A 246,806-nucleotide genomic window follows, 5' to 3' on the forward strand; every position below is an offset into this window, starting at 1 on the left:
GAATGGACTGGTTGGATCTCCTTGCAGTCCAAGGGACTCTCAAGAGTCTTCTCCAACACCACAGTTCAAAAGCATCAATTCTTCGGCACTCAGCTTTCTTCACAGTCCAACTCTCACATTCATACATGACCACGGGAAAAACCATAGCCTTGACTAGACAGACCTTTGTTGGCAAAGTAATGTCTCTGCTTTTTAATATACTATCTAGGTTGGTCATAACTTTCCTTCCAAGGAGTAAGCGTCTTTTAATTTCATGGCTGCAATCAGCATCCACAGTGATTTTGGAGCCCCCAAAAATAAAGTCTGACACTGTTTCCACTGTTTTTCCATCTATTTCCCATGAAGTGATGGGACCAGATGCCATGATCTTCGTTTTCTGAATGTTGAGCTTCAAGCCAACCTTTTCACTCTCCTCTTTCACTTTCATCAAGAGGCTTTTCGTCTTCACTTTCTGCCATAAGGGTAGTGACATCTGAATATCTGAGATTATTTATATTTCTCCCAGCAATCTTGATTCCAACTTGTGCTTCTTCCAGCCCAGCATTCCTCATGATGTACTCGTATAGCACAGGGAACTCTACTCAATGCTCTGTGGTGACCTGCTATTTCAGCACCTGCTGAAGGTCCCCTGGCTGGCTGGGACTCTTCTGTTCTCAAATTTCTACTAGAGAAAAAATATTCTACAGTTTCCCTTGGTAGCACTCCCGAGTTTCTGGCAATTTCTACTAAAGAGTATAATGCATGAGGAAATATGCTATAATCATCCTTTTCCCCTTTACCCCTTAGCATTTTATAGAAATAAAATTATAATATAAAAATTTTATATTAATAAAATTATCTAAATTTCTATATATAGATTTAGATTAAAATTACATGTTAAAAATGCCACTATAAGAACTTCCCTGGTGGTCCAGTGGCTAAGACCTCTTTCCCAATGCAGGAGGTATGTGTTCAATCCCTTACAGGTAACAAAGATTCCACATGCCAGTGTGGCATGGCCAAAAAAATGCACTATAATAATCTTTTTTCTTTTCAGAGAAGACTTAAAGATTTCACAAAATGCCCATGATGTAAAGTTCTATAATGGAGGAAATATAAGCTATAAAGAAAGCTGAGCATCGAAGAATTGATGCTTTTGAACTGTGGTGTTGGAGAAGACTCTTGAGAGTCCCTTGGACTGCAAAGAAATCCAACCAGTCCATCTTAAAGGAGATCAGTCCTGGGTGTTCATTGGAAGGACTGATGCTGAAGCTGAAATTCCAATACTTTGGCCACCTGATGAGAAGAGCTGATGCATTTGAAAAGACCCTGATGCTGGGAAAGATTGAGGGCAGGAGGAGAAGGGGACGACAGAGGATGAGATGGTTGGATGGCATCACCAACTCAATGGGCATGAGTTTGAGTGAACTCCGGGAGCTGGTGATGGACAGTGAGGTGAGGCCTTGTGTGCTGCAGTCCATGGGGTCGCAAGGAGTCAGACACGATTGAGCGACTGAACTGAATTGAACTGAAGAGCTTACTTGGGCTTCCTAGGTGGTGCTAGTGGTAAAGAACCTGCCTGCCAATGCAGGAGATGCAAAGAGATGCGGGTTCAATCCATGCATTGGGAAGATGCCCTGGAGGAGGGCAAGGCAACCCACTCCAGTATTCTTGCCTGGAGAATCCCATGGACAGAGGAGCCTGGCGGGCTATATAGTGCATAGGGTTGCAAAGAGCTGGACGTGTCTGAGATGACTTAGCATGCATAAAGAGCTTACTTGGGCCAGGCAGCAGGCTAAGTACTTTACCTTTGTGGGGCTTGTTGTTGTTTGTTTATTTTCATGTAATCCTCACAACCGCTGTATAAGATATGCACTATCATCAGCCCTGTTTGGGACTTCCCAGGTGGCTCCATGGTAAAGAATTCACCTGCAGTGCAGGAGACATGGGTTTGATCCCTGGGTCAGGAAGATCCTCTGGAGAGGAAATGGCAACCCACTCCAGTATCCTTGCCTGAAAAATCCCATGGACAGAGGAACCTGGCGGGCTACAGTCCATGGGGTCACAAAAGAGTCAGACACGACTCAGTGACTAAACAACAGCAAACTCTGGCCCAAAGAGGCTAACAGGTCTGCCTAAGGTGACACAGCTCAGAGGAGTCAAAACCAGACTCAAACCTAGATGTCTCTGGCCCAAAGACTACATTTCTAACGTTTGCCACCTCTCAGCTCTCAAAGCCCTCCTAGGCCCCGCACTGAAGTCTATTTTAGTGTCTGTTTCAGGGGCAAAAATGACTCACCACATGACCGCAGCATTCATTTTCTCTGATCCCCCTGAGCAGAGCTTGAGGGCTTGAGGTAACCTTTCGTTTACTTTGCTTTGAGCTGGGGCAACGGGCTAGGAATGGTTGGAATAAATAGTTCTGGGCCAGAGGTCAGGGGACAGACTGGACTCTGGATGGAAAATCAAACAAGGCCTCTCAGTTGGGCTCTTGGTCCCATGAGGCGACCCCGAGACAGGGGGTCAGGCTTGCAGAGGCATCTCTGAAAGTGGTCTACCCGGGCTGAAGAGTTGCCTGACCTGTTCTTAAAGAAGCTTTAGCATGCCTGCATGGGGGATGTGGACACTGCTGTTCTGGATACAGCGTCCACTTCTGCCACAAACCAGTTGTGGCACCTGGAACAGAAGCAAGGAACCACCTCTGGCAGCGCCAGCTCTGAAGACTTCAGAGATTCCCCCTTGGCCCTGTGTTGTGGCCACAGCGTCCCCACCGCGCTGAGCTCTGGGCTAACACAACCCGTGCAGGAGGCCAGGCTCCGCAGATAGTTTTATGGTTCTAACAGTCCCACCACCACTGCCACAAAGTGCTACTCTTCTCGTTAATTCTGACGTGCACTTATGTGCAAACGGGCAAAGAGATGTTGCCAGTCTCTCACCCTCGGGTAAAAACGGTCTGGACAGTGTTCCATCAGTTCAATTCAGCTCCATTCAGCCGCTCAGTCGTGTCTGACTCTTTGCGACCCCATGGACTGCAGCACGTCAGGCCTCCCTGTCCATCACCAACTCCCGGAGTTTACTCAGACTCATGTCTGTTGAGTTGGTGATGCCAACCATCTCATCCTCTGTCATCCCTTTCTCCTTCCGCCTTCAATTTTTCCCAGCATCAAGGTCTTTTCCAGTGAGTCAGCTCTTCACATCAGGTGGCCAACGTATTGGAGTTTCAGCTTCAGCATCAGTCCTTCCAATGAACATTCAGGACTGATCTCCTTTAGGATGGACTGGTTGGATCTCCTTGCAATCCAAGGGACTCTCAAGAGTCTTCTCCAACACCACAGTTCGAAAGCATCAAAAGTGTTCGGTAGTTTGCCGTTTCCGGAAGGCAGTCTGTCCTGGCCAGTGAGCCAGGTGACATACGCCTTAAAGCCATCCACACGGCCCTAGTCCACTTCCACCAAGGCCAGTGCTCACTGCTCCAGGAGGCCAACCAGTCTGAAAAGCAAAAGAGAACAGTGCCGGGTTTCCATCTAAAGGCTCCCAAGGGCGCAGACGGATGGGAGCGAGAGGGCAGCGATGCTGAAGTGCGGTCCTCCCTGGAGGAGCGAGGAAGCTGGGACTCGGGGCAGGTCCCCTCCTCCTCCAGGGTGGCCCATCCCCCGCTGCGGTGCAGGTGAAAACTGGCACTCAGCATGGGCCTCAAGCACTCAGAAAAAAAAAAAACCACCTTTTTCTGGGAGGTGCTGGGGGACGCCACACGGCACTGTGTCTTCCTCAACTGTTCCTGAATGTTATCGAGATCACAGAAAGCTGTTTCCACGAACTGAGTTTTAAATATTCCACATAAAGGGGAAAAACCATCCACAATATGAATGCAGGAGACTGGCTAAGTATAGGCTGATGCGTCCTGTGGTGTCTATGAGTTTATCGACAAAGAGAGACAGAGGGCAAATAAGATAGAGGAGTCTTGTTAGGCTCCGACATGAAAAGCAGAGAGCAGTAGCTGCTTGCTGAAGCTGCATGCTGCTTGGGTCTGACAAGATAGAAGGGAAGTGGGGAACCTGATGGGTGTAGGCTATCTGGGCAGATGCATGATCCAGGCCCGCGTCAAAACCCACGGAACCGCACCACACCGAGAGTGAAACTCAGTGCACCTGCTGGACTGTAGGTAATAATAATATTGTTTCAGCAGTGGCAGCAGCTGTGCCGACGAATGCAGATGTTAGTAACGGGGAAGCTGAGGGCAGGAAAGGAGGATGTACGGGAAATATTTTTACCATCAGCTCAATTTATTTTTTAAGATTTTTTGGATGTGGCCCATTTTTAAAGTCTTTATTGAATTTGTTACAATATTCCTTTTTTTTAATGTCTCGGATGTTTGATTATTATTATTATTTTTTTTTTTTTTTGCCAAGAGGCATGTGGGATCTTAGCTTCCCCACCAGGGATCGAACCGGCACCCTCTGCATTGGAAAGTGATGTCTTAACCACTGGACCAGCAGGGGAGTCCCTGCTCAATTTTGCTGTAAACCCAAAATTATCGTTTAAGAAATGAAACCTGTTGCTTTTGTTAAGTGAAGATAAATACTCAGAAGGAAAGAAAATGTTAATAGTACTATCTTTGGATGATGAGATTATGTCTAACTGCTTTTGTGTTCTTTTCAAATGTCCCACGTTCTCCTTTTGTCTGAATTTATGTGTCATTTTATCAATCAGGTAAAACAAAGGCACAGTTTAAAAACCTTGTCTGAGTGACTGTTCTCTGAGGCAGAACCTGTATTTGCACAAAACAGTCTGTTGTGTAGCTCTCTTTTCCCAGTAGGTACTTAATCCGTTTTGCACCTTTAGATAATGCTTTCAATGCTTTCAGCCTTGTAGGCTGAAAATTTGCTGTCTCATGGTTCAGTGGAAGGCAGTAGATTAAAGCAATCACTATGAGAGAAAGGAATCCAAGCCTTCAAGGAATAACTGGGTGGGTGACTGTAAACTGAAAGCTCTTCTTAAGTAGCCTGTGTGGGTATCTTGAGAAACATCTATAAAATACCTTCAATGAGAAGAGAGGGATGGGTGCTGAATAAAGCAAGATCCCAGGAGGCTGTGTAATTTAGAAGCACTGACTCTACCGTGCAGAAGTTGTAGCAGTAGAGTTGGTTTGAGAATTGGAGACGGTTATGCCAGGAAAACTCTTTAGCTGAGTTCCTAATTCTTGGCAAACTAGTCCATAAATGACTTCTGACATCTGAGAGTATTAGAAGAGTTTGTTACAACCTTGTTTTGTAACCAGGAAGAGCCAGTCCTTCCTGAACTAGGGGGATGCCTTGGGAGCAATGACTGTGTGTGTGTGTGTGTGTATGTGTGTGTATGCACCAAAGAGATGTTAACAAAAAGCTGTGACACCAGGAAGAGGCTGAGGTGAAGGGCCTTTCATCCCACTCATACAACACTCATAGCTAATGGTGGACCAGTCACGGGCCACTCCCAGGAGAGTTTGCACCACAACATGGGGCAGGGCCTGTGTGCACCTCCTGGCACGACCCACAAGGCCCCAGAGCAGCACAGATGGGGCTCACCAGAAAGCAACTGGACCAGGTGGCCTCTGCGGTCCCTTGGATGCCTCACAGGTGGGAAGGAAAGGATACTCGAGCATCCTCTTGACAGTAACATGAGAGCTTGAGGCGCTGATCTCAGGAAGCAGCACACTGGGGGAGGGTGGTCTGGGACCCACACTTCCTTCCTGCTTCTATAGGCTCTTCACTGTTGGTCTGGGGAAAGGAGCTGCGGCCACGCCCAGCTGGACAACTGGTGCAAGCAGAGATTGCAAGTGAATAATTCATTCCAGCTAAAAGGACAACCGAAGAGGAGGAGCCCGCACGTGAAGCAGAGCTGGTTCCCAGCTTGTGATGGCTTGGACTGCGGCCTCTGTCCGAGCATCCCTACTGTCATCTTTGTCAGGCAGTCCCCAGTGGTCTTCCCCGCCGCCCCCCCCCCCCCGCCACCTGCAGAAGCAGGGAAGTGACATCTAGGGTCCTGATCTCAGAGTCCCCCCGCCCCCTCATTTTTCTGTGGTTAAAGTTTCTGTAGCACTTGGCAGCTGGTTCAAAATTGCCCATGACCTTCCTTCACTGGCTGGTTCAAACGTGGGCCATGACAGCCCAGGCAAGCAGAATGGAAGATGGGATGTGGGCTGGCCTTCACCAGGAGGGCCTGGACTGCCCACTACCGCTGCAGCGGTGACTGACCAGGCCGTCAGAGGCAGGGCAAAGAGCTTCTGGGACACAGAACGGCAGGTCCAAGAAAAAACAGGCCTTATTCTGTGCGACTCACTGAGAAGTATCCTCACTCTCTCTCTGCTCTGAGACACAGAGTCACTTCCTTGGTACCAAGAGCCCACCCTGTGTGCTGCGCTGGAGTCTGCAGCGTGAGATCAAGGCTGTGTGTATAGGAGCATGTGTGGACCCAGGCTGAGCTGCAGAGACAGGCCTTCCAGATGCGCACACACCAAAAAACTGCCTTTTAACCCATTTTCTTAAAATGTTCAGAGTGATGATTTTCAAGTCCATGAAGTTAGCATCACAATGAGCAGTCTTTCAAACATCAGTGTTTGACCTGGAATTTAGATCTGAATCTATCAGCCTCTCTCCCACTGAAAAGGCTCAGAATAGTTCCAGGCTTCTTTCTAGACAGCAAATGACGCACTCCTGAACAGCACATGGTCATTTACAAACTTGGGTTAGAAACCTGTCAGCTGAAGTCAAGGACTCTCATTCATGTATACTTCCAAATACATAGAACTAAAATGTTTCAATGACATGCTGTTCCTATATACACAAGATACTAGCAAGTGAAAAAGATAATAATAGCTATCACTTATCAGTGCTTTATGTATACTGATTTATTTATGCCTGTCAACAAATAAAATGAAGACCACCAGAGCTAAAAAAGAAATAATAAGCAAAGAGATGGATGGAAAACAGATGAAGGAGTGGATAGATGAATAGATGAAATAAAAAGCTAAGTCTACTGACTTATCAAACAAAGGAATACAAGCTGGTGAGGAAGTAGAAGTTCACTGAGAGGGAAAAAGTGCTGGCCAGGAGCAGGTTTCCTGTGGTTATAGCTAACTAAGGATAGAGATCCAGTACTCTGGATCTCTCTGGAGAGGACAGAATGAATCCACAGGCCTAAACACAGTGGGCTAAGGACACAGAAACAACCTAAATGTCCATCGACAGAGGAAAGCATAAAGAAGATACGGCACATACATACAGTGGAATACTACTCAGCCATAAAAAAGAATGAACTAATGCCATTTGCAGCAACATGGATGCAGCTAGAGATTATCCTAAGTGAGGCAAGTCAGACAGAGAAAGATAAATATCATATGACATCCCTTGTCTGTGGAACCTAACACATGACATAAATGTATCCATGAAATGGGACCAAGGTAAGAGGCAAACAGAACAGACTGGAGCTGCTGGTGGCGGGGAGTGGGGAGGGCTGGAGTGGGAGGCTGGGGTTAGCAGGTGGAAACCAGTACAAACAGAACGGATAAACAATGAAGCCCTGCTGTATAACACAGAGGACTACCTTCAGTATCCCACGGTAAATCATAATAGAGAAGAATACATTATAAGAAGAATGTATACGTATGTATAGGGGCTTCCCTGGGAGCTCAGACAGTAAAGAATCTGCCTGTGATGCAGGAGACCAGGGTCCAATCCCTGGGTCGGGAAGATCCCCTGGAGAAGGAAACGGCAACCCACTCCAGTATTCCTGCCTGCAGAATCCTAAGGACTGAGAAGCCTGGCTGACTACAGTCCAGGGGGTCGCAAAGAGTCGGACACGACTTAGTGACTAAACCACCACATATATGTATAACTGAATCACTTTGCTGAATAGAAGTGATCGACACAACATTGTAAATCAACTATTCTGCAATAAAAAAGGAAACAAAGGTAAACACAGTTGGCTAAAACAAACCTCCTTCCTCGCTGCTAAGGAAGACTCTTCAGTTAGGCCCACTGAGAGTCTGGTGGACCAGGGTCTCCCCGAGTTCATGGTCCTCGATCAGCTTCAACTGGTCAGGGCCGACTGTGAGAAACACATCCTCGGTTGTTCTCTCTCCTAGGCAAGGACTGCTGTTCCAGAAAACTTTCCTTTACATTTCTCCCCTAAGCCTCGCCTTACTTCCTCTTTAAAATTCACACAAGGAATATTTCCTAAATGGAAATTAAGTGCGTGTGTTTGCCATCGAGCCCTTTCCCTGTTATCTTCAGACCCTTTGGAGACAGTCACCTTAACCCCTTCGAAAGTGAACTGTGTCCTGCAGTTAAGGAGGAAGAGAGGCATAGCTGTAACCATGCATAATCTTTTGGTTGCAAGTCACGGGGCATCTGATCGTCCCCCAAAGATGCGATTACTTTATAGTAAGGCAACAGAGCAACAGGGAGCCATCTGAGAAACGAATCTTAGGCAGTAAACACACATACCAAAAAAAAAAAAACCTCTCAAAAAACAATAACACTGCTACTTAATGTCCACTGAATATAATTTCCCCCTCTAGAATAAAGCTGCTGCTGCTGCTGCTAAGTCACTTCAGTCGTGTCCGACTCTGTGTGACCCCATGGACGGAAACCCACCAGGGTCCTCCGTCCCTGGGATTCTCCAGGCAAGAACACTGGAGTGGGTTGCCATTTCCTTCTCCAATGTGTGAAAGTGAAAAGTGAAAGTGAAGTTGCTCAGTCGTGTCCGACCCTTAGCGACCCCACAGGCTGCAGCCTACCAAGCTCCTCCATCCATGGGATTTTCTAGGCAAGAGTACTGGAGTGGCTTGCCATTGCCTTCTCCGCTAGAATAAAGCTAATTTCTACCAAATATAGCCAAGTTAAGCGACTTAGCAGCAGCAGCAGCAAGACTAATTTATTTGCAATATAAGTCCAGTTTCAATAAACTTGGCCTGATCATTTACATAAGTGTAATTGATCATATAGGCTTTTTGAAGTTGGCTGCGCTAGAACTTTTTATAAAGAATTTCAAACTGAACTTGTAAAATGCCTCTCAAGCCAGGAAAGCCACAACAAGGACTTGCCATCAGAGTCGCTTGCAGTATCTCTTAGATTGGTGTGGATTCCTCTCTTCTTGAGGTCTCACTGAGTTCCATCTGCTAGGAGACAGCTTTCTTATTCACCTTCCTGATGAGGCTGCTAGAAACCTAAGAGTTTCCAATTTCTGGAGGGATCCAGTAGAGAGAGAAGAGAAGTGTTTCGATTCTACTTACAAAGTTGTAATTTACAAAACTGCTGTCGAGGAGAAAGGTTTCCTTATATTTGTAAAACATATTAAAACCAGTAATATTGCAGACAAAATTCAAAGTTGGCACTAATGGTAAAGAACCTGCCTGTTAAGGCAGGAGAGTAAGAGATACAGGTTTGATCCCTGGGTGGGGAAGACCCCCTGGAGGAGGGCATGGCAACCCACTCCAGTATTCTTGCCTGAAGAATACCACAGAGGAGCCTGGTGGACTACAGTCCATAGGGTTGCAAAGGTCAGATGCAGCTTAGCAACTAAAAAACAACAAAATAACAACAAGCATTACACTTAATGCTGATAACTCTACTGACCTTTCTCAATACTTAAAGGCCTTTTAAGATCAACAGGGAAGGTTTGGGGAGTGGTAAAAGGGCTGGTAGGCTTCCAATTGTTTTCAGAGTCACACTTCTAGTTCTGAAAAGACAAGATTTGTAAAACAAGGACAGCTGTTTTTAATTCCTCAAAAAACTGGGTGGCCACCTTAATGATATCAAAGGACTGACATACTAATCCAACTATGTTGGAATGTTTTTCTTTTCCTCATTTAGCTCAGGAGAAGAAGGCCAAAAAAAAAAAAAAAAATTCTATCAGACTCAGAATATCAGCTAAATTTATGAGTTCAGTTAGTCTGGGTAATCCAGTTACAAAAACTTTTGAGGATCCTCCCTGGGTTTAAAAAATTCTTTAATTATGGCCCTCAGCTTGGCCTTTGAGCTGAAGGGTTCTGCCTATAGCCTCAAGCTGTCCCGTTTCTAAAAAAATCATTTAATAGTCTGTCCAGGGTGGACAAGCAACTCAGAGGATTACTAGTATGAGCACTCAAATGAAGGACAGAGTGGAACAGACAGATAGTTATGAGGCAGGAGACAGATGGGGCCCCCAGGGCACACAGCAGGTGGGCAGCTGAGCCCTGCACAGACTGAAGATAAGCCCGTCCACAGTTCTCATTCTTAAAGTCAGGAAACCTCCCTGATACACGTGCTTCTCGGAGGTCAAAAGGGGAGTGATGCTCAGCAATGCTAACCACCCACCACAGCCTCTTCAGGAGAACCCATCTTGACTAAGAGATGCATGCACACATGGGAGACTCTTGAGACACACCAGATACAGACTCTGAACCAGGCAAATAAAAATGACAGGCCAAAGGAGACCTGGAAGAAATGCCCCGTAGAAGTGATTTAAACTTGTAAACATGGAAGTGATTTAAACTACCATGAGGCACAGCTGTCTTTCTCTGAGTTGGCTTGTGTTCTACCCACACGTACTGTAGTTTTTCCTCCCAATAATTACTTCACTTGTTTTGCTACTTTCGTCTTTGTGGGAATTCTTTTTCTGCAAAGCCAAAGGGCCAGGGCCTTGTCCCTGACCCCCCTGGTCTAGTGGCTAGGATTTGATGCTCTTACTGCTGTGACCTGACTGCAATCTCTGGCTGCGAACTGAAAGCCTGCTTCAAGCTACTGCAGGCCATCCGAGATCAGTACATCAGTCTTAAGCTTTTGTTTGTTTTACATACTTTTCATATCATTAATCTTTCATTAGCCTTCTAGAACAGATCTTTTGATAAGGTTAATTTGGAATTTTGAAGACTTTAGGGTCTTCTGCATTCCAGTTAAAATAGGTACAGTATTTTAAGATGAGAGTTTTATCCACCTGCACAATGCAAGAGACAGCAAGAGACTCAGGTTTGATCCCTGTGCGGAGAAGACCCCCTGGAGAAGGGAATGGCACCCCACTCCAGTATTCTTGCCCAGAGAACCCCGTGGACAGAGGGGCCTGGTGGGCAAAGAGGTAAGAAAGAGTCAGACGTGGCTGAGTGAGCACAGAAGGCTTTTCCAGCCAAAGGATCCAAGGAACTAAGCCCTACAAATACTTTCTCTGGCTCATCTAATTTTAGAAAAGAGAAAAATTCTTACCACTCTTGCTTCCAGCAGACCCTGCAGGCAGGGATCCAGGAGGCTGACTGACGGACTTGAAAAGAAATTGCTCTCTGCTGGCCTTCTCTGCACACACAAAAGTCAGCTTTGCAGGGTAAAAAGAACCCCATCGTGGCCATTTCAGGGCAGGATTTCCTTTAATTCCCAATTAAGTACTTGAAGCCACACATAATGAAGCCAGCTGCTATCCCCACAGGTGGCTGTCCGTCCAGGAGCTGTTTGGCCTTTGAGGCATAACTGTGCAGTGGTCAAACTCAGATACGAGATTTGATCTCAACAGCTTTCTGAGGACAGTGTGATGGAGCAAATGTGCGCTGCTTCTGCGCCCTTGGGTCAGTTCAGTTCAGTTCAGTTCAGTCGCTCAGTCGTGTCCGACTCTCCGCGACCCCATGAATCACAGCACGCCAGGCCTCCCTGTCTATCACCAACTCCCGGAGTACACTCAAACTCATGTCCACAGAGTCGGTGATGCCATCCAGCCATCTCATTCTCCATCGTCCCCTTCTCCTCCCGCCCCCAACCTTTCCCAGCATCAGAGTCTTTTCCAGTGAGTCAACTTGCCGCATGAGGTGGCCAAAGTATTGCAGTTTCAGCTTTAGCATCAGTCCCTCCAATGAACACCCAGGATTGATCTCCTTTAGAATGGACTGGTTGGATCTCCTTGCAGTCCAAGGGACTCTCAAGAGTCTTCTCCAACACCACAGTTCAAAAGCATCGATTCTTCGGCGGTCAGCTTTCTTCACAGTCCAACTCTCACATCCACACATGACCACGGGTAAAACCATAGCCTTGACTAGATGGACCTTTGTTGGCAAAGTAATGTCTCTGTTTTTTAATATACTATCAAGGTTGGTCATAACTTTCCTTTCAAGGAGCAAGCGTCTTTTAATTTCATGGCTGCAATCAGCATCTGCAGTGATTTTGGAGCCCAAAAAAATAAAGTCTGACACTGTTTCCACTGTTTTTCCATCTATTTCCCATGAAGTGATGGGACCAGATGCCATGATCTTTGTTTTCTGAATATTGAGCTTCAAGCCAACCTTTTCACTCTCCTCTTTCACTTTCATCAAGAGGCTTTTGAGTTCCTCTTCACTTTCTGCCATAAGGGTAGTGTCATCTGCATATCTGAGGTTATTGATATTTCTCCCAGCAATCTTGATTCCAGCTTGTGCTTCTTCCAGCCCAGCGTTCCTCATGATATACTCTGCATATAAGTTGAATAAGCAAGGTGACAATATACAACCTTGACGCACTTCTTTTCCTATTTGGAACCAGTCTGTTGTTCCATGTCCAGTTCTAACTGTTGCTTCCTGACCTGCATACAGGTTTCTCAAGAGGCAGGTCAGGTGGTCTGGGATTCCCATCTCTTTCAGAATGTTCCACAGTTTATTGTGATCGACACAGTCAAAGGCTTTGGCATAGTCAATGAAGCAGAAATAGATGGGTCAGTTAGACTCTTCCAACACCTCGGTGTCTCTGTGTGACAGTCTTAAAAACACCGTGGGTTCTCACAGCACTAAGATCGGTCCTTCCCCTGCAGGTCCCTGGAAGGGCGGCATTTACTTACTGGTTTCAGTGGGCTCCCCAAAAGGACTGCTGCACATCACGAGGATGGATCCTCAGACACTTTGCTAGTGTCTAAGTCACCTGAGAACATCTTGTGGCTGGAAGAAGCAAGTGTCCCTTGCTCTTCGGAGCTGAATGATTCAGTCTCTCCCTTTACTAGTAAAAGTTCCGTGTAGACCAAGTTTATATGCATATTTTCTAATGTGTTTCTCACATAAACTGCAGCATTGTTTTGATACTGTTCTATAACGTACCTCTTTCTTTTAATATCTCTTAGCCAGTTCTATATAACAACCTACTTCTCTTTTAATCCTCACATGGTATATTATTTCTGGATGTACCAAATATTTTTAAATAGAAACTTAAATGGGATGTTAAACTTGATACAGATTTTTCCCAGTATCGTAATTTACAGTACTCTATAATAATAAGTACAACTAGTCCCTGGTGGCTCAGCTGGGAAAGAACCCAGCAATGCGGGAGACCTGGGTTCCATCCCTGGTTTGGAAAGATTACTCTGGAGAAGGGAACGGCTACCCACTCCAGTATTCTGGCCTGGAGAATTCCATGGATTGTATAGTCCATGGGGTCGCAGAGTCGGACACGACTGAACGGCTTTCACATAACAATAACTATTCATTATGGTGATGCAGACATGTCTTTGGAATCATTTTTAAAATGCTAAAAGTTACGTTCAGGATAACTTTGCTTTAAAGCATATTTTCAATGAAATAGAGTGCTCTTTAATCCTACCCCCCCTTCCGAAAGAGTCCTCACAAGCACTATTCTGTACCACCACGAGGTGGCGCTCCAACCACAGTGTCTCTATGAGCCCCGGAAGCCGGTCTCAGTTCCCCAGCCCTAGGTTAGGCAAGATCCTGGACGAGGCGGGAGGAAACGAAATCACATCGCGTGGAATGTTTCTCAGTTTACACCGGACCCCAGAGTGAGGCTGACAACCGTAAACCGCTCTATTCGGGGTGGTAAGGAAATGAACAAGCCCACATGGGGTGGGAAGTGACTTATTCCCCTACTTCAGGGGCTGGCCCAGCGAAGCTGAAAGGTGAGGCCGCGACCCAGCTCACACAGATCTCCCCCAGACCTTCCGACCACCGCAGCCAGGCCAATGCGTGCCCTAGAGACGGAGGACCCATATGCGGGCCGTGTGTGTGTGTGTGTGTGTGTGTGTGTGTTTAGTCGCTCACGACCCTATGGACCATAGCCCACCAGGCTCCTCCATCCATGGGTTTCTCCAGGCAAGTATGCTGGAGTGGGTTGCCATTTCCTTCTCCAGGGGATCTTCCCGACCCAGGGATCAAACCTGGGTCTCCTGCATTGCAGGCAGACTCTTTTACACACTGAGCTATGAGGGAAGCCCTTATGGTGGGGGCTGAGGTCTGCTGTAGCTCTGCTCTGCCCAGGTATGCTCCCTGTGATGAGGGCAGACTGCCACAGTCTGTGAAGAAAGCTTCTGTCCCCATGTCCTGGAGTTCTTTCAGGACATTCGACTTCCCAAGTAAGTGCTGAGTCACTTCCCAAAAGAAAGTCACAGACACACCAGCATCAAAGGAAGACAAATCTCCATACCTAGGCCAGTTTAAAAACACAGGCCAGAGTGTGTGATATACTCACAAATGTGACAGGACTGCAAAAAAAGAAGTAATCTGTGTGGGCCAGGGTACTTAAAAGGTTTCATGACAGAGGTGGCACTTGAATGAAGAGAGCTGAAATGTCTGCGGGGATCAGGCCTTGGTGAGGAGGAGGGCATGGCAACCCACTCCAGTACTCTTGCCTGGAAAATCCCCATGGACAGAGGAGCCTGGCAGGCTGCAGTCCATGGGGTCACAAAGAGTCGGACAGGACTTCACAACTAAGCACAGCACAGTACAAGGTCTTGGTGAACACGTGGGCATTTTATTGGCCCCTTAGAGTCCTAGGCTTCCCTGGTGGCGCAGAGGGTTAAGAGTCTACCTGCAATGCAGGAGACCCGGGTTTGATCCCTGGGTCGGGAAGATCAACCTGGAGAAGGAAATGGCAACCCACTCCAGTACTCTTGCCTGGAAAATCCCATAGATAGAGAAGCCTGGTAGGCTACAGTCCACGGGGTCACAACGAGTCACACACAACTGAGCAACTTCACTTTCACTTTCTTTTAGAGTCCTAGGGGCTGGGGGAGGCACCCCGGGAGCCACCCCAGAGGCCAGGAAAGGAGGAGCCCCAGCACCCCACTCCCACCCCAGCCCCCAGCAGCTCCAGCTGGTAGGGTTCTGTATAAGCTTTGAACAAAGCAACTCCCTGCTTTTTTCTCTAACTTGGAACCACTGATCTAGTCCAAGCTGCTTGTTTTACAGATGAGGGCACTGAAGCTCACTGGGGACCTTCCCGGAGCGACAAGTGGTTGGGGACACTCCGGACACACTGCAGAAGGGAGGACAGAGTGTCCATGCAGGAACCAGAAAGGATCGCAACTCATCTGACCCACAGGTTAGAAAAGCATGTTTGTCAAACCATGTAAAACTAAAGACAGTGTGTATTTTGCCTCTTGGGTTCAGTTAGGAGATACATTTTTTTCTCTTTCCAGAAACAAAGACATGGAACCTCAGATGCAATCGCAAAAATGACTAAACCCCAAAGCACACCCCTAGAACCAGCAAAGTAACTGAATCATCAGTTAAAGCAAAGGCAACCCCCTGGAAAATCCCATGAACAGAGGAGTCTGGCGGGCTGCAGTTCAGAGAGTCCCAAAGAGTCAGACACAACTGAGCATGCACACACGTAATAGTTTCAAGACAGCAAAGGGCCCACTTTATTCTGACCAACTCCATCTTCACTTGGGCTCTCCCGGAGGGAAGGCAAAATGCCAACAGTTGCAGGCATACAGACTTAAAGTCTTCTAGGAAAAGAGAATCTGTGTCCCAATATGCCAAGTACTAGGAGTTGCATCTCTTTGTCTTGGATTGGATCTTGTGTCCCGCCTTGAACATAATGGCTTGTTCTGATTGGTTAGCGGTGTCATGTGACCATCCCGCCCTGGGATGAAGAATTTAGCAGAGGTCACCTCCCGCTAGAACTGAGTCTTAAAGGATGAAACCCAAATCAAGAGTAGGGAGAGAGGTGGTTCCCCAAAAGGAAAAGGCAGAATCTTTGCTGGAAGAAGGGATGTTGTTCTGGCAGAAACCACAGCTGTGTACGTCTTCATCTGCCCAGCTCTTCTCTGCTGCTGTCTGTGGATCAGATAGTGCCCACAGGATGCCTCTGGTGGGCTGGAGAGCAGTTAAATAACAGAGACTGCTCGCGAAGCTAGCTCGCCTGTTCACTGATATGTTTGCTAAGTAAATGTTTATTTCAAGTAAGCCACAAACTTGGACCCCGCACAGACAGGGAATGTTCCTGGGTAAATTGGCTTCCAGGAGCCATTGTATCAGGAAGCACCACAGGCCGGCCAAGCCCCTAGAGCCATATTTGGAGTCTTGTCTGGTTATCAGCTACTTTTTCTGCATTCCTGCAGGCCTCAGGATACCAGCCTTTTCATTTTTCTGTCTTTTTCCTGGAAGTTTCTCTGCTCCCAAGTTTGGCCCGGCCTAGGACAGAGGACAGACTTATCTTTCTAGCTACCTCTGATGTTCTTGAAAACCAGGAAACAGATTCTATTCTTTGTTAGAACTGAGGACTGGGAAAACTTCAAAATTCAGAAGTCTTACAGTTTTCTTATGGTCTTTATTCCTGGTCATCAGCTTTTCCCGGTTCTAAAAGGTCATCACCTTTTCCTGGGCCTTCCTGACATTTCTGCCTCCTCTTTCTGGCATGAAGTCAGACTTGTAGTATCTCTCCCGCTTCTGTAGATTAGCAATGGCAGCTACCACTTACCATGAGAATAACTTATTTGGGCCAGGCACCATGGAAAATACTGCAGGATAACATCTCGTGTGATCCTCATCTCCCCTCTGAGGGTGGTTCCAACACCACCCCATCTAGCACCGTCCAGCAAACAGGAAACTTGGAGCTGGAGATACGAAGTCCCCTGCCTGAATCCACCTGGGCTCGGCAGTGGCTGAGGGTTTTGGAAGTAGGTTGTCCTGACCCTGAAGCCCTGCTCTTAGCTTCTACACACTGGTCCCTGTGGACCTCTCTGCTTCAGGAAGTCCTTTCCCAGCATGGAGGCCCAAAGGCACAGAATGACAAGAACAAACAGAGGTGTACTGGAAGAATACGTAGGCCCCCACAGGGACACAGGCAGCCGCTGGCCCCTCCAGTGACCACAGGACTGAGTGCCTTCAGGCCTGATGCCTAACGATGCCTGCTCACAGCCAACATACACAGCGGAGGTTATAACAGATTTTCTTCATGCATTACCCCAACTGGTACCTAACCCGAATCACCTCTATTTTACGTAGTTGAATGTTTCTCAAATGTTTCCTCATCCATGTGCCCCTCAGACAGGTGAAAAATTCTCTCGACCACTGCCCCCAATTCTGACATGGTCCCCACTGGTGCCTTCTGTCCAGTCCACCTTTTGCATTTTCCCATGTCGCCCGCCAAAGGGTCTTGCCAAAAGTAAGTTCTTGTACTTTGACTCACAAAAGAAATCCTGCTTTTTCATTTTCCACGTATAAAATTATTGTGTAATATTGAATAGGGTTTTCAGAATACACACCCAGACCTATTTAAAATATTTAACATCTCAGATGGCATGGGCTCCCACCAATCAGACTTCTGGTCCTTACGGCACACTGGAAAATTCCAGCAGGGCATAACCAAAGCGGGTCCTGGTGTTTCTGCTAGTTTGCCACAGAACTCCACTAGGTGAGAAGGAAAGATTGCATCATTCTCTTTCTCCTTTCTTTGAGGTGAACCTTTCTTCCTAACTAATATTTTTTCCTGCACAATGGCTGGCATTATCAAAGATGAGTAACAACAGCGAGGTGCCTTACTGTGTCAGATTGAGGCCCTTCTAGTCCATTGAGTCGCATCGGCCATTAAGTCCATTAAGGTGGCGTCAGTTGACTGCTCACCTTAATGTTCAGCTATTAAGAGACTTGGCAGGTGTCTACACAACAGCCACCCCTACTTCTTCCTCCCAGGGGAATTTCCATTTACTTTTTTAGGTCATGAAGGGGTGAGGTACCAGGTTTCATAATCCTTGAACATGGAGCCAGTTGTGGAAGATGAAGCCGCACCCAAACTTGAACAATTCCTGCACTTGCCTGCGTAGGAGCACGGTGACATGCCAGGGACTTACAGGACGTGAGCAGGGCTCACAGCACAGAGCTGTCAGAAGTGATGTCCGAAGTGATGTCCAAAGTGTGAAACCCTGCTCAGCCCAGGGAAGCAGCAGCAGGACCCCAAAGAGATGGAGCCGGTGTCAGGAAGAAGGTGAAAAATACCAGGCACATCAAGCAGCGGCTGAAAGGGCGTATTAGTGAGTACGTGTGAAGCACCCTCTGCTGATCCCCAGAAATAAATGGAAGGTGTCTGCAAGGACTGCAGCTCTCCACTGGAAGACCCAGGGGAAAAAACAGCCACAGTGAAGCAGATGCTATACTTTTGTTCCCCAATAATAATAAGGTAGATTCAATGAAATCAGATTTTCTGGAGGGCCTATGAATAAGTGGTTGCAGGGACTGTAAAGGTGAGCTTTCCTTCTCAAGACCCCACGGCAGGCACATTATAGAGCAGGGTAGGCAAGGGATTCCTGGGATTCAGAGAAGAGAGAAACTGAATGATCACCCCTTGAGATCTTTGTCGGCGTGTGTGCTAAGTCGCTCAGTCGTGTGACTCTTTGTGACCCTAGGGACTGTAGCCCGCCAAGCTCCTCTGTCCATGAGATTATCCAGACAAGAATACTGGAGTGGGTTGCTGTGCTCTCCTCCAGGGACTCTTCCTGACCAGGGATCGAACCCACATCTCTTATGTCTTCTGCATTGGTGGCTGTGTTATTTACCACTAGCGTCACCAGGGAATTTCCAAGATCTCTTCAGAAAGCCTTAAATCCCCAATTCCCAGTGGGGAGAAGCCCCAAGCTTCCCCAATATTGACATTCCCTGGCACTTAATCTCTTGGTTCTCTGACTTCATGCCTCTGAGTCCCCTTTGGCTGTCTCTGCAACACTGTGGGCTCTGGATCACTCCGAGTTCCCTGAGTCCTCTGCAAGAATACACTCAAAGGACAAAGAGAGTCATTGTAGCAGTCCTGCTAGACTGAACCAACCCCGAACCCCAAACCCAGGAAACTGGTTAAATGTATCACAGTCCACTCATAAAATGGAATACAAAGGAGCATTGTAAAGATGCCTTGGCCCACCATACACTCTGGATAAATGGTTCTGTGACCACAACAAGGGCAGAACTGCCAGAAGATATGCTACTGTTTCAGAAAAAAATAGTGCACAACCATCTCCGCCAGCAAGAACCAGGGAATTGTGGCTGCATTCAGAGAGAGGAACTTGAGGCCAGGACCGAGGAAGTGTCTGTTTGTACGACCTTCGGGAACAGTGACCCAGAGTTACCTTAAAACATTTCTAAGGGCTTCCCTGGTGGCTCAGTGATAAAGAATCCACCTGCCAACGTAGGAGACATGGGTTCGATCCCTGGTCAGGGAAGAATCCCACAAGCTCCAGGGCAACTAAGCCCATGAGCCACAACTATTGAGCCTGTGCTCTTGAGAGTCTGGGAACCACAACCGCTGATGCCCAGGAGGACCTCGGGCCGCGGGCTGCAGCAAGAGAAGCCACCAGGAGGACGAGCCCACGCACCGCAAGGACAGGGCAGTCCCCGCTTTGCGAAACCAGAGAACAGCCCACGCAGCAATGAAAACCCAGCAGGGCCAAAAGAAATAAATAACACATCTAAGAGGAAGGAGGGGGAGGAAAAGGCAGCCTCCCAGAAGCATCAGGAACCAGTTGCTTCACTCAAGGTGTCCTGGAGGCGGCGGAGGAGGACTCCGAATCCACACCCCACAGCAAACCGCAGCGGTTTCCGGTCCCCACATCCCTCTTAACCTGTTGCCGGGTGCTCCTCTGCCGGCCCCCATCACACCTCCCCTGCTGGACCTGCTCAGGCACCGTTCTTTATCCAGGCACCAAACTCAATCCTACCCCCTCCTTTAGAGCCACTGGGTGAAACGTCCTTCCTCAATGATCTACCAACAAAGCTGTGTGTGGTGGGAATCCCATCATCACCCTACAGCGCAAGGATCCCACATATCTACACACCACTATATCTAAAATGGATAACCAACAAGGGCCTACAGTGCAGCCCAGGGGACTCTGCTCAATGTTATATGGCAGCCTGGATGGGAGGGGAGTTTGGGCGAGAACTCAGTTTACTTCAGTTCAGTCGCTCAGTCATGTCCAACTCTTTGCGACCCCATGGACTGCAGCACACCAGGCCTCCCTGTCCATCACCAACTCCCGGAGCTTGCTCAAACTCACGTCCATCGAGTCGGTGATGCCATTCAGCCATCTCATCCTCTGTCGTCCCCGTCTCCTCCCGCCCCCAATCCCTCCCAGCATCAGGGTCTTTTCCAGTGAGTCAGTTCTTTGCATCAGGTGGCCGAAGTATTGGCGTTTCAGCATCAGTCCTTCCAGTGAATATTCAGGACTGATCTCTTTGAGGATGGACTGGTTGGATCTCCGTGAAGTACAAGGGACTCTCAAGAGTCCATGGACACATGTAGGTGGATGGGCTGAGTTCCTTCGCTGCTCACCTGAAACGATCACCGCACTGTTAATCGGCTAAACCCCGATACAAAATAAAAAGTTTGAAAGCCAGGAGCCGGGCCCCCAGGCCCTCACCCCCAGGTGTCCACAGCCCCCTTCTCCCGATTCAGCCCGGGTGTATCACAGCTGGAGATGCTGATGGCGAGAGGCAACAGGGGTCCCTACCACCGAGGACCCAGCCCCACCCGGCCAGGGCGCCAGGCCACGCCCACTCCCTGCCCTCAACGCCCAGTCCCGCCCCCTCACTCTCCCCTGCCTCCTTACATTTCAAAACTACTGTCTGCATTCTAAAGCAGAAAACAGTTGGACACCGGCCGCTTCTCCTTGCGAGGCAAGGGGGTCTGGGAACTCAGAACACAAAGGCCTGAGCGTCGTTCCTGTGAGGGCGACAGGGGAAAACTCCATACAGGAATCATCAACCTGCAAGTCTGCTACATCCTCCTCTCAACAAATCTCTGAGCTTTTTTTAAGAAAAAGACCTTGATATTATATTTTATTTGGTTTAGCTTCTCTGAAGCAAAACATGAAGGAAAAGTAGATTACAAAAGTAGCTAAAAAAATACCTAATGCTTCACGAATTTGCATGCCATCCTTGAGCAGGAGCCATGCTAATCTTCCCTGTCCCAATTTTAGTATATTTGCATTGCTGAAGTAAGCACAATCTTTGTTCTTTTGAAGGGAAAACAGTTCCCATGTGTACATGGGAATATTTCCAAAGGGAAACAAGGGCACTTCTTAGCCAGCATAGCAGAGACCCGGTTTCATGGGTTTCGTGTCACAGGAGAGTAACTATAAATAACCCCTCACAGAAGAGGTAAGCTTCCCCAGAAAGACGCCAGGCATCTTAACAAGGTCTGTTCTCAAGAGTTAACTATCTAACTATGGCCTAACAGTCTGGGGTTTTCTCAGCGCCTACCTGACCAGGGGGAAGAGAAAAATCGAACTCCAAACCCCTCTAGTCTTCCATAAGGAAAAGAACAAAGGAAGGAATGTCTTTGGTGGGAGCATGAACCCCAGGGGTTCTGATTCAGCAAGCCTGGGGGGTGGAATTCAGACATATGTTTTTAAAGCTGCCGGGTACATCTCCTGTGCAGACAGGTTGAAAACTCATCACGCACAAACCCAGGCTTTACATCCCCCCAGGGCCGGGAGATGGTTTGCCAGCCCCAATCTCCATCTCTCCATCGTGGGTCCTCAGGTAAACCGCTCCGTGTGTTCTCAGAGTCTTCATGCTCCACAGTCTCCAGACCCACACACAGCGATTCCAGGGGCCCCCTTCTTGGGTTGGGAGTCTTCCTCCTCCTGAGTCTGCCTTGTGGTATCGTGGATGTTGGAGGGGGAGCCCCCAGTCACCCTTCATTGGGCATTAGAGAGGGGGGTGGCTGGCACTACCAGTAACCGCTGAGGCCCTTTGCCCCAGTAACCAGAGGCAATGCGGGAGAACAAGGCCACAACAGGCTTTGGAGAAGCTGCAAGTCAGGGGTCCAGGGTTTCCGTGGCCTCACTGTAAGCCCTGCTCCCTAGCGGGCAGGGCCTGGATGCACATCCTTCATCCACGGAGGCAGACAAGCCCCTCACTGCTCTTCCCTTCCATCACCCGTCTCACCAGCTGGGAGTTCAAGGACACTTTCCTGACCCTGAGACAACGGTCAGGTGACTCCTGGAGCCCTGAAGCCCTAGCAAGGGCTCCAGGCGAGTCAGCTTGGTTGAGAACAGAGATATCACTCATGGTGGCCCTGTCACTCCTATCGTAAATGGACAGGCCCTGGTCCTGTAGTTGGGTGCCCCTCTGGCCTCCTTCATGGGCATCTTCTGCATCAATGGTTTCTAACTTTTGTGCTGGGGAAAACACCTTTTCCCTGAAATCTGGTGGGAGGGCAGGGGTTCAGGTGACTGACTGGTAAGCCCCACCTGATCTCAGCATGCTAGGTGCCTGAGGGTCTCAGGAATTCCGTCACCATCGGGCCATGCTCCCCATGAGCAAAAGGAGGACCTCGAAAGCTGGGTCTCTGAGCTGAGATTCCCACGTGCCTTCCTTCGGGGTGACAGCTTCGTTCTCAGAAGATCCCTGTGGTTTCTGATCACCCACTGTTTCCATCATAAGGAGACCGCTTGTCCCTACGTGTGTCCCTGTCTGGCCCGTGTCCCAGAGTCACGGGGCTGCCTCTGGCCAGAGCACCCAGGCGTGGCCAGTCTCAGGGGGACGGTCCGTCTTCTCCACAGACAATTCTGTGTTTTAGTAACTCGGAGGCCAAAGGGGAAGCCCTACAATTGCATCTTCTGAGAAGTGCCGAGAAATTACACCCCAGCGACCTTAAAAAGGCCTCTTCCCTTCCCGCCGCACTGGAACTGCTGACAGGTCATGCCGTTTTGAGATGAACTTTCAAGCTCAGCCTGCTCTCAGCTCTCTGGTGGCCCCCAAACCTGCAGAAGTGAGGGGCCTGGGCCCACTAAGCTCTGTTCCCTCTGTCTCTCATGTCCCTCTGTCCAGCAGCTCCCAGCGAAGCTCTGCTTAGTCACTGGGATGTGTCACTTCATGTCTGGGTCGCCACCCTCTGATTCTCTCATTTCCCAGCAGAGCATCAAGAGTTGAACACACCATTTTCATTTTTGGTCTTTTTGGATTTTTTAAAAAATATATTTATTTTTGTTTATTTATTTGGTCGTGCCAGCTCTCTTAGTTGTGGCACGTAGGATCTAGTTCCCTGACCAGGAATGGAACCCAGCCAGGCCCCCTGCATTGGGAGCACGGAGTGTTAGCCACTGGGCCCCAGGGAAGTCCCTCTTTTTTTCTTCTTCTTACATGAATACATCCTTACTGTACCAGTTTCCAACAATACAGAAGTCTACAGAGCAAAGCTGAAAACCAACATGGTTCCCCCAACTCTCCCGCTCAGAGGCCACACCGCCCACAGCTTGCTTCCAGCCTTCTTTCTGGACAGTTACACCACAAACAGTATATGGATCCCTGCACACGTGGATTTAGATTTAGATATTAAGATTTAAGATTTAGGTATTATTTTGTAACTTTTAAAATTTGAAGTGTTTTTCATTGGGAAATTGCTCCTGTTAGGATATAAAGATCTCATTCATATGCAAATATATAATATAAATACATACATAGAGCACAGTCACATACCCTACATTTTTATTTCATACAAAGGAAACTCGCCCCTGACAACCTTGGAAGGCAGAGTAAGTGAATCGTGGTTTCAGATAACACCATGGCAGTTTGAGTAACATCCAAGCATGCTGCTGAAACTGATGGTTTTGAAAGAGCTGTAGAAATGATGCAAAACTTTGGTTTCATACACTGGAGAAGGGAATGGCAATCCACTCCAATATTCTTGCCTGAAGAATTCCATGGACAGAGGAGTCTGGCAGGGTACAGTCCATGGGGTCGCAAAGAGTTGGACACGACTGAGCGACTGACACAGTGCCTAAGAATGGTGCCTGCACGTGCATGAAAATGTAACCATTGCTGCCGCAGAGGCTGCTGGAGCTGTCTGCAAATGCCTCTCTTGGCCAGCATACGTATACATATGTATTCATATGTATTCACTACTTGAAGTGCATGAAAACGTAACCATTGCTGCCGCAGAGGCTACTGGAGCTGTCTGCAAATGCCTCTCTTGGCCAGCATACTTATTCATATGTATTCACTACTTGAAACATTTCATTCATGTCTTACAGGTGGGATAGATCAATCAAAAGTTGGGTGTCAGTTTGCTAGAGTTAGTGTTTGGTTTTATAAAAAAATCTACTCATGTTTTTAAAGTATTTAAATCTGTAGAGCCACCATTATGGAAAGCTCAGTAATGCTAACAATAATTTTATAATATACCGTCAATGCAGTGCAATATGTTCCTATTTACTGTAAGGGGCAGTAGAGGCATCATAGTTATGCTTCGGCGGGGTGGGGGGGTGGGGGGGTGGGGATACTCCCACCCGATCACAGTAAACTGTGGAGAATTCTGAAAGAGATGGGAATACCAGACCACCTGACCTGCCTCTTGAGAAACCTATATACAGGTCAGGAAGCAACAGTCAGAACTCTACCTGGAACAACAGACTGGTTCCAAATAGGAAAAGGAGTGCGTCAAGGCTGTATATTGTCACCCTGCTTATTTAACTTATATGCAGAGTACATCATGAGGAACGCTGGGCTGGAAGAAGCACGAGCTGGAATCAAGATTGCTGGGAGAAATATCAATAATCTCAGATATGCTGATGACACTACCCTTATGGCAGAAAGTGAAGAGGAACTCAAAAGCCTCTTGATGAAACTGAAAGAGGAGAGTGAAAAGGTTGGCTTGAAGCTCAACATTCAGAAAACGAAGATCATGGCATCTGGTCCCATCACTTCATGGGAAATAGATGAAAAAACAGTGGAAACAGTGTCAGACTTTATTTTTTTGGGCTCCAAAATCACTGCAGATGCTGATTGCAGCCATGAAATTAAAAGACGCTTACTCCTTGGAAGGAAAGTTATGACCAACCTAGGGAGCATATTAAAAAGCAGAGACATTACTTTGCCAACCAAGGTCTGTCTAGTCAAGGCTATGGTTTTTCCCGTGGTCATGTATGGATGTGAGAGTTGGACTGTGAAGAAAGCTGATCGCCGAAGAATTGATGCTTTTGAACTGTGGTGCTGGAGAAGACTCTTGAGAGTCCCTTGTACCGCAAGGAGATCCAACCAGTCCATTCTAAAGGAGATCAGTCCTGGGTGTTCATTGGAAGGACTGATGCTAAAGCTGAGACTGCAATACTTTGGCCACCTCATGCGACGAGTTGACTCACTGGAAAAGACTCTGATGCTGGGAAGGGTTGGGGGCGGGAGAAGGGGACGACCGAGGATGAGATGGCTGGATGGCATCACCGACTCTGTGGATATGAGTCTGAGTGACCTCCGGGAGTTGGTGATGGACAGGGAGGCCTGGCGTGCTGTGATTCATGGGGTCGCGGAGAGTCGGACACGACTGAGCGACTGAACTGAACTGAACTGAAGGCTTCTGTGAAAAACAGTTGAATTATATCACATTTCTGATGTAATCTTTCTGCCATGCTAGGTTCAGTTCGGTTCAGTTCAGTCGCTCAGTCGTGTCCGACTCTCCGTGACCCCATGAATCACAGCACGCCAGGCCTCCCTGTCCATCACCAACTCCCGGAGGTCACTCAGACTCATATCCACAGAGTCGGTGATGCCATCCAGCCATCTCATCCTCGGTCGTCCCCTTCTCCCGCCCCCAACCCTTCCCAGCATCAGAGTCTTTTCCAGTGAGTCAACTCGTCGCATGAGGTGGCCAAAGTATTGCAGTCTCAGCTTTAGCATCAGTCCTTCCAATGAACACCCAGGATCGATCTCCCTTAGAATGGACTGGTTGGATCTCCTTGCGGTACAAGGGACTCTCAAGAATCTTCTCCAACACCACAGTTCAAAAGCATCAATTCTTCGGCGATCAGCTTTCTTCACAGTCCAACTCTCACATCCATACATGACCACGGGAAAAACCATAGCCTTGACTAGACGGACCTTGGTTGGCAAAGTAATGTCTCTGCTTTTTAATATGCTCCCTAGGTTGGTCATAACTTTCCTTCCAAGGAGTAAGCGTCTTTTAATTTCATGGCTGCAATCAGCATCCGCAGTGATTTTGGAATCCAAAAAAATAAAGACTGACACTGTTTCCACTGTTTTTCCATCTATTTCCCATGAAGTGATGGGACCAGATGCCATGATCTTCGTTTTCTGAATGTTGAGCTTCAAGCCAACCTTTTCACTCTCCTCTTTCACTTTCATCAAGAGGCTTTTGAGTTCCTCTTCACTTTCTGCCATAAGGGTAGTGTCATCTGCATATCTGAGGTTATTGATATTTCTCCCAGCAATCTTGATTCCAGCTTGTGCTTCTTCCAGCCCAGCGTTCCTCATGATGTACTCTGCATATAAGTTAAATAAGCAAGGTGACAATATACAGCCTTGATGCACTCCTTTTCCTATTTGGAACCAGTCTGTTGTTCCAGGTAGAGTTCTGACTGTTGCTTCCTGACCTGCATACAGGTTTCTCAAGAGGTTAGCAATGGCTTAAACATAATAATAAATAAAAACCACCATAGGAAAAGTGTTTCCCTGGTGGCTCAGATGGTAAAGAATCCGCCTGCAATGCAGGAGACCCGGGTTCGATCCCTGGGTCAGGAAGTCCCCTGGAGAAAGGCACGGCAACCCCCTCTCATATTCTTGCCTGGAGAATCCCATGGACAGAGGAGCCTGGTGGGCTACAGTCCATAGGGTCTCAAAGAGTCGGACACGACTGACGTGACTTAGGAGAGCACAGCACCACGGGAATAAAGAAAAAGGAGATCATCCTATTAGACATGGTTGTGCACTTTGATTTTTAACAAGTTTTACTTATTTAATTTTTGGCCACATCGTGTGGCATGTGGGTTGTTCTCCAACCAAGGATTGAACTCATACCCCATGCATTCGAAGGCAGAGTCTTAACCACTGGAGCACTAGGGAAGTCCTTGCACTTTTAATATTTAGACCCTAGAAACCTTAGCACAGAGAGATAGATGGATATACTTTTATTATGAACAACTGCATCGTCTTCCAGCATTTGGATGGAAATTTATTAATCAGAAGTCCATTGAAGAACATTTTTCTATCTTGAACAGAACTCCATACCTATGGAGGAATCATGAAAGGAGGCTGCATAGAAAGAAACGGAAAGGAAGCTTCCGGAACAAGGAATGGCCAAGACGCTGGCGTCTCTCGATTCATCTCCTAACACTCTGGGAATGCTGTCCGACAGTTTCTGTCAGCTCACGTCTTTATCTTCCAGTTTCAGCTTCTTTTAGTCTTACCTTCAGCACTTTGGACAAGTCATTTCAAATGACAGCACCATACACATGTGCTCAGCACCTGTCTCCAGGTGGGACAAGCTGCCTCTTCCCATTCACGGTGCCCTTCCCTAAGTGATTCATTTCCTTTAGCATCTCAGCTCACGTGTAAGGCATTTTTCTCAGAGCCAGCTGTGCGTGGATAGAGCTCCCACCTCTGCGAGAGGCAGGTGTTGGGACACCTGGTAATCTGAAGCCGTGAACGTGTTGCTGCATCAGTAGCTAACTGGCTTCTGATGCTTTTCCTCTAGTGCTGCCTCCCTGGTCAAACAGACCAAGGTCACCTGCAGTGTGATGTTAACCGGAGGAAAGCTGTGTTTCCCAAGAAAGGCTTGAAGCTGCTTTTTAAAAGCTTTTATAGCTCATTTCAGTATTTCTGACATTACTGCTCACATTTAGTCATGCAGTCAAACGTCCATAATACTTGCTGACGAGCCTGACTTTCCTGTTACTGCTGCTGCTGCTGCTGCGTCACTTCAGTCGTGTCCGACTCTGTGTGACCCCACAGATGGAAGCCCACCAGGCTCCCCCGTCCCTGGGATTCTCCAGGCAAGAACAATGGAGCGGGTTGCCATTTCCTTCTCCAATGTGTGAAAGTGAAGTCGCTCAGTCGTGTCCGACCCTTAGTGACCCCATGGACTGCAGCCTACCAGGCTCCTCCACCCATGGGATTTTCTAGGCAAGAGTACTGGAGTGGCTTGCCATTGCCTTCTCCATCCTGTTACTGAGCACAACTTTAAAAAAAAATCACTGTTTTTCAATGTCTGCCACTGAGCCAGTTTCTCATCTTCATTTTGACATCAACCCCTCCCCACGCTGTTCTTCCACCATCTTCTCCTGGCTTCACTTGCCTCCTCTCCAGCCTGGAGCCCACAGTCTGCTGTCTCAGCCACGTGTCGGCTGGAGCCTGCAGTCTCCCTTGGGCTTCTCACAGCTGCCCCCTGTCTTGCGCACCCCCCCAGCCTCAGAACCACCCCCTCAACCTGGCCCCCAACACCAGCGTTCCCCTAAAGATGTGTCCTTCCTCCTGGTCCTCTGTCCCCTACCCTCAGCTCTGTCTACTCGATCGCTATATTTTCCTCCTTCAATTGGTGAATTCCTGTGCAAAAAAAAAAAGGAAAAGTACTCAACGCTCCATCATTAAAGATACTTTTTCTCTCCCCTGCTGTTTCCTTAAGCTATTGCCCTGGCTTCCTCACTTCCCTGTCCTGCCAAAGCTCTTTAAACTTATTCTATACTGCTTTTCTCCACTCCCTAATGCCCAATACTACTTTAAATAAGTAAAAAATTAAACATAAAAATGATACTTTTATGCAGATATTTTTGTGCAGATGGTGACTGAAGTAATGAAATTAAAAGATGCTTACTCCTTGGGAGAAAAGTTATGACCAACCTAGACAGCATATTAAAAAGCAGAGAGATTACTTTGCCAACAAAGTAATCTAACTTGTCTAGTCAAGGCTATGGTTTTCCCAGTAGTCATGTATGGATGCGAGAGTTGGACTATAAAGAAAGCTGAGCGCCAAAGAATTGATGCTTTTGAACTGTGGTGTTGGAGAAGGCTCTTGAGTCCCTTGGGCTGCAAGGAGATCCAATCAGTCCATCCTAAAGGAGATCAGTCCTGGGTGTTCATTGGAAGGACTGATGTTGAAGCTGAAACTCCAATACTTTGGCCACCTCATGCGAAGAGCTGCTGCTGCTGCTGCTGCTGCGTCACTTCAGTCGTGTCCGACTCTGTGTGACCCCATAGACAGAAGCCCACCAGGGTCCCCCGTCCCCGGGATTCTCCAGGCAAGAACACTGGAGTGGGTTGCCATTTCCTTCTCCAATGTGTGAAAGTGAAAAGAGAAAGTGAAGTCGCTCAGTCGTGTCCAACCCCTAGCGACCCCACGGACTGCAGCCAACGAGGCTCCTCCATCCATGGGATTTTCTAGGCAAGAGTACTGGAGTGGCTTGCCATTGCCTTCTCCCATGCGAAGAGCTAACTCATTGGAAAAGACCCCGATGCTGGGAAAGATTGAAGGCAGGAGAAGAAGGGGACGACAGAGGATGAGATGGTTGGATGGCATCACCGACTTGATGGACATGAGTTTGAGTGAACTCCGGGAGTTGGTGATGGACAGGGAGGCCTGGCGTGCTGCGGTTCATGGGGTCGCAAAGAGTCGGACACGACTGAGCGACTGAACTGAACTGAGACATAGAAGCGATACGTGCAGATGGTAAAGATTCAGTGAAGAAGGCGTAACATGGAATAAAAAGCTCCTACTTGGGAGAGAGAAATGAAGCAGCAGAGCACTGAGGGTCCCGAGGGCAGTGAAACGACTCTGAAGAATAGATACATGCCATCCTACATTTGTTCAGCCTTGTAGAATGTATAATCCAAGAATACTGGACTGGGTAGCCCATCTCTTCTCCAGCGGATCTTCCCGACCCAGGAATCAAACCGGAGTCTCCCACATTGCAGGCAGATTCTTTACCAGCTGGCTACCCAGGGACGCCCATAACACCAAGAGAGAACCCTAATGTTAACTATGAGCTTTGGGGTGACGGTGATGTGTCAGCGTAGGTTCATCGGTTGTAACAAACAACAAACTCTGGGGGAGGGGGGATGGTGATAATGGAGGAGCATGTATGTGTGGGGGCAGCGGGTATATGGTAAATCTCCGCACTTTCCTCTCAATTTTTTTTGGTAAACTTAAAACTGCTCTTAAAAAATCTATTAAGAAAAAAAACCTGAAAAGATATCATAACTAAAGTAGGATTCATAGTCACACTGGGGGCAAAAGGCATAGACAATAGGCTCTTGTTTTGCTTTGTGGAAGGCAAAAGAAATCAATGCTGATTAACATACCTGCATATTGTACACACACACACACACACAGAAATCAATGCTGATTAACATACCTGCATATTGTATACACACACACACACACACACACACAGAAATCAATGCTGATTAACATACCTGCATATTGTATACACACACACACACACAGAAATCAATGCTGATTAACATACCTGCATATTGTACACACACACACACACACACAGAAATCAATGCTGATTAACATACCTGCATATTGTATACACACACACACACACTCACACACACTCACACACACACACACACACACGCACACACACACCCCAAACCACCCCACCCCTTCCCACAAGTCAGCTCTGAAGACCCTTAGGCTGAAAACTGATCACACCCTACAGTTGACCCGGAGGGAGCCCTTGAACAGAAGCCATACCCCCATACCCTACCCCTACCCGGCACTACCTAAACAGTGCCGGAGAAGCCATCAAGCTTCTCCAGGAGCCCCGGGTGCCTAGGCCTGCTTGCCGGATCTCCATCGCAGCACAGCAAATTGCCCCCAAACGTATCTACCTGCAACCGCAGGCATTTATCATTCCCAAGCAGCGTGTGAGGGTGAGGAGTCCACAGACAGCTGGCTGCCCCAGGCCTTCACGATGTCGAGGTGCTGGCTGAAGCCCGGGTCTCTGAACCGCGGCTGCAGGACGCGCCCCCCAGACCGCTCACTCCAGGCTGCGGACTGGACCACCAGGTCTGTGCCTCCCGGACTTGAACCTGGAGCAGCCTGAGGGGGGCTCACAGCGTGGCTGTAGGCACAGCAACCGATCCAGGAGAGAGCAAGGCAGAACCGCAGTGTCCTGGAAGTCCTAACTCCGAAGTCATGCCCCTCATCCCCATGCTAGCCTGCTCACAGAGCTCAGCCCGTGCAGCATGAGACAGGACTGCACTCCAGGAGGCCCGTGTTGCCAGGGCCAGCTTAGACACCCTCTCCCGCAGCTTTATCACGGCACTTCTGCCCAGGGCCCTGAGTGCCACCAGTCCTTGCTGGTTCTTGGCCAGCATCCTATTTTTCTGTCCGGTCAGCCTCAAACAGCCACCTGAATAGTCACTGTGACTTCAGATAATTTTATATTGTTTGAAACTCTTACAGGGAGAATGTGTCTTATAATTGAAAACATTCTCAAAGTGAAATACTACCAACTTGATCAAGTTACCCTCCCCACATCTGACTGCCGGTCATGTCCCTAAAGATGACTGTAGAAATTCATTGATTGATTGATTAATAGGGTCCTGAGTTGCTTTTCAGAAAAATAATATATAGTACTTTTATACTATATTGTGTGTGTGTATGTGTGTGTGTTAGTCACTTAGTCGTGTCCGACTCTTTGTGACCCCATGGACTGTAGCCCACCAGGCTCCTCTGTCCATGGGATTCTCCAGGCAAGAATACTGGAGTGGGTTGCCATTTCCGTCTCCAGTGTATATATATACATATTATGCATTACATATATGATACATTTTATATACATACATATGCATGTATACACACATATATACATACTTTACAATTTTATGCAAATAGAATCGCATGCTGTTCTGACCTTAGTTTTTTAAAAGTTCATTAATATATCCAGGCACAAGTATCTGGGAACATGGGCTGCTCCTGGTGAGAGGATCTTAGCAGCTGGGACACTGGGATGAAGGAGCAACTTTCCTTTTGCTGTATACTAACACCATTCTGTATTATTAGAATTTTGCAATATGTCCTCATATTGCCTATTTAAATCACTTGAATGTATATATCTTGAAGACCTTTTTTAGGAATACATATATAACTTGCTATTTCTAAGGCTTTCAAGTCAGTTATATAGATTATCATGATTTGTGTAATTACTTCCTTATTTATGTGTTTGGGTCATTCTCAAGTTCTTCTGGTGGCTCAGGAGTAAAGAATCCTCCTGCAGTGCAGGAGATGCAGGTTTTATCCCTGAGTTGGGAAGATCCCCTGGAGAAGGAAATGCAACCCACTCCAGTAATCTTGCCTGGAGTATCCCATGGACAGAGGAGTCTGGTGGGCTACCATCCTTGGGGTCACAAAGAGTTGAACATGATTGAGTGACTAACACTTTCACTTTCTTCCCAGTATTCTTGCCTGGGAAATCCCATGTTCAGAGGAGTCTGGCTATATACATACAGTCCATGGGGTTGCAAAGAGTTGGACATGACTTAGCAACTAAACCACCACTCATGAGTATGTGGGTCGTTCCCAGGATTTAGGGTGGTGGTTGTTGCTTTTACCAACAATACCACAAAGGGAATCCTCATACGTACTCTTTGTAATGTTCTGTGGACATTTCCTCTCTTCCAGCTTCCAGACTTTCCCTCTTGAATCGTCTGTACACGGATCTCGTGATGGCTCCTTTTTGATGACTCATCCTTGCACAGGGTGAGGTTTTCTGGACAAGCACTTGCAGGAGATCCATTTAAGGAGAAGACCAAGGTCAGGTTCCAAGCCTTCCAGAATGTCCTCATGATCCGGGATGTGGGTGAGAGATTCCTCCAGGTGCAGGACACGCAGATGGAGGGCTCATGCCCTGCAGACCCTCTTCTGTCCCCGGTTTCCAGCACGTGGCTTGTGTGTGAGCATGCAGGCTCGTCCTCACCTCTTCTGCTTCTCAGGAATAAGCTGGGTGCAGAGTAGCCTCCACCAGCCCTGCACCCTGTCCCTGCTGGGGCAGAAAGGAATTTGACTTTTGCACCTCAGTGTGAACCTGATCCTTTAAAGAGGCGAAACAGGCCAACTTTTTCTGAGATCTAAGGGTCCCGTTGCCACTTCTTCCACCACTCATCTCTCACTGCTTTGGGCATGCCTCCTGCCAATTTTGTGTAACATACTTACACAGTAACAAGCAAACAAAAACACTGCAAAAGGTACACAGGAAGTAGGTTTCCTCTCATCCCTGACCCGCATTCAGCCCCAAGTCCACTTCCCTCCGAAGTCAGTCTCTGCTCCCCGTTTCTTGGGTGTTCCTCTACAGACACTGTGCGCCTGCTCAGTCGTGTCTGACTCTTTGTGACCCCATGGACTGTAGCCCACCAGGCTCCTCTGTCCACGGGATTCTCGAGGTGAGAATACTGGAGTGGGTTGCCATTTCTTTCTCTAGGGGATCTTCCCGTCCCATGGATTGAAGCCATATCTCCTGCATCTGTTGCATTAGCAGGCTGATTCTTTACCATCCCGCTACTTGAGAAGCCCAGAGATAGTCTGGAGGACGAAATGGCAACCCACTCCAGTATTCTGGCCTGGAAAATCCCCATGGACAGAGGAGCCTGGTGGGCTACAGTCCATGTGGTCACAAAGAGTTGGACATGACTGAGAGATAGTCTATATATATTTAAATATACAAAGCTGTAGGAAGCTAACCTGGAGTGTTTTTATTTTTCACTGATTATGACTTATTTCTCTGCTCTGTCCAATCTCCCTTCTCTACAGGGTGGGCAGAAGATGAACAGATCCCTCCCATAGCTTTCTGTTCACTTTTAGTTACTCTAGTTTAAAATTCCAAACTCATATCAGCTCCAAGCTCACCCGTACTGCTGGCTGGGAGGGACCTCCATATCTGCTCCTTCGCTCCACCCCTTGGAGCGGACACATGATCAGCTCTATGATATCTCTCTCCCCTTCCTTTTTCAAGGCTTGGGACTGAGAGGGACAACAGGGAAGAAAGGCAAGTGTCTCTTAGCTGCTTACATTGTGGTCCTCTCCCTGTGAATGGTCACAGCATCCTGGCCAACACTGGCCCTCAGCCATGCCCTCTGAGTGGCTGGCTCTTTGGGGCTCCCGGGGCTTCCCTGGTAGTTCAGAGGGTAAAGCGTCTGCCTGCAATGCGGGAGACCTGGGTTCGAACCCTGGGTCAGGAAGATCCCCTGGAGAAGGAAATGGTAACTCGCTCCAGTATTCTGGCCTGGGAAATCCCATGGACAGAGAAGCCTGGTGGGCTGCAGTCCATGGGGTCACAAAGAGTCGGACACAACTGAGCGACTTCACTTTCACTTGGGGCGCCCAGGTAAGTTCTTCAGAGAGGGTTTCTGAAGAACAGAAACACGGTCTCCCCAGTTTGGCAGAGCCAGCTGGAGGCTGACTTCTACCAACGTCCTCAGGTTACTGCTGCTGCTATGACCAGCTCAACGCTGTCACCTTCCCTGAGGCCCACTGGTCCCATGGGAAACTCACGCATCTCCCATCTCTCCCAAGGCTCTTCACCCTCCTGGGTAGTAGCACAGGGCAGACCCAGGTACTGACAATCTGAGTGCCTGCCCAATTGGCAAGTGAGCTACCCGTCTCCCTTTTGCAGGGGCATGCCAATCTCCCAGAATGTTTCTCTTGGAGCCCTTCTCACTCGGCTTGGGGGAGAAAAGGAAAAACACCAATATGCTTTTCTGGGCCAACCTGGGTGGGGAAAGGTGGTGGGGACAGCGGGCTGGTGATCACAGGGTCAGTTCCATTGTCTTTCGGCAAGCCCTGAAAAGGAAGGCTCGCCAGCTGTTGACAGTTTTCTACAGAAGATGCAGTATATGCCCTTCTTCATCCCCAGCTCTGGCCTCCCGATTCCAGCACAAAATCAAAGCTTTCTTTTTCAGATAAAAGGTAGCAAACTGCAGTCATCTTGCTGCATCTTAACAAGAGTCTGTCCCATACCAGTTCACATGGGTCTGCCTCTTTTTAAAAAATTTCATAAGTCTTCCATCATCTTACCATATATTATTACTAAACTAGTGCCTCTGGATGGATATTCAAGTTGAGCCCTCGTCAATGTTTTCTTTTGCACTGATATCAGGGGAATTAGCAAGAGAAACAACCAGCTTGTAGACCACTCACAAGAGTGGGATATGTATCAACAGAAAAAGGAGGCATCCAGATAAAAGTTAGACTAGCACTTAGATCGGAGAAGGCAATGGCAAGCCACTCCAGTACTGTTGCCTAGAAAATCCCATGGATGGAGGAGCCTGGTGGGCTGCAGTCCGTGGGGTTGCTAAGGGTCGGACACGACTGAGTGACTTCACTTTCACTTTTCACTTTCACACATTGGAGAAGGAAATGGCAGCCCACTCCAGTGTTCTTGCCTGGAAAATCCCAGGGACGGGGGAGCCTGGTGGGCTTCCGTCTATGGGGTCACACAGAGTCGGACACGACTGAAGTGACTTAGCAGCAGCAGCAGCAGCACTTAGATGGTAACAGGAATGAATGTCAATCTGCATCCTAAAGTGAGTTCAGTTAAGCTTTCTAGGCTTTCATCAGCTTTGTGGAGTCAAGCTGAGCTTCAAGGAGGTAGCTGGTGCTCGGATAATGCCATTAGCGAGGAGATGCATCTCTGAGAGAGTCCCATGTGAGAGAAAAATGTGCTCAGGTGTGCTTTCAGAAAAGCCCGGCAATGTGATTTATCTTCACTCCCACTCGGAACCACTATTTTATTTCTCACCACCAAGGCTGTGACTGTCCCTCCCATGATGCCCTCGAACACATATGCCTTTTTCCTCCTTGTCCTGGCTCTATAATCCACCTGAAAGTATAAAATGTTCTGTCTTACTTGAAAGTTGTGTCTGGGGTGGAGGCGGGCACTCACCGGCAGGAGAGGTTCCACCCTCCAAGGGAGATACTGGGCATGACTTTCATTGACTCCAATGCCTGCCTGTTATACTGAGGGGCTCAAGGGCAGGCTGCAAAAATACAGCAGAAAAATGCCCTGGCGGGGATGCCAGCACACGACAGGGCTCAGGGAGGTGCCTCTGAGGCCCCCTCCAGGCCGTTGCTGGCCTCCCTCTAAGACCATGGGCTTTGCTGGGTGGAGCACAGAGCACCTGTTTTGGACTCAGACACACCTGGGCTTGACTCCCAAGCCTCCTCCTTCCCAGCTGGAGAGCCTTGGATGGCCTCCAAACCTGCCTGGGGCCGCTTTCCCAGCTGCAAACTGCAGGGAGTACATCTACTGTGGAGGGGATATTATTTATCAGATAAATATCATCATGACAATCTGCCTTCAGAAAGGAGGAAATGGCAGATCTGAAACTGTTGAGAACATTTAGGCTCAGAAGGCATGTATCAAAGAAGTGGTTCAGTTCAGTTCAGTTCAGTCGCCCAGTTGTGTCCGACTCTTTGCAACCACATGGGCTGCAGCACTCCAGGCCTCCCTGTCCATCACCAACTCTTGGAGCTTACTCAAACTCATGTCCATTGAGTCGGTGATGCCATCCAACCATCTCATCCTCTGTTGTCCCCTTCTCCTCCTGCCTTCAATCTTTCCCAGCATCAGGGTCTTTTCCAATGAGTCGGTTCTTCTCATCAGGTGGCCAAAGTATTGGAGTTTCAGCTTCAGCATCAGTCCTTCCAACGAACACCCAGGACTGATCTCCTTTAGAATGGACTGGTTGGATCTCCTTGCAGTCCAAGGGACTCTCAAGAGTCTTCTCCAACACTACAGTTCAAAAGCATCAGTTCTTCTGCGCTCAGCTTTCTTTATAGTCCAACTCTCACATCCATACATGACCACTGGAAAGAAGTGGTTAAAACCATCTATTCAACAGCAGAAGCTGTCATCCTTTATTTCAGGGTTTTCAGCTTCATTTGATGAAACAAGATGAACTCCCGGTTGGCGGCTCTCTGCTCCCAAGAGGTTTGTCCTGGGAGCTAGTGGTGAACACTGTGGTTGCCTCCCCGACACCTGTGTTCCCCTTCCTCCTCCCAGCTTTGCCCAGGAGTCCAGTCCTTCCCTTCCCTCAGGAGAGGCTAAACCATCTCCACTCCAGGTAAGGACCTGAGTCTTCAAGGTGGAGGTCTTTGGAGAGGCACAAAGATCATTCCATTCCTTGTGCCGATCCACGGGTCAGGAATGAGTCCGGGGGACAATCTGGACAAACACCCAGTGAGGTGTGTGTGGGGGGGAGTGGTGGGGTGGAGGAGGGATGCCCTGCCTGTGTCACCCCTGCCTGGCCTACCCTCTTCCTCCTACCTTTGAACACAGTTATGTGAGGACAGATGCTTGCACCAGCTTCAGCCAACCTGCAGTCAGGAGGGGAGGACCAGGAGAATCTCAGAAACACCCACCCAGAGCCCTGGATCCCTGAGCCTCTGAGCCAGCTTCCGACCTCCAACTAACTGATAGCCAAGAAAACCAAAGCCCTCCAATGAAAACCAGTTCAGGGACTTCCCTGGTGGTCTAGTGGTGAAGACTCTGTGCTCCCAATGCAGGGGGCCCAGGTTCAATCCCTGGTCAGGGAACTAGGTCCCACACGGAGCAACTAAGTGTTCGCAGGCCACAACTAAAGATTCCACAACCAAGATTGAAGATCTCGCGAGCTGTAATGAAGACCCGGTAGTAAATAAATAAATATTTTGAAAAAAGAGAGAAGAAAACCAGTTTAAACTGGGTATTTTGTTACTTTCTACCTAAAATATCCAAACAGCTAAACCTAATTAGAAGTGAAGTGAAGTGAAAGCAAAAGTCGCTCAGTCGTCTCCGACTCTTTGTGACCCCATGGACTATACAGTCCATGGAATTCTCCAGGCCAGAATACTGGAGTGGGTAGCCTTTCTTCTCCAGGGGATCTTCCCAACCCAGAGATAGAACTGGGGTCTCCTGCATTGCAGGAGGATTCTTTACCAACTGAGCTACTGGGGAAGCCGCTGATAGCCTAATTAGAGGCTGGGGCTATAAAAACTGGGGTATTATGTTCTGCTTGTTTATGTGATGCTCTGAAGTCTTAAGCTATGTGCTTTCTCTTCAAGTACCCTGGAACCCCTTAGAGTCCTTAACCCTCCATCTTTCCCCAACCACATCCATCCCTCAGAAGACAGCTCAGACACCCTGTGAGATATGCTACCTTAGCACCAGAAGCTGGGACGAGAGAGAAACATAACACCTCCTTCCTGCTGCCCCTGATAAAGAGATATCTAACGAAGAGCTCAGTGAGGTTTGCCTGATGTGATTCGCTGAAGGCGAGGAGGAAAAGCCCTTCCGTGAGTCAATAGAAAAAGTAAGAACTTCTTATGGTGAAACACGTGGAAAAGTGGAAAGATACAATCTTGAGCTCAAATGACAGCAAGAAAGTTCAGAGGGACTAGGGGCCCTGAGGGCATCAGTATTAGTGGGGGACGTGCTATTCTACCAAACTGAGTCTGGATCTCAGAAAAGGTAACAACTTTTTGGAGAGACTTTCTAAGTATATGGTGGACCTGTTGGACAGAGCAGCCACTACTCCTGACCGTGGCTGAACTTCAAGTCCTCCAAGTCAGAGACCCTCTCCCTATTCCTCTAGTCGGTTTGGGGTTCCAAGTATCTACCTTTCAAAGCCTCTGTGAGGTTGAGAGGTAATGTACGTAAAGCTCCGAGCACTGAGCCTAGCACACAGTAGGTCTGTAGTTAATGGGAACTGCCTTCTTTCTCGGAGAAGGCAATGGCAACCCACTCCAGTACTCTTGCCTAGAAAATCCCATGGGTGGAGGAGCCTGGTGGGCTGCAGTCCATGGAGTCGCTAAGGGTCGGACACGACTGAGCGACTTCACTTTCACTTTTTACTTTCACACATTGGAGAAGGAAATGGCAACCCACTCCAGTGTTCTTGCCTGGAGAATCCCAGGGACGGGGGAGCCTGGTGGGCTTCCGTCTCTGGGGTCACACAGAGTCGGACACGACTGAAGTGACTTAGCAGCAGCAGCAGCAGCAGCCTTGTTTCTGAGTTCAGTACCAAGCAGCGCCCCCTAGAGGTGGAATGTGAGGGCCCACAGTTCAGTTCAGTCGCTCAGTTGTGTCCGACTGTTTGTGACCCTATGGACTGCAGCACGCCAGGCCTCCCTGTCCATCACCAACTCCTGGAGCTTACTCAAACTCATGTCCATTGAGTTGGTGATACCATCCAACCATCTCATCCTCTGTCGTCTCCTTCTCCTCCCGCCTTCAATCTTTTCCAGCATCAGGGTCTTTTCCAATGAGTCGATTCTTCGCATCAGGTGGCCGAAGTATTGGATTTTCAGCTCCAAAGTGCTGGAGTTTCCACAGGGGCCTGCTGCAGGGCCGGGGGCACGGAGTGTAGCAGAGGCTGCATGGGACCCTTTGAAGGAGGTCACCATTATCTTCATTACCTCCACGGTAGTTTGGCCTCAGGTCAAGCAACAGGGAGGAACACAGCCTCGCCCATCAGCAGAAAATTGGATTAAAGATTTTCTGAGCATGGCCCCGCCCATCAGAACAAGACCTACTTTTCCCCTCAGTCAGTCTCTCCCATCAGGAAGCTTCCATAAGCCTCTTATCCTTCTCCATTAAAGGGCAGACAGACTGAAAACCACATTCACAGAAAACTAACCAATCTGATCACATGGACCAGAGCCTTGTCTAATTCAGTGAAACTATGAGCCATGCCACGTAGGGCCACCCAAGACAGATGGGTCATGGTGGAGAGTTCTGACAAAATGTGGTCCACTGGAGAAGGGAGTGGCCAACCACTTCAGTATTGCCTTGAGAACCCATGAACAGTATGAAAAGGACCACAGTTAGAGTCAGCCAGAATCCTCTGTGGTCAAATGGGAGTAAGAGTCTACAATGAGAGTCACACTAGTCCTCTGTGGTCAGATCTAGAGAGATCCAGAGAGAGAAAGAGCATCAGACAAGGTCAGACTCTGAAAACAGCCACCATCCAGGATCTTCATGCATCTGAGGTTGGAAAGGGCTGCTGGCAATGTGGCTCATTCAGCCAAACCCTTAGAGCTGCATGCAGACAGACAGGGCCAAGCGCAGCCTTGATGAGTCTAGGAAGTCTTGAAGCAGCTCAGAATGCTGGTGGCTCATCACCTGCTGAGCTGCCCCTCTGCAAACTCCAAGCCTTGTGGAAGCCAGGACGGGTCCCAGGGTGAGCCTTGAAGGATTCTAAAGGTTTGTCTGCTTCAAAGCAGCCCTACCACTCCTTCTGTGGTCAGACTGTGTTTTGCCACTCAGTGTGTTACGAAAGAGATTCCACAATGTGCTGATCTAATCGAACACTGAACTGCAACTCTGCTATGCTTGAAAAACACCTGTTAGGCTCCTCACTCCTATATGTAAAGTCCTTACTCTTCAGCTTAGTAAAAGACACCCACAATCCGCACGCTCTCCAGCTGTCTCTCTCCCCACTCCCCATCTCAAACCCCTAATGCTCTATCCACACGTGACTACACTCAACATCAAGAGCCCTCTGTATCATCCTGGCGTTTCCTGTTCCCTCTGCCTGAAGTGCACTTCCCTACCCTGAAGACTCAAAAGCATCTCTCTCAAGATTCAGCCTAGCTCATCTTTGTCAACCTTTCCCTAAGCACCCTCCAGGCAAGAATAGCCGCTCTCTTTTGGTCACCCTACTGCCCATACAGACTTCTATTATACCATGTAGAACACTCTTAACACTGGGTTTATTTGCTCTGTCTGTATCCCCCTGCCCTCCCCTCCACTGCAAGGCTAAAAAGTCCTAAGGGCTGGGGCTGCATGGGATCTTTGTGTCTGGCCCAGAGTAGCTGATTAATAAATGTTTGTAGGAGAGTGAAAAGGCTGGTTTAAAACTCAACATTCAAAAAAAAACTAAAATCACAGCATCCAGTCCCATCATTTCATGGCAAATATATGGGGAAACAAGGGAAAAAGCGACAGACTTTATTTTCTTGAGCTCCAAAATCACTGCAGACAGTGACTGCAGCCATGAAATAAAAACATGCTTGCTTCTTAGAAGAAAAGCTATGACAAACCTAGATAGCATACTAAAAAGTGGAGACATCACTTTGCTGACAAAGGTAGGGACAGTCAGAGTTATGGCTTTTCCAGTAGTCATGTACGGATATGAGAGTTGAACCATAAAGAAGCTTTTGAACTGTGGTGTTGGAGAAGACTCTTGAGAGTCCCTTGTAGTCCAAGGAGATCCAACCAGTCCATCCTAAAGGAAATCAGTCCTGAATATTCATTGGAAGGACTGATGCTGAAGCTGAAACTCCAATACTTTGGCCACCTGATGGGAAGAACTGACTCATTTGAAAAGACCCTGATGCTGGGAAAGATTGAAGGCGGGAGGAGAAGGGGATGACAGAGGATGAGATGGTTGGATGGCTGGACCAGAGAAGTCAGCCGCACAGAAAAAGACAGGTCAGAGCCACTTTGGACCGAGAGAGGAGCAGGTTCAAAGCGATGAAAGTGCGAGCAGTGGAAGCGTGGCAATGACTCAGATTCGACTTAGCTGTAAGAGTTTGGTGACTCTGCATAAACAAAAAGCAGGGGGCAGGGCAGTCAAGATGCCTCCCAGGTTTCTGCCCTGCAGGTAGATGACAGTACCCCGGGAGGATGAGCAGGTATTTGGAAGAGGGAGGGAGGCTTCCATTTTGGTCACACTGAGGCTGAGATGCTGAGAAAGCCCAGGTGGGTCTTCTTGGTAGGCAATGAACTATTCATTCCTGAGGCCCAGGAAAGAGTTCTCGACGAGCAAAGGAAACGTGGAGCTCATCAACAAAAAGGTGATGGCTGGAGCCATGCATGCAGATGAAATCTTCCACGGAGGGTGTACACAGAGAGAAAAGAAGTGCAAGCCCCAGGATACACCAGGCGAAATACCTGAGGCAGAAGCTGAGACAGAATACCCAGGGATACAGGGAGAAAAGAGGGATCAAGTTGCATGCGATATTAGGAAGAAGGGAGCTGGCGGGGGAGGGGGAGAGGCGTGACGGGGAGTGATCTACAGAGTCAAATTCTGCAAAGTGGCAAGTAAGCAAAGAGCCTGAGAAACACTCATTTGTTGGCCAAACTGTCCCTACCCTTGTCAGCCTGCAGTACAAATGCTGCTGCTGCTGCTAAGTCGCTTCAGTCGTATCCGATTCTGTGCGACCCCATAGGCGGCAGCCCACCAGGCTCCGCGTCCCTGGGATTCTCCAGGCAAGAACACTGGAGTGGGTTGCCATTTCCTTCTCCAATGCATGAAAGTGAAAAGTGAAAGGGAAGTCGCTCAGTCATGTCTGACTCTTCGCGACCCCATGGACTGCAGCCCACCAGGCTCCTCCGTCCATGGGAGTTTCCAGGCAAGAGTGCTGGAGTGGGGTGCCGTTGCCTTCTCCAGCAGTACAAATGAGATCACATTAATAGTAGCAGCCCATATTTCGTATTTCACATGTATCACTAGCTCACTGCCAACTATCTGCAGAGCAGCATCTCCATTCCCATGAAAAAAGTCTGCTTCTCAGCGTTTCTGGGAGTGCCTAGGTATGTCGAGCACAAGCCCACCAATAGTTCTCGTCTCGTGTCTCTTCCACACACACCCCATCTCGGGGTCCATGGCACTTGGGGATGGCAGCTCCCGTGGTGGCTCCCTGCCCTGAACTGTTCCCAAGATCCATGGGTTCCATCTCCTGAAGTGCCAAAGCTACAAACTTTCCTGATGCCAAGGCAATAGAGTGTCCTATGGTCTGAATTCCTCCCTGAGGTGAAGCCACAGTACTGTGCACAGTGGAGAAGCCCCTTCTTGCCATCTCTTTGTGTCCCACGTCTCATGAAAAGGCCTTCCTCAGCTGTGTCCTCTGGCCATCTGTTCTGGGCCTGAACTCTAGGGCAGACAACAGAGCGCCCCCACTACCACCCTGCACCCTGATCTCCGCCCCAGGGAACCAACCCCCTCAGGGACCTTACGCAAGCAGATCCTTTGGGAGTTTCACTCCACCAGTTTACCAAAAACCTCCACACCCACACTTCTGGGATGGTCCCAGGCAGGACACCTGGCTACAAGGTGATTTAGCAACATGGCGGTCATGATTGCTGTTGGCCAAAGGCGTTTCAGCAGAACGGTTGATAAGGAGGTCAGATTGCATCGAGGAGAGGAGAGGGTGGGATGTGGGTGAAGTCCAGATGTCAAACATAACAGCAAGAACTACGATACCTGTTAGGGAGGAGGGCAGGAAGGTTTAAGGAGACAGAAGGTGGTGGTTTGAAACAAGGGAGCGACTTACCCAGAGTCACACGCTGAGAAGGAGCCAGCAGAACAGGGAGAGGTGACCCCCGACACTGAGGGGAGAGTGGGCCTGAGGGAAACAGCGGCTGCAAGGCGAGCTGAGGACCCTCGGGCGCGTGAGCCCTCAGGAGACTCTAGGCTTCAGCGAGGGGCCTGGCTGCAGGAGTCCAGGCAACAGGAAGGAGGTGGAGACAGATGACAAGGACTCTGCCTGGAGCTTATTCCAGAGACAACGAAGCTGCGGGTTGGGAAGTCCCAAGCCTGACAAGAACCAGTCGCCTAGCCCTCATGCCCGTAGCACATTCTTTCCAGGGACAGAGACGCCACTTTGAGTCCCTCTCTGTGGCTCAGAGTCTGGGTTTCTGCTTGGCCACTTAATTTTAGGAATAATGAGAGCTGCTTCCAAGAGTCAGTTTTCTTTCCTTCTCTCAGTCTTGCAATGCTTGGGACTCTGACGTGACCATCACTAAGTGTACAGCTCCGGCCCACGGCCCGAGTTTCAGTGCAAAACTTCCTGGGGGAAAAGGAGAGTCCACTTTTAGAGGAGGTGGTTGTCCCTATTTTGTTTATTTAACTTACCACACACAGAGGGGTCGGAACTGGCCCTAGAACAAAGGTCATCGACCACCCCACTCGGGAGCATGGGCCCACAGGACAGAGCAGCAGGTCCTGCAGTGTGTCATGACACTCAGGTGAATGTGAAATAAGTGAGTTATTACACCACTCAGACTCGCAAACAGTGACAACAGCTGGCATCTGGTCCCATCACTTCATGGCAAATTGATGGGGAAACAATGGAAAGAGTGACAGACTTTGTTTTGGGGGCCTCCAAAATCACTGCAGATGGTGACTGCAGCCATGAAATTAAAAGACGCTTGTTCCTTTGAAGAAAAGCTATAACCAACCTAGAGAGCATATTAAAAAGCAGAGACATTACTTTGCCAACAAAGGTCCATCTAGTCAAGGCTATGGTTTTTCCAGTGGTCATGTATGGATGTGAGAGTTGGACTATAAAGGAAACTGAGCACCGAAGAATTCATGCTTTTGAATTGTGGTGCTGGAGAAGACTCTTGAGAGTCCCTTGGACTGCAAGGAGATCCAAACAGTCCATCCTAAAGGAAATCAGTCCTGAATATTCATTGGAAGGACTGATACTGAAGCTGAAACTCCAATACTTTGGCCACTTGATGTGAAGAGCTAACTCATTGGAAAAGACCCTGATACTGGGAAAGATTGAAGGCAGGAGGAGAAGGGGACGACAGAGGATGAGATGGTTGGAGGGCATCACCGACTCAATGGACATGAGTTTGAGTAAACTCCGGGAGTTGGTGATGGACAGGGAGGCCTGGCATGCTGCAGTCCATGGGGTCGCAAAGAGTCGGAGACGACTGAGCGACTGAACTGAACACCACTCAGACTCACAAGCAGTGACAACAAAGGGGTCAAACAGAAAAAGACCCTCACTGGATCTGCAGTTTGAAATGAGGGTTTGTGCTCGAATTCGCTTCCGTGCTAAACTGCTGTTCAAGGATCATAAACTCAAAAGCTTATGAATGAAGAGCAGGTATCTGGAAGGCGTGAGCCAGCCGGGAGCCAGCTTCTGCCCCCTCCAAAGGACAACCACGCCTCAGCCCCAGCTGCTGCCTCTCATGAAGGTGACCTGACTTTTCAGGCAGAGGCTGCAGGGCCAGATTCTTCTGTGCAATCTCCACATGTTTGAAGGTGGGGGAGCAATTCCATTCAACAGTGACACCAAACAGGGCAGGCGAGACGAGACGCAAAGTCACAATCTGAATTTCACTCCTAAATAGATTTCAGTGCATTCTGCTTCTTGAATGATTCTGTTTGTGTGTGCTTTTAGAAACCATGTCTCTTAGAGACAATAAGTGAAGTGAAAGTGGCTTGGTCCTGTCTGACTTTGTGACCCCATGGAGTATACAGTCCATGGAATTCTCCAGGCCAGAATACTAGAGTGGGTAGCCTTTCCTTTCTCCAGGGGATCCCAACCCAGGGATTGAACCCAGGTCTCCCGCATTGCAAGCAGATTCTTTACTGGCTGAGCCACAAGGGAAGCCCTGAGAGACAATAAGAACTGACTCTAAGCGGTGCCTGCCTGCCTGCCTGCTCTGGCTCCTTCCCTGGAGCTGGTCTGCACCCTTCAAGCTTCTCCAGAGAGCTCTGTTTTCTTCTCCAGAGCGGGCGGCCCTGAAAGGGCTGGGAACAATGACACCCCGGGATGTAGCTGTTCATGCTCCAAAGCTCTAGCCGGTGCATCGCTCCAAACTGAAACGACTTTCAGGGCTGGCCCTTTAAAAATCGAGCACGCCGCGGGGGCAAACTCCTCCTCCTGGGAGGTTCCTTTAAATGAGAGCCAGCTGCTCGGTCAGCCGCGGCTTTTACTCTCGAGCTCTACCTGCAGTGGAGGTGTCCTCCCTGGAGGGAGTCAGCATGGCTCAAGCGTTCGTCAACAGCAAGATCCAGCCTGGAAAGGTGGTCGTGTTCATCAAGCCCACCTGCCCCTACTGCAAAAAGACTCAGGAGCTTCTCAGCCAACTGCCCTTTAAACAAGGGCTTTTGGAATTTGTCGATATCACAGCCAACGGTGACACCAGTGAGATTCAAGATTACTTGCAGCAGCTCACCGGAGCCAGAACGGTGAGCCTGGGGTCTCCTGCTCAAAGGCTGGGGCGGGGGAAAGGCTCCCGGATGCCTTTGTCTGTGCCTGGGGTGGCCCGTGCCTTCCTCGGGGACACCGCTAGGGCTCCGTCGCTCTGACAGGGTGTGGGGGAGGGCGCCCGCGACAGGAGCTGCTTCCTTGAATGGGCAGCGGACCTCGGCCCACGGGACGGGGCTGCGCAGCTGACCCGTGCGGGCGTCAGGGCGGGCGGGCCGGCGGGCGGCTGTGGCCCGGAGTCGCCGCCGCCGAGGAGCTGTCTGCAGTCTTTGTTTTCAGCACTGACAGCCTGAGCTGGCAGGGCAGGGCGGTGGAAGAAGGGGTGGGGGCCACGGCTGAGCCCTCCGTGTCTGCTGCTGAGCGAGAACCCAGAGAACGCTTTCCCGTGGGTTCACAGGGCTCAGTGGCATTAGCTGTCCTTCAGTCTTTTCCTCTGGGCTCTCTTTAACCTTAAATTTGCTCCTTCTTCCATATCTTATCTCATTCCTCCCAATGGAAAAAAAAAAAAAAAACCTAATGGCTCGTTGTGGCTCCTTGACCTAGATGACGGGATATTTCCAGGCCTGTCAAGTTATGGAGGTCAGAGGCTAGAGTTCCCGACGGGCTCTCACAGTGGCTTGCTGTGTGATCCTGGCAAGTTACCCCACCTGTGACCCGCAGGGTACCCCTTGGCTGCAACACCAGGCCTGAGGAGGTGAACTCTATGGTCCCTTTTGCTTTGAGTAGACAGTGGGGGCCCCTAACACCCTCTCTCCTCTGTGTGAAAGGACTTCCGGTGCGATAGCCAGCCAGGCCACCAGATCAGCGCAGGTGCTGGGGTAGGAGCGTGGGGGTGAGTCATGTCCTACCAGCCCCCTTTCAGGATGCACATTCTAGGATACAGTGTTCGCAGACACACATGTCCTAGTTGAGGTTTAGTTTGGATTTGATGGTGTTTTTTCCTGGGTTCTCAAGGGAAAGCCTGGGAGGCCATTTCTCCCCACTGCTCCAAGGAGAGATCAGCATTCTGGTTCAGAGGGAGGCAAAACCCAGCTGCTTCCAGGGACCCCCACTGGGAGCTGAGGACCCTTGGTCTCAGGAAGGTCCTGGAGCAGAGAACACAATGGCGAGAGGGCCTCTTGTTGCTTGGCTGGACCACCAGCTATACAGGCTGCTTGGGTACTAAGAGGGAAAGCGCAGTGTGGGAACAGCTGTGGCTCCTGATGTGAGGGACCCCTCAGGGAGGGCACTTTACAAGTGTTGTTGCACATTAGAATCACCTGCGGTGATGGTTTAGTTGCTAAGTCCTGTCTGACTCTTGTGACCCCTATGGACTGTAGCCTGCCAGGCTCCTCTGTCCATGGGATTCTCCCAGCAAGAATACTGGAGTGGGTTAACCCTTCTCCAGGGGATCTTCCCAACTCAGGAATGGAACCCAGGCCTCCTGCATTGCAGGCTGATTTTTTACCAACTGTGTGTGTTACAAGGGAAGTCAGAATCACCTGGGGAACTTAAAAAAAACCTCCCAATGCCCAAGTCAGAACCCATGCCAATTAAATCCCACAGGAGAAGGGGGCAGACAGGCATCAGTTTTAAAGATCCCTAGGACATGAATACAAACATGGAGCTGTAAGAGGAGTAAGTGCTGGGGGTGATTTGCCATGATTACATCTTAAGTGTTCTCACCACACACACATGCAAATAGTAGCTGTGAGGTGATAGATACGTAAATTACCTTGACTGCAGTAGTCATTTCACAGTGTATCTGTGTATCAAACCCTGACATTGTATACCTTAAACACACACAGATTTGTCAGTTACACCTGAAAAAATCTGGAAGTCAAAATAGAATGTATCTCCCATCAAAAAACCAAAAAGGTAAATCCAATTTGCAACAAGGTTTGGGAGCCACATCTTTCAACCAGCAGCACCTATCCTCTAGCAGGAAAAACAAACCTCTTCACACAACCATTCAACAACTCCCCCCTCCCCAATTCATTGTAAAGCTAACACTTTTTCTTCTAGTAATCTTTCAGTTTGTTTTTGAATTTTTCAAGATACTTTTCAAAGGTTCTCGAGTCCTGAATGCATTCCTCCAAGGGGAGAACAAATCTTTTAAAGACATATAACTTCATCATCCCTAACAGTGAAGATTTTCTATTCAAAGAGACTGGAAACCTTGAGAGCTGTCGCTGTCTTGCTGTGCCTGCGGTGCTGTGCAAACAGCAGCAGCCCAGTGGGACTTGACTGACTGCAGAAACATAGGGCTTCAATCAGGCCACCAACTTGGAGACATTGATTTTGGTTTCGCTATAGCCACAGTTCCTAGATCAGTACTTCCACTTATTCTTCCCAAAATACGATCTTTATGTAAATCCAAGTTTCCTGACCTGTCATTCTCCTTCTCTCTGATGGATGCCTTTGAACATTCCTCATAAGGCAGAACTTTGGGCAACAGATTTGCTTCATTTTTGTTTGTGTGCAAACGTCTTTTTCTCCTTTGCTTTTGAAGGATAATTTTGCTGAATACAACAAATATTTTTAAGCACCTGCTGTACTAGGCGCTTTTCTGAACACTGGAAATACTGCCGTGAACAGAGCCAACAAATTTCTGCCTTTGTGGAACTTACATTCTAGTAAATGCCATAAATAAAGTAGTATGTTGGAAAGTGGTAAGTGGTGTGTGGTATGGAGAAGCCAGGTAGGAAAGGGAGGCAGGCAGTAGGCAGCAAGGAGCCGGCAGGGTCTCACTGGTTTTGCAGATCTCCAAAGGGACTGAGGGAGCAAGGCATGCCAAAGTAGGACATGGAGGCGTAGGACATTCCAGGCAGTGGGAACAGCAAGTGCTAAGGTCCTGGGGTAGAAGCCTGCCTGGCAAGGAGGCCTCTAGAGGTGGAGCATCGTGAGTTAGGAGCGGGTGTGTTTTGAGATCATGAGGAATAGGTAGGCAGGGCCTTTCAAGCTGTCACAGGGACATGTGATGGGAGACGAGATGCCGCTGAAGGGTTTGGAGCAGAGGAGTAATCCTGCCTGACTTGATTTTGAAAGGGTCACTCCAGTGGCTGTGGGGAAAGAGGCTGTGGGAAGGCCAGGATGAGGGATGAAGCTGGGGACCTCTGGGGGTTATGGCACCAGTTCTGCTGAGAAAGGAACTGTACCAGGGAGCAGCCAAGGAGGTGCTGCAGAGGGCTGGCAATCAGCTGAGGAGCAGCCTCTGATCAACACGAGTGGCACTAGTGGTCAAGAACGTGCCTGCCAATGCAGGAGACACAAGAGACGCGGGTTCGAGCCCTGGGCCAGGAAGGTCCCCGCAACCCACTCCAGTATCCTTGCCTGGAGAATCCCATGGACAGAGGAGCCTGGCGGGCTATAGTCCACGGGTCCGCACAGAGTCAGACATGACTGAAGCAACTTAGTACAGAGAACAGAGATGCCACCCCAGTTGAGGCTGGAGCTGGAGAAAGCTCCCGGAGAAGGAGGGCCGCAGAACTCCCAAGCTTGCTTTTCTGGTGGCAGTTCCCTATTTCTTTAATGTAACAGACTCAAGTTCCTCCGAAGAAGGGGGTGGCCCGAGAGGGGAGGCACAGAGCATGAGCCTTCTCTTCCTTCTCAGCTGCATCAACAGCTTCCTGTTTTCTTACCACAGCCTCCCACACTGTCCGGTGGAGCCTGCAAGTTCAGCTTCCTTTGAGGGAGCTGTTAACTGACGGGCTTTCAGTTCAGTTCAGTCCCTCAGTCGTGTCCGACTCTATGTGACCCCATGGGCTGCAGCACAACAGGCCTCCCTGTCCATCACCAACTCCTGGAGTTTGCTGAAACTCATGTCCATCAAGTTGGTGATGCCATCCAACCATCTCATCCTCTGTCGTCACCTTCTCCTCCCGCCTTCAATCTTTCCCAGCATCAGGGTCTTTTCCAATGAGTCGGTTCTTCTCATCAGGTGTCCAAAGTATTGGAGTTTCAGCTTCAGCATCAGTCCTTCCAATGAATGTTCAGGACTGATTTCCTTTAGGATGGACTGTTTGGATCTCCTTGCAGTCCAAGAGACCCACCTGCAAGAGTCTTCTCCAACACCACAGTTCAGAAGCATCAATTCTTCGGTGCTCAGCTTTCTTTGTAGTAAACATGCATGACTACTGGAAAAACCATAGCCTTGACTAGACGGACCTTTGTTGGACCTTTGATGGGCTTTACTGTGGTCTTCACTGTTCCCTAGCCCAGAGAAGGGCTATGGGGCCTTCCAGCTCTCAGCTCTTACAAGAAGTTTGTGTGCCAGATGGCATGCACAGAACTCCACCCTCGGGACAGCCCTGATGATCTGATCTGATCGTGTTTCAGGGCCTGCCTTTCAGGGGGTGGGGGTTCCCGTAGAGCTGTGGGTTTTCCAAAGCCTCAGTTACCCCAGGAGGAAGGAACTGCTCTCAGTGCCAACCCGTGGTTTGCAAATATGCTCCTTGAGAGTCACCTGGGAACTTGTCAGAATGCACATTCTTGAGCCCCTTCCCAGATCTCCTGCGCCATAAATGTGGGGTGGGGAGAAGTAAGAAATCCATGTTTTAACAAGCCCACCACGGTTCTGATCGCGTGGTTCAGATCTGAGAACTGCTGTCAAAGGGGAGGACTCCTTCCTCCTCAGGGGCTTCTCGCCAACTAACGTAACCCAGACCCTCTGGTCTAAGGTGGAGTTGGGGCAAGAAGCAGAAGTGACAATCACTCAAGAATGAACACATCCCTTCCATGGGGCTTCCTTAGCAGTCCAAGGGTTGGGACTTTGCCTTGCAATGCAGGGGGTGTGGGTTTGATGCCTGGTGGGGGACCTAAGATCCCATGTGCCTCCTGTCCAAAAAACAAAAACATAAAACAGAAGTGATATTGTAACAAATTCAAAAAAGACTTTAAAGACGGTTCACATCAAAAAGAAAAAAAAAAAAAAAACTAGGAGAATGAAAGCTTCCTTATTTGAAGCTCAGATGAGTTTTACTCCTTTAGGCAATGCTTCCCCACAGAAGGAGCCCTGTATTATATTAGAATTGCATTAGGATTCTTTACCATTGCAAGTGACCACGGCCTTCTGTTCCTGGAGAAACAGAAGCCAAAAGGCCCCCAACAATCTGAGAGGCATTTTATTTTCTCTACAGTAATGGCCAGGATCCAGGGGAAACTTTAGGTTTCTGAGCTCATCTTTCTGCAAATTCTTTCAGCGGGTTAAGATTAAAAAAAAAAAAATGCAGCCTTGATGGCACTTCCACGTGCAAAGCTCCCACACAGGCGTGCAGGGCAGGGGGGCGGGCAGCCCCACGTGTGACTGAGGAGGGCACCACCAGGCTTTCTCACCGGAACACCGTCCTGTGTGCTCTTCCCACTTGGGACACAGGAAGTAGCCAAGGCAACATAGTGCAGGATTCTTTCAACTGGGGGCCTCAATTTTCAAAGCTTACTTCCGCCCAGATCCCCTTCTTCATAGAAATATGGTAAGGACTTATCTGAAATACTTCAGCCCTTTTTCTCAACTCTCTTCCTTAAAAAAAAAAAATCATCTGAACATGCACCCGTATGTTCACAGCAGCATTATTTACAATTTCCAAGATACGGAAGTCACCTAAGTGTGTCCGTGAACAGATGGATGGATAAAGAAGACAGGGTGTGTGTATACACAGTGGAATACGACTCAGCCATAACAAAGAATGAAAGTTTGCCATTTGCAGCAATGTGGATGGACTCAGAGGGCATTATGCTGAGTGAAACAAGTCAGAGAAAGACAAGGACTGCATGTACCACTTATTGCACGTATCACTTATATGTGGAATCGAAGAAAACCACCACAAACTAGTGACTATAACGAAAAAGAAACAAACTTACAAATACAGAGAGCAAACTAAACTACTGGTTACTAGTGAGGAGAGAGGAGGAGCGGCAGCACATGGGAGGAGATTAAGAGGTTGAAGCTATTATGTCAGAGTAAGCTGCTGCACGGAGATCCAACCAGTCCATTCTAGAGGAGATCAGTCCTGGGTGTTCACTGGAAGGACTGATGCTAAAGCTGAAACTCCAATACTGTGGCCACCTCATGCGACGAGTTGACTCACTGGAAAAGACTCTGATGCTGGGAGGGATTGGGGGCAGGAGGAGAAGGAGACGACAGAGAATGAGATGGCTGGATGGCATCACCGACTCTGTGGACATGAGTTTGAGTGAACTCCAGGTGTTGGTGATGGATAGGAAGGCCTGGCGTGCTGTGATTCATGGGATCGCGGAGAGTCGGACACGACTGAGCGACTGAACTGAAGCTGCTGCTGTTGCTGCTAAGATGCTTCAGTTGTGTCCGACTCTGTGCGACCCCATAGACGGCAGCCCACTAGGCTCCGCCGTCCCTGGGATTCTCCAGGCAAGAACACTGGAGCGGGTTGCCATTTCCTTCTCCAATGCATGAAAGTGAAAAGGGAAAGTGAAGTCGCTCAGTCATGTCCGACTCTTAGCGACCCTAGGACTGCAGCCTACCAGGCTCCTCCGTCCATGGGATTTTCCAGGCAAGAGTACTACAGGGATATATTCCACAATATAGAGAGTATAGCCAACATTTTATAACAACTATAAGTGGAATATAATCTATAAAAATTGTGAATCACCATATTGTACACCTGAAACTTTTATTGGACGTCAACTATACCTCAGTAAAGAAATGCATCTGAGTAACTGTGCCTTCAGAGGAAAAGAAAAGCCCTGAAAATATTCTTAACCTCTCCTGCCCCTTCTAGAATGTTCCTAGAGTTGTAGGAGAGGACCTACTTGCTCCTGACCCCTCAGGGAGCCTATACTGGGCTTGTTTCTTCACTGCCAGTCAGCCTTTCTGCAACACCCTTGGCCTGGAACTTGTCTGAGCCACAGTGAAAGGACTTTCTCCTCCAAGAGCCCTCTGGAATCTTGGAATGCGCCTTACCTAGCAGCAGGGAGGAAGCCTGAGCTTGACTGGAGATGAATGCGCTCAGTGGGAAGAGTGACTGTCTCAGTCTGACTGGCCCTGGGAGACCCACCCATGCCAGCTGTGAAACCAAAGCAGATGCATGTCTTTGCTCCCAGAACTGTGGCACTTCATCCTATGATGGGCCAGGCATTTCAAAGAAGGCGATTCTGACACCATCATCTCTTCCCTAGCTGAGGGCAGAGCTCCCGAGAGAGAGACGACTCTCATAAATTGAGTCTAAAAATCAGGGACAGAACTGATTTGAAATACTTGTCCAGCTGCACTTAAAAACAAACTCCTTCCTGGTTGCCATGGTTCAGTTTAAGGGCTCACGTGTGGTCCCAGCTGCAGAGAAACCAGAATTCAATCAGGGTGGTCTGGCTGCAGCCAACCAAAACCCATTGCTGGAAAGGTGTTCCTGCAGAGTGAAATTTTTAAATCATTTTGACAAGTTAGACAATCTCACACACACAGAACATTCCATTTGTAAAGCATCTTGGTTTAAAAGCATTCTTGAGTGAATTATGTTGTGCTTCTCATAAAGTTCTGACTTGAAAGAGTATACATGAGGACGTTGTAAAGTGATTTGAAAAGCTTCAGACCGTGGGGAATATTCAGAGAACGATAAAAGCGTCTAACCTAACAATGAGGTTCCCTAAATGTCCTGGTTTGTTGCTTTCTTAGGTTCCTCGGGTCTTCATCGGTGAAGAGTGCATAGGCGGATGCACTGATCTGGTAAATATGCATGAGAGAGGGGAACTGCTGACACGGCTAAAGCAAATTGGAGCTCTGGAGTAATCACAGGTGAGTGACAGGTGGGACTCTGGGCCAGGAACTCTGACAGATGGTGGGGCTCTACTGCCATGCTTTATTACAATCTAGGAAGGCACCCAAGATAGGCAAAGGGTGATTTGGGGAACTGTGATATCATGTATGAGTTTCCCTTTTACAAACGGATTAAGTGCATCAGTGGGAGGAAAGCTTTTCACTCAACCTTCATTTAACAAATATTTATTTAGCACTTACTACGGAGAAGGCAATGGCACCCCACTACAGTACTCTTGCCTGAAAAATCCCATGGGCGGAGGAGCCTGCAGTCCATTGGGTTGTGAAGAGTCGTTTACGACTGAGCGACTTCACTTTCACTTTTCACTTTCATGCATTGGAGAAGGAAATGGCAACCCACTCCAGTGTTCTTGCCTGGAGAATCCCAGGGACAGGGAGCCGGGTGGGCTTCTGTCTATGGGGTCGCACAGAGTTGGACACGACTGAAGCGACTTAGCAGCAGCAGCAGCATGGGCCAGACACTGTACGAGACATTGGAAATATAGAGATAAACAAAAAGATAATATGGAACTTCTAGAGAGAGAGAGACTGATAAAAAAAAAAAGTTAAATAATGCCTGAAACAAGTGAATAATCTGATAGAACACGGCAGAGGGGTAGGGAGCAAACTGAGCTAACGTGGTGAGGAAAGGCCTTTTTCAGAGGAGCTGGCTGAGCCAAGACCTGATTGACAAGAAGGAGACAACCACAAATGATGAAGCAGAAGCGCTTTTCAGGCAGAAGGAATAGAAAGTAGAAAGGTCCTGAGGTGACAAGTATGGAATATTCAAGGAAAAGCAAGCAAGCAAGAGCAGACTTGAGGGAAGTCAGTGAGAAGGGAACGTATTAATAGGAGCAAATGTGGGCAGCAGCCAGAGCTCACAGGCCGTGGGGAACAGCCTGGAATCTCCTAAATGCAACGTGAAACCAAGGTAAGTTTTGCTGTGCCTGTGTTCACCCTGCAAAGCCAATTCAATTCAGTTGGCTTCCCAAATAACAAGCCAAAGTTTTCTAAAGTTGTAACCTAAAGGAGATCTTTGACTAAATGGAAAACCACAGGTGATGGATCCTTCAGAAAAGAATCAGGATCCCTTTGGGATCTGATGGGTTCCTCTCCCTGCAGCTCTTGTTGGAGCAAGAGAGCTTCGAACCAGGCCGATTCCACTGACTCTTCCGTGGAAAGACTGTTTTTTTTTAAGCCAAAGGAGAAACTTAGGGTGTTCAAAGTAAAATGTTCTTTGAAGGGTATTTATTGCCCACTAATTAATAATTAACCCCTAAGCAATGAGTACACAGAGTTTGCAGGGATTACTCAGAATAGCCACAGAAGTGAAAACACAAGGTCTGAAAAGCACAACCGAATCCCTTTCAAAGCAAACAGTCAGTTTTACAAATCTTGAATTACAGTTCTATAACTTTATCCCAGCAAGTAAACAGACTGGGTCTGTCTGGGTTAGCTTTCTGGCTTCACCCATGTGGTGCCAAATGTTTCCTATTTGATACACTTTTTTAACAATTCAGACTTAGATTAAGAATGAAAGAAAACTTGTGCCTTTACGGGGAAGGTGGGAAATACCATCCCCTCAGTGACCTCTAGGTTGGGGTGGGTATTAAAGTCCCTCATATTCGCCAGATCTCTTTAGCTGCATTGTCCTTCAGCTTATGCTCTTAGTATTCCACTGGCAACTTGCATTTCAAGACCATCTGTAACCGATTGTGTTTAAACGGCAAGAGTCAGTGTTCTGATAATGAAAGAGAAATGACGGGACTTGCTCTAAGAAGATCCAATTCTTTGTATTTTTTTCCTAGCAGAGCAGACCCAGGCTGATATCCCCTTGGGGACAGGATGGCATTGCAGATAATGACAGCAGTTCCTGGAGGATGGACCTGGGGTGACTGTACCCAGTTACAGCAACTGTTTACTTAAAATTCTGAAATATGTTAACCTCAATAAAAGGGGAAGGGAAGTCAACAGCTTCTTTTGACTCAGTATTAAAAATGGACCACCTTGCCCACAATAACAGGTCTGAGCAGTCTGATGGCTGTCTCGGGTTTCTTGTGGATTGGCCCTTTGGGTTCCGAGGGACCATGACAAGATATGCTTAGGATTCACTCACTGACCCAAAAGATGGTCCTGCTCTTTGGCACATTTCTTACCAAGTGTTCTCCTCAAGCTGGGATGCCGCTACCTCTAACGCCTGTGTTTCTCAACCAAGTGTATCTCAGGCCCCCAAGCACGAAGCTAGAGTTGGTTTTCTGCTACTGCCTGAAAATTATTTTGTTGAGTTTGACTTCCTAGAATTTGTATTATGAAATCAGGTATTTTGAATGTGCTTTTTCAAAAGGTGTCTTCCCAGGCCACCATCTCCACCACCCCACCCCACCCTTTCCTGCTTTGACAGTCACTGCTGTGAACCACTGCTCTGAACCCTGACAACTCACAGATCTCACAGGAAATGTTTGATGGTTCTTTCTGTTCTCTCAATCCAAGATAAACCACGTGGAAAGTTAGGCACGGTTGGTCTTCACTTTGTGTGGCAGGGATCAGAGGTCTAAATATAGGTGTGGTGATCATACAGCAACACTGTAGGTCAGACGGTGTCCAGTGAATCCTGAACAAGCGTGTATTGTTTAGATGGCACACGGAAGGAAAACACAAACATTTAAATGCTACGTAGAAAACCTGTATCCCCCTCCCCCCAAAAATATGTCTGTGAAAATAGCCAAATTTGGGAAAAACTGTTCTAGATGATTTTCTCTCTCCCCTTCCCCCCCCACTCTATGAGAACTCAAGAATTCCTTATTGTGAAGGATTCTAGAATTGCAAGATTAAGTTGACTTCTTTCTGCAGATGCAAGTATGAATGGTTAATTTCTTCTCTATTAAGTACCCATGGATCATACAGTGATTTTTGTCCAATTCTTCGTTCTCAAGACTTTAAGGAGTGTCATCAATGCAAAATATTTCAATTTCAGGTGTTTTTTTCCACATCCGTCCCCCCTGCCATTATAAATAAAGGCACATGCTATTGTCTTTCACTGAGTATACACTGTTGGTGTGATTTTGTAAATTTCATAATTTGCATATGTTAACACAAGCCTATTGAATAATGTTTCAGTTCAGTTCAGTCGCTCAGTCACGTCCGACCCTTTGTGACCCCATGAATCACAGCACGCCACAGCTCCCTGTCCATCACCAACTCCCGGAGGTCACTCAAACTCACATGCATTGAGTCAGTGATGCCATCCAGCCATCTCATTCTCTGTCGTCCCCTTCTCCTCCTGCCCCCAATCCCTCCCAGCATCAGAATCTTTTCCAGTGAGTCAACTCTTTGCATGATGTGGCCAAAGTATTGGAGCTTCAGCTTCAGCATCAGTCCTTCCAATGAACACCCAGGACTGATCTCCTTTAGAATGGACTGGTTGGATCTCCTTGCAGTCCAAGGGACTCTCAAGAGTCTTCTCCAACACCACAGTTCAAAAGCATCAATTCTTTGGCGATCAGCTTTCTTCACAGTTCAACTCTCACATCCATACATGACACTGGAAAAACCATAGCCTTGACTAGACAGACCTTGGTTGGCAAAGTAATGTCTCTGCTTTTTAATATGCTATCTAGGTTGGTCATAACTTTCCTTCCAAGGAGTAAGCATCTTTTAATTTCATGGCTGCAATCAGCATCCGCAGTGATTTTGGAGCCCGCCAAAATAAAGTCTGACACTGTTTCCACTGTTTTTCCATCTATTTCCCATGAAGTGATGGGACCAGATGCCATGATCTTTGTTTTCTGAATGTTGAGCTTCAAGCCAAACTTTTCACTCTCCTCTTTCACTTTCATCAAGAGGCTTTTTAGTTCCTCTTCATTTTCTGCCATAAGGGTAGTGTCATCTGCATATCTGAGGTTATTGATATTTCTCCCAGCAATCTTGATTCCAACTTGTGCTTCTTCCAGCCCAGCGTTCCTCATGATGTACTCTGCATGGAAGTTAAATAAGCAGGGTGACAATATACAACCTTGACGCACTCCTTTTCCTATTTGGAACCAGTCCATTGTTCCATGTCCAGTCCTAACTGTTGCTTCCTGACCTGCATACAGGTTTCTCAAGAGGCAGGTCAGGTGGTCTGGGATTCCCATCTCTTTCAGAATGTTCTACAGTTTATTGTGATCCACACAGTGAAAGGCTTTGGCATAGTCAATGAAGCAGAAATAGATGTTTTTCTGGAACTCTCTTGCTTTTTCCATGATCCAGCGAATGTTGGCAATTTGATCTCTGGTTCCTCTGCCTTTTCTAAAACCAGCTTGAACATCTGGAAGTTCACGGTTCACGTATTGCTTAGGATTAGGATTATGTTTAGGATTCAATAATGCTCGTTTTGATACCACATTCCATTTTCCCATTGCTCTCCTAATACTCTTGTACCCTGGGCTTTCTCTTCCTTCCCTTAGGGACCCTAACCCCTCTCTTCAATCAGATGGCTGTGGATGACCCGCAGGTCACACACTACACTATGAACACACCCGAGGCTGTACAGTGTGCAAAGAGCAGTGTGCAAACTTAGTCCCCAGTCACGTCCCAACCATTTGCCTGCTCTTCCTTTCCCATTTCTGTACCCCTGCTCATCATGTCCCTCCTGAGATACCCTTCCTTCTTTGTTCTTTCAAACCGTGCTTTCAAGGCTCGATTTACAGACTCTCCCCTCTAGACCTACCATCTCAGCTCACTGTCTCCTGACTGAAAAAACAAGTCACTGCTCCCTCTTCTGTAATCCTAAATGACCCTGCATATGTTACAACTCTCATCAGGCTACATTGTAATCATCTCTATTGGTCTCTGGCCAGATTCAGAAATACTCAAAGGCAAGAGCCTCCACGTAAACATCTTCATATGCCCAGGCTCAAGCAAAGAGGGTCTATTTTATCAAAGCTACACACGTATGTGGTTTAAAATGTCAAACAACAATAAGACACTACTCCACCCCTCCCAAATCCCAGTCCTGCACACACGTTTTCATAGGTATTTAAGCTATTTAGAAATATCATAAAATGCATTAGATATATAAGTATATACACAGTGCGTGTGCGTGCAGTCATATCCAACTCTTTGTGACCCCACAGACTGTCACCCACCAGGCTCCTCTGTCCATGGGATTGTCCAGGCAAGAATACTGGAGCGGGTTGCCATTGCCTCCTCCAGGGGGTCTTCCCCAGCCAGGGATCAAACTCATATCTCCTGTGTCTTCTGCATTGGCAGGCGGATTCTTTACCACTGCACCACCTGAGAAGCGCTATTTAAATGAACACCCATGTGTCTGCCTCCTAAGTTAAGAAATAGAGCAGCTATATCACAGCGTGCTTCCAAGGTACCGGTAAATTATCTTACAGGACCCACGTGCCCCTTCCCAAAGTAGCCCCTTCTGCCCTCACTGAGATGATCTCTGGTTCTTTTTTTAAACTTATTTGGCTGCCCTGGGTCTTAGTTGCGGCACGTGGCGTCTTCTTCCCGGTTTGTCTTCTTCATCCACAGCTGGGAGTCTCTGGTGGTGGCTCTCCATCTCAGCAGCTCCGTGGCATGTGGCCTCTTAGTTCCCTGACCAGGGATTGAACACGCGTCTCCTGCATTGCAAGGCAGATTCTCAACCACTGGACCATCGGGGAAGTCCCCTCTAGTTCACTTTTGTTTTAGTCATTCTAAGCAGGAGACAGAAGGGCCCCAGACCTAGGCATTTACAACTGGCCGCCTGCTGACACTTCTGGCGGGGAGCGGGGTGAGAAAAAGGCGGGCTTCGGGCTGGACACTTATTACTAGCCTCCAGTCTGCATCTCGTGAGACAGGAGACAGGTGGGCTCCAGGTTAGGTATTTACACCCAGCCTCCTGTTTATGCTTTGAGATAGAAATAACAACGGAAACAGGGGGAATAGCCAAGCTTTGGCTTCTGAGGACGCTTAGAGGTAACAGTGATGCAAGACCAGAGAAGGGCTACACTCTGAGTAAAAGATCAAGAGGTCCTGTTTTTCCCATCCTCGGGGCAAGAGAGACAATGCACACGCACAGAAAGGACCTTTGGGGGATCAAAAAGCAGGGGGCACCACCCAGAAGAGGCGATGTCAAGGCCCCATCTTGGAAAAAACTGCGCACGCTCGTGGGGGAGGGTTCCAGAGCAGGTCAGGCATGGAAAAAGAAACCAGACAACGGGCCCAAAGTGAACAAGACCCAGAAGAATGGTCCCTTATGAATGAGCTACCCACCTCTTTACCGCGCTCCTCCTCACTGGGAGCCACTCACCCTTCCTCTCCAGCTGTGTGACTTTGTCTTTCTTCTGTCTAAACAAACTGTATCTCTGTGTGCTCTCCCACTTGCTGTACCATGACTCTAATAATAAACTCTGGACCTGTTTTTACAGTTTTTGCCTCCTTGAGAAATGCGGGCAAGGGGCAAGGCAATTCTGCTTCTAGCCCCTAGCCCCTGGTGGACTAGCAGGTAGGATTCCTGGTTTTCATCTAGGTTGCTGCTGCTGCTGCTAAGTCACTTCAGTCGTGTCCGACTCTGTGCGACCTCATAGACGGCAGCCCACCAGGCTCCCCCGTCCCTGGGATTCTCCAGGCAAGAACACCAGAGTGGGTTGCCATTTCCTTCTCCAATTGTGAAAGTGAAAAGTGAAAGTGAAGTCGCTCAGTCATGTCTGACTTGTAGCGACCCCATGGACTGCACCCTACCAGGCTCCTCCGCCCATGGGATTTTCTAGGCAAGAGTACTGGAGTGGCTTGCCATTGCTAGGTTCAATTCCTGGGCAGGGAACTAAGGTCTCACTTCAAGCGACTGCTCACTGCTGCATCTCTGAGAGCAATTCCGATGTATTATGGTTGTACTCTGCAGAATATCCCTCAGCAACACTTGAGTGTTGAAGAACAGTTAACAAAGAGGTGAACAGTTAACCAACCTAGCTGGGTAAGGGAAGGGATATCAAATGAAGGGCCCCAGGAGAAAATAAGCTGAACAGAGGTTCAGAGTCACAGACTGGCTTCTGTTTCCTGGGAGCTTGCCAGAAGGGTGGTCCCGAATGAGTCCTTGGAAACCCCAGGCACCCCGTGGTTGGGAATTATGTACAGGTACTGGGCATCCCCCAGAAATCTGTCATGGAAATGGGTGGTTCTGCATCTTCTGCATCCATGGCCGACCTCCAGCTTCCAGGAGCAGGCCCAAGCATAACACGTCCAAGTGTGTGGCAAGCCCACACCCCGTCCACCAGCCAAGGGTGTGGCCTGAAGAACAGAAATGTCAGCACAAGACAAATTTCAGATAAGGATGTACTCAGGCTCATTTAAGCACTCTGTCCTCAAGTTAGAAAAAAAGACAACAGCAGAAGCTCTCAACACGGGGACTTCGGCGCTCCAGTCCGGACTGGTTGCCATCCAAGTCCGAACACAGCTCTCCTCCTGGGATCTCCCTTCACTGTCATCCTAGGATTCCATTGCTCTCCGCACAGAACTGGATCTCCTGTTCCCTGCACCCCACAGATATCTGTCACAGCTAAACTGCGGTAACAAAGATATCATGTTCCAACAGAAGCTTATTTTCTCTCCTAACAGTTCAGAGGCAGGCAGATGGCCTTGCTCTGTGAAGTCAAGATCAACCCGGGATGCACGCAGCACTTTTCTCACATCCCGTTACCCAGAACTTAGTCTCCAGCCCCACTTAGCTGTGGGTGACATGAGGCAATGGTGTCCCTGCTGGGAAGCCCCTCGTCCAGCTAAAACTCATGGAGGTCTACACTCCAACAAACTTAGGAGTTTAAGATTAACAGATACACTCTACTATGCATAAAATACATAAAAAACAAGGAACTACTGTATAGCAGAAGAAACTATATGCAGTATCTGATATTAACCTAGAATGGAAAAGAATCCAAAAAGAATATATATATGTATGTATATAAATGAATCACTTTGTATACTTGAAACTAACACAATGCTATAAATCAACTAAACTTTAATTTAAAAAGTTGTTCTGAATAAATAAATGCTAAAAAAAAAAAAGGGAGAATGAATATGAAGGGAAATTACTGAATTGTACCTTTCTCTTTTTCATGGTGAGAGAGACAATTCCTAGGTAGGTTGATAAGAAGTCCAGGGTCCCCAAGGAGGAGAAAGTGATCTGGGGCTCTTGAGGAGGAGATAGGGGTTTGGAACTCTCAAGGAGGAAGAAAGGACAAACCTTTTTCTTTAAGCCCAGAGGCGATGACTGCACAACAAAACCACTCATCTTGCTCAAGGATAAGTGAAGTGAGTGAAGTCGCTCAGTCGTGTCCGACTCTTCGCAACCCCAGGGACTGTAGCCCACCAGGATCCTCCATCCATGAACTTCTCCAGGCAAGAGTCCTGGAATGGGTTGTCATTTCCTTCTCCAGGGGATCTTCCTGACTCAGGGATAAAACCCAGGTCCCCCACATTGCAGGCAGATGCTTTACCATCTGAGCCACCAGGGAAGCTCCAGTATGACCCGGGTTCAATCCCTGGATTGGGAAGATCTGCTGGAGAAGGAAAAGGCAGCTCACTCCAATGTTCTTGCCTGGAGAATCCCATGGACAGAGGAGTCTGGTGGGCTACAGTCCATGGGGTCGCAAAATGTCGGACACGACAGCAGCGAACACTTGCACTGATTAATTGTTCACCCAGATGGAGCTTGTGGCTGGAAGTCGTCTTCTTCTGGAAGTCTGAAGACACTGCTTTCAGTGCTGCTGTTAAGAAGTCTGAAGCCATCCTGATTCTTGATCTTCTGTGGTTAACCTGTTTGGTTTCCTCGTTTTACATCCTGGAAACTTGCAAAATCTTCCCTTTGAAATGTCACGGTGATGGGTATTGGGAGGGTCTCTTTTCATACATTTTAGGGGCTACTTGGAGGTTTGAAGGGCCTTTGGAACTATTATTGGGCTATTTTATGGATACTTTGCTTCCCTCTATTTTATTTGTGTCCTTTCTGGAACTCCTAGCAATCAGATACTGGCTTTCCTAGACTTGTCCTCTAATTTCCACTATATTTGCTCTATTTTCTACCTTTTTGAAGGACTTACTCATTTTTATCTCCTTACTTCCCTATCAAATTTTTAATTTCTGATAATGTTTTTAACTTTCAATAGCTCTTCAATATTGCCTGACTGTTCCTTTTTTTTCCTTCTAGAATTATTTTTGTTTTGTAAATGCCCAGTACTTGCTGAGTTTATTGAGAGTTCTAAAAATACTTTCACTGAATTTTTTTTCCAACTGTGATTTTTTTTCCCTTATTTCATAAAAGAAGATTTCTTCCTTGTTCTCAGCTGTTTCCTTTTTAACTGTTTTTCTTATTCTTGTTGTCTGGATGCAGTCTTTTCTCTCACATAGAATATTAATTCTAGTTAGGGCATTTTAAAAAGCGGTCTTCCAATTCTAGCATTTTCTATGAGTTCCTATGTTCTGTTTCTGCTGAAACTGGAAGACCTTCCAATGTTCTGCACTGAACATTTGTGACTGAGCTGTGTGTAAACACTTAAGTATGAGGCCAAAACCAGGTTGGCAGATTTGTTGCAGGAATTGGCCTTGTCAACTGGTAGGCTTCACCACAGAGCCTTTTAAGTGTCACCTTCTCAGCAAGTCCTCCCCATCACCCTATTTAAAATTTCTCTTGGCATTCTCTATCCCTCTTCTTTGTTTTTTTTTTTTCTATAGCATTTATTACCTAACATGTCATATAATTTGGTTATTTTACTTACTGTCTGTCTTTACTGCTAACCTGCAAGCCCCTTACTTGTGTCTAATTATTCGCTGCTGTATCTACAGCTCTTAAAGACTGTGTGCGTGTGGCAGGCCCTTGATAAGTACCTGTTGCTGCTGCTGCTAAGTCACTTCAGTCGTGTCCGACTCTGTGTGACCCCATAGACGGAAGCCCACCAGGCTCCCCCGTCCCTGGGATTCTCCAGGCAAGAACACTGGAGTGGGTTGCCATTTCCTTCTCCAATGTGTGAAAGTGAAAAGTGAAGTCGCTCAGTCGCGTCCGACCCTTAGCGACCCCACGGACTGCAGCCTACCAGGCTCCTCCATCCATGGGATTTTCTAGGCAAGAGTACTGGAGTGGCTTGGTGAATTAATGAGTGATGAGATGCAGGTCACCCAGCTGATAGCTCCTGGATGTTTCTCTTTTCAGCTGTTCAGTCTCTCCAGCTTCTCAGCTGGGAGGTGGGCCTTGCCACCAGGTTCCCACTCCCAAGCAGGGAAAAGGGATTTCGCAGCCCCCAATCAGTGTGCAGACTCTCACGTAATCGTCTATTTTCTGTCTGTTCCTTGCTGAGTAATTCTGAGTGATACGCAGGAAAAGAAAGAACTATCGTCCAAAAAGCATCAAGAAGTTGGCACAAGGGGTTGGCAGAGGAAAACAAGAGTATCCAGGCAAGAAATCCACAGCCAAGGCTCTATAACTTTGGTTTCCTTTGAAAATCAAGTGATTCAATCTCCTACACGTGTTTCACTTTAATAACTGCCTTCAGTCTGCCCCTTCCAGCCTGGCTCCTGGACTGGGATGCCCAACAGCCATTCTTCCCAATTCAGGGTTGTCTAAAGACAGTCCTGATGGAGAAACAACAGCCAGAGGGAATCAGTGTGGCCCAGCTCACACTATTTATATCCCCAGTGGGTATGACTAGGCCATCATCATGACATTTGATTGTAAGTGAAAGCCACACTCCCTAATTCACTATACCAGAACAATTTTACTTGGGTCCTGGGAAATATTATAAAGACTTGGCGCTCCTGAGATATTTTAATTCAAATCTTTTTGTTACATTAATAGTGATTTTTTTCTTATTAAGTACATTGGACATTTGAAGGGGCAGAATTTAATCTTACTAATTCGTGGAACAAAATTCTGGCCTGGTCCCTTTAAGCATAAGTGATATTTAAACATGGGTCTATATTTACACACCATTTGTAGTTACTGTCCCCAGGTGACTTTTCTGGCCAGCTGTGCAAAGCTGAAGAGGGGCAGTGGGCCGAAGTGGGTAAAGGAGAGCCAGAGAAAGCAGAACTCTGTGATCCCTCTGGGGCCTCACCTGCTGCACCTGGGCTCTTATTCCTTGTGGCCCTTCCTGCTCCTTTGGGGTCTTCCTTCCCACCCACTGGGCTGGAGCCTTTGGACCCTGCAGCTGAGTTATCCCAGGAGACAGCAGAGTAGCTGCCTTGTGACTTTTCTCTTGTGTGCCTTTGAAACTTGGAATAGTTGGTGCAAAAACTACAAGATGTCTTTAAGGTGAGATGGTGTGGATTCTGCACTGCCTTTTCTGATGATTCTTCCAAGGCATCCCGAGGGCTGAGGCCGGACGATCCTGACTCCAATCTGCCCTGGGTTCTAACCCTAGTTAGACCATGGGGACCCAAGGACCCACTCTATGAATGGAGGACCGACAACTCCGGGGAAGACCAAACTCGAGAGCTCAGCTGACCAGACTGGAGACTGCCCCCCAGCACCTGGAACAAACCCCTGCGTGTGATGAGAGTGGCTGTAAAGCTGACCCTGAGCGCCCTTAGCTCACTGCCTGGAAGAGCCCAGTCACAAACACAGTCGCTAGATGACTGGCGAGCACCAGAGTGGGCGGGGGAGGAAAGGATGGTGTCAGGCTGCCTCCGGAAAGAGGAGAACGCGAGTGGTCCCAGATGGGTAACCCCCAGGTTAACCAGCAAGGAGCCCTGCTTCTTCTCTTCATCCAGGAAGCCTGAAGCAGGCAGCAATGTGCAATGTGGTTTCAGGCCACTGTTTGTTTTTTTTAATAGTCTGATTCTATTCCTTTTTTACATGTATATATACATTCTTTTTCATATTCTTTTCCATTCTGGTGTTTCACAGGATATTGAATATAGTTCTCTGTGCTATTATACAGCGGACCTTGCTATTTATCCACCCAATATACATACAGGGTGCTCCCAATCCGTCCCTCTCTCACCCCTCTTCTTGGTCCACTTTTGAGGCCAATTTACCCCAAACCCCTTGCATTCAGGTGCAGCCCCATAGCTGAAAACTGTTCTTAACCTGAGAAATTCCCATCGTCTAAATGAGGGATAGGTCAACAGATGTGAAGCGCTCCCTTACACATCCAGAGCTGGCAGGAGACAGAGCATCCCTCCTTTATAAGAATCTGTGGACTGGGGGATAAGCGTTTCTCACTAACAGGACGGTCTTTAGTAAAAAGGACCCTTCTCTCCACTGATAATGCTTTGACTACAGGAGAGTGGACACTGCAGAACCTGGGAAGGAGCTCAGGGTTACTGAGAAGGTCAGAGAAGACACCCAGGTGTCCTGATTTACCATGGGGATACATAAAGAGGTGCCACGGTGTGTTTCACTGCATCTATATTTTCTAATATTTTAACGAAGATGAACAATGTTCTTACCCAGTTCAAAGGTTTTCTTGGTCTATTTCCTCAGATGCCAGTAGCAGGGATAAAACGTAAATTCATTTGAAGAATCAATGCATGTACATACAATTATCTATTCAAAACATTTTTTAAAAAGCATCCTCACATTCCTAACAGCTTTTGATTGTTACTGTTGTCTCAGTCGATGGTTATAACACAAGGACTACATCTGACTACATCTGGAGAGGCTGTGGCCCAGCCCATTTTTTAATATAAAAAAAAAAAGAGGGGGCACAAGTTTGGCAATGGTGGAGACTACTTCCTTGTACCAAAGGGAGGGCTGACAGCAGTCCTGCTCTGTCTTTCTACTTGTACAGATCAAAACATAGAGAATAGCTAGTGCAGGGGTGGTGGTGGGTGGTGGTTTAGTCACCAAGTCGTGTCCAACTCTTGCGATCCCATGGACTGTAGCCTCCAGGCCCCTCTGCCCATGGGATTCTCCAGGCAAGAAGACTGGAGTGGGTTGCCATGCCCTCCCCCAGGGGATATTCCCAACCTAGGGATGGAACCTGGGTCTCCTGCATCACAGGCGGATTCTTTACTGACTGAGCTACTTTCAGAAACAGCTTTCAGTGTAGAGGAAGTATCACACAAGGCACGGGTTTTATCCCACGTTTCCTAGACCTTTCTAAAGAGGCCGTTTAGTGTCCCCATTGGTTGAAAGAGGTGAATGTGAGAGTCTGCAGGGCATGCTTATGGAAGGAGCCTGGAAAGGCCCAGCTGCACACACACTGGGCGCCCAGCACTTTCTAAGTTTTGAGTGTGTTTTCATTCACGTGTGCCTCAGAGCAGCCCAATAGCCAACTATTATCATCGTCACTTCCAGCCTACAGACGGGAAAACTAAAGCGCAGAGAAGCTAAGCTGCCCAGGCACCCTCAGCAGAGCCAGGACTTGAGCGCAGTGGACATGGGGGCACACACTCCCACTGCTCTGCCTCTCGCTGCGAAGGGGACTGTTTCCTGATTTCATGGAAGGACCGATGGAGGGCCTCCCTGGGGTCTGGGCACTCAGCCACAACCTCGAGAAACGACTTGCTATTTCTCCAGCAAGGACTGCATCTGAGCTCGGTGTTCCTCCAAGCAGTTTCCTCAGAACACCGGTTCCAGGGCATGTTGATAAATAGGACATGAAGAAAGGGGCTTTATGGTCAAATGCATTTGGCAAATGCTGGGCTGCACAGTGTTCTGGCCTGCAGGTCATGCACTCATTTTGAGCGTCCCAGCCCTTTATCTGATCGACTCTTAAAATGTACGCTCCTGAGGACTGCCAGTTTGCGATCTGGCATCTGAGAAGGTTGGAAGTTGCTCCTCCATCCTATCAAAAAGTGACAAATTGAGTAACTGAGAAATCGGTAACTCTGCTTAGATCCGTAAGAGAAGCAAGGTGCCCCCACACTGGAGAGACTGACAGGTAAACACAGAGAATCTCAACTGACATGAGACTTGGTGCTGCAGGAGCGGAACCTGAGCCGTGCTCAACAGCTGGCTTGAGGCTCCGCGTGGATGACGCTCACAGCTAAAAACTCCGGGGGGACCCAGTCACCGGGGCCCACACTGTTGTGAGTTTTACCACCTGGAGTTCTAACCAGGTTCTCACAGTGAATGCTGGAGGGAAAAACCCCCATGCTTTACATGGGGGGAGAGGAGAGGGAATTATTTGGAAACACACCAGAGCATTCTGTTTTTCTTAAGAAGGTCTGTTCTCAAGAGTTAACTATCTAACTAGGGCCTAACAGGCTGGGGTTTTATCAGAGCCTAACTGACCCGGGGGAAGAGAAAAACCCCAACTCCAAACCCCTCTAGCCTTCCACAAGGAAAAGGGAAACTCCCAACTCCACTGACGTCATCCTACTTGGCTTAGACCCCCACTGAGGGCATGGGCCCAAGAAGCACACGTGATGCCTACAGGCTCACTAACAAGAGGCCTAATCGCAGAATACAAGAGGCTCCTCGCCCTCCACACATCTGGCCACCACGTAAGTAAATTTCCTGTTGAGAGCAGTTGTCCAGTACACCATCTCTGGCTATCAGGAAAAAAAATGACAAGTGGGATTTCTCTGGGGGTACAGTGGTTAGGACTCAGTTTCCAATGCAAGGGGCACAGGTCTAATCTCTGGTCAGGGAAACCAGGATCCCGTATGCCAGGCAACATGGCCAAAGGGGAAGAAAACACTAGGGCTTACCGGGTGGTCCAGGGGTTAAGAATCTGCCTTGAAATGACAGGGACACTAGTCTGATCCCTGGTCGAGGAAAGATCCCATGTGCCGTGGAGCAATGAAGCCCCTGGGCCACAACATCTCTCCAGAGCCTGGGGGCTGCAACAACTGAGCCATGTGTCACAACTACTGAAGCCCCGTGCCTACAGCCTGTGCTCCACAACAAGAGAAGCCCCACAATGAGGAGCCCGTGCACCTCAACCAGAGCAAGCCTGCGTGCAGCCATGAAGACCCAGTGCGGCCAAAAATAGATAAATAAATCTTCTTGTAAAAAAGAAAAAAAAATAGGTATATTAAAAGGCAAACAACACAGCTGGATGAGACAGAGAAGCACTAGGCAGGGCTGTTGCAATGATCAGACTGGGAATTTAAAACAGCTGTCCATTGGCAGACGAATGGATAAGAAAACTGTGGTACATGTACACAACGGAATATTCAGTTCAGTTCAGTTCAGTCGCTCAGTCATGTCCGACTCTCTGCGACCCCATGAGTCACAGCACGCCAGGCCTCCCTGTCCATCACCAACTCCCGGAGATCACTCAAACTCATGTCCATTGAGTCAGTGATGCCATCCCCATCTATTACTCTGCTATTAAAAAGAATACATTTGAGTCAATTCTAATGAGGTGGATGAAGTTGGAGCCTATTATACAGAGTGAAGGAAGCCAGAAAGAAAAACACCAATACAGTATACTAATGCATATCTATGGAATTTAGAAAGATGTTAACGATGACCCTGTATGTGAGACAGCAAAAGAGACACAGATGTAAAGAACAGACTTTTGGACTCTGTGGAAGAAGGTGAGGGTGGGATGATTTGGGAGAATGGCATTGAAACATGAATATTACCATATGTAAAACAGATCACCAGTCCAGGTTCAATGCATGAGACAAGGTGCTCAGGGCTGGTGCACTGGGATGACCCTGAGGGATGGGATGGGGACGGAGGTGGGAGGGGGGCTCAGGATGGGGAACACATGTACACCCATGGCTGATTTATGTCAATGTATGACAAAAACCTCTACAATATTGTAATTAGCCCCCAATTAAAATAGATAAATGAAAAAACAAACAAACAAAAACAGCTATGAAGAACATGCTGAAGACTCCACTGGCTAAAGTAAACTGCCTGAAAGAACAAATGGGCAATGTAAGCAAAGAGATGGAAATTCTAAAAAGAACCAAAAAAGAAGTGCTAGAGACCAAAAACACGGCGACAGAAATGAAGAATGCCTCTGGCAGACTCATTAATTCATGAGACAAGGGCTGTGTATGGTCTGAGCGTATCCCCCACAAATTCATGTTCCTCCTCCAGGGGATCTTTTGACCCAGGGATCAAACTCAAGTCTCCTGCACTGGCCTGTGAGTTCTTCACCATTACACCGCCTGGAAGCCCCTTATAAGCTACCTAGTCTGTGGTATTTTGTTATAGTAGCCAAAACAGATTAAGACTGAGGAAAGAATCTCTAAGCTTGAGGATGTTTCAACCCTGTATACGAGGCAGCAAAAGAGACACAGTTGTATCGAACAGTCTTTGGGACTTTGTGGGAGAGGGTGAGGGTGGGATGATTTGAGAGAATGACATTGAAACATGTATGTTGTCATATGTGAAATGAATCAGCAGTTCAGGGTCAATGCATGTTACAGGATACTTGGGGCTGGTGTGCGGGGATGACCCAGAGGGAGGATTAAGGGAGGAGGGAGGTGAGAGGGAGGTTCAGGAGGGGGAACTCATGTACACCTGGGGCGAATTCATGTCAATGTAGGGCAAAACCAACCAATATAATATTGTAAAATAAAAAAAATAAAAAAAGGAAGCCTCCAAAACTTAAAAGCAAAGAGGAAAAAAAATTACTGAAAAACCCAGAAGAGAATATCCAAGAACTACAGGACTGCAACAAAAGTCATGCAGAATAAGAACACCAGAAGGAGAAGAAAGACAGAAAGAACAGAAGAAATATTTAAGGCAATAATGACTAAGCATTTCCCAGATACCAAACTACAGATCTAGGAAGGTCAAAGAAAACCAAGAAGGAAAAAAACAAACCCCCCAAAAACCCATTACACCTAGACTGCTTAAGTGCTAAGTCACTTCAGTAGCGTCTGATTCTGCGTGAGCCTGTGGACTCTAGCCCGCCAGGCTCCTCTGTCCATGGGACTCTCCAGACAAGAATACTGGAGTGGGTTGCCATGCCTTTCTCCAGGGGATATTCCTGAGCCAGGGACTGAACCCACATCTCACGGCTCCTGCATTAACGGGGGGTTCTTTATCACTCGTTTCACCTGGAAAGTCCCCACACCTAGACTAGCCATTTTCAAATTACAGAAAATAAAAGATAAAGAAAGAATCTTGATGGAGCTACAGGAAAAAAAAAAAAAAAACTTATAGAAGAGCAAAAATAAAAATTACATCTGACTTCTCCTCAGAAACCATGCAGGTAAGAAGTCAGTAAACTGAAACAGTTACAGTGTTGAGAGAAAATCTGCACCAAGCTAGAATTTGGTACACTGGGAAACTACCCTTCAAAAGTGAGGGAGAAATAAAGACTTTCTCAGGCAAACAAAAACCGAAGGAATTTGCTGTCAGCATACCTACTTGCAAGAAATGTTAAAAGTTCTTCACAGGGAAGAAAAACAATAAATGAGCTATTAAGCCCTGGAAGACATGGAGGCACCTTCAAAGCATAATACTGAGTGAAAGAAGCCAATCTGGAAAGGCTACCAGCTCTGACATTCCAGAAAAAGGAAAACTATGCAGACTGGAAATATCAGCGGTTGCCAGAGGGTAGGAGCAGGTCGGATGAACACGCGGAGCACAGAGGAGTTTTAGGAAAGTGAAACTATTCTGTCGGATACATGTCGTTATACATTTATTCAAACCCCTAGAGTGCACAACACCCAGAGGGACCCCCTAAAGTAAACCACCACCTCTGGGTGACTGATGCATCCATGTAGGTTCATCAATTGATGATGAACAGCGTATTACTCTGTAGGGCTGGGGGTGGATGTTATTACTGGGGGAGGTTACATACGTGTGGAGGCAGGAGGTATATGGGAAATCTCTGTATCCTTCCTCTCAATTTTGCTGTGAAGCTAACACGACTCTAAAGAAAAGTGTATCAGAACAACAACTCTGCTTTTAAACTCACTGAACCTCACACACACACACACTTTCATGTCTCCCTTTGCTGAGATACAGGGAGGGGCAACAAAGGATGGATGGCAGGGAAACAGCCTCCGGAAGGGGCACCTCCAGCTTGCAGGGATGACGGGGAAATGGGTTACACCTGGTGGGAAGGTGAGTGTGACCAGGCCCTTGGCCCAGTCTAACTCTTTAGCCCTTCCAGAGGTGGGCATCAGCGACTGTGCAAACGGCATCCCTAACAGAGCACGCTTTCAGACAGTCCTCTGACCATAGAACTCTGTAGGTTGTAGCAAGCATGCCTTTACCAAAAGCAAACAGACACACAAACAAGTGTTTCTACTTGCTCATCACGTATCGTCACAGGGCTGTGCTGTGGGCATAAGTGGCAGCAGAGGCGGGGAGGAGGCAGGGGAGATGGGTCACAAGACGTTCATGAGGGCCAAGCATTTACCCAGAAACAAACTTTTCCCATTTTCATCTAGTTCTACTGGCTTTCATTGAACCCATGTCACAGGATTACAGTGGTTATTGAATCAGAAAACATTTTTCCAGCTACTTATGTTTTTTCCTTCCTCCTCCATCCCTTCCTTCTTTTATTCCTTTTTCCGGTCTCTTGTTCCTCCTTTCTTTGAAAAATAACTTCAGTTCAGCTGCTCAGTCGTGTTCGACTCTTTGCGACTCCATTTACTGCAGCATGCCAGGCCTCCCTGGCATCACCAGCTCCCGGAGTTTACCCAAATTCATGTCCATTGAGTTGGTGATGCCATCCAACCATCTCATCCTCTGTCATCCCCTTCTCCTCCTGCCTTCAATCTTTCCCAGCATTAGGATCTTTTCAAATGAGTTAGCTCTTCCCATCAGGTGGCCAAAGTATTGGAGCTTCAGCTTCAACATCAGTCCTTCCAATGAATATTCAGGACTGATTTCCTTTAGGATGGACTGGTTGGATCTCCTTGCAGTCCAAGGGACTCTCAAGAGTCTTCTCCAACACCACAGTTCAATAGCATCCATTCTCTGGCGCTCAGCTTTCTTCACAGTCCAACTCTCACATCCATACATGACCACAGGAAAAACCATAGCCTTGATTACACGGACCTTTGTTGGCAAAGTAATGTCTCTGCTTTTTAATATGCTGTCTAGGTTGGTCATAACTTTTCTTCCAAGGACCAAGGGCTTTTAATTTCATCACTGCAGTCACCATCTGCAGCGATCTTGGAGTCCAAAAAAATAAAGTCTGTCACTGGTCCACTGTTTCCCCCCAAAAAACTTAGGCATACTTCATAGCTTATGTAATTCACCCATTTCAGTTGTACTATTTAACAAGAGATTGTTCATGCAAGCTGCTCAGTTCCTACAGGAACTGGCCCAAAACCAGTTCGGTAATTGCTGCTCCAAGTATAGATTTTCCTGGTGTAGAAGCCACCAGGATAGAATTAAAATCTTGGTTAGGCCCTTTCCTAGCTGTGTGCCTGTGGCTAAGCAAAGCTCTTCAGCTTGGGTTCTTCCTATGAGAATTAAAAATAACTAAATTAACTAATTAAATTAAAATCGATTAAAAAAAGAGAACTATCAAATAAACCTCATTCCCTGGCTCTTGGGGCTGACCGAACACTGAAACCAGCTACCTTTCTTTCTGACACCTCATATCAGGATACGCTGCTTGCTTTCCAGTCATCTGTATCAGGGGTGTGTATTAGTCGCTCAGTCGTGTCTGACTCTCTGCCACCCCACGGACTGTAGCCCGCCAGGTTCCTCTGTCCATGGGATACTCCAGGCAAGAATACTGGAGTGGTCACCATGCCTTCCTCCAGGGGATCTTGCTGACCCAGAGATCAAACCCAGGTCTACCGTATTGCAGGCAGATTTTTTACTTGCTTCAAACATTAATGACAAGTGTGGTGTATTAATTCATCATAACCTTTGAAGAATCGTGATCAGATTAGACTTTGGAAAAGTTTCCTGGGAGGAGGGTGGAGATGCAGGTTGGGGAGGAGGGATGACCTTGATGGCTCCTTGACCTTGGAGCCAGGGACATGTCCAGTGTCCATTTGTCTTCCCATATTACACAGAGACAGCAGTGTTATTTAAAGGGAGCACCAGTTCCTGCCTTAGCTGGATGATTTGACATTTTTCTTAGAATGCTTATGGAGGCTGTTTGCTACTTGGTAGAGCTTGTAGGCTTTGCTGTCAGGTGTGAGTTCAGTCAGTTCGGTCACTTATTAACTATGTGGCCTTAGGCCATCCCTTGCTGAGCTCCTGTTAGAGTTGGAGATACTGACAGCACTGGGATCCCAGGATTGCTGGGTCAACGTGACAATACTAATCACTAGACAGTGCTAGCCCATGCAAGACCCCGGTTTCAGCACCATACACGCGTCACCTCATTTGCTCCTCCCAGTGAAACCACGAGGTCGCCACAGCCACAAGCTGCATTTTATAAACGAGCGGCTAAAATCCAGAGAAAGCCCCAGCTCCCCTGTCCGAGGTCACAGAGCAGGAGGTGGAGCTGCGATCCGGGTCAGCTTGGGCACTCTGGCTGTCCCTCATGTGCAGTCACCTCACCAGACGACTTTTCCAGGCTACATTATTTTCTCCTCTAAAAGGAAATGACATATGCAAAATGCCTGGCACTTGGCAAAAGGGCAATGAACAGTAATGAAGAAATAACAACACTTCAACCTCCCCAGGCCTCACCAGCTTACGGAGTTCACACAAACAGTGGTAACAGAAATTTCAGTCGATTATACCTCTGCCTGCAGAACACGAGCCCCAGCGTCTCCCAAAGTTACTTCTGTGCTGTCTCCTGTCCTTCTACCCTCGCCCCTCCCTGGAGGCCCTGCTCTTCAACTCCCTTGAGGCTGAAGCCTCATTCTGCTTGAGTGACCTCTGTGTCCCCCACTGGGGTCAAACGTCTGGTCCCTGAGCAGAAATGGGCCATAGCAGTCAATGCTGTCAACCTGGAGACCAGTAACTGCCGGCTTCTCCACCAACTGTGTCCCAGTACATTCAACACACACTTCTGAAACAACTATTATGTTTTGGAAATGGTGCTAAAAGACACATAAATATGAAGGAAGATTCAAGAAGTCAGATGCCCACTAATGTCCTACACCGTATCAGCCTTTCTGACCATATCCATGAAAAACAGTGGGGAATATAAGAAAAAGTGTTGGTGGCAGTGGTGGTGGCGATGAGTGTGCAGCTTTGGAAAATGTCCAGGCAGTGCTTGACAGGACCTACTTTCCGTGCTCTCTTTATATCTGACTCTTGCCAAGGAAATTATCCCAGCACTTTCTTTCCATCTGGTCAAGGAAAGCGTTTAAACTTCACCTGGGCATTGCAGCAGTGGACTCTGCCTTGCTACCCCATTACCAAGGGTTTTATCCATGGCCACTCGAGGATTTGGGTATGTAGTTATTATAGACCAAAACGTCCTAATTTAATATGAGGCGATTCATTCCTCAGAGAAAGTTACTATGAATTCAGAAAAACAACCCTACTCCTCTTCCAACCCAGGGGACATAAGACCCAAGAAAAATGATGCATTCAGGTACCCAGATGACCCTGGGGGGAGAATCAGACAGGAGAGTTCTAGGAAAATAAAGTCTACATAAACTCTAATTTTATGAAAACAGCAACTGAGGAATTCGTAGTTATTTTCTGATACCCTGAAACTTACTAAAATTACAGGCAAAAACAAGACACTTGCTTTCAGGGGAAAGGACTGAAAAGCACTCAGAAGCTGGAAGCAAGCCTGTGCAAGGAGACAGTGGTTATCTGCTACCTATAATAGGAACGCTCTGGACTCACAAAACTGGTTTAACCAAACTTTGTCCTACAAGTGTCTCCAATTTAAAAATGATTATTTTGCTGCGTTCCAGTATTGTTTCCAGTTTTTAGAGGGAAGCTGAATATATTTTTTTAATTAGAAGAAAACAAAAAGGTAGGAGATTTTCAGGAAAAAGAAGTATATTCTGAGATAGTAGTAAAATCTGTCATTATTAACAGAAAAGATTGATGAACTCCGATTTTCTTGCATATAACGCTGTTTTCTAAGTCTTTCAAAATTTAATTTTATATTAATTCATTGAGGAGTCACAGTCTTGTGTCATCTGTTGGACAACAAGGTAAATGCCCAGCACTCAGGATAAGCCTGAGGTTTCCCAGGTGGCACTAATGGTAAAGAATCTGCCTGCCAACACAGGAGATGTAAGAAATGCAGGTTCGATCCCTGGGTTGGGAAGATCCCCTGGAAGAGGAAACCGCTCCAACATTCTTGCCTGGGAAATTCCATAGATAGAGCAGTCTGGCAGGCTATAGTCCGTGGGGTTGCAAAGTGTCAGACACTGGGCGTCTAAGCAAGCAAGCCTTCCAGGTGACTCAGTGGTAAAGAATCCACATGTCAATACAGGAGCTGCCAGAGACTTTGGTTTCATCACTGGTTCAGGAAGATGCCCTGGAGGAGGGCGTGGCAACCCACTCCAGTATTCCTGCCTGGGAAATTCCATGGACAGAGGAGCCTGGAGGGTTATAGTCCATGGGGTCACAAAGAGTTAGATATGACTGAGTGACTCAGCATGCACGCAGGATACGCCTCAAGAAACCCTGAGCATGGCAGGAGATTGGAAGGTCAATGGCTGTGCAAGGTGAGGACTGCAGGTTTAGTGTCTGAGTCCAGCCCACACCTCCTGAGCCCTCTCCCCCGTCACTGTTCCCCCAAGCAGAAATCATCCTGGGAAAGACAGGCCCAAGCCTCAGGGGGAACTCTGGTCTTTTGGTCAAACTCTCGTGAAGTGAAAGTCACTCAGTTGTGTCCAACTCTTTGTGACCCCAGGGACTATACAGTCCGTAGAATTCTCCAGGCTAGGATACTGGCATGGGTAGCCTTTCCCTTCTCCAGGGGATCTTCCCAACCCAGGAATCGAACCCAGGTCTCCTGCATTGCGGGCAGCTTTTTTACCAGCTGAGCCACAAGAGAAGCCCAGAGATCAAATTGCCAACATCCGTTGGATCATCAAAAGAGCAAGAGAGTTCCACAAAAACATCTACTTCTGCTTCATTGACTATGCCAAAGCCTTTGACTGTGTGGATCACAGCAAACTGTGGAAAATTCTGAAAGAGATGGGAACACCAGACCACTTGACCTGTCTCCTGAGAAATCTATATTCAGGTCAAGAAGCAACAGTTAGAACTGGACATGGAACAACAGACTGGTTCCAAATAGGGAAAGGAGTACGTCAAGGCTGCACATTGTCACCCTGCTTATTTAACGTATATGCAGAGTACATCATGCGAAATGCTGGGCTGGATGAAGCACAAGCTGGAATTAAGATTGCCAGGAGAAATATCAATAACCTCAGATATGCAGATGACACCACCCTATGGCAGAAAGTGAATAGGAACTGAAGAGCCTTTTGATGAAAGTGAAAGAGGAGAGTGAAAAAGTTGGCTTGAAGCTCAACATTCAGAAAACTAAGACCATGGCATCTGGTCCATCACTTCATAGAAAATAGATGGGGAAACAGTGGAAACAGTGACAGACTTTATTTTGGGGGGCCCCAAAATGACTGTAGATGGTGACTGCAGCCATGAAATTAAAAGACGGTTGCTCCTTGTAAGGAAAGCTATGATTAAACTAGACAGCATATTGAAAAGCAGAAACATTATTTGGCCAACAAAGGCCTATCTAGTCAAGGCTATGGTTTTTCCAGTAGTCATGTATGGATGTGAGAGCTGGACCATAAAGAAAGCTGAGCGCCACAGAATTCTTGCTTTTGAACTGTGGTGTTGGAGAAGACTCTTGAGAGTCCCTTGGACTGCAAGAACAAACCAGTCCATCCTAAAGGAAATCAGTCCTGAATATTCACTGGAAGGACTGATGCTGAAGCTGAAACTCCAATACTTTGGCCACCTGATGTGAAGAGCTGACTCATTTGAAAAGACCCTGATGCTGGGAAAGATTGAAGGCAGGAGGAGAAGGGGACGACAGAGGATGAGATGGTTGGATGGCATCACCAACTTGATGGACATGAGTTAGAGCAAGTTCCAGGAGTTGGTTATGGACAGGGTGGCCTGGCATGCTGCAGTCCATGGGGTCGTAAAGAGTCGGACATGACTGAGTGACTAAGCTGAACTTAACTTGTGAAGCAGAATTAGCAAAACAAAGGGAAGGCAGAAGAGCCAGAAGAACTTTCAAGTAGACAGAGGATTGACGTGGGTCTAGAAGTCAAGTCAAATGAATGGAGCAGGAAAGGGGGAGCCCTGGAGAAACTGGGTGCTTCAGACCCAAGAGCTACAGGGCTGTACAGTGGGTTCTCAGAGCCCATTCTATAGACCAGCAGCATCAGAATCACCCAGGCACTTGTTTTAAACTCTCAGGGCCCAAACAAGATCTACGAGGTCAGAACTCCAGAACTGGGGCCCAGGATTCTGTTTTTAAAAGTCTTTTACAGAATTTCCCTGGCAGTCCAGTGCTTAACACCCCACCTTCCAGCGTAAGGGCTACAGATTTGATCCCTGGTCAGCGAACTAAGGTCCCATTTGCTTCAAGGTGTGGCCAGCTTTTTTAACTCTTAAAAAATTGAAAAAAGAAAAGCTTTTCAGATGACTTGATGATAGCTACAGCTTGACAACAACTGGTTTAATGAATTACTATGTCACCTTGCTTATTTAACTTCTATATGATTATACAGTGGAAGTGAGAAATAGATTTAAGGGACTAGATCTGATAGATAGAGTGCCTGATGAACTCTGGACGGAGGTTCGTGACATTGTACAGGAGACAGGGACCAAGACCATCCCTATGGAAAAGAAATGCAAAAGAGCGAAATGGCTGTCTGAGGAGGCCTTACAAATAGCTGTGAAAAGAAGAGAGGCGAAAAGCAAAGGAGAAAAGGAAAGATATAAGCATCTGAATGCAGAGTTCCAAAGAATAGCAAGGAGAGATAAGAAAGCCTTCCTCAGTGATCAATGCAAAGAAATAGAGGAAAACAACAGAATAGGAAAAACAAGAGAGCTCTTCAAGAAAATTAGAGATTCCAAGGGAACATTTCATGCAAAGATGGGCTCGATAAAGGACAGAAATGGTATGGACCTAACAGAAGCAGAAGATATTAAAAAGAGGTGGCAGGAATACACAGAAGAACTGTACAAAAAAGATCTTCACGACCAAGATAGTCACGATAACGTGATCACTGACCTAGAGCCAGACATCTTGGAATGTGAAGTCAAGTGGGCCTTAGAAAGCATCACTACGAACAAAGCTAGTGGAGGTGATGGAATTCCAGTTGAGCTATTTCAAGTCTTGAAAGATGATGCTGTGAAAGTGCTGCACTCAATATGCCAGCAGATTTGGAAAACTCAGCAGTGGCCACAGGACTGGAAGAGGTCAGTCTTCATTCCAATCCCAAAGAAAGGCAATGCCAAAGAATGCTCAAACTACCGCACAATTGCACTCATCTCACACGCTAGTAAAGTCATGCTCAAAATTCTCCAAGCCAGGCTTCAGCAATATGTAAACCGTGAACTCCCAGATGTTCAAGCAGGTTTTAGAAAAGGCAGAGGCACCAGAGATCAAATTGCCAACATCCGCTGGATCATGGAGAAAGCAAGAGAGTTTCAGAAAAACATCTATTTCTGCTTTATTGACTATGCCAAAGCCTTTGACTGTGTCGATCACAATAAACTGTGGAACATTCTGAAAGAGATGGGAATCCCAGACCACCTGACCTGCCTCTTGAGAAACCTGTATGCAGGTCAGGAAGCAACTGTTAGAACTGGACATGGAACAACAGACTGGTTCCAAATAGGAAAAGGAGTACGTCAAGGTTGTATATTGTCACCTTGCTTATTTAACTTATATGCAGAGTACATCATGAGGAACGCTGGGCTGGAAGAAGCACAAGCTGGAATCAAGATTGCCGGGAGAAATATCAATAACCTCAGATATGCAGATGACACTACCCTTATGGCAGAAAGTGAAGAGGAACTCAAAAGCCTCTTGATGAAAGTGAAAGAGGAGAGTGAAAAGGTTGGCTTGAAGCTCAACATTCAGAAAACAAAGATCATGGCATCTGGTCCCATCATTTCATGGGAAATAGATGGAAAAACAGTGGAAACAGTGTCAGACTTTATTTTTTTGGGCTCCAAAGTCACTGCAGATGCTGACTGCAGCCATGAAATTAAAAGACGCTTACTCCTTGGAAGGAAAGTTATGACCAACCTTGATAGTATATTAAAAAGCAGAGACATTACTTTGCCAACCAAGGTCCGTCTAGTCAAGGCTATGGTTTTTCCCGTGGTCATGTATGGATGTGAGAGTTGGACTGTGAAGAAAGCTGAGCGCTGAAGAATTGATGCTTTTGAACTGTGGTGTTGGAGAAGACTCTTGAGAGTCCCTTGGACTGCAAGGAGATCCAACCAGTCCATTCTAAAGGAGATCAATCCAGTTCATTGGAAGGACTGATGCTAAAGCTGAAACTCCAATACTTTGGCCACCTCATGTGACGAGTTGACTCACTTGAAAAGACTCTGATGCTGGGAGGGATTGGGGGCCGGAGGAGAAGGGGACAACAGAGAATGAGATGGCTGGATGGCATCACCGACTCAGTGGAAGTGGGTTTGAGTGAACTCCGGGAGTTGGTGATGGACAGGGAGGCCTGGCGTGCTGTGATTCATGGGGTCGCAAAGAGTCGGACACGACTGAGCGACTGAACTGAACTGAACTGACTGATGTTGAGGGTATTAAGACCCACTCAATCCTCCTTAAATGGATTGAGAATAAGGAATATATAATAATTTATGTCATCTTTATATGGGTAAAGGGTATATTTGTTTCCTTTTACTGCTTTAACAAATGATCATAAACTTAATGGCCTTAAAACAATACACATTTATTGTCTTACAGTTTGGGGTAAGAAGTCTAAAATCAGTCTGACTGGGCTACAGCTAGGATGTCAGCATGGATGGTTCCTTCTGTAGGAGGGAGAATCTGGTCTGAAACCAAGCAGGAACCATGTGGGGCTCCAGGGCACAAAAGTCTCTGTCCCCCATTTCTTGTTTGCAGGAAACAGGCTTCATTCAACCTCCATGACCTTTGTGCGGGCTCAGTCACTAAGTGGCGTGACATTTCCCAGGCAAGAATATGGAAGTCGGTGGCCATTTCCTCCTCTAAGGGATCTTCCCTACCTAGGGATCAAAACCATCTCCTACACTGGCAGGCAGATTCTTTACCACTGAGCTACCAGGGAAGCCCCTCCAGGACCCTGCCTGAGTTCTAAAGGGCAAGTTCAAACAGCGGCTAATCAGGAAAGGGAGGGGATGAAGAGACAGGGAACAGACAAGAAACAAGAGTGGAGCCTCAGCAAAGGGTCCTGGTTCCCCCTCAAGGGATATACGTGAACAAATCTGAGCTCCTCTGCAGAGCTAAAAGCCCCACACCAAATGGAAGATGTTAACTTGTAGATGAAGCATTCTTCACTCCGGGAAGAAGATCACAGTTCAATAACCTCCAGAACCACAGACCAAGAGAGCTCTGGACTGAAGGAATGCAGGCCGTGCAAGCACCCTGATCTTCATCAGAAACCCTGCCCTTGATTGTAAGACTTGGTTGATAAAGATCTGCCTGCAGTGGAGGAGACCCTGGTTCAATTCCTGGGTCAGGAAGATCTGCTGGGTTGCCATGCCCTCCTCCGGGTGTGACTTCCTCCAAAATGCTACCCTATGAGGACAGGGATGAGAGCATCCCCACACTGCCACCTCTCCTCTTACTGTGCCGCCTCCCTCTTATGAGGGTCCTTGGATCACAATGGACCACTCAGGATAATCTTTCCTGATCCAGAGCCTTACCTTAACCACACCTGCAAAATCCCTTTTGCCATGAAAGGTAACGTTCATAAGTTTTGGGGACTAGGATGTGGATGTTGGTGGTAAGGCATTCTTCTCTTGACCATAAGGAGAAAGATAAGAATATGCATTTTTATTTGCTTGTACTTACATAAATAAACCCAGTGTGCACTGCAGCACTATTTATAACAGCTAGGACACAGAAGCAACCGAGATGCCTTTCGACAGACAGATGGATAAAGAAGTTGTGGTACGTATATACAATGGAATATTCAGTTCAGTTCAGTCACTCAGTCGTGTCTGACTCTTTGCGACCCCATGAATCACAGCACGCCAGGCCTCCCTGTCCATCACAAACTCCCGGAGATCACTCAAACTCATGTCCATCGAGTCGGTGATGCCATCCAGCCATCTCATTCTCTGTCGTCCCCGTCTCCTCCCACCCCCAATCCTTCCCAGCATCAGAGTCTTTTCCAGTGAGTCAACTTGTCGCATGAGGTGGCCAAAGTATTGGAGTTTCAGCTTTAGCATCAGTCCTTCTAATGAACACCCAGGATTGATCTCCTCTAGAATGGACTGGTTGGATCTCCTTGCAGTCCAAGGGACTCTCAAGAGTCTTCTCCAGCACCACAGTTCAAAAGCATCAATTCTTCGGCGATCAGCTTTCTTCACAGTCCAACTCTCACATCCATATATGACCACGGGAAAAACCATAGCCTTGACTAGACGGACCTTGGTTACTCAGCCTCAAAAAGGAACAAATTTGAGTTAGTTCTAGTGAGGTGGATGAACCTAGAGCCTGTTAAACAGAGTGAAGTCAGAAAGAGAAAAACAAAATTCGTATATTAACACATACATACTGCATCTAGAAAAATGGTACTGATGAATCTATTTGCAGGGGAGGAATAGAGATTCTGCCATAGAGAATGGACTTGTGGATACAATGGGGGAAGGAGCAGGTACGATGAATTGAGAGCATTGAAACATATATATTATCAAATGTAAAACAGAAAGCCAGTAGGAAGCTGCTGCATAACACAGGGAGCTCAACCCACTGCTCTGTGACAACCTACAGGGGTGGGAGGAAGCTTACGTATATGTGTATGTATACTCATGGCTGATTTGCACTGTTGTACGGCAGAAACCCGGGGCTTCCCTAGTGGCTCAGCGGTAACGAATCCGCCTGCAAAGCAGGAGATGTGGACAGAGGAGCTTGGTGGCCCATAGTCCGTAGGGTTGCAAAGAGTCGGACAGGACAGAAGTGACTTAGCACGCATGCACGGCAGAGCCCAGCACAACACTGTAAAGCAATTATCCTCCAATTAAAAATAAATTCACAACAGAATTTTAAAAGAAGATTCCAGATCTAAAATTCATTAAGGAACTTTTCAAATCAAAGAGGTCATTTTAGCTTACTGAATGGAGCGGAGACGCAGCTGAAGTTCCCTATTTACCTTCCATACTATCAGTGCCAGAAAATACGCAGAAAATTTATCTGCTTATATCATGCAAAGTAAGAATAGCATGGACCTTGAAAAAAAGAGTATATAATTCTGTGGGAATTCCAGCACAAAGGTCAAGTAACTTTTAAGGGAGAAATATCAGGCTGGCTTTAAGGTTCACAACAATATCAGTTCAGTTCAGTTCAGTTCAGTCGCTCAGTCGTGTCCGACTCTCCGCGACCCCATGAATCACAGCACGCCAGGCCTCCCTGTCCATCACCAACTCCCGGAGTTCACTCAAACCCATGTCCACAAAATCGGTGATGCCATCCAGCCATCTCATTCTCCGTCGTCCCCTTCTCCTCCTGCCCCCAACCTTTCCCAGCATCAGAGTCTTTTCCAGTGAGTCAACTCGTCTCATGAGGTGGCTTAGAAAGCAGTGGAGGGATAAATTCACGACCCTCCAGGAAATAGAAGTGTGAGCAAAACGTTATACCCAGACAGACTGTTGAACTAGAAAGGCAATGAAGTGAAAGTTGCTCATTAGTGTCTGACTCTTTGTGGTCCCAGGGACTATATAATCCCTGGAATTCTCCAGGCCTGAATACTGGAGTGGGTAGCCTTTCCCTTCTCCAGGGGATCTTCCCAACCCAAGGATCGAACCCAGGTCTCCCACATTGCAGGCGGCTTCTTTACCAGCTACGCCACCAGGGAAGCCCAGAAAGGCAATAGTGGGTACTTTTGACCATACAAGAACTACAAAAATGTATTTCCTGTATATGCACCTTGAAGAAACTGTTAAAACATAAACCTCAGGTGCACACAAGTTGAACAGAGACACTGTATCAGAAGGAAAGAAGTGAGCCTAAAATTGGTTTAACGTGAAAACTCAGGAAGAAACAACTCTTGGAATCACATTTCTGGTCTATAATGTGGCAGAAAGTGAAGAGGAACTAAAAAGCCTCTTGAGGAACGTGAAAGAGGAGAGTGAAAAGGTTGGCTTGAAGCTCAACATTCAGAAAACAAAAATCATGGCATCTGGTCCCATCACTTCATGGGAAATAGATGGGGAAACAGTGGAAACAGTGTCAGACTTTATTTTTTGGGCTCCAAAATCACTGCGGATGCTGACTGCAGCCATGAAATTAAAAGACGCTTACTCCTTGGAAGGAAAGTTATGACCAACCTAGATAGTATATTAAAAAGCAGAGACAGTACTTTGCCAACAAAGGTCCATCTAGTCAAGGCTATGGTTTTTCCCGTGGTCATGTATGGATGTGAGAGTTGGACTGTGAAGAAAGCTGATCGCCGAAGAATTGATGCTTTTGAACTGTGGTGTTGGAGAAGACTCTTGAGAGTCCCTTGGACTGCAAGGAGATCCAACCAGTCCATTCTGGAGGAGATCAATCCTGGATGTTCATTGGAAGGACTGATGCTAAAGCTGAAACTCCAATACTTTGGCCACCTCATGCGACGAGTTGACTCACTGGAAAAGACTCTGATGCTGGGAAAGGTTGGGGGCGGGAGGAGAAGGGGACGACGGAGAATGAGATGGCTGGATGGCATCACCGACTCGATGGACATGAGTTTGAGTGATCTCCGGGAGTTGGTGATGGACAGGGAGGCCTGGCGTGCTGTGATTCATGGGGTTGCAGAGTCGGACACGACTGAGCGACTGAACTGAACTGAATATGAATCAATGACAACAAAGGAACAATAAAACTAATCAAAGTTGGGAGAACTAGATGGCTGTGTAGAATATTGGTTATTTCATCTTTTATGATCAGAACTCTAGAAGTCTCATTTATATTCTGATAATTCAGACACTTGGGACTGAGTATAGTTTAAGGTAGGTGTAAAGTAAGCATGGCAAGCCACTCCAGTACTCTTGCCTAGAAAATCACATGGACAGAGGAGCCTGGTGGGCTGCAGTCCATGGGGTCGCTACTAGTCGGACACGACTGAGCGACTTCACTTTCACTTTTCATTTTTACACATTGGAGAAGGAAATGGCAACCCACTCCAGTGTTCTTGCCTGGAGAATCCCAGGGACGGGGGAGCCTGGTGGGCTTCCGTCTATGGGGTCACACAGAGTCGGACATGGCTGAAGCGACTTAGCAGCAGCAGCAAAGTAAGCATTAGAAGAAATAATACTTACACCAGTTCCTACTAAGCTGGTGTTGGAGAGAAGGAATTGGAGCTATCAAATCATCATTGTCCCTAGTGTTTCCAAAATAAAATAGTCAGCATTAAAAATATTATACGTGTAAAATAAAACACTAATATGTCCCAAAATGGGATAGAAAGCTTCCAAGGCATAGTCAGCTACCCAACCCACATAAAACAAAAATGTATACAAAACTTTAGAGAACAAATAAGGCAATAAGAGAAAGCATAATGTGATGCTAGAATCACGTTTTTAATATAAATGGCACACACTTATTGAAAGAGAAGAGTCTCAGTCTCTGTTACAAAGCAAAAGCCAAGCAGGGCTGAATATACATGATAAATCTAAATCAGAAAGATTAAAAGTAAAACGATTGTACCACCATACTGGCTTACACATATGCAAAAGGTTACACCCTCAGTACAGACGAGGGTGAATCAGGGCAAAAAGCACTGACTGTGCTAGAGAAGGTGTTGAAGTTGATTTGTGCCCACCAAGAAGCTATATGCAAGTCTTAATTCTCTCCCTGAGAATGTGATCTTACTTGGAAATAGGTCTTGCGGATGTAATCAAGTTACGATGAGGGAGGTCCTCCTGTTAGGGAGGGCTCTGACCCAGTGACTTTGGTGTTCTTCTATGAGAGATACTTGGACAAAAGACACGGAGGGAGACGGATGTGTGAAGCTGGAGGAACAGTCTGATGCTATTCTACCAATAGGCCAAGGAACACTCGAGACTGCCAGCAGCTGCCCGAAATTAGGAAGAAGCAGGGAAGAGCCTCCCTAGAGTCTTCAGAGAGAACACGGCCTTGTGGACCCCTTAATTTTGGATTTCCAGCCTTCTATGCTTATGTTTTTAAATTGCGTGTCTTCATAAGTTTGACACGTTAAATTGAATCTGGGAAATTGACTTTGTGCTCAACTTAAGCTTATGTATAAATTATTTTAAGAAAATTTACATGTGTGAGTAAAAAATAGATTTGTGAATTGAAGGTATTTTCTTTTGCAGCTGAAATTACTTGTAAACTAGAGGAAATCCCTTTTCAGTAATGTCTTTGCAAACTAGAATCTTTTTACTAGTTGTTTGAAATCTTTATTTTGATAAAAAAATGTCATGTAAAAGTGAGACTTGGTACTATTATTAGTTCTGTTTTAGTCTCCATTCTTTTAAAGTTAGGTTTTGGTTTGATATGTATCTTATTGTATCAGGTTTATGTATATTAAACATTTTTATGAAATGTATTTTATGCATAAGAATGGCCAGAATGCACACGTGTGGTTTAAAAGTTAGTCACAAAGCAAATCCCTGGTTATTCACTAACCCAAATCAAAAATTATATAGCATTTTCCAGCCCCTTAGAGTCTCCTTGTATGCCCATGCTCCGTTTGAACCCCATACTCCCAGAGATAACCACTACCCTCTTTTTTGGGTTGTTCATTCTTTTGTTTTCTTTATAGTATTACCACCCATGCATGTATCTTTAAACAATGAGATGTTTTTTAAAAACTCAGCAGCAAGTACACACAATTGTGTAGAGAAAGGCAGTATTGGCAGTTTTATAGAAAGGCTCCTAGGAGACAATATGTTAAGCAAAGTCTTTAAGATTTTATTTTAGTAGCATTTCATTTCACCTGTTGCTAATTTTCAGTAATTTAACCACTCTTAAGCACTCATACTATAATAAAGCTTCTTCTCAACTCCTTAGTTAAAACTGTTCTGGTAAAGGTTTTTAATAGTTTTTTTGATTACTTGTTTTTTAGGTTCGGAGAAGGCAATGGCAAGCCACTCCAGTACTCTTGCCTAGAAAATCCCATGGATGGAGGAGCCTGGTAGGCTGCAGTCCATGGGGTCGCTAAGGGTTGGACACGACTGAGCGACTTCACTTTCACTTTTCACTTTCACACATTGGAGAAGGAAATGGCAACCCACTCCAGTGTTCTTGCCTGGAGAATCCCAGGGACGGGGGAGCCTGGTGGGCTTCCGTCTGTGGGGTCCCACAGAGTCGGACACGACTGAAGTGACTTAGCAGCAGCAGCAGCCTTCTATACTGAAAAACAAATTAATTTTGTTTTTTTAAAAAAAAAGAAAAAAAAAAAACCAGGTCTCCTGCAGATCTTTCAGTCCAAATTTCCAACAGAGGAAGAGGGGCTGAGTTCCCATCTCCTTTTCACTTAATCTTTTAAACTAGGGAATATATCGTGTCCACTAAATTGCATGCTATTTTCTTAAAAAGGAGTAAACAAGAGAGCTCCTTGCTCTGAGCGTGTCAGAGGGTTTCAGACGCTCATCTAATCTGATAACTCATCATGAGCTGCGACAGCAGAGCAGCACAACAAAGATTTTTAGAACGTGGTCAGCACGTGCCAGGGGATTATCTGCATGTGAAGGGGCATCTGCTGACAAACTTATGTGTGACATTGGAGCTGTGTCTCCTTCAGCATGCACAATACGAACCTTTCTGTCCCCACAGCCCAACTCACTGCTAACCTCCAGTGGGGCTCCCGGGCAGAGATGTTCCCAAGGACCACTTTGCACATGTTCTGCATCCCCTCAATGATCTATCACTTACCACTCTTCGCCTCCCCATAAACCAAGACATGGTCCCAGCTTTCAAGTTGTAGCCAAATGCAGACCACTCACGTGTTAATACCTAAATGCAGTAACTGCCACAGTGAAGTCAAAGTCGCTCAGTCGTTGTCTGACTCTTTGCGGCCTCATGGACTGTACAGTCCATGGAATTCTCCAGGCCAGAATACTGGAGTAGGTAGCCTTTCCCTTCTCCAGGGGATCTTCCCAACCCAGGGATCGATCCCAGGTCTCCTGTGTTGCAGGTGGATTCTTTACCAGTTGAGCCACCAGGGAAGCCCAAGAATACTGGAGTGGGTATCCTATCCCTTCTCCAGCAGATCTTCTTGACCCAGGAATCAAACTGAGGTCTCCTGCATTGCAGGTGAATTCTTTACCAACTGAGATATCAGGGAAGCTCAACTGTCATAAGAAAGGCATAAATAAAGAACTAAGAAAAGATACATGCAGATGGAATTACTTCTTCCTGGAAGAGGCATGGAAAGCAAAAGAGATACATTATTTACTTGGGACTCTACAGGATATGGGGACTTCTGATTCAGGAGACGCAAGAGATCTGGGTTCAATCCCTGGGTCAGGAAGATCCCCTGGTGTAAGAAAAGGCAACCCACTGCAGTATTCTTGCTGGAAAATTCCATGGAAGAATTTTCCATAATTTGTTGTGATCCACAGTGGGCTACAGGATCCATAGGTGGGCTACAGCCCATGGAGTCGCAGAGTCAGACATGACAAAGCATGACGACCTTGCAAAATAGACAGGAAATGGTAACCCAATCCAAGCCAACAGGGAGGATGAGGTGTGCAAGAACATAGTCTGGATGGTAGTTCTACTTGTCAAGGCAGAAAAGCCGAGGCTAGCTTATGAAAGATCTTGCTGGCAGAGGACTGTGGAGGTTCTTCAATAGGCACTGGGAGTCTTCTAGAAGGGTTTGTTACCAGGTCAGATTTGAGTTAGGCATATAACTCTAATGGAACTGAGGAGGTCTTTCTGGGTTCAGGAGACTTAACTGGCAATTTGGGAACCTTCCGGGGAGGGGCTGTAATATACATCGCACATGCCATCTCATCTCATGGCTGCCTGGTCTCTTGCCTCCTCCTGCCTGTGCTCCTCAACCCTGGAAATTTCCAATTTTTAAAAACTGAGATATAATTGACATACAACATTATACTCATTTTAGGTATACAACATCATGATTTGATATTTGCATATATTGCAAACTGATCACCACAATGAGTAATTAACATCCATCACCACTTAGTTACAAATTTTTTTCCCTGTGATGAAAAACTTTTAGCATATATTCTCTTAGCAACTTTAAAACACACAATATGGTACAATTAACTATAGACACCATGCAGTACATTATAGTCTCATGACCTATTTTATAACTGGAGGTTTATAACTTTTGACTTCCCTCACCCATTTCACACTCCCCTTACCCCCTGCCTCTGGCAACCACCAATATTCTCTAGATCTATAAGCTCAGTTTTTGAGGGCTTTTTAGTTTAATATTTCATATACATATACAATTGTGCTGCAAGCAAGGCAATACACAAAATCCTTCAAGCTAGACTTCAACAGCATATGAACTCAGAACTCCCAGATGTACAAGTTAGATTTTAAAAAAGCAGAAAAAATGAGAGATCCAATTGCTAACATCTGATGGATCATAGAAAAAGCTAGAGAACTCAAAAAAAAACATCTACTTCTGATTCACTGACTACACCAAAGCCTTTGACTGTGTGGATCACAACAAATTATGGAAAATTCTTAAAGAGATCGGAATACAAGACTACCTTACCTGTCTCCTGAGAAACCTGTGTGTAGGACAAGAAGCAAAAGTTAGAACTAGACATGGAACAGTGGACTGGTTCAAAATTGGGAAAGGAGTACATCAAGGCTACATATGGTCACCGTACTTAGTTAAATTTTATGCAGAGTACACCACGTGAAATGCCAGGCTGGATGAATCACAAGCTGGAATCAAGACTGACAGGAGAAATATCAATAACCTCAGATATGCAGACGACACCACCCTTATGGCTGAAAGTGAAGAGGAACTAAAGAGTTTCTTGCTTATAGAGAAAGAGGAGAGTGAAAAAACTGGCTTAAAATTCAACGTTCAAAAAACTAAGATCATGGCATCTGGTCCCATCACTTCATGGCAAATAGATGGGGAAAAAGTGGAAATGCTGACAGATTTTTTTTTTTCTTGGGCTCTAAAATCCTTGCAGATAGTGACTACAGCCATTAAAACACTGGCTTCTTGGAAGAAAAGCTATGACCAACTTAACATATTAAAAAGCACAGACATCACTTTGCCAACAAAGGTCAGGACAGTCAAAACTATGGTTTTTCCAGTAGTCATGTATGGATGTGAGAGCTGGACAATAGAAAAGGCTGAGCACTGAAAAAGTGATGATTTCAAACTGTGGTGCTGGAGAAGGTGCTGAGAGTCCCTTAGATAGCAAGAAGGTCAAACCAGTCAATTCTAAAGGAAATCAATCCTGAATATTCATTGGAAGGACTGATGTTGAAGCTGAAACTCTAAAACTTTGGCCACCTGATGCGAAAAGCTGACTCATTTGAAAAGACCCTGATGCTGGGAAAGACTGAAGGCAGGAGGAGAAGAGGACAACAGAGGATGAGATGGTTGGATGGCATCACGGACTCAATGGGCATGAGTTTAAGCAAACTCTAGGGGACAGTGAAGGACAGGGAAGCCTGGTGTGCTGTAGTTCATGGGTCACAAAGAGTCGGACATGACTTAGCGACTGAACAACAGCAATACATATGTGAGATCACATGGCATTTGTCTTTCTCTGATTTATTTCGCTCAGCACAATGTCCTCAAGGCCCATTCATGTTGTCACAAACAGTAAGACTTTCTATGTGATGGCCAAATCATATTCCATTGTATATGCATATACATGTATGTGGCAAGTTTCCTTTATCCGTTCGTCCACGGATGGACACTGAGGTTATTCCCGTATCCTGAATACTGCAACGCTGCACTGAACACGGGAGTGCAGACACCTTTTTGTGTGAATATTTCCATTTTCTTCAGATAAACACCCAGAAGTGGAAATGCCGGATCACACGACAGTTCATTCTGAGTTTTTGTGAAGCCTCCATAGCCTTCCCCACTGTGGCTGCACCAGTGTACATCTGTACCAACAGTGCACGACGTTTCTCCACATCCTCACCCACACCTATTTCCTTGTCTTTTTAATGGCAGCCATTCTGACAGGTGTGAGGTGACACCTCATTGTGATTCTGATTGCCATTTCTTTGAAAATTAATGATCCTGAGCATCTCTTCATGTACCTGCTTGCTTTCTGTATGTCTTCCTTGAAAAAAGGTCTATTCAGATCCTCTGCATACGTTTTAATTGGCTTATTTGGGTGGTTTTTTTTTTTTTTTGGCTATTGAGTTAGATGAGTTCTTCACATATTTTGGATACTAACCCTTTATCAGATACAGAACTAGCAAATATTTTCTCCCAGTCAGTAGGGTGCGTTTTCATTTTGCTGGAAAGACCCAAATTCTTAACCCGCATTGTGTGGAGTTGCCTCTGTTTCTCAAAAGTCTTGGCCCCAAAATAACACATAAGTGCTCGTTTCTATGCTACATAATTGTCAAAGCATCTTTTTTTAAAAGAAATGAAATATTTTTGTTAAGAGAAATTTCTTTATATTTAATAACTGGTAGAATTATAGCTACCATATCAACATTTTAAATATTTTGCACATAATGGTTTTCACAAAACAATTATGCTTGAGAAATACAAGGCAGGATTCCCAAATTTACTTCAGCAATTCACATCTGAAGTGAAAATAACTACACGACACTGTGTGAAGCTTGTTTTAAAAAAAAAGTTTATTTGTTACAAAAGTGTTAAATACTAAAACTAAAAACATATAAATTCAGGTCAGGCTATATTAAAATACACACATACCCTTCTTTGCAAAATTATTAAAGACAGAATTAAACAGGTGATTTAAATTAAATAATACACGAGGACATTTTTGTCTGATTAGCTGTATCAGTGTAGTGTAGTTTTTAAAATTACAGTTGAGAAGTTAAGCTGTCCAGAAAGTCAAATTTACCTAATTCTTCAGTTTTCTGCTTCGGCCCGACAGGAAATCACCATGCTGGATTAGACAGGGTGAATTTCAGTTAAGTTTCTGAAACCTTCTGTTATACGCCTACTCTCCTACAATATGAACACAGAGTAGTCAGAAGTATATAAAGGGTTATATAAGGTGAAAATCTGGCCCAGAAAGAAAAGGCCTTAGTTCTATTGATACAATACAGTATCTTCTCTAAATAAAATGACTGATAAATATATTGAAGCAGAGATCAGCACAAAGCATACATTCATCTAGAAATAATCTTTCAATTAGAAAAACTCTAAAAGAGCACTCATTTTCCAAGATTGTAGGTTTGCTTTTCTTTAAAAAAAAAAAAAACTCTTATTATCTTAAATCAAGTTAATCCAAAGGTACTGAAGAGCCTAGGTTTAAACACTAACGTGATTACCGTTCTGACTAGCACAGGAGGGCTGTGACATGTGTGCGTCTGAGTCACTTGCAGGTGACAAAGAACTTTCACAACAACTACGTGCTCAATGCCAACAGAGCAGCAGCTCCAAACCCAACTTCCACTTAGGTCCACCAACCCAGAAACTATCTATAGTCTACTGAACTGTTAAATAGTATTTTCAAGGGAATATTTTACTTTAGCACTTATATTTTTCAGTTGCCTAGATTAAAAGTTGCTTAGACATAATGCTGTAATTAATGTAGGGGTAAGGGCATGCTTATGAAAAGCAAAAGGCTATCATTACATTTTAAAAGGCCTTAAATGTGAATGAATTACTAAAAATCTACTTCAGTATTTATTTTTTACATCGCTAATCCTTGTCAAGTGGGAGAGTTGATTAACTCAAATGAATTAAATACAAAAACTAAAAATGCATTCCAGTAATCTTTATCAACACAATCCAATTAAAATCAGGTTTCTTGTAAGATATTTATAGGGAATTTTTACTGTTTTATTCTGACAGTGTTGGCAAACATTCAAGGACTAACTGTATAGTATTGTGTCTAATCTATGGCATAAAACTGTTCAAACAAACCTCAGAATAGGTGGGCAAAAACTATGTGTATTCTAAAGTAACTGGAAATTAAAATAAAAATATATTCCAATACTTTATTACAGATAAAAAGGATGGTAACAATAAATAGTAATCTGGTTTTCCATCTCTCAGCTTGTAAGCTTCTGATGTAATTGTTTCTGCTGACATGTGATTCAAAAGAAACTATAATTCTGTCCTCTATCTTAGTACCTTTTTCTTTCCATGTAACAGGTCTTGATTTATATCCTTTCTTTGAACTTACAAGATAAAATCCTGAAGGACAAGATTCATGTTGTTCTTCATTAAATACCCTTTCAGTCCACAGAGAGAATTCACACAGTTCAAGCCACTGATGTCTTAATGTTAGTAAATACACTAAAAGAAAGAAAACTCTTGAGCTTTTGATTGCAAATTCTCTCGAAAGCATCTTTTCCTATGAGCATTTTCATAAATTCATATTAAAGTCACACCAGCCAGTCACTTTTATCAACATCCTGGTCTTCGAAATGATCAGGAAAGTATTTATCTGTGTGGAGCCAGGACTCTGAGTGTCTCAAAGTGAAGCCAACACGAAGCATTTCTCACTTGCCCGTGGAGGTGGCAGAGGAGAGAGGCCCTGGGTGGGACAGACTTCCCCGTGGGGGAAACCCCGTGCGATCTCTTTCCTCAGCAAGCTTCCTTCTCTTTGCTTGGTGTCAGCGCCTCCTTTCTGCTTTCAGAGAAGATAACGTTCTGAGCAAGACAACATACCCTGCAAGGAGATATGTATAATCTGGGGGGCCCAGTACAGAGTGAGAACGCAGCGCCCTCCTTCAAACATCATGAATTTCAAGACAGCAATCGCAGGGTAGTGGACCAAGCATGGTGCCCTTCTAAGCAGGGGGCCCTGTGTGAGCACACAGGCTACATGGCCACAAAGCCAGCCTTATACAGATTTCCTGGCTAATAAGAATCATGGAAGAGAGGCAAGGTGGATCAGGTGGGTTGTTTGGATAAAAAACAGCTTGTTTTTTTCATTATGGTTTGAATACTGTCACTTGATTTGGAATGAAGTGGCATTTCATGTTTAAAATCCCAGGAAAATTTCTAAGATCTCAGTCTGATCAGTCTTCTAGATTTCTCATTATAGAAACAGTCATACTGGGTCTTTAAATGGCCCTTATTTTAATAGAGCAATTAATCAGATGAAATTTCTGCATTAATACTACATGATTTTTTAAAAACTTGAACATTTCTTAAATGGAGGGGATATTCATATCACTAAACCAGTAAGAAATCTTAAAGGAAAAAGTAGCTGTACACAGCTTTATATGCTAGGGTGAAGTCTTCATTTTAACCTACAGTATATTTTGTTCCCTTTTAAGATCACAATAGTAGCTTTTTCCAACAAGATCTAATAAGCACGTTAAGCTGAACGGTGATTTTTTAAAACTCCCATATTGGTTACGGTCGCAAGAATCTTCCTGGAACCCAGAAGTACCCCATTCTTCATAATAACAAGAAAAAAAATGAACGTATATAAAAACTCCAGGTTACATTACTGAGCAACGACACTTCCGGGAGTGAATGTACTTCCTGTATTCTGCAAGCTGCTTCAAGTACATAGTCGATGGCCATCTGTGTTTTTCAACAAAACTGCGTTCTTCCACTAAAAGTTTTAGAAAAAGAGTATTAATTGAATATATTTTATTTGGGATCAACTTTCAATATTAAGTATTGGTTTCCTGTGTAACAGATGAGATCCAAGCTCTGCTGCATACTTCCTCCCCTCCTCTCAATCAGTCATCTGGATTCACGCTATTCTGTGACTTACAATTATATACATCATGTCACTGATTCATCAAGTAGTATTTGATTATGTTCCCCCCCTCCAAGTAAGACTTCTTTTACCTGGAGATAAAGGACTTTGTGTTTTTCATTTAGTTTTCTTTGTCGCTAACTCAACCTTCCAAACTCTAAAGTCCTCTCAATTCTTTTTCCTTCTGCTCCTAGACTTCAAGTCTTTCACTCTATTTTCTCTAGTTTTGGTGAAGCACACCTTTTTTATTAGCTTCCTGAAAGGGGGGCAAGCATAAGTATTTTTGAGACCTTGTTTGTGATGAAGCATCTTACACTCAACAGATCATCTGGTTTGGTATGGAATCTTCCCTCAGTATGTTGAAGACAGTACTCCATTGTTTCCCAGTTTTCAAGGCTGTTAAGAACTCTAGTCCCATGCAGATTCAGTCACTGATAAGTCATCTGCTGCTGCTGCTGAGTCACTTCAGTCGTGTCCGACTCTGTGTGACCCCATAGACGGCAGCCCACCAGACTCCCCCGTCCCTGGGATTCTCCAGGCAAGAACACTGGAGTGGGTTGCCATTTCCTTCTCCAATGTGTGAAAGTGAAAAGTGAAAATGAAGTCGCTCAGTCGTGTCCGACTCCTAGCGAGGGTAGCGAGGGTTTGTTATTCTATAAACATTTAGATTTTCCTATTTATAAGCTGGTGTTCCTGCACAGCCCAATGATGGACCTTGTTCAGTCATTACGCTGAGCACTTAGCGGAGCCTTTTAATATGCTGACTCGGTTTCTTCAGTACTGGGGTAACTTCTCCTATTATGTCTTTGATAATTTCCTCCTCAGTGTTTTTTTCTTTCTCCTGTATTAACTTCTGTCACTCAGATACTTCACTCCTGCACTGAGCCTCCGACTTTTATTTTTCTTTAAAAACCCTTTTTCTCCTGTCTCTTTTTGTCCTACCTCCTAGGAGATTTCCTTACCTTGATCTTCCTACTCGTTTATTTATTTAGCTGTTTGGGTGTTCTGTTATGGTTTTTTTTTTTTTTAATGCTATCCTAATTTTCAAGAGCAACTTCTTGTTCTTTTATCGTTTTCTTTAATTATGCTAAAATACATGTAATATCAAATTTACCACCTTAACTATTTTAAAGTGTACCGTTCAATCGTGTTATGTACATTCACATTTTTGTCAACCAATCTCCAGAACTCTTTTCATCCTGCAAGACTGAAACTCCACACCCACCAAACATCACCTCCCTGTCCCCCTCCCCCACACCCCAGCGACCACTACTCTACCCTCAGGCTCTACGACTGCTGTTTCTCTTTTATAACAGTCTATCCTTGTTTTACAAACACGTATCTCTCATTCTTTGCAGATATTAATTATAGGGTTTTTGGGGTTTTGTAAGATTTCCTTCTACCCTCTGCTCCTGTAAATTCCTTCTCTTCCATTTTTCTTCATTGTGTTTTGGTATTCACCTTTCCCATTGGACGGTGCCTCAAATATCAGCTGATCCTCAGTTAACCTCTTCATATTTAAAAGTGAAATGCTAGAAAGCAGTTTGGAAATCTTTTGGGCATGGGCAGGACTTGCTGACTACTGAAGAGTCAAGGTGGGAGTCAAATACCTAGCTGCCAAAACTCTAGAACCTGGAGATGGGAAGAAGGCTGGAGGCTTTCTGCATAATGCGTGCACTTTCATATGATCCCTATGTTTTCAGGCCAGCTCCTTGCCCCAATCTCAGCTACACTCTGAGTTTATGATTCTCTAGCTTTTCTGGTTTTAACTTTTCCAGGAATAAACCCCCAATTCTTGTGATGACAAGTTCCCTGCCTGGGTGGGACAGAGCGTAGCAGAAGCATTCAAATAGCTCTGTGGCTTTCAGCCCCAAGTCTCATTCTGCTTTCTGAAGTACCAGGTCTCGCAAATTTCTAAGGCTTTACAGTATTCTGCTGGCTGGTTCAGGTTGTTTCTCGTCAGTATTCCCTTCTGTGGGCATTTAAGTTTCCTTCTGCTAAGCCAGTTTCCACTTCTCCATCTACTGTTTGACCCCATCTATTATAATTTGGATTAGCAAGGTCCTGCTCCAGGCTGCAGGGCCTAGCTGCTCAAGGAAATTAATTGTACATTTCATAGGAAGCAAAGGTGATATAAGACTGATACCTCAGTTAACATTAAAGGAAAGAGAGAGAAAAAAATTATCATAGATGAGCTCTGGTAGCCAGCAAAAATCAAAAGAAGCCAAAAAAAAAAAACAAACCTGTTATATAACATAGTACTGAGATAAACAGAAAAAGTGAATCCATAAGTGCCAAGGGTAACATATTCTTGTGCATTGGTGTTTGCTTTCATACGAATCTGGTATGTAAAATACACCTAGTATTTAATGAGTTCTTTCACTGAGTTATGATGTATCGGCGGCAGCATTAACATAAGATCTTTTCCAGTCTCACTTTTCAATTTCTAAACACCTCTAATGAAGAAAAATTCCCAGTTAAGGGAAAATATTTCTTATAATTCCAATAATAATCTGATAATTTTTGAGGCTGAAAATGAGCCATTCTTTAAGTAAGCTGCAAAGGGACTGTGACATGAAGCCTTTCAATTTCAAGGGACCATGTGAAGTAGGCCAAGAGTCAGGCATCTGGGAAGAGACTGTGCCACTGTGTCAGGTACATGTGCAGTCATGCTCCATTTCAGGGTGTTGACAGTTCGCAAGATGGGCCCAGAAGCACCAACTTTTCAAAAGAAGCCAGAAATTTCAATTCTTAAAATATGACACGTTACAATGTTTAAATGTTGACACTAAAAGAATTTATAATACCATGTGGTAGAAATAAGATCCTTGGGCAAGTTACATTCAACCCACAGACTTGTCAATTTGTGACTGCTGATATAGGCCATCAAATTCTCCCTTATACACAGGGGCATTTTTTTTCTCCTCTGCCCAAGAGGATATATCACAACAGGTCCTGGATGTGAACAGGCACCGATCAATCAGAGCACTCAGGATACCATTTTTATTTCCATCAGAGGAACATTAGACAGTCACTGACGTAGTCTCGTGTTCTTACCCTGCCTTCTCAAATGACACCCTGGAGTCCTGCTTCTCACTATGCTAGGTGGTGATAACATGCTTAACAGGCAATTGTATAAGTAATAAAATAAAAACGAATAACGCAAAGGACTCAGAGAACATCTTTCTCCCTAGGCTGCAATGGTACTCCATGGGTATTCTGTGCGGGCATGCTCTGTCGCTCAGTCATGTCCAACTCTTTGTGACCCATGGACTGCAGCTTGCCAGGCTCCTCTGTCCGTGGGATTCTCCAGGCAAGAATACTGCAGTGGGTTGCCATGGCCTCCTCCAGGGGATCTTCCTGACCCAGGGATCGAACCCATGTCTCTTGTTAAGCCTCCTGCTTTGGCAGGTGTGTTCTTTACTGCTAGCGCCACCCAAGAAGCACACGTGTATCATACATCTACACAGAACAGTAATCGGAAAATCATCTTGTCTTTCACGAATGAAGGTGACTTAAGGTGGCATTAAGGTGACGAAGGTGGCCCTAAAATCAAAATGTCCATTTATTTCATTTTTAATTGCCTGATTAACGAATAACTGTTAAGAATTCCCCCTACTAACAGCAAGGGGATGTATGCCTTATGTTTAAGAATGCACTCTGGTTCTTGCACAAAGGAAACAGTAAATATCTATTGTTCCTGCTATGATGTGTTATGTTCCACTCCTGCCCTGTTAAGATTCTACGGAAAGAGGCTCCCAACAGGCACCCAATGTGTGCTGACTGGCTGAATATACCTGCCCCACACTGACGGTGTGTTTCCTGGTTTCCCTAACGATGCAATGAGTAGGTGAATGAAGACAAGCGAGGTGGACATCTGGCACCAGGTTCTCTTTTACAAGCCAATTTTTACATAGAATTCTAAGATCTCTGCAGGTAAAGGGCAGTGCTCTGGATGAAGGTGGCCGGCAGGAATCCAGCAACAAGCTCCGGCCCCCCCCCCCTCTCTGCCACCCATCCCACTCCCGCCCACCTCGCAAGACCTTTGGCCACTGCCAGGGAGATTTTTCTGCTTATCATTTGAAACTACTTGACCGGGAGAGCTTTACCTTCTCCTTTTTAATCAATAACTTGATTGTTCCTTGAATCTTTTCTAGGCAATAACATGAGCGAACCACTGTATCTAAACTGACTACCTTGATGACTCTTGTATTTTCATTTTCTTTGATCTTATGCAGCACTCAGAAGCTCACCATTTGACTGGTGTTTTAATCTCTATAATTTACCTTAAAAGATCACATTAAGTATACTCTTTGCTCAGTAAACTTTGCAATGCTCTTTGATCAATAAAAAATTATTATTGCCAAGTAATATGATAGGCGAATACAGAGACAGAAGATAACCAGTACAAGTTGGGATAAATTTTTCTTTATAAGAAGAGAATTTAAAAAGCTGAACTACCTAAATGCCGCTTCTGACTTAGATGGTTAAAACCAAATCTCATTTATCACAACCAAATACCACGTGAGCCCACTTTATCTAATTCACAAAAAAATGCACTTAAAAATGGATGGGAGCTACAAAACCAGCATTAGAAAGTGTCTTGTGCAACACAGGTCAAGCTTCTTATGAAACAGGTATTATAAGTATCCTCATTACCACACTGCATACTTAAAAGGAATGTCTTACACTGACTTATTTTTTAAAAACTACCATTCCTACAAATTATGTCTCAAATCTAAGAAAAAGAGTATCATTTTCCCCCAAAACATTAATTAGCGATCTACCTGAAAGATCCTGAAATTCAGGCTTTTGACTGAAGATGAGGTAGTTAGTGGCGATGAAATGAAGCAGCCAGGTTGAGAGGCAATCAGAGTGGTGAAACTGCAAGAAAAATGGAAAGTGAAACAATATTGTACACAATGACCGTCAACATGACGATACGATCGAGGGAAGGGTCCAGGAGAACTCTCGGAGGGCCCAATTCCATGTTGCATGTGTCTGCACACGATGCAACCTTCAGCCCACTCTGACAGCAGGCAGGAAAAGGGAGCCTTATTAACAAATCACAATAAAATCACATCAATGAAGAAACCAAATCAAATGAAGAAACAGTTACAGTGGACATGGAGCTTAAAGGCTTTTAAGCAGACGCCTGACTACATCTGTGGGTAACAAAGTCTACTGGAGATTCTTGAGGATTTTCATTTAAGCTTTTCATCTAAGGTCATGGCCTTCGCGAACTACACTTATATCTGTGTGGCAGAGAGATGATTAGGGTCAATAAAGGTATATACTTGGCCATACCTCAACAAATTCACCCGCAGAGAAAACCAAAGAATATTCTGAGGAGGGAATATCATCGATCTAAGGGTATGGGTTTCAACATGTAAGTATTTCTGTGAGGTTATGGATGAATAGCTGCTTATAACTGGCATGTACGTTGCACTGAGCAGGATTTCCAGCACATTTATCATCCTGAGTTCCAACAGCTGAAAAAAGGGAAACTCAGAAACTTGGCCATGACATCATCACCTTGGTGCCAACCCAGTGACACCTCCAACCCATGACTAACCCATCCAACCACGCAATTCGGATTACAGTAACTTGCTGACAGGCAACTTTGGAACATGAGTCTAGTTCTTTCAATATTACTGTGGTAAAATATAAGTCACAGGAAACTTACCATTTTAACCACTTTTAAGTGTACAATTTGTTGACATTAAGTATATTCACATCATTGTGCAACATCACCACTGTCCATTTTCAGAGATTTTTTATCATCCCAAATGGAAACTTTGTACTCATTAAACAATAACTCTCTCGTTCTCCTACCCCCGGTCTCTGGCAAGAGACTTGAGTTTGGCTATTCCAGGTAGCTCATATAGGTTATACAAAATTATGTACTGTTTGTCTTTTTTCTGACTGATTTATTCTACTTTATGCTATAAGGTCCCTGAGGTTCACCCATGTTACAGCACACATTAAAACTTCATTACTTTTTCAGGAACAAAACTGGGTCATCGGCAGTGATGTGGATGAATCTAGTCTGTCATACAGAGTGAAGTTCAGTTCAGTTCAGTCGCTCAGTCGTGTCCGACTCTCCGTGACCCCATGAATCACAGCACGCCAGGCCTCCCTGTCCATCACCAACTCCTGGAGTTCACTCAAACTCATGTCCACAGAGTCGGTGATGCCATCTAGCCATCTCATTCTCGGTCGTCCCCTTCTCCTCCCGCCCCCAACCTTTCCCAGCATCAGAGTCTTTTCCAGTGAGTCAACTCGTTGCATGAGGTGGCCAAAGTATTGCAGTTTCAGCTTTAGCATCAGTCCTTCCAATGAACACCCAGGATCAATCTCCCTTAGAATGGACTGGTTGGACCTCCTTGCGGTACAAGGGACTCTCAAGAGTCTTCTCCAGCACCACAGTTCAAAAGCATCAATTCTTCGGCGATCAGCTTTCTTCACAGTCCAACTCTCACATCCATACATGACCACGGGAAAAACCATAGCCTTGACTAGACGGACCTTTGTTGGCAAAGTAATGTCTCTGCTTTTTAATATACTATCAAGGTTGGTCATAACTTTCCTTCCAAGGAGTAAGCGTCTTTTAATTTCATGGCTGCAATCAGCATCCGCAATGATTTTGGAGCCCCAAAAAATAAAGTCTGACACTGTTTCCACTGTAAGTTAGAGAAAAAAATCAAATATCATATACTAATGCATATATATGGAGTCTAGAAAAATGGTACTGATGAAGCTATCTACAGGGTAGGAGCACAGATGCAGATGTAGAGGACAGACGTGGACACACGGGGGAAGAGACGGTTGAGATGAACAGGGAGACTAGGACTGATACACACACACCGCCGCGCGTAAAGCAGATAGCTGGCGTGAAGCCGCTGTACCCAGGGAAGCTCAGCTCGGCGCTCTGTGACGACCTCGGCGTTCTGGGATGCGGTGTGGGTGACGGAGGCTCGAGAGGGAAAGGGATCTATATACACATATAGCTGGTTCACACTGTTGTACAGCAGACACTAACACAGCACTGTAAAGCCACCGTACTCCAATTAAAACACACAGACACATACAGGATTCCCAGGTGGCACTACTGGCCTGTCAATACAGACCCAGGTTCGATCCCTGGGATGGGAAGATCCCCTGGAGGAGGAAATGGCAACCCACTCCAATATTCTTGCCTGGAAAATTCCATCGACAGAGGAGCCTGGTGGGCTACAGTCCATGGGGTCGCAAAGAATCAAACATGACTGAGCGACTGAGCACACACACACACACACATCACAATATATACAAACTTCACTCCTTTTTAAGGCTGAGTAATATATCACTGCATATATCACATTTGTTTAATTCATTCATTTGTTGATAAACATTTAGGTTGTTTCTACCTTTAGGCTAAATACATTAACTGATCTCTTAAGTGAAAGTCGCTGTCGTATCCGACTCCTTGCGACCCTATGGACTGTAATCCATTGAATTCTCAAGGCCAGAATACTGGAGTGGGTAGCCATTCCCTTCTCCAGGGGATGGTCTCAACCCAGGGATTGAACCCAGGTCTCCCACATTGCAGGCAGATTCTTCACCAGCTGAGCCAAGAATACTTGAGTGGGTAGCCTATCCCTTCTCCAGTGGATCTTCCTGACCCAGGGATCAAACTGAGGTCTCCTGCATTGCAGGCGGATTCTTTACCAGCTGAGCTATCAGGGAAGCCCTAGCTCTCTTAGAAGAGAATGACTACCCACTCCAATATTCTTGTTATACTCAAAGATAGTATATAAGCAGGAATACTGGAGTGGGTAGCTGTTCTCTTCTCTAGGAGATCTTCCCAACCCAGGGATCAAACTTGGGTCTCCTGCATTGCAGGCAGACTCTTTACCATCTGAGCCATCAGGAAAGTGCATGTAAATAATAAGTAATACTACATTGAAAACAGATTTGTAATCTCAAATCTTAAGGAAGAAACTCAAGTATCACTCTTTTTAAGTCATAATGTGGGAATATTTTAACATGTAAATTCAAATGTCCCTCTGATTTTAATTATGTTAGCGTTGTTCATTTGCTAAGTTGAATCCAACTCTTTGAGACTCCATGGACTATAACCTGCTAGGCTCCTCTCTACCCATGGGATTTTCTGGGCAAGAATACTGGAATGGGTTGCCATTTTCTCCTCCAGATCTTCCTGACCCCGAGATTGAATCCGTGTCTCCTGCATTGACAGGTGGAATCTTTATCTCGGAGCCACCAGGGAAGCCCTGATTTTAATTATAAAAAATTGGAATTTTTGAATTATAAGAGACTTTATAGTACGTTTAATACAATATCACATTTTAACAATCTTTTTTCACTTTATGTTTTCGCTGATTAGAACACTGCCTACAGCCTGTGACTTCAAGAGAGAGGGAGATCACAGAAATGAATAGCTGGCTATTAAAAACATGGTTCAAGGGCAGAATTTTATTTCTGAATAAGATTTAAGATTTTATAATTATGAGTTCTTGGCAAGAAATGAAATGCATCCCACTGGAAAAACTACATTTTTGGAAGAATATGTGCTGACTCGAGAGGACAGTTTAAACTGAAATAAATTATGGAATTTTTAAAGACATTTAAAAAAATACCATAAAGCAAATGCTACAGCATTTAACAGCCCTGGGAAGAATAGTAATGATGGAGAAAATACCCACCCCCTCACCCAAACTCACAAGGAAACTGTCAGAAACAAAAATGGTGGTTTGAAAAAGCCAAATATCAATGCACAGATTATAAGAAGTTGAACTTAACACTTTAATATGAAAGTAAATAGGACTTCAAAGGAATCACCAAAGTCTGCCAAGAGAAGGCTTAAAGGAGAGGAGCAATAGGGCATTTCTACCTCGATCCAAAGGAACTGATCTGATTAAGGGGGGAAAAAAAGCCTTTGTTGCACGTTAAGATTCCAACTTGACGGAAATATATGAATCCAAAGGCAGAATCACGGTGAAGAACTGACAGAGGTTAGAGGAAAGTTCCAGCAGAAGAGAGAGAATACCAAAACTTATCTGTACCAAAACTGTGAATGATGTGGGGCTTCCCTAGTGGTCCAGTGGCTAAGACTCCACGTTCCCAATACATGGGGCCTGGATTCAACCCCTGGTCAGAGAACTAGACCCCACAAGCTGCAACTAAGACCCAACACAGCCAGAACAAATAAATACATTTTAAAAAATAAGCAATCATCTCCTTCCTAAAACTCTTTGTGACCCCTTTTTCTATTAAAATTTTTTTAAAAGTATGAATGATGTTTCCTGATATACAATACAAAACTGGAAGAGATGATAGAGGGATTGGAAATTTCAATTATTCAGAGAGCCACTAGAAGTCTAACTGTGCCAAAAGACAGAAGTCAAAGAAGCAATGAGGGAAAGGTCAATCAAAGTCTGACCGACAGGTGAACTGGCTGGCAAAGCTGAACCTCAACCTAGGAACTTCAAAGAGAACTGGGGAGAAAATTGATCCTGTTTCTGTGATTCATATTGGCAAATCAGGGACTGCCAGGAACAGACTAAGGGAAAACGAGCAAATGCAGGCTTAATGCTAGCAAACAGAAAAGTCTTCAGAAACAGGAAAATTCAAGCAGAGCTGGTGTCTTAGACGTTAAAAATTCAAGGGGAAAAATAAGGATACAACTCACAGTCAGAAACTGCACATTCAGGGAAGATAGGTCAGGAAGAAGTTTTGACAATACAATCATAAATGATTCTCATGAGGAACCGTGTGTGGGGTGTGTGTGTTTTGGGGGGAGGGGCACTTAAAGAAATCAATGCAACCAAGCAGAAAGTTCTCTTATGCATGAACTATGAGAAAGGGTACTACAAGGGAAGGAAAACAAAGCTTGTGCACATTTTTTTTAATATGAAAGACTTGTTAGAATGTAAGAAAATGATACATCAAAAATGAATCTGAAAATGCTAGAAAGAATAAAAAAGAACTTTTAACCTAAATCTACAGAATAGCTATTAATCCCAAGCTCAATGTAATTATATTTCAAAGACAGATGAAGGTTAATCTCTTTTTTAAAATTTGCTTTTTCTTTAATATTAAATACATCTGATCTGAGGACTTGATTATGAGAGAAATGAAAAATAGCTATGGAGATAATAAGAGAAGACCTAGATGCTTTAAATGAATTCCCTTCCATTCCCAGAAATGGACACAAGGATTAATGAATTCACCTCAGCATGGAGGCTTGAGAAGGAATGGCAACCCACTCCAGTGTCCTTGCCTGGAGAAATCCATGGACAGAGGAGCCTGGCAGGCTGTGGTCCATGGGGTCCCAAAGAGTCAGACATGACTGAGTGACTAACACACACAGCATGGAGGTAAGCTTTTAGTTGTCAGAGAGTCAGTCCTTTGCCCCCTTACGTGGCTCTGTCTTAGCAACTTGGATAAAGACAAACTTGTCATATTTTCCAAATTTCTGGATGTCAAAGTTGATAGGGACAACCAATATGTTGTATGCCAGATAACATTTCACAAAGTCCTGATCATCTGTAATGATGGACCAAATACATTCCTGTGAAAAAAAGACTTAGAAGGTTCAGCTTAATGTAAGTCCAGAATCAATCACTGTGCCCTGATGGCTGTCTTAGGGCAGGCAATGGAATACTAGAGTAACTCCTCATACATTGAGACATTTCAATAAAAGATGTTTGAAGGAACTGACGAAGTACATCGTGTTGATGTACCTCAACAAACAACCAGAACTTTAGAACATGCTCATGAAGTGAGCGGATGTATGAAAGAATGAGCACATAAATGAGTTCAGACCAGCATCTCTTGTCAGTGGGTACGAATCATCCAGCGTCGAAGGGAACGCCTAGAAAAAACCTGGAAGGAGTGAGCCAGCAATCTACACGACGACTCCATTTTTCTCTCAGGAATCCTAAATGGGATCAATTCGAGGGAAATTCAAGGAAAGTTCTATTTTCTCTATAGCCTGTACAGAGCAATACAGCATTACACAGGACTGCCGCTAACAGGGACCACCATTCAGTTGGGAAAATTCCATATTGGCAACTATCTCCTTAGAAAACGATTGCTCAAAAACCCTATGCTCCAAAATTGTCTGCAGACGTGTTGTCAGGGCACATTTCACTCATGTAGCCAAATTTCCAAACTAATTTTCATTAGTGAAAAAGTGAAACTGAAGTCACTCAGTTGTATCCGACTCTTTGCGACCCCATGGACTGTAGCCTATCAGGTTCCTCCATCCATGGGATTTTCCAAGCAAGAGTACTGGAGTGGGTTGCCATCTCCTTCTTCAAATTTCTTTTTTTTTCATTTATTTTCATTAGTTCTTAAGGGTAATGCAACTCGAGAAATAAACAAACAAAAAGTCTGAAGTAATATAATTTTTGTAATTTTTTTTTTTTTGAAAAATCAACCAACCAGAAACCTGGGGGCCAATTACAATTACCTTGGCTTTTTTGAGCAGGTCGACTATATCGAGGTTCATGGACGCCAGTTCCCGGCTCGGCATGCTCTGCAGCTGGGTGATGATGAAGAGCTCACAGATGTGCTGCAGTCTGGACACCTGGTACATCTCCGCACAGATCAGGAGACACATAGCCTGGAAAATGCCGGCTGACGCAGGGAAGGGAAAGAAGAGAGAATGTGCAATAATACCATCTCCTTTCTGACCTAGCCACAGAACAACAGCAAAAACAAAACAGTGCTGACTGTACCAAGCAGTGTCAAAGAGAATACCAAAAAAGGCCTTGAAGGAGTTGAGTCAGCAATCTAAACAACTCCATTTTAAGTGGAATTCATTCAAGCTTTTGGACTCGGAAGTGAACTTGTTGTTGTTTTTAATTCTCCAGAGAAAAGAGATTCTACCGTTGACCTTAATAATCAACTCCAGGGCTACTGGGTAATTCTGTCTGTTAGCTATACTAAATCCTTGAAATTTTTCTTCTGGCTTAAGTCCCCAGGTTTGTTTGGTTTTTATTGTGGTAAAATAAACGTAACAAAAAGAGTCTGATGGTAGGAGGGATTGGGGACAGGAGGAGATGGGGACGACAGAGAATGAGATGGCTGGATGGCATCACCGACTCGATGGACATGAGTTTGAGTGAACTCCGGGAGTTGGTGATGGACAGGGAGGCCTGGCGTGCTGTGTTCATGGGGTTGCAAAGAGTGGGACACGACTGAGCGACTGAACTGAAATGTAACAAAAAGTTTTAAGTGTAAACAGAACGTTAAATTTTAAGTGCAAAGTTTAGTGGCATGAAGTAAATTCACATTGGTGAGTAACCATCGCCACTCCTGTCTCCAAAACTTTCTTCTTCCTCCACTGATAACTCTGTACCCATTAAGCACTAAAATAGCCCCCTTCCCTAAACCCCTGGCAGTCACCCAGGTTTTTTTGTTAGTTTTTTTTTAAAAAACACTTCTCTGTAAGTCGAATGATTTTTTTCATGCAATTCTTTCTTGTCCCTCTTTAAATGTAGCAAGGAACCAAGAATAGTGTGTATGATAAATATTTATCAAAATGAATAATTTTTCTTTCTGCATTTCCCAGTGTAAATATTCCAGTATCCAAGTTAACTTTCTGTTTATTCATTTTGACTCATTTTTCCCCCCAACACTTCACCTTTTACCATTTTTGAAGTATTCTGTCTTACAGTTATTGCTGCTTTTCTGAGCATATTTTTCGGATTAGAAGATAAAACTTAAAATCCAAAGCTTCGATTACTCTAGTGAGAGGGCGACTGAGAAAACAAATTTCCTTATTATTCCAAATCCAGTCAAATATTTTGATTTAATATACAAATTTTTCCAATACCAAAATAATAAAATACCCAGTAATAGACATTCTGAGGAGAATCAATGCCTTCATTTTTACTAAACAGCAATGATAAGCCAGTCTCTAACACTAACAACTGTAACTGGCTCCAAAACATTCTACAGATAGCTGCAAGACCAGACCTGATTCAATTAAAAGAATTTTCTGTCCTGGAATTTCTAAAACTTTTCACTAGAGGGCTCACGACTTTTTTAAAACTTAGGAGATTTCAATAACAAACATTTCTGAATGTAAAATTAAAGCAATAAGCCTGAAGAGAGGTATGGTCTGAAAGGTGTATTTTCTTTTTATATTGGCAAGGGTGCCTGGCCTGGTCCTTGTAACCAAGGCCTCAGGCTCCTGGACTGTAACCACTGGGCTTTATTCTGTTGTATCTGCAGTGGGAGCCATCTGCTGGTCAAAGCATAGAAACTAGTTACAAGGGGCTTCCATGCCTGAATCCCAAGGTTCCGGGTCTGTGGCAAGGATTCTGCAGTTTCTCCCAAGTGCCTCCAGGTCCAGGGAACCTGCAAAATCTGGTCCACTCTGCAGCTGCCACAGACAGTTCCCAGTCAACAGTCGGTGAACAGGGAAATAAATCCTACAGTTCACTGGGCATTCTAAACCACTGAAGAAAAGTTTTTGGATAAGTCCGCTTTAGGAGAGTATGATTCTAGAAATCAGAAAAAAAGTCAGACTTTTTAGTATTAAAAGTTGGAAAAAGGCCATCCTCTGGGCTAGAGTGACAACCACAGGAATCTCAGAATATTGAAATTTCTTAAAAGTGCTCAATCAGAAGTCAGAGCCATAAAAGTGGCTGCCCAACCCTACTTTCCTCATGAAAGGACAGTGTTCCAGGGAGCTCTCTGCCCTAATCTGTGGCAGTGGAGTAGCTGCTGAGTACCATGAGGCACCTCCACTTCAGAGGGCCTGCAGTGATCAGCGTGCCGTCGGTGCTGCAGAGACATGTGAGCTTCTCCCAGGGTCTGAGAGCCCATAGAGGCACCCAATCGCCACTCTTGCACTTGAACTGACTATAAAAATTCTCTGTTGTCCCAACATCACCTCCACCTGCTTGGCACATTCCATGATGTCAGCTCCCACAAACCTTAAAAGAGGTTTCATAGAAAGCACTGTCTCAAAATGGATTACCAGGAAAGAAAGAATTATGAGATTCTATTTAACATGTTCTTGTTTAGTTCTTGTGTCCAACTCTTTTGCGACCCCATGGAGTGTAGCTCCCGCCTCCACCCCCACGCCCGCCCCCGGCTCCTCTGTCCATGGGATTTCCCAGGCAAGAATACCGGAGTGGGTTGCCAATTTCCTTCTCCAGGGGATCTTCCCCACCCAGGGATTGAACCAATGTCTCCTGCATTGTCAGGCAGATTCCTTACCACTGAGCCACGAGGCAGCCCAACACTGATGTTGGGAAAGATTGAAGGCAAAAGGAGAAAAGGGCAGTAGAGGATAAGATAGTTGGATAGTATCATGTCTACTCAATGGACATGAATCTGAGCAAAGAAAAGGCTGGGAGACAATGGAGGACAGAGGAGCCTGGCATGCTACAGTCCACGAAGTCTCAAAGAGTCAGCCATGACTTAGAGACTGAACATCATCATCATGTAACATGTATGATGGCTCACCTGGGCAACAGGAGTCTGTGTACAGATATTCCAAGAACGACAAGAAAGTCTCTTTGGAAACACCATAAACTGGAATCAGAACACTCTTTGCTTCCATGTAATTCCCGTTAAACATGGCTGCCATCACTTCACACCGGGCCACCAGGATGGCCCTGTGGGCCGGCACCGTCGTACCTGTAAGGTTCAACCGGGAAACAAAGCTAAGGGTGATAAGCTTGCTGAGTTACTGTTCCATCAATTTTCCTTCTAATCAGAATGGTACTGCATTAGGCACAGCTAAGCTGATATTCAGAAACCAGATCTGGGGGTGATAACCAGCATTAAAATTCAGAGACTTTTAGTTTTTTAAATAAAATGAAAAATTAAGAGCATTCAAAAGTTGGCTTTGAAAGGAACAATTTGCAAGTCAGGCAATTATTTGTTTGAGGCAATTATTTGTTACTTAGTTTTTATTTTCTGAAGCTAGAAACACTGAAATGAAATATTTTGCTTCATGTTTTTTATAACAAAACATCTATTCCTCTACAATTGGCATGAAATACCACTACCCACCCCTGCCCATGTGCCCTCCCAAGGAAACACAGCCATTACTCACAGTACCGTCTTGGCCGGGCTTCCGTATATCAGAAACAGGAAAATAAATCATGCTTAGCCTAAGCAGTTCATAGATCACAGCAAGAATGGCAAAGGAAACTCTTGTGGGGCCAAAGGCAACATTTCAGACTTCATGGAAAATTCAGAAGAGGACGGATGATCTAGTCCCCTGCTTCCTCCCTGTCACAGTACCTCCACAGGGAACCTCCCCTTCCTAGATGAATAAGGCCTGCTTGTGGGAGGGCCAGGGCTGCTTTAAATTTTAAAGGCCCCTCAGCCTATATCTTCCCTGGTGGCTCAGAGGGTAAAGCATCTGCCTGCAAGGCGGGAGACCGATCCCCTGGAGAAGGAAATGGCACCCCACTCTGGTACTCTTGCCTGGAGAATCCCATGGATGGAGAAGCCTGGTGCAAGCTACAGTCCATGGGGTCGCAAAGAGTCGGACACAACTGAGCGACTTCACTTTTCACTTTTCAGCCTATATGCTTCACTGAAGCGCATGAAACTGAACTGACTCTCCAGTGAAACTTGCTAAGCCCTCCAACTACCATGCCAAGGGACCGCGGCTGTGGCAGATGCGACTCAGGTAGCCTGGGGCTCACCATTCCCACCTCCTGAGGAAACCATGAACCTACAGCCAGCCTTCAGCTCAGTCTAGATCAGATCAACAGATCACCATCAAGCATCTGCCACGTGACAACCACCACGTTTGGTGCTGAACGTACAAAGATGAGAAACATGGAGCTACCTCGCTTTGGAGATGCCAAACTTTTATTATCTTTTTGTTGTTTGTTTGTTTAAATTATTTTAATCGGAGGCTAATGCCTTTACAATATTGTGGTGTTTTTTGCCATACGTTGACCTGAATCAGCCACGTGTGTACATGTGTGTACATCCTGAACCCCCCTCCCACCTCCCTCCCCAGCCCATCCCTCTGGGTTGTCCCATTGCTTTGAGTGCCCTGTTTCATGCATTGAACTTGGACTGGTGATCTATTTCACATATGGTAATATACACGTTTCAATGCTATTCTCTCAAATCATTCCCACCCTTGCCTTCTCCCATAAGAGTCCAAAAGTCTGTTCTTTATATCTGTGTGGAGATGCCAAACTTTTAGTTTGGTGGAAGACACCATAGCCAGTGTGAGTGTCAAAACTCTCCCCTTCCAGAAAGTAACACTATGAGCCAGACTACCCTGCCCTGCCCACAAGTCTGCATCTGGCAGCCCCCAAATCTCATACTTCTCAGGGGCATATATCCTTTTCCAAAATAGTTACTGGGTTCTTCATGCTCTTTAATATCCAAACACAACATCTTCTGGCTCAGAAAAAGAGAGGAAAAAAGTTCCACGTAACCTTAGTGACTTTCTCCAAAGCCAATAACCCCTCAGGATCCACCTGCAATGCACGACGGCGCCAGTTCTGCGCTCAAATGCCCGGCACCCGCACAGACGCATCTCCCATGCGTGCGGGAGAAGTCTCGGGAGTTCTCCTGCCACGTCCTCACACCTACCAGCAGGCAGCCTCCCTTCCTGACGCCCCTTCTGCCTTTCGGTCACCTGCCCTCAATGTTACAGTGTGGGGGGTGACCAGTTTCCACAATGAAAGTGTGCTAGATGTATTTGTACACAGCAATTAACAAGGAATTCAAATAGGCAATGCAATTTGACTTCCAACCTGAAGATTCTAAAATCTTAAATAAGGAACCATGAAAAAAGAAAAAAAATTAGGAGTATGGCTTAAACAAACTACAATTTGGGTTAAGCAGAGGAATTTAAGATTGGAAAAAAAAAATAACTAGTAGGTAGTAACAGATGGGAAAGAAACTTGATGGGCAACCTTGAAACTTGAACAGAAATTTCCTGTTGATAACTGTGGTTACAATGGAGTTACAAAACCAAGAACAGAACACTCAGTGCCTTCAAGCATTTTCAAGGCCCACTTCAAGCTTGGAATTGAGTTTGAAAAACCATTACACCTCCAATCAAGAAAATACCCATTTCTGTTTCTTACCCTTTCAAACTACTGTTCTGGTGTTATAACTTGTTCTACTGTGAGACTGTAACACAATACCTCAGTACAGCCACATTTTAAAATATTGTATATACACACACACATATATATAAGCAAAGTATAAAACATGCTAAATGAAAATAATGTAGTGATTATTTACAGAACAGCAAGAGGAGAGAGCTGAAGAACTACAGGGGGAAAGACATCAGTTTTTTAGTTAACAGAGGAATACGTCCTTTGAAAACATCAAGACCTAAAGTAACTCTCCTTTGTAGTATTAAATTGTTGCTACTTTTCTTTTTTTAAGAAAAGAGTTTTAAGAGTGAAACAATATTTAAAGCCCAGTTTCCAGTAACTTTGCACAGATTATCAAGAATCCTTACATTTATTACATACTAAAATACTACACTTTTCATACCTTCTTTACACTACTTGCCAAGTTTCAAAAATGAAATTTTTAGAATCATTCTTTTGTTTTATCCTGAAAACAGGAAACTTGTCTAGCTCAAGAGAGGTTCAGAATATGTACTAAGTAAACAAGACAGAATGTAGCTCTGTATTAGTATTTTTCATAAGGCATAGATTCAGATGTCAAAAGGAAACATATCTTTCTACATCATATCCAAAAGTTTACTGTGACTACCTTTATTTAATGGAAAAAGACACAAACTTACATACACACTGTATGCATTTATATATTTGTACATGTGCGCATTTGATGACTATTTCAATCATAGTTTTATATCTCATGTCAACTCCAGTCAGTTGTCAGTGATGTCTGCACATTTTTAAAAAAGGATTTGCTGCAGCCCTGGATTCAGCACAGAAAACCAGTGTGGTCTGCCTATCAAGCTCTAAATATACCTTTCTACGCACCAGCATCTCCAGCCTCATGACCACTCATCCTCTCCCAGGTAGAAACTGCTATCCTCATTCTACAAGTGAGGAAACAGAGGATCCGAAAAGCAGAGTAACACAGCCAAACCTGTTAAGCAGTAAAAATGCTTCAAGCAAAACCCTGACCTGGTCTGTCAGCACCGACTCATCAATCTTAACACTAGAAAGGACCTTTTACAATCGACACGATTCACGGTCTTCACTTTGCAAACGAGAAGACTCCCGGTGGACATAGGAGGACTGGCCCAAGGATACATACACACTGTCTGGAAAGCAAAGCCAAGGCTGGAGCAGGGCTGTAGAGCCTCCCCAGAGCCGTGACCACATTCCTCAGAGCTAGCTCACCTCACCGAGAGGACCTGCTTTCACCCATTCCTGCTCCTCTCTGCTCCTGACTCCCTCGGAGGCCTTGGGGGTTGAGCTGAGGAGGCTACAAAGGGCATTGGAGCAGCTGGCATGCAGTATCCACAGGCATTACAAGGGGCTCTTGCAGGTCCAGCCACTGCCACGGTGGGGGTGCAAGCAGGTGCCTGCGAAGGGTCGGTAGGTGGGATCACCAAAGAAAAGCAGGAGACTGAGAGGGTTCTCTGTGCCACTGCTCTCTTTTCTCAGTGTAACATATATTTTCATGCATTCCATATTCCCCATGAAACTCTTTTCAACAGGTTACACTAAAATAATAGTGTAAAACAGTAAAATAATATTTTACACTATCATTTAATAATATTGAAAAATGTTATTTTAAAATAATAGTGCAAAATAATATACAATATCATTAAAATAATATTGCAAAATACTAGTGTAAAATAATTGGTGTCAGTGCCTCCTATGCAAATTATAAGGTCAACTGTGAGCCTTTTTCTCTCCGAATCCCTTTTAACATAATTTCAAGGTCACTGACTGTCCCATTCTCAGAAGCCCACACTCACACTGCAGCTACTAACAGCCGCTTACCCAAAGGCACCTTGGTAAGTTTCCAATTCACTGTTTGTCTTGGCAAGTGACCAGAGTTAAAAGCAAAACAAATCTTCCTGGTGAACATTTTTAAAAAGTAAGGTACTGTTAGCTGCCATACATTTCTACCATAAAATTAAATTGTATCTTCCTTTTAGAAACAGCCCACCTGAACGTGTACTTAATTCGTTTGAAACAACTTTCCTAATTAAAGGTATTTCACAATTCATTTTTAAGACTATGCTTTCCATCTACGAAAGTGACAGAGTATGCAAGCGGATAACAATAACGGGCATTAAAAGAGCTCACCTTTATGAAAATTAGGTGGCACTACTTTCCAACAGAGCTAAAGAGCAGCGATAGCTCTGAGTGTCATTAAGAAGTAAACACAGTGATAACTGCAGACGCCTGATGTGAGCCAGGCACGACCCCAAGCAAGATTAAAAGGGAGAAGAGCTGAAAACATAAACTAGATGTAATGTTAAATGTTGAGGGGGCTAGTTTCAGATGATTCAAAAGCTACAATCTTAAAGAAACACACAAACAAAATACTCAAGTGGGGGACCTGTCACATCGCCCTATCCCCTGCTAGTCCCTAAAAGTTAGCGAAGCACTGGGTAACAACAACAAACCAAGGAAAACATAAATTTATTTTCTTATTTTAATAAAATTTTTCATTTCCCTAGAAAATGAAATTTTCTAGAAACTGCAGAAATTTGTAGAAATTCAAGTACTATTAATCTACATCCTACAATAGAGAATAGTCGTTCCTTCAACCAAACTACTCGAAGCTGAAACGGAAAGTTAAAACAAGAAATTAAAACAAATGATGAACTGTGTAAAAACTGAACCGTACCTTGTATTTCGAAGACAACATCAGCAAGCATTGGTTTATTAAGGAAAAACTTGAGGGAAGTGTTATAAAACCACAGAGGTTTTCTGGCTTGATAGGTTTTGCAGTTCCTTAGGCAATTAAACTATAAGCAGAAAGAAAAATACAAGAGGAAATATTATACAATATGCTTTGATAATGTGCTTAGAGAACGTGGAAAGCTCTGCCGTCTAAAGGAGTAATGATTACCTCCTGTATGGCATCTCTGGTCACAGTTTTCGTGGAAACCTACCCTCGAGAACTACATCTGCTACCTGTCAACGAGCAACGCTGCACTACGCAGCACTCACAGCAGTGAAGGAACTGGCTAAGTGAAAACTCTACAACGAGAAGCTGTGGGGCCCTGAATCCCCCTGGGCCTTTGTTACCTGGCAAACAGACAACAGTAGTGCGACCTCATAGGAACCCCTAATAAAACACGTTTGCATATACAACCTGCTTGTCTATTCACTAGTTAAGAAAATATATACACAAAATTTAATTTGCAATTAAGAAGACACATATTTTTCACCTATCACATCAAGTTCTACTGCTCACTAGATTCAATGTTAATACACCTGGGAGTGAGGGACTAATGCATCTTGATCTACAACCTTATAATTCTAAATATCTCTCCTGCCCACAGTTCTGATGGCTGGAATCTATCAAAGGCTGTCTGCATATCTCATCTGGAGCTCTAGAAACCCTGTCCCATGACCACACCAATCTGTCCTCTCCAAACTCCTAGCTGGAGCCTCCAGTTAACAGTGAAGAAGGCTGGGAGTCTCCAGCCTTTCTCTGCTCCCCACTCAGGATCTGGTGCTCTGTGTATCCTTTCTGAGATCCTTCAGACAATCCTTTCTGAAGGAAAGAACCCCAGGAAATGAGGGCCAGCCCCTCTTCCCTTCCTCCATCACCCATTTCCCTGGCTGACTCTCAGAACCTCAGGCTGGGTCAGAACTCTTGACCCTCTGCTCAGCGAGACAGGAAATTCAGAAAGCTTTATCTTTAAGAAATAACCAAGTGTACAACATTAGCAATAAGAATAAAAGGCACCTACTCCCCACTCTGAGTTAATCTACTAGGGTGGGAAGTTAAAAGGTTTGGTGGGAAGGAAAAAAAACCTTATCCTTCCTCTCAAAGAAGAACATACACTCCAGGATGATATCCATGAGCAAATCAGACAACCAACACAGGATTACACAACCTTGCTCCTGTAACCTAAGTTCTTACACAATATACTACAATACACACTGAAGGAACTGGGGGTGAGGACTTGGGGACTCCTACACGTAAAGGAGAGGAACGGTCAAAAAGCATAATCAGAACCCGAGGGCTAGCGGGGGCTTCAGAAATCAGTCTAGAGATAAACTAGGCATAGATGGAAGTTCTTCGTGGTTAGGATTGGTTAGAATGGTTCAGTTCAGTTCAGTTGCTCAGTCGTGTCCAACTCTCCGTAGGATTCAGTAAATCCTATAAACTGTGCCTGATAAACTATGCCCAGTTTATCCCTCATTTTAGAGAAAGCCCTGAGAAGACTTACTCAAAGCCACAGGTAATTTGTGGCAGACACAATTTAAACGGATTATTTCCTGATTCCCAATACTCAAAGAAGAGAGACCCCTGCGGAAGCACAGGAGGAAAGCACAGAAGAGCCCTTGTGTCCTCCTGTGCAAAGGAAGGATTTAATTCAATTCCATGGACTAAGTAAGACAGGCCCCAGCTTTCCCCTCCCTAAGAAGTTGTTTTATTCTTGCTATTCAAAGGAATGACTGTTCAGAATCCAACCCAAGGAAAAGCTCAGGTTTAGAACAACAGGCAACAGTTCTGTCCTAACCATTTAGGTAAAGGTTTTGGACTTCGCAGGTGGCTCAGATGGTAAAGCATCTGTTTACAATGCACGAGAACCAGGTTCAATCCCTGGGTTGGGAAGATCCCCTGGAGAAGGAAACGGCAATCCACTCCAATACTATTGCCTGGAAAATCCCATGGACAGAGGAGCCTGGTAGGCTACAGTCCATGGGGTCGCAAAGAGTTGGACACGACTGAGCGACTTCACTTTCACTTTATGAATTTGTACATCATGAATACATGTAAATGTATTTTAGGTATCAATATATAAAGATTATGAATCTGTATAACAGATTTCCTTGTCACCAAGCTTTTTCTTTTTTTGGGGGGAGGGGCCACACCACGTGACTTGCAGGATCTTAATTCCCTGACCAGGGACTGAACTCAGGGCACAGCAATGAAAGCCCAGAATTCTAACTATTAGGTCACAAAGAACTTCCAACTATGCCTTGAATTTGAAGAGAAAAAAAAAGCGAGGGCAGAAGTTTGGAGGGAATATATGTATTTTCACTGGTCTGTGAGCAAGCACATCTAGAGAACTTCTGAAAAGCAGAGTGCAAGTCTATAATGCCCATTTCTACAAAAGCATTATTTAGCTGAATTAGACTGTAAGAGCTACCAGCCTGCCATACACCTGCACAAGTGGCCAGCTCCTGTATACCTGCTTCGATGCGTTATTAAAACAAGAAAAGAACGGTCTTATCCTTAATTCCATATTTTGTTTAAAAAGAGATCATTTTTTTATTTAAAGAATAGTCAGGAATCTTCATAAAAATTTAGTGCAGTTTTGAAACATTAACTTAAAACGTTAATTAGGTTGTAGCACTGGCAGTCATATGCATAAAAAATTAAAGAAATAATCATTTTTCTTACATTTAACATAAACCTCTATCCTGCTAAGCAGGGCACACAACTTACCTTTTTATCTACTGTAGCCAATGTGCTTATCACAGAATCTGAAATAAGATTCTGGCTAAATTGTTTAATGTAGTCATCTTAAAAGTGAACAAATTTACTCTTAAGGCTCTTATAGACTCTGCAAAGTCTCAGTTACTAGAGTTTTCATGTGCTGTAGTTTATGACCATATACAAAGTCCATATTTCTATAATCTTTGAACCTAACATATGATTTTAACTGTATACTGGATGAGAAACAAATCCTCAGCTGTCCACCCAGTCAAGGAGATTTCTCGGAACTCTTGAAAAAGATGCACTGAAACTGCCATGCCCCTGAAAACTGTCTGGAATGAAGCTGTGAGCAGGGAGAGAGCATCGTCTCCCATAAGCCTGACTATAACGGGGCAAATTCGACAGCCTTCATTCTTAACATAGACTGCATATTCCCAGAGTCCCAGGGGAGCATCTCAGTGACCAGAATTCACAACCCAACATTTTAAAGACATGACTCATACATATTTGAATCCTTACATGAATTAAAATCAGAGATAGCAAGAACTCATGTGTTTATATTTAAACATTTAAACAGCAAAAAATATACTTAAGGAAAAAAAATACAAATTATCAACTTTCCTCATGACTCCATAGTATATTCACCTTAGTATACCAGTCATAATTCAGAGAAAGTAACTTAAAATAAACTGATTTACCTTTCCTGGTGTTTTTAAAATGCATTTAACTTTCTCAATTACATTTGAAACATCTCCAGAATCTTTCAATTTCTTCCTGATATCTTCTTCTAACTCTTCCCACTGGAAGGCACCTGTAAACAAATCAATATATATTGAATTTTTTGTTAAAGCAGAAAGAAAGATAAATATTTTACTGGGTACCAATGTTCCTTTTTCTTTTTTTTTTTAGTATTTTCTTTTAATTTTTATTATCAAACATATATTTTTGCAGGGGCTTCCCTGGCGGCTCAGAGGTTAAAGCGTCTGCCTGCAATGCGGGAGACCTAAGTTCAATCCCTGGGTTCGATCCCTGGGTCAGGAAGATCCCCTGGATAAGGAAATGGCAACCCACTCCAGTATTCTTGCCTGGAGAATCCCGTGGACAGAGAAGCCTGATGGGCTACAGTCCATGGGGTCGCAAAGAGTCGGACACGACTGAGCGACTTCACAAACACACATATTCTTGCAATTACACTAAAACATTAAAACAGCTCTCACATTAAAAAAAAAAGTTTCCCTTCACCTAAATTATTTCTCAAAAGCTGAAGTCTTCTTCCGGAACAGCTGCCACCTCTTTATATAACAGGCAATCAGCTAATGACAACAGCAACAGCTAGAATATGAGTTCCCATCACAAGAGGGCCAACACTCAACTTATTTACTTGCTCTGAGTAAGAGGCGGATTCAGTCCTTTCTAAGGCTGGATTCAGTGATACCAGTCATGAAGGGCAGTAACTACCATCAGGCAAAGGAAGAGAATGCATTCAGGTTTCATGCACTGTCAGGGTCAGATGAGGATGTTCCACAGCCAGTTCTTACAGAACCAACCGGAAGAAGAGAGCTGGATAATTTTCTGTAGAACTACACAACTGGGACATTAAAAAGAAAACAATCACCCCACCCGGTCCCTCTCTCCCTATTCACACCAACCCACTTTCAAGCCATCTCTTCCTAGGTTCACGTCATTCCTGTCAGCCCCTTTCCTATGTGTCTTACAGTCTCCTAGTCCAGGATCAGCAAAATGTCTCCCCTTCCCCCAAACACTTCTCTCTCTGGCCTACAGCAGTCTCTTACCCAGGCTTCCTACTCCCAATTGGCCTTTTCCACATCAAGTGAATCTTATTATCAATGCAGCTAAGTTTCCAAAAGTGCATTTCTGTAGAGATTACCCCAATCCAGCCCATCCCTTACAGACAGTCCTAAATCCTAAAAATACAACTTTAAGAAGATACGGAGTGGGTGGGCACAGTTGGGAGACCTAGGTTCTAGTTCTATCTCCGCCATTAACGACCAGTATGAATTTCTCTGATTTATCTCTCTGGGTAACTTGAGATCCTTTTCTATTTGCTCTTGATCTTTCTCTTCTGGTATTTCCCTTCAGGTATCCAGAGCTTTGCCAGGTGCCTTCAGGAATACTGGGGAGTGGAGAGGGCACAGAATGAACATTTACTGAACCAGTGAGATTAGGCAATTACCGCCAGGTTGTACCAAGGAGATCCAAAACTAGTCTTTTAGAGTCAGATTGGCAGTCCAGTTGCTCTCAGGCCTCATTATAGCTGAGCCCTGCAGCACGTGGCATCCTAGGCTATCTTAAACGTCTCCTTACCTGCCCTTCATGACTACTACAGTACATCCTGGGAGAGGGGTGGGGGAAGGAGAGTCCTCATTTGGGGCATTTGCTATTCTGTGGGGTACATGCTCCCACCATGGCCAAGTTCAATACAATAGCACAGAACACACCCTTAGGAACAGGTAAATACCACTGCCTCTCACACATCGGCTCTAGTTAACTCCAGGGCACCCCTGCCTCTTCTTACCTTTGAGCACTCTTTTTCTGACTTCACGGTTAGCTCTCCTCCCTCCTCAAAGTCCCCAAGGCATACAGTCTAGAACAAGCCTATGCTTTTTGTTTTCCTCTTCCTCAATGAATGATTTTTAACTTCAAGTCACATACTCTTTTCACAATCTGATGAATTCTCTGGATCACTGCTTCAGAAAATTTCCCATGCATACATAGCCATTAAAGTGTACATAAAAGAGAAGGATCCCTTAGAAGCCAAGGGACCTCAGCTCAAGAAAATTTGCTCTATGCCAGCGATTCTCACCCCTAGCTATGTATTACATTTACCTGGAAGATCTTTTATAAAATACCATTGGAGAAGGTCCCATCCCCAGACGGATTAAATTAGCATTTCTGGGGATGGGGCCCAGACATCAATTTTAAAAGCCTCCAGGAAATTCTAGTGTGCGTTGAGTGCTGATGACTATTGCTCCTTCCTTAGACATTTTACCCGCTATCAAAACCCAGGGTCAGTGGCACGCAGCAAACAGTACATGGAAGTAGTTTTGACTGGCACTCACACATGTTAAAGGAGAGCACAGGTATTGTTTCTTAAAAGTAAAGTTACATTAACTAACTAAAGAACACCTACAGAGTATCTCCATTCAGAAGAGTATCAGAAAGAAAACAAGCATCAAATCTAAGTGTATTAAGATTAGCAACAGGTAAATCCCTACAGGATATTAATCTGTTTGAGAACATACACAGAAAGATCCAATAACTGAAAAGAAAAGTAAGCCTAGGTTATAAGGGCACTCTAATGATTGGGTTCTTTTCATAATTAGAAATGCTAATCATTTTTGACACTTAGGTCCTAATAAAGCAATAATCAGACTGAGATTTCTTTTTTTGTGGTAATAACATTTAGTGTTATGCGCTAAGCTATGTCTGACTCTTTTGTGACCTCCTGGAGTGTAGCCCCCCTGGCTCCTCTGCCCACGGAATTCTCCAGGCAAGAATAGTGGAGTGGGTAGCCATTCCCTTCTCCAGAGGATCTTTCTGATCCAGAGATCAAACCCAGGTCTTCCGCATTCAGGCAGATTCTTTACAGTCTGAGCAACCAGGGAAGCCCCAATAACATTTAACATGTGTTCCATTTTCTTAACATAGTTTTAATGCACTACTGATAACAATAGGCATGGTACTGTATGTTACAGCAGAGCTCTAGATGTCATCCTACATAACTGATTGTGATTTTCTTTCACTTCTTAGAGCACTTATTTACTTAAGTCTTAGAGAGCATGATCTACCCATGTGCATTCAACTGTTCTTTTATGCAGTGCAGAAAAGAGCATATCACAGAATAATTTCAAGAGCTGGAGAAGACTACGCTCATTTCCACAAATTCATTTACCCTGGCAGCATTTCAATAAGTGAAGTGAAATTCTAAGGGCCATCTGTGGCAGGAAGAGCTCAAAGCTAAATTCTTGATGCTCTTACAAAGATTTCAATTGCTATCCATCTGAGATCCTGTGACTCAGGAATCTGCCAGCATAAAGGCTGTACAGAGTATCCCAAGAATGTTACAACTGTATGCCATTTAAGGATTACTCCTCAAGACCAAGAAACTGCTGGCCTCACTTTTCAGATTATTCCTTCTTTGGTGGTAAAGAATCCGCCTGCCAGTGCAGAAAACCCAAGAGACACGGGTTTGATCCCTGGGTAGGGAAGATCCCCTGGGGAAAGAAATGGCAACCCACTCTAGTATTCCTGCCTGGAAAATCCCATGGACAGAGCAGCCCGGCAGGCTCCAGTTCGTGGGGTTGCAAAGAGTCGGGCACCACTGAGCATGCACACACAATGTCAATGGTAGTCGTGAAGTACTCAGACATTATGCAATGTTAGCAGCTATCCAAGAGGAAATTAACATATGCACTTTCACTGTGTCTGTGTGCTCAGAAACTTGCATACAAAAATGAACAGAGGCCTTCATTATAGGGGTAAAGTGTTAACCAGAATATTAAAAGGCCCTTTCTAAATACAGGACTCAAATGTCCTTGGTAGACATGATATCTACAACATTTCACATCCCTAAAGGTTAAAAGAAAATTATAAAAAAAATTTTTTTTTAATTTATAAAGAATGTAGACATTCTTTGCCATTTGGTTCTTTTTTTTTTTTTTAAAGGAGGAGACAGGTTTAATAGGGTTTTTCAGCCCGTGTTTGCTCAGGGCAAACATTCCGGAACACGCCCTGTCATGGGTTCTGCCTCTGCCTCCCGGTCCAACTGATGTGAGCACAACCCGCTCCTGTCTTCCACGGTTCCCAACCTGACCCGCAGCTAGGCCTGGGCTGCGAGGAGGAAACCAGTGCGAAACTGGGTCTTAAGACTTGTGGTCTGTTCAAAAGTTGTTAGACGTTTGACGACAAAAAGACAAACAGGAAATACACAAGCCTAGTCTCTTAAGCCTCTAAGGTAAAAAAAAAAAAAAATTAGGTTTCAAATTTTAGTTTGCTTTAATTAAAAAAATATTTTTTTGAGATTGTTGTCTTTTTAAACACAGCGAACAGTATCACTTTTGCTTGAGTCTGAGGTTACACTGAGTAAATAGTTAAAGAATAATTATCAGGCACCTGCTGATGCATTAATTTCCTTTTACCTCAACCCACATCCAGATCTCCCTGCAGCCCCAGGCCAGGAGTCTGTGGCCAGTGTGTGCCTGGCACTACCTCTTGACTGGGTCACATGCAGACAAAGTTCAGAGCAGAAAGGTAACAGCTAAGTGTCAGACTAAGAAGCCCACGCCCTGAACTGGTTGGGGGTCTGCAGCTCAGCAAGCTCTCCATGTCATCACGCACCTCTGCCTTCTAGTCACTATTGCCAGGCTCACTTGGTTTCCACCCAACCACTAAGCATTCACTTTCCTCAACTTCAGGCAGGGGGTACAAGAATGCATGGACAGCTCCAGCTCCAGAGAGCTCTGTGTCAGTCAGCCTGGCAGAAGATTCCACTTTGGCTCTGTGCCCTGAGACTAATCACTGGGTTCCTCTTCAGGGCCTCTGGGCTGAATTCCAGGCCCTCATCCCCTGGCTGTGGTTGATGGTCCCAGTTCTACCAAGAGCAGGTGCTGCAGCAACTTGTGGTACAAAACGTCAGCATTGCTACTGGAAATGCAGACCCTCATGCATTCAAGGGATCAGATCTGATAGATAGAGTGCCTGCCAAGAACTATGGACGGAGGTTTGTTACACTGTATAGGAGGCAGTGATCAAAATCATCCCCAAGAAGAAGAAATGCAAAAAGGCAAAATGGCTGTCTGAGGAGGCCTTACAAATAGCTGAGAAAAGAAGAGAAGCGAAAGGCAAAGGAGAAAAGGAAAGATATATCCACCTGAATGCAGAGTTCCAAAGAACAGCAAAGAGAGATAAGAAAGGCTTCCTCAGTGATCAATGCAAAGAAATAGAGGAAAATAGAATGGGAAAGACTAGAGATCTCTTCAAGAAAATTAGAGATACCAAAGGAACATTTCATGCAAAGATGGGCTCAATAAAGGACAGAAATGGTATGGACCTAACAGAAGCAGAAGATATTAAGAAGAGGTGGCAAGAATACACAGAAGAACTGTACAAAAAAGATCTTCACGACCCAGATAATCACGATGGTGTGATCACTCACCTAGAGCAAGACATCCTAGAATGCAAAGTCAAGTGGGCCTTAGGAAGCATCACTACGAACAAAGTTAGTGGGGGTGATGGAATTCTAGCTGAGCTATTTCAAATCCTAAAAAATGATGCTGTGAAAGTGCTGCACTCAATATGCCAGTAAATGTGGAAAACTCAGCAGTGGCCACAGGACTGGAAAAGGTCAGTTTTCATTCCAATCCCAAAGAAAGGCAATGCCAAAGAATATTCAAACTACTGCACAATTGTATTCATCTCACACGCTAGCAAAGTAATGCTCAAAATTCTCCAAGCCAGGCTTCAACAGTACATGAACCAAGAACTTCCAGGTGTTCAAGCTGGATTTAGAAAAGGCAGAGATACCAAAAATCAAATTACCAACATCTGTTGGATCATTGTAAAAGCAAGAGTTCCAGAAAAATATCTACTTCTGCTTCATTGACTACACTAAAGTCTCTGACTGTGTGGATTACAACAAACTGTGGAAAATTCTTCAAGAAATGGGGATACCAGACCACCTGACCTGCCTAAGAAATCTGTATGCAGGTCAGGAAGCAACAGTTAGAACTGGACATGGAACAACAAACTGGTTCCAAATTGAGAAACGAGTATGTCAAGGCTGTATATTGTCACCCTGCTTATTTAACTTATATGCAGAGTACATCATGAGAAATGTTGGGCTGTATGAAGCACTAACTGGAATCAAGATTGTTGGGAGAAATATCAATAACCTCAGATAAGCAAATGGCACCACCCTTATGGCAGGAAGCGAAGAAGAACTAAAAAGCCTCTTGATGAAAGCAAAAGAGGAGAGAAAAAGTTGGCTTTAAATTCAACATTCAAAAAACTGAGATCATGACATCTGGTCCCATCACTTCATGAGAAATAGATGGGGAAAAAGTGGAAACAGTGACAGATTTTATTTTCTTAGGCTCCAAAATCACTGTGGATGGTGACTGAAGCCATGAAATTCAGCTTGCTCCCTGGAAGAAAAGCTATGACCAACCTAGACAGCGTATTAAAAAGCAGAGACGTTACTTTACCGACAAAAGTCCATTTAGTCAAAGCTATGGTTTTCCCAGTAGTCATGTATGGATGTGAGAGTTGGACCATAAAGAAAGCTGAGCACCGAAGAATTGATGCTTTTGAACTGTGGTGTTGGAGAAGGCTCTTGAGAGTCCCTTGGACTGCAAGGAAATCAAACCAGTCAATCCTAAAAGAAATCAGTCCTGAATGTTCCTTGGAAGGACTGATGTTGAAACTGCAACTCCAATATTCTGGCCACCTGATGCGAAGAACTGGCTCCCTGGAAAACACCCTGATGCTGGGAAAGACTGAAGGCAGGATGAGAAGGGGACAACAGAAGATGAGATAGTTGGACAACATGATCGACTCAATGGACATGAGTTTGAGCAAGCTCCAGGAGTTGGTGATGGACAGTGAAGCCTGGCGTGCTGCAGTCCCTGGTGTCGCAGAGTTGGACATGACTGAGCGATCAACTGAACTGATGCTCCACCAGGGCCCAACGAATCAGAATCTGCACATTAACAAGATCACCAGGTGACTGGCAGGTACTTTAATGTTTGAAGAGCACTGGTTCTGGTGACAGAGAGGCTGCAAGACCAACCACCTATTTTCAGAATGTTGGCCTTCCTTAGGCTGAGCTCCAGAAAAACAGTGCTTCCTAACTGCACTCCTGTCTTGCCTGCTCTTCTACCTTCCCACCATCACTAGAGAGGATCTTCCCAAAGCCCAGTCTGATCATGCATAAAGTTCTAGAACAGCTTCTCGAACAGCAAGAGCAGCTCCCAAGGGCCCTGCCAGCCTCATCTCCTTCCGGCCATCGCCTCCCACTCCATGCTCCACCCATGGAAACTACCTGTGGTTCCCAGGAAACAGCAGTCACCAAAGGTTAGATTTTCATTAGTGCAAGTTTCTCAACATACTCATTTCTCTCAAAAAAGCATTAGACAGTGAATATACGAACGACTTATAATGGGAAATCAACCCTGGGGAAAGGTACTACGGCATGAGAACTTTCTTCTTTTCTCTCCCGCTTTTCCCCATCTGTATGTATGAATTTTACAATTAAAAAAAAATTACTCCGTAGGAGAAAGATAAGCAGGTTCTGTCACTGGACATACATTTAGTTATTTTATTGCTACCATATTAAAGAGGATAGAACTGACCTCACAGTGTTCATGCGCCTTTGAAAGTATTTAATGGATATTGTGGGAAACATGCTGAATAATTCATGACTTCAACAGCAGACTCATTGAAAAGAAAAGCCAAACACTTCCATCATGGTTCTCTGACATATCATTAAAGACATTTTTTTCTTCTAACGTGTAAACATTTTGGTTTTTCAAAATTAGTCCTAATTCTGAACTGTGAAATTCTAAGTTTAAACATAAAAATCTGTTGTACTAAATGAAGTCTCTAGCTTATCTAAATTGTTCTCATAATGATTCACAGCTACTAGAGTCTACTCATTAGTTCAGCCTACACTTACAGAGAGGCTGCCATGCCGAAGGCACTGACTGTGCTGGTATGCTCTGCAGGGGTGGAATATTCCAAGCAAATATTCACTTGATGGATTTAAGACTTATATCACCACATTCAACTCCAATATGTATATTTGTAATCCACTTAAATCTGCAAGCTACAACTGTATCTTTCACAACCATTAACTTCTTAACTTGCAAAACTAAACACAACTGCAATGAAAAAAAGAAAAATCTTATCATTGAGCATTTGAACTGAACGGTATGCAAATCTCTGATGTTAAGAGATACTTTTTTCTCTATTTGCAAATATTTCATCAGTCTCCAATTCTGAAGTCGAAAAACAGATTATAAATGTTTCTCCAGACACGTTCCAGAGAATTAGCGACGTTAACCTCATAATTCATCAGCACATGGCTCCAAGCAGAAAAAGAAAATTAAAGAGAGAAATCTTCAGAAAATGTGTTCTTAGATGCTTACTTTAAAAATCATTTTACATCCATTCTTTTCTATTCTTAAATAGGACACTTAAACATGAGTGTCCAATTTATCTGCTAAAATGTTGTGCTTAGTTGCTTAGTCGTGTCCAATTATTTGTGACCCCACGGACTGTAGCCCGCCAGGCTCCTCTGTCCACAGTGATTCTCTAGGCAAGAATACTGGAGCGGGTGGCCATGCCCTCCTCCAGGGACTCTTCCCAAACTAGGGACTGAACCCAGGTCCTCTGCATTGCAGGTAGATTCTTTACCAGTTAAGTTACTCAGGAAGCCACCCTGTTAAAATAACTCAAATTAAAAAGTCTAATATTTAGAATATATGTGCTTTACTGAGCTTTTAAAAGGATAAGAAGAAAAACAATTGATAAGCTGAACCTTACAAAGATAAGAGCACAGAAGTAAATAAAGTAGTTTGAAATAGTCAGAGTCAAAGTTAATTAGATTTCAGTCTGAACTAACTTTAGATACTGTTTCTAGTTGCTAAACTGAATGCAATGATCATGGTAATCTCTCCCTTCAATTCCCTCCAAAATCTGAGTCAAACAAGAATAAGTAAGTAAAGACACTTATTTTCATATATATTTGAAGAATTATTTCTTTAAACTTAAATCAGACAATGAATTCTTGAATATTCAAAATGAATTCTGAATATTCTTTTAAGTATAATGGCTTCCCTGGTGGCTCAGATGGTAAGGAATTTGCCTGCAATGTGGGAGATCCAGGTTTGATCCCTAGGTCAGGAAAATGCCTGGAGAAGGGAATGGCTACCCACCCCAGTATTCTTGCCTGGAGAATTCCATGGACAGAGGAGCCTGGAGGGCTACAATCCATGAGATCGCAGAGTCGGACACAACTAAGTGACTAACACTTAAATAAAATACTAACATACTCGCTCAGCAGGAAAAGAGGTTACTGTTTCTACAGGTAGATGTAAAACCAAGGCAAGGAAACTTGTAAGGAGAGAGAAAGCTTGGATCAGTTCCTGTGGATAAAGCAAATATTATTTCGTTTACAATCTTCACCTCAGATAGTATGAAGAAGAGAAAGATTAAACCAACCGGCACACGTGAAGACCAAGGGCAGACTTCATTTCAAAAGCTTAAGAGGCTGTACCAGAACGATTAGACAAGATACCTGAATAAATGAAGCGCAGGATGTCTGCTAAACAAGAAGAGAAGAAGGCGTCTTTAACAATGACTCGTAAGGGTGGGTTGCCTGGAGACTCCTGGCTAGCACCTGGAAATGCAGGGTCTCTGTTTATAGAAAAGAGATCCTGGGTGGTTTGGATGATGCTGGAATCCTGAATGTCGGCAGGACTCTTCACGCTGAAGAGCAGCATGAAGACGTGGCTGACAGCGCAGAGAACGATCTTGTGGGCCTCGGCCACTTCCTTTAAATCCGGGCTGTAGAACACCACATCCACACACTGGCAGCAGCACAGCAAGTTGTTCAAGTCGGCGTTATAATGTGACGCTTCGGCCTTCAAGACAGGCATTTTCTCTGTTTCAAAAAAGAAAGTAAGAATAACAAACAGCTCTTCTGGGCTACAGACCCCCGTCAGTTCAGGTTTAAACACAACAAAATAATATATTTTTTTAATATTCTTAGGTTGAACCATAGGAAGTTGCCAATATTTGGCCATTTTGGACCCAGGAAAACAGCACCTTTTCTATAGCTTCATCTAATTATAATGACACAGGAATGACACAGATACACAGAAATACTGTGTTTACTTTTTATAGTACAAATGAAAAATGTACCGATGCCACAAAGAGCATTTCTTACTACGTGTGCCCCCGCATACAGTATTTCTCCAAATGCTAGATTTTAGTTATGTTGGCTCTCATCATCCTTCAACTGATAAAAAATTCAAGAAATTTCTGAAAGTTCTGAAGAGCCCAACCTCACATCTGAAGTTGTTTTCCTTCCAGAACAACTGAAGGCAGAGGAATAAATTGTTAAAACTGCAGCCTCTCAAAAGCCAGGGTTCAGAGTCTGGGACTCAATGGTTTAAAACCATCTTGACCATTTTATTCTGACGCTAAAGTTTGTCTTTCCCTCCAAGTAAAACATTATGCTGCTCCACAACCAACTTCTTCCTCTCGGCACACGTCAGGGAGACTGCTGGTCAGGCTCCATGATTTCCACAGGGGATGTAACCTTCCATTCCCTAGTTTGATCACTAAATTAGATTCAGTTCAGTTCAGTTGCTCAGTCATGTCCGACTCTTTGTGACCCCATGAATCACAGCACGCCAGGCCTCCCTGTCCATCACCAACTCCCGGAGTTCACTCAAACTCCATTGAGTCGGTGATGCCATCCAGCCATCTCATTCTCTGTCCTCCCCTTCTCCTCCCGCCCCCAACCTTTCCCAGCATCAGAGTCTTTTCCAGTGAGTCAACTCGTCGCATGAGGTGGCCAAAGTATTGCAGTTTCAGCTTTAGCATCAGTCCTTCCAATGAACACCCAGGATTGATCTCCTTTAGAATGGACTGGTTGGATCTCCTTGCAGTACAAGGGACTCTCAAGAGTCGTCTCCAGCACCACAGTTCAAAGCATCAATTCTTCGGCGATCAGCTTTCTTCACAGTCCAACTCTCACATCCATACATGACCACTGGAAAAACCATAGCCTTGACTAGACGGACCTTTGTTGGCAAAGTAATGTCTCTGCTTTTTAATATACTATCTAGGTTGGTCATAACTTTCCTTCCAAGGAGTAAGCGTCTTTTAATTTCATGGCTGCAATCAGCATCTGCAGTGATTTTGGAGCCCCAAAAAATAAAGTCTGACACTGTTTCCACTGCTTCCCCATCTATTTCCCATGAAGTGATGGGACCAGATGCCATGATCTTTGTTTTCTGAATGTTGAGCTTCAAGCCAACCTTTTCACTCTCCTCTTTCACTTTCATCAAGAGGCTTTTGAGTTCCTCTTCACTTTCTGCCATAAGGGTGGTGTCATCTGCATATCTGAAGTTACTGATATTTCTCCCGGCAATCTTGATTCCACCTGGTGCTTCTTCCAGCCCAGCGTTCCTCATGATATACTCTGCATAGAAGTTAAGTAAGCAGGGTGACAATATACAGCCTTGACGTACTCCTTTTCCTATTTGGAACCAAGTGTTCTTGCCTGGAGAATCCCAGGGAAGGGGGAGCCTGGTGGGCTTCCGTCTGTGGGGTCACACAGAGTCGGACACGACTGAAGTGACTTAGCAGCAGCCTCCATTAATTCAGAACATCGGCCCAGAGAACCACAGCCTAGGTCCTTATCATAGATCCTAATTGTGAACAGTCTGCTAACTTTCATCTAAAGCTACGCCGAGGAAAGGATGACCTGGGAAGGGTTGCCTAAATGATATACAATCATCGAAACCAGTACAATTCAGCCTGCTTCAGGAATAAAAACAATTCTTTATTATAAAGCAAAACTCTAGTCTACAAACTGGACAACATCAGGGTAAGCTGGGGGCCAGGCTCTTTCTGCCCTGTACCCTATCCATCCTCTTCTCTCCATCACCAGAGGCATCCTACAGATCCTGACTGTCTGAGAACAGTTTATAAAAACCATGTGCCCCAAAGCCCGGGATCGGTCCTTAGAAGAAGTCAGCACCAGCACAAACATGCACCCCGACGGGTTAGTGTGGACCCTGAGTCACGATCAGTGCGATGCCACAGCTCTCCCATGGGAAGGGCACACCTGCCCACTATCTCACCTGGTGGCCCCCAAAGACCCACAGGTTGTAGTGCTAAATGACCTGAAGAATTCTGCCATGTCTGAGCAACTCATATGTTTTCGCTTCTTGATTAACCAGAACTGAGAAATTATGCATCAGTATTATTGACTTGGCCATTCCTCACTCATCTTCGCATATAGGAAGTAATTAACGGCCCAGGGTTTGCTACGTAACAGACCACGTCACCCCTTTTACCCTGCACATCACAAAGTTCAAAGCCAATTTTATAGTCTGTACGTCCACATTTTTGGAACTGACTTCCCACACAAAATTACACTCCCTTGGCTTGTTCATGTACATTCACTCATTCACCAAATACTTATCAAATACAAACAACATCCATAATTACTCGATCTGAATAGAGTATTATTTTACCATTGCCTTTGACTGTGTGGATCACAATAAACTGTGGAACATTCTGAAAGAGATGGGAATCCCAGACCACCTGACCTGCCTCTTGAGAAACCTGTATGCAGGTCAGGAAGCAACAGTCAGAACTGTACCTGGAACAACAGACTGGTTCCAAATAGGAAAAGGAGTACGTCAAGGCTGTATATTGTCACCCTGCTTATTTAACTTATATGCAGAGTACATCATGAGGAACGCTGGGCTGGAAGAAGCACAAGCTGGAATCAAGATTGCTGGGAGAAATATCAATAACCTCAGATATGCAGATGATACCACCCTTATGGCAGAAAGTGAAGAGGAACTCAAAAGCCTCTTGATGAAACTGAAAGAGGAGAGTGAAAAGGTTGGCTTGAAGCTCAACATTCAGAAAACAAAGATCATGGCATCTGGTCCCATCACTTCATGGGAAATAGATGGAAAAACAGTGGAAACAGTGTCAGACTTTATTTTTTTGGGCTCCAAAATCACTGCGGATGCTGATTGCACCCATGAAATTAAAAGACGCTTGCTCCTTGGAAGGAAAGTTATGACCAACCTTGATAGTATATTAAAAAGCAGAGACATTACTTTGCCAACAAAGGTCCGTCTAGTCAAGGCTATGGTTTTTCCCGTGGTCATGTATGGATGTGAGAGTTGGACTGTGAAGAAAGCTGATCGCCGAAGAATTGATGCTTTTGAACTGTGGTGCTGGAGAAGACTCTTGAGAGTCCCTTGTACTACAAGGAGATCCAACCAGTCCATTCTAAAGGAGATCAATCCTGGGTGTTCATTGGAAGGACTGATGCTAAAGCTGAAACTCCAATACTGTGGCCACCTCATGCGATGAGTTGGCTCACTGGAAAAGACTCTGATGCTGGGAAAGGTTGGGGGCGGGAGGAGAAGGGGAGGACAGAGAATGAGATGGCTGGATGGCGTCACTGACTCTGTGGACATGAGTTTGAGTGAACTCCGGGAGTTGGTGACGGACAGGGAGGCCTGGCGTTTTGTGATTCATGGGGTCACGGAGAGTCGGACACAACTGAGCGACTGAATTGAACTGAACTGACTGATGACAAGATTATGCAATAAGTTCTGGTAGGTTGATATAATTTATTTTTTACTTTATTTTCCTCTAACCCTATATCATGAACATTTTCAAACAGTCAAAAACCTCAAAGAATGATACAATGAGCACACATATATCTTGCCCTTAAATTCTAAATTATTAACACTTTCCTTGTTGGCCTCATCCCTAAATTTTCTCTCTCCCCCTGTGTGTGTCCATCTCTCCTTCACTCACAAACCATTTAAAAGTAATTTGTAATCATCAGGATACTTTAGTTCTAAATACTTTCATATTTACTCATAACTCATATTTATCTCCTAAGAATAAGAACATTTTTCTGTTAAACACAATACTATTATCATATATAAGATAATCAACAGTAATCCCATAGTATCATCTAATTTCCCATCCATAATGAAATTTTACCCAACTGTCCCAAGAACATCTTTTCGATGCTTTTATGGAACCTGTATCCACTCAAGGTTCACGTGTCACATCTGGTTATTTCTCATTGGACTGTAATTCAGAGCAGCTCTCTGCCACACACACCATTCTTAAAAGAATCTATAGGTTCAAATTTTCAAGACAATAGTCCTCAAAATGTGATTTAGGTGCCATCTGCTTCATAATCATCTGGGAGTCTTATTTAAAAATCAGATGCATCGCCAGTTCATGGTGGATGCATGTTACAGGATGCTCGGGGCTGGTACACGGGGATGACCCAGAGGGAGGATAAGGGGAGGAGGGAGGTGGGAGGGGGGTTCAGGAGGGGGAACTCATGTATACCCGGGGCGGATTCATGTCAATGTATGGAAAAACCAACCAATATAATATTGTAAAATAATTAGCCTCCAATAAAAAAAGAAAATCAGATTCAGACTCCATCCCAGATTCACTGAATCAGAATGCCAGGTGAGTCCTGAACACTCTCGAATTTGAGAACAATTGCCCCCACGCTTTTGAAATGATCTGTGATAAATATCAACAGAACGTTTAGACACGGGCTAAGAAACGCACCTGGCTGTTCAAGCTGAGGTGGTCTAATTCCATGAAACGAGTTGCTCATCTTCCTTCTCTTCATTTTTTCACTTGTCTTCTGATTTAAGGCTTGGATCATGAAATATTCCAACTAAAACAGGAATCAAATGTTAATTAAAGCTCTGACAAAATTATGTATCCGACATGGTTATCTGGACCCAAATCACAGCTGCCAGTTCCATCAACATGTATGCCTTAGTCAGTGCTTTTCAATTTTTTTTATTTTTTAAAAAAATCTATCAAGTAGAACAGTCTGTGCCTTCTCTAAACACAAACTATCATTCAAGGAAAAAACTGTACTTTCTCTTGAATAATCAAGAATGCCAAGCAGTACATCCATGTGACTATCAATAACCATCTCATGGGCAACTATAACAACTAACACTAGAAAAATTCAAACCAAGAGATCTCTAGCTTTGGGTCACATATGCTCACAACAATTCGGAAAGTTCATATGTGCTCTGCTTTTTTTCCTGAACAAATTACTTTGAAACGCATCCGTCATTTCATAAGTTAAAAATCTTAACCACATGCATTTACACAGCTCTGGGCACGTGACACCTGAGGCAAAAGGACAAAAGAAGATCCACATACCACCTACCTAAATATTTAAAGGCTGCATATCAAGAAAATAAACTGTTAACATAAAATATATTCTATCCTCCTGCTTTGACAAGTATGTCATCATTTAAACTGGAAGGCCTGGTTCAGATGTAAATTCCGAGACTCAGAATTTCCTGCAGCACAGAGAGCGGGCACCTGACTCCTGGGACCCAAGACCACCCTTCTTCTCTCCGCCGGCCCACCCCACACTCCCCTACCTGAGGGCACTGGTGCCTGCAGGCAGACATCCACACCCACACAACCGAGGTCCAGCCACTCCCCTTCCCTATTCCTCATATCCGGTCACCGCTCAGTCACCTCTCAGGCCTCAAGGTGTACATTATCAGACATGTGGGCCACCTTCAGTAGATGGACCCAGGGAAGAGACTGGAACAGACTGGGCAAAACAGACTCAGCGCCAGCTGGTCAGAGGTTTTGGAGCATGGCCACAGCACAGAATGCAATGCTCTATGTTGATGGAAATGTCCTGTAACATCTGTGCTAATCATGGATCAGTAGGCACTAGCTAAATGTAGCTATGGAGGACCTAAAATGTGGATAGTGCACTTGAGGAACTGAATTTTTTATTATTATTTATGTATGTACGTGTAAGTCTCTTGAGAGACCCCTGGACGGCAAGGAGATCCAACCAGTAAGGAAATCAGTTGTCAATATTCATTGGAAGGACTGATGCTGAAGCTGAAGCTCCAATACTTTGGCCACTCAATGCGAAGAGCTGACTCATTGGAAAAGATCCTGATGCTGGGAAAGATTGAGGGCAGGAGGAGAAGGGGACAGCAGAGGATGAGATGGTTGGATGGCATCACCACCTCAATGGACTTGAGTCTGAGCAAGCTCCAGGAGACAGTGAAGGACAGGAAGCCTGGTGTGCTGCAGTCCGTGGGGTCACAAAGAGTTGGACACGACTTGGTGACTGAACAGCAAAAATTATTTATGTATGTAAGGACTGATGCTAAAGCTGAAACTCCAATACTTTGGCCACCTCATGCAACGAGTTGACTCACTGGAAAAGAGTCTGATGCTAGGAGGGGTTGGGGGTGGGAGGAGAAGGGGACGACAGAGAATGAGATGGCTGGATGGCATCACCGACTCGATGGACATGAGTTTGAGTGAACTCCGGGAGTTGGTGATGGACAGGGAGGCCTGGCGTGCTGTGTTCATGGGGTCGCAGAGAGTCGGACACGACTGAGCGACTGAACTGAACTGAACTGAAGGGCTTCCTGGGTGGCTAAGCAATAAAGAATCTGTCTGCAATACAAGAGACGTGCATTCGATTCCTGGGTTGGGAAGATTTCCCTGGAGAAGGAAATGGCAACCCACTCCAGTATTCTTTCCTGGAAAATCCCATGGACAGAGGAGCACTGAATATGAGATAGAAAAAGTGAAACAAGCTAGACAAAAGATCCTCACATAGTCCAGTTGTTTAAAAATAAACATGGCTGCTCATTAGAAACCTGTTTGGAACTCTGGTTAAAAAAAAAAAAAAGCACTACCTGGGCATTTGTATTTTTCAAAAAAATTCCAAGATAATTCTGATATACATCTGGATTTTTAAAAGTGATTACAGGTTTTTCTATTAAAAGGTAGTTTTGGAGACATAGAATTCTATAATTTTTCTGTTGGCCAATCATGATGCAGTGGTATTGAGTGAGTAATAGTTACACAATCACAACAGTAAAATATGTTTATCAGTTTTCACAATCAATAACCAGACAAAGAATAAAAGATAATTACAATTGCACGCCATAATGGGAACACAATTAAACTATCAATATCAAATAATTACATACAACCTGGGTGTCAAGGAGAGTGATGTGGTAAGTGGAAGTGCATACACGCACATGTTTTCATCTGCTTAGCTGGTCGATGTCTTTTGGTTGATGCATTTAATCCATTTACATTTAAGCTAATTATCAATATTTATGATTCTATTACTGCTTTCTTAATTGTTCTGGATTTATTTTCTGCAGGTAGGGATTTTCTTGGGCTTTCCTGATGGCTCAGATAGTTAAGAATCCGCCTGCAACTCAGGAGACCTGGGTTTGATCCCTGGGTTGGGAAGATTCCCTGGAGGAAGGCATGGCAACCCACTCTGGTATTTTGGCCTGGAGAATCCCCATGGACAGAGAAGCCTGGCAGGCTACAGTCCATGGGGTTGTAAAGAGTCGGACACCACTGAGTGACTCAGCACAGCACAGCACAGGGCTTTTCCTGTCTTGTTTTCTGCTTAGAGAAGTTCCCTTAGCAATTGCTGTAGAGCTGGTTCGGTGGTGCTGAATTCTTTTAACTTTTGCTTGTCTGGAAAGCTTTTGATTTCTCCATCAAATCTGAAGGAGAGTCTTGCTGGGTATAGTATTTCTGGTTGTAGGTTCTTCCCTTTCATTACTTTAAATATGTCTTGCCATTCCCTTCTGGCTTGCAGTTTCTGTTGAGAAATCAGCTGATAGCCTGAGGGGGGTTCCTTTGTATGTCATTTGACGTTCTTCCCTGGTTGCTTTTAATATTTTAAGTTTTGTCAGTTGGATTACTGTGTCTCAGTGTGTTCTTCCTTGGGTTCACCCTGTGTGGGACACTAACCCTAACCCTAACCCTAACCATGAGCTTCCTGGACTTGGCTCACTATTTTCTTTCCCATGTTAGGGAAGTTTTCAGTTATTACCTCTTCAAATATTTTCTCAGGGAAAGTCCTACAGAGAGTTCCAAACCTTCACAACAGTTGGGGCACTTCTTTGGTATTACTGTTCTCCAGTTTGTGGGTCACCCACCCAGCAGGTATGGGATTTAACTTTATCATGGCTGTGCCCCACCTTCTGTCTCGCGATGGCGTCTTCTTTGTCTTTGGATGTGGGATATCTTTTTCTGGTAGGTTCCAGTGTCCTCCTGTCAATGGCTGTTCAGCAGCTAGTGCTCTCGCAAGAGGAGTTGAGAGCATGTCCTTCTACTCCACCATCTTGAACGGAAGTCTCCTGCATTATTTCTAAATTAATTTAAATATAAATAGCCACATGTGGCTAGTGGCTACCGCACGGAAGGTGCAGGTCAGAAGGGGAGCTACTAGCTGCAGTGGGCACCTCCCCATGGATCCATCAGCTGGTGCCCCGGGGGGTGGGACACAACCAGAGGTGAGGCTTTCCAGAGCTCACGGGCACAGGCTGCCCTTGGCCAGGTCTGAGGGTAACACTGCACTGCTCTTCCTCCCTGACTGCTAAACACAAGATATTAATAGTGAAATGCACCTTTCACTCTGACATTAACACTCCATCCATAATCTTGCAAATACCACTGTTTCCTACACTCAAGGTCCCAGTTACATTTTACTATTCAAGGGTCTAAAGGAGACCATTCTCATCTTATTTTCATATTCTCATTGAGTCTTGAGTTAAGGCAAAAGGAAATCACAAAGCTTTTCTCTGGACTCTGACCACTTCTTTGATTCTCATCATGCCTCCAACACTAGGTGTCAGGAACACCGAGAAACGAGGGAAAAGAAGAGAACGTGGGAGCTGGGAAATGGGAAGAGTGATCCTGAGAACCTCAGGGTCAGGAACCTGGAAAGGGAGCCATGAGACCAAAGATGCCAAGCGCTCCATCTTCTCCAACAAATGAAACCAAGCTGTCGTTTTCCCTTTCAGTTCAGTTCAGTCACTCAGCCGTGTCCGACTCTTTGCGACCCCGTGGACTGCAGCACGCCAGGCCTCCCTGTCCATCACCAACTCCCGGAGTTTACTCAAACTCATGTCCATTGAGTCGGTGATGCCATCCAACCATCTCATCCTCTGTTGTCCCCCTCTCCTCCCACCTTCCATCTTTCCCAGCATCAGGGTCTTTTCCAATGAGTCAGTTCTTCACATCAGGTGGATTTCAGGGAAATGTAACATTCTTCAAACAAACTAAGACATATTTTTTTAAGCTACTATGATATAATCAGTTTGACAGGAAAACTAGATTTCACCCCTCTCTATCTTTCTACCCACTACTTACACTATAAACAAGACAAAAGTTTCTCACAGTCACTGATAACATCAATTGTGAAAGTATTTTCTTTAATGCTATATTATTAATGTTTCTTTCCATTACTGAGTTAATAACAGTCATATATATGCGACAGAAATCAAAGCTATTATATTGAGCTCTTATTTCATCTTTGGCTCTTATTTAGAGTTGAGTAACTCCAGAAAAAAATGAAATTGCTCTGGCCATCTGAAGAAATCTCTACATTTCAACATGAATCTGTACAGTGACTATTCTGGCATGTTAGATAAAGTGAAGAAGAGCTAAGAAACTGATGGAGAAGTCCAAAGTGCTCCTGATTAATGTAGGGTTTACTTTGGCTTAAGCCTCTATCATTGTTTACTAGATTTGTCTGTTGAAAGGAGTCACTCCTTAGAGGGCTGGAAAGGTAGTTCCAAAGTCAGTTAGGACTTAAACAATACAACTCCACAGTATTCTCCAAGGACCACACAGTCCTAATATCGTAGGGTAGCCGGTATGGGCTAAAATGAGCCTCATAACACCTGCAAGACGCAATGCATGCAACAGAGCAGCAGACCCTGGCTCCCCACCCATCCAACAAGAAGCCATTTGGATGAGTAGTTCCTCTGGATAATTTTTTGAGTCACACCAAAATCAGGAGTGTACAAAATCTTGCCAAAGCACATATAAACAAGAAAAATCATTCCTCTCCAGTCCTAGACTGAAATGAAGGAGATCTTTAAGGACCTGCTGGTTCAGGTTGCCAAGCTCACCAAACTGTGTGAAGACTACTAAATCCTTTTATTAAAAGTGACAAAAGTCACTTACACAGGTTTGTGTACTCATCAAATGGAAAATTTAAAAATATCTTATTAGTAAATAGAAAATGTTTTTTTTAATTTTTATTTAATAAATGGTACAAAGCACAACGCCAAAAACATTAACAGTTAAAATTTCACCAAATGAAAAAATACTATGGAATACACAGTTGTAAAAAGCTACATTAGGTTACTTTACAACTGCCTCAGGCTACAAAAAGAAAAAAAGCCCAATGCCACACGTAAGTTATCCCTCTCTCAAAATAATGCCATTTATGTTATAAACCATGAGCACCCCATCAAAAGACAAGAACTGCTTTTGTTAATTCATACATATATATATATGACTGTATCACTTTGCTATACACCTGAAACAAACACAACAGTGTAAATGAAATATAGTACAATATAAAATAAAAATAAGTAACAGACCTTTGGGGCTTTACACAGAGTTAGAGTTTCTATCGGAGGGAAAACAGCACCACAGCCGCACTGAATCCTCATGAAGGAGGCACACGAATGACTGGATTACAAGAGTTACAGGAATGAGAGCTGCTCACTTCCCAGAGAGTACAGCTCACAGAAAGCCTACAAAGGCACGAGATGCAAACCATTCATTTATGAATGTGTAAAACTCAGGAAAAAAAATACGGAGCGCTTCACGAACTTGCGTGTCACCCTGCGCAGGGGCCATGCTAACCTTCTCTGTGTCGTTCCAATGCTAGTATACGTGCTGCCGAAGCGAGCACCATAGAAAATGTTTCTTTCCTTTGGAGAGAGAAGAAAAATCAGATTTTTACTCTGACAAAACCTTTTTTCTCACTGTTGTTCAGTTGCTAAGCTGGGTCTGACTGTGACTGCATGGACCACAGCACACCAGGCTCCCCTGTCCTCCACTATCCCCCAGAGTCTGATCAAATTCACGTCCACTGAGTCAGTGACGCTATCCAACCATCTCATCCTCTGGCACCCCTTCTCCTTTTGCCTTCAATCGTTTCCAGCATAAGGGTCTTTCTCCAATGAGTTGGCTCTTCGCATCAGGTGGCCAAAGGGGTGGGGCTTCAGCATCAGTCCTTCCAATGAATATTCAGAGTTGATTTTCTTCAGGATTGATTTATTGGATCACTTTGCAGTTCAACTGACTCTCAAGAATCTTCTCCAACACCACAGTTTGAAAGCATCAATTCTTCAGTGCTCAGCCTTCTTTTGGTCCAACCCTCACATCCATATGTGACTACTGGAAAAGCCATAGCTTTGACTAGATGGACCTTTGTTGGCAAAGTGCTATCTCTGCTTTTTAATACGCTGTCTAGGTTTGTCACAGCTCTTCTTCCAAACACCAAGTGAAGTGAAAGTTGTTCAGTCGTGTCCGACTCTTTGCAACCCCATGGACTATAGTCCATGGAATTCTCCAGGCCAGAATACTGGAGTGGGTAGCCTTTCCCCTCTCCAGGGGATCTTCCCAACTCAGGGATCGAATCCAGGTCTCTGCATTGCAGGCAGATTCTTCACCAGCTGAGCCACAAGGGAAGCCCAACAGTACTGGAGTGGGTAGCCTATTCCTTCTCCAAGGGATCTTCCCAGCCCAGGAACTGAACCAGGGTCTCCTGCATTGCAGGTGGATTCTTTACCAACCGAGCTATCAAGGAAGTCCACCCAAGAACCAAGCGTCTTTGAATTTCATGGCTGCAGTCACTGTCCACAGTGATTTTGGAGCCCAAGAAAATAAAGTCTGTCACTGTTTCCACCTCACAGCAAACAGCAGGGGGGAGAATGGAAGCAGTGACAACAACAACAACCATTTCACAAGATTAGAACTATTCTTGATTTTAAAACTAAAGTTCTAATTGTGGTTCTAAGAAACAGCCAAAAGCCAACCTGACAAATAACTAATTTATGTGACTGGGATTTCCACTTACCACTCCTCCGAAATACTTTCCTATGTAGAAGTCATCGAGGCTGTGCAGCTCCAGGTAGGTGGCTCCTAGTTCTTTAGCAAGTTGGATCCCTTCCGTCGTACTGACGCAGCTCCCTCTGTCTGAGGTGCACAGCGGGCACGTGCAGGGTAATTCTTCTGAGAAAACGAACATGACGAACAAAGGGCTTTGAAATTAAACACACACACAAAAATGTGCACAGACGACCTGGACATTAAACAACAAATTAAGAGCTCACACCAGAATCACAGTTCAAGGCCACTTCATATAGCCACTATCCACTGGACTCTGAATGAGAAGGGTCAATGATCACAGCAAGGTCCGTAAAATAAATAAGCTTTAAATGGAAGAACAACGAACAAGATCTTATAAAATAGATGAATTTTTAAATACGTGAATGAACACTACCAAGGTGATTACAGTAACTAAAATGCCAGGCCTGCTTCCTTTTATACAACTTCAACCATAAAAACAATGGGCTGACATTTGTTGTTGTTGCTGTAATAACCTTTAAATATATTCACTAAGTTTGAATATATCTTTTACTTTAACAGAATCCTCAATTTAACCTCAATCTCCAAGGCTGCAAAATTGTCAGTCATTGCAAATTTCATATGAAGTACATTCCTATTAATCCAGACATTTCAATGACTGAACTCTAAAGCATTCAACTGCAGTGACCAAATTCAATCACTTTTCATCTTTTGCTCGAAGATCATAAAACTAAAAACTGAAAGCATAAATTACTCAAGATGTGAACTGCCCCAAGAATCACGTACAGATCTATGGCTGGGAAGGTGGTAAACCAACCTGTCTGTAAGACTCTGCCTTAATAAGGCTAAACGTGTATGTTCAACTCCATATTTGCCAGCCAGCTTTGTTTTGTTTCATGCTACACTTCAGATATGTCATTGTTCAAAAAGCAGCCAAGTCCATTTCCAAGAAATCACATTGTAAACAGATCTTCTCAGGGGTGCAGGAAGCTGCTCTCCACAGAAAAGAACTCAAACTGCAATGTTGTTGCAACAGACAATTCAGGTACCGGACAGGAGACTCTGGAGCTTAGATGGCCCTTGAGAGGGGTTCCCCAGACAAAGCTGGGTTTCTGCATCCCTCAATCAGCCAGTAAATAGAGGAGGAATGCCTTATGGAGGGAGCAAAACCTCGGGCAAGCAGCTTGTATCAGCAGAGGATAATGACTGGAAAGGGACTCAGCTGTGACCCCCAAGGGACAAAAGACCTGATAACTGAAAGTACAGGGGCCCTGACAGGGCATTTAGGCTGCTCCCCCTCTCCCCACAGCATACACAACAAACGTCCTACCAATGAACAGCGCAGAGATGGAGCGTCTATATGAACACATGGCATGCACACCAAGGAAATCCAGTGCCATGTGCATAGGCAATACCCACGTGCACACATACACCTAAGCATTAGATAATTTCGATTCACTGAGAGCATTCTGAGCTCAGAAACCATGCATTCACATCCTCATTTTGCAGAGGAGGAAACTGAAGCTCAGAGAGGTTGTGACATGTCTAAGTTTCCTTGTGTCTTAGAGAAACAATAATAAAACTGTTACTTGCTACACCTGATAAAGAGCCATCAAAAGATAAGATAAAAATTTAGTTTGCATAAAAATGCCATGATTTAAAAATGAAGCTTGGTTTTGCTAAAGTATGCAGTAAATAATAAGTCTAGTCTGAGTTTTTGCATTTATTTTTTTTCTAAGATCATGTTAGGTTCAGAGCAAATAAAGTTATCATACACAAGTGAGCCTATCTTGAAAAAGAACACATTGGCATTTCACATTCTTTACAAAGCTGTCATAAACAGGGCCTTTGACTCTGAAGACAGAGCTCTTCTCATGTCTACAATGCTCTCCTTATATTGATGGAATGGGGTGGGTAGGCAGATCATCTTATTAAACATTATTTCAGGACACAAATAAAAGCAGTACCATTCTGAGTGAAAAATTAGCGAGCATAATGTAAAATAATTGCGAGGAAACAATCTTGGTTTGAGGGAAAAATCCAGTTAGTGTCAGACCGAACCCAGCTGAGCGGGGTTTTCCATTGTGTGTAGCCACAAGCATCTTACCAACCTAGAAAGTGTCCAATCGTTACATCTCCTCTATGTCACGGAAGACATTGAATTTTGTTCACTTGCACCCAAAAGGAAAAAATGTCTAGCCATTACATATTAGGTAGGAGAATCAGCAAAATGTTTATGAATTAAATAAACCAACATTTAGCATTTCATCAGCAAAATTAAGGAGACCCCAAATAATTTTAAACTGCAGTGCCTTCTTCCGGACTCATCCTCAAGAGTCCGGGAACTCTGGGAATCAGTCTTACATTTCCAGTTAACACTGTAGTCTTTTCTCTCCCCTTATATATTATCTTTCAAGGTATTATCACAAAACGTCTAAATTTTTTTCAAAGCAAACACAATGTAACTCTGGAATGAAGATGAGAAAAAGAGTGGCTTTGAGAACCCATAGGATGATGCTTACAATGTTGCCAGTGCTTGAGAGTATTAAAATCCTTCTAGGAATTCCAGCCTAGCAATGTACTAGGCTCTGTCAGAACTTCAAAAAGACAAGACAGGATGCCTGCTTTCGGGAACTTAAGACTATGAATACACCTTTGCCAAGTTTGGGAAAAAAATTTCTAAAGACAAATTCGATATTTAATAAAAGCCAAAAATTTATTCAGAGCCAAGTACGATGAAGATACACACACAGTCAAGCTTGTCAAAACACGAATAACAAAGCAAAGAGATGAGACTGACTGTACTTGCTAAACTTGTTCTTAAAGCAGCTGGAGAGAGGAGTTACAGAACACCCAGCACAGTTTCACTGGATTGCAAGGGATTCCAGGAGGGAGGAATATTCCAGGAAGGAGGAACAATCCGTGTCCCTGAGCTGAAGAGCCAGATTTAGCTTTGTAATTACCTTGTGATCACATTACAAGTGGGAAATTAATTTCACCCTGTTAGTGAACATGATTTTTCACGTCTGTAGACATCATTCATAAAGCCATTCATTCATGCGTTGAACAAACGTTTTTTGAGCAGCTGCTGCTAAGTCACCCCAGTCGTGTCCGACTCTGTGTGACCCCACATACGTCAGCCCACCAGGCTCCCCCATCCCTGGGACTCTCCAGGCAAGACCGCACCTCAAATAGCAGGGTAATAAAGATACACAGATAACTGAAACTCATCGTCAACCAAGCCCAGGCAGACACGACTGAGGACCATTATAATAAGCACTGAAAAAAAAGGTGTATGGAATTACCATAGGAACAAAGGAGAAATTAACTCTGCCTGGGGGACTGGGGAGGGCCTCGCAGAAGAGGAAACAATTTCCAGTTAAGGACAAATTCAGTATGCGGACAAGACGGGGCTGTGCAGAGGGGTATTCTACATGGCACAACATGGCGCATGCAGAGGCCTATATGTGAAAAAAGGAACACGTCACTTCCACTTTCAAGAGGCCAAGCTAAGCCCACACTGCAATCTCCTCTTCCTGCCAAACCACAGAAATCATGAAATGGGGGGTGGGATGGAAGGGAAGGAGAGAGATGGGGGTGGTGGAGAGAGAAGAGAAAAAGGGAGGTGAACCTATGCTGAAAAAATCAGAGGAGAGACTCTTATAGGACCATAAACCAGGGGTCCCTGAGAGCATGCAGGTGGCGCGCACAGGACCAGAGGAACCTGCAGGTTCAGAGGTCAGGGGGCAGCTCGCGCCCTGCAGCAACATGGCAGTGCTCACTGCTTCTCGGAAGCAAGCGGGGCGAGGAGCAGCCCGAGGGCACCCAAGTGGCCCCGGGCAGGGCAGGTCTAAGGTGAGTCTGCGCACCCTTCTACACCAGAAGGAAGGACCCCAGAATTAACCGGAGCGAGTGTGAAGACGCAAATGTGGCGGACCTGGAGTATCAGCAAGCGTAACGAGAAGAATAGATTCTGAAACACTGAATTGAAATAACCAACCCATGAATTTTTCACAATGATTTCAAAGAAAGATGCAGGAGCAGAGAAAAGGGAGAGCTCTACTTACAGCAGTCATAGCGACAGTGAAAGCCACTCAGTCGTGTCCAGCACTTTGCAACCCCACGGACTATGCAGTCCATGGAATTCTCCAGGCCAGAATACTGGAGTGGGTGGCCTTTCCCTTCTCCAGGGGATCTTCCCAACTGAGGCAGCAAGCCCAGGTCTCTCCCACATTGTGGGCCGATTTTTTACCAGCTGAGCCACAAGGGAAGCCCCACTCTACTTACGGTAGCGTGCCAACTAATAAACAAAGAAGGAATGATAGCAAATCACTATTTTGCAACCCCAGTGATCACAGCTGAAGGGATCACGCAAAACAACAGGTTTGGATTCTTATTAATAATGTCAGTGTCACGAAAGATACCCCTCCCGCCCCCCTCCAAAAAAAAAAAAAATGGCTAGGAAACTAGGAACTGCTCTGAATTAAGAGACCAGGGAGACATGAGAACTAAATGCAACACACAGTCCTTAATTTCATGCTGAATTTTTTAAAAAAGAAAAAATTAGAATACATGGGAAAATGCGAATATGGGTTATATTTTAAATAATAACATAACAGGTAATAATATGTTTCTTGAGTGATGGTTGCATTATGGTTAATAGGAAAATGGTTATGTTCTTAGATGAGACATGCTTAATTCATCAGGATTGAAGAAATTCCATAATGTTTACAATTTACCATCATAATACTCAATTCTTTCATCTTTTTCTATTTGCAAAATTTCAAACCTAAGAACTTGACAAGAGTAGGACAGTAAGCTCCAGAAATTATAAACACACACTTTTTTTGTTTGTTTGAACCATTTGATGGTAATCTGTAAAAAGACGAAAAGAGGATTGAAAGAGTTGATTATTATGACCTGACATATTCTAGGATGGTTATTCTGAGAGAATCTATTTCAGAAAGAAGACAAGCAGGAAAAATTGACCAGAGGCTGATTTACCAGCAAGCCTAAGCTTCAAAGCCCTTCCTTATGGCTTGTTTCCAGTCCTGGGAGAAACCGGGGCCTTGGGTTCTTTCACATGACATATGCTTTTGTAAAATATACAAAATAAGATAGTTTGACTATGTCTGGTGAAGACACAGGCTTCCTTCCAGTCCAACTCACTTCACCTTGCATCAGGCAGCTTTGGAGTAGCTGTGAACATTTTTAGGATGCTACTAAAGAGGAATTTAAATTTAGGTTTAGTGAGATATTATTTGCGGTCTGTAGTCACTTCCTTGTAAGTGTTTGCGAGCTGTCTCGGGACATGAATGGCCTTCAGGAACGCTTCTTCCACCCACAGTGCAGACTGGTCTGGCATCGGGACACAAAGAGGCAGCGCTGAGAGACAAGCAAACACAACACAAACCGTGGGGCCAGCACACACACACAAAAAAACCAATTATCATTCTTTTTGCTCTACAGAAAATCTCAGAAAGTGGTTATCATGTGAAGACTTGATCAAAGAATCTGCAGCCAAAAACATACAAGAAAAGTTAGAGAAGTGTCAGGTTTTTAAATAAAATAAACTTTTTTTAAATGTCTATGGTATTTGACAGCTTTTTTGGAGTTGCAATTTCTTTGGCTTTCTTTTCACATTCTGAATAAACATTCATTTGTATACATGTATGTCTATTATTTTGTAGTTTTTTTTTTTCTTACAAAGAACCTCTACAATTGTATAGATCTCAAATTCTACAAAATTTGGAACTGCCCGTTTAGACCAAAAAGAAAGTCATTCTGACAGATAATTAAATCACTAGGATCTGAAATTCAGTAAAGATGATGAGTTTGAGGTTTATTTAAAACATAAATCAAAAGAGCTTCCGAGTCAACTGGATATGCAGAACAGGATAGAAAGACTGCTTAGATGATTCTAGTGTGGGTGAACAAATAGGTTTGGCATCATTTATCAAGACTGGGGAACTCAGAATGAAATTAGAACACTTCTTAACACCATACACAAAGATAAACTCAAAATGGATCAAAGACCTAAATGTAAGATCAGAAACTATAAAACTCTTAGAGGAAAACACAGGCGGAACACTCGATCACATAAATCAAAGCAAGATCCTCTATGATGCACCTCCTAGAGTAATGGAAATAAAAACAAAAGTAAACAAGTGGGACCTGATTTAACTTAAAAGCTTTTGCACAGCAAATGAAACTACAAGCAAGGTGAAAAGACAACCCTCAGAATGGGGGAAAATAACAGCAAATTAAACAACTGACAAAGGATTAATTTCCAAAATAAACAAGCAGCTCATACAACTCTATGCCAAAAAAACAACCCAATCAAAAAGTGGGAAAAAGAACTAAATAGACATTTCTCCAAAGAAGACATACAGATGGCTAACAAACACAAAAGATGTTCAACATCGCTCATTATTAGAGAAATGCAAATCAAAACTACAATGAGGCATCACCTCACACCGGTCAGAATGGCCACCAACAACAAGTCTGCTGCTGCTGCTGCTAAGTCACTTCAGTCGTGTCCGACTCTGTGTGACCCCACAGACGGAAGCCCACCAGGCTCCCCCGTCCCTGGGATTCTCCAGGCAAGAACACTGGAGTGGGTTGCCATTTTCTTCTCCAATGTGTGAAAGTGAAAAGTGAAAGTGAAGTCGCTCAGTCATGTCTGACTTGTAGCGACCCCATGGACTGCAGCCCACCAGGCTCCTCCGTCCATGGGATTTTCTAGGCAAGAGTACTGGAGTGGCTTGCCATTGCCTTCTCCGAACAACAAGTCTACAAACAGTAAATGCTGGACAGGGTGTGGTGAAACGGGAACGTTCTTGCACTGTTGGTGGGAATGTAAACTGATACAGCCTTTATGGAAGACAGTATGAAGATGCCTTAAAAACTGGGAATAAAACCACCATATGACCCAGCAATCCCACTCCTAGGCATATACCTTGAGGAAACCAAAACTGAAAAACACACATGTATCCCCTTGTTCACTGCAGCACTATTTACAATAGCTAGAACATGGAAGCCACGTAGACATACTTCGACAGATGAATGGATAAAGAGGTCGTGGTACATACACACAATGGAATATTACCCAGTCATAGAAAGGAACACATTTGAGTCAGTTCTAATGAGATGGGTGAACCTAGAACCTATTATACAGAGTGAAGCTAGAAAGAGAAAGATAAATACCAGATTCTAACACGTATATACGAATTCTAGAAAAATGGTCCTGAAGAACTTATTCACAGGGCAGCAATGGAGAAACAGACATAGAAAATAGACTTATGGATGTGGGGAGCAGGGAGGAGAGGGTGAGGTGTATGGCAGGAGCAACATGGAAACTTACATCACCATACGTAAAATAGATAGCGAAGGGGAATTTGCTGCATGGCTCAGGAAAATCAAACAGGGGCTCGGCATCAACCTAGAGGGGTGGGGTGGGGCGGGGGGCGGGAGGGAGGTTCAAGAGGGAGGGGATGTATGTATACCTATGGTTGGTTCATGTTGAGGTTGGACAGAAAACATCAAAATTCTGAAAAGCAATTATCCTTCAATTAAAAAAATAAAAAAAAAAAAGATTGGGGAACTCAGCAGAAAGAGGAAGGCATCTGTGGAGACATGGGTCAGGGGAGAGACTGGAGCCAGAGAAAAAGACTGGGTGATCACCGTGTCGCTGCACGGGAAGTGAGGACAACAGATCAGCAGGTTCAGGTCAGAGGAAACGGCAAGAAGAGGTGAAGAAAGGGGACGGGACCACAGGATGCACGTGTGTGAGGGAGGCGCAGGGAGCCAGGAAATAAGACCGAGAATTACAGCCACCAGGAAGAGAAAAAGTAGCTTTTGCTGAGTGGAGAGAGGGGTGTGTGTGAATAACTTCAAAGGGAAGATTGCTATTAAAACATCAATTAGATTGGGCGCCAGGCATGTAATTGGCAGCCCTGCGTGAAAACAGACCCAGCGTCATTGCGAAAGTCAAGTTAGACTGCAGTGGACTCAAGAATGAATGGGAAGTCAGGAAGTGGACTCAGGAAGTGTGGATGACTCGTTCAAGAACCGTGACCAGCAATAAAAAGAAGGTTAGGGAAGCAGAGGGGACATGGGGTCAAAGAAGGGTCAAGCCTGCTTTATTCACATCTACTAATGCTAAACACGTATCTACCATGTGACCCAAAAATCCTCCCAGAAATCTACCTAAGCATCATCAAAAGAATGCAGAGATAAACCCTGGTGTACTCACACAATGGGACAACACAGAGCAATAAAAAGAACAAATTACAGATAAGTTCTGCATGCGTGAATCTCAAAAGTATCACACTAACTGAAATTAGTCAAACACAAGACACTGCATATTGTATAATTCCATTTGTATGATGGTCAGGAATAGGTAACACTAACTTATGATGTTAGAAGTCAGAATAGCAGTTATCTCCGGGGAGAGGGGTTATTAAGTGGGTAGGACAAAGAGAGGCTTCCGGAATGAGGCAGAAGTCCTATATGTCTTGATCTGTATGAGATGGGTGCATAGATGCACACATATGTAAACATGCATTAAACTGTGCTCTAAAATTAGTGAAGTCTCATGTCCTTCATTTTGCTATTCTTCAATAAGAAGGAAGAAAAAAAACGAATAAAAACAGAATTTTAAAGACAGTTTTACTGAGGAAATAATCCTTAAGAACTAGAAAACACCATCAATTCCAAGAGAATTCTGAGTTGACCCTGAGATAATCTGACAACAGTATGCACAGCAGCAAGGGTCGGACACGACTGAGCACCTTCTCTTTCCCTTTTCACTTGCCTGCACTGGAGAAGGAAAGGGCAGCCCACTCCAGTGTTCCTGCCTGGAGAGTCCCAGGGATGGGGGAGCCTGGTGGGCTGCCATCTGTGGGGTCGCACAGAGTCGGACACGACTGAAGCGACTTAGCAGCTGCAGCAGCAATTACTGAAACCAACTGAACCAAAACAAGCTGCCAGCTCCGGAGGCAGCAACTCTCAAGGCGGAGCTGTCAACCTGCTCAGCTCCCTCGCTGCGCACCTACCCAGAGCCTCAGCTCTCAGCCCATCCTCACTACCCCAGCTGAACAGTCCCTTACATCGTTAAAGGGCTCAGTGTCAGCCCAATAACTCTCCCATATCAAAAAGAACACCGTGACTGACTTCCTTCACTTCAGAAAACCATGATCAAGGCATCCGTTCCCATCACTTCATGGCAAACAGATGGGGAAACAGTGACGGACTTTATTTTGGGGGGCTCCAAAGTCACTGCAGATGCTGACTACAGCCATGAAATTAAAAGACGCTCACTCCTTGGAAGAAAAGCAATGACCAACCTCGACAGCAAATTAAAAAGCAGAGACATTAGTTTGCCAACAAAGATCCATCTAGTCAAGGCTATGGTTTTTCCAGTAGTCATGTATGGATGTGAGAGTTGGACTGTGAAGAAAGCTGAGTGCTGAAGAACTGACGCTTTTGAACTGTGATGTTGGAGAAGACTCTTGAGGGTCCCGTGGACTGCAAAGAAATCCAACCAGTCCATCTGAAAGGAGATCAGTCCTGAATATTCACTGGAAGGACTGATGCTGAAGCTGAAGCTCCAATACTTTGGCCACCCGATGCAAAGAACTGACTCTCTTTCCAGACTCTGATGCTGGGAAAGATTGAAGGCGGGAGGAGAAGGGGACGACAGAGGATGGGATGGTTGGATGGCATCACCGACTCAATGGACATGAGTTTGAGTGAACTCCAGGAGTTGGTGATGGACAGGGAGGCCTCGTGTGCTGCAGTCCATGGGGTCGCAAAGAGTCGGACATGGCTGAGCGGCTGAACTGATACTGATATTTCACTTCTGTAGAAGAAGAGTTTAAAAGAAAACCTCGTACCCATGAGAATCACAGTAGTTTGTGATACTTGTGTTTGATGTCTCATTATCATAGCCAAAGATGAAGAGATGACAGCTGGCAATTTGAACCCAATCATTTTGCTTTAAAAAAAAAAACATTACTAATCATCAATAAACAATGCTTTTCAAAATTATCATGGTACCTGCACTCTCATATAAAAGAAAACTACTTACCATTTTGTCTTGTACCAACCGCAGCAATGATCACTGGAACTGAATTTAATGCTCTTTTTATCACTGGAATATAATTATCCTTCACTTCATGGAATGAAAACTTGTCGTTTACATTGTATTTGATCACAATGATGTCCGCACCACCAATTAGATTTCGAGAGGTATACCAATCACTGTCAAAAATGTCCTAAACCAAAATGTAAAGAGCAATCTTTAGTCTGCCTATCTTCAAATTCATCATGAAATAAACTGTAACATATTAGTTTAATTTTTTTGCTACATTTTAATTTTTGAATTCATTTAAAAAATTATCAACAATAAAAAAAAACAAAAATGAAAAATAAAAATTTATGTTTTAAAAAGTAACTAATGAAATTTAAAATGTTTGAAGTCAATCAACTCTTTAAATTTTTTTTATATTCATTTAGCCTGGAGAGCTACGTAGTGGTAAAACAGAACCTAGAGGATCCCTGAGACTCTTGATGAAATAAGCAACCTCTTTCAACACCTGTACTTAAAAATAAGCACTTTGTTTAAAAATTATGCCATAGCTTTATCACCTATAGTTTCAAAAATGTAACACTTGCATTTTAGATACAAGAGCATCAGTGTGAGTAAGGAGGCTTCAGAGGATTTTTCGGTGACCCAGTTAGTGCAGGATTGTTCAGTGTTTTGGATTATAATTACTGTGAATGCCATGGAGCTCCATGTATTTTATATATACATGCAAATTTCATATATATCTTTCGATTTTATCCATTCTTTGGACAGTACTACATATATATAGTGGTTTCAGTTCAGTTCAGTTCAGTCGCTCACTCGTGTCCGACTCTCCGCGACCCCATGAATCACAGCACGCCAGGCCTCCCTATCCATCACCAACTCCCGGAGTTCACTCAAACTCATGTCCACAGAGTCGGTGATGCCATCCAGCCATCTCATTCTCGGTCGTCCCCTTCTCCTCCCACCCCCAACCTTTCCCAGCATCAGAGTCTTTACCAGTGAGTCAACTCGTCGCATGAGGTGGCCAAAGTATTGGAGTTTCAGGAGAATGGGGCAGGGAGAGGGTATGCTTTCATAAAAAGATGGTGTGTATTTTAAGATGCTAACATGGTAAGGAATATACTTGCAATTCATGTATTTTCCTCCTATCAATTAAAAATTCAGGTTAAACCTTTCCAGTTTTGAAATCTTTATTATGGACTACAGTTAATAATATTTAGGCTTCCCAGGTGGCACAGTGGTAAAAAATCCACCAGCCAACGCAGGAGACATCAGTTTGATTCTTGGGTTGGAAAGACCCCCTGGGGGAGGAAGTGGCAACTTGCTCCAGTATTCTTTTCTGGGAAATCCTATGGTCAGAGCCTGGTGGGCTACAGTTCAAGGGGTCCCAAAGACTGAGTGATGGAGCACGCACGTTAATAATATTTATATTTAGAATTAAGGCCAAAAGTAACTTATTATGGACCCTATAAAGTTTTTAAGGATAAAACTTTGCACTTAGATATTTTAAAAATAATTTTTTAAAGTCACTGCGTGAACAGTGGTGTAAGAAAAATATCTGTATGTACCTTAAAACCATCGCTAAATATGCATAAGTGGCCTCCTTCTCCCATTCTGGTTCATGTGGCCTTTGGTATGTATTCTTAGGATGTAATAAAGCTAGATTAAGAAAATAGCTAGATGTGGCTCACAAGTCCAAAAAACTGTTGGCCTATGAAAGTTTGCACTTTGAAGTATGAGTTCAAACAGGGTTGCAATCAACTGCGACAGAGCTTTTATTCTCGTAGAAAATTCTGGAGAAGGATCATGGCAATGCCCTTTTGCAGAGTTTCTTCTAACCAGTACACCCCCATGCCCTGGCCAAGCCTCTCCCAGCTCCCGACACCCTCACAACCTGCTCATTTCCAAAAGTATACTCTGAGTAACACGATTGACAGAATTTTTAGATACGAATACCTTACTCAGTGGGATGGACACAGGGTGTTTAGAGAAAGACTTAAAAACAAGAGAGAAAAAAAAGAGGCCAACTATGGGGCTACAAATAGCAAAGGCAAAACCGTGAACATTGTGGAGGATGGAAGAAGAGGGAAAAGTGGAATGGGACATAGATCAAGAAAACGTGAAAGCTTCCCAGCAGAGCTCTATGCTAATTTCCAAATCCCAAACCACAAAACCCATTCAGTTCCAACTTATCTGTTATAGTATTCAAGCTCAAAGTGTGTACGTACAACAGGGTATAGAAATACAGTAAAGAAAAAGGCAAAGTCAGATGAGGGGGACGAACAAACGGAAGAAGTGGGAGCAATATCAAGCAGCCATTTAACTCTGAGAGAACAAATCAAAAGCAACTGCTCTTTGCATTCCAAATGGTTCAAAATTCCAGAATACTGGAGGGGTGAAGAAGGAAAAAGTAGACATTTAAGGGAAAATATTACGAGGAAATAGGTTTTGGCTTCATTAACTCTGTGGTATTGAGGTTATAAAGACTATAACTAATTTTACTTTTTAATGCAAATCAGAGCTTCAAACCCTGCACAAGAAATGTGTGCATGTATTACCTCATTGCTTTTTATGGAATATTTCTGGTAAACAGGAAAAGATCTAGAAATGAAATAATAAGATGTTTTAAAAAACGTGGATTTGAGAAACATACTATTAATAAATAATAAGCTACATAAAATGAATCTGAAGCTCATTTATTTAAAGCGCCAAGTATAAATGGCAAAGATCCAGAGTAGGGCAGCAGACCTACAGAAGAAAACCAGGAAAGAGCACAACTATCTCATTCTACCTCCACAGAAACAACGCCACATTTCTTCAAGCTATCTCAAAGAGAAAATGTTCCACTGATTTCTAGAAATACAAAGGAAATCAAATTCTCCCAACCCTCGTAAATCAGTTCCAGGATATCCTCAGGGTAGTTATGCAACACGAGGCTTGGAGCCACAGTTGGGGAATGGAACTCAGATCTTTTAAAAAGAATCTGAATTTTTACAGTGAAACAACAATTTCATTGTAGTTGGTTGTGGGGCTGCAATACAGCATCTATTAATGCTAAGTACTAACAAGCTTCCTCTGTGTATTTGTGTGTAAATCTTGAATGACATGTAGGAAAACTTTACTTTTGCTTAGTGTAAGCAATACATGGCTATGTTAAAGTTGTGATAAATACTTTATTATTATCATAGCTACCACTTATTAAGTATTTACTACATGCCAGTCTGGACATTAAGAACTTTACACTATTCTCCCATTTACTCTTTGGCATAGCTCTAGCGGGGGGGTGGAGGGGTGATTATTATGTTTATTTTACACATAGGGAAAATAAGGCCAAAAGAGAATGCATGACTTTACCCAGGAACACAGCCACCAAGTACCAACGTGAGGATCTGAAATCAGGTCCTTTTGATAGCAAAACTTGTGCCCTATCTGCTCTGCTGTGTTTAATATTCTGATTCAGTACATGTCAAATACCAGCTGATGAATACAATCAACTTTCATACCTCCAATGGGCTTTTACTTACCATCTAGAGAAGAAAAGCATCTTATAAAGAGAAGCTCTACGAACACATTCCACTATGCCTGAAGACCATTATAACCCAGAAAACTGTGCCTGGTTACATACAGACTCAATGCCTTAAAAAGGGCCAGAGTCTAACCAAACAAAGGTGATTAGGATAAAAAACATAATCAAAAATCTAGACGACAAAGGTTAATTTTAACTGATTTGGAAGATTTCATTTACTACAATCCATGGGATCACAAGTACTGCTTTTTGTTAAATTATTAATAATAACATCAACAGGAGTTAACTGCTCAAAAAAACCAGGAAAAGTTATCCTAACATCCTAATTCAGCTTATTTTATTTCCCCTACATTTATTTACTCCATTCACTCAATATTTGTTCAACTGAGTGTAGACCCGGTAAGTTTTTAGATTGTAAGATTTTTCACAATGAAATGATCAAAGGGGAAGAAGGATTTCATTTGCTCACATGGACTGCAGCCAGTGAGTTCTCTACCCATGCTTCTTATGATCAGCATCATCAATGTCATAATTAGGAGTTTAATAGCCTCCCTGTTAGACTGAAAAGGCCTGTTTTTTATTTATTTTAGTCTACTAACATAAATTTACTTTTTAGCTGACAATTTATTTGGACAAGTGATCTTTTCTTTCTGTAATATGGAAATCCGCATAAGAAATGTTTTTACGGACATTTTATACATTTCTTTGGAAAGGTGTATCAGTAGCCTATAGTCCCTAATTCACTTTTCTTAAACCGTGGTTTAAATGTAAATCTCACATAAAGATAACCTGTATTTTTTTCACCTTAAACTTTCTTCTGTTATAAAATGTAACACTTAGCTGCAATGTACATTCTATACTAGTAAAGACTCAGAAACTTTGAATAAGATTACATGAAAACATTCAGGATGCTACTGTGTACTGAAAAACATTTATATACCATCAGGGTGTAGATTCCTTTCTTCTTTTATCACTCAAGAATTAGACGAGCATTTATCAACTTCATTACAATTTCTTTTAATCGTCGCAAATTTTAAAGCTTTATTCAAGTCCCAAAATAGTATCAGTAATATTTCTGATTTACGGGTCAGGAAAAAGAAATGGCTAAATATATCAGGAACATCTGCACTATTAAAATTAAAAACTAAAATTTTTTCCAAGTGCTATAAACGAGTCGTTTAAATTTAATCCTCAGTCCCTGATTTTCCCCTCCTTTCCAGGGGTCCTATTTCTGAGCTGGCCCCCAGTGAAATGTATTTTGGCTCTGTTGAGCTTTCAGAGATCTTTATTTTTAGAACACTCATATTACTATATCACCCACACAGGATAGGCATGGGAAAAAAAACAACAAAAAAACACTGCTCTCTGCTGGTGAAACTTAGTGACCCCGTCCCTTGGGGTTGGGACATTTAAGGGTCAGCTGTCTTAACCAAGAGACAACCCACAATCGTGAAACGTACGCCTAAGTGCTTCACATTCTAACTGGGGCTTTTTTTTTTTTTTTTGCCTTCTAAGAGTGTTCTTTGATTAGGCTGGCCCCTACCCCCTGAAACGAAGGACCAAAGACTTTCCCCAAAATGTTTTTTAAAAAAGAAATCTCTCCCCGGGTGACCCGGACGTTGACATTCATGAAAGGCGGGAGGGGGGAGAAAAGAAAGGAAAGGAAAGGAAAGCTCCGTCAGCCCCCTTACCCAGACGGGACAGTCGTGGACCACCAGCTTGACGTTCCCGAACGCGCTGGCCTGATACTCGGTGAACACGGGCCGCGCGGCCGCGCCGCTCGCGCTCAGCAACAAGCTGCTCTCGTCCCCGGAGACCAGCGGGCTTCTGCCCAGGTAGGCGCGGATGAGCCCCGACGGCCGGCGGTCCTGGTGGAACGCGTCCCCTTCGTTCCCCAGCGCCACGATGTGAATGGACCTAAGGCGGCCGAGGCCGGGGGGGAGGAGAGGCGCGTGGTGAGCGCGGGGCGCGCCTTCGTGGGCGCGGGGGGCAGCGCGCGGCGAGGACGGGCGCGCGGGAGCCCCCGGGGCCCGGGGTGGGCCGCGCGGCACGCGCCGGGGCTGGAGACCGGAGCGGGCCCGCGACGCGTACGTACATGATCTCCAGTCCCCCGGGGCCGGGCGGCGACGCGGAGAAAGGTCGGCTCCTCGCGGCCTCCGGGGGGCCAGGCGGCGGCGTGCTTTGCGCCGCCCGCCAGCACCGCGCGCGCCCCCCGGCAGTCAGCTCATCCCGGGCCGCGTCTCCCCGTCCTCGCGCGCCTCCAGCGCGGCGCGGCCGACGCAGAGCGGGCGGGCGAGCTCCGGGGGCCGCGTGCGCGCCGCCAGCCAGTCAGGAAGTGCCGGGGCGCATCCCTGGGCGGGGGGCCCCGCCGTTCCCGCTGCCGCGCCGCCCCCGCCGCCGCCGCCGCGGAGACTCGCCGCGCGCCGCGCTCCCCCGGCCGGGCGGCCCGCCGCCGCGCCCCCTGCTTCTGGCTCCGCGGCGGGTGGGGGAGAAGCCGGGCCTCCGCCCGCCTCTGCGGGCCGGGCGGCAGCCGCACGTGCCGGCCTTGGAGAGGGGGTGTCCTCGGGCGGACGCAGGGGCCTCGCTCCCCGCTGAGGCTCCCCCCGGAGCCCGGGCGGCGGCGGCGGCGGCGGCGGGCCGGATACAAAGGAGCGGCCCGCGCGGGGCGCCGCGGAATATAAATTAATAAATACGGCGCCCCGGCCCGGGAGCTCCCGGTCACCAATCCGCCTGCAGCAAGTTTGTTCAACTCGAAAGGCTGTAACCCGAGCCGAGCCGGGGAAAGGGGGGCGGGGTGTGGTGATGGGGCTGTTGCGGCCCCTGCTCCCTAAAGACTAAGGGGGAAAAAAAAGGTAAGGGAAGCCAGCTCCCTGGCCGCTCCAGCAGCGCCCCCCCTTTTTTTTTAAATCCCCCCCGCTTCTTGGCCTTGACCAAAAGTGTTTTTACCAAGTCTGCCGCTTGGTCATTTGTCAACATGTAGTACAGCTGTTTTCTGCAATCATACTTGGGAGAAAAGAAAGAAAGGCAACATTCATCGTGGTGCAGAAAGGGTTCTTTGTTCACGCACCAATTAATTCGCGAACGTCGCTTCTCGGGGGGATTATTTACTACTTCAAGCTATATTTGGCATCTTTTCTGACCGAAAGCCGGAGGATTTGTTTTTTCTGTTTGTTTGATTAAGTGTTGAGGTTCTGATTGTGATAGCTGTAGGAAGTCGTTACGCGTGAGATTGTTCAACGTGTTTACAGACCAAATGCGAGCTTACGTGGGGGATTTTTTCAGTACGCGTTATGGCTACATGTTTAATAATAGCTCCTCAGACCAGCTGAAAAAATAACGATCATGCTAATGCAAGGATACTTTAGATTCTTTCATGATAACGCGCTGAACTAAAGGCTGTGAGTGTCCCCAAAGGGCCTCAAACTGCCTCCATGCAAGTGAACACTGGAATCCACTAGATTCGAAGAGGAGCCAGAGTTTACTCTGGGGCTCTGCCTCTCCATAAACATGAAAATTCTTGCAAGTGCTCCGTGCTGAAAGAGTTCTTGTTTATCCCTTTATTTATTTTGCCCTACTTTAAAATGTTGCTGTTTCTTTTCTCAGCAGAGCTATTTTGAGGCTATGAAACACGAGGTGCTGAGTAGGGCAGTGAAAACCCTAGAGTGAGAGGCATTTGGAATGTAAGCAGCTTTTTATTCTGGGACCCCGGTTGCTCAGTTGAAAAGGGTTTAATAGTTTCTCGTGCTCAGATAGGGTATAATGCGGGACACTCTTTATGTAAGTCACTGATGTTTAAAAATCTTATTTCCCTTTGCACCCAGTATAGTTTCTCTTTTAGTCTCTAGAAGTACCCCAAAATAATACAAAATCATCTTTTCTCATGATCATCAATCACTGCCAGTAACCCCAAGTCAAAAGCAAAGACACCGGAATGGTTGAATGGATATAGAAAATGTGGTCTATACATAGAAAGAAATATTACTCTGTCTAAGAAAAGAGGGAAATCCTGTCACACGTTACAACATGAATGAATCTTGAGGGCAATAAGCTAGTCATGAAAAGACAAGGACTGCACTGTTCCCCTTACATGAGATACCTCAGGTAGTTAGACTCTTAGAAAGCAGAATGCTGGTTTTAAGGGGGCTTCTGGGAGAGGAAAATTCGGAGTTCAGTGAGTGTAGAGTTTCTGTTTTGTAAGATGAAAATGTGAAAAGAACTATTGTAAACAAAGTGCATATGGTAATGTGCATTTTAAAATGGTGGCAATGGTAAATGTGTTTAATGCGTTTTATCACGAGACACAGAGAGTTAGCGTTGCTGGAAAGCGGCAGGAAGGGTTGGGAAGCTAGGAAGTTGCTGGAAAGTGGCAGACAGCGTTGAGTTTTTCCTCAGTTATTGAGTAGGTAAGCCAGGCCAGTGCTGGTACACACGGGAGATATTAAGATGCATAAGACCCCGTATCCTTGAGAAGCTAAATCTATTATGAATGGTCACTATGTTGTGAATATTGATGCATCTGATCCTTTTGAAAATGTACTTGTTCCTTAAAAATGGTCATGCAGGCTTATGCATTCAGTAATAGAGGTAGGAACAAAGTACAAGGATAAAGTTCAGTGAACATTAAGAAGAGATCTGTGCCTTCTTTGTCGTCAGAGAGAAGTGCAGAGAGGAAGTAACCACCGTCTTAGGTCTTAGGAGGAGAAGCCTGCTAGTTTGGCAGGAAGGGGAGGTTAGAAATACTGGAAAGAATGGACAGACCATATATGCAAATCATATGCAAAAATGTAGAGATGTGGATGACCATGGCTTATTCAGGGAACAGCAAGATCTAAAATTAGTGCTGGTGTTCTGATGCCTTCATTACAGCGGGCAGAAATGAGAATGGTAGAGGCCTCCTGAGAGATTTCCAAAGTCAGACTTGGTGATACTCAAGTTATAACCTTGGAATCCCTAGACCAACTCTGTTTATTTTACAAAGACTAGCTGGATGCTCACCAAACCCATTTTCTCTTCCAGGCCCCATAGATAAAGGACATTTCCCAGAGTTTTTGCATGTAGATAGGGCCATGAGATTAGTTCTCACTAGTGGAATATGATCCCTCCTGAGTAGTTAAGCAGTGTACCATCTCCATTTTTTTCATCTGGCTATCTACCAACTGGATGAAGCCAGGTCAACCTTGAAGCCATGTGTTTGATCTACAGCTTGGAAGCAACCTGAGTCTCTGAATGATTAGTTACAGCAGAGCCTCCTCACAGAATGCACTGTACTGTGATATGAGTGAGAAAATAGATCTTTATTGAATTAAACCAGACATTTTGGGGTCAATTATTACAGGAGCTATAATATTACAAATATTTTTGTAATATTACAATATTACAAATATTATAGGAGCTATTGGAGAAGGAAATGGCAACCCACTCCAGTGTTCTTGTCTGGAGAATCCCAGGGACGGGGGAGCCTGGTGGGCTGCCATCTATGGGGTCGCACAGAGTTGGACACGACTGAAGCGACTTAGCAGCAGCAGCAGCAGCATTACAGGAGCTGCTGCTGCTGCTGCTGCTGCTGCTAAGTCGCTTCAGTCGTGTCCGACTCTGTGCGACCCCATAGACGGAAGCCCACCAGGCTCCCCCGTCCCTGGGATTCTCCAGGCAAGAACACTGGAGTGGGTTGCCATTTCCTTCTCCAATGTGTGGAAGTGGAAAGTGAAAAGTGAAAGTGAAGTCGCTCAGTCGTGTCCGACCCTTAGCGACCCCACGGACTGCAGCCTACCAGGCTCCTCCATCCATGGGATTTTCTAGGCAATAGTACACACAATATCACTGATGGTCCATTTCCTGATATCTTAAAGATTTTTTTTTCATAGTTATCTTAAAGACTACATTTTAAATAATCATTTCTCTTTTATGTACAATTTTTATTGGGTTTATATATTTGTAGTTTCCCTCATTAGTATCATTAAGGGTTTGTTTGTTTTCACTTTTGCCAGGGTGTAACAAATTGGATTATCTTATGTCCTCCAACCTCAAGGTCACTGCAGAACACACACACAAGGAAGAACCTACAGCCTTAACAGTATGTTTTTGTTTTCCTGGCTGGCATGCCATCATTTAATATTCATTCAGATAGATGTTCTTATTCTGAGATAAAATATAACTGCATATGAGTATAAGATACATCTCCAAAGTGGGGAGCCAGCATCGACCCCTGAAATTCCAGAAAAGGTATTTGAATTTTTATCTTCAAACATTTATTTTTTACCGCCCCCCCAAGTAAAGGAAAGACATTAAGCTCTGCTGATATTTAATGTGAGGATTGGTGATGGCACCCCAATTTGATCCCGAAGTGGGCAGGCATTCAGGATGTTCCGGGGAGAGTGTGGTAGCACCACCGCACACAGTAGGAGAGGGGAGGACTCTCTCCTTTGTTCACTTTTTTTAAATTGTGTTTTAACTGAAGGATAAATGCTTCACAAAATTGTGTTGGTTTCTGCCAAAGGTCAGTATGAATCAGCCATACATAGTATAGGTAACATATTGCCACATGTTGCAGTTTCTGTATCTGACTAAATGGATTTATAGATGACATTTAAGCAACCTATTGCAGCATGGATCAATGGAGACAATGTTAATAATGCAAGAAAGGGCAAACACAATGGACTGAGCTGACATTTCGGGCACTCTCTGGGAGTCACACTGTAAGGCAAAAAACTAATGACTAATCAGATTGACAGTCAGTTGGCAGTAATCATGAAAGACTGTTTTAACAGACTTAGAGAATGGACTTGTGGACACAGCAGAGTAAGGAGAGGGTAAAACGAACTGAGAGAGTAGCCTTGACATAGATACACTGTCCTGTGTAAAATAGGTAGTGGGAAGTTACTGTATATCACAGGGAGTTTGCCTGGTGCTCTGACAGGCTAGGGTGGACGGTGGGAGGGAGGGGGTATAAGTTTACTGATGATTGATTCACATTGTACAGCAGAAACCAACACAGCATTGTGAAGGAATTATTCTCCAATTAAAAGTAAATTTTAAAAAACTGTTTTAGGTATGGATTTATAGTTACTTTTGCTAACATCTTCACCTGAAGGATGTATTACAGTTAATAGATAATGTTCTGAGTGAAAGTGAAAGTCACTCAGTCGTGTCTGACTCTTTGTGACCCCATGGACTGTAGCCTACCAGGCTCCTCTGTCTATGGAATTCTCCAAGCCAGAATGCTGGATTGGGTAACCATTTCCTTCTCCAGGGGATCTTCCCAACCCAGGGATTGAACCCAGGTCTCCTGCATTACAGGCAGATTCTTTACTGTTCAAGCCACCAGAAAAACCCAAGAATACTGGAGTGGGTAGCCTATTCCTTCTCCGGAGGATCTTCCTGACCCAGGAATCCAACTGGAGTCTCCTGCATTGGAGGCAGATTCTTTACCAGCTGAGCTACCAGGGAATCCCTATCATAATTAGCTAATCAAATCCAGTTTTTGAACTGTGGTGTTGGAGAAGACTCTTGAGAGTCCCTTGGACTGCAAGGAGATCCAACCAGTCCATCCTAAAGGAGATCAGTCCTGGGTGTTCATTGGAAGGACTGATGCTGAAGCTGAAACCAGTACTTTGGCCACCTGATGCGAAGGACTAACTCATTTTGAAAAGACCCTAACGCTGGGAAAGATTGAAGGCAGGAGGAGAAGGGGACGACAGAGGACAAGATGTTTGGATAGCATCACCGACTCAATGGACATGAGTTTGAGAGAACTCCAGGAGTTGGTGATAGACAGGGAGGCCTGGCGTGCTGCAGTCCATGGGGTCGCAAAGAGTCGGACATGACTGAGCAACTCAATTGAACTGAACTAAAAACTGGACATCCAAACGATGATAAAGCTCAATGATATTTCTAAAATGTTTAAGGAATGAACGATTCAAGCAATACTTTAAAGAAAATTCACCGATTATAAATGCTATGAAGTCTTTTCTGAGCTTCCTTAAAAATAAAAAGTCAAAAAGCAACATACCATTGGGAAAATAGTTTTCTTCTTGTGAAGATAAGTGTTATTCCCAGCAACACATGAAACACAAATGGCGGGGGGGGGGGGACTGCATTCCTTCGATAGCAAATACCTTGAGAACAGGAATATAAAACAGTGCTAAAGACCTAAAGCACAAGTTTTGGGACATGTTACGCTAAAGACCTAAAGACACAAGTATTGGGACATGTTACGCAATGTGGGAAGTTTACTATGTTAAACAAAAAGCACAGATGTTTTCAATATGTCTTATGTTATGCTGTTGAATAGATTCTGTTTCAGTGTGGTATTTACTAGATTGTGTTTCAGTCATGAAATACATTTTAAAATGACAGTTCTGTGAGCCACTAAAGGAAAGCTATAGTAGAGAAGATATTCTTTCTCTAATACAACTTACGATGGTATTTTCAACAATTGACTTTAAAAAAACAAACTTTATGCAAAACTTCTGTGAGTGAGTTATTACACTTTAAAAAAAAAAAAAGCTGTTTAAAGAAAGGAAGGATTCCAAGCTTACAGTGAAAGCAACCACATGGAATTCATTTGAGGTATTTCTCATAAGCAGTTTTCCCAGCAAAGAAGCTGGAGCCAGAAACTAAGGTTAATTTTGTGAAAACAAAACTTGTATAGCAGTTTTTAAAAATACTTCTTCACTGTGAAATATAACACATACAGAAAAGTGCATAATACCGATGCATGTAGTTAATAAATAATTACAAAGTGAGCATTCCTAAGCCATCTCCAGGTCCAGAAAATGGGGCATTATCAGCACTCATGCAAGGGTGCACACACACACACACACTGCCCCCCACTCACAGCTGCCCCTACTCAGTTACAGATCTATTCTTTTTCTTAGAATCATGAGCCTGATTTTTGTGATGACTATTTGTTTATTTTTCCTTACAGTTTTACTCTCTATCCGTGCATTCCTAAGCTGATATTTTGTTTTTTCTTGTGTCTGAACTTTATGTAAGTTGCTGCTGCTGCTGCTAAGTCACTTCAGTCGTGTCCGACTCTGTGCGACCCACAGACGGCAGCCCGCCAGGCGCCCCCGTCCCTGGGCTTCTCCAGCAGGAACACTGGAGTGGGTATATGAGTTGCGTCTTATATATACTCTATACACTCTTGTGTGTCTTGGTTCTTGTGCTCATCTTCATTCCTAAGATTTATTTATGTTGCTGTAGCTGTGGTTTGTCCCTATTATTCCTTTCTATTGCTGAACAGCATCCAGTGGATATATAAATTACTATTTACCTATCCATTCCATTTTAGATGCATGTGTGGCTTATTTCTGCTGCTGCTGCTAAGTCACTTCAGTCGTGTCCGACTCTGTGGGACCCCATAGAAGGAAGCCCACCAGGCTCCCCCGTCCCTGGGATTCTCCAGGCAAGAACACTGGAGTGGGTTGCCATTTCCTTCTCCAATGTGTGAAAGTGAAAAGTGAAAGTGAAGTCGCTCAGTCGTGTCCAACCCTTAGCGACCCCACGGACTGTAGCCTACCAGGCTCCTCCATCCATGGGATTTTCTAGGCAAGAGTACTGGAGTGGCTTGCCATTGCCTTCTCTGGGCTTATTTCTAGTTTTGGCCTATTCCACGCAAAGTCTGATGTGAAGAGCTGAATCCTTGGAAAAGACCCTGGTGCTGGGAAAGATTGAGGGCAGGAGGAGAAGGGGACGACAGAGGATGAGATGGTTGGATGGCATCACCGACTCGATGGACATGAGTTTGAACAAACTCTGGAAGTTGATGATGGACAGGGAATCCTGGCGTGCTGCAGTCCTTGGGGCTGCAAAGAGTCAGACACGACTGAGTGACTGAACTGAACTGAACTGTCAAGCAAAGCCACAAAAGACTACTTTTGTTTTAAAATATAGAATCTTGGTGGATATGCTAGATCACAGGGTAAGTGTATGTCTAATTTTGGTAGATAGTGCCAACTGATTTTAAAAGTGGTTTTAAGTATTAACACTCCCAGTAGCAGGGCATGAGAATTCTCCCTGTATTTCTTAATATACTTAATAACACTTAGTATATGCCAGACAGGTGGCTCAGTGGCAAAGAATTCACCTGCCAATGCAGAAGACACAGGAGATGCGGGTTCAATCCCTTTAGGCAAGATCCCCTGGAGGAGGAAATGGCAACCCACTCCAGTATTCTTGCCTGAAAAATCCCATGGACAGAGGAGCCTAGTGGGCTACAGTCCATTGGGTTGCAAAGAGACACAACTAAGCACACACACATGTCATGTCATATGCCAGATATATTAAGTGCTTTATAAATATTGACTTTTTAAATTTTTAAATAACCCTATCGAGTAGGTTCTGTTACTATCCTAATTTACAGGAGAGAAAATTATAGCATCAGTTCAGTTCAGTCGCTCAGTCGTGTCCAACTCTTTGCGACCCCATGAATCACAGCACGCCAGGCCTCCCTGGCCATCACCAACTCCCGGAGTTCACTCAAATTCATGTCCATTGAGTCGGTGATGCCATCTAGCTATCTCATTCTTTGTCGTCCCCGTCTTCTCCCACCCCCAATCCCTCCTAGCATCAGAGTCTTTTCCAGTGAGTCAGCTCGTCGCATGAGGTGGCTAAAGTATTGGAGTTTCAGCTTTAGCATCAGTCCTTCCAATGAACACCCAGGATTGATCTCCTCTAGAATGGACTGGTTGGATCTCCTTGCAGTCCAAGGGACTCTCAAGAGTCTTCTCCAGCACCACAGTTCAAAAGCATCAATTCTTCGGCGATCAGCTTTCTTCACAGTCCAACTCTCACATCCATACATGACCTCGGGAAAAACCATAGCCTTGACTAGACGGACCTTGGTTGGCAAAGTAATGTCTCTGCTTTTTAATATGCTATCTAGGCTGGTCATAACTTTCCTTCCAAGGAGTAAGCGTCTTTTAATTTCATGGCTGCAATCAGCATCCGCAGTGATTTTGGAGCCCCAAAAAATAAAGTCTGACACTGTTTCCACTGTTTTTCCATCTATTTCCCATGAAGTGATGGGACCAGATGCCATGATCTTTGTTTTCTGAATGTTGAGCTTCAAGCCAACCTTTTCACTCTCCTCTTTCACTTTCATCAAGAGGCTTTTGAGTTCCTCTTCACTTTCTGCCATAAGGGTAGTGTCATCTGCATATCTGAGGTTATTGATATTTCTCCCGGCAATCTTGATTCCAGCTTGTGCTTCTTCCAGCCCAGCGTTCCTCATGATGTATTCTGCATATAAGTCAAATAAGCAAAGTGACAATATACAGCCTTGACGCACTCCTTTTCCTATTTGGAACCAGTCTGTTGTTCCATGTACAATTCTGACTGTTGCTTCCTGACCTGCATACAGGTTTCTCAAGAGGCAGGTCAGGTGGTCTGGTACTCCCATCTCTCAGAATTTTCCACAGTTTATTGTGATCGACACAGTCAAAGGCTTTGGCATAGTCAATGAAGCAGAAATAGATGTTTTTCTGGAACTCTCTTGCTTTCTCCATGATCCAGCGGATGTTGGCAATTTGATCTCTGGTGCCTCTGCCTTTTCTAAAACCTGCTTGAACATCTGGGAGTTCACGGTTCACATATTGCTGAAGCCTGGCTTGGAGAATTTTGACCATGACTTTACTAGCGTGTGAGATGAGTGCGACTGTGCAGTAGTTTGAGCATTCTTTGGCATTGCCTTTCTTTGGGATTGGAATGAAGACTGACCTTTTCCAGTCCTGTGGCCACTGCTGAGTTTTCCAAATCTGCTGGCATATTGAGTGCAGCACTTTCACAGCATCATCTTTCAGGATTTGAAATAGCTCAATTGGAATTCCATCACCCCCACTAGCTTTGTTCGTAGTGATGCTCTCTAAGGCCCACCTGAGTTCACATTCCAAGATGTCTGGCTCCAGGTGAGTGATCACGCCATCGTGATTATCTTCATCGTGAAGATCTTTTTTGTACAGTTCTTCTGTGTATTCTTACCACCTCTTCTTAATATCTTCTGCTTCTGTTAGGTCCATACCATTTCTGTCCTTTATCAAGCTCATCTTTGCATGAAATGTTCCCTTGATATCTTTAATTTTCTTGAAAAGATCTCTTGTTTTTCCTATTCTGTTGTTTTCCTCTATTTCTTTGCATTGATCGCTGAGGAAGGCTTTCTTATCTCTCTTTGCTATTCTTTGGAACTCTGCATTCAGATGCTTATATCTTTCCTTTTCTCCTTTGCTTTTCGCGTCTCTTCTTTTCACAGCTATTTGTAAGGCCTCCTCAGACAGCCATTTTGCTTTTTTGCATTTCTTTTCCATGGGGATGGTCTTGGTCCCTGTCTCCCGTACAATGTCACGAACCTCCGTCCAGAGTTGATCAGGCACTCTATCTATCAGATCTAGTCCCTTAAATCTATTTCTTACTTCCACTGTATAATCATAAGGGATTTGATTTAGGTCATATCTGAAAGGTCTAGTGTTTTTCCCTACTTTCTTCAATTTCAGTCTGAATTTGGCAATAAGGAATTCATGATCTGAGCCACAGTCAGCTCCTGGTCTTGTTTTTGCTAACTGTATAGAGCTTCTCCATCTTTGGCTGCAAAGAATATAATCAGTCTGATTTCGGTGTTGACCATCTGGTGATGTCCATGTGTAGAGTCTTCTCTTGTGTTGTTGGCAGAGGGTGTTTGCTATGACCAGTGCGTTGTCTTGGCAAAACTCTATTAGCCTTTGCCCTGCTTCATTCCGTGCTCCAAGGCCAAATTTGCCTGTTACTCCAGGTGTTTCTTGACTTCCTACTTTTGCATTCCAGTCCCCTATAATGAAAAGGACATCTTTTTTGGGTGTTAGTTCTAAAAGGTCTTGTAGGTCTTCATAGAACCGTTCAACTTCGGCTTCTTCAGCATTACTGGTTGGGGCATAGACTTGGATTACTATAATATTGAATGGTTTGCCTTGGAAACAAACAGATCATTCTGTCGTTAATTACAGCATAGAGAGGCTAATTTCCTTGCCTACAGCTATACAAATAGTGAGAATCCGGGAGGTGTGATTCAAACTTAGATAACTAGCTCCCGTTAGCAACCCCTTACCCACTATATGTTTTGTGATTGAAAATGCATGTAACTTATAAAAACTCTGGTTATCTTATAGGTTTTTTTAAACCATTTGAATAACATTAGGTAAGATGAAAATGTACCCATCAGATTTAACCAAAATCTTTGCATAATTAGTTATAAGGCTGAAAAATAAATTGGTGGTTTTGTTCAATTGCCAAGTCATGTCCGACTCTTTGCGACCCCATGGAACTACAGCACGCAAGGCTTCCCTGTCCTTCACTATTTCCTGGAGTATATAAGTATGATTTAGCAACCCAGCTAATGGAGCAGTTCTTCCATTTAAATTCTCATATCTTTGTGAGCTCTTTTTAGAGAGCCTTTAAATAAACTGAACATAAAAGCAGACATCTGTGTTGCTGTATCACAAAATGTTGAACCGAGATTTAAAAGATAATGTTGTTCAGTCGCTAAGTTGTGTCTGACTCTTTTTGACCTCATGGACTGCAGCACGCCAGGCTCCTCTGTTCTCCACTGACTCCCAGAATTTGCTCAAATTCTTGTCCATTGAGTCAGTGATGCTGACTAACCATCTCATCCTCTGTTGGTTTCTTCCCCTTTTGCTTTCAATCCTTCCCAGCATCAGGGTCTTTTCTACTGTGTCGGCTCTTTGCATCAGGTGGCCAGAGTATTGGAGCTTCAGCATCAGCCCTTCCAATGAATATTCAGGGTTTATTTCCGTTAGGATGATTTTATTTAGGTTGGATCTCCTTGCAGTCCACAGGACTCTCAAGAGTTTTCTCCAACACCACAGTTCAAAAGTATCAATTCTGCAGTGTGCTCAGCCTTCTTTATGGTCCAACTCTCACATCCATACATGACCACTACAAAAACCAGAGCTTTGACTGCCCTGCCCTTTGTTGGCAAAGTGATGTCTCTGCTTTTTAATATGTTGTCTAGGTTTGTCATAGCTTTCCTTCCAAGGAGTAAGCGTCTTTGAATTTCATGGCTGCAGTCACTATCCACAGTGATTTTGGAGCCCAAGAAAATGTAATCTGTCACTTTTTCCCCTTCTACCTGCCATCAAGTGATGGGACCAGATGCCATGATCTTAGTTTTTTCATGAAGCATATTCAATTGTTATTCTTTGTAAGAGATTTGTCGGCAATAACATTCTAGAGAAAAGTATATTTTGTATTATTAGTAATACATTTTAAAAAGTTTTTTAATGTGATTTACTTTATCCTTAGCTCATCTATTGAAAAATTTCTATTTCAATGTGTTTTACTGTGGTCACAATATATTAACAGTAATATATGCTCGTCATTTATAAAGATATTGGGGGGTATACTCAAAATTCTTACAATAGGATGCTCAGTCAAAAAATTTGAAAACTACTGGTCTGGCGTCTGAGGCTGTGTCTTAGAGAGAAAGCTTAGGATATCACAGTGGAGTCCTGGTCTGCCAGGAAGCAGAATAGGCCCTGGGCTAGCTGCTGCTGCAAGGGCAGCTGTGAGACAGGAAGTAAGGGGGAGATAGGAGAAGGTAACACATATAAACCGCAGACCTACTTGCCTAGAAATCAGCCCAGTGAAAAATATATTTGTATTGTACTAAATAATCTAATGAAAGATAAACGTTCGCAAATTTACACAAAAATCACAGAATTCAAGATTAGCTTTTTCTTTTCTTTTTTTTTAAACCACCAGAGCTTGCAGTACTTCACATAAGTAATGCAAACAAAGTCAGGTAGCAGAATCAGTAACCATATACTCAGTCTCGAGAAAAGTTGATGTTTCTCTTTTTATTACCTGGATAACTCTTCTCAGAGAAACAGTCAGAAGTTTTCTTCTAAATTTTTGGATCTCTTCTAAACTATAAGGCTGCAATATCATTCATTCTGTTTGGAGAAGCTGAAGTGAGAATTCATACCATGTATATACAAAAGCCAACTACTGTAAGCTCTTTCAGAAAAGGTCTAAGATGTTCATTTGTGTGTTTGTTTGAATATATCTATTCACCTGTGTTATAGTGCCCAATTATGTTTTTCAAACAATTGTTCTGTTTTTCAGTTAAAATGTTGCTTTAAAAATGCCAGAACATACTTTTCTTGGAATCAAGATTGCCTCTTTCTTACCAGCACTTTTCAAAGGTTTGAACTTCAAAGAAACCTGGGTTTTTGGCCTTTACTATGCCTGCTCTGTTATTTGGCCCTGGAAAAAAATATATATGTAAATATCATAATCAAGCATATTGATTGTGTAATTTATCAAGCATATTGATTGTGTAATTTATTTATGCATAGTATCTTGTGAAGTTTTCCATGTGTAGACCTACAGAAATATAGAATATTAAATTTGAATGGTGTAATATTTTGTTGCTAGCCCTCGTTTTTACAGAACTGAAATATATTAAAAAGTAGATTGTTTTCAGTGTTCCTACATCTGTCTCCAGTTTTAACTGTAATAGAAGTTAACGCAGTTTCCAGTGGTAAATCCCTAAGTCTTCCTCATCTCTTGTATTCCTTTTATTTGATCTGTTCAAGCGCATGCATCCCTGCCGAGGCCATCCACTAGGCATCGTCCTAATGGGAGCGTCTCACAAGCACGCTTTCACGCGTTCTCCTGTTTCATTCAACAGCTGCCGCAAGCTGCTCACCATGACTTCTTTCCTCATGCAGTCCTGCTGGTCCTTATTTTTCTAGAAACTCGCTTTATACTTTCCACCGTTGTGTCTGTGACCCTGTCTGCAATTAAACACTTTTCACGGTGAACAACAATTGAAGTTTTCTTAGTGATATTTTTTCTGAGGCCAGCCCTCAGTTCAGTTCAGTCGCTCAGTCGTGTCCGACTCTTTGCGACCCCGTGAATCGCAGCACGCCAGGCCCCCCTGTCCATCTGATGCCATTAAGTCAGCCACTTGTGTTCTTGGGGAATAGTCCTTTTGGGATTCTAACAGATCATTCAACTTATCTGAAGGATGTTATTTTCTCTTCCTTTGTTTCCTGCTTCTGTCACTTTTTCCAGAGATCCCTGTGGACACATTTTTACTAGCATTGCTCTCCACACTCCTTTTTTAGAGACCCTTCAACTTAAACAGTCTAAATCTGGGACTGGAGAGTTACTACTGATGGGCCTTGTCTCCTCTCACCTTTAGATTAAAACATCTGGTCTTGTGTGATTATCGTCATCTCTCCCGCTGTACTGCCAGTTCCCCCCCACCCCATCCCCGCTGTAGCCAGATCCAACCCCCTTTTCAACCAATAAGTGCCCTACTCCTACAGGGTGAATATGGTTTCTGCTAACGCAGGGGCTTGTTCCACATGCTTCCTCAAGATGTTCTAGTGTTATAAGCTCATTCCCAGTTAAGACTAGAGTGAGACCAGGCAATTCAATCTACATTAAATGGCATTCAAACTTTCCTCCATGAAGTGATAAATAGGGGAAGCTAAAAGCAAAGTCAGTTCTGGATTAACCCCAGTGGTAAGCGGAGCCTCTCAAATTTTCCACTGAATATCCCCGAAATGAGAGGTAGAGTAAAGCCCTGATGTTCCCAATGCCTAACCTGCCACCCAGGTAATGGCGTAAATTGCCCACCATAAGCCCAGGAAATTTTTTTTTTTTTTGGCTTCTCAAACGTTGTCCTTAAACCATGGTATATTGTTGTTGATTTAATATAAAGGTAATAGTAAAATTACTTGGCACCAGCTAAAATGAAAGGACAGGGCTTGTTTACATTATGACTTAAAGAGAGTTTATGAAATTTTAACGAGAATTTATGAAATTCTGAGGGGCAAGAAAACGTGAGTGAAATCTAGAAAGCAACATTTTTTTGGAACTGATTAGTTAAGAAACTATATTTTTGTGGGTCAACAGAAACAAAAGAATAATCGGTAATTGTAACTGGAATGTTTACCACATTGGGAAGGATCTTGTTTTTATGGGTCATTATGTCAAACTCTTCAGAATTGTGAGGAAGGTCGATGGCTCTATGAACAAAAAGAATGAGACACTCAGAAGTGTGCAATCCTGGCATAATGCAAGAAGCAGTGAAGTATAACATAATATAAAAAATACAAAACAGACACAAAAGCAGAGTTAGTTTTGTTTCGTTACATGTGTTTTAGTACTCTTGCCTAGAAAATCCCATGGGCGGAGGAGCCTGGTAGGCTGCAGTCCATGGGGTCACCACGAGTCAGACATGACTGAGCGACTTCTTTCACTTTTTACTTTCACACATTGGAGAAGGAAATGGCAACCCACTCCAGTGTTCTTGCCTGGAGAATCCCAGGGACGGGGGAGCCTGGTGGGCTTCCGTCTATGGGGTCACACAGAGTCGGACACGACTGAAGTGACACAGCAGCAGCAGCAGCAGCAGCAGCAGCAGCAGCAGCAGCTGCAGCCTTGAAATGGAGCAGTCTGTCACTAGGTTGCTACCCATGAACAGTCACAAACTGTACACAATTTGTAACTCCCCAGGCTGGACTCTAGAATTAGGAGGCATTTTCAGCCAGTGCTTTTTATTAACTCACTGTGATTTCTAATAAATAACTCAGTCCTCTTGCATTAACAATGATTAAACAATGTTTTGCTAACGACTCTGCCATGATCTCAAAGATTTTTTTATTGTAGGAGGACAGATTGATTTAAATAGAGTCACTGTTCTAAACTACCATGCTAGAAATGTCATGGGGAGAGGCCAGCTGGGTTGCTCAAGCTGGCCTCAGGATGACATTGCCTCAGTTGAGTCACATTTTCCAGGGCTCATTCCTTGGTTTTTGCAGGCTCAGAAGCTTTATTTTGTCAGGGTGTCCAGAGTTGATCATACGCAAGGGTTGAAGGTTGTGCTAACCCAATGCACAAGAGGCCGGTGTGTAAACTATTTATTCATTTATAATCACAAGGTTAACTATCAACGGGCCTGGAAATCTAGGATAGGTGGCCAGGATTTTCTTTTCCCTTTAGGTAAGTCTACATGGGAAACCCTTCGTTACCTTCTCAGTTCAACAGACATCTATAAAGCGCTTTAGGTACAGGACCTTTTGATACCAAGGAGTTTACACTTTAATTAGAATTATGGCAGCATTAAATTGTGTATGGAGACATTTTCCAGAGCAAACTGCAGTAAGTGAATATATGCCTTGATCGGTTTTCTAAAGTTCTATCTTCTGATTGACAGGTTCAGCCCTTTGAAAGTAAAAGTGTTAGTCGCTCAGTCATGTCCGACTCTTTGCGACCCCGTAGATTGTAGCCTGCCAGGCTCCTCTGTTCATAGGATTCTAAAGGCAAGAATTCTGGAGTGGGTTGCCATGCCCTCCTCCAGGGGATCTTCCCGACCCAGGGACTGAATTCAGGTCTCCTGCATTGCAGGCAGATTCTTTACCTTCTGAGCCACCAGGGAAGCCCAAAGGGCTGATAGCTACCTGCATGATGGGATTAGCTGCGAAGATTATCCAGTAGCCATTCACAGTTTTGTTGTTGTTCAGTCGCTCAGTCGTGTCTGACTCTTCATGACCCCATGGGTGCAGCGCACCAGGCTGCCCTGTCCCTCACCATCTCAAAGTTTGCCAAACTTCATCTCCACTGAGTTGGTGATGCCATCCAACCATCTCATCCTCTGTCCCCCTCCTCTCCTCCTACTTTCAATCTTTCCCAGCATCAAAGTCTTTTCCAATGAGTCAGCTCTTGAGAATCATGGAATTCTCAAAGGCACCACATTCGCAGCCACCTTCTAAGTATGCTTCTTAACAAATACTTGGGAACTTGATAACCTGCTGAACAGGTATGCAAACAACTGTGTATAATGCACCTGTATTTTGTACTTCTAGATTCTCATATCAAGGAGTGACCTTAAAACTTGGAGTCTTCCAGGGCCAATCTGGACTCCATCACCACCCACTACTCAATAGAAGGGCATTTCTCGGCAAATTCTTCTTAACTTTATAGCCAGTTTAACCCAACATGCCCCGTTTCCTGATATCCTTATTACCGGCCCAACTACACCTTATCCTGATCATCTAGGTTTGCCCATACTTTGCTTTGTACCGAAAGTTTTCAGTTTTCCTTGTGGAATTCCAATCCAAGTTGAGGAGGAGGACCAGACCATGACTTCTCCATCCTCCTGAAGAATTTCTGTTCTCTGAGATCCAAGAGAAACTGAACTCCCACCTCTCTCTTTCTCCTGTTGCTGTCTCTGGGTGGCTACATTTTACTCTAGAAAACCACGAAACTCTGAAGATTAATGGTGCTACAGATTCATGGTCTTCATTCTTCAATCGGACATTTGGTACTGCCTGGCAAACGTTGTTGATGCTGTTGTTTTCCAAAGTGGTCCAGGCCTTCTCACTGTCCACCACCTCTTCATCAGGTGGGGAACTGTCTCAGCTTCCCACTGCTAAGCTGACAAATTTGCATGCAGCCACATACATCCTTTTCTTTTTCCTTCAGTCCAAGTGCGGTAAATATCCTTTATCTTACTCAAGGCTAGCTGCTTTAGTGGTGCCATGTGGGCTTCCCCTTGACACTGGAGAGACTGCTCTCCGTCCGTCCCCTTTACTTCTCCTGTCTTCGCCGTTTGCCTTTCTACTGCTCTTTACTCTCAGCATTAGTTAATAAACATGTCCGAGTCTCCAGGCACTATTCTTTCCTTCCTCTCTGGCTGGAAGCAACTTTTTAAAAACAGTTTTGAGTTCTGATATACTTAGTTCTCTCACTTGTCAGGACCTGTATACTGTCTATAATAAATTTTCTACTGTTTTAAAGAGACTTGTTTTAAGTGCTACAAACTTGCTCACCTGGAAAATGATTGCGACTGTTAGAATTCATGTATTACAAAAGTTCTTATGGTTAAATGTTGTTTTCTTCTTTAAACTTTTAAATTATGAAATATATAAAAAGTACAAAACATAGATGTATAGTTTAATGGGCAACTATAAGACAAACAGTCATTTAGTCAACATTCTAATAAGGAAATACCCCCAACCCATGGATCCCTTCTGGATCCTTACCTTCTCACCCTTCAGAAGGTGACCAATTTTCTGAATTTTATGGTAATGATTTTTAATCTTTTTTTTTTTTTTTTCTAATGAGTTTAACTGTTTCTTTGCCCAAGGCCTGCTTGTCTCTCATCTCCACCCTGCTCTGTATGCTGGAAACCTAGCTTGTGTCAACTATATCTATAGGCTCCTTTTCCTTTCTGCCTTTTAGTTGCATTTAGTCAATGGGGAGATCAGAGGGAGCAGAATGAGAAAGGATATTTCCCTTCCTTGGCTTCTACAGCATCTCTCCAAGGGCTCACTGGGCTGGTTTTAGTCACTGGGGTTAGCCAGAGAAATATAAACAATGGGATATGTAAGTGTGTGTGTGCATATAAAAAATACTATTTGTATATAAAAGAGATTTACTTTAGGAATTGGATCATGTAGTTGTGGAGGCTTGATAAAAACAAAACCTTCAGGTTAGGCCAGCAGGCTAGAGACCTAGGGAAGAGTGTGTATCAAGTCTAAAGGCCATTTGCTGGCGGACTTCCTTCTTAGGGGAAGTCAGCCTTTGTTCTGTTAAAGGCCTTCGAGTCATTGGATGAGGCTCACCAATATTATGGAGGGACATCAGATGACACCCCCTCCCTCTTATGGCAGAAAGCAAAAAGGAACTAAAGAGCCGCTTGATGAAGGTGAAAGAGGAGATTGAAAAAGCTGGCTTAAAACTCAACATTCAAAAACCTAAGATCGTGGCGTCTGGTCCCATCACTTCATGGCAAATCAATGGGGAAACAATGGAAACAGTGACAGACTTTATTTCTTGGGCTCCAAAATCACTGCAAATGGTGACTAACACCATGAAATTAAAAGACGCTTGCTCCTTGGAAGAAAAGCTATGACAAACGTAGACGGCATATTAAAAAGCAGAGACATCACTTTGCTGACAAAGGTCCATATAATCAAAACTTTGGTTTTTCCAGTAGTTGTGTATGGATGTGAGAGTTCGACTATAAAGAAGGTTGAGCGCCAGAGAACTGATGCTTTTGAACTGTGGTGTTGGAGAAGACTCTTGAGAGTCCCGTGGACCGCAAGATCCAACCAGTCCATCCTAAAGGAGATCAGTCCTGATTATTCGTTGGAAGGACTGATGCTGAAACTGAAGCTCCAATACTTTGGCCACCTGATACCAAGAGCTGACTCGTTTGAAAAGATTGAAGAAAGATTGAAGGCAGGATGAGAAGGGGGCGACAGAGGATGAGATGGTTGGAGGGCATCACCGACTCAATGGACATGAGTTTGAGCAAACTCTGGGAAATAGTGAAGGACAGGGAGGCCTCAGTCAGTTCAGTCACTCAGTCATGTCCTACTCTTTGTGACCCTATGGACTGCAGCACGCCTCATTTCCCTGCACTAAGTGCCTTAATTTTTGGCTTTGATCCTGGGACAGTTAAGAGTTACCAAAATATGTAATGACTATCAGTGATAATGTAGGACAGTTGCTAGGGTCAGACACTCACAAAGTTTTGAAGATCTCTATTTCAACTCCTTCACTTTACTGATGAATAAATTTGAGCTGAGGGGTTAAGTGATGGTAGTTGCAGGTGGTCAGATCAGGCCTGACACTAATATCCCGGGGTCTCTTGACTTTTGCTGCTGCTGCTGCTAAGTCACTTCAGTCGTGTCCGACTCTGTGTGACCCCATAGGCGGAAGCCCAACAGGCTCCCCCGTCCCTGGGATTCTCTTGACTTTTAGGATTCCTGTATTCACATCACATCGTGTTACCACATTATTTTTTATGATTTTTCCAAAATTATTATTGGTGTGATTTAACAAAAAAACTCGATACTTCAGGTGGGGGAATGGATTAAGGGTGAAGAAACCTCTGAAAAATAAAGGTTACTGAGTTGACAAAATTTGAAAAGGTGTTAGCTTTGGGGATTAAATCTTTCTTCTGATACTGTTGCTAGGCTTCCTCCCTAAAAACCACCATCCCTTTTCTTTGACATTTCAAAGAAATATCTGGCAGGACCCCTATCCCTTGGGCCTGCAGTTTTCGTCACAAATGAAGTCAAACACATTCACCAGCATTTGCTCTTCTCCACCAGCAGGTCCAAACACCTGGGCCTGAGTGTCTGGGATTTTAGGCAGAAGAGCAGTCCTCTGGGATGGCACTCAGCCCCGAAGGGCATGCAAAGTTGGGGGAGGAATAAGGTCTTGGAGGAGAGGCCAAGACAACCTCTGCTAGCTGCTTGTGCCATATCCGGCCCTGGGTGGGCTACCTTTGCACAGGCCCTGAGGACTGGAACTCCCAACTCCAGGAGTTCTAGAACCTCCTGGAGGCTGGCAACTGGACTCTGTCCCAGGTTTCCTCATCCCAGGCCTGGCTTCGCTCCGATGTGTGGATATCATACGTCGCGGCACGTGCTGCGGGAACCAGTCCACAGGTCTCCCATCACAGACGTGGAAGGGCACGCAGGCAGGAATTGGGGTGCCCCTTTGCAGCTGAAGCCACGGCTGTGGCCTGGAGGCCAGGGAGGGCTCCAAAGGGCTGCTGCAGTAGTGTCTGCACGCCCGGAAGGGTGGGCGGCCTCCACCGGGCACCTGGCCTGCAGGTGGTCGAGGGGCACCGGGAGCCGCACAGCCCCGTGTGGAGCCTGCCCTTCCAGGAGAGCCGGTCCAGTTGAGGACAGCTCTCAGCGCGGTGGCCACGGACCTGCGACTCATCGAGAGCGGTCCTGTTGATGATGGAGAGAGAAAGGGATCTTTCTTCTTCATACTGGGCAAGGATGGAAACTGAACCAAGACAGTGTGAGTTACGAATTACACCGTGAGCCTGAAGGTAAACTCTCAGCAGAATAAAGGTGAAAGTGAAAAAGTGGCTCAGTAGTGTCCGACTCTTTGCGACCCCATGGACTGTAGAGTCCATGGAATTCTCCAGGCCAGAATACTGGGGTGGGTAGCCTTTCCCTTCTGCAGGGGATCTTCCCAACCCAGGGATCGAACCCAAGTCTTCCGCATTGCGGGCAGATTCTTTCCCAGCTGAGCCACCAGGGAAACCCAAGAATACTGGAGGGTGAAGCCTATCCGTTCTCCAGCGGATCTTCCAGACCCAGGGATTGAATCAGGGTCTCCTGCATTGCAGGCTGATTCTTTACCAACTGAGCTGTCAGGGAGGCCCTACAGAATAAAGGTGCTGAGTTAAAAAAAAACAAACGTTCTGATTTTGCCCCAGAGATGAAGCAATAACTATATGAAGGGGCGTATGCCCTCGACTTCGTTGCTGTTCGCTGTCTCACAGGCACGCTCCCTTGACGGTCCATGAAGTGGCGGCCAGGTCTTCTCAGCTGATGCAGGGCTCAGTTTCTCTTGTGATAGTGCAGTATAGTGCAGTATAGTGCAGTATAGTACAGTATAGTGCAGTATAGTACAGTATAGTGCAGTATAGTGCAGTATAGTGCAGTGTAGTGCAGTGTAGTGCAGTGTAGTGCAGTGTAGTGCAGTATAGTGCAGTATAGTGCAGTATAGTGCAGTGTAGTGCAGTGTAGTGCAGTGTAGTGCAGTGTAGTGCAGTGTAGTGCAGTGTAGTGCAGTGTAGTACAGTATAATGCAGTGTAGTGCAGTGTAGTGCAGTGTAGTGCAGTGTAGTGCAGTGTAGTGCAGTGTAGTGCAGTATAGTACAGTATAGTGCAGTATAGTACAGGGTAGTGCAGTGTAGTGCAGTGTAGTGCAGTGTAGTGCAGTGTAGTGCAGTGTAGTGCAGTATAGTACAGTATAGTGCAGTATAGTGCAGTATAGTGCAGTATAGTGCAGTGTAGTGCAGTGTAGTGCAGTGTAGTGCAGTGTAGTGCAGTGTAGTGCAGTGTAGTGCAGTGTAGTGCAGTGTAGTACAGTGTAGTACAGTATAATGCAGTGTAGTGCAGTGTAGTGCAGTGTAGTGCAGTGTAGTGCAGTGTAGTGCAGTGTAGTGCAGTATAGTACAGGATAGTGCAGTATAGTGCAGTGTAGTGCAGTGTAGTGCAGTGTAGTGCAGTGTAGTGCAGTGTAGTGCAGTATAGTACAGTATAGTGCAGTGTAGTGCAGTGTAGTGCAGTGTAGTGCAGTGTAGTACAGTATAGTGCAGTATAGTACAGTATAGTGCAGTATAGTACAGGATAGTGCAGTATAGTACAGTATAGTGCAGTGTAGTGCAGTGTAGTGCAGTGTAGTGCAGTGTAGTGCAGTGTAGTGCAGTGTAGTGCAGTGTAGTGCAGTATAGTACAGTATAGTGCAGTATAGTACAGGATAGTGCAGTGTAGTGCAGTGTAGTGCAGTGTAGTGCAGTGTAGTGCAGTGTAGTGCAGTATAGTACAGGAATTACCGCATGGGATGACCGCATGCATTTGCTGGGTCTTCTCCTACTGTAATACAAGCTCTATGACAGCGGCAATCCCACCTGTTCTACTTACCACTGCCCCCAGGTTCTTGCACAGTGTCTGACGTGTTTACCAAACAAAAGCTTTTCAGACTTTGGCCTCCCAGAATTGACACCCTTTCTCACGCTTGCATAGAGACTTTGTGTTACTGCTTTTTTAATATTTTATTGTAATTGTCTTCGAAACTGTTTTATATTACCTGCGATGAGGACTTTTCTTCATTTTTGTGTCCCAGGTCCCTGGTATACAGTGGGCACTCAGATTTTGATTGAAAAAGTGAAAGCTGTCCATCATAGAATTTCCGATCATATGAATCTTTTTCTGAACTTCTGAGACCATCTTGGACTACCCTGGTGACTCAGATGGTAAAGTCTGCCAACAATGAGGGAGACCCGGGTTCGATCCCTGGGTCGGGTGGATCCTCTGAAGAAGGAAATGGCAACTCACTCCAGTACTCTTGCCTGGAAAATCCCACAGACAGAGGAGCACGATAGGCTACAGTCCATGGGGTCACAAAGAGTCGGACAAGACTGAGCGACCTCACTTTCACTTTTCACTTGAGACCATCTTAGAGTATTTCTCCTATTGTTATTGTCTTCTTTTTCTTTCTGCTCTTGAAAGTCACTCACGCCAACTAAGAGAAGCAGTATGTTGGAGAAGAGAATTCAAAATGTTGAAAACAGAATCTAGACAAGAGTCTTTGCTCTGCCACTTCCTTGGTGGGGATACTTTTAAAATTCCGCAGAGCTTGATTTATCAAGGAGGTACAGAGATAAAGAATCTGCCTGCCAATGCGGGAGATATCAGAGATGCAGGTTCAATTTTGGCTTGGAAAGATTCCCTGGAGTAGGAAGTGGCCACCCATTCCAGTGTTCTCACCTGAAAAATTCCATGGACAGAGAAACCTCGTGGGCTACATAATATGGGGTTGGAAGAGTGACACAGCTGAGCATTTGAGTACACACACAGATAGACATAGTAGAACTTATGTATGGCCCACAAAATCATTCTGTTTTCTATTTTTAAGTAGAATCTGAAGAAATAATCTGGCTTTACTACATCCTTTGAAAGAAAAACAAAGGTTGCTTTTCCAATCTTTTAACTGCCTAGATAATGCATTTTAGATATGTTTACTTTGGGGTTTTATCAACTTGTTTGTGTGAAAATTGAGTACTAACTGCAGACTGATGGTGATGGTTTAGTCACTAAGTAACGTCTGACTCTTGTGACCCCATGGGCTATAGCCCACCAGGCTCCTCTGTCCATGGGATTCACCAGGCAAGAATGCCAGAGCAGGTTGCCATTTCCTTCTCCAGGGGATCTTCCCAACCCAGGGATCGAATCCAGGTCTCCCACATTGCAAGAGGATTTTTTCCCAGCTGAGCCACAAGGAAAGGCCAAGAATTCTGGAGTGGGTAGCTTATCCCTTCTCCAGCGGATCTTCCCGATCCAGGAATCAAACCCAGGTCACCTGCATTGCAGGCAGATTCTTTACCAACTGAGCTATGAGGGAAGCCACCAACTACAAACTGGGCAGATGCAATTTAAGTCACTGGTCGAGGAGACTTCATTTCAAACTAAAGGGCATTGTTATTATAATTATTGTCTACAGTCTTCATAGTTGAGGACTGTAGGCAATTTATTATACTTTAAATTTGTAAGAATTATTTTTGTACAAGGTACCTTAGATATACTTAAGAGGATTAGCTGGTGCTGACTGAACACCAGTGTTGTCTCGTAACACATTTAGATAAATTTTCACATGGTGAATTATATCTTGTCTGGGCTCAGCTCTAAAGAAATGTCATCAACTTGCTGTAGATGTGTTGGGTCAAAGAAAAAGTGGAATGCATCCATTAGTGTTTTAATTTTTAGTGCAGGACAGTTTTCTTTTTTATACCTATGAATTACATGGCATGACCAAGTTTTTTTTTTTATCTTGTTTGAATATTATTGCTTTGACCAGGGAGATCTGCTTAAGCATCTAGGCAATTAAGCTGTACATTCTGTGACTACAGGGGAAGGGACCAAAATACAAAGTCTGTATTTTTAGTCATACCTGGCAGACATTACAACATGAAGTAGATGAATCTGAGACTCCAACCAAAGGCCAAAAAAATATGTGGACAATGGATACTTAAATGTGTTTAATATTGCTTTTCCTGAAAGGCTTAAATTTTAGGTTGCCTATTTCCAAGGTGAAGATGTCTATCAGAAGCTACATAGCTACTCAAAAACTCTTATTTGCAATTACGTCTACAGATTTGATGAGGAAGCTGTAAGAAAAGATTTTGGTCTAAAACATAGATTTATAACATAACTTTTCTCAGGCTAAAATAAGATCTTTTCAATCAGAAGAATATTTTACCTTATATGTAGTTACTTTTTACAAGTGTTATATAGAATACAGTTGTGAAACATTCACTTCAAAATTGAGCAATTTGCTATTGAAAGAAATGGCTTTTTTTGGTCCATCAGTTCAGTTCAGTTCAGTTCAGTCGCTCAGTCGTGTCCGACTCTCCGCGACCCCATGAATCACAGCATGCCAGGCCTCCCTGTCCATCACCAACTCCTGGAGTTCACTCAAACTCATGTCCATCGAATTGGTGATGCCATCCAGCCATTTCATTCTCTGTTGTCCCCGTCTCCTCCCACCCCCAATCCCTCCTAGCATCAGACTCTTTTCCAGTGAGTCAACTCGTCACATGAGGTGGCCAAAGTATTGGAGTTTCAGCTTTAGGGTCAGTCCTTCCAATGAACACCCAGGACTGATCTCCTTTAGAATGGACTGGTTGGATCTCCTTGAAGTCCAAGGGACTCTCAAGAGTCTTCTCCAGCACCACAGTTCAAAAAGCATCAATTCTTCAGCAATCAGATAGCAAATTGTTCGATTCTGTTCCACTGGATGTGAGTTCCAGTAGAGCAACTGTTTTCATCTATTTTATTCACTACACTATCACATAATAGTTGTTTATTTAATATTTAATGACTGAAGGACATACCCTTACCATTATTACTGGAATAACCTTCAGTTCAGTTCAGTTCAGTTCAGTCGCTCAGTCGTGTCTGACTCTTTGCGACCCCATGAATCACAGCATGCCAGGCCTCCCTGTCCATCACCAACTCCCGGAGTTCACTCAAACTCATGTCCATCGAGTCGGTGATGCCATCCAACCATCTCATTCTCTGTCGTCCCCTTCTCCTCCTGCCCCCAATCCTTTCCAGCATCAGAGTCTTTTCCAGTGAGTCAACTTGTCGCATGAGGTGGCCAAAGTATTGGAGTTTCAGCTTTAGCATCAGTCCTTCCAATAAACACCTAGGACTGATCTCCTTTAGAATGGACTGGTTGGATCTCCTTGCAGTCCAAGGGACTCTCAAGAGTCTTCTCCAGCACCACAGTTCAAAGCATCAATTCTTCGGCGATCAGTTTTCTTCACAGTCCAACTCTCACATCCATACATGACCACGGGAAAAACCATAGCCTTGACTAGACGGACCTTTGTTGGCAAAGTAATGTCTCTGCTTTTTAACATACTATCTAGGTTGGTCATAACTTTCCTTCCAAGGAGTAAGCGTCTTTTAATTTCATGGCTGCAATCATCATCCACAGTGATTTTGGAGCCCCCAAAAATAAAGTCTGACACTGTTTCCACTGTTTCCCCATCTATTTTCCGTGAAGTGATGAGACCAGATGCCATGATCTTTGTTTTCTGAATGTTGAGCTTTAAGCCAACTTTTTCACTCTCCTCTTTCACTTTCAAGAGGCTGTTTAGTTCTTCTTCACTTTCTGCTATAGGGTGGTGTCATCTGCATATCTAAGGTTCTTGATATTTCTCCCGGCAATCTTGATTCCAGCTTGTGCTTCATCCAGCCCAGCGTTTCTCATGATGTACTCTGCATATAAGTTAAATAAGCAGGGTGACAATATACAGCTTTGACGTACTCCTTTTCCTATTTGGAACCAGTCTGCTGTTCCATGTCCAGTTCTAACTGTTGCTTCCTGACTTGCATACACATTTCTCAAGAGGCAGGTTAGGTGGTCTGGTATTCCCATCTCTTTAAGAATTTTCTACAGTTTATTGTTATCCTCCTCATGCTGCTGCTGCTGCTAAGTCGCTTCAGTCATGTCCGATTCTGTGCGACGCCATAGACGGCAGCCCACCAGGCTCCCCCATCCCTGGGATTCTCCAGGCAAGAATACTGGAGTGGGTTGCCATTTCCTTCTCCAATGCATGAAAGTGAAAAGTGAAAGTGAAGTCGCTCAGTCGTGTCCGACTCTTCGCAACCCCATGGACTGCAGCCTACCAGGCTCCTCCACCCATGGGATTTTCCAGGCAAGAGTACTGGAGTAGGGTGCCATTGCCTTCTCCGATCCTCCTCATAGAGCCCCAATAATCTTCAAAAAGCTTTCTTCCTTTCTGGCCTGAGATCTCCCTGCTTCATCTTGTATTTCTGCTGATGCAGACTGCTATCAGGTATTTCTTCAAAGAGTCTTGGTTCCTAGTAGGAGGGTGGGGTATTTTAAAGCCTAGAATCTGAGTGTTAGATGTGCTGTTTTCTACTGGAGGGGGGGCAGTGTTTCTAACTGTACTGCTAGAAAAAAGGTATTTTTAAAAATCTTGAGTTTATAATGAACTTGTCAATTCTGTTTGTCATTATGGTGTTCTTTGATTTTTTTTTAATTGCAGAGTTTTACTGTATTGCACTAAAGGAGCAGCAGCATGGTTATACAGTGCTCTCATTCCATTTTGAAAATCTAAACTACTTTCAAATTCTTAAGACTACCTTTACCACCAGATTAGAACATTAAGTATAATAACCAATTTCTTAATAAGTAAAGTCTCACAAATTAAAACACATTTAAAATAGCTTTAAATGCATTCTTCACATGTAAGTCAGCATATATTTTTGTATCATGTTCACTCATGCTTAAGAATTAAAGCAAGTATATTCCTCTGATGGAAATATGGGAAAGTCTCTCATTTATGCAATATACAGGGATAATATTTCAAGTTGAAGGGAAAAAAGTCTGTCTTACTTTTTTAATGTATCCATATATAATCACCTACATGATAGATAAAGAAACCTATGAAGTTTCCCAAAAGATACGTATTTTCAGTTCATCCAAAGCACCTGATCATCTACAACTAATTTATAACTAAATGGGATTTCAATAAAACAAAAGTGAGCCCTATGAGTTCCTGTAAACAAAAGCTTCCAATGGACTAAGGACAGGAAATCATTAACGCAATTGTTCCAAGGATTATGGTTGTTCCTTAAGGTACTTACCTGGTGGCTCAGATGGTAAAGCGTCTGCCTACAATGAGGGAGACCTAGGTTCAATCCCTTGGTTGGGAAGACCCTCTGGAGAAGGAAATGGCACCCCACTCCAGTATCCTTGTCTGGAAAATCCCATGGACAGAGAAGCCTGGTAGGCTACAGTCCATGGGGTCGCAAAGAGTCAGACACGACTGAGCGACTTCACTTTCACTTTCCTTCACTTTAAGGAGTACAAGTTCAAACCTGTCAATACCAGAGGTGTCATTTTATATTAATTTACACATAATTCCATTTCTTTATCAGAGTATAATATATGAAAAGGGCTTCCCTGGTGGCTCAGAGGGTAAGGAATCCACCTGCAGTGGAGGAGACCTGGGTTCAATCCCTGGATTGGGAAGATCCCCTGGAGAAGGGAAAGGCAACCCACCCCAGTATACTTGCCTAGAGAATTCCATGGGCAGAGGAGCCTTGCAGACTATTATAGTCCATGGGGTCGCAAAGAGTCAGACACAACTGAGTGACTCACACAGACACACACACACACAGACACACACAGACTTTTTTTCCAGTTTCATAATTTATTATACAAATTGAGTATCACATGATGAGTTCACATTAGCTTCTTCAAGCATGGGAACTTAACAGATAATGTACTGTTCACAATCTGTTTATGTTGCTTTTACAGCTGGAGTTTTTTAAGACCTTAACTTGAAGTCTAAGAATATCAAAACAATACCTCTGTATGTGGCCAGCACACAATTCATTCTCGCTGCCAGGGTGTAACAGTTGAAATATTTTTTGATACCAGTGAAATGGAACTAGGCATCAGTTTCTGGACCCCCATGATTTCAGTCTTCCAAAAGGCTCAAACTCCACGGCCTGTGTCCTTCACAGGAAACCACTGCCCCCTCAGTCCCTCTGGAAGATTCCACCTCCCCCTCACACAGTCAATCATTAACACGGACTTTGTTAATGATTAAAATTTTCATCCTGCCCAAGACATAAGTAACAAATTGCAGGAGGATTCTTTACCTGCTGAACCATAAGGGGAATCCCATTAAGGACATATTTTTGTAAAACTTAAAAGCATTATCACGTATTGGGAGTATAAACTTGAACCAACCAAAGACCCTGAGCTCATGAAGTTTATATTGTGATGTAGGAAACAGACAGCAGGAAATCTGACCTTCCCAGTTTCCTATCGTCTAACCAACCTCAGAAGTTCCTAAGCTGTATGGCAATACTGTTGTTGCTAATTCTGCCCTCTGCGTGGCCTATCATTTTACTGGAACCATCTGAAGACTTCCATCAGGCTTTCCAGGTCTGCTTCATATTAATGGTACGCAACTGGAATTGTAGAATATAGTTATTAAATCATTTTAAAGGAGAAGCAAAATGTGTGTGTATGTATATATGTATATATATAAATACCTTTGAAAATCTGTATTTACAAGATATGAGCAGGTATTTATTTTTCATGTTAAAAAGATGATTACTGGTGGGGATGTAAACTGATAGTGACATAGCCAATACGGAGAACAGTGTGGAAGTTCCTTTAAAAAGTAAAACTAGAACTACCATATGATCCAGAAATCCCACTGCTGGCATATACCCAGAGAAAACCATAATTCAAAACTATACCGGATTCCAGTGCTTACTGCAGCACTGTTTATAATAGCCAGGATATGGAAGCAACCTAAATGTCCATCAACAGAGAAATCAATAAGGAATATGTGGTACAGATATACAATGGAATACTACTCAGCCAAAAAAGGAATGAAATTGTCTCATTTACAGAGACGTGGATGGACTGAGAGACTGTCTTACAGACTGAAGTAAGTCAGAGAGATAAAAACAGATATCATGCAGATATCATAACATTAACACATACATGTGGAATCTAGAAAAATGGTATAGATAATCTTATTTGCAAAGCAGAAATAGACACACAGAGATAAAGACACAGACATTGTATGAGGGAAGGGGGTGGTGATGGGATGATTTGGGAGATCAAGACTGACACATATATACTATGTATAAAATAGATAATTAATTAGAGCCCACTAATTAGTATAGTGCAGAGAAATCTACTTGGTGTTCCGTGGTGACCTAAATGGAAAGGAAATCCCAAAAAAGGGATATATATACACACATATGGCTGATTCACTTTGTCATATAGTAGAAATTGACACAGCAGTGTAAAGCAACTATATTCCAATAAAAAAGAGGATATTGTTAGACTAAAAGTCAAACATTTGCAGTCACTCTAAAAAAAGGTGATCTTTTACCTTACAGGAGGATTTATCTAGGGTTAGTCATTATACTTTTAAGGACTAAAGTTCCCTTAGTACATTTCAAATAATTCAGTTTACAATCATCCTATTTACATACAAGCTACCTCAAAATTGTAATTCAAATTTTTAAGTATGGAATACTCAATCATGAGTTGTAAATAACAACGAATAACTACAGATAGCCACTGACTTTATTTCACCTAACTTTGTCTATAGTAATGTAATATATGTAAGGATATAGGCATAAAGTATCATTAAATAAAGCCCCAAATATTAAATATTATCAGACATGGTCACGAATGTAAGTAACGAAAGATGGGATTTTTTTTTTTTTAACTTATCACCCTGTCTTTTTCCATCGTTTCCTTTGCGGGGAGAAGGCCATTGAGAAAGAAAAGATGAAAAGAATTTCATCAGCATAACTAACAACAGAGTCAGGTAAGCTTGGAGTATGGGAAATATTAACATGATATGTTTTCCTATAGATTTTTAAAATTTTTACAGGATGCCTTGGAGGGTGAGAATGGATGAAAAGAAAATTAGGTGAAACAATTGGGAGCTCAGACATTGAGGATGGTAGATGGAAAAAAGAATTCGGGAGTTGATGGGAGAGAGAAGGTCCTAAGGGGTGTTGCTCTGGTAGACTCCGATAGCCAGGTGTCTTAATAGTGCCAATAAAGGGTTTCTTTTTCGTGTAGACTCCCAGTTCATGTCTTCATCATTGTCTAATAATATTTTCTTTCTGGCAGTAGATTTCACTTTCCAAATGGTAAGGGTGTAGTTCTCTTTAGCGTCAGCTCTTTGGTGGAGGGAAGCAGGTGCTGTTCAGGGGCAGAGAGGTGGTTATGCTGTGATGAGAGTGTTCTCAGACAGGTGAGGAGCAAGGGCTGGGTGAAACCTGGCGGTCTGGCCGGCATCACAAGCCAGAAGGATCCTCCGATGATCATTTCTCTTTTCCCGGTAGTTCCCTTACACAGACCTCCAGCTGCCAGTTTTATGCTTGCTGAAGAAACCCATCTAGCTACAGCTAAATACAAAGGCTTCAAATTAAAATGGATTTGAGTTAACCAACTAGCTCATCCACACTAAAATATAACCTCTTTGCGACCCTGTGGACTGTAGCCTGCCAGGCTCCTCTGTCCATGGCATTCTCCAGGCAAGAATACCGGAGTGGGTTGCCATGCCCTCCTCCAGGGGATCTTCCCAACTCAGGGGTCGAACCCGTGTCTCTTTTAGTCGACCTTCATTGGCAGGCGGGTTCTTTACCACTGGTTCCCCCTGGGAGGCTCCAAATATAATCAAGTCTGCATGACATGCAATGCTTTCCAGCTTTGACAAGGGGAAAATAATGGTTGTCTGAAGTGGGAAAGTACTCGAAGGGACAAGGATGAAGAAAACAAAAAGGTGAGATTTTAAAGAAGGTAAACCAAAGACTTCATGGTTTTGCCTTGGTCTGACCTAGTGATCCTCATTTGGGTGAAGGAAAAACAGCCTGTGCAGAAGTCTCTTTCTGAGTTAACTGCTGGTGTTTCTTTTCCGCTTGGCATCAAAGGTGAAGCATTTCTTTTAAAGTGTATGCCAACTCTTTCCAAAGGGAGCTTTGTTCTCAGATGATCCAATAATTGAAGTATCACTGCAGAAATTGAGACAAAATTCAATTCCTATTGCAGACCTCCTTGGTCTGCTTCATTTTTAAATCTCATTTCTCCTCCCCTTGTGGCTCCAAACACACTCTTCCTCCTCTTAGGCCCAGAGTGATTTCAGAGGATTCTGTAGCAAGTTCCTAGAGGCCCATTGTGCAGTAACAAAGAATTCGGAACTGCAGGTTCTGTCCTCGCTTGCTTCCCTGAGTGGGAAGGCTACCCTCACCCCTCACCAATGGTAGAGGAGGATGGGCAGTGCCCAGGCCTGCAAGCTTGCTGTGAACTAGGAACTCAACATGCCAATCAAACCTATTGGGTGGATCTGTGGGCAGGTGTTGAAGAACTTTTCTGGAAGAAGTACGCACAGTATTCTTGTGAAGGGGATGGGAGTATGGAAACTGGGAGTTAAATCCCCAAGGTGGACCCGGCGTTCCATGTTCTTTTGAATTATATCTAGGATATTTTTGGTTAAGCATATTTTTACCCCCTAACTTCTTTTTGTCTTAGTCGAGGGGATCCAGAAAGTAATCATGGACCTTATAGATGAGTTTAAAGATGAATTCCCTACCATCCTCAGATTATCACAGTCTAATCAGGTAATATGATTTTATAACTTTGAAAAGGATTGTAAAATGTATATTGTATTTTTAGTGTCATACCAATTATTGAATTTGTGATTATGAGATCAGTATTTGAAACTCAGGAAGACATTCCTTTCACCTCAGAAAAACACCACTTCAACTCTGACTCATTGGAAGGAGTCTGTGTAAAGCAGAAAGATTGTGGGCAAGGAAGTGAGGTAGATAGAGGGATTAAGTTTAAGGACAATCACTGTACCATTAGATTGGAAATCTAGAACATTCTTATAGCTACAGTTGCAACCTACTTTACTTAAGATTTGCTTAATGTAAAAATCAGAAAAATACCTAGATATACTTTGACTAAAATCTGTGGTAATTAAGTAAGTGAAGAAATAACTGATAAAAATGATATCACTGGAGAGGTAACTATGGCATGAGTGTGTGTTTTAATATGGCAAGAAAATAGTGATATCAATTTCAACAAAGTATATATGCATATGTTTTAAACATCTGTTCCAAAAAAGGTTTTAGATAAGATATGGGAGTGGAAGGAGCTAGGTAGAGAATCATAAAGACATTTGGTCAGGAAAAGGTAACATTTGTTTAGGGGACACATGTAACCTAATTTACTCAAAAGTACACGACTCTTACTGGAAGAATGGTTTCAGTCATTTTGGCCACAGTCAGAATAGAATGTGTTGTAAAGTTATATGGTGCAGTAACAACCTGCTTATCCAGAAATCAGGCCTTTGGCAATGTCAACATGAGGAACATAAGTCCTGGAAGTAAACAAAAGAGTACTCTGAGTAACACAGTAATCACAGCGTCTGTATCTTTCGTTCCAAGGGAGAGGCCTTAGAGCTACCTTTAACCATTCATTCAGACAGCTGGCATTAGACATTTAATCAATACTTTGCCTGGATCTGGAAGAAGGAATACAGAGATGCCCAAGACAGCATTCCTTCAGTCAGTGAGCTTAATCTAATGGATACAGGGTTATAAACAAGTAATTGCAATGAAATATGGTACAAGGCATATACAATTTAGGGGAAGGAATGACTCTACATACAGCAGTCAGAATAGACTTCATGGAGGAAAGATGCTTAAACTGGGTCTCAAAGGATGAATAGGAGTTTTCAGGGTGAAGAAAGGGATAAGGTAAGTGGGTAGGAACAGGGGGAAAATATTCCAGTGGAAGTACGGGCATGCCAAAAAAGTATGAAATGTTGTATCATGTTAATGCTAATGCTAAATGTTTCCAGAATGTCAAGTAAAGTAGAATAAATGGCATCCCCCTGAGGTCTTAACTTTGGGAAGGAGTGATACTGAAATGTAAGTATCTGGATGCACAGTGGGTAAGATAGCATCTAGATGGTGGTTGGCTAAGTAGGGTTGAATAAGTCTTCAGGCTCTAGTGGGCAAATCAGACTTTGTAACTATATTTTAGTCCTAGGAACGAATTGCTTCCTTTTATTTGTATTCCCGTAGTCTTGGTATAAATTATTTTGAAACATGAGAGACTTTTCTTGGCCATGCTCTGGATTATTAAGGAAAGAGCTGCTTGGTCTAGGAGATAAAATGGTTATGGGCAGCACAGTAGTGGCAGTAATTATTGAGAAAACTTCAAGGTAAAGTCAAGGAAGCCTAAGCCTGGAAAGTCCTATTGTCCTTCCAAGGTGTGCTTCTCCCACCATTGCCAACGTTAGAGAAACTGGGTTTTATTTAATTAAACTGCAACTTTCTTTACAGTTTCCTTCATCTCTTCCTACCCTCTGCATAGCCTCATTATCACTGGAGCCATAAATATGATTTATGGTGAAATAGATATTCTGATCCCCAAAGAACTCTAAGTTCCTATTTCCAACTCACTGAAGCCATTTGCTTAAAAGAACCACACTCCACCGTCGCAAAGAATATGAACATAGTTAAAGTTATTTTATTTCTGATTTACAAAGCACATTGTTCTTTTTCTACCATTTACTCTGACGAATATGTTGCTGAAATTGTCAGGAAGTCTGAGTAGTTAGGGGATATTGTAGTTTGCTTTTCAAAAATAAATTATTCAGAAAACAAGGCTAATATCCTGTCCTTAACTAGATTATTGTTAAAAGTCAGATTGTAAACGTTGTGGATTTTATTTCTAGTATTGTCTGTAGTTCCCAAACATCCTGAAAGGACTGATTTTAAGACGACATAGAGGGCTTTAGTAATTGGACTACATTTTAAATCTCTAAATTTTGTGATTAGTATTTAAATCTTAAAAAAAAAAATTAGGTGCCTATTTAGGAAAAAGTCGTGTTGCTGGCCTGGGGTAAAAAAAAGATTTGATGGGAGTGATGGTAGAGTTTTTATGGAAGAATATACCCAGAATAATGGTTATTAAATAGTTCTTCATGACTAAATATTTTTAAGGACATTGTTTCCACCACCACCCCTCCCCCAGGGCTGGGGAAAGTTAATTTTAGAATTATGGCTTGAGGTTCTGGCCTCTGAGGTCTTGTATTGTCCACTCCCTCCCTTCCAACTAGTCCAGACCCCAAAATCTTCAGTATTCACATCTTTTAGTAAAAAGTAAGTTTTTAAGGTTTACACTTGCAAATTGCAAGTGATTTCTATATGAGGACTTTAAAATACTAAACTTCTAAGTTTGAACAAATAAAAAAATGCAGCTATAATTAGGGAATTAAAATTTTTTGGTTCAAATAATCTTTACTTGGATGAGAGAAATTTTTTATGGTAAATAAGATCAAATTTACTTGTGAAAAGTAGTTATATAACCCCCTTTTTTTGTCATTATCTTGCACTTAACTGTGTCTTGCAAAACTGAGGATTGTAGACAGAGTACATTAGAATCCATGCAAAAACTGGATTTTTACAGCTGTAGATATGTTTTTCTGAACTCTCTCTATGCTTTCTTTTTATTTTTTTTTTAAGCATGTGGTACAAAAAGTGCTGGTGTGACCAAACCAGTTTTATTTGCCCAGTGTGCAGCAAGCCTAATGCTGAGATGCTGAGATTGCAGCAGAGAAGGGGTTTATTCATAAGACAGCCAAGTGAGGAGACAACACATCTCAGATCCATCTCCCCAAAGGCAAGGGGCTTGGGATGTATATGGTGAAGAGTATAGGGTAGTCAGAGGTGCAGGCGAAGGTGTTTGGAGGCAGGAAAAAGGTGAGGTACTGTCTGCTGTCTGTAGGCATATCGGAGTTACATGCTTCTTCACGGGATGCCTGTTGAGAAAATCTTGGTGTTAGCATGATCTGAGGGTGCAGCTTATGGCCCCCTGATGTCAAAAAGTTACCCATTGCACACCCGAGCAGGCCCAGTTGAATGGCCATGTGATCTTGACTAGTTTGAACTGGGAAAGATTAGCTCCGTGTTCCTGAAGCAACCATTACTAGAAAGCCATATGTCAGAGGTGTTATCTATAGGAGGCAGTTAAAGGAGTCTTGTGATACATTTGTCTAAGCCATGTGACACTTGGAAGGTACACAGTTTGCAGAAACAGTTAAGGCACGCTTGATCAGTGAAGACAGATAGATGAAACAGAGGGTGTTTTTTGATTTTTTAAAAACAAGTACTTTCCTGCTCTTCCGTAAGACTAGCTCAAGAACTGTTAGTCTCCAGTTTCTGTTAACCCTACGGGGTACATCTTCAGAGTGGGCTTTTTAACCCCATGGGGCACAGTTTCACTGGGGATGTACCAGTGATGTCTGGAAATTGCTTGTATTGGTATATATTGGGGTTTCTAAGTATAATGCGAGTAGAACTGTAGTTAGAGTGTTCTGTAATTCAGTTGCATTTTTGTCCTTGATGAGTGTTTTTTCTTTATTTTGGTGGAGCGCTATCATTATTGTGAAAGTTGCATAACACATTTTGTACTGAGAACTTCCTGGATGGTTTCTTACTTAATATTTGCTATATTTTCCCAATGTTTCTCAACATTAACTTGCTATATTTTTCATTCATTCATTTGAATGAATACATTTACAGAGCATCTACTGCTTGACAGTCACTATTCCAGGCACTGGCGAAGGATCAGTGAGCCAAACGGATATTAAACACTGCTGCCATAAAACTTACATCCTAAAATAATACGCCCCCAAACTTATATCCTAGTCAAGTATAAGAACAATAAACAAGGAAAATAAACCACGTATTATGTTAATAGTAGATCTTAAGGAGAAGAAAACATAGCCGAGAAGGGGTATGACATGTAAAGGTGGGATGGGAGAACAGTTGATGGGTAGGGTGACCAAGGGGGTCTTAGTGAAAAAGTGATTCTTGAGTTAAGACTTGAAGGAAGTGAGCGAGCAAACCTTGGTGTCCTTGAGGACTAGAATGGCACCGTTAGTTCAGAGTCCCTGAGATTGGGGGTGTACTTAACAAGCTCAACAAGTAATGGAAGAGGGCAAGGGAGAGAAAAGGACGATGAGGCCAGGGAGGTGAAGGAGAGGCAGTCTTTGTAGACCATTGTAGGACTCAGGCGTGCGCACTGAGCATATCGGGAGGCCACTGAAGTGCTTGAGTAGAAAAGCAAGATCGGGTCTGACCCGAGTTTTAATTTTATCTCTCCGGCTGATGTGTCGAGGAACAGAAAGAAAGTCAGTGAGGGTGGAGGCAGAGAGTTCATTGAGGAAGCTAATTTTCAAGCCTGGAGCAAAGACGATAGTGGCGTGTGAACATTAATGGAATGAGTTGTTGGTACTGGGGCTGGTGAGAAGTGGTCAAATTCTGGGACTATTCAAAGAAAGAATTGAATAAGATTTGCTGACAGACGGGTTTCAGAGATGTAGGGTAGTAGAAAGCCGGTGTTACTAGAAGTTGGAGTTCAGAATTAAAACTGCTGATGACAGAAAAATGGGCACCACTGTGGAAAAAAGAAAAGAGGAAAGCAGGATGTGTATTCAAAGAATGGAGTTCAAATAGTGGAATCTGGAGCAGGATCTTTGAATCAATCTGACTGATTCTGAGTTTTTTTGGTAAATGATCTTTAAGTCCCTTTGTTTATCTCTGAGGTGGTGGTGGTGGTTGGGAGTTGGACCTTCTTTTCTGACATTTGGTGGTATGCTCAGATGAGGATGACGAAAAGAATCATCTGGATGTGCATACTTTGCAACAGATTCCAGGATATTGAGGCCGAGGGTCAAAACATTTTAAAAAGAAAAGAGAGAAATGAGGACTTCTTAATTTGGGTTCAACATTTAAATGTACACATGTGGTTTGGTAAGAAAATACATAGCATAGAGAGCAGACAAAAAGGAAAAGTTGGTGCTTCAACGGGGAAGAACCTTTTATTTAAAATTTTCTGTTAGAGCTAATTTAAAAAGTAACTCACTGAAAGTAAGAGTGAATTGGAACCATCAGCATAAACTGGTGACTGTTTTTTTTTTTTTAAAAGAATGTCTCCTTCTGCATTTTAAGAAATTTAAGTAGCCTTTTCTCTGCTGTCAACTTTGTATTCTCAGAACCGTGAAGAACCACTCAACATGCACCCTTGTGCCCAGATTTGGTTTCTAATACTGTTCTTCTTAAAAGCAGTGATGGTCTTCTTGGGAACAAATTGATTCCATGTTTTGTGGCAGGGAAAATAAAAGGAATCAGAAACATTTTGTTGTTAAAAGTAATAATTCTTTCAGTTATCTAGGAAAGTATCAAAATGCCTTTCTTAGGCATTTTAAAATGGAAGCGGAGTCATCAAATTGTAACCATTTAAGCATTAAAGGAAACAAAGATGATATTAATTGGGAAGAGACTGAGTCTGTTGGAAAATGCCGTAAACTCAGGAGGAGACTAAAATGAGAAAGATAACCAAAAGTGCAATAAAGCTTTACTATAATGCACACTTGAATTTTCAAAAATATTGTTTGTAATAAATGCTGTATTTTTGGTCAACACAAATTTTATGAACCTTATAGGAGAATTTTGATTAGTAGATTATCAATTACAAATAGGCTTATTTTTCTACAGAGATTAAAATCTTAGACAGTTTTGTAAAAGAGGAGAAAGTTGAATGAATCTAGTATAATGTTTGGAAGAATGCATCAAGATTGGTTAATCGAAATAAACATGCGAAGTCAGTGAATCCAGGCCAATACAGATCACCAAGATTTTGTAAAGGAACTGACAAAATAAGGACAGGGAAACTACGGAGTGTTAATATTTTGCAGCTGAAAAAATGAAGGCCCCTGAAACACCAATGACCACATAAACAAGGTTTCAGTAATGATGGAACTGCACATATCCCATTTCTGTTTGACCTGGCAATATGGCCCTCACCATCTGATTATAAATTATAATGACAGAAGACACAGTACAGTCAGCTCTCAGTACCAGGGATTCAACAAACCTCTGATTGAAAATATTTAGGAAAAAAAATTCCAGTAAGTTCCAAGAAGCAAAACTTAAGTTTGCTGATTGCAGACAACTGTTTACATAACACATTGTATGAGGTTTTATAAGTAATCTAGAGATGATTTAAAGTATAAAGGAGGATGTGCCTAGGTTATATGCAAATACTGTTTTATATAAAGGACTTAAGCATCCACAGATTTTGAGATGCTTGGGGGTCCTAGAACTAACTAATCCACATGGGATACCGAGGGACAACTGTAAATTGTGATTGGAAGTAAAACCAGACTTTTTCTAGCTGCTCTGCCTTGAGGAGGAGTTGGGAGGAAGAGTCAGTGCAGCAGAGCATGAGGTCACAAGAGATTGAATCTGTTTGTGCAAGAACTTTGGATACTGCAGACCATGTGGTTTCTCTTCAAGGTGTGCTTGTGGCCAGCTTAGATAATATCAAGTGATTGCACCTGTGTAGTCATTGCTCTTGTTCTACCTTCCATATAACTGCTTGTAAGGATTGCTGTGCTTTAAAGAGGCTTGGAATTATAGCAACTGTAGCAGCCCACAGCTTAGCCCATCCTCTACTGTTCTGTTGACTAGGAGGGTTGAGACCACAGGTGGGCTAATGGGACTTTTCGGCAAAGTTAATAGACTAAGCCACAGTAGGACACCAGATGTTGCAGAAATACATCTTCACTGACAGGCTAGAACAGCTGTTGGTTATCTCCAATGGCAAACGCTGAAGAGTAAGAGAAGTACTGAAATTTGATGACGAAAATAGCACTAATAAAATTATGACTGCAGGATAAAAGCTGAGGCATTTAAAATAAAGATACATCATGTTAGCCCTTAAACAAATATGGTGTTTATTGTAGGTCAAAAAATCCAAAAGATGTTTTGAACTTAGATATTTGGACTCAACAAATAAATGAGATTCAAAGTAGCTTCTTTCTGTTATTAACCAACTCTTTCCTCCAAGTTACATACTGAAAAGCCAGAATAGCTTATAAAATTACTTAAATGAATAACGGAAATTATACTTGTCTGTTGCCTGGAATGCAGTCTAACCACATTGTAAGTAATTTCCCTGTGGTTCACTTTCTGCTAGAACAGAGAGCTACATGTCATGTGTTTTAGAAATTCCAGAAGTGTTTTCTGTCAGAATGTTCATAGAAGATTTGAGGTTTTCAGAACTGAAAGTATTGTGAGCTTGTTTAGTATATATGGCTTTTGTTTTATTTTTTAAAAAACTGTACAATGCATAGTGTATGTGTATTACATTTTAACATTAAAAATTTAAATCATACATTTTGTATTATGTATGTATGCTGTATATTATATACAAGGATGTCCATCGACTCTCACCACTTTTATTCGACATAGTTTTGGAAGTCCTAGCCACAGGTATCAGAGAAGAAAAAAATTAAATGAATCCAAATTGGAAAGGAAAAAGTAAAGCTGTCAGTGTTTGCAGTTGACATGATATTATACACAGAGAATCCTAAAGATGCTACCAGAAAACTACTCAAGCTCATCAATGAATTCAGTAAAGCTGCAGGATACAAAATAAATATTTAAAAATCTGCTGCATTTCCATACACTAACAATAGACCATCAGAAACAGAAGTTAAAGAAACAATCCCATTTACCATTGCATCAGAAAGAATAAAATACCTAGGAATAAACCTACCTATGGAGGTAAAAGACCTGTACTTGGAAAAATATAAGACACTAATGAAAGAAATTGAAGACACACAGACAAATGGAGAGATGTGCCATATTCTTGGATTGGAAGAATTAGTATTATTAAAATGATCATTCCACTCAAGCTCAAGGCAACATACAGATTCAACATAATCCCTATCAAAATGCCAATGGAATTTTTTTTCACAGAACTAGAACAAATAATTTTAAAACTTATATGGCAACACAAAAGACCCCAAATAGCCAAAACACTCCTGAGAAAGAAGAACACATGGGAGGAATCATGCTGTCTGACTTCAGACTATACTACAAAGCTATAATAACCAAAACTGTATGGTCCTGGCACAAAAATAGACACTGAGGTCAATGGAACAGAATATAGAGCCTCGAAATAAACCCACACACTTCTGGTTAACTAATCTATGACAAAGGAGGCAAGAATATACAGTGGAGAAAAGATAGTCTCTTCAATAAGCAGTGCTAGGAAAACTGGACAACTACTTATATAAGAATGAAATTAGTGTTCTCTAACACCATGTATTAGCTCTAACACCATGTATTAGCTTCCCTCATAGCTCAGTCGGTAAAGAATCTACCTGCAATGCAGGAGACCTGGGTTTGATTCCTGAGTTGGGAAGATCCCCTGGAGAAGGAAATGGCAATCCACTCCAGTATTCTTGCCTGGAAAATCCCATGGACAGAGGAGCCTGGTGGGCTACAGTCTATGGGGTCAGACACGCAAGAGTCAGACATGACTTAGCGACTAAACCACCACCACCAACACCATGTATAAAAATAAACTCAATATAGATTAGATACCCGAATGCAAGAGTGGGTACTATAAAATTCCTAGAGGAAAACATAGGCAGAACATTCTGACATAATTTACAGCAATATTTTTTTGGGTCCATCTCCTAAGGCAAAGGGAACAAAAGCAAAAGTAAACAAATGGGACCTAATTAAAGTTAAAAGCTTTTGCACAGCAAAGGAAACTATTGGTAAAAGGAAAAGACAACCTACTGGATGGGAAAAGATACTTGTAAATGATGTGACTGATAAGGGGTAATATCCAACATATATAAATAGTTCATGAAATTTAACATTTAAAAAGTCAACAATCTGATTTTAAAAATTGGCAGAAGAACTGAACAGACATTTTTCTAAAGAGGAAATGCAGATTGCTAGCAGGCACATGAAAAGATGTTCATCGTTGCTAATCATCAGGGAAATACAAATTAAAACAACAATGAGATGTCACCTCACACCTGTCAGGATGGCTGTCATCAAAAAGAACACAAATAATGTCGCTGAGGGTGTGAAGAAATAGGAACCCTCCTACACTGTTTTTGGGAATGTAAACTGGTGTAGCCACTGTGGAAAACAGTATGGCAATTTCTCAAAAACTAAAAATAGAACTACCATATGACCCAGCAATTAAACTCCTGAGTATACATCCAAAAAGTTAAAAACACTAGTTCCAAAAGATGCCTGCACCTCAGTGTTCATAGCAGCATTATTTACAGTTGCCAAGATGTGGAAGCACCCTAAGTGTCCATCAACTGATGAATGGATAAAGAAGATGTGTTACACGAAGGAATACTATTTGGCCATAAAAATGAAATTTTGCCATTTGCAGTAACAGGGATGGACTTGGAGCGCATTTGGCTAAGTGAAATAAGTCAGACAGAGAAAGACAAATACTGTTCTTATCACTTATATGTGAAATCTAAAATAAATATAACAAACCAGTGAATAAAATAAGAAAGAACCAGATTCACAGATCCAGGGAGCAAACTAGTGGTTACCAGAGGGGAGAGACAAAGGGGAGAGCAATGTAAGTTTAACGACCGAAAAGGAGTCACTGTGGGACTGTATGAAACCATGCATTGTAAAGCACCGTAGAATTTAAAGATCTTTGCATTTAATTAAAAAAAAAAAAAAAGGAAAACCAGACATCTCAAGTTAACAAATTTAGCGCTTTACTGTGTATGGGAAGATGGAAGAACCTGGGCTCATTAACATCATTCCTTTGCTCTGCACCTTAACTAGTAAAAAAAATTTTTCAAGTAAATTGTGCATTATGTATATATGCTATATTTTATCATTTGAAATTTTAAAGTAAGCTGGGAAAATATTTGTAAGAGTTTTTAATAAGGATTGTTTGAAAAAATTCCAGCACTGAATGATATTTGAGTAAGAATTGTTTACTTTTGAAAGAGCTCTTTTTAAAAAATGCAAAAACAGATAAATCCAGAGACAAAATGAAAAGTTTTTGTCTTTAGGCTCATAAGTTAATTCTGGAAATGGCAACCCATTCCAGTATTCTTGCCTGGAAAATTCCATGGACAGAGGAGCCTGGAGGGCTACAGTCCATGGGGTCCCAACGTCAGACACGACTGAGTGACTTTCACATCCTAAGGAAAAAAATCGTATATTCATATAAATATTTAAATACATGGATGGGATCCGTGAGTTGTATGGAGGGTTGCTGCTGCTGCTGCTCAGTCACTTCAGTTGTGTCTGACTCTGTGCGACCCCATAGACGTCAGCCCACCAGGCTCCCCCGCCCATGGGACTCTCCAGGCAAGAACATTGGAGTGGGTTGCCATTTCCTTCTCCAATGTGTGAAAGTGAAAAGTGAAAGGGAAGTAGGAGACAGTTACAGGGCACTCAGTGTCAGGTGCAATGTACGGTTACGTGGCACTTGTCTCTGCCTAAAGATGATTTTTAAAATGTACTGGAAACAAATGGGTGGTTGCAGGGGTTTGGGGTGGAATGGAGGAAGGGAGCAGTGTGAGTGAAATAAATGAAGGAGATTAAGAGGTACAAATTTCCAGTTATATCATAAGTAACGGGGATGCAATATACAGCCCAAGGAATATGGTCAATAATATTGTAGTAACTTTGTATGGGGACAGACGATTACTAGACTTATTGTGGTGTTTGTTTCATACTGTTTGCAAATGTCAAATTATGTAGTACACCCAAGACTACCATACTACTGTACATCGACTATATTTCAAATTTAAAAAAATTTTTAATAAATAAATAATGCACTGGAGAATCACACCTCAGTCACTTTTCAAAGGCTTCTTTTCCAGAAAAGAGAACCCATGCAAAAACCATCCAAAATCAGAATGGCTATCGCTTTAGCCAAGATCAACCGAGGAACATTAATTCAGGGATTAAACAGCATTTCCAGATCCTCCAAATCAGTTGCCAAACTTCTTCAGCCTCAGCTTGCTTGCAGACTTTTAGAGTTAAGGGCCATATCTCATCGTTTGCTCAAGGAAGTTAATGCACCAAGGCAACCCCTGTATAACATACAGGTAAGTGAACATTGCATTTGCTCAGGATGTGGGTCTTTTTGTAGGAAATATTCTGAAATTGCATGGTATGAAAAATGAAAATGTAGCACATTTGACTATCCTAGATGTAAAACAAGGACAGTTGGCTAAGAGAAATGAATATATGGGCCTTTTTTTCAGTATAGTATCAGTTCAGTTCAGTTCAGTTCAGTCACTCAGTTGTGTCTGACTCTTTGCGACCCCATGAATCACAGCACGCCAGGCCTCCCTGTCCATCACCAACTCCCGGAGTTCACTCAAACTCATGTCCATCGAACTGGTGATGCCATCCAGCCATCTCATTCTCTGTCGTCCCCGTCTCCTCCCGCCTCCAATCCCTCCCAGCATCAGAGTCTTTTCCAATGAGTCAACTCGCGCATGAGGTGGCCAAAGTATTGGAGTTTCAGTATAGTATAGTCTCTGGTTTAAATAAATCTTAAATAGGAAGTAATGCAGACTTTTTTCTCCCTTGTTATTTGCTTGAACTAAATGAAACTTTTGATTTCAAAAGGTTCAACCTAAATCAGTTCAGTTCATTTCAGTCGCTCAGTTGTGTCTGACTCTTTGTGACCCCATGGACCACAGCACGCCAGGCCTCCCTGTCCATCACCAACTCCTGGAGTTCACTCAAACTCATGTCCACTGTGGGCTACCGTCTATGGGGTCTCACAGAGTCAAACACTACTGAAGCGATTTAGCAGCAGCATGTCCATTGAGTCTGTGATGCCATCCAACCACCTCATTCTCTGTCGTCCCCTATAAGCATGAAAATTACCACTTATGTCAAACCTAAAAGAAATTCTACAACAAGCCTTAAAATTGATTGTGCTTTGTGTCCTTCTCCCTATAACCTTGTTATGTTCCCAATATAATCTTTGTTTGATATAATGAATATATTTAGCTGTAAACTCATTTTGATAGACGTGTCAATGTTCAGGTCTGTTTCAAATTCCATGTTCTATGTTGTTTTATTGAAGTCCTATTATATTAAGGACAGAAAAGCTCCAAGTTTTTCTAGACCAGTTTCTTTTTTTCTAAACTTTATGGCACACAACTCTGAGTTTTTCAATCTGTGCATTATTCAAAACATTGCTTTGTTAAAATGAGAGTTAAGCCAGAAAGGATATGTATTAGTTCTTGTAGTCAAACAACCCAGAGTTGAGAAGCTTTCAGGCATAGCTGGGTATAGTACACGATACCTTCAGGACCCTCTTTCTTTGACTTATCTCTTGATTCAGATTTCTCTGTTGACTCCATTCTTAGACTGACTTTCTCCTCATGGTCACAAGATGATTTGCAGTTGTTCTCAGGGGCTACATCCTTCCAGGTTCAATTACAACCGGAAAGAATAAGAGTCCTTGATCCAACATTCCTGGCTAAGTCCTGAGGTGCACTTTTAGAGATTGACTTTCCTCTGAACCAAGGAAATGGGGTGCATTGGTTGGTCTATGAATTGACTACTGCTTCATTCCTAGAGTAGGGGTTGCAGCCCCATTCAGACAGCGCCACTTAAGGATGGGGAAAGGATGAACCCTCACACAAAAATACGTTGTTTTGAGAAGATGAGAAAATGGATGATGAGTGGCTAAAATAAAATATTATATAGGAATCTCTCTTTAATCAAAGCTTTTTGAAATTTCCAGAAAGCATCAGATATTTCAACTATGAATTGGCTGAGACAACGTTTATAAAAGGCTTCTTTATAATACCTGATGTTTGAGAAAGTAAAAAACGGTTTCTGTTTTGTTAACCATAAGATTTCTAAGCACTATAAGGCTTATTCCTGTGTCTCTAGATCATCAGAAAGAAACATAGCTGAACTGTATTAAATTCCCACTGAAATATCTTTCTGAATCTAATGTTTTGCCTTGCTCTTTCCTTGCATTGAGACCCACAGTTTCTACAGAGTTGATATAAGAACTGTTCTTTGCAGAATACTGTATTTATTTATGAAATCATGTTTAAAGACACTGTCCATTATTGTTATTCAGAGTCTTTTCTCCTCTTTGCTAAGTTAAACTATGAAGGAGCTGAGATTTTGCTTTATTTACTAGGTAATGAGTTAGTCTGCCGTATCTCCATCGTGGAGAGGAACCTTGAAATCAAGAGACTCATCTTTTTATAGGAATGCTGGCTCATCTGCCCAGAGAGACAGAGAGAGAGAAGCACATGTCTCTGGAGCGGAAGGAAAAGGCTTTCTCTTTAGTGCCCTGTGTCATGTCTTGAGAAGTACATCTCTAGATCTTTCCAAAGGAACGTACCTTCTCTAGCTGCCAAAGTTGTTTGCTATTCAATCATATCCTTTGCCCAGAAGACCCAATCTGTACAGGAATGAGAGACATTCCTGGAAAATTGTCTCCCAATACTCATGAAAATTCAATGGCAGAAAAATAATTTCTGTTTGCAGTGGAACTGGGGTTTCCTTCTATCCAATAAAGAGAACGATATTGAATGGATTCTTTACCACTGAGCCACCTGGAAAGACCAAAGAACTGAGTGTGTGTGTGCTCCACTGCTCAGCCATGTCTGACTCTTTCTAGCCCCATGGACTTTATGTAGCCTGCCAGGCTCCTCTGTCTGTGGAATTTTTCAGGCAAGAGTATTGGAGAGGGCTGCCATTTCCTATTCTTCCCCACCTAGGAATTTAACTTGCGTCTCTTGAATCTCCTGCATTGGCAAGTGGATTCTTTACCACTAGCACCACCTAGGAAGTCCACAGCGATGGTACTGTGGTTTATTATTTTAACTTCTTTGTGGTATTCCATTATAAGAAAAAAGAATCCACAGTTTATCTATTACTGGACAGATGGACAATTTAGTTTCCAAATTTTTTACATTACGAACAGTGCTTCAGTGAACACTCTTGTAACTGAGTCCATGTCCGTATGTTGAGACGTTTCTCCAGGACTGCTGCGTCATGAGGGATGAACAGCTAGCTTCAATTTTATTAGCTGTTATCAAAATACTTCCCAGGTGGCGCTAGTGGTAAAGAACCCGCCAGTCAGTGTAGGAGACATGGGTTTGATCCCTTGGTCAGGAAGATCCCCTGGAGCAGGAAATGGCAACCCACTCCAGTATTCTTGCCTGGAGAATCCCATGGACAGAGGAGCCTGATGGGCTACAGTCCATAGGTCACAAAGAGCTGGACACAACTAAAGCAACTGAGCATGTGCGCACAGTCTTGGAAGCCTTTGTGATTCTTGAATCTGAGGATAATTTCTTCAGTTCTGGAAAACTTTCTGCCACTATGTCTTCTAATACTGCCTCCTCATTTTCTCTAATCTCTTTCCAGAATGCCTACTAAACAAACTTTTGAATCTTCTCATTTTAGTCTTTATGTCCATTACCTTTCTTGTATTATGCTTTATCTCTTTTTGATACAGCTGAATAATTTCCTCTGATCTGTCTTCCAGTTAACCAACTCTCTCCAGCTGTAATATGCTCTTTTACTTATTAAATGTATTTTAAGCTTCAAACATTATATTTATCATTTCTAGAAGTTCTAGAATATTTGGTGTTTCCCTCCAGATTTCTACTTTTTAAAAAACATCCTTTTATAGAATTAGTTCTTTTTAATAACCACTTTTATTTTAAACATATTAATTATGATCTTTTTAAAGATTATTCTTTGAGATTTAGGGGGATTGCTAATCTTTCTGTTTATTGTGATCTGTGTTTTGTCTGCTCATCATTTGGTTTCAACTCAAAATTTTTCTTCAGTAAGAATTTTGTAAGAATAGAAATACCTTCTGGCCTTGGGGATACAACAGTTTCCCTAGAGGATTTTGCTTGTGCTCAGGAGGGGTCAGTCCCTGGTGGAGACCCGCTTTCTCCCCTTTTTGGTCTGGCGGGTGCAGTTTTCTAGTCCCCATTGCAGCTTTGCAAAAGCCTGACCTCACCTCATGCGCATCCAAGTCTCATCTTCATTCTGTTTATTAAAACTCAAGCCCTCAGTCCTTAGTTCAGGATCCAGTAACATCCCCATTCCTGAGACAGAAGATCACACCCTTACTGCTTGGCTTTTAGTTCCTGACATGGGCAGATTTATCCCTTCCTTCCTCCTCCTGTTTCATGTTCTGTAAACTTAGTCTGGTATTACATTTTTGGGTTTTGATTTGTATAGAATTTATAGGGATTTTTTTGGTGAGAGGTTCCCCACTAGCTCAGTCTGCCACATTGCTGGAACCAGGTGTCCTTCAGGCTTACTTCTTAGTATCTTTTGCAGATTATAAGATGATTAACTTTCTTTTTGGAAGTGAAATGTAATTCTACCCTTTTTCACTCACTTAATGCAGTGTTCTTGCCTGGAGAATCCCAGAGACGGGGGAACCTGGTGGGCTGCCGTCTATGGGGTCGCACAGAGTCAGACACGACTGAAGCGACTTAGCAGCAGCAGCAGCAGCAATGCAGATTTACTGAAAACATGACATGTAAAATCACGCGTGGGTACTCAGTTCAGTTCAGTTCAGTTCAATCGCTCAGTCGTGTCCAACTCTTTGAGACCCCATGAACCACAGCACGCCAGGCTTCCATGTCCATCACCAACTCCCAGAGTTTACCCAAACTCATGTCCATTGAGTCGGTGATGCCATCTAACCATCTCATCCTCTGTCGTCCCCTTCTCCTGCCTGAATCTTTCCCAGCATCAGGGTCTTTTCAAACGAGTCAGCTCTTTGCATCAGGTGGCCCAAGTATTGGAGTTTCAACTTCAACATCAGTCCTTCCAATGAACACCCAGGACTGATCTCCTTTAGAATGGACTGGTTGGATCTCCTTGCAGTCCAAGGGACTCTCAAGAGTCTTCTCCAGCACCACAGTTCAAAAGAATCAATTCTTCGGTGCTCAACATTCTTTATAGTCCAGCTGTCACATCCACACATGGCTTCTGGAAAAACCATAGCCTTGACTAGATGGACCTTTGTTCGAAAAGCAATGTCTTTGCTTTTTAGTATGGATTCCCAAATATCCTGTGGACTATAGGGATGATGGGCAAGTAAGCTGTGACCCCTGGGTGTACGGAGTGCATGAGGAAAGTGTGTGAAGTGGACCCTGGAAGCAACAACAAGGGGGAAAGAATTCCCAAGAGTCGTCGGTGCAGTCTCCTGGATCTGAGGCTGGGAGGAAGGGAAATTATCCCAGTGAAGAAGTAGGAAAATCATTTGCGAAAGAGGACAATGTATATTAAGAAGCTGAGCCAAGAGCATGACTTCCGTAGGAAATGTATGTAGTTCCACAAGGCTGAGCGAGACAAGTGGGTCCCAGGGCAGAGCTTCTGGGGTCCTTGAGGGTTAGGAGTGAGGAAGAAGCTTTTCTTGGGTAATGTGTATTAGCTAGGGCGGAGATTCGGAGTTGCCACTGAAAGGAACCGAAGTTGTAGCAAGGAAGAAAACGTGTATCAGATCTGAAAGTCTCAGTGAGGATAGACATAGAAGTGTGAGGAGTGAAGTGTAGTGGCCTGGAGAATCCGAGGAACAACAAGTAAAGTGTGAGGTGCGGTGGAGGTCAGTGGGTTGGTCTGTGAATGGAATGTATCCATGGTACCCAACTGTGCCGAGAGGTCAATGGCATATCACAGAGTTCAGCTTACCCAGAGTGGACTCCAGCCTGAATTCCTTCAAGAATGGTCACTGCCTGTGTCAGGATGCAGCTCTGTGGTGTGTGAAAAGGAGTGAAGTGTGGAGAGTTGGGGTCAGGCCTGTCCAGCTGGCCATCTTGTTGAGAGACTTCCTTGGCACCTGGCTCTGTGGGTGCTATCAGGTTGCTCCCCAAATCTTTCCCTGTTGTGCAGGGCTGAGGTTAGTGATATATACTTGCTTCTTCTGCAGGGGGCCTTAGGAATGGAAAATGGAGAATTTCTTGGTGATTTTCAGTATCCCCGGCAGCAGTATTTACAGAATGCTGCATCTGCTTAGCCTTGGAAGCTGCCTGCCCCAGTGAAGCCTGCAGCTGCTCTAGGCTGCACTGACCTACATAATCAGCTTGGAGGCTGACTTCAGCCAAGACACGTCAGCTCCCAGACATTGTTGCTGACTTTGGCAGCCCGGCACAGGGCCACAGGACCGGAAGCTCTGTCTATGATAGAATCTTCTCTATAGTGACATTAGAGGTGTTTGCTTCTACTTTGTACACATTCTCTGGAGTGGCGTGGTCAAGAGATGGGCAAACCAAACTCTTAGCCTCAGGAGTGCCTGTGCCATAAGCAGACCCCAGTGAAGTGTTGCTCCCTTTTTCAGGATGAAGAATCACAGAGGCTTACCTAAGTAAAGTTTCTTCCTCACCCCCAGCCCTCCAAGGTAGACTCCAATTTGGGGTTTAAACTGTAAACCTCACAAATAGCGGGAACTTCTTTAGTTCCTTGAGGGGCTTGCCATGAGGCTATCTTGGGTGGTGTAATTCAAGACTCAGGGAGGGGGTTGGGGGGAGGACAATTCCTAGAAAGCAGAAGTATTGGAATCTTTTGGCAGGCTGGCCAAGAGGGTGAGACATTTGATCTTTTATAGGACCACCCGATTAAGAGCTCATTCAAGGGTAATGCTCCACAGGCTGTTAATACTGGCACGCTGCTGTTGTTTCATCATTAAGTCATGTTCCACTCTTTGGCGACCCCATAGCCTGCCAGGCTCCTCTGTCTGGCAAGAACACTGGAGTGGGTTGCCATTTTTCCTCCTCCAGGGGATCTTCCTGACCCAGGGATTGAATCCACATCTCTTACGTTGCAGGTGGATTCTTTACCACTGAGCTATCTGGGAAGTCCCAGTACTGGAATAAACAAAGTCAGAAAGCTTTTTTTCCTGTGGATTGCTAGGAGTCTTCCCTGTATTTATGAATATTGTGGGTTGCTAAGCAAATTCATGACCACGTAGCTTTTCCAGACTTACAGGAAACACTTTTTTCTGGACCTGTAAAAGCAGTATTTCCTCCAACACTTCTTTGTGAATCACTGAATTAGTTTCCCCTATAGCTCCCTTCATATTTCATCAAGATGGTTTTGCACAACATAAATTCTCCAACCTTCAGGTTACCTGTATTGGGTCTCTATTTTCTAAGCAGATTATAGTCTGCTTTTTTGTGTGATTTATCTCATTGTTCGTGAAAATAAGATGAAAATAGATATTTCTTCAATGAGACAAGGCAGTCAAAATTATATGGGAGAAGTAGAACATGAAATTATGTGGGAGAAATTTAAAACTGAAATGTTTTTTTGTTGAAATATCCATGTATCTTATATGTTAATATTACCAAATTCAAAAAGGAAATATATGGATAGAATGTTGATATCACAATACTTTTAAATGCAAATAAAATAAAAATCATGTAACAACGAGGTTAAGATAAAATTTTTGAAACCAGCCAAGGCAGTCTAGACAAAGCCTCCCTTTTTCCAAATTTCTCCAGTTTGTTTATCTCAGTTTTTTGCCATATACTATCCCTGCTCATAGCAAACCAAAAATGAAGCAGTGTGGTTTATAATATGAAAAACATGTATTGCAAGTGAGTCATAAAATGGAAAAATGGCTACTTAGCCAGTAGCCACATAAATTTTGGAGGATATGTATTTTTACAGGGGTGATTTATTATAGCAACAGCAAATATTTATTAAAAGCATTAAAATGGTGAAAAAGTTACCCCCAGGCAATATACAGATTCGTCATTCAGAAGCATAACATATATCAAATACATATTTATTTCTAAACTAATCCATTTTAATTAATTTTAGGTGAAGGACAAAAATCTGAAAAAGAAAGATGCAGCGAAAGAGGAACAGAGTAATTTTCCTAGGATGCAGACCCCATTTTTATTTTTATTGTATGTGACCTCCCAATTATTGAACCTTCCATTGCATCCATATATTCACAAACTCATGAATATTTTACTCTACTAGGAGGCATTCTGTTGGCGTGTATCTGATTTCCTTCCTAATGTCTGCTCCCTACTTACAGTTTGTCTCCTTTAGCCTAACAGTGGGATTCAAAGGCATGCTATCAATCTGAGTCTTTCAGCAAGAGTGAAAGAGTAGCAGCAGCTTCATTTCCTGGAAGCCCTTTCCAGAAGCCAGGAAGTCTGGGAAGTTTTCCAGACTGACTTGTGGAGAGAGTGGGCTAAAACTGCCCCTGCCTATTACTGTGTGTAGGAGCTGGTACGGCCTGAAGAGTGGGGGATAAGAAGGAAAACCCCTCTCCCTGCTCCCGCCTCCCCCACCATCTCTCAGCTACTAGGCTCGATAGTATTCTTGGCTTCAGCATTCCATACATCGCTGGAGAGGAGAAGGAGATTGTGATGGACACCTTTGTTCTTCAGTAGGGACAGCAGTAAGCAAAAACTGAGTACAACAAGCCCTTAGAGCAGGACCTGGTATATAGCGCCATACAAATGTCTGCTCAATCAAACTCTACCACGTGTTCTTCAGAAGCACCATTTAAAAGGCTGCAGTGTTAATATCAGGTGGATACAGCATAATTCACCTAGCCATTCTGCTACCATTGTTTCAGTTTTTCAGTGTTATAACCTTTTAATCCAACCAGTCCATCCTAAAGGAGATGAGTCCTGAATGTTCATTGGAAGGACTGATGTTGAAACTGAAACTCCAATACTTTGGCCACCTGATGCCAGGAACCAACTCGTTGGAAAAGACCCTGATGCTGGGAAAGATTGAAGGCAGGAGGAGAAGGGGACAACAGAGGATGAGATGGTTGGATGGCATCACCGACTCAATGGACATGAGTTTGAGTAAACTCTGGGAGTTGGTGATGGACGGGGACGCCTGGCGTGCTATAGTCCATGGGGTCGCAAAGAATCAGACACGACTGAGTGACTGAACTGAAACTTTCAATGATCATATATATATGTGTGTGTGCAATTTTACAGTATTCTTGCCTGGAAAATGCCATGGGCGGAGGAGCCTGGCAGGCTACATACAGTTCATGGGGTTGCAAAGAGTCCAACATGACTGAGTCACTTTACTTCATTGTGTATTTACATGATTTTATATTTACAGCCTATACCTTTTGGGAGTTTTTGAAGTTTCTGAGTGACTTGGCTCTTCAGAGAAGTATGACTAACTGCCCCTTCACTGCTAAAGGGGAAGGGAATGTTCTTTCTACCATCATGATTTCATATCCTTATAGCTCAAAGCCACAGAGGTGGCCTCTAAGAGTTACAGTTCCCTTAAACTGAATATATTGTGGTGAGTCAGGGACACATTCTAGAAGCTAGAAAAATCTAAGAGACAAATTCTTTATTAGTGTAAACCTCTACATTTCAAAAAGCATGCTGGATATGAGTGCAGAGTATTTGCTGAAGCTTAATGATCATCTAAGATTAATACTGGCCTTCAGCAGTCTCATGATTAACATTTCCAGGCAGGTCATTAATCTCCAGGAAATGCCCGGTATTTTCATTGCTGTTTGCTTAATTGAAGAGGTGAATAATTTAGTAAAGGATGACTACATGAATTTCTACAAAGACTGTTTTTCTAATAAGCACAGCAGCACCCCCTAGTGAGCACACTTGGTAAATGTAAAAAATTAAAAATCAGATTTGGGAAATGGGAGTTTTTTTAAAAAATAGATTTGTCATAGGTTTTAATTAGCAAAAGAAAGTATCTTTTTGTAAAGGAGGAAGACATTATATTTTCAAGGTGTGAGAAAATTCAGATCTAAAGTATATAACTATCAATATTTGAATTCTCATTTTACAATAACGTTATAAGATTTAACATTGTAACATTGAAAAAATTTTAATAAGAAAACTCATATGTTTTTTCAGGTCGGAAAGGGATCTTTGTTTGAAATCATTTCTTTCCCAGCAAAGACTGCTTTAACTAGCATAATGTGCGCTTCATATGCAGCACTCATTTATTTGGTAAGTTAAGAAAATAATTAGAATCTGGAAATATAATTATTTTATGTAAAGAAATACTGTATAGTCTCTTCTTAAACAAAGATTTTATTCTCTTATTACACAAAATAATTTTACATTAAAAATTACATTTCTAAGGAGCCAGGTCAATCCACCAAAAACTAAGCTACTTAAGTAATAAAACCTAATTTATTACTATTTGATCAAAACATTTTGGTTTTGCTTTCATTAGGATACATGTGTTTTGTTTCTGCCATTGTGCTGTGGCTGGTTAAAGTTTAGCTTTTGTTTTTTGAATTACAAAAGTGTTCATTAAAAAGTATGACAAAAATATACAGACTTTTATAAATTATAAAGTTATTTTCTTTTAATTGCCATTTATATTTACCTTTAATTGAAAAAAATTACAACATATAAAAAGTACACAACTTGATGAATTATCAGAAAATCTATTAGTTGATGTATCGTATGCATCAAGAAACAAAACATTATACTATCCTTCTAGAAGCCTCTTTCTTGCCTCCTTATGATCACTAGCCTCTTCTGTAAAGGCAAGCACTATTTTGACTTCTAATGGCATAGTCAGTTTTGACTTGTATATAAATGAAATCATATACTGTGTTCTTTTGGAGGTCTTGTATTGCTCAACATTATCACTGTGAGACTCATTTGTTGCCTCTAGCAGTAACTTTTTGCCTGTCACTGCTGTATACTATTCCACTGATTAAATATACAACTATCTATTCTCTTGTTGCATATTTAGATTATTTAGAACTTTGGCTATTGTGAATAAGTTGCTGTGAATGTTCTTGTACATATGTTTTGGTGAAATGTCTGGACTGTAGATTTTGCATATGTTCGTCTCTACTATATATATGGCCAAAGCTTTCCCAAGTGGTTTTTACAGTTCATTCTAGCAGATTATGAATCCCAGTTGCTCTGTATCATCACTGACATTTGGTGTTATCAATCTTTTCTGGTACAGCCATTTTTGTGGGTATGTAATATCAGAAAATTTTCCCGTGCTAAAGCGTCTGCCCGGAGAAGGCAATGGCAAGCCACTCCAGTACTATTGCCTAGAAAATCCCATGGATGGAGGAGCCTGGTAGGCTGCAGTCCATGGGGTCGCTAAGGGTCGGACACGACTGAGCGACTTCACTTTTCACTTTCACACATTGGAGAAGGAAATGGCAACCCACTCCAGTGTTCTTGCATGGAGAATCCCAGGGACGGGGGAGCCTGGTGGGCTTCCACCTATGGGGTCACACAGAGTCGGACACGACTGAAGTGACTTAGCAGTAGCAGCAGTAGCAGTACTGTCATAGGCCTGGATTACTGTAATATTGAATGGTTTGCCTTGGAAACGAACAGAAATCATTCTGTCGTTTTTAAGATTGCATCCAAGTACTGCATTTCGGACTCTTTTGTTGACCATGATGGCTATCCATTTCTTCTAAGGGTTTCCTGCCCACAGTAGTAGATATAATGGTCATCCGAGTTAAATTCACCCATTCCAGTCCATTTTAGTTCACTGATTCCTAGAATGTCTATGTTCACTCTTGCCATCTCCTGTTTGACCACTTCCAATTTGCCTTGATTCATGGACCTAACATTCCAGGTTTCTATGCAATATTGCTCTTTACAGCATCGGACCTTGCTTCTATCACTGGTCACATCCACAACTGGGCATTGGTTTTGCTGTTGCTCCATCCCTTCATTCCTTCTAGAGTTACTTCTCCACTGAGCTCCAGTAGCATACTGGGCACCTACCGACCTGGGGAATTCCTCATTCAGTATCCTGTCATTTTGCCCTTTGATACTGTTCATGGGGTTCTCAAGGCAAGTATACTGAAGTGGTTTGCCATTCCCTTCTCCAGTGGACCACATTCGGCTGTGGTCCATGTGATCAGATCGACTAGTTTTCTGTGATTATGATTTCAGTGTGTCTGCCCTCTGATGCCCCCTCGCAATACCTACTGTCTTATTTGGGTTTCTCTTACCTTGGGCGTGGGATATCTCTTCACCGCCGCTCCAGCAAAGTGCAGCCGTTGCACCTTACCTTGGATGAGGGGTATCTCCTCAAGGCCACCCCTCCTGACCTTGAACGTGGAGTAGCTCCTCTCAGCCCTCCTGCACCCATGCAGCCACCGCCTGTTGGACGTGGGGTAGCTCCTCTAGGCCGCCGGCCCTGGCTTCAGGCGTGGGGTACCTCCTCACGGCCGCGCCTCTTTGCGTGGTCGGTTGCGCCAGGGCCGGCGTCTCGTGTCTGTGCTAGACCATTCAGAAATGACCTAAATCAAATCCCTTATGATTATACAGTGGAAGTGAGAAATAGATTTAAGGGACTAGATCTGATAGAGTGCCTGATGAACTCTGGACGGAGGTTCGTGACATTGTACAGGAGACAGGGACCAAGACCATCCCCATGGAAAAGAAATGCAAAAAAGCAAAATGGCTGTCTGAGGAGGCCTTACAAATAGCTGTGAAAGGAAGAGAAGCGAAAAGCAAAGGAGAAAAGGAAAGATATAAGCATCTGAATGCAGAGTTCCAAAGAATAGCAAGGAGAGATAAGAAAGCCTTCCTCAGTGATCAATGCAAAGAAATAGAGGAAAACAACAGAATAGGAAAAACAAGAGATCTCTTCAAGAAAATTAGAGATTCCAAGGGAACATTTCATGCAAAGATGAGCTCGATAAAGGACAGAAATGGTAGGGACCTAACAGAAGCAGAAGATATTAAGAAGAGGTGGCAAGAATACACAGAAGAACTGTACAAAAAAGATCTTCATGACCAAGATAGTCACGATAACGTGATCACTGACCTAGAGCCAGACATCTTGAAATGTGAAGTCCAGTGGGCCTTAGAAAGCATCACTACGAACAAAGCTAGTGGAGGTGATGGAATTCCAGTTGAGCTATTTCAAATCTTGAAAGATGGTGCTGTGAAAGTGTTGCACTCATTATGCCAGCAAATTTGGAAAACTCAGCAGTGGCCACAGGACTGGAAAAGGTCAGTCTTCATTCCAATCCCAAAGAAAGGCAATGCCAAAGAATGCTCAAACTACAGCACAATTGCACTCATCTCACACGCTAGTAAAGTCATGCTCAAAATTCTCCAAGCCAGGCTTCAGCAATATGTGAACCGTGAACTCCCAGATGTTCAAGCAGGTTTTAGAAAAGGCAGAGGCACCAGAGATCAAATTGCCAACATCCGCTGGATCATGGAGAAAGCAAGAGAGTTCCAGAAAAACATCACATCTATTTCTGCTTCATTGACTATGCCAAAGCCTTTGACTGTGTGGATCACAATAAACTGTGAAAAATTATGAAAGAGATGGGAATACCAGACCACCTGACCTGCCTCTTGAAAAACCTGTATGCAGGTCAGGAAGCAACAGTCAGAACTGTACATGGAACAACAGACTGGTTCCAAATAGGAAAAGGAGTGCATCAAGGCTGTATATTGTCATCTTGCTTATTTAACTTATATGCAGAGTACATCATGAGGAATGCTGGGCTGGTAGAATCTAGATTGCTGGGAGAAATATCAATAACCTCAGATATGCAGATGACACTACCCTTATGGCAGAAAATGAAGAGGAACTCAAAAGCCTCTTGATGAAAGTGAAAGAGGAGAGTGAAAAGGTTGGCTTGAAGCTCAACATTCAGAAAACAAAGATCATGGCATCTGGTCCCATCACTTCATGGGAAATAGATGGAAAAACAGTGGAAACAGTGTCAGACTTTATTTTTTTGGGCTCCAAAATCAGTGCGGATGCTGATTGCAGCCATGAAATTAAAAGACTTTTACTCCTTGGAAGGAAAGTTATGACCAACCTTGATAGTATATTAAAAAGCAGAGACATTACTTTGCCAACCAAGGTCCGTCTAGTCAAGGCTATGGTTTTTCCCGTGGTCATGTATGGATGTGAGAGTTGGACTGTGAAGAAAGCTGATCGCCAAAGAATTGATGCTTTTGAACTGTGGTGTTGGAGAAGACTCTTGAGAGTCCCTTGGACTGCAAGGAGATCCAACCAGTCCATTCTAAAGGAGATCAATCCTGGGTGTTCATTGGAAGGACTGATGCTAAAGCTGAAACTGCAATACTTTGGCCACCTCATGCAACGAGTTGACTCACTGGAAAAGACTCTGATGCTGGGAAAGGTTGGGGGCGGAAGGAGACGGGGACGACAGAGAATGAAATGGCTGGATGGCAATACCGACTCTGTGGACATGAGTTTGAGTGAACTCCGGGAGTTGGTGATGGATAGGGAGGCCTGGCGTGCTGTGATTGATGGGGTTGCGGAGAGTCGGACACGAGTGAGCGACTGAACTGAACTGAGTACTATCATATTGTATTTTTAATTTGCATTTTATTGATTATTAAGACTGAATACCTTTTTTATACATCAATTGGATATCCTCTTTTGTTAATTTCTGTTAGTCTTTTCTCATTTTCCTACTTGGAGTTGTCCATTGGTTTATTATCAATTTGTAGTTTTAACTGTATTATTGGAACAAGCTCTTTTTTCAGTTGAATTTGGGAAGATTTATTTTACTCTGTGACTAGCCTTTCATTTTTAGGAGTGTCTTTCAAAACAGAAGTTCTTAATTTTAATGAAGTCTCATTTATTAATCTTTATATTAAGTGCTTTTTATGTCTTAATTAGGGAATCTTGACTTACATCCTAGTCATGAAACTACTCCCTCTGATATACCCTAGGAGCTTTGTTATTTTGCCTTTCACCTTTAGGTTATAATACGTCTGGAGTTGCTATGGGGTCAAATGTCTCCTCCATGGGTATCTCATCGTGCTGTGCTGTGCTTCGTCGCTCAGTTGTGTCTGACTCTTTGCAACCTCATGGATGGCAGCCCGCCAGGCTCCTCTGTCCATGGGGACTCTCCAGGCAAGAATTACTGGAGTGGGTTGCCATGCCCTCCTCCAGGGTATCTTTCCAACCCAGGGATTGAACCCAGGTCTCCTGCATTGCAGGTGGATTCTTTACCAACTGAGCCACCAGGAACGCCCAGTTGATCCAACTCAATATATCAGGGAAAAAAGTAAACCCCTTTCCTATTGCCCCAGAACACCTCTTTTTTAATATAAATTAAATGTCCTTATATATGCAGGCCTGTTTATATTCTCTTTCTTCTAGTCAACTGATCTGTCTATTCTTATACCAATTCAACACTGTATTATTTACTGGTGCTTCACATTAAGTCTTCATGACTGGTAAAATAGGTTCTCCTTCCAATCTATGAACATGGTATATTTATTTATTTAGATCTTCTTTCTGTTAATAAATTTATGGCTTTTTTGTTAAAGGTCTTTTACCTATTTATTTTTTTGATCATATTGAAACAGACAAGAATAAAGGTTAAATTTTCCTAATAATTCACTGATTCAGTGCAATCCCAATTAAAGTTTGAGCAGGCGTGTATGTGTACATTGACTAGTTTATTCTAAAATTTACAAGGAAATGCCAAAAGTAAAGAATAGCCAAGACAACTTAGAAAAAAAAAAGTGTAAAAGAACATTTCAAAAATATTTACAATTTTTTAAAACTCTGAATTTATCAAATATTTTGCAAATGTTTTAAAATTTTGAGAAATGTTCAGTATCTTAAATGTGAATCTCATACAAGATTGATGCAAATATACTGCAGAAAATGAGTGGGATGAAATGGCTATGGTGAAACTAATTACTTGAATTTTTCAAAGACTTTTGAAATCATCCTACATGACTTATACTATAAAGTCAAGGCTATGATTTTTCCCATGGTCATGTATAGATATGAGAGTTGGACTGTGAAGAAAGCTGATCGCCGAAGAATTGATGCTTTTGAACTGTGGTGCTGGAGAAGACTCTTGAGAGTCCCTTGGACTGCAAGGAGATCCAACCAGTCCATTCTAAAGGAGATCAATCCCGGGTGTTCATTGGAAGGACTGATGCTAAAGCTGAAACTGCAATACTTTGGCCACCTCATGCGACGAGTTGACTCACTGGAAAAGACTCTGATGCTGGGAATGATTGGGGGCGGGAGGAGAAGGGGACGACAGAGAATGAGATGGCTGGATGGCATCACTGACTCGATGGACATGAGTTTGAGTGAACTCCGGGAATTGGTGATGGACAGGGAGGCCTGGTGAGCTGTGATTCATGGGGTCGCAGAGTCGGACATGACTGAGCGACTGAACTGAAAAAAAGAAACAATTTTTTTGGCGATCTCTGATAACTGGTGATATATTCATCCAAGTCCTAGGGGAGGTCAGGGCTAGAATTATGGTTTTGAAAGTAAATAACATCTATGTTGGAAGTTAATGCCCTGAGAGTGGAACCGTGCCAAGTGAAAAGAGTGGAAAGTTGACAGAGATGTGAACACTTTCTGTTTAAGATAAGCTAAGAAGAAATCCTTGCAGGAGACAGAGGACCAATAATAAGAAAAGCAGGAAGAGAATCAGGAGAAATTGTCAAGGAATTAGACTCAGGAAGTTGTTAAGTGGTTAAGAGTCACATACAAGCAGAAAAAGTCAAGTAAAATGAAGATCTGAAAAGTGTCCATTAGATCTAGTAGTTGGAATTAATCATCTTGAGAACTACTTTAGCAGAAAGAGTGAAAAGGAGATGATAAAATGGAAACCATGAATGTATGTCCTGGTTTGATCAAGAAAACAGTGTGTTGTAGTCAAGAAGGAAACAGGGCCACAGGGATTTAAAATTTTTAAATTTCAGGACAGAATATACTTTAGTATGTTACAGGTTGCAGGGGAGGAGCTAGTCAAGAATGAGAGACTGAAGAGGCAGGCAATAATTGATAGACAAGTTGATAGGTAGGGTAGAGGTTATAAGCAAAGATGGAGAAATACTGACCTTAATCAAGATCCTTCATTTTCTAAGACTTGGACAGAATTGGTTATGGTGGGCACAGATAAAATATTGTAAGTGAAGGGAGAAGAAAAGTATCAAAGAGGACAGGGCTCCCCAACCTTCTTTTCATAGCATGGCGTACATAGGAAACCATCATAGTTGTGATAAATGGTTAAAGCTGTCTGTAACTGGAAGTGATAGACCTCAAGATTTTATAACTCTAGATTTCGGTGTACTCAGACATAAGTAACATTGATAGTACCTTAATACTATCAATTGATAGTATTGATAGTACCTTAATCAATACAGATATTTAAATATCTCACTTAATTAGAAGTCCGGAGTCAGGCAGTTCCCGGGTTTGTATGGTGGATCTACAGCGTCATCACGAACCCAGGGCCTCTCAATCTCTCTCCCACTATCCTGTCGGTTGGTTTTAGTTCTTAGGTTTGCTGCTGTATGCTCATACCTTACATCCGTATCAGTCTCCAAAGCAAGGAGGAAAGAGTAAGAGGCAAAAGACAGTCTTTCTTCTATATAAAAAGGAGGAAACACTTTCCCCCAAATCCTTCCGATCGTCCTCCCCAGCAGACAGACTTTATTACGTTGGCCAGAGGGGTCACATTGCCAGACGGTAACGGTAACGCCGGGCAGTGAAGGGAAGCATCTGGTGTCCCCATTCTGAGGTGGGAGACAGGCAAGAAAAGAGGCAGCAGGAGGTCAGGAGGAAAGGGCTGTTCAAGCCAAGGCCCGCCCTCCTTTCTGTTCCTCTGTTTAGGAACATCTGAGCATTTGCCGCCTATTATGTCACCTTGGAGGCATCACTGCTTTGGTAAAAGAAGCCAGTTTAGGTGTTCTCATATTTTACAGGTTTTATTATTCTCGTTGCTTGCCTTAAATGCTTGGCATCATCATTTCCATTAGTAAAGTTATAGGTTTAACAGATACAGCTCTTAGTGATTCTCAATTTTTGAAGTTTTTTTTTAATCTATGTTTTGTTTTGACACCCTTAAAGTACTGAATGGCATTTTTGAAGGAAAGTGGATCACAAGTTTGTTTAGAAATCATTGATTATAAATCATAAATTTACTAAATTCTTACCAAAATGTTTATGCCCTTCCAATAGAACATAACTGGTATAAGCAAAGTCTATATGGGAAAAAAGTGAAAACGGAAAACCTACTTTGAGATATTAACATATCTGAGGATAAATCCCATCTCTCAGAAAATGTTTAATTAAGTCAGGAGAATAAAGGAATGTTTCATTTAATTAGAGAATAAAGATGTATAACATGAATTAGAAATGTAAAGCATATTTTTATTAAAGCATACTATGTTTTAATTTTCCTTCTAGATTATGGAATATTTACAATTAGGAATCAGCCTTCTCATGTCTATCATGTGCCAGAGGAAGCTGAAAAAGAGCACCTCTTTGTTAGAATATACAGATCAATGATTTTATGTTAAATGTTTTATTGCATTATTGGATTTCTATCTGTTAAGTTTAGTAGTATAACACAATTATACTCCAATAATAAAAAAAGAAACCTTAACTTTTTTAAAATTATTAGACAGTCTGTGTTAATGCTGTGCTGGAGAAGATAATGAAAATTTTCCAAGAAGAAGAATCCATAAGGCAAAACAGAGAGAGTGAAAATTTTAGAAATGCCTTTTCGGAGCCTGTGCTTTCTGAGCCTCTGTTTCCCGAAGGTGAAATCAAAGCAAAACCTTACAGGTCATTACCAGAGAAGCCAGACAGTATTTCTGATCGCCCCGAACTTCCTGCTAATAAGTTGAGTAATAAGATTCAGGTTTTACATTCTGTGTTTGACCAATCAGCTGAAATGAATGAATGAACAAATCCGAACTTAAACATCACTGAACAGAGCTTAAGCATTATCTAATGACATAACTAGGAAACTAGTTTTTATGTTCTGACTGCTCTGCTTTGAAAAAACATGGGGGCAGGGGAGGGACTATTGCTGAAATGTCATTCTCAAGTATTTGTATGTTAGAGAAAATAAAATGAATCAATGTTGACTATGTGATATTTTTCAATGAACAAGAAAATGTACCCTTTGATGAGTTAGACTCTATGTGATGATTTATAATATGGGCATGTTTATAATACATTTATGTTTGTATTAAAGACTTGTTTAGAGTATCTTTCCAATGATTTATCTGGGAGGGAAACAAAACCTTCCCTATTAAAATGCTACATATCTTTTTCAGAGATAATAAAAGGATATATATTTTCTATCTACAGGCTGCATAGTTTGAGTTTCCCATTATCAGTTTTAAAACTCATCTACAACGTTATGAAGGACTTGAAATTCATAGATGTAAATTTATATTATTTACAAATCTGATGAGAAGATGTCTGTATATGAGAATGGGATGTGACATGACGTTTTTATTTCCCCATCTAGAGGAACAAATTAAAAACCAAAAACCAGGTCCATATTACTCATTGCTGCCACTGGATCCTCAGGAAGAAAGACTTCTGTGATTGGTCCCACAAACCAGGGTCATGGTTTTTGCCTGCTGGAGGTACTTTGGTTTCTCCCATGCATTTTCAGTTCTGGACATGTGTTAAGTCATTGGAGGATCAGTGCCTGATATAATAGACTGGGATGTACCCATTCTAGATATGGTACATTTTTTTGTACCTGGTGGGTAACTGCTGCTGTAAATAGTATTTATAAAAAACCCAGGCCTGGCTCATTAATAGTCTATTGAAATCAAGTGTTGGAATATGGGTAGCATATAGCAATATATCAGAAAAAATATATAGCAAAAGGCTCTGTAAGCACAGCCTTAATGATACCTACTTTATTCACTTTTTATTTTTACAATAGCCAAGAGAAAGGATCCAAGTGGACTAAGCCTTAGAATACTAAGCCTTAATTCAGCCCTGTGTCACTAAGAAGATTACTGTGGTTTGAGACTAAGTTCCAGTATTGACAAAAAGCTTTTCTCATTCTGACTTCATGATCTGTTCCTCATAGTTCTTTCTGGTCCCACCTATCCTTATGTTCTAATCTGTGCTGCTGAGTTTTAGATGATCAGTACCCAGGGATTTATAATACAGTGTGGGCACAAGGCAACCAGAGGAGTGATGGCCATAAATAACTGGCATGGAAAAAGCAGGATGAACTAACTTAACATAGGCCTACGAACTCAGAACTCTGGGGAACAACACCCTATATCTGTGCTCTCTGTGACATTTATATGACACTTGGTTGTATATACATGTGTAAAATTCTATACAAATAAAAATTTTTTAAAAAATGTTATTTAGAAATTTCATTTGGCACTCAGAGCCCTTTGGCTCGCTGAACACATTTCACATCTCTCATGGCTAGCAGCAACTGTCTCCTCCTTACTTTGAAACTGTCTACCATGACTTGAGAGAAACTGAGCTGAAGTTTACTTGGTTTCGATGTTCGGAAAGTTGTTTCTTATTTCTAAATTCAGCATGTACACTGATCCCATTTTGGGAAGTATTTTTCAAGTGTAAAATATTTGGAAAAACTGAATAGTTAAAACTTAAGTATTTCAATGTGTTTAAATTTTACCTTAAAAAATTGCAATAACCATCAATAGGTGGGGTGGTGAACGCACGCAAAAATGAAACAAGAAAAGAAGAATGCTGATAACTGTTGAAGGTGGGTGCTGGGAGTTTATTATTCTCTTCACTTTGTATACATTAAAATTTTCCCATGATGAAGTCTACTGTATCAAGTAGGGATTTTCCCCCTAAATTTTTCTTAGTAGATCTAATTTTTTTTAACCTTTTCTTCACTCTGGTTACTCCAAATTATTTTTATCCTTCTTCAAATGCACATTTCAAACCTGTAACCTTGAGGTTCCAATCAATCCAGAGGACTGGCTGAAACGTATTCATAGATCTTGATGATGATCCTTACATCATACTAAGTACATGTGCTTTGGAACCTTTCATAAATATGACTGTTAAAGATGATAAATGTGCTTGTGTTGGAAAAAGTCATTTTTGGTACTCAGCAAGGTTATTCTAAAAATGCTTTCGAAACATACACAACATTTTTCATTGCCATGAAGTTTTATCAGAAGGAACTCGGAATTACTTTGAAGAGTCCAGTAGCATAAAAGTCAGAGTCACACTTAAAAGGCTCCTTAGAAAGAGTCACGTAAATATTCCCATTGTCCACTGTCACTGTGTGAATCCTTTGCTTTATTCCTTTGGAGCACCACATGGGTTCTGCTGATGGGTCTTTAGGATTTATAGACTGATACAGTCCTTCTCCTGTTTCCAAAGTAATTTTGTACTTATGCCAGGGGCAAACTATACATGCTCGTCCATCAAATTCCTGGGGAAAGAAATAATTGATTTTATAATACGACATTTCCAATGTTGACAATAAATCTTGGACTCAGCACAGAATTTACTGCAGAAGAACCAGGCTGCAAAACAGACTTCTCTTTTTTCCTCCCATTTACAAATTATTCAGCATAAGGCAGAACCTAATCTTAGCAGTCATCAAGTTCTTCTGCCGTTGATAAGAAAGCCAGTGTGTTAGAGCCCTATCAGAAGATAACCAGACCAGGCAACTACCCCATGTGACCCCAGTATGCTGTTATCTGTTAGATATAAATGTCACTTCCGTGACAGAAATGGGGCAAGGGCTTCAAGTGCTTCTAAATGAATCTTCACTAGCTGGTGGAAGAATAGTAAGCCTCAGATATAATTTCAAGAGATGTTACTAAAGGCATAAGTGCATATGTTAACTAAAGAGCAATTTATGATCCAAAGTAGTTCATTGCAAATCTTTAGCTGTCCTAGAGCAGTGCTTCTAAAATTTTAAAGGACATGGGAATCGCCTCGATCTTGTTTAAGTGGAGCTCTTGTTTAAGTTCAGTAGTACTAGAACAGGCTGCAATATTTGTATTTCCAAGACACTCCCAGTGTCACCAATGTTGTTGGTCTGTGAACCACAGTTTGAGCAGCAAGGTTTTATAGCTCTTACGATGGTCTGAAACTGAGGGAATTCTTCCACTCTTATCACCCAGATGCTGACATTTTTATCTCCACACGAGAAGTGCAGAAATCCTGTTTCATAACACCTCCCCTGCCAGAACTGTCAGCAAACATTTTCATAACCCATAAGTTCATATTCATAATTTAAGCATACAATTTTTAACATGAGGTGTGGAAGTAGGTAGATATGAGTTGTATAGAGAGTGGAACACTAAGCATGTACTTTGTGCCAATCAGAGACACAGAGACAGGGAAGGGAGAGAGAGATCAGTTTCATGAGGTAGAAAAGAAGAAATTAGGCAGTTTAGTTTGGGAATGCAAGGAAGTAAAACAGTGTCCCCGTCTTCCCTCAGTTAAGCCTTCAAAGTGTTCTTTCTTAAAATATATATATTGATATTTTTATTACATCATAAAAGTAACATATACACACTGGAAAAATTCAAACTATGTAGAATTGTAAAAAGTAATTTTTTTTTAAAATGGGATCTCTTTAAACCTATTATTCTTTGACTTGCTTTTCTCCACTCAAAAATATACTGTTAAAAAAAAAATACTGTTGACATTTATGCCTCATTAACTTACTGGCTGTATACTATTCCACAGGCCTCCCTGATGGCTCAGACAGTAAAGAATCTGCCTACAGTGTGGGAGACCCTGGTTCAATCCTTGGGTCGGGAAGATCCCCTGGAGGAGGGCATAGTAACCCCCTCCAGTAATTCTTGCCTGGAGAATCCCCATGGACAGAGAAGCCTGGTGGGCTACAGTCCATGGGCTCACAAATAGACACAACTGAGCGACAAAGCACAGCACAGCATACTCTTCCACAGCATGGCGAGTCCTAATTTAAACTGTTTCCTCTTGTTAAAACATTTACATTTCTTTCAATTTTTCATTACCACAATGAACTTCTTAAGTATGTACTTAACAAATGTTTAAGTGTATATATACTTACTTAAGAAGTATATGCACATATGTAAGCGTATATATATATACTTTTGTACAATAATATGCAGGGTAGATCTTTCAAAGTACATTTGCTAGGTCAGAAAACATGTATATTTCTCATCTTTACCTGTAAAATGGTTTTCTTTACATTGTTAATGTTGTGAATTTCTAGAATATTGGTAATTATACTCAAAGCATGAAAATATAGTTCAAATATAAATTTTCTGTGAATAGAAACAGTAAATATAGTAGGAATATAAATAGGAAACATCTGAATTTGTTGAAAACATTTACTTTTACATACCTCTATTTCTCCCAAATGTAAAGGTCCTCCTGAGTCTGCAAAGAAATTGAACATACATCTGGTCACCAAAAACTGAAATTTTAATAGCTTTCTGGACAGTAAATAAATGCAAGGTTTACAAATGAAAAATAAAATCTTACGGTAACAGCGAATATCCATAGCATGAAATTCTCCTTTGTGGTAGAAAATGACCACTTCTCTGTCATGGACAACAGCTGTTATTCTTTCAGATCTTTTAACGTCTTCTTCTCTACCCACATAGACAGAAGCATATTGCTCCTTCGTTTCAGGATCTTGTTCAGAGACAGCAGGATCCATGCTAGTGGAACAACAACAAAACCACAAACAAACAAAAAAAAAAAGAAATAGATGCAGAGAAAGCCTTTGACAAAATTCAACATCCATTTATGATAAAAACCCTCCAGAAAGCAGGAATAGAAGGAACATACCTCAACATAATAAAAGTTATGTATGACGAACCCACGGGAAACATTATCCTCAATGGTGAAAAACTGAAAGCATTTCCCCTAAAGTCAGGAACAAGACAAGGGTGCCCACTCTCACCACTACTCTTCAACATAGTTCTGGAAGTTTTGGCCACAGCAATCAGAGCAGAAAAAGAAATAAAAGGAATCCAAATTGAAAAGAAGAAGTAAAACTCTCACTGTTTGCAGATGACATGATCCTCTACATAGAAAACCCTAAAGACTCCACCAGAAAATTACTAGAGCTAATCAATGAATATAGTAAAGTTGCAGGATATAAAATCAACACACAGAAATCCCTTGCATTCCTATACACCATTAATGAGAAAATAGAGAAATTAAGGAAACAATTCCATTCACCATTGCAATGAAAAGAATAAAATACTTAGGAATATATCTACCTGAAGAAACAAAAGACCTATATATAGAAAACTCTAAAACACTGGTGAAAGAAATCAAAGAGGACACTAATAGATGGAGAAATATACTGTGTTCATGGATCGGAAGAATCAATATAGTGAAAATGAATACAGTATCCAAAGCAATCTATAGATTCAATGCAATCCCTATCAAGCTACCAACGGTATTTTTCACAGAGCTAGAACAAATAATTTCACAATTTGTATGGAAATACCAAAAAACCTCGAATAGCCAAAGCAATCTTGAGAAAGAAGAATGGAACTGGAGGAATCAACTTACCTGACTTCAGGCTCTACTACAAAGCCACAGTCATCAAGACATTCGTATGGTACTGGCACAAAGACAGAAATATAGATCATATACACTAATAATGAGAAAATAGAAAGAGAAATTAAGGAAACTATTCCATTCACTGTTGCAATGAAAAGAATTAAATACTTAGGAATATATCTACCTAAGGAAACAAAAGACTTGTACATAGAAAACTATAAAACACTACTGAAAGCAATCAAAGAGGACACTAATAGATGGAGAAATATACCATGTTCATGGATTGGAAGAATAAATATTGTAAAAATGAGTATACTACCCAAAATAATTTATCCATTCAATGCAATCCCTATCAAGCTACCAAAGATATTTTTCACAGAACTAGAACAAATAATCTCACAATTTGTATGGAAATACAAAAAACCTCGAATAGCCAAAGCAATCTTGAGGAAGAAAAATGGAACTGGGGGAATTAACCTGCCGGACTTCAGGCTCTACTACAAAGCCACAGTCATCAAGACAGTATGGTACTGGCATAAAGACAGAAATATAGATCAATGGAACAAAATAGAAAGCCCAGAGATAAATCCACGCATCTATAGATACCTCATCTTTGACAAAGGAGGCAAGAATATAAAATGGAGAAAAGACAGTCTCTTTAACAAGTGGTGCTGGGAAAACTGGTCAGCCACTTGTAAAAGAATGAAACTAGAACACTTCCTAACACCATACACCAAAATAAACTCAAAATGGATTAGAGAGCTAAATGTAAGACCAGAAACTATAAAACTCCTAGAGGAGAACGTAGGCAAAACATTCTCCGACATAAATCACAGCAGGATCCTCCATGACCCACCTCCCAGAATATTGGAAATAAAAGCAAAAATAAACAAATGGGACCTAATTAAAATCAAAAGCTTCTGCACAGCAAAGGAAACTATAAGTAAGGTGAAAAGACAGCCTTCAGAATGGGAGAAAATAATAGCAAATGAAGCAACTGATAAAGGATTAATCTCCAAATTATACAAGCAGCTCCTGCAGCTCAATTCCAGAAAAATAAATGACCCAATCAAAAAATGGGCCAAAGAACTAAACAGACATTTCTCCACAGAAGACATAAAGATGGCTAACAAACACATGAAAAAATGCTCAACATCCCTCATAATCAGAGAGATGCAAATCAAAACCACAATGAGATACCATTTCACACCAGTCATAATGGCTGCTATCCAAAAGTCTACATGCAATAAATGCTGGAGAGGGTGTGGAGAGAAAGGAACCCTCTTACACTGTTGGTGGGAATGCAAACTAGTACAGCCACTATGGAGAACAGTGTGGAGATTCCTCAAAAAATTCGAAATAGAACTGCCATATGATCCAGCAATCGCACTCCTGGGCATACACACCGAGGAAACCAGAATTGAAAGAGACATGTGTACTCCAATGTTCATTGCAGCACTGTTTATAATAGCCAGGACATGGAAGCAACCTAGATGTCCATCTGCAGACGAATGGATAAGAAAGCTTTGGTACATATACACAATGGAGTATTATTCAGCCATTAAAAAGAACACATTTGAATCAGTTCTAATGAGGTGGATGAAACTGGAGCCTATTATACAGAGTGAAGTAAGCCAGAAAGAAAAACACCAATACAGTATACTAACACATATATATGGAATTTAGAAAGATGCAAATGATAACCCTGTATACGAGACAGCAAAAGAGACACAGATGTATAGAACAGTCTTTAGGACTCTATGGGAGAGGGTGAGGGTGGGGTGATTTAGGAGAATGGCATTGAAACACGTATGTTGTCATATGTGAAACGAATCACTAGTTCAGGGTCAATACATGTTATAGGATGCTCGGGGCTGGCATGCGGGGATGACCCAGAGGGAGGATAAAGGGAGGAGGGAGGTGGGAGGGGGGTTCAGGAGGGGGAACTTATATAAACCCGGGGCAAATTCATATCAATGTATGACAAAACCAACCAATATAATATTGTAAAATAATTTGCCTCCAATAAAAAATAAATTAATTACAAAAAAAAAAAAAAGAAATATAGATCAATGGAACAAAATAGAAAGCCCAGAGATAAATCCACACACCCATGGACACCTTATTTTTGACAAAGGAGGCAAGAATATACAATGGAGAAAAGACAATCTCTTTAACAAGTGGTGCTGGGAAAACTGGTCAACCACTTGTAAAAGAATGAAACTAGAACACTTTCTAACACCATACACAAAAATAAACTAAAAATGGATTAAAGATCTAAATGTAAGACCAGAAACTATAAAACTCCTAGAGGAATACATAGGCAAAACACTCTCCGACATAAATCACAGCAGGATCCTCTATGACCCACCTCCCAGAATACTGGAAATAAAAGCAAAAATAAACAAAACTAATTAAAATTAAAAGCTTCTGCACAACAAGGGAAACTATAAGCAAGGTAAAAAGACAGCCTTCAGAATGGGAAAAATTAATAGCAAATGAAGCAACTGACAAAGAATTAACCTCAAAAATATACAAGCAACAACTGCAGCTCAATTCCAGAAAAATAAATGACCCAGTCAAAAAATGGGCCAAAGAACTAAACAGATATTTCTCCAAAGAAGACATACAGATGGCTAACAAACACATGAAAAGATGCTCAACATCACTCATTATCAGAGAAATGCAAGTCAAAACCACAATGAGGTACGATTTCATGCCAGTCAGAATGGCTGCTATCCAAAAGTCTACAAACAATAAATGCTGGAGAGGGTGTGGAGAAAAGGGAACCCTCTTACACTGTTGGTGGGAATGCAAACTAGTACAGCCACTATGGAGAACAGTGTGAAGACTCCTTTAAAAACTGGAACTAGAACTGCCATACAACCCAGCAATCCCATTTCTGGGCATACACACCGAGGAAACCAGAACTGAAAGAGACATGTGTACCCCAATGTTCATCGCAGCACTGTTTATAATAGAGAGGACATGGAAGCAACCTAGATGTCCATCAGCAGACGAATGGATAAGAAAGCTGTGGTACATATACACAATGGAGTATTACTCAGCCATTAAAAAGAACACATTTGAATCAGTTCTAATGAGGTGGATGAAACTGGAGCCTATTATACATAGTGAAGTAAGCCAGGAAGAAAAACACCAATACAGTATAATAACACATATATATGGAATTTAGAAAGATGGTAACAATAACCCTGTATGTGAGACAGCAAAAGAGACACATGTATAGAACGGTCTTTTGGACTCTGTGGGAGAGGGCGAGGGTGGGATGGTTTGTGAGAATGGCATTGAAACATGTATATGATCATATGTGAAACAAATCGCCAGTCCAGGTTTGATGCATGATACAGGATGCTTGGGGCTGGTGCACTGGGATGACCCAGAGGGATGGGATGGGGAGGGAGGTGGGAGGGGGGTTCAGGATGGGGAACACATGTACACCCATGGCCGATTCATGTCAATGTATGGCAAAACCAATATAATATTGTAAAGTAATTAGCCTCCAATTTAAATAAATTTATATTTAAAAAAAAGAAAAAAATTGCAAGTGGTCTTCACTAGTTTCATTACACTTAACTCACAGAGATAATCATAAGAGATTATGATTGATTTGATTTCCCTGAGACTGATGGAGGCACTTTTAAAAATACTGGATTATAGTCAGTCATGACTGTAAGTTAGAACTCTTAAAGCTCGCCAAAATTAGGGAGGACTGACCAGTTTTAGGCTGGACTTGTATTTGATTCACTTCATTGCCTAAGGTGATATTTCAGAACTCCTGACAGATACTAAAGTCTCACTATCCTTTTATTCCCTCTCAAATTCAATGCTAAACAACACCTGTATATTATCAGTGTTGTTTTTAGCTTTTGTTGAAGGCAGGATTCTTCAGCAAGGGCCTAACAGAAGCAGAAGAGATTAAGAAGAGGTGGCAAGAATACAAAAGAACTGTACAAAAAAGCTCTTAATGACCCAGATAACCACGATGACGTGGTCACTCCCCTAGAGCCAGACATCCTAAAGAGTGAAGTCAAGTGGGCCTTAGGAAGCATTACTAGGAACAAAGCTAGTGGAGGTGACAAAATTCCAGCTAAGCTACTTCAAATCTTAAACCATAATGCTGTTAAAGTTCTGCACGCATTATGCCAGCAAATTTGGAAAACTCAGCAGTGGTCATAGAACTGAAAAAGGTCAGTTTTCATTCTAATCCCAAAGAAAAGCAGTGCCAAAGAATGTTCAAATTACCATACAATGACACTCATTTCCATGCCAGCAAGATTTTTGTCAAAATCCTTCAAGCTAGGCTTTAGCTGTACATGAACTGAGAACTTCCAGATGTACAAGCTGGATTTAGAAAAGGCAGAGGAACCAGAGATCAAAAGCTAGGGAATTCCAAAAAAACATCTACCTTTGCTTCATTGACTATGCTAAAGCCTTTGACTGTGTGGACCACAACAAACTGTGGAATATTCTTAAAGAGATGGGAATACCAGACCACCTGACCTGCCTCCTAAGGAACCTATATGCAGGACAAGAAGTAACAGTTAGAACCAGACATGGAACAATGGACTGGTTACAAATTGGGAAAGGAGTAGGTCAAGGCTGTATACTGTCACCCTGCTTATTTAACTTATATGCAGAGTACATCATGTGAAATGCCGGGCTAGATGAAGCACAAGCTGGAATCAAGATTACAGGGAGAAATAACAATAACCTCAGATATGCAGATGATACCACTTTAATGACAGAAAGTGAAGAGGAACTAAAGAGCTTCTTGATGAAGGTGAAAGAGGAGAGTCAAAAAGCTGGCTTAAAATTCAACATTCAAAAAACTAAGATCATGGTATCTGGTCCTATCACTTCATGGCAAATAGAGGGGGGAAATGTGGAAACAGTGTCAGATTTCATTTTCTTGGGCTCCAAAATCAATGTGGATGATGACTGCAACCACAAAATGAAAAGACGCTCCTTGGAAGAAAAGCTATGTCAAGCCTAGACAGTGTTTTAAAGCAGAGACATCACTTTGCTAACAAAGGTCCATATAGTCAAAGCTGTGGTTTTTCCAGAAGTCTTGTATGGATGTGAGAGTTGGACCATAAAGAAGGCTGAGCACTGAAGAACTGATGCTTTTGAACTGTGGTGTTGGAGAAGACGCTTGAGAGTCCCTTGGACAGCAAGGAGATCAAACAGTCAATCCTGAAGGAAATCAACCCTGAATATTCACTGGAAGGATAGATGCTGAAGATGTAGCTCCAATACTTTGGCCACCTGATGTGAAGAGCTGAATCACTGGTAAAGACCCTGATACTGGGGAAAATTGAGGGCAAAAGGAGAAGAGGGCGACAGAGGATGAAATGGTTGGATGTTATCACTGACTCAATGGACACGGACATGAGTTTGCACAAACTCCGGGAGATGGTGGTGGACAGAAAAGCCTGGAGTGCCTGGTCACAGAGTTGGACACGATTTAACGAGTGAACAACAGGATTCTTCGACAGTCTGAACAGTCTTGAACCTCTTGGTTAAAAGGTGGCTAAGTTGGTTTTGCCTGGTGTAGACAGCCAGCTTGTACCGATCAACCAGATAACCATATTCTAGTAGGACGGAGAAGTGTGAATGGATGAGTTTAATTTTCTTAATTCACATAGAAAACGTCACTACTTTCTTCTGTCTTACTTGGGCATTCAAAACAGTGACTTTCTCTTCAATTTATAGAAGTATATAAATTCTAGAGACTCTGTAAGGTATTCTAATTTTTTTTTCCTTAGCACAGATATTCAGCCTATTTCTTTGAAAGGAACCCTTTCCAAGGGACCTTCTGTATACTTCAAGAACATAGCCATGATCTATTAATTTCATATGAGAAAGAAACATCAAGATATATCATTGTCAGGGGTTTCAGGCCCCATGTAGAGGATTTTCCTGAGGGCCTCCCTTATGTTGGTATTTTTATTTTTTCTGTGATAGTTTCTGAGTAAAACTATATATCCTGTTTTGCCAAGAATTTCTAATTTGTTTCCTTTATCTCCTAATAATTAGAGCGACAGTTAACAATGCAAACTTCAGGGTACAAATATGACATCTCTGTAATTTCCTAAACTTGATTAGTGTAGTGCTTTCCTTTATACATTGAATTCAAAGTTCCTGCCTCTCCCCAGTAAGAAAATTGAGTGAAGCACAAACTCAGTTTGGACTGATGAGCTGGAATGAAGGAGCTAGAGAAAAGAAATAAAGAAGGATGTGCTAAGTCGCTTCAGTTGTTTCCAACTCTGCGACCCCACAGACTGCAGGCCGCCAGGCTCCTCCGTCCGTGGGGTTCTCCGGACAAAAATACTGGAGTGGCTGCCATTTAACTCCCAGGTGTTAGGTTTGTGCAACTATGTGGTTTGTGATTGTGATCGGGCAGACTGAGAAAGGAATGATATTTTGAAAGAAAGGAAAAATCAGGAACTAGTTACATTTTGTCCAGAGTGAGTCTGAGGTACTCAAGAGGTATCAAGTCAAAAGTCAGGTATGTGAGACCAGAGTTGAGACTCACTACAGAGATAAATGTGGAAGTTTTCAAACTACAGAAGTCAACAGAATCACTTGGAGTGGGAGTGTCAATAGGGAATGAGGTCTAAAACAATTTCTGAAGAACATCCAGTATTTAGACTTTCTGGATTAGCCATGCTTGACCAGAGGCTGGATTGCAACATTTCTAAACAATTATCTGGTTTTACTTGATTCTGGCAGGTGCCCAAAGCATACAAACTACTCAGATGGTTACATTTACCTTCACACTGCTGCCTGTGCAGTCATTATCACATTTTGTGACAGAACAGAAGGGCAATAATAAGAAAAATGGGAACAGACAGATGAATTGAAAAGAGAAGGGGGGAATAGGCTGAAGAAAAAGAAAAATATGGAATATACAACACATATAACTAACAAAGGATTGATTCAGAAAACATGAAGTATTCCTATAAACAAGTAAGAAAAGGCAACCATTATAAAAATGGGCAAAAGACACAAACATTTCAACATTTCACAGATGAGGAAATCTCAATAGCCAGAAATCACAGGTAAAGATGCTCAACCTAATTAGTAGGAAAATGTAAAAGAAATACAAAGCAAATTCAAAATAGGATAGCATTTTCCATTCACCATACTGGCAAAAAATGACAAGTATTGGCAAGGATATTGGGCAACTGTTAGTGATGACATCAATTAGAGGTACAGCAATCTAGCATTACCTAGCAAAGCTGAACACATTCATGACCCAGTAATCCCACTTCAGATACATTCCATAGAAGTGTGCATAGGTACACCAGGAAAAATGCACAAGAATGGTTATAACAGCAAAAGATAGGAAACAAGTCAACTCTATCAACAGTAGAGTGGATGGATGATTTTTATACTTGTTCAATGCAATACTGTGTAGCAGTGAAAAATGTTTGGCTATGTCAAGTTGGATTAGTCAAAAATGTAACTTTAAACAAAAAAAAATTTAAGAATTCAGAGTATGCTTCTATTTTTATAAAGTGCCAAAAGAGGCAAAACAAAACAATGTATTATTCGTGGATAAATGTATATAGGGAAGATTTACAAAGAAAAGCAAGGGGATAATAAACATAAATCTTAAGTGTTTATCAATGTATTACATTTACTCATATTTAAAATTACTTTTTTGACCCCAAATTTAAGTGGTATCCTACTTTATGTAACAAATGATCCAAAATCCAAGAAAAGGGATAAAATGGTACTTTCTGTCCTCAGAGAATGTATATGTAAACAGATCATGAACAGACTATTTGCAATTTTTGTACAGTTTATTTCAAGACTTGCCACAGAGGAAGAAATAAATCTATAGTTCTCTTACTTTTCTTTTTCCAGGCAACAAATAGAAAAGAACTACAAGACTCAAGCAAGTACCAAAATACATGAGATATGGATTAGCATCAGAAGTTAATTAAATTCTATTGAACTCCCAAATAAATGAGAACCAAATCCTATCCTTTCTCGTTTCAGTCTCTTAGAGACTTTGCAGGGTTTTCCCCCCAACCAAGGAAAATTGTAGGGAACTTTGCATGGGCTGATAAGAAATGAGCAGAGAAAGCTGGGGCTAAATGATAAAGGTTTCAGAGAAATATGATCAGTTTTGCATTTTGCTTAGAAAAGTATTATCTCATCCTTCAAATAATTGTTCCCTCTATGATATCTGGTGACTATAATTAACACCCATATTATTCTTAATTAAATAATGTGAATATCATGGTCCACTCGGACCATGTGCAATACAAGGCACTGTGCAATACCAGTGCGATACAAGGCACTGTGTTCACTTTAATTACTGTTATTTTGATGCACTATTCATATACTCCTACACATTTTCTCTGTGTTGAGTCAGCTTTAAGAGAGTAGACTCTTAAAGTAAGAAAATGAAAAATTAAACTGCATTACTCAGTATGGGAGCTAGAAGAAAACTGCTTAAAGAAATGTTGAGCCATTTTGTTCCACAGTTCTCTTCAAGAAATATTTTTTGGACTGTACCTAAAATTAGGTTTCTAAAGGTGCTTACACCACATAAAATTAATAATTAGCTAAATGAATCCTCTGTCTCTATTAGATACCTTTCCAACATAGGGAATCTTTACTGCATAACTTAAGTTTCTATAAGACAATAGGGACAAAAGAAAAATGAAATTAAAGGAATTTCTTCTTATAGTTGAGCACAAAAGCACAAAGTTGCTTTTACTGAGTCTGGGGACTTGACCTACACTTATCAGAATGCAAAACTCCAAGGTGACACCTTTACTTTAGGTTCAGAGACAAGAAATGCCATAGCTTTAGATTTCTTTTTCTGGCAGAATAACAGATAAAAACTAGCTATCCTTTAGTGAGTGCCAACTGCTTGAACTCTGCATATATGAATTCATTAATCCTCAGAAAAAATGCCTATTTTCCAGATGCGGAAACTAAGGGTAAAGGACTTTAGCAAAAGCTTGCCCAAGCTCACAAAATCACAGTGAATATTCAAACCGAGATCTTATGTCTAAACTTTGTGAACACTGATATATAAATCTTACCATTTTATCTAATTAACATCCACGGATTTATAAAAATAGGTGGCACGCATATAAACTATCTTGAAGGTACAAAACCTTTTAGCAAAGATGTTTGTGTGCATACTCCACATATATATATATCATTAGATGATGGTCCTGAAATTTTTTTAATTTAGGAAAGCCAATGTGCAAGACTCGTGTCAACAAATGTGTAAAACGGCATCAGTTCAGTTGCTCAGTCGTGTCCGTCTCTGTGACCCCATGGACTGCAGCACTCCTAGAGCCTACTCAAACTCATGTCCATCGCTTTGGTGATGCCATCCAACCATCTCATCCTCTGTCCTCCCGTTCTCCTTCTGCCCTCAACCTTTCCCAGCATCAGGGTCTTTTCCAATGAGTTGGGTCTTCACATCAGGTGGCCAGACTATTTGAGTTTCAGCTTCAACATCAGTCCTTCCAATGAATATTCCCAGGACTGATTTCCTTTAGGATGGACTGGTTGGATCTCCTTGCAGTCCAAGGGACTATAAAGAGTCTTCTCCAACACCACAGTTCAAAAGCATCAATTCTTCGGTGCTCAACTTGCTTTATAGTCCAGCTCTCATATGCATCCATGACCACTGGAAAAACCAATAGCCTTGACTAGATAGACCTTTGTTGGCAAAGTAATGTCTCTGCTTTTTAATATGCTGTCTAGGTTGGTCATAGCTTTTCTTCCAAGGCCCAAATGTCTTTTAAAATTTCACTATCTTTGCACTATCTTCCCTAATAATTTAAAGAGTTGTGCAGCCAGTCCTGGAATCTGCAACTGTCGTCTGCGACATTAGAGACCTTAGAGTAACAGCTGCACTCACCTGGGTTTGAACCCCCGGCTCTGCGTGACTTGTGAGAAGTCGGCTAATTTCGCTGTGGTGCAGTGTGCGCGGCTATAACGAAGTCCTGCACTAAGGGCAGTGGTGAGGGACAAACGTCTCAGGATAGTCAAGTGTCCAGGGTGGGTCCTGGGCATGGGAAACTCTGCAATCACCGTGGCGGTCATCTCTTACGGGTCCCGCCAGCTCTGACAGCCTGTGAGCAAGGACTTCAAGCTGTGTTAAACGTTTGAGTCAAGACAACCTGCAGTTGTCAACACCAAGCTCAAGAACGGAAGAGACAACAGGAGCATGGCTATCAAGACATGGGTGATCGCTCTGCCTGCAGACTTCGGGAGTCGGATACCCAAGACGGCTGGGGCTGCGGCAACCCTGGGGCAGGTTTCATACATTTCAGAGCACAAACGCTAAGAAAAGTGAAAGTCGCTCAGTCCTGTCCAATTCTTTGGAATTCTTCAGGCCAGGATACTGGAGTGGGTAGCTTTTCCCTTCTCCCGGAGATCTTCCCAACCCAGGGATCGAACCCAGGTCTTCCGCATTGTGGACAGATTCTTACCTGCTGAGCCACTGGGGAAGCCCAGGAATACTGGAGTGGGTAGCCTACCCCTTCTCCAGGGGACCTTCCCGACCCAGGAATATGAACCAGGGTCTTTTGCATTGCAGGTGGATTCTTTATCAACTGAGCTATGAGGGAAGCCCAATGCCAGGAAAGCTTGTTAAAAAATGGCCCAGGGAAGCAGCTGTTAAAAAGCAGACATTACTTTGCCAACAAATGTCCGTCTAGTCAAGGCTATGGTTTTCCCCGTAATGGTGTATGGATGTGAGAACTGGAATATAAAGAAAGTTGAGCACAGAAATGATGCTTTTTAACTGTGGTATTGAAGACTCTAGAGAGTCCCTTGGACTGCAAGGAGAGCCAACCAGTCCGTCCTAAAGGCGAGCATGCCTGAATATTCATTGGAAGGAGTGATGCTGAAGCTGAAACTCCCAATACTTTGGGCACCTGATGCAAATAACTGACTCATTTGAAAAGACCCTGATGCTGGAAAATTGATGGCGGGAGAAGGGGACGACAGAGAATGAGATGGCTGGATGGCATCACCCACTCAGTGGACATGAGTTTGAGTAAGCTCCGGGAGTTGGTGATGGACAGGGAGGCCTGGCGTGCTGCAGTCCGTGGGGTCGCAAAGAGTCGGACACGACTGAGCGACTGAACTGAACTGAAGCTGCAAGTCCGGAGTGAGGACAAGCCTTGACGGTGAACAAGCTCGATGGGCCCTCAGTGCCCCGGCGGAAGCCTGCGCTGGGGGTTCACGGTTAAGGAGAGCAGCGTCACGGGCGGCGGGGCCGCAGCGCTCAGAAGAGCCAGGAGGAAACGCAGCACGGCAACCGCGAACCCACCCCGGGTCTCCGCCGCCGCCGGAAGCCCGCGCCCCGGGCCCGCCGCCCGGCCGGAAGCGGCGAGTCTCGCGAGCCCCGCCCCGCGCGCGGCCGCACAGCCCCGCGCCGGGAATAGAACTTACCTTCCCCGCGCCCCTGCCCCACCTCCGCGAGAGCCGGCCGCCGCGCCCCCCGCATGAGGGAGGTTACTGAGCCGGCCAGGGAAGCCGGCCGCCGCGCGGCGCTGCGCGGGGCGGGGCCTCCGCGGGGCGGGGCCTCCGCGGGTTGGGGCCTCGCCGCCCACGTGGCCCGAGCGCGCCCGCCCCCGGGCGGCCCTGAGGCGCGGCGGCTGCTGTCCCCGACCGACCGCGCCGCCGGCTCGCCGCGCTTCGCCGGGGCCTCCCAACTGACGGTCTCAGTCGTGTGTTTCACAGACGTGGGCTCCCCCAGTGCACTGTAAAACGTTTGTTGAGCTCACCACATTTATCTAGATTTTGAACTCACCCGGAGTCTGTCTTCTAGAAATTTACCTCATGTTTACTAGAGTCCGTCACGATGCGTATAATCTATGTATAATGATGTTTATTGAACTCAGGGGTCTGTCTTCCAGAAATTTACCTCATGAAAATATTTACTAGAGTTCGTCACGATGCGTATAATGGACAATGGTGTTTATTGCCAGGAAAGTGACAATAGCTCAAATGAGCACCAGCTGGGAAGTGGTTAAATACAGTGTAGACATGTGAATTACTTTCACATACTCAACAGCACGATTCATGATGTAATGAAAGAATTTGTTACAAAGTATGGAATACTGTGTAGTATGCTTTCTTTGGGGTAAATAAAAGTTATTTCTCTAGATACAAATAATGTAGATAAATGCACATAAGCTTAGAAAATTGGGTCTTTAAACTTGGAGGGGTGGAGATGGGTTTCACTCTCATCTTTGAACTTTGCAACTTTGTTTTTTTCTATTTATATTTCTGTGAGGGAGAAAAAAAACCCCACAGACATGCATGTGTTCAAAGTTGGAAGCTAGATGAGTCTGATAGGTTTTTATTTTTTTAACTGGAGGAAAATTGCTTTATAAAAATCAGCCGTATTATACATGCATCCCGACCTTCCTGAGCGTCCCATCCATCCCCGCTTCCCACCCCTCTAGGTCGTCACAGAGCGTCAGGCTGGGCTCCCTGTGTTATATCGCAATTTTTCACCAGTTGTCTCCTTTACACGTGGTATTGGAGAAGGCAATGGCAACCCACTCCAGTGTTCTTGCCTGGAGAGTCCCAGGGACGGAGGAGCCTGGTGGGCTGCCGTCTGTGGGGTCGCACAGAGTCGGACGCGACTGAAGCGACTCAGCAGCAGCAGTGCATATGTCAGTGTAACTTTCTCCTTTTGTCCCAATCCTTCCTTCCACTGTTCATAAGTCCCTTCTGTGTACCTGTGTCTCCACTCCTTCCCTGTGAATAGGTTCATCAGTATCATTTTTCTAAATTCCATATGTATGCGTTGATATATTTGTTTTTCTCTTTCTGAATTACCTCACTCAGTATGACAAACTCTAGGTTCATCCCCCTCACTAGAACTGACTCAAATTTATTCTTTTTTATCGCTAATATTCCATTGGATATGTGTACTACATCTTCTTTATCCATTCATCTGTTGATGGTCATCTAGGTTGCTTCCATGTCCTCAGCTCAGTAGCTCAGTTGTGTCTGACTCTGCAACCCCATAGACTACAGCAAGCCAGGCCTCCCCATCCAGCACCAACTCATGGAGCTTGCTCATATTCATTGAGTTGGTGATGCCATCCAACCATCTCATCCTCTGTCGTCCCCTTCTTCTCCTGCCCTCAATCTTTCCCAGAATCAGGGTCTTTTCAAATAAGTCAGCTCTTCCCATCAGGTGGCCAAAGTATTGGAGTTTCAGCTTCAACATCAGTCCTTCCAATGAACATTCAGGACTGATTTTCTTTAGGATGGACTGGTTGGATCTCCTTGCAGTCCAAGGGACTCTCAAGAGTCTTCTCCAACACCATAGTTCAAAAGCATCAATTCTTCAGTGCTCAGCTTTCTTTATGGTCCAACTCTCACATTAATACTGCTGTGAATATTAGGGTACATGTGTGAGTCTGATAGGTTTTTAAAGTTTCTGTGGCTGTCTTCTAATGCAGTGGTTCTTTGGTCACACTTCAGTCACCTGGGAGTCATGATTCTAGACCAATGAAATAAATCTCTAGGGATCATGGGAGGAGAGGGAATCAACATATTTTTTTCTAAGTTCCTCAGTGATTCCAGTGCAACTTTAAGGTTGAAAGCCACAGTCTGCATGTAACATGCTGACATACTGATTGCAGATCCTAGAGAGGCCCAATGGGTCAGGGGCAGCTGAAACCCCGGGACCTTGTTCATTGACCCCAGTATGCCACATAAATGCTTTTTTTCCCCTCTGTAAGCCAAAATGTGCAAAAGATTGAGAAGCTCAGTATAATGAATTTGTGTACCTAGCTATTTTTTTAGGGGACCACACCCTGATGCACTGGGGAGCTAGTTCCCTGACCAGGGATCAAATGAGGTCCCCCTGCTTTGGGAATGCAAAGTCTTAGCCACTGGACCACTAGGGAACTTCCTAACCATCTAATTTTGATGAATTGCTTTACCAAAGTGATAATAAAATATATTTGGCTTTATTATAATTTAAATTATCTGTTAACTGTCTCAAATTATTTTACCAGCACATGGAGTGTGTTAGCAGTACTCAGCTTGTGTCATTGAAGAACTATATAAGAACTTTTAATGAAAAGGTCTTTTTTGCTTTGTTACAATTTGGGCATTAAGGAGCTTCCCAGGTGGCTCTAGTGGTAAAGAACCCACCTGCCAATGCAGGAGACGTAAGGACCACGGGTTTGATTCCTGAGTTTGGAAGATCCTCTGATGAAGGGAATGGCAACCCACTCCAGTATTCTTGCCTGGAGAATTCCATGGACCTCAGAGGAGCCTGGAGGACTACCATCCATGGAATCGAAAAGAGTTGCACGTGACTGAAGCAACTTAGCATGCATGCATGCATGCACACAGGGGCATTAAAATAAGACACATCTTGGATCCACTGATCTTAAATCTGATTTTGAATTAACTGAAGACCTCAGCAGATATGTGGTCAGGTTGGGATCACAGCAGATATGTACTCATGGGTACACAAGAAAAGTGAAAGACATGTAAAAGTTTCTTATACCTTTATCTAAAGTATTAATATGGTTGGTCATGTGAAAATATGAAATGTTTAGAAAACTGTAGTAGGTGGCAGAATAAACTACCTCTCTCAACTTCTGAGACACACACAAAGCTATGTGCCCAGCCTACCTGGCACAGGGCATGAGCTAACAGCAGGAACCCAAAAAACCCATTTGAAAGTCATTATGAAAATGTACTGGTCTCTGAATTGTGTCTCTTTGAGACTCCACAAACTGTAGCCCACCAGGCATCTCTGTCCATGGAATTCTCCAGGCAAGAATACTGGAGTGGGTAGCCATTCCCTTCTCCAGGGGATCTTCCCCACCCAGGGATCGAACCTGGGTCTCCTGCATTGCAGGCAGATACTTTACCATCTGAGCCACCAGGGAAGTCCCAGAGTCATTATATTCAGAATAAAGTTCATGATTCCTGCTGTCATTTTCCTTTACCTTTCCTCACTCCCTCCTTTCCTTCCTTTCTCCTTCTCTCCCCCCTCTCCCCTTCCTCTCCCACCCCTTCCTTTCGTTGCAATAGAACAGTTCCAGTCAGTGTGGGCAACACTTCCACGAAGTTCTCCCTGAGAACATTTGAGGGTAGTTTCTACTTCTCTGCTTGGAACTAATTTTTATGTCTGTGCCTTCCTCCATTTCTACTTTCAGCCTTCCCTTTCCTACTAGTGACACCTAGTGGTAGCCCTGGCAAGGAGTTTTGCTCCCAATCACCAAAAAACGCCTCTTCCTCTGTGATCTTGCCCCTCAATATCTTTGCCTGTAAATACTTTCAAATGTCCCTTCCCACCTTTGTGAGCGCCCTGCTCTTTTTTAAAAAAAGTAATTTATTTATTTGGCTGTGCTGGGTCTTATTTGCGGCACATTGGGTCTTCCATCTTCATTGTGGCATGTCAGTTCAGTTCAGTAGCTCAGTCGTGTCCGACTCTTTGGGACCCCATGGACTGCAGCACGCCAGGCCTCCCTGTCCATCACCAACTCCCAGAGTTTACTCAGATTCTTGTCCATTGAGTCGGTGATGCCATCCAACCATCTCATCCTCTGTCGTCCCCTTCTCCTCCTGCCTTCGATCTTTCCCAGCATTGTGGCATGTAGGATCTTTTTTTTCTCAGTTGGGCCATGCAGGCTTTTGGTTGTGGCGCATAGGATCCAGTTCCCTGACCAGGGATCGAACCTGGTGCCCCCCACCCCACCCCCACCCCTTGCATTGGAAACACAGGGTCTGAACCACTGAACCACCAGGGAACTCATCCCCTACTCTTGCTCTTAGGATCAAGTTTGTAGGCAAGTTTTTCTGAGACCAAACCTTTCCTTCTGAGAGGTTCAAAAACTGCCTTCAGTAATAAGCCCAAGTTCGTTTTGCGAGCTAATGAGAACCTTTGTATGTTGCTAGTATCACTACAGGAAAGTTTGAAGAGTATCCACCAATCTGAATTTGCTACTTCTTCAAACCAGGAAAGGGTGATAACACAGCCTGTATTTGGCCATTGGGATTACGATCATGAGAAAGTGACGATGACTTTATATACCACCTATCTGCTTACAGCTCCAAAATGGAAGTTTACACAGCATTCATTTCTGTGATATCTGCATACTTTTCCCACCTGAATACTGTGCCAGAAACAGTGGTGTCCCTCAAACATCCCACCTCCTAGCCTGCATTGCCCAGCCCCACTTAGAGTCAGTTGAGGCTGTGTGACTAGTTTCGGCCAGTGTGCTGTGGGTGAAAAGGCAGAGTGTCGCTCCCAGACCAAAGCATAGGAAAGCAGTTGTGTCTTTTTATTTAACAACTGAATTTCTAGATGGTGGAGTCTCCATCAGTCACCACCCCCCACACACTCTCATCAAGCCTTAAAAGACATGTAACTTATGTGAGAGGTGAACTTTTGTTATGTTAAGGCACTGAAATTTTAAGGTTGTTTACAACTGCAACAGCATAGTTTAACCTGATATCCCATATACAGTTGTCTTCAATTTTATATGCTCAAAATTGAAATATTAAAATTCTCCCATAAATTTGTGCTTCCTCTGTCTCCTCCATCTCTGTAAGTGACAACACTGTATATTGACATGCTTAAGGTAGAAACTTAAATACCATACTTGAGATCTCCCTTCTCCTCACTTCTCCTGTGCAGAACAGTTAACACATCTGATCTGAGACTACTATCCTTAAAAAGCTCTGCTTGCAAGATGGGTCCTTGGCTGGTGTCTGGTAACCTGGCTGGTAAACATCCCCTACACTGATGTAAAAATTTCCCTAAGAAATAAAGGTGACTCACCGTGCCTAAACTGTACAGACAGTATGCTTTATGCTAACCATGACCTGGGCTTCCCTGGTAGCTCAGCTGGTAAAGAATCTGCCTGCGATGCTGGAGACCCTGGTCAATCCCTGACTTGGGAAGGTCCCCTGGGGAAGGGATAGGCTATCCACTCCAGTATTCTTGGGCTTCTGTGGTAGGTCAGTCAGTTAAGAATCTGCCTGCAATGCGGGAGACCTGAGTTTGATCCCTGGGTTGAGAAGATCCACTGGAGAAGGGAATGTCAACCCACTCCAGTCTTCTTGCCTGGGAAATCCCAGGGACAGAGAAGCCTGGAGGGCTACCATCCATGAGGTTGCAAAGAGTCAGACATGTGACTTACCATGCAGATTGGAGTGGCTTAAATGTGCAGCAAAATGGACTTGCTCACAGTCTTCTGGATTTAATTTACATACCCAAACTGCTTCCTTCTGCCTTTAAGGTGCCTCCTTGAGAGAACAGATGAGATTGTACTCTGCAGACATACAGATCTGTAGAAAGGAGGGGGCTGAGCTGAGCATACCAAAAAGGGAGTGAAGGGTGGCAATTTTAAGAAAAAATTAGAAGGTTTCTTGTTCACTTCTGACTTCTGTCTTCCAGGTAGAACGCCAAGTCCTGGGCGTGAAGCACATGATATGTAAGCCGGCTGTAAGTGGTGGGTGGAGAAAGGAGTTTCGTCACTGAATATCGGATAGTCTGCTCTGAGCCTCAAGCAAAACACTGGCCGTAAGTACCAAGCCAGGCTTAGCAAATTAATGAAGCATCCCATATTTTTTTTAAGAGGCTTCCCTGGTGACTCAGACGTTAAAGAGACTGCCTGCAATGCAGGAGATCTGGGTTCGATCCCTGGGTAGGGAAGATCCCCTGGAGAAGGGAATGGTAACCCATTCCAGTATTCTTGCCTGGAGAATTTCATGGCTAGAGCAGCCTGATGGGCTACAGTCCATAGGGTCTAAAGAGTCAGGCATGACTGAGTGACTAGCACACACTTGATGGGCTTAGCAAATATACATAGAGCTATGTGGGCCCAGCAAAGGCACAACCCAGAGGGCCTTAGGTCATTTGGGCCTCAGAGTACAGACTGTTGCTACTTGACTTTGTGTATTCATTCTACTGCATCGGGTCTCAGCAGAGGTAGGGAGGCTGCAGAGACCTCAGAAATCCTTATGTAAGATAAGGACTAAATTATAGGAAAGCTGTCTTTTGCTGCATTGGCTTTTCAGACAACACTGGATAGAATATTGCCTGAAGTTAGAGGCAGTGAAGCTAATGAAACTTAACCTTCAGATCCCCTCACATTTGTGGGCCCTTGCCAAGGTCCTGAGGGACCCTGGTAATGTGTTCACATGGTCATCCTCTGTATCATTTTAATGTAATTTGGAAACATACAAAGTTACAGGAAAGTAATACAGGGAATTCTGTCCCCCAACAACCCCTGGGGTTATGTTGCCAATCTGATGCTCCATCACCTCCTAGTGATCTAGTGTGTGTTTCTTCCAAAAGAGGATATTTTTCTACAGAACCACAACACAGCCCTCAAAATCAGGAAGTAAACACTATCTAAGTAAAACTGCTGCTGCTGCTGCTGCTAAGTCGCTTCAGTCGTGTCCGACTCTGTGCGACCCCATAGATGGAAGCCCACCAGGCTCCCCCGTCCCTGGGATTCTCCAGGCAAGAACACTGGAGTGGGTTGCCATTTCCTTCAATCTCCTGTCTAACCATCAAATCTAGTTCAGAACCAAGTTGGCCTTAGTTGTCATATGTCTGTTTTTTAAATTTTTATTGGAGTGTAGTCGCTTTACAATGTTGTGTTTAGTCGTCCTGTCTGTTTTGCTTCTTTGTCTGGGGTAGTTCCCCAGGCTTCCCTTAATGTTCATGACATTGACATTTATTCTATGGAATGTCTCTCAGTTGAGGTTTGTCTGGCATTTCCTTGTGATTAGATTCAGATTATGCATTTGTGGCAGAATGTCAGAGAGACCAAGCTCTAAGCCACTGTAGGGCCTCCCATCCACTCCCTTCTCTCTCAGCACAAGCGAGACTCACTCCACCACCAGGTTGCTATCTACACCACTCTGAGCCACCAAGCATCACCCCACTCCTCTAGCCAGCCAGCATGTCTCTACGCTGTCCTACTTGCTGGCTTTAGGAATAAGCTCTTCAGGAAGGAAAGAGAAGAGGGACAAGAACAGTGGTCACATGCTTCTGTAAAATGCACAAAAGTAAGGTGATTTCAGTGGGTTGAGGCCATTGTCTCTTTCCCTTCAATCACTCAGGCATTTCAGGGATTTGTCTAAGAGGTAGTTGAGTTGGAAATACATGGGTTTGGTGGGATCTATTTATATGATTTGCACCCACTTCTGTGTATAGCTAAGTTTTTGCTGGTTGTCCTCGTGTAGGAATGTCTCCCCAGATGGCTCTCATGGTCCACTGTGATGACTCTTCTCACTTGCTGACAAAGAGGTCAGGGGTAGGGTTCTATCAAAATGTGAGTATGTGCTGTACTGTCTGGCTCAGAAAGCATGGGAGTCCTGGAGGAAAAAACTAGATTTGAAATGATAGAGACTACTCTATGGAAAATTGTGTCATCAGCACGGGGTTCTGTTCTCGTAGACAGAGTGCATGTGGGATATGCTCAATAATACAGCATTTAAACTGTGAATTTTCACCATATTCCTCTCTTGATGGGAATCATAGGAAATAGAATTTATCAGAGTTCCTATGAGTATACAAACCTGCATTAGCACTACAAACTGTTTTATGCTTCCTGTCAATTGAAAAATGCTTAATGCAAATCAGAACCACAGTGTACTGTCACCTTATACCTGTCAGAATGGCTGTCATCAAAAAGTCTACAAGTAACAAATGTTGGCGAAGATGTGGAGAAAGGGGAACCCTTGCGCACTGTTGGTAGAAGTACAAACTGGTGCAGCCATTATGAAAAACAGCATGGAGGTTCCTCAAAAAGCTGGAAATAAAATTACCATATGATCTAGCAGTTCCACTCCTGGGTATATATCTGAAGAAAAATGAAAACACTAATTTGAATAGACACATGCGTCCCAATGTTCATAATTGTGTTATTTACGATAGCCAAAAAATGGAAGCAACCAGTATCCCATTGACAGATGAATGGATAAAGAGTGGTATACCCCACACACAGTGGTATACTGCTCAGTCATAAAAAAGAACGAAATTCTGTCTTGCAACAGCATGGATGAACCTCAAGGGTGTTATGCTTAGTGAAATGGCAGAGGAAGACAAATACTGTATGTTATCTCTTCTACGTGGAAGAAAACAGTGAATGTATGTAACGAAACAGAAACAGGTTCAGAGACGCAGAGAGCAAACTAGTGGTTACTAGTGAAGAGAGGGAAGGGGAGAGAGCCAGCTGGTGGCAGGGGATTAGGAAGCACAAGTAACTGTGTATAAAATACATCAGCTCCAAGGATAAGTTGCACAGCACAGGAAATGCAGCCAATGTTTTGTAATGATTTTAAATGGAGTATAATCTATGAAAATTTTTAATTACTAACAGTGGAAACAGTGTCAGACTTTATTTTCTGGGCTCCAAAATCACTGCGGATGCTGATTGCAGCCATGAAATTAAAAGATGCTTACTCTTTGGCAGGAAAGTTATGACCAACCTAGATACCATATTAAAAAGCAGAGACATTACTTTGCCAGCCAAGGTCCGTTTAGTCAAGGCTATGGTTTTTCCTGTGGTCATGTATGGATGTGAGAGTTGGACTGTGAAGAAAGCTGATCACCGAAGCTTTTGAACTGTGGTGCTGGAGAAGACTCTTGAGAGTCCCTTGGACTGCAAGGAGATCCAACCAGTCCATTCTAAAGGAGGTCAGTCCTGGGTGTTCATTGGAAGGACTGATGCTAAAGCTGAAAGTCCAGTACTTTGGCCACCTCATGCGACGAGTTGACTCACTGGAAAAGACTCTGATGCTGGGAAGGATTGGGGGCGGGAGGAGAAGGGGACGACAGAGAATGAGATGGCTGGATGGCATCACCGACTCGATGGACATGAGTTTGAGTGAACTCGGGGAGTTGGTGATGGACAGGGAGGCCTGGTGTGCTGTGATTCATGGGGTCGCAGAGTCGGACATGACTGAGAGACTGAACTGAACTGAACACTATAAGAAAGATTTATCTGTTCTTTTTTTTAGAAAATATTGTCATAAAATGTGAAGCAATGGCTAAAGAATAGGTAGAAAATACAGGATAAAAATATTATAGAGGTATGTCTGCCAATGATTAATGAATGTTTGCTATTTTCATGCTTTAATTTTATATTTTTATGATTATCTGCCAACTCTAAATAAATATTCACTTTCATACCTAGTTTTTCATTATTTTGTGTACCCAATTATGATGTGAATCTCTCCTTAACTGCGTTTAATCTAAGAGGCAACTGGCCCTTCAGCTGCTAAAGACCACCAAAGAGCTTTTGATAGGAAACTGGCCATAACAGGCATGCGTAAGATGGCACTGCATGGGCTGCTCCAAATTCCATTTTGCATTCTGGCCCAGAGAGGGAAGCATGAAGGGATTTCTTGGATTCCTGTAGGATGTCACATGCTCAGTTACTCTGCACCAGGCAGACTCAAGATGCCTCTGGAGAAAGCCTGCCTAGAAGCAGATTGCTTCGCCAAAGTCACTGAAAACAGCTGCTGAGGCAAAGGACTGAAAATGTATGTTCTAAGAGAGCCCCATGACACGACGGAGGCCCTGCTCAATCCAGCAGGAGGGCTCAGAATGGAAATTGTCTTGAAGAGATCTTTAATCACTAAGAGGAAGACTGAGGCCTCTACAGTACTTTTGTACATTTCTAAACTTGCAAGAAGGCAGGAGTGATTCAGTTCCCTCTGTCTCAGATAACCGCATAAATGCATAGATGGATCTTCCTCTCATCTGAGGTTTTTTAAACATGATGCCACGTAAACCTCTAATGAAAAGAATTTTGATAGGTATGTGAGGGGCCATGCTGCAATAATATTCTGCTTCCTCTTAATACTTCAAACTCTTTAAAAGAATGAGACTCATCAAAATATGGGAACTGAGCAGATGGAACCAAAGAGGTCCTAAAGAACTGACTTATTCCAGGGAGACAGGAGCTGCAGCTGACTCTGCTGAGGGACATACAGCTCTCCCTGGCTCGGGAACACCCCCAGAAGAGACTACATGGAGTTGACATTCAAGGACGTCTTTCATTTTTTTCAAACAAGGGCAGGGCATTTTGACACGTGCACTTAAATTCTTTGGATTTTGTTATCTTTGGGCTTTACCTTGCAAGAGGGTTTCATCTCTGAACTTCATTTTCTCCCAAGATATTGGTTTAGAACACAGATATGGAAAAGGTTTTTTGTTTGTTTGTTGTCAGTTGGGCCCCTCTAACCCCAGCAGGCCTCCCACGTGGCACTAGTGGTAAAGAATCCGCCTGCCAATGTAGGAGATGCAGGAGATGTGGGTTCTTTCCCTGGGTCAGGAAGATTCCCTGGAGAAGGTAATGGCAACCCACTCCAGTATTTTTGCCTGGAAAATTCCATGGACACAGGAGCCTGGTGAGCTACAGTCCATGGGGTTGCAAAGAGTCAGACGTGACTGAATGTGCCTGTACACACACACACACACTCACACAACTCCAACAGGGGAGAAAGTCCAAGAGTGTTAGTCTAATTGAAATCCCTTCACATGAGACTCATAGTTTAGGGGCTGTGTGTTCCCTACTAACACCCCATCAAGCCCACATTTCCTGTCATGCGTATGCTGCTTGGAATGGGGAGCTCTGTATAGTGTCCAGGTCTCCATATCACTTGTGAGCAGCGTTTTAAGTCGTGAACAAAGTGGCTGCCTTCACCCTTTCTTGTTAGCGAATTGGCTAGGTTTATGCAACTTGCTTCCAGGAATGATAATGCAGTATTTCTCACCTTCTTTCCACCTGGAATATCACCTGTCCATGTTTCTAACTCTGCTGTTGCTTCTGAGTCTGGCTTCCCCAGGTCCCTGGGAGCCAGACTGCCTCTGCCATCTGCTTTTCAAGACACTGCCATCCTCAGGTGTTCAGGTTCCTGGGCTTTGCGTGGTGGGATCTGCCTTCAGTGCTCAGTCCCCTCTGCTGTGTCCTTCTAGGAAGGCTTGGTTGACTCTCTGATAGTTTAGCTTGCTTCTTACGTTAACCTCTTTCTTTCTCTTTGCCACGTGTGTGTCAAACTGAGTGCCTTCCTTGTTTCCTTTTACTTTCTTCTGTTTCCTGGTCCATACTTTTTTTTCTGAGTCCATACAAAAAATGATCCTCTGTGTAAAAACGAACTTTTCTTTAGTTGACTGATCCCAACAGGAAATAACTTTCCATCATATCAACATATAAGCCAGACCTGTACTTGCCCTGCTGTGTTCAGCCTGGCTTTATCTTTGTTTGCGTTATCTTGGTCGTGTCTTCTCTAGGGCTCTTAACTCAACACATTTCTCTTACCTGTTTCCTTAAGGTGTGGGCATTACCAATATCTACAGCTACAACTGGACCACAGCTATTGGGGACCAGCCTCGATATGGCCCAGGGTATCCTCGGGATGAACGGCGTCAGTGTCAGAGAGAGAGAGAGAAAGAGAGAGACAGGGGCTGATGATTCCTTGGTTTACGCTGGAAACCAATAAAACCCCAGCACGGGGTTTGCTCTGTTTACGTAGGCCGCAGGCGCCCTCTCGAATCACTGGAGGCACCCCACCAGGGCACCCCCTCGAGTGGGTCTTAGAAGCCCAGACAGATAAGTAAACGCA

The 246,806-nt window shown here is 43.6% G+C and overlaps 4 protein-coding genes, 2 non-coding genes and 2 pseudogenes across 10 annotated transcripts; 3 read left to right on the forward strand and 5 right to left on the reverse strand.

The window, feature by feature from the left end:
• Positions 1-21,054: 21,054 nt before the first annotated feature.
• On the reverse strand, positions 21,055-21,154 carry LOC129559636 (U6 spliceosomal RNA; annotated as a pseudogene).
• A 16,260-nt stretch (positions 21,155-37,414) lies between these two features.
• TRNAG-CCC (transfer RNA glycine (anticodon CCC)) lies at positions 37,415-37,487 on the forward strand. Its single transcript has one exon. It is a non-coding gene; the product is annotated as a tRNA-Gly (tRNA).
• Positions 37,488-45,569: 8,082 nt separating this feature from the next.
• GLRX (glutaredoxin) lies at positions 45,570-60,040 on the forward strand. Of its 3 annotated transcripts, none has more exons than XM_088838455.1 (3): positions 45,570-45,865; positions 53,509-53,628; positions 58,900-60,040. In XM_088838455.1, the coding sequence occupies exons 1-2, from the start codon at positions 45,575-45,577 to the stop codon at positions 53,620-53,622; spliced, it is 405 nt and encodes a 134-aa protein (XP_088694581.1). In that variant the 5' UTR covers positions 45,570-45,574; the 3' UTR covers positions 53,623-53,628; positions 58,900-60,040. The 3 variants fall into 3 exon arrangements, with proteins under 3 accessions (XP_088694581.1, XP_055285412.1, XP_055285411.1); XM_055429437.2 differs by lacking the exon at positions 58,900-60,040 and adding an exon at positions 55,458-56,691; XM_055429436.2 differs by lacking the exon at positions 58,900-60,040 and adding an exon at positions 55,461-56,691.
• A 31,909-nt stretch (positions 60,041-91,949) lies between these two features.
• RHOBTB3 (Rho related BTB domain containing 3) lies at positions 91,950-176,705 on the reverse strand. The gene is made up of 19 exons (XM_088839287.1): positions 176,600-176,705; positions 175,842-176,178; positions 170,321-170,393; positions 167,853-167,915; positions 156,313-156,369; positions 155,714-156,200; positions 155,462-155,663; positions 155,058-155,283; positions 149,838-150,024; positions 139,737-139,891; positions 132,383-132,494; positions 127,314-127,679; positions 117,697-117,809; positions 114,224-114,344; positions 108,911-109,084; positions 105,900-106,066; positions 99,211-99,307; positions 94,162-94,273; positions 91,950-93,376 (listed from the first exon to the last, which is right to left on the reverse strand). Exons 1-19 carry the CDS (start codon positions 176,703-176,705, stop codon positions 93,292-93,294), a joined length of 3,240 nt encoding a protein of 1,079 aa, XP_088695413.1. The 3' UTR covers positions 91,950-93,291.
• Positions 138,461-138,566, reverse strand: LOC129559623 (U6 spliceosomal RNA). The gene has a single exon (XR_008686577.2). It is a non-coding gene; the product is annotated as a U6 spliceosomal RNA (small nuclear RNA).
• A 4,500-nt stretch (positions 176,706-181,205) lies between the features above and the next one.
• Positions 181,206-219,336, forward strand: SPATA9 (spermatogenesis associated 9). Of its 2 annotated transcripts, none has more exons than XM_088838457.1 (5): positions 181,206-187,403; positions 187,522-187,610; positions 198,746-198,973; positions 208,757-208,852; positions 217,288-219,336. In XM_088838457.1, the coding sequence occupies exons 1-5, from the start codon at positions 187,250-187,252 to the stop codon at positions 217,570-217,572; spliced, it is 852 nt and encodes a 283-aa protein (XP_088694583.1). In that variant the 5' UTR covers positions 181,206-187,249; the 3' UTR covers positions 217,573-219,336. The 2 variants fall into 2 exon arrangements, with proteins under 2 accessions (XP_088694583.1, XP_088694584.1); XM_088838458.1 differs by having other exon boundaries at positions 181,206-187,371.
• On the reverse strand, positions 183,746-184,121 carry LOC148777023 (ATP synthase F(0) complex subunit k, mitochondrial pseudogene; annotated as a pseudogene).
• Positions 219,337-219,378: 42 nt separating the features above from the next.
• RFESD (Rieske Fe-S domain containing) lies at positions 219,379-234,744 on the reverse strand. Of its 2 annotated transcripts, XM_088838456.1 has the most exons (5): positions 234,624-234,725; positions 222,435-222,569; positions 222,126-222,304; positions 221,986-222,020; positions 219,379-220,068 (listed from the first exon to the last, which is right to left on the reverse strand). In XM_088838456.1, the coding sequence occupies exons 2-5, from the start codon at positions 222,563-222,565 to the stop codon at positions 219,805-219,807; spliced, it is 609 nt and encodes a 202-aa protein (XP_088694582.1). In that variant the 5' UTR covers positions 222,566-222,569; positions 234,624-234,725; the 3' UTR covers positions 219,379-219,804. The 2 variants fall into 2 exon arrangements, with proteins under 2 accessions (XP_088694582.1, XP_055285410.2); XM_055429435.2 differs by lacking the exon at positions 222,435-222,569 and having other exon boundaries at positions 234,624-234,744.
• Positions 234,745-246,806: the final 12,062 nt, after the last annotated feature.

This window comes from Moschus berezovskii, chromosome 8 (assembly GCF_049115385.1).
Source record: "Moschus berezovskii isolate FMDL1 chromosome 8, NW_MosBer_1.0, whole genome shotgun sequence".
Lineage (NCBI taxonomy): Eukaryota > Metazoa > Chordata > Mammalia > Artiodactyla > Moschidae > Moschus > Moschus berezovskii.

Bases quoted from the DNA above. Each gene is read 5' to 3' on its own strand.
- RHOBTB3 (XM_088839287.1), bottom strand. From the start codon at position 176,705: ATGGACCGTCAAGGGAGCGTGCCTGTGAGACAGCGAACAGCAACGAAG. The intron at 167,916-170,320 runs GTAAACATTCCA...CCTGTCTCACAG, and splicing joins ACAAGATCCTTCCCAATGTG to CTGCCCTTGCAGCAGCAGCT. The intron at 155,664-155,713 runs GCGCCCCGGCAC...CGGCCCCCGGAG, and splicing joins GGGGCCCCCCGCCCAGGGAT to CTCGCCCGCCCGCTCTGCGT.
- GLRX (XM_088838455.1), top strand. From the start codon at position 45,575: ATGAGAGCCAGCTGCTCGGTCAGCCGCGGCTTTTACTCTCGAGCTCTA. The intron at 45,866-53,508 runs GTGAGCCTGGGG...TTGCTTTCTTAG, and splicing joins AGCTCACCGGAGCCAGAACG to GTTCCTCGGGTCTTCATCGG.
- RFESD (XM_088838456.1), bottom strand. From the start codon at position 222,565: ATGTTGAAGAGTAGTGGTGAGAGTGGGCACCCTTGTCTTGTTCCTGAC. The intron at 222,305-222,434 runs GTATGTTCCTTC...TTGTTCCACTAG, and splicing joins ATAACTTTTATTATGTTGAG to CATGGATCCTGCTGTCTCTG. The intron at 220,069-221,985 runs GTATGTAAAAGT...TTCTTTCCCCAG, and splicing joins TACATTTGGGAGAAATAGAG to GAATTTGATGGACGAGCATG.
- SPATA9 (XM_088838457.1), top strand. From the start codon at position 187,250: ATGGTAGAGGAGGATGGGCAGTGCCCAGGCCTGCAAGCTTGCTGTGAA. The intron at 198,974-208,756 runs GTAAGTGAACAT...ATGTTTTTTCAG, and splicing joins AACCCCTGTATAACATACAG to GTCGGAAAGGGATCTTTGTT. The intron at 208,853-217,287 runs GTAAGTTAAGAA...TAAAATTATTAG, and splicing joins ATGCAGCACTCATTTATTTG to ACAGTCTGTGTTAATGCTGT.